Raw genomic sequence first — 288,358 nt, forward strand, 5'->3', positions numbered from 1 at the left:
CCCCCAGCAGTGCAGGGGCAGCCTCCACCAGGCCCCACTCATGTCTCCCATCACCCCCAACCCCCAGCAGTGCAGGGGCACCCTCCACCAGGCCCCCACTCAGGTCTCCCATCACCCCCACCGCCCAGCAGTGCAGGGGCAGCCTCCACCAGGCCCCCACTCATGTCTCCCATCACCCCCACCCCCCAGCAGTGCAGGGGCAGCCTCCACCAGGCCCCCACTAATGTCTCCTATCACCCCACCGCCCAGCAGTGCAGGGGCAGCCTCCACCAGGCCCCCACTCATGTCTCCCATCACCCCCACCCCACAGCAGTGCAGGGGCAGCCTCCACCAGGCCCCCACTCATGTCCCCTATCACCCCCACCCTCCAGCAGTGCAGGGGCAGCCTCCACCAGGCCCCCACTCATGTCTCCCATCACCCCCACCCCCCAACAGTGCAGGGGCAGCCTCCACCAGGCCCCCACTCATGTTTACCACCACCCCCACCCCCCAGCTACCAGGGGGACCCTCCACCAGGCCCCCACTCATGTCTACCACCACCCCCACCCTCCAGCTACCAGGGGGACCCTCCACCAGGCCCCCGCTCATGTCTACCACCACCCCCACCCCCCAGCAGTGCAGGGGCAGCCTCCACCAGGCCCCCACTCATGTCTCCCACCACCCCCACCCCCCAGCCACCAGGGGCACCCTCCACCAGGCCCCCACTCATGTCTACCACCACCTCCACCCCCCAGCAGTGCAGGGGCAGCCTCCACCAGGCCCCCACTCATGTCTCCCATCACCCCCACCCCCCAGCAGTGCAGGGGCAGCCTCCACCAGGCCCCCACTCATGTCTACCACCAACCCCACCCCCCAGCCACCAGGGGCACCCTCCACCAGGCCCCCACTCATGTCTACCACCACCCCACCGCCCAGCAGTGCAGGGGCAACCTCCACCAGGCCCCCACTCATGTCTACCATCACCCCCATCCCCAGCAGTGCAGGGGCAGCCTCCACCAGGCCTCCACTCATGTCTCCCACCACCCCCACCCCCCAGCCACCAGGGGCACCCTCCACCAGGCCCCCACTCATGTCTACCACCACCCCACCCCCCAGCACTGCAGGGGCAGCCTCCACCAGGCCCCCACTCATGTCTCCCATCACCCCCACCCCCCAGCAGTGCAGGGGCAGCCTCCACCATGCCCCCAATCATGTCTACCACCACCCCCACCCCCCAGCCACCAGGTCCCCACTCATGTCTACCACCACCCCCCAGCCACCAGGGGCACCCTCCACCAGGCCCCCACTCATGTCTCCCATCACCCCCACCCCCCAGCAGTGCAGGGGCGGCCTCCACCAGGCCCCCACTCATGTCTCACATCACCCCCACTCCCCAGCAGTGCAGGGGCAGCCTCCACCGGGCCCACACTCATGTCTCCCATCACCCCCACCCCCAGCAGTGCAGGGGCAGCCTCCACCGGGCCCCCACTCATGTCTCCCATCACCCCCACCCCCCAGCAGTGCAGGCGCAGCCTCCACCAGGCCCCACACATGTCTACCACCACCCCCACCCCCCAGCAGTGCAGGGGCAGCCTCCACCGGGCCCCCACTCATGTCTCCCATCACCCCCAGCCCCCAGCAGTGCAGGGGCAGCCTCCACCAGTCCCCCACTCAGGTCTCCCATCACCCCCACCGCCCAGCAGTGCAGGGGCAGCCTCCACCAGGCCCCCACTCATGTCTCCCATCACCCCCACCGCCCAGCAGTGCAGGGGCAGCCACCACCAGGCCCCCACTAATGTCTCTCATCACCCCACCGCCCAGCAGTGCAGGGGCAGCCTCCACCAGGCCCCCACTCATGTCTCCCATCACCCCCACCCCCAGCAGTGCAGGGGCAGCCTCCACCAGGCCCCCACTCATGTCTCCCATCACCCCCACCCCCCAGCAGTGCAGGGGCAGCCTCCACCAGGCCCCGACTCATGTTTACCATCACCCCACCCCCCAGCAACCAGAGGCACCCTCCACCAGGCCCCCACTCATGTCTACCACCACCCCCACCCCCCAGCCACCAGGGGCACCCTCCACCAGGCCCCTACTCATATCTCCCACCACCCCCACCCCCCAGCAGTGCAGGGGCAGCCTCCACCAGGCCCCCACTCATGTCTCCCATCACCCCCACCCCCCAGCAGTGCAGGGGCAGCTTCCACCAGGCCCCCACTCATGTCTACCACCACCCCCACCTCCAGCCACCAGGGGCACCCTCCACCAGGCCCCCACTCATGTCTAGCACCACCCCCACCCCCAGCAGTGCAGGGGCACCCTCCACCAGGCCCCCACTCATGTCTACCATCACCCCCACCCCCCAGCAGTGCAGGGGCAGCCTCCACCAGGCCCCCACTCATGTCTCCCATCACCCCCACCCCCCAGCAGTGCAGGGGCAGCCTCCACCAGGCCCCCACTCATGTCTCCCATCACCCCCACCCCCCAGCAGTGCAGGGGCAGCCTCCACCAGGCCCCCACTCATGTCTCCCATCACCCCCACCCCCCAGCAGTGTCGGGGCAGCCTCCACCAGGCCCCACCCATGTCTACCACCACCCCCCAGCAGTGCAGGGGCAGCCTCCACCAGGCCCCCACTCATGTCTCCCATCACCCCCAACCCCCAGCAGTGCAGGGGCACCCTCCACCAGGCCCCCACTCAGGTCTCCCATCACCCCCACCGCCCAGCAGTGCAGGGGCAGCCTCCACCAGGCCCCCACTCATGTCTCCCATCACCCCCACCCCCCAGCAGTGCAGGGGCAGCCTCCACCAGGCCCCCACTAATGTCTCCTATCACCCCACCGCCCAGCAGTGCAGGGGCAGCCTCCACCAGGCCCCCACTCATGTCTCCCATCACCCCCACCCCACAGCAGTGCAGGGGCAGCCTCCACCAGGCCCCCACTCATGTCCCCTATCACCCCCACCCTCCAGCAGTGCAGGGGCAGCCTTCACCAGGCCCCCACTCATGTCTCCCATCACCCCCACCCCCCAGCAGTGCAGGGGCAGCCTCCACCAGGCCCCCACTCATGTCTCCCATCACCCCCACCCCCCAACAGTGCAGGGGCAGCCTCCACCAGGCCCCCACTCATGTCTACCACCACCCCCACCCCCCAGCCACCAGGGGCACCCTCCACCAGGCCCCCACTCATGTCTAGCACCACCCCCACCCCCAGCAGTGCAGGGGCACCCTCCACCAGGCCCCCACTCATGTCTACCATCACCCCCACCCCCCAGCAGTGCAGGGGCAGCCTCCACCAGGCCCCCACTCATGTCTCCCATCACCCCCACCCCCCAGCAGTGCAGGGGCAGCCTCCACCAGGCCCCCACTCATGTCTACCACCACCCCCACCCCCCAGCCACCAGGGGCACCCTCCACCAGGCCCCCACTCATGTCTACCACCATCCCCACCCCCCAGCAGTGCAGGGGCAGCCTCCACCATTCCCCCACTCATGTCTACCATCACCCCCACCCCCAGCAGTGCAGGGGCAGCCTCCACCAGGCCCCCACTCATGTCTCCCACCACCCCCACCCCCCAGCCACCAGGGGCACCCTCCACCAGGCCCCCACTCTTGTCTACCACCACCCCCACGCCCCAGCAGTGCAGGGGCAGCCTCCACCAGGCCCCCACTCATGTCTCCCATCACCCCCACCCCCAGCAGTGCAGGGGCAGCCTCCACCATGCCCCCACTCATGTCTACCACCACCCCCACCCCCCAGCCACCAGGGGCACCCTCCACCAGGCCCCCACTCATGTCTCCCATCACCCCCACCCCCCAGCAGTGCAGGGGCAGCCTCCACCAGGCCCCCACTCATGTCTCCCATCACCCCCACCCCCCAGCAGTGCAGGGGCAGCCTCCACCAGGCCCCCACTCATGTCTCCCATCACCCCACCCCCCAGCAGTGCAGGGGCAGTCTCCACCAGGCCCCACCCATGTCTACCACCACCCCCACCCCCCAGCAGTGCAGGGGCAGCCTCCACCAGGCCCCCGCTCATGTCTCCCATCGCCCCCACCCCCCAGCAGTGCAGGGGCAGCCTCCACCAGGCCCCCACTCAGGTCTCCCATCACCCCCACCACCCAGCAGTGCAGGGGCAGCCTCCACCAGGTCCCCACTCATGTCTCCCATCACCCCCATCCCCCAGCAGTGCAGGGGCAGCCTCCACCAGGCCCCCACTAATGTCTCCCATCACCCCACCGCCCAGCAGTGCAGTGGCAGCCTCCACCAGGCCCCCACTCATGTCTCCCATCACCCCCACCCCCCAGCAGTGCAGGGGCAGCCTCCACCAAGCCCCCACTCATGTCCCCTATCACCCCCACCCTCCAGCATTGCAGGGGCAGCCTCCACCAGGCCCCCACTCATGTCTCCCATCACCCCCACCCCCCAGCAGTGCAGGGGCAGCCTCCATCAGGCCCCCACTCATGTTTACCACCACCCCACCCCCCAGCTACCAGGGGCACCCTCCACCAGGCCCCCACTCATGTCTACCACCACCCCCACCCCCCAGCCACCAGGGGCACCCTCCACCAGGCCCCCACTCATGTCTCCCACCACCCCCACCCCCCAGCAGTGCAGGGGCATCCTCCACAAGGCCCCCACTCATGTCTCCCATCACCCCCACCCCCCAGCAGTGCAGGGGCAGCCTCCACCAGGCCCCCACTCATGTCTACCACCACCCCCACCCCCCAGCCACCAGGGGCACCCTCCACCAGGCCCCCACTCATGTCTACCACCACCCCCACACCCCAGCCACCAGGGGCACCCTCCACCAGGCCCCCACTCATGTCTCCCACCACCCCCACCCCGCAGCAGTGCAGGGGCACCCTCCACCAGGCCCTCACTCATGTCTACCATCACCCCACCCCCCAGCAGTGCAGGGGCAGCCTCCACCAGGCCCCCACTCATGTCTCCCATCACCCCCACCCCCCAGCAGTGCAGGGGCAGCCTCCAGCAGGCCCCCACTCATGTCTACCACCACCCCCACCCCCCAGCAGTGCAGGGGCAGCCTCCACCAGGCCCTCACTCATGTCTACCACCACCCCCACCCCCCAGCCACCAGGGGGACCCCCCACCAGGCCCCCACTCATGTCTACCACCACCCCCACCCCCCAGCAGTGCAGGGGCAGCCTCCACCAGGCCCCCACTCATGTCTACCATCACCCCCACCCCCCAGCAGTGGAGGGGCAGCCTCCACCAGGCCCCCACTCATGGCTCCCACCACCCCCACCCCCCAGGGGCACCCTCCACCAGGCCCACACTCATGTCTACCACCACCCCCACCCCCCAGCAGTGCAGGGGCAGCCTCCACCAGGCCCCCACTCATGTCTCCCATCACCCCCACCCCCCAGCAGTGCAGGGGCAGCCTCCACCATGCCCCCACTCATGTCTACCACCACCCCCACCCCCCAGCCACCAGGGGCATCCTCCACCAGGCCCCCACTCATGTCTACCACCACCCCCACCCCCAGCGACCAGGGGCACCCTCCACCAGGCCCCCACTCATGTCTCCCATCACCCCCACCCCTCAGCAGTGCAGGGGCAGCCTCCACCAGGGCCCCACTCATGTCTCCCATCACCCCCACCCTGCAGCAGTGCAGGGGCAGCCTCCACTAGGCCCCCACGCATGTCTACCACCACCCCCATCCCCCAGCAGTGCAGGGGCAGCCTCCACCAGGCCCCCACTCATGTCTCCCACCACCCCCACCCCCCAGCCACCAGGGGCACCCTCCACCAGGCCCCCACTCATGTCTACCACCACACCCACCCCCCAGCCACCAGGGGCACCCTCCACCAGGCCCCCACTCATGTCTCCCACCACCCCCACCCCCCAGCAGTGCAGGGGCACCCTCCACCAGGCCCCCACTCATGTCTACCATCACCCCCACTCCCCAGCAGTGCAGGGGCAGCCTCCACCAGGCCCCCACTAATGTCTCCCATCACCCCCACCCCCCAGCAGTGCAGGGGCAGCCTCCACCAGGCCCCCACTCATGTCCAACTCATGTCTCCCTGCACCCCCACCCCCCCAGCCACCAGGAGCACCCTCCACCAGGCCCCCACTCATGTCTACCACCACCCCCACCCCCCAGCAGTGCAGGGGCAGCCACCACCAGGCCCCCACTCATGTCCCCTATGACCCCCACCCCCCAGCAGTGCAGAGGCAGCCTCCACCAGGCCCCCACTCATGTCTCCCACCACCCCCACCCCCCAGCAGTGCAAGGGCAGCCTCCACCAGGCCCCCACTCATGTCCAACCCATGTCTACCTGCACCCCCACCCCCCAGCCACCAGGGGCACCCTCCACCAGGCCCCCACTCATGTCCCCCAGCCAACATGTCACCACAATCTAGATCCCTGGCCCTTATGGTCAGCCTCCAAATGCCAAACACCCACCTGAGTATTGCATCCACCCACTTAGAAATGGCAAAAACATGATAGAACTCCAATTGCATGTTTGGAAATGAACACATGTCCCTCAATACACCCAATGGGTGTCAGTGAATGTCAAAACCCATATCATGATAAGCATGAAACCAATGAGATGATACTACACATTGAAGTTTGAAGAAAAAATATGTATTAAAAGCATCATAAATTGAATCAAAAATAAACAAACAATAATGGAAATTAAAAAAATAAATAAACCAGCAGGTACATGAAATAATGCAAAACCACAAATCATAATGCAAAGGAAAGGTGTCCAAAGTCACAGCCCACAAAAGTAAATCCAATGGAAAAATAAAATTGAAAACCATTGCTCCATGGCGAAATCATGATAAAAAATTAAAAACCAAAAGTCAACTATATACAGATAAACAATCCAGGGTCCATGATCCCAACCGAAGAAATGAAACCTATCTAATAACACTACCTAAAAAAAAAGAAAATATATACAAAAATGTGGCCCATTGTCCAAAAGGTCCAAAAAAAATGCAAAACCAAAGGAAACCTAACACTAACTACAGAACTATTTACAAGGGCAGCGGGCTAGTCCGACGGCTCACTTCGGGATGTTCCGGGCCAGGGCATCATCGAACTCCTGCTCAATGTCCCGGAGGCGGTCCTCCTCCATGGCCCCGCAGGGCCATCCACATGTTCACCCCAAACTCCCTGCGGATTGCCTCGAGGCACTCGGCCTGCCTCAGGGCCCTCCGCATGGAGTTCTCCGCCCTGACCATCGTGAGCCATGCCTCTTCCGCCCGCTGCCGCTCCGCATCTATGGCGTGGCCCAACCGCTGCCACACGGAAGACACTTCCCGTCGTGGGTCCTCCTGCCCTCCGGCCGATGCCTGCCCCCCCGATGTCGAAGGCCCCGAGCCATCATGGCTCCCACCACGTTGCTGCTGCTGCTGCGCCTCTGCCCGTGCACTGCCTCCTGCTGCCTGCACATCCTCCACTGGCTGGGGTGCAGTCGTTGATGTGGCCACCCCTGCTGGACGTCCGACTCCCGACTGTGGCAGGGATGCCTCCTCCACCAGCCTGGCCGCACCGTCAGAGGCAGCTCCACAGGGCACCCAGGTGACTGATGGGTGGGAAGATGGCACGGAGGACGACTGGCGCATAGGGGGTTCAGTTGAGGAGGGGGTCTGAGCAAGCCCCATCAAACGGAGGAATCCGGCCTGGGTGACCTGTCCCAGTAGGCCGACGCGGTCAACGAGCCATTCGAGATGACGTGCAGTCTCCTCATGAAAAGACTGCAGGCCACCTCGCATGGCCCGTTGACGCAACGCCACACCAGTCAGGACAGGCTCAACCCGGACCCGGATGGCCACGTCCGCAGGCAGAGGAAGGCCAGTTGTTGTGAGCTCATCCCCTGCCTGAAAACGGGTCTGGACGTAGGCATCCCTGCTGGTGCAAGATGATGCAGTGACAGGATCAGGGACAGGATTGCACACAGGCACCTCCGCGGCGACCTGTGCTGCCTCCTGTCCCTGGTCCTGCACTGCACCACTAGCACCAGTGGAATCCCCACCTCCAGACCCCATCTCTGTTGCTTGCATGGCCTCCTCCTCCACCAAACCCCCCACCAACCTGGATGACTCCGTGTCATCTTCCCCCGTTGGGCCCTGTGGGGTCCCAGCTGCCCCTTCTGCTGCCGAGGAGTCCAACTCTGACCTCCGCCTCTTGGACCTCCCCCCGGCAGCTGCGGCCTGGAACACGGCACCGGACTCCTCACTCCCCGACGAGATCACAACCTGGGAGGGGAGCCGGGCCTTGCGTCTCCGGCTGGCGGTGCGATCCCCGCCGCTGTGCTCCACAGCACCTTCTCCGCCCTCTTCATCAGTTGACGCTGCAGACAGGGAGAAATAAAACACAGGCATCAGGGCACTGTACAATGGACACATACACACATGACAGTTGCACATGAGTGTCATTGGCAAACCTCAGACATGGCATCACAATTGGCAACACACATGTCATTTCTACATGCACACATGAGCCATACCACAGCCACATCGCAACTGCCAGCACCATCCATACACATACAACAGCATGAGCAGGCAAAGGTGAGCCAGACATCACATGCAACACAGGGAGTGCACTACACATGCACGCACACCACCACACTTGCATGCATGTGTACACCTCAGCCAACTGTCGCAGTGTTCCGATGGGCATCCATGTCACATCTGCCAATCAGGCTTCCACATCCCGCTGTCACATGCATCCATGTTGCATCACTGTTGCACCCTTGTCAAATACACACACATGCACATGTACACAGTGCTGATACATGCAGCTGAAAACAACATACATGCGTGACATCACGAACATGCCTACTTACATACACATTCATCCAAACATGTGTGCCCACACAACTGCATTTGGCATGCAAGCCTACACACACAAGCACCATCCATGTGTACACATGACAGCGCTCGCATGTGTTAGCCTCATGGTCCTGTACACCCCCACCCATACTCGGCCCCATACAAACAGATGTGCAACCGGCACACTACTGGCACATCACCACACGCACAGCTTACAATCATGATGCATGCACACTTACCGCTCGACTCCAGACGGGTCTGCCTCTCAAGGACCTGGACGTGGAGCGCTGGGGATATGCGTTCCAGGACCCTCATCTGATCTTCCGACAAGTGGCCCCGGCGCCCCTTAGCATCCGCTGCCTTCAAGAGGCGCCGGGCCTTGTTCAGGGTCCTGGACCTGAAGTCCTCCCAGCGCTTCTTGACATGTTGGAAGTCGCAGACTGCCACCCCCTCCGCGTTGATGGCAGTCACGATGTCCTTCCAGATCCGAGTCCGTCCTTCCTTGTCGGCGCGCACGCTTCCGTAGAGGGCATCATACTGCCCCAGGACTTGCTCCACCAGGACACCAACTTCCCTGGCACTGAAGCTGGTGCCCCTCTGCCTCTCTGGCCGGGGGTTGTCAGTGGTGCCAGATGTTGCAGTGCCCGACATGACAACCCCAGAGGCAGGAGTGGGTGGGCAACTGGGTCCTGGGGCTGGGCTGTGGAGCGATGGAATCCCAGTCGGGAGTCTTCGGTTCCAGCAGGGGTGGTCACAGCAACAGCACCCCTGGCTGATGTGCAGGCAGCAAATGGCAGGGCACGTGGGCAGCAGGCAGTCAGGCAGCAGCAGATGGCAGGTGGGAGCGTGCTCAGGGCTCTGGGGGGCAGTAAATCGGCTTTCTGGGCAGGAGCGTGGTCTTCCGTGTGCTTACGCGTGGCCAGCTTGAAACGGAGTGATTTGGCACGTGAAAAGTCCTGCACGTCTGCGTGTATTTCGAGGAAAGGCCCTTAGCGCATAAGCGTGTCTGCACGCATACGCGATTTCATTGGCCCAAAGGCCCCCATGCGCAGCTATGACGTCACGCGCATGGCCGTAGAGAATAGTGCGTGTAAAAAAAAAGATACACGTCCGAGTGTCAAAGCGTGTAATTGGTGGAAATGGCCTCATCGCGTATGCGCGTCTGTGACGTGTGTATAAAAGGTACGTGTAGAACGCCATTTCTTTGTACCTGCTTTTCGTGGAGAGGGAGTGGGTGAAATCTGTACTTCTTGTCGGTTCACAAGCGATTTAATTCACGGCGTTTCAAGTTTGTACTCCCTGTTACCGCTGATAGCTTTTTCTCTTTTCCTCTTTTTCCTGGGCCTGTTTCCTCAAACAGCGTTCCCTTCTACTGTTGTCCTGTCTCCTCAGACAGCGTACAATTCTTCTTTTGGCGGGGGTGTTGCCAACGCGCACACGTGCATATTTTTCACGCTTTTGTTCCTGGCAGACGGTGAGTCGCGCACGTATTTAACATCTGTGCTTGCCCCGTGTGTCGCATACCCCTTCAGAGGTCATTCTAGGCTGCGTGTGACACGCATACGTTCATTTTTGTGTTTCTGGGTGCCACAGCGTAGTGCAGGTTTATTTTTCCACGCACGTGGTCTAGGAGGGGTTGCGTGCACTTTACTTCCCTTTTTTGGGGTGCCTGTGCGTTGCGTGACCCGTCATCTTTCCCCAGGGGTGACATACAGCCTTGCTAGAGCACTAGGGTACGATTACCATCTGGTACCCAACCCCTTTGACCCGCAATTGCCCAGGACAATAGTTCACATCGACTCCCATATGCACAATAACATCAGTGCCATGGCTGGGAGGCGAACAAGCCGTAAGGGTGGCAAAGGTGGCCGAGCCCCAAGTGGTGGCCGTGGTGGATCCGGTAGGGGACCTGGCCGTGACTTGCAGGGTGCCCCTAGCCCCCCATGTGTGGAGGAGCAGTCAGGGACACACATGCCCCCCCCCGGTTGAGGTTAACGTGGCTGACACCATCCATGCTCAGCCCTTGTTGGACCAGCCCACTGTGGAACCAGACCTGGCACAGGGTGACTCCATGGCTGACTTCCAGGTCAGCAGGTCTAGGCCACGTGCGCCGGTGAACGTTGGTGTCATCAAGCCACGTGGATCAGGGGCAGCTAGGTCATCTGCTGCCCCGCGTAGGCAGGCTGGGGAGGCTGCAGGGGCAGCTGCAGCTCCATCCACCCCACCTCTCACACACCCAGCCAGGACAGTGTCGGTCCAAGTCCGTCATGCTGGCATTCCCCCTGACACCATCACACTTGAGCTAATGCCTGCACCAACTCCCATGCTGAGTGTGCAATCCCACACTCCTAGTACAGAGTCCACCGGGGCTCCTGCCCCTAGTGTCCAGAGTGGCATAGAACACTCAGGATCCCCACCACCTTCCAAGCAGAAGAGGAAGAGTGCTCGTCCAGTAGAGGCTGATGCCCCAGACACGGCTACACAGTCCGGCCCGTCAAGGAAGCCCAGCTTCAATGAGGCCGAACTGAATGCACTTGTAGAGTATGTGTCCACACATGACCGCAAAATGGTGATTGTTGCAGGATCCAAGACCACACCTGCACAACGTCAGGCACACTGGCAGACCATTGCGGACATCATAAGTGCCCTTGGAATCGTGAGGCGCACAGCTACAGAATGCTACAAGCGCTGGAATGACCTGAAGCGCAGGGCAAAGAATAAGCTGGCCTCAAGTCATGCCGCAACTCTAGTGACTGGAGGTGGGTCTCCAGCAGAGGACATAGAACTTACTCCACATGAGCAGGTTGCTGGGACCTACGTCACGTCCAAGGCGTGGGAGAATTGGCAGATTACGAGGCATTGTCCGGTGAGTGCACATGCATGTGTGTGTCATCCATGTGCATGGTGTGTGTGGGAGGGCTTCTGTTTGGGTGCCAGGTGAGGGTGTGTGTGCCTGAGTGGTTTGGGTCACCCATGTGCCTCATCCTATACATTCTGCGCACCAGCATTTGGGTATAGCAGCATCCCTTCTGCCAACATTAGACATCCAGCCCAACACCACGTCAGTTGCCCTTGAAGTGTCATCTTGCCACAACATGGTTGCTTATTTACCTCTGTTTATTCAGGCAGATTGTTTGCATACCACCACTTTTACTCTGGATTTCTCAGTCCTATTGTCACATGTCTGACATGGCTATGGTACAGTGGACTGGCTTTGTTTCCTGGACATGATTTGTTTAGACATGTCCCTGTGCTATAGGACCATTTTGGACTGGCAGCTCCAGGTTAAACATTTGAACCATTTCAATGAAAAAATCAATTTCATGAGCAAACTGGACCGAATGAACAATTGGTGCCCTCCTCTCCCTTTTCACTTTATGGCTAGGGTACATGTCATCTGTGTGATGGCATGTGTATTTGACCTGCCAATCACTGGCCAATGTGTGATGCTACTGCTAGGCAGCATGCAGTAAATGTGTTCATCTTCCATCTTGGTGTCATCAATGTGTGCCATCTGCCTACCCTTCACACGCAGTGACGGTACATGCATGGGAGGGTTTTAGTCATGTGGGACATGTGTCAATCAAGTACTGTTTCTGTAGCCTCTCAGCCCTAATTGTGTGCCATAGTGCTAATGCCTGTTTCCATTTGTTTTCTTTTATGTCTTTGCAGGGGATGACGCACTTGATACTGCTGGGGTTGTGGAGATGGTGCAGACCCAGGAGGGGTCTCAGGCCCGACCGACCACCAGTGAGGGACGTGGTGTGGTGGTGGGTGAGAACCCACAACTGCTGCAGGTCGTGCTCTTAAGGAGTGTCTCTGGCTGCACCTCCCCCGAGCTGTATTCAGGTGTCGATTCAGATGATGAGACCTATGTGCCGTCGCAGTTGAGTGTTCCTGGGAGGGATTCTGTTCTGTCCGACCCACCTGCACCAGGGTTAGAACCCTCAATGGGGATGTCCGTGTTGGCAGGTACGCCTTTGGTGGTTACGGATGCAGGGTCACACTCCGCGACATCTGATCCTGTTCCTGGGCCAGCAGATCAGAGGGGGAATGCAGTCCTGCAGCCTCAGGCAGTGCCGGCACAGCAAGGCGCAGTTCGCCTTGCCCCAGACAGGTGTGATGCCCGCCGACGTGGTGGCCTTCCGCCATCTGACAATACCGCATGGGAGCAATCCATATACGGTATGGCAACCCAACAGGCAGCATCATCAGAGATGATGGGTCAGGCCATGGATAGGGTGGTCACTTCCATTGTCCCCCCGAAAGGCTGATGGAGCGACTACAGCAGGCAACAGACTCCATCTGCCAGTCACACAGGGAGGACATGTTGGCGTCCGACAGGGACAGGCGGGCGGCACTGGCGACTCTGCGGGAAGCCATTTCCATAGAGTCCCACGGCCACAGGGAAGCCCTGAGGGTGGAACTCCTTCACCTCAGGACAACTCTTGTTGAGCTTGAGGCTTCAACAAACAGAAGGACAGAACAGCAGCTGGAGTGTCTCACACGTACGCTCTCAGCTGAGATGCAGGCAACTAGGGCGGAGGTCCGGGCATCCCGTGAGTTGTTGCATGGGGATCTCTGCACAATTATCCTCCAGAACGAGACCTACCACACCCGCATGCTTGCTGCCATGGAGGAACAGACTAGGGTTTGCGTGGGCTGCCTCCCATAGTGCCACCACCTCCTGATGCAGCTGCAGAGGGTGAGGAGTGTGACAGCAGTGATTCTCCCACAATAGGGTAGCCGTGTAGGCCATGAGCCCATGGAGGTGTTTTTTTTCCGCAAGATCCGCACAGGTGGGTTTTGGTGTGCACCCTGTCCTCGGACCTCCTGGGTGGCCTCCCCCACCCCCCCCCCCAGGCCCATTAATGGCCATTTTTGATTTTTTTTTTTTTTTGGACAGTGTGTTGCCTTGTGTGGCTCCAGTGGGCATGCACTGCATTGTGGCTGGGCACATGCAGGCTTGTCATGAATTTGGTTCAGATGCTTGGGTTTTTGTGACACACACCCCTCCTGCTTCCCGTTTCCATGGGCTTGCAAAGGGTGTGCCCAAGTGACATTGACGTACATGGTGACATTGGACTCCCATTCGATGTGTGGGCAGTCTGTAGTCAATACTGTGTATACATTCATAGGGCATATTGCTGTTGTATTGTACACTGCATGGTGTATTGATATGTGCCTCTGCATCCATCTCATCCTCCTAATTTGCAGGTCCATTTCTCATGTCTTCACAAGGCGGTCCACCTTGGAACTGGAGTCCATGTTGTAAGCAGTGCACCTACACTCTTGTGTGGCACTAACACTGTATACTTGGAAGTGTTCGAAGTGCTGGCATCATCAGGTAGTGAGGCTAGCAAATTTTTAAGTCTGTAATGTCATGTTTAAGGTAGGTTGGAGGTTGTGTAGGTGATTGGTATTGTTGGTAAGTATTTGGTAATGTGGGTTGTAGGTCCTGCATTACTGTGAGCATTTCATGTGTGGCCATGTTTCCATTAGGGACACTGTAGCTGGTGACACTTGGCACGTTGTGGAGATTAATTTGTTTGCTCTCACATTGCATGACATGCCATGGTGTGTTGTGTGGCCGTGCAGGAGAGGGGTTGGGTGACATGGCACTGTTTTCATGTAGTATTTTGCAAGTGGGTATTCATTTCTGCAGCATGGAAGTGTGTCTTTTGATGACACTGCATTGGTGGTGTTTGTGTAGGTAGGGATGCACACATTGTGACACTTCCACATGAACAAGGCTGTTATGGTTCTGACAGTTGAGTGTCCCTTTGTTGGTCATAATTGTCAGGTCGAGTCATCATTGCTTATCAGATGGTATGTGCCAGGGCTGTGTGCACTCCACAGGGGTGTGATTTCTATGTGAAGTAATTAGCCACCAGCTGCGTACGGGCTGCCTCACCCCGTGCCCTCTCCCCTCCCATGCGCAGCGGGCGTGCATGTGGTTGGGGATGTGGGGGCACCACCATGTCCACAGCCAGGCCCCGACGTGTTGCAACATTGTGCAGGACAAATGCTGCCACTATGATCCTGCACACTACTGGGGGCGCATATAACAGCTGCCCGCCAGAACGGTCAAGGGAGCGAAAGCGTGACTTGAGCACTCCGAATGTGCGCTCCACTATGCCCCGGGTTGCAATATGGGCTGTGTTGTATCTTACCTCGGGAGGCGTGATGGGGTTCCGAATTGGCGTCATCATGTGGGTGCTCAGAGGGTAGGCACTGTCCCCTGGTGAGGAGGTGATGGGTATCATTAGTGGGGTAGTGACATAACTCTGCATCTGACATGCATGCATGTGCAGTGGCATTCATACTCACCAAGCAGCCATTTATCGCTATGCCGGCCAGCTTCTAGGTCCCGGCTTAGGGTAGACATTCAGTAAATGAAGCTGTCGTGGGTGGACCCTGGATAGTTGGCATATACTGAGGTGATGATTCCCTTGGAATTACATACTACCTGCACATTGATGGAATGCCAGTGCTTGCGGTTCCTATAGATGTGCTCAGATGCCCTGGGGGGACGTAGTGCCACATGGGTGCAGTCAATGGCACCTAGCACTTTGGGGAATTGTGCCACAGCGTAGAAATCGAGGGCGGCAGCCTGCCTTTCTGCAGGTGTCCTGGGCAGGTATATGTGCCTATGGACTGACGGGCGTGCAGTGATGATGTTCAAGACCTGGTGTTGGCAGCGTGACTGCGTGGCCTGTGACACCCCACCCACTATGGCACTTGTCCGCTGAAATGATCCAGTGGCCAAGAAGTGCAGTACATTGAGGACCTTCTCCAGGGGGCTGAGTGCTTGGGAGCACAGGGTGGGTGATGTGAGGTCATCCTCCCACTCACTGACCAGGTCCAGTATTATGTGTGGGGGAAACCTGTACCTCCCATACACCTGGTCATCAGGCATCCCAAAAAGGCTGGTTCTGGGAGTGAAAATTCGGGCCCTCACTATCCTCCTCCTCCTCCTTTGGTAACCCACAGCCACTGCTGCTAGGAATGGTATATTCATCCTGGCTATGAGCTTGTTTGTCGTTTGCGCGCACTTTTATGCTGCGTGGGTCGACGTACGCCTGCTTCATGCTGGCGTACGTGTCTCAGGATTGGGCCATTTATTTTTCGGCACGTCGTAGGCGAACGTGTGAATCTTCCCGCCCACCCCAGGAATACACGTAGCACGCTCTCCCAGGCCCAGTCGCGGGTAAATATTCCCGCCCACCCCTGGAATACATGTACCCCACTCTCTCACAGGCCCAGTTGCGTGTGGAAGTTCACGCGCACCCTGTAGTACACGTACCCAGGCCAATCGCGTGTGGGACTTCCCGCGCACCCCGTAGTACACGTACCCAGGCCAATCGCGTGTGGGACTTCCCGCGCACCCCGTAGTACACGTACCCAGGCCAATCGCGTGTGGAAGTTCACGCGCACCCCGAAGTACCCGTACCCAGGCCAATCGCGTGTGGGACTTCCCACGCACCCCGAAGTACATGTACCCAGGCTAATCGCGTGTGGAAATTCCCGCGCACCCCGAAGTACACGTACCCAGCCCAATCGCGTGTGGAACTTCCCGCGCACCCCGAAGTACACGTACCCAGGCCAATCGCGTGTGGAAATTCCCGCGAACCCCGTAAAACATGTAGCCTGCTGGTATCGCGTGTGGAAGTTCACGCGGACCCATAATACACGTTCCCTGATGGTATCGCATGGGAGACTACCCGCGTACCCCAGGAATACACGTACCCAGGCAAATCGCACGGCTGGGGGGGTGCAGGGGGACATGAGTGGGGCCCTGGTGGAGGCTGCTCCTGCACTGCTGGGGGGTGGGGGTGGTGGGAGACATGAGTGGGGGCCTGGTGGAGGCTGCCCCTGCACTGCTGGGGGGTGGGGGTGCAGGGAGACATGAGTTGGACATGAGTGGGGGCCTGGTGGAGGCTGCCCCTGCACTGCTGGGGGGTGGGGGTGGTGGTAGACATGAGTGGGGGCTGGTGGAGGCTGCCCCTGCACTGCTGGGGGGTGGGGGTGATGGGAAACATGAGTGGGGGCCTGGTGGAGGCTGCTCCTGCACTGCTGGGGGGTGGGGGTGGTGGGAGACATGAGTGGGGGCCTGGTGGAGGCTGCCCCTGCACTGCTGGGGTGTGGGGGTGCAAGGGGACATGAGTGGGGGCCTGGTGGAGGCTGCTCCTGCACTGCTGGGGGGTGGGGGTGATAGGGGACATGAGGGGGGGCCTGGTGGAGGCTGCCCCTGCACTGCTGGGGGGTGGCGGTGATGGGAGACATGAGTGGGGGCCTGGTGGAGGCTGCCCCTGCACTGCTGGGGGTTGGGGGTGATGGTAGACATGAGTGGGGGCCTGGTGGAAGGTGCCCCTGCACTGCTGGGGGGTGGGGGTGGTGGGAGACATGAGTGGGGGCCTGGTGGAGGGTGCCCCTGGATGCTGGGGTGTGGGGGTGGTGGGAGACATGAGTGGGGGCCTGGTGGAGGGTGCCCCTGGATGCTGGGGGGTGGGGGTGGTGGGAGACATGAGTGGGGGCCTGGTGGAGGGTGCCCCTGGGTGCTGGGGGGTGGGGGTGCAGGGGGACATGAGTGGGGGCCTGGTGGAGGGTGCCCCTGGATGCTGGGGGGTGGGGGTGGTGGTAGACATGGGTGGGGGTCTGGTGGAGGCTGCCCCTGCACTGCTGGGGGGTGGGGGACCAGTGGGACATGAGTGGGGGCCTGGTGGAGGCTGCCCCTGCACTGCTGGGGGGTGGGGGTGATAGGGGACATGAGTGGGGGCCTGGTGGAGGCTGCCCCTGCACTGCTGGGGGGTGGGGGTGGTGGGAGACATGAGTGGGGGCCTGGTGGAGGCTGCCCCTGCACTGCTGGGGGGTGGGGGTGATAGGGGACATGAGTGGGGGCCTGGTGGAGGCTGCCCCTGCACTGCTGGGGGGTGGGGGTGATAGGGGACATGAGTGGGGGCCTGGTGGAGGCTGCCCCTGCACTGCTGGGGGGTGGGGGTGATGGGAGATATGAGTGGGGGCCTGGTGAAGGCTGCCCCTGCACTGCTGGGGGGTGGGGGTGATGGTAGACATGAGTGGGGGCCTGTTGGAGGGTGCCCCTGGATGCTGGGGGTGGGGGTTGCAGGGGGACATGAGTGCGGGCCTGGTGGAGGGTGCCCCTGGATGCTGGGGGGTGGGGGTGGTGGGAGACATGAGTGGGGGCCTGGTGGAGACTGCCCCTGCACTGCTGGAGGATGGGGGTGATGGGAGACATGAGTGGGGGCCTGCTGGAGGGTGCCCCTGGATGCTGGGGGGTGGGGGTGCAGGGGGACATGAGTGGGGGCCTTGTGGAGGGTGCCCCTGGATGCTAGGGGGTGGGGGTGGTCAGAGACATGAGTGGGGGCCTGGTGGAGGCTGCCCCTGCACTGCTGGGGGGTGGGGGTGCAGGGAGACATGAGTTGGACATGAGTGGGGGCCTGGTGGAGGCTGCCCCTGCACTGCTGGGGGGTGGAGGTGGTGGTAGACATGAGTGGGGGCTGGTGGAGGCTGCCCCAGCACTGCTGGGGGATGGGGGTGATGGGAGACATGAGTGGGGGCCTGGTGGAGGCTGCTCCTGCACTGCTGGGGGGTGGGGGTAGTGGGAGACATGAGTGGGGGCCTGGTGGAGGCTGCCCCTGCACTGCTGGGGGGTGGGGGTGCAAGGGGACATGAGTGGGGGCCTGGTGGAGGCTGCCCCTGCACTGCTGGGGGGTGGGGGTGATAGGGGACATGAGTGGGGGCCTGGTGGAGGCTGCCCCTGCGCTGCTGGGGGGTGGCGGTGATGGGAGACATGAGTGGGGGCCTGGTGGAGGCTGCCCCTGCGCTGCTGGGGGGTGGGGGCGATGGTAGACATGAGTGGGGGCCTGGTGGAAGGTGCCCCTGCACTGCTGGGGGGGGTGGTGGGAGACATGAGTGGGGGCCTGGTGGAGGGTGCCCCTGGATGCTGGTGGGTGGGGGTGGTGGGAGACATGAGTGGGGGCCTGGTGGGGGGTGCTTCTGGATGCTGGGGGGTGGGGGTGCAGGGGGACATGAGTGGGGGCCTGGTGGAGGGTGCCCCTGGATGCTGGGGGGTGGGGGTGGTGAGAGACATGAGTGGGGCCCTGGGGAGGCTGCCCCTGCACTGCTGGGGGGTGGAGGTGCAGGGGGACATGAGTGGGGGCCTGGTGGAGGCTGCTCCTGCACTGCTGGGGGGTGGGGGTGGTGGGAGACATGAGTGGGGGCCTGGTGGAGGCTGCCCCTGCACTGCTGGGGGGTGGGGGTGCAGGGAGACATGAGTTGGACATGAGTGGGGGCCTGGTGGAGGCTGCCCCTGCACTGCTGGGGGGTGGGGGTGGTGGTAGACATGAGTGGGGGCTGGTGGAGGCTGCCCCTGCACTGCTGGGGGGTGGGGTGATGGGAAACATGAGTGGGGGCCTGGTGGAGGCTGCTCCTGCACTGCTGGGGGGTGGGGGTGGTGGGAGACATGAGTGGGGGCCTGGTGGAGGCTGCCCCTGCACTGCTGGGGTGTGGGGGTGCAAGGGGACATGAGTGGGGGCCTGGTGGAGGCTGCTCCTGCACTGCTGGGGGGTGGGGGTGATAGGGGACATGAGGGGGGGCCTGGTGGAGGCTGCCCCTGCACTGCTGGGGGGTGGCGGTGATGGGAGACATGAGTGGGGGCCTGGTGGAGGCTGCCCCTGCACTGCTGGGGGTTGGGGGTGATGGTAGACATGAGTGGGGGCCTGGTGGAAGGTGCCCCTGCACTGCTGGGGGGTGGGGGTGGTGGGAGACATGAGTGGGGGCCTGGTGGAGGGTGCCCCTGGATGCTGGGGTGTGGGGGTGGTGGGAGACATGAGTGGGGGCCTGGTGGAGGGTGCCCCTGGATGCTGGGGGGTGGGGGTGGTGGGAGACATGAGTGAGGGCCTGGTGGAGGGTGCCCCTGGGTGCTGGGGGGTGGGGGTGCAGGGGGACATGAGTGGGGGCCTGGTGGAGGGTGCCCCTGGATGCTCGGGGGTGGGGGTGGTGGTAGACATGAGTGGGGGCCTGGTGGAGGCTGCCCCTGCACTGCTGGGGGGTGGGGGACCAGTGGGACATGAGTGGGGGCCTGGTGGAGGCTGCCCCTGCACTGCTGGGGGGTGGGGGTGATAGGGGACATGAGTGGGGGCCTGGTGGAGGCTGCCCCTGCACTGCTGGGGGGTGGGGGTGGTGGGAGACATGAGTGGGGGCCTGGTGGAGGCTGCCCCTGCACTGCTGGGGGGTGGGGGTGATAGGGGACATGAGTGGGGGCCTGGTGGAGGCTGCCCATGCACTGCTGGGGGGTGGGGGTGATAGGGGACATGAGTGGGGGCCTGGTGGAGGCTGCCCCTGCACTGCTGGGGGGTGGGGGTGATGGGAGATATGAGTGGGGGCCTGGTGAAGGCTGCCCCTGCACTGCTGGGGGGTGGGGGTGATGGTAGACATGAGTGGGGGCCTGTTGGAGGGTGCCCCTGGATGCTGGGGGGTGGGGGTTGCAGGGGGACATGAGTGCGGGCCTGGTGGAGGGTGCCCCTGGATGCTGGGGGGTGGGGGTGGTGGGAGACATGAGTGGGGGCCTGGTGGAGACTGCCCCTGCACTGCTGGAGGATGGGGGTGATGGGAGACATGAGTGGGGGCCTGCTGGAGGGTGCCCCTGGATGCTGGGGGGTGGGGGTGCAGGGGGACATGAGTGGGGGCCTTGTGGAGGGTGCCCCTGCACTGCTGGGGGGTGGGGGTGCAGGGAGACATGAGTGGGGGCCTGGTGGAGGCTGCCGTGCACTGCTGGGGGGTGGGGGTGGTGGGAGACATGAGTGGGGGCCTGGTGGAGGCTGCCGTGCACTGCTGGGGGGTGGGGGTGATGGGAGACATGAGTGGGGGCCTGGTGGAGGCTGCTCCTGCACTGCTGGGGGGTGGGGGTAGTGGGAGACATGAGTGGGGGCCTGGTGGAGGCTGCCCCTGCACTGCTGGGGGGTGGGGGTGATAGGGGACATGAGTGGGGGCCTGGTGGAGGCTGCCCCTGCACTGCTGGGGGGTGGGGGTGATAGGGGACATGAGTGGGGGCCTGGTGGAGGCTGCCCCTGCACTGCTGGGGGATGGGGTTGATGGTAGACATGAGTGGGGGCCTGTTGGAGGGTGCCCCTGGATGCTGGGGGGTGGGGGTTGCAGGGGGACATGAGTGCGGGCCTGGTGGAGGGTGCCCCTGGATGCTGGGGGGTGGGGGTGGTGGGAGACATGAGTGGGGGCCTGGTGGAGACTGCCCCTGCACTGCTGGGGGATGGGGGTGATGGGAGACATGAGTGGGGGCCTGCTGGAGGGTGCCCCTGGATGCTGGGGGGTGGGGGTGCAGGGGGACATGAGTGGGGGCCTTGTGGAGGGTGCCCCTGGATGCTAGGGGGTGGGGGTGGTCAGAGACATGAGTGGGGGCCTGGTGGAGGCTGCCCCTGCACTGCTGGGGGGTGGGGGTGCAGGGAGACATGAGTTGGACATGAGTGGGGGCCTGGTGGAGGCTGCCCCTGCACTGCTGGGGGGTGGAGGTGGTGGTAGACATGAGTGGGGGCTGGTGGAGGCTGCCCCAGCACTGCTGGGGGATGGGGGTGATGGGAGACATGAGTGGGGGCCTGGTGGAGGCTGCTCCTGCACTGCTGGGGGGTGGGGGTAGTGGGAGACATGAGTGGGGGCCTGGTGGAGGCTGCCCCTGCACTGCTGGGGGGTGGGGGTGCAAGGGGACATGAGTGGGGGCCTGGTGGAGGCTGCCCCTGCACTGCTGGGGGGTGGGGGTGATAGGGGACATGAGTGGGGGCCTGGTGGAGGCTGCCCCTGCGCTGCTGGGGGGTGGCGGTGATGGGAGACATGAGTGGGGGCCTGGTGGAGGCTGCCCCTACGCTGCTGGGGGGTGGGGGCGATGGTAGACATGAGTGGGGGCCTGGTGGAAGGTGCCCCTGCACTGCTGGGGGGGGTGGTGGGAGACATGAGTGGGGGCCTGGTGGAGGGTGCCCCTGGATGCTGGTGGGTGGGGGTGGTGGGAGACATGAGTGGGGGCCTGGTGGGGGGTGCTTCTGGATGCTGGGGGGTGGGGGTGCAGGGGGACATGAGTGGGGGCCTGGTGGAGGGTGCCCCTGGATGCTGGGGGGTGGGGGTGGTGAGAGACATGAGTGGGGCCCTGGGGAGGCTGCCCCTGCACTGCTGGGGGGTGGAGGTGCAGGGGGACATGAGTGGGGGCCTGGTGGAGCCTGCACCTGCACTGCTGGGGGGTGGGGGTGATGGGAGACATGAGTGGGGGCCTGGTGGAGGCTGCCCCTGCACTGCTGGAGGGTGGGGGTGATGGTAGGCATGAGTGGGGGCCTGGTGGAGGATGTCCCTGCACTGCTGGGGGGTGGGGGTGATGGTAGACATCAGTGGTGGCCTGGTGGAGGCTGCCCCTGGATGCTGGGGTTGGGGGTGGTGGGAGACATGAGTGGGGGCCTGGTGGAGGGTGCCCCTGGATGCTGGGGGGTGGGGGTGGTGGGAGACATGAGGGGGTGCCTGGTGGAGGGTGCCCCTGGATGCTGGGGGGTGGGGGTGGTGGGAGACATGAGTGGGGGCCTGGTGGAGGCTGCCCCTGCACTGCTGGGGGGTGGGGGACCAGTGGGACATGAGTGGGGGCCTGGTGGAGGCTGCCCCTGCACTGCTGGGGGGTGGGGGTGATAGGGGACATGAGTGGGGGCCTGGTGGAGGCTGCCCCTGCACTGCTGGGGGGTGGGGGTGGTGGGAGACATGAGTGGGGGCCTGGTGGAGGCTGCCGTGCACTGCTGGGGGGTGGGGGTGATGGGAGACATGAGTGGGGGCCTGGTGGAGTCTGCCCCTGCACTGCTGGGGGGTGGGGGACCAGTGGGACATGAGTGGGGGCCTGGTGGAGGCTGCCCCTGCACTGCTGGGGGGTGGGGGTGATAGGGGACATGAGTGGGGGCCTGGTGGAGGCTGCCCCTGCACTGCTGGGGGGTGGGGGTGGTGGGCGACATGAGTGGGGGACTGGTGGAGGCTGCCGTGCACTGCTGGGGGGTGGGGGTGATGGGAGACATGAGTGGGGGCCTGGTGGAGGCTGGCCCTGCACTGCTGGAGGGTGGGGGTGATGGTAGACATGAGTGGGGGCATGGTGGAGGATGCCCCTGCACTGCTGGGGTGGGGGTGATGGTAGACATGAGTGGGGGCCTGGTGGAGGCTGCCCCTGGATGCTGGGGGTGGGGGTGGTGGGAGACATGAGTGGGGGCCTGGTGGAGGGTGCCCCTGGATGCTGGGGGGTGGGGGTGGTGGGAGACATGAGTGGGGGCCTGGTGGAGGGTGCCCCTGGATGCTGGGGGGTGGGGGTGCAGGGGGACATGAGTGGGGGCCTGGTGGAGGTTGCCCCTGGATTCTGGGGGGTGGGGGTGGTGGGAGACATGAGTGGGGGCCTGGTGGAGGCTGCCCCTGCACTGCTGGGGGGTGGGGGTACAGGGGGACATGAGTGGGGGCCTGGTGGAGGCTGCCCCTGCGCTGCTGGGGGGTGGGGGTGATAGGGGGCATGAGTGGGGGCCTGGTGGAGGCTGCCCCTGCACTGCTGGGGGGTGGGGGTGATGGGAGACATGAGTGGGGGCCTGGTGAAGGCTGCCCCTGCACTGCTGGGGGGGTGGGGGTGATGGTAGACATGAGTGGGGGCCTGTTGGAGGGTGCCCCTGGATGCTGGGGGGTGGGGTTTGCAGGGGGACATGAGTGGGGGCCTGGTGGAGGGTGCCCCTGGATGCTGGGGGGTGGAGGTGGTGGGAGACATGAATGGGGGCCTGGTGGAGACTGCCCCTGCACTGCTGGGGGGTGGGGGTGATGGGAGACATGAGTGGGGGCCTGCTGGAGGGTGCCCCTGGATGCTGGGGGGTGGGGGTGCAGGGGGACATGAGTGGGGGCCTTGTGGAGGGTGCCCCTGGATGCTGGGGGGTGGGGGTGGTCAGAGACATGAGTGGGGGCCTGGTGGAGGCTGCCCCTGCACTGCTGGGGGGTGGGGGTGCAGGGAGACATGAGTTGGACATGAGTGGGGGCCTGGTGGAGGCTGCCCCTGCACTGCTGGGGGGTGGGGGTGGTGGTAGACATGAGTGGGGGCCTGGTGGAGGGTGCCCCTGGATGCTGGGGGGTGGGGGTGGTGGGAGACATGAGTGGGGGCCTGGTGGAGGGTGCCCCTGGGTGCTGGGGGGTGGGGGTGCAGGGGGACATGAGTGAGGGCCTGGTGGAGGGTGCCCCTGGATGCTGGGGGGTGGGGGTGGTGGGAGACATGAGTGGGGGCCTGGTGGAGGCTGCCCCTGCACTGCTGGGGGGTGGGGGACCAGTGGGACATGAGTGGGGGCCTGGTGGAGGCTGCCCCTGCACTGCTGGGGGGTGGGGGTGATAGGGGACATGAGTGGGGGCCTGGTGGAGGCTGCCCCTGCACTGCTGGGGGGTGGGGGTGGTGGGAGACATGAGTGGGGGCCTGGTGGAGGCTGCCGTGCACTGCTGGGGGGTGGGGGTGATGGGAGACATGAGTGGGGGCCTGGTGGAGTCTGCCCCTGCACTGCTGGGGGGTGGGGGACCAGTGGGACATGAGTGGGGGCCTGGTGGAGGCTGCCCCTGCACTGCTGGGGGGTGGGGGTGATAGGGGACATGAGTGGGGGCCTGGTGGAGGCTGCCCCTGCACTGCTGGGGGGTGGGGGTGGTGGGCGACATGAGTGGGGGACTGGTGGAGGCTGCCGTGCACTGCTGGGGGGTGGGGGTGATGAGAGACATGAGTGGGGGCCTGGTGGAGGCTGGCCCTGCACTGCTGGAGGGTGGGGGTGATGGTAGACATGAGTGGGGGCATGGTGGAGGATGCCCCTGCACTGCTGGGGTGGGGGTGATGGTAGACATGAGTGGGGGCCTGGTGGAGGCTGCCCCTGGATGCTGGGGGTGGGGGTGGTGGGAGACATGAGTGGGGGCCTGGTGGAGGGTGCCCCTGGATGCTGGGGGGTGGGGGTGGTGGGAGACATGAGTGGGGGCCTGGTGGAGGGTGCCCCTGGATGCTGGGGGGTGGGGGTGCAGGGGGACATGAGTGGGGGCCTGGTGGAGGTTGCCCCTGGATTCTGGGGGGTGGGGGTGGTGGGAGACATGAGTGGGGGCCTGGTGGAGGCTGCCCCTGCACTGCTGGGGGGTGGGGGGACATGAGTGGGGGCCTGGTGGAGGCTGCCCCTGCGCTGCTGGGGGGTGGGGGTGATAGGGGGCATGAGTGGGGGCCTGGTGGAGGCTGCCCCTGCACTGCTGGGGGGTGGGGGTGATGGGAGACATGAGTGGGGGCCTGGTGAAGGCTGCCCCTGCACTGCTGGGGGGGTGGGGTGATGGTAGACATGAGTGGGGGCCTGTTGGAGGGTGCCCCTGGATGCTGGGGGGTGGGGTTTGCAGGGGGACATGAGTGGGGGCCTGGTGGAGGGTGCCCCTGGATGCTGGGGGGTGGGGGTGGTGGGAGACATGAATGGGGGCCTGGTGGAGACTGCCCCTGCACTGCTGGGGGGTGGGGGTGATGGGAGACATGAGTGGGGGCCTGCTGGAGGGTGCCCCTGGATGCTGGGGGGTGGGGGTGCAGGGGGACATGAGTGGGGGCCTTGTGGAGGGTGCCCCTGGATGCTGGGGGGTGGGGGTGGTCAGAGACATGAGTGGGGGCCTGGTGGAGGCTGCCCCTGCACTGCTGGGGGGTGGGGGTGCAGGGAGACATGAGTTGGACATGAGTGGGGGCCTGGTGGAGGCTGCCCCTGCACTGCTGGGGGGTGGGGGTGGTGGTAGACATGAGTGGGGGCTCGTTTATGGCATGGACAGTCACATTGCATCAGCCGAAGTCCCTCCCCACCCCAATAACCTATCAATGCAGGCCAGCCCTAAAGGGTTGATACCCAATCAAAACTCTTGGAATAACCTGCAAGGTTATGAGTAAGCACCCCTTCCCCAATTGAGAGAGCCTGGGCCTCCTTTAAAAAACCTGTACCTCCAATGAAGAAAAAGCAACCTTTCCGTTTAAGGGAAAACATTTTCACTCAGTAGATATTGATATAGAATATTGTAACATTGTAAAAACGTAGTCAAGAACATCAGGGTTGGTATTTTGAAACTGAAAAGGGATATTACATCAGTCAAGGAGTCCCTTGGATGCAATCTTGGAAACCTGCACCTTCACAGCCCGGGATTGTATCAGAGAAAAGTTATACAAGAATTGTTCCTCAGAAGAGAGAATAACGTTTTGCAGTTTCCACAAGCTTACTTATTGTTCACTAAACTGAAGAGTGTACAATGCTTACCCAGTGTTTTTCCAGTATTGAGTTCACGCGCTGGAAGAGCAGGAGCTCCCAGTACAGCACAAGCAGAAAAGGAGCGATTTAGAGACGGATTGCTGGAATCAAAGATGGCGAACAGGCCAGATATAGGCTAGTATAACGCCGGTGCCCTCATTACAAGGTTGCTGGTATCCCACTGGTAATTCCGGTGGGACACCAGCAAATTGACCTACCGTTTACGCCACCTGATATTCCGGTATTACTGGGATATTACAGGTGGCGAAAAGGACAGTAAATCCCCATTCCATTGAGTTCTATAGGACTCCATGGAGGGGTTGGCCGGTATTACCGGCACCGGTAATACTGGTGCCGGTAATACTGGCATTTCTTTGCCAGTGGGGGCCTGATTTACCTGCAGCTTTTGGCTGGTGGTAAATCACTGACCTCCACCCCCACCGGCAAACTTGTACTTTTGCGGTGCAGGGAAAGTGCTGGTAACGGAATTACTGGTACTTTTACCAACACTTTTCCTGCACCGCAAAAGTTGTAATGGTCCCCCAGGACCCCAAATCAGCCCCATATGCCCCCAGGAACATTTGCCAATCCCAGCCCGAACCAAATTTCCGCTCGAGGTGCAGGCCCAGTTGCTGACTGTGGATTGAAGGAGCAAGAGTGTTCTGTTTGGAGAAGGCTGGAGACAGGAGAGTACTGGAGAGGAGAGTGTCTGAGAGACGGAGGAGACTGGAGAGGTGGTAGCAGTGGAACGCATGGTCAAGCAGGAGGTGATAATACCAGGAGTGGGAATGGTCAGAAAAAGGTGGTGGTAGTGAAAAGCTCTAGGAGGAGGTGGTAAAGTCAGTGTGAAAGACTGCACAGAAGGAGGTGGGAGGAGTTAAGCAGGTGAAGGAGGAGGTGGTAACAGCAGGGAAAGAGGCCAGACAGGAGGAAGTGATAACATCAGATGGTGAGTATTGGCAGATAGGTAGAGGGAAGGAAGAAGCCAAAGGAGGAAGCGGTATCAGGAGGAAAGAAGATAGGACAGGGGTAAAGGAATATAGCTGACAGGGTGGGGGGAGAGATACCATGTGGAAGAGAACAACTTAAGGAGGAGGAGGGGATAACATCAGGACATGGACGTGGAGAGTAAGTGGTAAGCGACATTGTGCAGGACGAGTTGGTTAGGGCCAAGGTAAGCTGTGAACATCCAATGCGGAAGTCAAAATTAAGAAGTGTAGTCTGGGAAAAAGGTTAATAAGAAGGAGGCGGAAGGAGGAGTTCCAAAGCTTGGAGAGTATGATAGTGATGGTTGTAAGGGAGAGATGAACGAATATCCAGATTAGAGAACAGAAGTCTGAGAAGTCCTTGTTGAAAAGACAAAGGCCCTTTAGTCCCACCTTCCATAAGGCTGGCCCATTTGTAGGCCATGCGCCAAGGGATGAATGGACTAGGCAGGTGGGTCCAGAGTCAGGACAATTATCTGTATGACTACAGAGAATAGTAGAGGAGTTGGCAAGAAGAGTTGGAAGCAGCTCCGAGCTGAAAGATCATAGGAATGGGGTAGAAGGCATTAGCTAGCAAGAACAAGAGAATTCTATGAAGCCAGTTCAGACCTGGTTGGACCGGACTGTGTGAGAAGGAAAGATACACAGTGTTTAGGGACACTTTAGAGAGGCAAAGGGAGTGGAACTTGGAGAATGGTCTGTCAGACCCAGGCCCAACTCCCTTTTTGACAGCTGTAGCCACTGAGGACTTGGTGCCGGATGTAGTCGTAGGGTACAGGAACCCAGAAAGCCTGAAACTAGCTGGGACTATAGAGAAAAGTATGGGAATGCCAAAGCCTGCAATTCCAGAAAAGGATAATAGCTACAGTCGCTGTATGGCCTAAGTATCCACCTCTGATGGAAAAAACATGTGTGGGCGAAGGACCATTTTGAGTGTTTTTATTATTTCTTGAGGGGAGATCCCAGTTTTACTTTTCATCTGGCCCCTACCTATACAAAGTCAACAAGTAAACATATTGAATTAAGAATATACAGGGCCTCATTACGAGATGCCCGCTAAAAACGGAGTCATTACCAGCATGGAGGTATTAACGCATCTGTGCACCCTTGATGCCACTAATAGCAGCTGATTACGAGTGCGCGAGCACGCGCGAACCCCCATTCCGGTAATGGCTACACCGCCATGCCGCTAAAGGCCCTCCAAGCCCACGATAGCGCCATCACGGGACCCGCCGATACCGCCTCTGCCAAGAAGCAACCCCTTAATAACAACCCGGTAATAACAACATGCTAATACCGGGCTCGTAATACCGGACCCGCAGGTAATGTCATTGCGTCGGAACGGGAAATGCGCCGGCGGCCACCTTTAAAAGCACAATCCATTGCAATCCTCTCAATCCAGCAGTGCTACAGAGGAGAGAGCAGGGCCATAGCATCAAGCATGTCTAAGGCTACTCGCAAAACTACCCCCCGCCTGCGCAAGAAGCGCTTCTCCGATGAGGAGCTAAACATGCTGGCTGATACCCTTGCAGACCATGCAGAAGAGGTTTTTGCTAACAACCTCAAAAGGGAAGTTCAAATGCGAAAGAAAGAAATCTGGGAGGAGGTTGCGCGCAAGGTGTCAGCGGTTGGCACCACCCCCCGCACAGTGGTCGAAGTGAGCGGGAGCAGTCGGGAGAAGTGATCCTCTATTTTTTAAATGACCTTTTACAGCTCCTATACTTTTATTTTAAAAAGAAACCGTTCCGGAATGGTTTCGTTTTAAAATAAATGTGTAGGAACAAGTTGAAAGTTGCACTTTCGGTGTACTGCACTGAACGTTCCCTTAAATAGCACATGCATGTGTTTGGGGTGTTTATTGTGTGTGGGAGGGGACGTGGTGAAGGGGTTTTTGGGGAGTGGGTGCAGGCCAGCAGGGAAGATAGTTCCACTACTTCTTTTCGTACACTTCGACCACTGCCCCCGCACAGTCAAAGACTGTAAAAAAAGATGGGACGACCTCCGTCTCAGGGTCCGGAACATCCTGTCCAGCAATCGCAGGGAGGCCATGGCCACAGGCAGGGGTGCCCACTCACCAGTGAAACTGATGCGCTGGGAAGAAACCTGCAGCACGACCATCCACATGGAGTTCATAGAGGGCTTTGGCGAAATGGAGACGGGTGCCAGGAGGCCAAACCATGACGCAGTACAACTGATGTGAAAGTGAGCCAGGCCAATGCATGGCCCATCATACACGCATATACAGATCCATGTCCAGATGGAGGCCCAAACCCTGCCACACTGAAATGCATGCTGTGTGCCAATCCCATTACCAACAGACACCCAAGACACAGGGACCATTTGCATGTCATACATCACACAAACTTCAATACAATGGCATGCCACCTGGTACGCATGTGTGCCAAATGGAAATGCCACGGCTTATTCCAATATGCCCCCCCTTGAAACTACCCTGTGTGACACACCTATAAGATTGCAATGTATGAGAAATGAAATACTGTACAGCACCAACTCATGCATCTTGCATGTAACACCATTACTGATGCCCTGCATCTCTTCTTCCGCCACAGGCACTGATGCAGAAAGTGAAAGTCAGGACCGTGCCCCAAGGCCATCTATATCCAGGGCCACACCACAGGGCACTGGCCATACCAACTCCGGGGCCGCACCGCGGGCCACAGTGCAACCCAGGGCACGTGCACAGGCCAGGCAGGCTCATGAGGAAACCACAGCAGCGGACGAGACTGTGACTACTGAGCTGCCAACAACAGCTGAAGGGGAGGCTGATGGCACCCAGTCCGCTGCCACAAGTTCAGTGGGTGAGGCAGCAGCCACAGCCCCACTCAGCGATGTGGATGTGGAAGCGGAGGAGTATGAGGACCTTCATGGCACAATCCATGTGGAATGTCCCCACACCCCAAGCCCCCCGTCAACCCCCAACACACCACTCAGGGCACACTGTCCAGCCCCATGCTGGATTCTTCGGTTCTACTGCACAGTCCAGATCTCACAACCACCCCAGAGGCCAGCCCTGCAATGGCCCACCTAGCCGCATCACCCTCTACCTCCACAGCCCCCACTGACATGGATGCACGCCTGTCAAGGTTAGAGGCCCGGCAGGACTCGATGATCGAGCTATTGTGCCAATATGTGGCTGACGGCGAGGAAACACACCGAGAGATCTGTGAGGCCAATGCTGGGACCATTGCGGCCATAAATTCAAGTGCAATCATGATCCGTGACAGTTTGGGGGCCGTCACACAGGTCCTAACCAGCATGCTCCAACACATGCAGCACCAACAACCTGCACCAGCGGTGCAAATCCCATCCGCATCCACCCCATCGTCCACACCTGCAAGCTCCGCTCCCTCCAGCCCTGTGCGGATGACAAAGCGCAGTGCAAGGCAGACAGAAATGCTGCCCCCGGACACAATAAAAGCACGGAAATAGTGTGGGATGACAATGGGTGAGGGGGGAGGTGGTGTTGGTGGTGTAGAGGGGATTAAGGGGGTGTTTATTGGGGGGTATGGGGTGTTCATTGGAGGTATGGGATGTTTATTGGGGGTATGGGATGTTTATTAGGGGTATGGGGTGTTTGCGGGGGTATGTGGTGTTTGGGTGTTTTGGGGAGAGAGAGGAGGGCGTGTGAGTGGTGGAGGGAGGAAGCACTTTTTTGTAATTTTTCTTAATACGCCCGTTGTGTTCAATATCATTTAATACCTGGACATTGTTCATTTCGTGTGTGTCCATTCAATTCATGACAGCGCACAGTGCCCAACTCCCCACACACCCTGTGTCCATGTCCACACGGTCTCAATGCTCAGTGTAACACTAACACATAACCATCAACGTCCCTGTGGTTCAGAAGTAATCGTCAATCAGTGGTTGGCGTACAGCACGGCCATCTTGTGCATCACGTACTGGCAGGGATGCTGCTTCTCCTCCATCATCATCCTCACCCGGTGCATGTATGTCAATGTCAGGTGGCAGTGGTACATTTTTCCGGATGCACATGTTGTGCAGCATGACACAAACCATGGTGATCTTTGCCACCTTCTCAGGGCCAAAAGGGAGTGCTCCACCAGACCTGCTTAGGCAGTGAAACCGTGCCTTCAACAGGCCAAAGGTCTGCTCAATCACGACACTGGTACGGGTATGTACCCAATTGTACTCCTCTTCGTGCCTGTTACGTGGGTTCTGCACAGGGGTAAGTAGCCACGGCTTCAAGGGATAGTCTCCATCACCTGCATGGGAGCACAAAGAGGTATGTGTGATTCAATCTGAGCTGGCACCTTTAGGATTCACGGCCATGGCCGTAGCTATTTGGTGTTGACATGCACATGTCCCTGTATGTATGCACACAGATTAATTTGATGCATTGTGTACTGCAATATGGTCTGCTAGTGTGAATTGCATTGTACAGATGATACAGGGTGTTCACTTGCATGCTGATGCGGTTTTACTGTGGATGCAGAACGATGTCTTGCCACCAATAATTGCAGTGTATGCTACTCTGTACCTAATCACACTAGCGACATTGGCACAATTGTAATCATGTTTAGTCATGCATCGCTTGACATACCCATTGTGGCCTGCTTGTGCGTCTTGCATGTTGTCATTGATGTACGACATTGGTTTTATGTATGGCATTGATGTGTCATGTTAGGGTTGGGATGTTCAGGTCAACAGTGTTTAGCTCTGAGTGCATTGCCCACACACCGCCCATTCCCACCGCCCAGTATGCATCCCCCCCAATCCCACCTAGGTGGAGTATGCATCCCCCCATCCCACCCAGGTGGAGTATGCATCCCCCCCACCTCACAACCCCGATGCACTGCCATGGGCCAGTCAGGCAACTCACCAAGCAGCCAGGCACATCGTCCAGCATGTCGCTTCATGTAGCGGGGTAGCATGGAGTTACGCAGCACCAGGGCATCATGTGCAGATCTGGGATATCGGGCGCAACAATGTGTGATGATCTTGCTGGCTTCACATACTATCTGCACATTGATGGAGTGGTATTGCTTGCGATTGCGGTACACCACCTCATTGGCATGAGGGGCAACCAATTCTACATGGGTGCAGTCGAGGGCACCAACGCAATTGGGCATGCCTGCCAGTGCATGGAAGCCTACTTTGGTGTCAGCGAGCTCCTGGCCAGTACGTGGTAGGTAAATGTGCATGCTTCAGGAGGGCATCAAGCACTTGGGTCAGCATGCGGGACAGGAGTGGTTGTGATATACCATGCAGCTGGCCCATTGTGTGCTGGTAGGTGCCTGTGGCCAGGAAGTGGAGCACAGACACTACCTTTAGTAGAGGGGGGATGGCAGTGCAGATTTCTATCAGGCTGACGATGTCGTCGTGTATCATGTCCACTATGGTGGTGATGGTGTCCCGGTTCAACTGGTACAGGGTGTGGATCTGCTCAGGGGTTAGATTGAATGGACTAGGTCTGATGCGAGGGATTGGTGGCTGCCTACATGGTACCACTGGCTGCACTGGTGGAACTTGGTGGGTCTGTCTCACCCTCCCTCTCCTCCTGCGTCTCCTCTGTGCTGCCTGTTACTGTAGCTGTAGTTGTTGTTGCTGTTGTTGTAGCAGTAGAGGCATGTCCTCCAGCCCCATGATTGCAACAGCTAGTGGGATAATTTCGGTGTAGGAAGGGGTGTGGTGTGTGGGTGTACTCCTTTTGTGCTGGGACAGGCTCCATTGACTCCACTTCTGGTGATTGTGTGCACCTGTGGCGGTTGCCTGCACTGCAGGTTGCTATTTGCGGGTGGTCCGCGATGCCTGTATTGCCGCCGTTGTGCAGCCCCTAATTACTGCTATCGGGAAGCGGGTAAGTGCATCCCCACGTAACTTTTGATGTCCTCCTGTTAGCGGCATCCCGGTATTGGTGCCGTGAAGGGGCGCGTGTACGCACACATGCCGGTAAGAAGGGGCACGGTATGGGCGGTGGCTGTATTGGTGGGTTGTCGGCTCGTAATGGCCCGGACCCGTTAACGATGCCGGTAATGCCATTCCGCCTTCCTTTTTTCATTACCTCCATACTCATAATGAGGCCCACAGTCTTGGAGTTCTTCTTGATTCCAGTTGTACATGTCATAGTGCTCAAGAACTCTGGTCCACAGCTGCCAAGACCAGAGTCTCATGCATAAGGAAAACCAGTAGCTAAGCAAGTATAGCACCAGATAAGGGCAAGACATTGGTGTAGTTCTCTTTAATTTTCTGGCATCAACCACCTCAATTATTCATCCAATCTATGGGCAGCAAGGAGCATATGCTACTGAGCTAGTATGTTTTACAGTAGCAGCTGTTGCCCATAGCCATGTCTTGTAAGTGCGTTGGACTCTGACGGTGGACACAGAGGGGGTGGTGATGCCTATCTGCTGCCAGGAAATGGAGATTCAGGGAGAGGAGGGAAAGCCAGGGTAGGATACAGATGTACCATAGAACTACAATGAGACCTTTACTGGTGGTATTGGGTTTCTGGCCCAGGCTAACCAGCGGTCCAGTGATCAGTGCAAGGTCAGACAAGATCTAAGTACTTCTCTTCAGGTTTTGTGCATAGATGTCTGAGCTGAAGAGCAGGTCCAGCATGTAGCGTGCTCTGAGTTTTGGATGTCACACCAACCCAACAAGGACCATCCCATGCTTGTCTGTGTGTGGTTTGTTTGAGGGTCCGCCCATCTGTAATTTTTGATCCACAAACAATAATATGACTGCAGGTTGAGGAATTCATCCAAGAACTTTACGCTATAATCAGAGGGTTGGTGTTAAGTCAGGGTATTTTCCTTGACAAAGTAACCAGAATCCTGACTTCAAGATTTTGAACTCGTCGTGTAGTGGACGAGTTCTTTTTGTCAATGTACCCAACAGAGAGGTAGAAGAAACTCTCTGAATGGTCAATTGACCTAAAGATGAGGGGACGTCACAGGAACCGGTCAACCTGCAAAGGAACCGTACATTAGTGACAGAAGACAACCTGAATAGCAATGAACAGACAACCCAAACTCTTAGTACCTGAAAATTGACTGTAGTTGACTGAATGGCAAATTCAGAATAGTAAATTTGGCATCAGAATTCTAAGAGAACAAAAAAATAACCAGTAATTCACCGGAACCAAAACAAGGACTAAAACTTGAATTAGAAATATAGGAACAGTCTTACCAGTTGAGAGTTTCCAAAGAAGTTCAATATCCAGAAGATGAAATGAAGAGCAGGAGCGATCCGCAAAGCAGGAGCGTTGATCCACCTACCCGCCGCCGGCACGAGGACGCCTAAACCAAGAATCCGGTAAGCAAACAATGTCCACCTTAAACCGACGGCACATGGACGCCTAGTACACTAGAGAGTCTCCAGTTCCAAAAGGACAATGAGGAAGTCTGTATCCACAGGTCTGTAGAAAGTTCCAGTAGCAGCAGAGTGGAGGACGTAAATAGCAGCGCAAGCCGAATGTGGAACACAAGAGAAAATCAGTGAATAGTTCCAAGAATCGAAAACCAAGCGGGCAAAAATCAAGCAGACATCCGTGATCCTTAACAATTCCAATGAGCGGTTCCGAGGGTCGAGGCAAACCAACAAGAGGCACAAAACAAGGGAAAACCAGGAGGAGTCCAGTAGACGATCCGGGTCAAACACTAATCCAACAGAAGCAAAGCAAGGTACGTAGCGGCAAGAGAAATAACAATTTCAGAAGCAGCGAGTAGCGGGGAGGCAGGGCATAAGAACGAAAACCAAAAAGTCACGTGAGTGTCTAACAACGTGCAAAGACACGTGACCTCAAGTACGCAGAGTGACTGCGTTTCCATGGTAAAGCACAGCGCTGCTTAAATGACACAGAACGAACTGGCTGAGCAAACTTCTGTGTCCTGAACCAGCGTCTCTGTGACAAAAGCAGAGGAAAACCAGGCGAGGAAGGTAAGCGAGCAGGAAGGGAAAGACTGCCAGTATGCTTCCCTTAATTACGAATCCTGACAGCATCCTTCCCCAATGAAGCATTACCCCCACGATAGGCCAAGAATCGTGACATGAGATCAGGTGCATGGATATTGGAAGCCGGTTCCCAGGTCCTGTCTTCCGGACCATAACCTTTCCAGTCCACTAGAAACAACTGCTTGCCCCTGACCGTTTTAACATCCAGAATGGCCTGTACCTCATATTCTTCAGTACCCTGGACCATCACAGGTGGTGGACGAGGAGGGGAACCAATCAGTGAGAGGCAAGGTTTGAGTAATGAGACAGGATGACGGGAGATCCAATTTCACCGCAACCGGATTAACCAAAGAAAGCACTGGAAAGGGACCCACAAAACGAGGCAAAAGACATCTGCGACCTGGTATACAGAGATTCTTGGTGGACAACCACACTTTGTTCCCTGGCGTATACTCAGGGGCTGGTTCCCTATGACGGTCAGCATATTGTTTGGCATGATCCTGTGCTAATTTTAATTGGCGAAGTACAGCTTCACGAACGGCTGTAACATCTCGTAGACAACCCTGTACTGCCGGATTAGCAATGTCCGTGGCCAAATCCAGCGGAAGGGTTCGGGGGTGTTGGCCATACATAGCAAAAAATGGCGTGGTGCCGGTGGAAGTATGAATTGAGTTGTTATATGCGAACTCGGCATGGATCAGCACCGAAAACCATGATTCCTGGAATTGCAATGTCAGATAGCACAAATATTGCTCGAGGGTGGCATTGAGTCTTTCGGTCTGACCGTCAGTTTGTGGGTGGTAAGCACTAGAAAAGCGGTCGTCGATGCCCAATGAACTAGTAAGATGCCTCCAGAACCTGGAGGTGAATTGAGACCCCCTGTCGGATATAATAATATCCGGGAGACCAAAATCACGAAAAACATGACGCAAAAATAGATCCGCAAGAACAGGAGCAGTAGGCAAACCTTGACAGGGAACAAAACGAGCAAGTTTGGTGAAATAGTCCACAATAACCCAAACCGTATCAAAACCTTGCACAGTTGGGAGCTCAACAATAAAATCCATGGATATCATCGACCATGGACGGTCAGGGACGGGTAAGGGTTGCATAAGTCCCATAGGTTTAGTGGTAGATCCCTTGCACTGGGCACAGACAGAACAAGCGAAGACATAAACAGAAACGTCTCGCTGTAAAGACGGCCACCAACACCAGCGACGTAACAATTCTTGAGTCTTGTTTCTCCCTGGATGGGCCGCCAGCAAGGAATCATGGCACCATTGCATTGCCGTGCGCCACGTAGCCAGATCAGGTGAATATAAACAACCTTGAACATATGGCAAAGGGTTGACGATGTCCATATTAAATTCTTTTAACTCACTTGGTTCTGAGACCACCCAGTCCCGGATGGACGAGACTAGTGAGGGTTGTAAGGTACAGGCGCAAACTACCTGGTGACCCTGAAGAATAGTACCCCGCCAAGAAGCGGTGCGTTTCCAAGCAATCTTGACAAAGCATCAACCTTGGAGTTCAAGGGTCCAGGACGATATGTGAGAGTAAAGTTATACATGGAGAAGAACTCATGCCACCTAGAATGACGGGCCGTAGTACACTGTAAGGATTGTAAGGCCAGAAGATTCCTGTGATTAGTGTACACTTGCACAGGCAAGACTGCCCCCAGTAAGTGATGTCTCCAAACAATGAGGCATCCCTTACGGCCAAGAGCTCCAATTCCGAAACAGTGTAGTTCTGTTCATAAGGGGTGAGCTTTCGTGAATGATAAGCCACTGGGTGGAGCAAACCAGTGTCTTTACACATTTGTGACAGAACTGCGCCGACCGCGACTTCAGACGCGTCTGCTTCCACAAAAAATGGTTGGGTCGAATCTGGATGCTGAAGCACCGGTGCAGTAGTAAAGGCTTGTTTCAAAGCGTCAAATGCTTGTTGTGCCTCAGTATTCCAAGCAAACGGCCGTTTACTACTGGTCAATGCTGTGAGTGGAGCCACTGTTTCAGAGAATGAACGAATGAAGCGACAATAGAAATTAGAAAAGCCAAGGAAAGACTGTAATGCTTTGATAGTAGAAGGAGTCGGACAGTCCAAAACTGCTTGAACCGTGACATTGCTCATCTTTATGCCCGTGTTTGTTATATCATAAACAAGGAACTCTACCTCCGTAACATGAAACAAACACTTTTCCAATTTGGCATATAAGCGGCTTTCTCGAAGACGTTGCAGAACTGCAGATACGTGTTTTACATGTTCTTCATAGGATAAGGAGTATACCAATATGTCGTCAAGATAGACAACGACGTGACGATCTGACATGTCACTGAACACGTCATTGATAAACCTTTGGAAAGTTGCCGGAGCGTTGCAAAGACCAAAGGGCATAACCAAATATTCAAATAACCCATATTTGGTTTTGAACGCTGTCTTCCACTCATCTCCTTTCCTCATTCTGACCAAATTATAGGCTCCGCGTAAATCAAGTTTAGTGAACAACTCTGAAGAACCCAGCTGGTCTAAGAGAACAGAAATCAACGGAATAGGGTATTGGTTTCTGATGGTAACAGCATTCAATTCGCGATAGTCTATGCATGGTCTCAGATGTCCCTCTTTCTTCGGCACAAAAAAGAGAGGAGATGCGGCAGGGGAACGAGAAGGACGGATAAAACCATTGGCTCGGGCTTTATCCAAATACTCCTCCAAAACAACATTTTCCTTTTGAGTAAGGGAATATATGCGTCCTGAAGGTATTTTAGCGCCTTCCAGTAGGTCTATAGGGCAATCGTAAGGACGATGAGGCGGAAGGGTATCGGCCCCTATCTTATCGAAAACATCCTTGAACTCCTCATATACCTTTGGCAAGGCTGAAGAAACGCCACCAACCACAGCGGCCGTATCCAACAAGGAGATGCACGGGCCACAAGACTTCGTAGGTACCGACAGACAGTGTTCCTTACAATGGTCTGAAGAGAACGTAATACAACCAGACTGCCAATTGACCAATGGGTTGTGGCGCACTAACCATGGTAACCCCAAGATGACCTTATATTGAGGTGCGGAAATGACATCAAAAGTTATTGATTCCGTATGGCCAGATTCTAATGTCATGGTGAGCTCAATGGTACGCTCTGTGACAAGACCTGACAATAGTGAGGTGCCGTCAACAGCGATGACCACCTCTGGAAATTCCTTTGGTTCAACAGGGATCTTCCATTCCTGTAAATACTGTCCGTCTATGTAGTTTCCCGTAGCACCTGAATCCAAGACAGCATGGACAGTCCATGGATTAGCAGATTGAAAGACTAAAGTAGCTGGAACAAAAAAAAGGACGGAGTGTCTGGAGTCCTGACCAAGTTTGCTCGGCAATGGGACTCCATCTATTGCCGGGCCCTGGAGTTTCCCTGTTTCTTGGATTTTGTAGGGCATTGTCTCAAAAAATGTTCGGCTGAACCGCAATAAAAGCACAAATTACTTTTCTTGCGATGTTCTCTCTCCTGCGTGGTTAAGGGACCCCGTACTGCTCCTATCTGCATAGGTTCCTCGCTGCCTGACACAGGGGCATTTATGGAAGCGGGATCAGGAACGGGGCCTCGCTTTCCACCCTTCCATTCTGCCCGACGGGCATCTATCTGGAGGACTAGATCCAATAGTCCGGAAACGTGGAGGGTACTACCGGGACTGTGGCCAATATATCTTTCAGGGATTCAGAGAGACCCTTGTAAAAAAAGGGCTGCCTTTTTCTCATCAGGCCAACCGGCTTCTGCTACCAACTGGTTAAACCTAGCCAGATAATTCAATAACGTAGTGTCACCTTGTTGCAAAGAAAGAAGTTCCATATCGGTGGCCTGGGTTTTGTACCTGGTATCAAAAACCTGTGACAGGGCTTTAATTAATGCGTCACAATCATAGAGTAGATGGCTACCCTGCTCCAACAGGGGATTCGGCCAAACTGCCGCTGTGCCACCTAAATAAGACAGTACGAACGCTGCCTTGGTAGTGGAATCAGGAAATGAAGTAGGGCGGCACAAAAAATGCAACCGACACTGATTAATAAAGGTCTGAAATGTTTTTGGATCCCCATGAAACCACTCCGGCGGAGCCAGAGGGAATTGGGCAGCAAGAACCACGGGAGCGCTCTCTGGACTAATACGAGCAGATCCCGAACTGGCACCAGAACCAGAGGAGAAACCAGACGTGCCAGCCCCAGCAGATTGAATGCCTAATCGCAACTCATGGATGTTGCGTTGTGTGTCCTCATGGGCTGCTGTCATGTCAGCCCGTAAATCAGCCACTAGTTGTGCCAATGCGGTTAACGGGTCACCTGTGACGTCCATAATAAGGCTTCTGAATATGTTAAGTCAGGGTATTTTCCTTGACAAAGTAACCAGAATCCTGACTTCAAGATTTTGAACTCGTCGTGTAGTGGACAAGTTCTTTTTGTCAATGTACCCAACAGAGAGGTAGAAGAAACTCTCTGAACGGTCAATTGACCTAAAGATGAGGGGACGTCACAGGAACCGGTCAACCTGTAAAGGAACCGTACATTAGTGACAGAAGACAACCTGAATAGCAATGAACAGACAACCCAAACTCTTAGTACCTGAAAATTGACTGTAGTTGACTGAATGGCAAATTCAGAATAGCAAGATTGGTGTCAGAATTCTAAGAGAACAAAAAAATAACCAGTAATTCACCGGAACCAAAACAAGGACTAAAACTTGAATTAGAAATATAGGAACAGTCTTACCAGTTGAGAGTTTCCAAGGAAGTTCAATATCCAGAAGATGAAATGAAGAGCAGGAGCGATCCGCAAAGCAGGAGCGTTGATCCACCTACCCACCGCCGACACAAGGACGCCTAACCCAAGAATCCGGTAAGCAAACAATGTCCACCTGAAACCGACAGCACGCGGACGCCTAGTACACTAGAGAGTCTCCAGTTCCAAAAGGACAATGAGGAAGTCTGTATCCACAGGTCTGTAGAAAGTTCCAGTAGCAGCAGAGTGGAGGACGTAAATAGCAGTGCAAGCCGAATGTGGAAGACAAGAGAAAATCCGTGAATAGTTCCAAGAATCAAAAACCAAGTGGGCAAAAATCAAGCAGACATCCGTGATCCGTAACAATTCCAATGAGCGGTTCCGAGGGTCGAGGCAAACCAAAAAGAGGCACAAAACAAGGGAAAACCAGCAGGAGTCCAATAGACGATCCGGGTCAAACACTAATCCAACGGAAGCAAAGCAAGGTCCGTAGCGGCAAGAGAAATAACAATTTCAGAAGCAGCGAGTAGCGGGGAGGCGGGGCATAAGAACAAAAACCAAAAAGTCACGTGAGTGTCTAACAACGTGCAAAGACACGTGACCTCTAGTACGCAGAGTGACTGCGTTTCCATGGTAAAGCCCAGCGCTGCTTAAATGACACAGAATGAACTGGCTGAGCAAACTTCCGTGTCCTGAACCAGCGTCTCCGTGACAAAAGCGGAGGAAAACCAGGCGAGGAAGGTAAGCGAGCAGGAAGGGAAAGACTGCCACTATGCTTCCCTGAATTACGAATCCTGACAGTTGGTATATGAAACCCCAGATGAAGGTGTCATTGCATTTTAATCTGCATGTAATGTTAAGGTGTTCAAATGATGATTCCCTTTCAGTTTGTGAGAAGTGCAGGTTTCCTCGGTGAAGCAGTAACTTCTCACCTCTGTTCTTGTTGTTGCTTTTTCTTTAGAGGATCCTGTAGTTTGTGGGTAGATGCACATTGAAAATGGTGGGGCAGTTGCTTAAAAATCTGGTGTATGTTATTCGTATTAAATTGATTGATATTGTACTCAAACATCATTTTATGGTGGCTAAGTGGGCACTGATTCTGAATAATTTTTGATTTTTATGGTGTCCTGTTTTTATTATAATGTTTCCAATTCTTGTGCTGTGACTTTGCTGTTGTGTGGAGAAGTCCCCCACACTTTCCACCTGTTTATTATATTCTTTATCATTTATGTCGTTTCTTAATGTTTCTTGGTGGTGGAGAATTTTACTCCTATTCACATTTCTTAAAGGTGTATTTCCTTCTATAATTTGCAAGTATCACCCTTTGTCATTGCAGATTGCGCCTTGTGATTGTGTTTTGGCAGCAGCTGGGTGGGATGATACAACGTCCTTTTATCGCGGCATGTTTTTTCACGGGGTTTTTTACCACAAATTTTTTCATGAAAAAACCCATCAAATTTCTTTGGGGGGGTTAGAAAATTATATATTTGGGATGTGGGTGTTTGGGAATAGATAAAAACTGAAAGGGAATGGGGGTTTGGGGCCGACGCCCCCTAAAATACATTTTAAAAAAATGTGATGGGTTTTTTGTAAAAAAATTGCGGTAAAAAAAACAGCGAAAAAACATCCCGCAATTAAATGACATGGAACCGGTTGGATAGAGGTTACATGTTTTAGGGTGGATAAGTGGCTATTTAAGGTGTTAGAGGATTGGTAGTTTCCCTCAGTAGTTCTTATAAGTTACAACTGGGGAACGGTATCAGTCAGCGTGTCCTTTTTTGGGATGCTCCCTAACTGGGGTGGCTCCTATGTATTCAGGTCTTTTGATCTAGCATTAGTTAATTGTTTGCCAATTGGGTTTCATATTGGCTGTGATGAAGATTGAGTGTGTCTGGGTGGGTAGATGTAATCGGATAGCTCGGATGACTGTGTCTGTCAGGCAGGAATCTTTTGTTGGCATTAGGATGGGGTCTGCTCCAGTAACACTTTCCTGAGGATGACATTAATTCTTGATTGATGTTATGACCACATCTTCTTGCACGGTCAACCTTTACATTCTAGCATGGTTGACAGGTGATTCCACTTGAACTTTAAGGAATCCATAGTCTCCCTCAGATGACTGAATCTGGACTCAAACTCTGATACATTGACGTAATTGCATTGATCAAAGCTGTCCCATATGTACCTGTTCTGGTGTTCTTGTTTACTATTGAGCATGTGTAGACAATTTCAATAGTTCTTGGTATCCACAAAGTAAAGTGCTCACTTAGAAGAGTATTATATTCATTTCATAGTTGTCAGAGAACGAAGTTGGTGATGGAAAATAGCTAGGTTTGGGGTAGACCCTGCTTTAAAATTGGTCTCTGCTCACTGATTAACCTCAAGATGTGAAGCTTGTAGGTCTCTCCATGTTGGCTGCTTATGAAATGCAGATGGTTGAACGAATGGAGCTGCTCCACCCACTCGGTATTGATTGATGAGGGTACTGTTTTTGTGGATTGAAACAATGTGATAAATTGGCTAGGTAGATATTGAACTCTCTTCAATTAGAAGGAGATCAGACTAATGTGGACCAGATGTGGCAGTGTATGGGATTAGGATGGGAGCAGTGGTCGGAAGAATGTATGACTTGGCGAGGTATTTACATGTCAGAAGGTGTTTATGTATTCATGTTATGGTCTGGGGCTGGTTACTGATGCCAGGGTTCCTTCTCAATAATAGTTTTCGGCAGGTTTATTTATACATGTATTTAATTATTGCAAATTGGAGTGTGCTCCATTTTGTTCTGCCTGTCCTACTTGCTGTCATGAGTGAAAGATGCACTGTTGCCCTGAGAACTCAGAGAATGGGTGGGTGATTTGAATGAATGCTCCAAGTGTAGGTCAGTTAGGGGTTGAGATAGCCAGTGAGGCAGCCATTTGGTGATTCCTGCGCTTAATGTAACCTAAAGACTTCTTTATAATAGGCCTCCTGCTTAATATAAAAAGTCTCAGATCGACATTGTAACCCTGAAAAGTACTCTGGAGCATTCAGAGGTGGTGGACCCTCACATAAAGCGAAACAGAGACAAAACTGGCTAGGGGAGACATGCACCTGCTCACCAGTGTCCCCACAAGGTGAGCTGCATTGCAACTAGGGTTGCCTAGAAGAGAGAATTGCCTGTTTAGCTCCTTTCCTCAGGGAACAAGTGCTGCATGGTGGCTAAGAGAATGGTTGGTATGGAGTTCCCGTCTGTGTTGGGAAGTGGCCTAGGACTAAAGAAATCAAAGCAGCTCTTTTACTTGGAAATCTTCAATTGCTGCTTCATGACCTGCAGCAGAGTTCATTGAGTTTTATGTTGTGGTTGATTGGTCTGGCATGGAGAAGCTTTGCCTGAAATTACTGGTGGCACTATGCTGCACAATGTTACTGACCTTAACCTTTCCCTTTTGAAGACCTCAGCACTAGTGCCACTGGAGGCAGGGGGCTTTCCCAGTACATGGCTGTGAGTGTACCAACCACTATTTTGAACACCGGTAGGCAACATACAGCCTCATTATGAGTTTGGTGGTATCTCAAGGAGGCCTCGATGTCGGCTTCAGCGACAGCCCGAACAAATACCTCTGCACCTTTGTGGAAGAAGCATTCCTCATCCACATCTAAACAAGTCAAGTCTGTTTCCTGTCCATGACTCCCTCAATGGTCTATAACCCCGTCAATGACTTTGTCGATGACTCTGAGCAAATCATTGGCGACCCCGTCAAGGGTCCACAAGGCAAAACCATCAACTCCATCATCGACATCATTGGCTACTAAGCCTCTGTATCAGATGTCACAAGCCTTGGCGATGGTGGCTACCACCTCCTTGCCCGCAGCTTGTGCCGCACAACCAACAGCTCTGGATGCCTTGCCCAGACCCACACATCCTTCTCCACTGGCCCTGTGGGTGACTCTGGCTCCGTAAAACTTGTTGATGAACCCGCCAGAAGAAATTCTTCAGCTCAGTCGTGACAAGGACCTCGAGCACCCAGTGGGGGTTTCCTCCGGTGACGATATGGAGGTTGCACAGTCTAAGCCCTAACTCAGCCATATCTTCCTATAGGTCAATTCCTGCACCAGTGGGGCTGCTATCTGCCACCCCAGCCAGCCTGCCTCCAAAGCATATGCCTCCACCAATGGAGCCTCGTACGTACATCTCCATGGACATTCTGACCACTTTGCAGTTCTTGGTGTCTGAGCTGCAGCACAGGCTGGATGGCCTATCCACACCTCAACAAGTCCCTTGTGGTTCACTCAATACACCAAATCCACCTTCCAGGCACCATCAGCCACTGTCCTAGTGCATAACCTAATTGACACGGAATCCAAGGATGACATGTCCCAAAGGGTTGCCGCCACGCACACCACCAGCACAGACGAATTCGACGACCTAGGGATGGTGAGCCAGATGATGTTCCTCTCCATGATTCTCCTTCGACGAAATCAGAGCCTTCCATGCCCTGATGTCAAGGGCCATGAAAATGTTTGGTTTGGTTCCGGAGGAACAGAAAAAAGGCAGGTTTCCTCTACTAGCAGCATGAGCTACCCAAGAAATCGATTGTTGCAATTCTGATGCTGGAGGACATATGGGAGTATGGTCTGTTGACCATGACCAATCCACCCTCTGCACCCCCAAGAAGGAGAGGTACGATAAGAAATGCAAAATCTGGGATTCTGCTAAACGCTCCTAAATGTCTCAGATCCCAACCCAGTCCAGACTCTGTGGTGTCAGCAGCAGCCTCAAAACACTTTTCCAATACTCCTCGCCAGCCGCTACCACCATCAAGGCGGCTAATTCAATGGCCATTCTGTCCAGATACGACACAGAACGTTGGTTCAAACTAGGTCCAATTCTTGAATTCCTTCCCAATGACAAGAAGGCGGAGGTGTTCCCCCTTCTTCATGAAGGCAAATCGGCTTCAGACCATGCAATTTTCATGACAGTGGAAATCGCTGATACCGGCTTCAGGCAACTTGGCCCGGTGCTATCCTATTTAGACAAGGCTGGCTCAAGGCTACCAACTTCCTTCTGGAAGTTCAAGCAAACGTGGTGGACATTCTCTTTAATGGCATAGACTTGTTTGGCAAGAAAGTGGATGACACTTTGCAAAGCATCAAGGCAGTCACTAAGCATTCTCTCAGCATGCTGCAACAACACCGCCAGTCCTCATCATACTCAGTGACAGACAACTATAAGTCGAAGCCCCAATCTTATCGGGGAATCCAACGCCACCGCAGCTCCTTGCACACCAGGACCCAAATAACCAAGCAGACCTGTCTCGGGTTTAGCCCCCGCACTTTCCCACCTCAGTGGGAGGGAGGCTTTCCCAATTAAATTCATCGAACATTGGCAAGCCATCACTACAGATAGATGGGTGTTAGCCCTCATCCAGTAAGGCCACACACCGGAATATGTGAAGAAACCATCCACTGTTCCTCTCTTGCAAATGGTAGAGAAATGCATGTGCCCCTACTGCTACAGGAAGTGCCATCGCTCCTGTTGAAGAGAGCCATCAAACACATACCATCAAATCCTCAGGGCAAGGCAGTGTACTCCCGGTACTTCCTGATATAAAAAAAGTCAGGAGGTTGGAGGTCATCCTTGACCTCAGGGGGCCTCAACAAGTTCCTGAAGGCCCAAACCCTCAGGATCATGACTCTGCAGCACGTCTTGTCTCAGCTTCAGGAACAGGATTTCCTCGCATTCTTGGAGCTAGAGGATGTGTATTTCTACATTTCTATTAATTGTAAACACTGCTGATACCTGCGCTTCACAGTGGCAGGTCCTCATTTCCAGGTCACAGTGCCCTTTGGTCTTCGTTCAGCTCAGAGGTTATTCCCCAAATTCCAGGCCCTGGTGGTAGCGCATCTTTGTCGCACAGGTACACACATCTACCCGTACCTCGATAGCAGGCTGGTGCGTGCGCATTTCCTTTCCTATGGTTACCTGCCTTACTGAAAGGACTATCCCATGCTTACAGTTGCTCGTATTCTCTGTAAACTTTGCAAAATACTGTCTGACCCTATCTCAGCAAGCACACTACCTGGGGGCCCATCTGGACCCATGTTCATGCATGGCCACTCCTTCGGAGGAGGGGGTACAGTCCCTTCTTGCAAGGGCGTTTGCCTAAATAGTCATGTTTAAGTATAATCATGTATAGCTCCAGCAAGATAACGTTTTTATTTCTTTATTAATTGATTTCTGAAGAACTTCTGTTACTTATCTTGAATGATCTGTACGAATTTCTGATCAACAAGATGTATTGTTTTGCACCTTTCCACATAAGCTGTGAATTTTAACTATGTTCTTAATATGTTCGAATTAATTGTTATCAAACTTAACTATCTTAATCGTTGTATCCTTTTGATGTATTGTTTTGTATCGTTTCACACAAACTGTTATTTTAATTATGTTCTCAATATGCTTGAATGAATTGCGATTGAACTTAATTGTTTTAAATGTTGTATCATTTTCTGATGAACTATTTTGTAAAGGTTTAAACAAACCACAAACAAACAAATATTTATTAAATATACATTTCTGTTGTACAGTTGAACACTTCAGCCCTTCAGCCATCACGTGTTTTGACAGTATATCTTTGTCAAGGCAGATGAACGAACATTGGGCATGAATATACATTATTAGTAATCATAAAATTTGCAAAATAAACATAAATCAACAATACATACATACCATACCAGAGATGCCAACAGATGGACAAGGGGAACAACGTTAATAACAAAAAACATGTACTTATCTTACTATCTACCACTAATAGGTGGCATTTTTGATCATGGGACTTTTGGGTGCTCCTTCCGCCACAGTCCTGCTCACTGCACATGAAACAATTTGTGATCTCCTGGAAGACCGCTCTATTGCTCGTCATCAGATCAGCGAGTCGTGTGGGCGGAATCCAGGCTTATTCTTGCAAGCCTCCCTACTTGCTTTTGCACAAGTCCAAGGTTTTACTGCGCACTAACCCTTCGTTTGGGCCTACAGTTTCTTCAACGTTTCACCTTAATGAACCAGTGGTGCTGCCTGTTTTCTTTGGTTCGCCTTCTTCACATGCTGAACGCACTCTGCATTCTATAGATGTGAGCTTTGAAATATTACGTCTCCCGCACAATGTTGTTCTGGAAAAACACTCAGCTCTTTGTGACTTTTGTCCCTATGGGATGGGAAACACACTTTCCAAATCATCTATTGCCAGCTGGCGTTCCTCTTGCATATCTTTCTCTCTCGGGCAAGCCCAGAGCTCATTCTACAAGGGCTGTTACTGCCATGACAGCTTTCCTCTCCGGGTTTCCCTGCTGGGCATTTGCAGGACCATGACCTCGAGATCTGTGCACACCTTTACAAGGTTTTACTGTGTCAACAGGGATTCCATGGCAGAGTCCAAAGTCGGACAAGCGCTTCTGTTTTGCATGGTGAGTGTCTCCTGTGGTAATGTTTTTCTGCAAGGAGCTTACCTCCACCCGTTATGGTTATGTGGTACTGCTTTGTAATCTATTCATACATCATGTGAATCTATGAAAGATACCAATGCTGGAGAACAAGAGTTACAGGTAGTTACATTATTCCTTGTGCAACAGGTGTATTAGTTGTTCTCTTCCTTTTGACTTTTTCTTCAGGCTAGGAATATTGGCATACTGTTATTTAGGTCAGAGGTATGTTTATCTTTTTATGTGTTGCAAATTACTACATTTCCTCTAATATAGAGAGGCATGTAAAGTATGGCTTGTTGGCCACTTGCAGCACTTTCAACCATTTTCTGTGGTTCCCTGACCTTTGCACCTCTTTCATGAGTCAAAAAACATCTAAGTAGTTGAGTTGGAGCCCCCCCCCACCAAACCAAACACTGCTTTTTCTAGATGCACTTTGAAATGTAATCTGTGCTATTGGAGGCCCCAGACAAAACCATTATATAACTTGGACAGGTCTGCATAGCATTGGTGTGGTGCAGAGTTTAGAAAACCGAGAATGGCAGGGAGGAAAGAAGTGAAATACTGTAAGCAAGTGATGTAAAGAAAGTGAACGCACAGGGGAAAGTGGGACAAAGAACAAGCGAGAGGAACAAAAGGGTCAAGAAAGAAAGTGAAAGAGAGTGATAGAAACAAGTACAAATGTGAAAGGAGAGAAAGAAACATGCTGGAAAGAGTGAAATAAGAAGAAAAACAAAGAAAGACATGAGAAGGGCTCATGAATGAAAATGAGGAGAAAGAAACAAGGAGCAGACATTTCTCTGCTGTCTGGAGGAACGCGAGAGAGGGTGTGTGACAACCACACCCTCCATCCAACTACAAAAACCTGCACAACATGACCCTATCACCTTTGTTCTCTTGGAAGCCTGAATTGTAATATAGCACAACACCACAAGGCTGCCAAATGGGGGGACAAGCGTAATGGAAAGTTTGTGGATAGGTAGGGGTAGTAGGAAAACTGTAAGGAGGATTAAAAAGAGATTATGGATGGGTATGTGGCTTATTGATAAACACAATAAAATGACTTCAGTACTGTCCTTCACACAGAAACATTCAGACATCTCTTGCACTATTTATATTCACAGGAGCTAAGGAATCCTTTTCGAATAAGCAGGCGAGAAATACCAAGTGTTGCACAAGGCTCAGCAAAATCTAACAGTAAGCATGAGCACAAACAAGTGCAGGTGAATGACCCTAAAACCGAACAATGAAAACAATCACAAAAAAGGCCAAATAATCCATGCACTGTTTTATTACTTGCAAAAAGTATCAGATAGTCCTGCAGTACCGAACTAACATGGAGCTTGCCCCACCCAAAGAAGTTGCAGCTTTTATAGTGGAAATCGCAAATGAACAAAACTATGCTTAAAAAAGATTGAACCATGATCGTACACTCCACATTGGCTAAACCTATATACAATTCTAATTATCCCTTATAGTACATTACCCTATTGGTTACACATTATCTATAGAAGGAGCGTGCGCCAGCCGTGGCACAGAGACAATATGGCGCGGCACGCGTATTCATGGATTTCCAGAGGCATCCGTAGCCGTGGCGCAAGGAACATCAAGCTGTGCCAGTAACGCCCTCACACGCAGTAAAAAGCAAGTGAAATGCCTAACACGGCGCAAGCCCCCGCGCCATCCCTGGGCGAGCATACAGCCCCCCTAGCAAAAGCGCATGAAAACAGTGCACGATCCCTGGCCACACCCCAGCATAAATGCACAAGAACACCTTGCAATCCCCGGTTGCACCCCAGCCAAATCCTGTGAAAACTTTGCACGATCCCCGGCTGTACCCCAGCCAAATCACATAGAAACTCTGTGCGATCTGTGGCCGCACCCCAGTCAAATCGTGTGAAAACACCTTGCAATCCCCGGCCGCACCCCAGCCAAATCGCGTGAAAACTATGCGCAATCTCTGGCCACACCCCAGCATAACCTCGCAAAAACACCTTGCAATCCTGGCCGCACCCCAGCCAAATCGCGTGAAAACTCTGCATGATCCCCGGCCGCACCCCATCGTAAATGCAAAAAAACCCATCGCAATCCCCGGCCGCACACCAACCAAATTGCGTAAAAACCATGCACGATCCCCGGCCGCACCCCAGCCAAATTGTGCATCTGCACCTCACAATCCGCAGCAAGCCGACCCCTCCTGACGGGACACCCCCACCCCAACCCCATCACCCGTAACCTCACCATGCAGGCAGCCCTCTCCACATGGGACACCCCAGCCCCTATCACCCGTGACGCCACCCTGCAGACAGCCCTCCCCACATGTGACACCCCATCACCCGTGACCCCACCTGCAGGCAGCCCTCTCCACATGGGACACCCTGACCCCAGCCCCCCATCACCTGTGACCCCACCCTGCAGGCAGCCCACGCCACATGGGACACCCCCACCCCAGCCCCCATCACCACGACACCACCCTGCAAGCAACCCTCTCCACATGGCACTCCCCAGCCCCATCACCTGTGACCCCAACCTGCGGCAGCCCTCTCCACATGGGACACCCCACCCCAGCCCACATCACCCGTGACCCCACACTGCAGGCAGCCCTCTCCACATAGGACACCCCAGCCCTCATCACCCATGATGCCACCCTGCAGGCGGCCCCCTCCACATGGGATACCCCAGCCCCCATCACCCGTGATGCCACCCTGCAGGCTGCCCCCTCCACATGGGACACCCCAGCCCCCATCACCCGTGATCCCACCCTGCAGGCAGCCCTCTCCACATGGGACAACCCAGCCCCCATCACCCATGACCCCACCCTGCAGGCATCCCTCTCCACATGGGACACCCCAGCCCCCATCACCTGTGACCCCACCCTGCAGGCAACCCTCTCCACATGGGACACCCCCACCTCAGCCCCCATCACCCGTGGCCCCACCCTGCAGGCAGCCATCTCCACATGGGACACCGCAGCCCCCATAACCCGTGACGCCACCCTGTAGGCAGCCCTCTTCACATGGGACACCCCCACCCCAACCCCCATCACCTGTGACCCCAGCCTGCAGGCAGCCCTCTCCACATGGGCCACCCCACCCCCGATCACCAATGACCCCATCCTGCAGGCAGTCCTCTCTGCATGGGACACCCCACCCCCCATCACTCCATGATGCCACCCTGCTGGCAGCCCTCTCCACATGGGGCACTGCTGCCCCCATCACCCGTGCCCCCACCCTGCAGGCAGCCCTCTCCAGATGGGACACCTCAGCCCCCATCACCTGTGACCCCACCCTGAAGGCAGCCCTAACCACATGGGACACCCCCACCCCAGCCCCCATCAACCGTGACCGCACGCCCTCTCACATGGGACACCCTCACCCCAGCCCCCATCCCCCGTGACCCCACCCTGCAGCAGCCCTCTCCCCATGGGATGCCCCAGCCCCCATCACCTGTGACCCCACCCTGCAGGGAGCCCTCTCCACATGGCACACCCCCATCACCCGTGACCCCACCCTGCAAGCAGCACTCTACACATGGGTCGCCCCAGCCCCATCACACGTGACCACACCCTGCAGGCAGCCCTCTCCACATGGGACACCCCAGCTCCCATTACCCATGACACCACCCTACAGGGAGCCCTCTCCATATGGGACACCCCAGCCCCCATCACCCATGAACCCACCCTGCAGGCACCCCTCTCCACATTGGAAACCCCAGCCCCCATCACCCGTGACCCCACCCTGCAGGCAGCCCTCTCCACATGGGACACCCAGGCCCCCTCACCTGTGACCCCACCCTGCAGGTAGCCCTCTCCACCTGGGAAACACCCACCCCAGCCCTTATGAGCCATGACCCCACCCTGCAGGCAGCGCTCTCTGGACCGGACATCAACTGCATGCTGGATGCTGACATAATGACACATCATTAATCCATCGATGGTGTGTTGTGCACCTTGACTGCAAATGTATCCTGCAAACACAATAAATGCATACACCTGGCCCACATCCATGAGTGTGGCAGCTGCTCAAACACAATTGCTGTCCGCAACCATCTACCAACATACACATGTAACAAGTTCATGGTAAAGTGAGGCTCTGCTGTCCATGTGACAATGTCATGTCACAAATCCCCATGGAGAAATAGTGAGAATAAAAAGAAGCCTCAATATGTGCCACATGAACAGACACTGCCCAGGCGTGTCACAGCCTGAGTCTCAATGAGCTGCTATTACCAGAACTGATTTCCTAATAAACACATCACTGTTCCTTCCATGTGTGAAGGATATGATATGAAATCATATAAAATTATATGGCATTCTTATTGTGCCAATACACAAGTGTTTTAAGGCGCAACAAGTCAGGGGAGGGAAAACAGAGTGAAGACAGAGACTATGATCTTGCTAGGCCAGGTGACATAGAGATGGCACAGTGCATGGGAAGTGGGGAAGGTGAAAAGTGTTGGGGCAAAGGGGAGGGTACAGTGCAGTACATAGGAAGGACATCATAAGAAATACAATAACAATGAAAACATCAAAGTGTGGCCAGCTGGTGGAAAATGCACGACTAACTGCAGACATCACGTGTCAAGTGCAGGTAGGGTACTGTAGGAATATAGAAAAACAATCACAGTGCAGGGGATGCCAGGGAGGCAGGGAGGCAGTGCGGGTGTGCAAGTGGTGGGTGAGGAGACCTTGGCCCGAGGTCAGAGGGTAGCCAGGTGACCAGTGCTGATTCAGACAGGAGGTCAGCAGGGGAGAGGAGGACAGAAAGCACAAGCAAAGAGGAATGATTTGAGTTCTGATTGAGTACATGGCAATCAGATAGTGCGCCATGCACCGAGCCAGCTGCATTGGTCTACCGATTTGTAAATCCAAAGTAATGTAAATATTGCAGTATGGTAGACCAACACCAGGGACAATGATAACTGCACAAACACCTGCTGGTGAAGGTGAAAGCACGATATGTGTGTTACACAGCATCAAGCAAATCATGTGCCAATATCCTGAACATGTAACACTCCCACAGTCACCCCACCCACCTCCCTCACAAACACAGTGAGGGCCAATACGCAGCGATACTGCACATGTGAAAGCAAATGCCATAATACTCTGCACACCAAATCTTCCCCTTCACACTCCTCTACCGGGCAGCCACATGTGTATATTCACCACGCAAATGGATACCAAACATGACACATGCATGCAAGTAACCACACACATGACCAATGATGGTTAGAACCAGGGACACTAAACGGACTAACAAACCGGCACAATGCCAAGAAAAACTGTGTGAAACAATGACTGTGAGTTAAGAAAATAAATTATATTGAACAGTTGTATTGTGCTCATGCACACTGTAAATTAAACATCAAAATATGTAAATAAAAAAAAAGTAATTCTATGTCCATAAAAATGATTTACAATACCATCAAAAATTAAAAATAAACCATTACCGCATGGTGAGAAGAAAAATACCAAGAAAACTATTTACACAATAAACATGGAGTAATGTCCAAAGTCCACTGCAAATAATAAAATAATTAAAAGGAAGCCCACTCATGAAGAACTGTGTACAAAAAACAGAGTAATGTCCCAAAGCTCCAAATAATGAATAAAATCAAGGGAAACGTAGACCTAAAAAACTATGTACAAAGGCAGCGGACTAGTCCTCCTCCTCACCAATGTCGCCCAATGTCCGGGCCAGGGCATCATCGAGCACTGCGTCCACTTCCACAATGTGTGCCTCTGTTTGCTCCTCAAGGGCTTACAGGTCCTCCAGCATGGCCCTCTCTTTCGCTTCCCAGTCCCTGCAAGCCTCCTCGAGGATGAGGCGACACCGCCTTGCCCGACGCAGTACAGTCTCCGCCCTGGCCATGGTGAGTCTCGCCTCCCTAGCCTGCTGGCTTTCTGCCCTGATTCGCTGCCCATATTGCTCCCACACGGAAGACATCCTCGATTTGAGGTGCACATTTGCATCCTGCCTGAGGCCAGATACATGCTCTCTTTGGATGGTATGTCCTGAGTCACGAAGCCTCCTACTCAGAGCCTGCTGCTGCCTCAGTGCCCAGTGCCTGCATTGCATGTCCAGCCTCCGGTCTGATGAAATTACCCGGGGGCATCTGGCACGTGCCCTACTCCTGGGTGCCTGCTCTCCCTCCATTGCCACATCTCCTGACGTAGCCTGGATCAGCGTGGTGACTACCTCATCTGATCCAACGTTGACTCCCAACTCAGGCAGGGATGTTATCTCCACCAGACGGGCAGGCCTGGGTTGGACAGGTGCACAGGAGGCCCTGGTGGTATCTGGGCCGGAAGACATCGGGAAGGATGACTGGCATGTAGAGGGGCAAGACGAGGAGGGGGTTACATAAGTGGGCAGCCCATGCAGCCATTTCGAAACCAGGAACGTTGCTAGCCAGTTCAGGAGACGCCAGACCTCATTGGGATGATGTGCAAGCCCACGATTGTAAGCCTGCACATCATCACAAATGGCACCTGTACGCATCGCGATACCAGCTAGCAGGGGTTCCACTCCGTCTCGAATGGCCCGATCCACAGGCATTGGGGTGTCGGTTTGTGTGGAAACATCCAACACCTGTAGATCGGTCCAGCCTGGGGCATGCCAGCAGGTGCATACCAATGTTCCCTCTAATTATTTTTCTCCAAGTGCGGAAATGGTTAGCTTTTGTGTGCACATTATTTTCCATTTGCACAACTGAATAACGAGGTAAGCCACTTTGTGATCATACATGCTTGGTGAGCTACCCAAGAGTTGGAAGGGAATTTCCCCTTCCCGACCACTGCAGTTCAAATCTTTAACATCAGATTATAACAAGAGCTATCAACCAGTCCATACTTCAGGATGAGCCATAGTACATACCAAATGAGCTCCTGTGCAGAGAAAAAAACATGTATGCACAAAAAAAGCTTTGTATGCTCAGAATAAACAAACAATAGGTTTAGTTGTGGCTATTCATTTGTCAACACTCTTCAGAGACAATGCAGAAAGTGTTTAATGCAATTGAGAAAAAATACTTCTGTTTATTACAAAAACAAATATCGGTTATCACAGATGTGGGTGTAAAAAAATGTAGCAAATGGAATAATGGCAACTAGAAGAAATGTGTCAGAAAACATGACAATAGGACTTCATGTGCCACTTTAAAGAAGAAATTCAAGGCCCAGGAGAACCTGCTTCTCATTTGTGCAGGGATGATAGCTGTATCAGAATAACTGCCCCACAGAATATGATCAGAATTCCTGGGCATCTGCTTAGTATCCATGTTACGTTGTCCTGTGAATTGTGACAACATTTCTCAAAATGAGCTTTACAGCTAAGAGGCATATACCCCATTTATGTTTACACTTTAAAAACAGGAAAAGGTGCCCAACAAAAAAACAGGAATGCATGAACATATAGGACCATAACCCATGCTTCTACCCATAAAGCTCCACTAATATTTTGTTGAATCCGTGACCAGTACGGCAGCGGTATAGTTAGGCACTCTGATATTACTGCCGATTGCAAGAGGAATTTTAAGGGTAAAGAACATATTTTAATATGCATACAATATCCCTATTGGCAAAGCGAATTACTTTCTTACTCCTGAAAAAATATTTGATTCAAAGTAGGGAGTTAAATCGTATGAGAGCCTTGCTCGTAACCCTGACTAGCAGAACAAACAGGGCACATAATACAGAGTATAGTTTTGCCCAGCCTTTCTCCCCACAGCCTAGATAAAATTCAACAAGGGCCTTACTGGGGTTTCCTCTGGAGCCCTGTTGAAGAAAATCATATATGTTTACTGTTCAATAGCAACAATGCTCACAGGTACAACAGATTGAGTGCCTTCTTCTTTTATTAGGGACCCCTCTTCTTAAATTAATTGTCGAACAAGGTGCATGGGAATGCTAGAGGCAATAAATGCAAACACATGCTCATATTGAAAAGCCCTCAGCAGCTGAGTATAGAAAGAAACAGAAGGTGCACTTTCCTAAGCTGTTAATGGAATTACATAGCCTTTAGCAAACAAGCACATTTCCTTTACTGTACTGTACTGCCAAAATATCCGATTTGGTTTTAGAAAGTTGTTGATTTGTTCTTTACCCTGGAGAAGTGTTCTCCTGTGCCCTTCCACCGTCCCCCTACCCGGCTCCTGTGCTAGCCTCCAAAAATAGTTAACAGGGATATGTAAAAATGAGGGATTGTAGCATTAAAACACTAACTGGGCTATTTGCATGCCAACAATACTTTGAAAGCAAAACATATTTAAAGGCTCACCATGATATTATGGGCAGTGTAAGGAAATGTTAGGAATTTCCGTGTGAACTATTATGACGTTTTTTTATTTTTATTGTTGTATTCACGGTTTATGACGTGCATACAAGAATTTTTGTAACAAACCCCACCTTTAAATTGTTGGTTAGGGTTATACCAGTGTTCAGTGAAACTGTTTTTGTATAGCAGTGAGTTAACTTCATTTGTTAAGGTCTATGCCCCATGGAACTATGAAAACCTGGAAAGGATGCAGATTGTGAAAAAAAATCATTCCAGCTAACTGAATATCCGTTGCCCTAATACTGAATACGATCAATAGCAGACATAGGGCCTCATTACACGGTAGGTGGTAAGGGTTTACCGGAACCGGTATTTTACCGGTACCGGTAAACCCTTACCGCCTTACTACGAGGTCCCTTTGCGGGTTGAAGAATTTAACACCTGCTTTTTGCAGGCGTTAAAAACCAACCCGCAAAGGGACCAGGGAGCTAATTACGGTACCGCAATTTGCGGTACCGTAATTAGCGCCTTCCCCATTCCCATAGAGCCCTATGGGGCAAAAATGGGAATGGGGAAGGGCAATGGGGGAAGGGGGAATTACCGCCCCACCAACCTTGGAATAGGGCGGTAATTCCCCTTTCCACCAAGGCGGTGCCAGTATTTTACCGGCATGGACCAAGGTGCTAATAGCACCTTGATCCACCGCCATCCGTGTGATGAGGCCCATAGTCCATACCAGTTATCCCTTGCAGGCCAAGTAAATTATATTGCAATGTTGCTCTCCACTTATAGGGTAATGTTTGCAATGCGAAAGCAGGATGCTCTGAACATGACATGTTCCTACTAAACCCCTTATTGGGTAAATTAATATCTGAGTTTTATAAAGTGGTAACTTGCAAGGGTACCACAACAAAGGTCTTGTGTGACATATGTACAAAGAATAGGAAGCATGGGATGAGGTACACATCCAAGAGCCTACTTATGTACAGTCATTATCTGATATTTGAGCTGACAATTGGGTTACATAGTCTGGGTGACGCTTTTGCTAAGGCACAATTGAATAACAGAAATTCTTGTGCTTGAACACCATTCATAGTACAACACTAAAACAAGTGGGTGCAGGTTCAGGTCTGGTAACCTTTTACAAAGCCACGGTGGGTTGAGACAAGGTTGTCTGGTAATATCTGAATGTGGCCTGGGATGGAAGATCGAGTCATAAGATGTTAAGTGTGGTAAAATATAGGAGTCCTCGGTTGGACAGAGATAATTTGGTTGATATGTGCAGGCATATCTTAGTTTTATGTTCTGTTTATAGAGCCACTTTGTCATATTAGTTTTTAACGTCTTGTGGGTGTTTTCTATTTTTAGGGGTTTTAGATTTTTAAGGTGGGCAATGTATATAGGATAGACCAGAATATCAAGACTAGTTTGTATGACTCGTTTCATTTTGAGACACCACAAATATTAGGTACCTGTTTGGCTTGTTCCTTATTAAATCTTTTTGAATAGGTGGGAATTGACTGTGTGCGCTGCTAAAATTCTTCTGAGCGGCACCCAGAAGGAAGCTGGGCAACCGCACATGCGCACAGCTTAGAGGAAACATTGGTGCATACTGGTGCAGGCGCTCAGGGGCAGGATTTGGCACAGGCACCTCCACGGCGACCAGCACTGCCTCCTGCCCCTGAGTCAGGACTGCACCAGTCACACCCACCTCACCACCCCCGCCGGGCCTCATGGACTGGGCTGATACGGTCTCCGCCTCCTCCTCCTCCCCCACCAACCTGGATGCCTCCCCAGCGTCTTCTGCAGTGGATTGCTCCTGTGTGAGCTCACCTGTCCCCCCCGCTGCTGAGGAGTCCACGTCCACCTTCGCCCTCTTGGACCTCCCCCTCAGCAGCTGTGGCCGATGGATCAGATGCAGCACCAGCCTCCTCGCTCCCTGATGATGAAATGACCATGGGCGTGGCTGGGCCTTGCGTCTCTGCCCAGTGGAGGCATCCCTGCTGCCTTGCTTCACAGCACTTTCTCCGCACTCTTCTTCCAACGCCACTGTGGATAAGGGGACATAGAACACAAACATCAGGGTACTGTACCCATGTGTGTTTCGCACAAAACATATGCCCATGAAGTACACTGACAAAGGTCACAACCATCATCGCCCTCCACAACACAGAGGTACATGCAATGTACGTACATGTCTGTCCTTCACAACAGACAATCACATCCTTGGACATGGCACGGTCACCACCTACAAATTGTGCATGCTACAAACACATGGGTCATGGGACTTACACATGTCATGCACACACATCACCTGACAGTCCTGAAGCAGTGCACTGAGCAATGACATCAGAGTCCCCTCTACGTCAATCAGGCAACAAGACTAGAGCACACATTGCAATTCACCAGTTACATCCATCCAGGAGTGATGGCCAGTCACACAGTCATATCTCAGACACATACACATGTACACCATGCCTGTACATGATGTTGACGACACCACCAATGTGTCACACCTCTCCAACGGGCACATCTCAGAGACATTAAACGAACCATGTGCACGTTGTGTTATGCTGCAGTACAACACACGTTGCAAAAGAGAGACCGTTGAAATTACGCATGGTTCATAGAACACATGTGGAGTACTGTCTGGGACAGGCGCACAGACATCCATACAAGAGGCATACTTTCTGTAAGGCCAAGGTGCACACTCCCACCATACATTAAAATGCACATGCACAGTGGAGGATAGCAACACATGGACACTCACGACTCCAGACGGTGCTGCAAATCGATGACCTGGGTGTGCAGCGTCGGGTAAAACCTCTGCAGGACCCGCATGTCCGTGGGGTTCAACTGACCCCGGTGCCCCACTTGGTTGGCACCAGCCTGGAGGAAGCACCGGGCCTTGTTGTGGGTCTCCTGGATTTCAGGTCCTCCCAGCACATGTGCACATGCCGGTAGTCATGGTGTGCCACCTCCTCCGTGTTGATGGTACCCACAATCTGGTTCGAGATCAGCTTCCGTCCTTCCTTGCCAACTTGCATTGGGGCGTTGAAGGGGGCATCATAATGCCCCAGAACATGCTCCACCAGGATGTCAACTTCCCTGGCTGTGAAGCTGACAGCCCTCTGCCTCACTGCAGTGGGGTTGCCACTTGGCTCCAGAGATGTTTGCTCAGACATGGCAACCTCTGAGGCAGGTGCGGATGGGCAAGGTGGTCCTGGGGCTGGGCTGTGGAGCAGTGGTGATCATCTGGCATGTTGGGAGTCTCCTGAATCAGCTGAGGTGGTCACAGGGCCGAGGACAGGAGCTCTGGCATTGGCTTGACAGCAGACACTCAAATTGCAGGGCAGGTGGGCAGAGGGCAGGCAGCAGCAGATGGCTCGTAGGAGGCAGCTCAGGGCAGTAGGAGGCAGGTAAAATGGCTCGTAGGCAGGAGCACGTGGGTCTTCCGTGTTACTGGTGTGGGAAGCCGGAAATAGAGTGACGGTTACTTCGCTAGTGCAAAATTAGCACGTACACGTGAAATCAGAGGAAAGGGCCTAATTGCGTAAGTTACGTGACACGCACTGGCCGTTGGGCGTTGGCGTTCGGATTCGGGATAAACGAGTGCGTAGGAGAACATCACACCGCTTGTGCAAGTTGGAGCGGACGGGCGTGTGGACTACAGAGTTTTTTGGAGTCCCACGCATTTTGTTCACTACTTTGAGAGTGCATACTTCTTATTTTGGTGGGGGATTTGCCTCTCTGCACACACGCGTGTACTTTTCCCTATTTACAGAGGTTAACGGTGAGTCGCGTACGCATTATCCATTCTATGCATGCCCCTCTGCATCGCGTACCCGCATTCTCAACGTCAGAGTAGCTTACACGGGCCATGCGTAAGCATTTTTCATGTTGCTGGGTGCCACAGCGTACCGTGTAATGCTATTTCTTTTCACATGAGCTACCGAGGGGTCACACAAGCGCATTTTTGATTTTTTGGGTGCCTGTGCATTACGCATCCTGTTAATTTTTCACCAGGGTTCAAATAGAGCCTTGCTGGGCCATACTAGTATGTTTTACATCACGTACCCTGCCCCCTCACTCCAATTGCCCAGGACAATTGCTTGCTGCACCCCCCAATGTACAAATCAATCTGTGCCATGAGTGGGAAGGACACAACAGGGAAGGTTGGCCAAGGTGGGCGACGTGCCTGAGGTGTCTGAGGTGTCCAGGGTCGCGGACGTGCAGGGAGAGCTATGCCCCCACCCAACAGGGTCAGGGAGATGCAGAAGCAGCTGCAGTCCCCACCAGCCAGGGTCAGGAAGCTGCAGGGGCAGCTGTAGTCCCCACCACACAGGCTCAGGGACCACCAGCCATGGCTGTAGTGGACACTGCCCAGGTCCACAGAGACGCAGAGGTAGATGTTGTCCGTGCTTCCAAGGGGAAGGGACGTTCCTACATAACCCATGTCCCCAGCACCCAGGGTCCGGGAGCTGCAGGACCAGCTGCTGTCCCCACCAGCCAGGGTCTTGTAGCTGTAGTCCCAACCACCGAGGCTCAGGGACCACCAGCCATGGCTGTAGTGCTCACGGCCCAGGTCCACAGAGCTGCAGGAGCAGATGTTGTCCGTGCGTCCAAGGGGAAGGGACGTGCAGTGAAAGGACCTGGCAGCAGAACCCAGGTATGGCTACCTGCAGGGGAACCTACTGTCCCAGCATCAGTGGGTCATGCCATGGCCCAGGCCACTAGTGCTCCAGCCCCTACTGACCCGAGTGGTCCCAGCCACACAGGGTCTGCACGACCTTCCAAGAAGGTAAAGCGTGCAGTAGCAGAACAGACTCTATCCCAATGCACGGCACAGGAGACGGGCACGTTGAGGACGAGGAGCTTCAATGGTGAAGAAATCCAGATCCTTGTGGTCTATGTGGGCGTACACTACCGTGACATGCTCACGCAGGCGGGGAGCACACATATGCCTGCCCAGCGTATGGTCCACTGGCAGCAAGTCACGGATAGAATCAACGCCTTGGGAAATGAGAGGTGCACCGCTCGTGAGGTGGTGAAGCGGCGGAATGACCTCCACCGTCGAACCAAACACAAGCTGGGTACCAACTTTGCCTCTACTCTGGTGACTGGAGGTGGGTCACCACGAGAGGACGAAGCTCTCACACCACACAAAGAGGTCGTTAGTGAGTTCATTAATGTGGAGTAGGTCCAAGGGTTGGAAGGCCTGCCAAATCACAAGGAAATGCCTGGTGAGTGATAAAGCCTGTGCATCCAGAATATGTGTATGTCGATTGGATGAATTGTTCTGATTGTGTAGCACTTCTGCTTGCATTCCCATGACTGCCATGGCTGAACCATGTCATGGTGTACTGACCCATGCTTGGTGTCCTGCAGACTGCATACCACCGATGTGATGCACAACAAGATTCTCCTCATCACCACACCTGCTCCCTCCTTTCCTGTCACTCTCTTGGCCCTCTTCCTGCTCCCACCTGTGAATCTGGATACCTTGGATTAATCTTCGACTCCACATTCTCCTTCTCTCCTCACATCTCTGACGTCTCCAACAGGTCAAACTTCCAGCTGCACCTCCTCAGAGGTATTCTTCCTTTCCTCTCCTTCCCCCATCGGCTCACTGTCTGCAGAGCACTGGTTCACTCTAGGCTGGGCTATTGCAACACCCTCTTTCTTAATCTCACTGCTTCAACTCTTTGCCGTCTGCAAATCATCCAGAACAGGACTACGAAAATTGTCCTTGTTCTCCAGCCCAGGTATCATATCTCTCCAGGACTGTAATCATGGCACTGGCTCCCAGTATATACCATTATTAAGTTCAAAACCCTCTGCATTGTCCACAAGGCCTTCTGCGTCCTGGGGCCACAATCCCTTCAACTCGATCTTCCTAAATATCTTCCTTCTCAAGCTCTTCAATCATCCCTCTCCTACTGCCTCAGGGTCAGTTGCTTCTCCTACCAAAGAGTTGGTGGTTGATGTCTTTCTTCGGCTGGGGCCTCCCTCTGGAACAGCCTCCTTGCCTCCCTGAAACTTGAGGTGAACCTTCTTCTGTTATGAAAGCACATCTGATACTTCCTCTTGGGTTGTGCTTTCTCTCCTCCTCTCCCCTACTGAACTCCTGGCTGAATATGAAACTGCACTGGTTACCTGGCCACCCTCTGATCTCCGGCCCGGTCCTCTAGCCCGCCAGTTGCACCCATGCACTGCCTCCCTGGCATCCCCCACACTTGGGGACTGTTTACTGTTTACTGTATCCCTACAGCCCCCTACCAGCACTTGACACCTGATGTTTGCACTTACCCTTCCACTGCCACCAGCTCGACACATTTGTTATGTTTTTTTTATTGCCGTTCCCATGTACTGCCCTGCCCCCTGCCACTTCCACCCCCGCCCCCCAAGTCTCCCCTTCCCCAGCACTTGCGCAATCTCAATGTCACATGGCCTCATAAGATTGGTGCGTCTGGCTTCACTCTGTTCCCCCACACTTGACATGTCGCACCTTGTAACACTTGTGTATATGCACCTTATGAATACCATATGATATCATGTCACATACATTGTACATGACTTTGGGACAGTAGTCATCAAGAACCGTCTCATGCTAATGGACAGTTCTGGCATGCCTATACAACGTGGCATCTGGGTATTTACATCAGTGATGTTAGTGACTCAACTATGCCAGTCAAGTGCTTGTATCTGAAGCAGGTGCTATACACCATGCACTGTATGTGGTGTTAAGTCCATCCACACGTGTCCATGGGTGGTTTCATGCTATCCATACCTTCCATTGACACTGGCAATGGGTGGGACATTGTGCCATGAGTGACATAGCTTGTTAATGTGTTGCAGGACACCATTGTTATGCCTATGTGTGTGGGCTATGCTATTCGCATGGCTCTTAATGTATTTTTCTGTCCATGTGCAGGTGATGAGGCACTGGATGCAGAGGAGGAGGTTGAGGAGGGACAGGATACTCAGCTGCAACAGAGTGCCATTGGAGGACGTGTTGTGGCAGCCCATGAAAATCCACTGGTGCTACAGGCCATCCGGGGCATGAATGAGTATCAGTCCACCTCTGATGAAACCAGTGGCTCTGGTGGTGAACCAGATGTTGATTCCTCTATGCTGTCGCAGGTGAGTGCATCAAGTGTTGGTGCTGTTGTAGCCCAAGGGTCTGTTGGGGGTCACGTCCGCTTAAAGGGCCAGTCAGTGTTGTCACGTGCGTCTGTGGTGGTTATGGCTGCAGGGTCATGCTCCACAGCATTGGCTCCTGGATCTGGGACAGCTGAGCAACGGAGGGATGCAGTCCTGCAGCCACAGACAGCAGCATCACATCAAGGGTCATGCACCCTTGGGTCAGGCAGGCATGGGGCCTGCACATGCGATTGCCGTGTTGCGGCTGGCAATACAGTGTGGGAGCAGTCCATGTATACTGTTGCACAACAACAGGGTGCTTCCTATCAGATGTTGGCTCAGGCCATGGATAGGGTGGCCAATTCCATGATCCCACCAGCAACACAGGTCGAGCACCAGCTGCAGGCATTGCGGTCCACATGCTGCTCACACAGGCTGCCCATGGATGCCAGCAACAGGAGCCGACGGGCAAAACTGAGGTCTCCGCAGGCATCCCTGCTTGCAGAGGATCGGGCCCACAAGGAAGCCCTGAGGCAAGAGTTTCTGCCCCTCAGAGCTACACTGGTAGCACTAGAGGCAGCCTGCAGTACACTGTTTAAACAGCAGATGCAACTGTTTATTCTGTGCATCCCATGAGGTGTTGAATGCGGACCTCCGAGGCTTCATGTTGCAGATGCATTCATCTCGGTCCATCTCTAGCCATGGAGGACCAGGCTAGGGCTATATGAGGTGAACCTCCATTACCACTACCACCTTCAGATGCTACACAGGAAGGTGGCGACAGCAGCGAAAGACCTGTGGGTGTTGACGTGCACCCTGCCCCTCCCCCCGGTCCAACATGGACTTTTTTTCCCCTTCTGAACCTTGCTGACTTTACTGCCTATTTTCCCCTAGTTATTTTAGTTGCTGTTCTTGTCCTCACTTGTGCATCTGTTATTCCTTTGTTCATAGTTAGGCTGCTGGGGTGCCCAGCAGGCAATCTGTGCACCTTCCCTTCCCTTGTCTTACCTGTGGTCTATTGTGAATTGATGTTACAGTGTGTTGCGTTCTCTTCCCTCCAAGGGCATCCACTGTAGGTTCCGGACACAGAAGCCACTCCTGCTTCCCCTTTCCATGGGCTTGCAAGGAGTGGTGCCTGTAAAAGTAAATCACACAGAGGCATTGGGCTTCCCTTACATCTGTGGGCAGTCTCGAGTCCAACCTGTGTATATACCCCTAGTGGGATTCCTCATTGTTTGTCCAGTGCATGGATCCCATCCCTTTTTTGGTTGAACATTGAGATCCATCCTTTGTTCCTGTTCCGTTGTTATGAATTACCTTGCCTATCTCCATTCTTGTTTGACTTCCTGCTGTATGAGCTTACCTGCCCCCTTGAATTAGCAGAGCCACGCAAAACCTACCTGGGTGCCCTGTGTAAGTTATGACATATTGAGGCACTTGTGGGAATATGATGAGTCACTGTCAGACAGATTTACTGTTAGGTCCAGTGATTATGGTATGTTGTACTAGGCAATTACTGTTCCTGTGAACATTATTATGGAATTGTATGAGTGTGTATTATTTCTCAACTTGTTCCATGCATCGTTGAGCGCTTTGTGACAGTAGTGTTATGTGTTGGCCATTTATGTTTCTCGTTTGACATTGTATGCCATGGCAAAGTGTGGAAATATTTTTACACGGCCTGTGGGTGGGTTTATGTGACACACCAGCAATTAGATGTGTACTTTGACATGGTGTTAGTGGCATACTCCATTTCTATGTGTTCCTTTTGTACACACTCGATTGAATTAGTTTAAGTTCTAAGGGATGCACACAATATAGCACCTCCAAGTACATATTCTAAGGGTGGTTTGGTGGGCACAGATGATTGTCCCTTTGTCATCATGGAATGGCACCTGGAATGTGCCGGGCTGTGTGCACTCCGCAGCAGTTGAATTTTAGGTGAAAAATTGTGCCACAAGCTGGGTACGGGCAGCCTCGTCATGTGCCCTTTGCCCTACCATGCGCAAGTGACGTGCATGTGGTTGGGGATGTGGGGGCACCACCATGCTCACCGGTACACTGCGCTGTGTTGCAACATTGTGCAGGGCACATGCTGCCACAATGATCCTGCAGACTAGTGGTGGTGCATATAGCAACTCACCACCAGGGTGGTCAAGGGAGCAGAAACGTGACTTGAGCACTCCAAACTTCTGCTCCACGATGCCCCAAGTTGCAATATGGGCTGCGTTGTATCTTACCTGGGGTGGTGTGGCAGGGTTCCGTATTGGCGTCATCATGTAGGTGCTCGGAGGGTAGGCACTGAGGTAAAGATGTTTGTCATTGCTGTGTATTTGTCTGTGTGTGACATGCATGCATGTTCACAGGCATTTATACTCACCAATGAGCCATATGTTGCCATGCCTCCCACCTTCCAGGGCCCGGTGTAGGGGTGACATTCTGAATATGAAGCTATCATGGGTGGACCCTGGATAGTTTGCATATACAGAAGGGATGATACCCTTGGCATCACATACAACCTGTACGTTGATGGAATGCCAGTGCTTGCGATTGTGATAGATGTGCTCTGTGGCCCTATGTGGACGTAGAGCCACATGGGTGCAATCAATCGCACCAAGCACTTTAGGGATGTGTGCCACCCCATAAAAATCCTGGACGACGGCCTGCTTTTCTGCATGTGTTCTGGGCATGTAGATTTGCCTGCAGACAGAGGAGTGTGCAGTCATGATTTCCAACACCAGGTGTAGGCAGCGTGACTGTGTGGGCTTTGAAATGCCCCCAACTGTGGCAGTTGTCCTCTGAAATGACCAAGTGGCCAAAAAATGCAGAACATTGAGAACCTTTTCCAACGGGCTCAGTGCTTGGGAGCACAGGGTGGGTAGTGTAACGTCATCCTCGCACACCGTGACCAGGTCTAATATGATATGAGGTGGAAACCTATACCTGCCATAGACCTGGTCATCAGGCATCCCAAAAAGGCTGGTCCTAGGTAGAAAAATCCGGGCCCTGGTCATCCTCCTCCGTCTGCGGTGTCCCCCACGATCAGTGCTGCGAAAAATTGTACATTCATCGTAGCTGGATAGCCGGGTTTTTGTTCGCGCGCCCTTTTCATGCATTTGTTTTAGTGCGCTGTGACGCTTACGCCAGCTTTCCGGTGGCATACGTGTTTCTGGATTTGCATGTCTTTTTCCGCACGCTGGTGAGCCCTGTTCAATTCCATGAATACAGGTTTTTAGTGCACGTATGGGCGTTGAGAAGATTTTACTTTGGTACATCCCTTGTTACGCCCATGTTTTCACTTGTTGTTCCCCATTCCATGTTGTCCGCCCCCTTTTTAGGTGACTGCGCAGAACCCAACGCCCCTTCGCTATGAGTCTCGCGCACGGTGTTTGTGGTGTTGCAGTGACGTGTTGGACTGTTAAGTCCCTGTTAAGCCCAGCGCATTGTGTTCCATGAATACACAAACTAGCCCTTGCACGCGATTTCGCACGCATGCCCCTTATTTTCCGCGCAAATCATTCCATGAATTATGTCCTTAAACTCTTTGCTTGCATGGGGCATTGCACTTGCATCCCAACACAAGTGAAGCAAGAGTCTAGCTGAGAAGCACTAGGACACAAGCAGCATTATCAGGGTACTGGAGCACCATCAGATGTGTCTGCAGTGATAATATAGGAGAAAGCAAATTGGAAAAGATAAAGCTCCCGCACCTAGCTTGTGCGGTGCTTCGAAGTTCTCAGTTACCAGCACCAAGCAAAGGCAGGATTTTAAAAGAGGGGGCCACTGGCTGAGACCTATACTCCCTTCCTTAGTACCAAACCAGATCCCACTAGTCCTGGGTTTAGTCTATGGCCAGTGGCCGTGCCCACTCTCCATGTTGTCATAAATATTGAAAAACACAGAGGGACTTAGCTGCCGGCCTGAGTGTCTACTGGCCACCTGCTTTCAACCTTGGAGCACTTGCTGCCCGCGACACTGTCCCCTCCGCAACACCATCTATTGCAGCCTACTCCTGCTGTGATTTGAAGCTGCGGGAAGAACCTCCTCTTGTGACGGAAGCTGGCATTCTTTTCTGGTGGCCTGCTCAAGGCTAGCATCTGTCTGGGTCTGTCCGGGGCTTTCCGGTGGCACAGTGCATCCCTCTTCTCCTCACTTCCCTTATATGCTAATCCAATCGCTTGTTCATTAACTTGCCCATTTCATGGCACCTAGCGGGCTGGTCTCTCCTTTCTCCTCGCTCCTTGAAGGTAAGGAGGGCTCCCTCAAATGCAATTACGTTTTTCTGGACAGAGATATCTCACCACTGACTTTGGCACAGTGCTTTACTACCCTGCTCCACTGCCGGAGAGGTGATCTACTTCCTCATTGACATTATCGCTATTTTTAACATCTCATCGCTTACTTAGTCTAATTTTATTTTGCATCTTACCTTTTTGTACCCATTCTTGTACTTTTCATGTAGCCCCCCCGTACCATGAGGTGAGGCTTTCCCCATCTGTGCATCCTTATTATGTCGCATCTTACCTATTTGTACCTGTGCATTTGATGTAGCCTCCGTACCATGATGTGAGGCTTTCCCAATCTGTGCCTATTTTACTATGCGCATCTTACCTATTTGTACCTGTACATTTGATGTAGCTCCCATACCATGAGGTGAGGCTTGCCCAATCTGTGCCTCCTTATTATGTTGCATCTAACCTGTTTGTACCTGTACATTTGACATAGCTCCCAGGTCCATTAGGTGAGGGTTTCCGAAATCTGTGCATCCTTACTATGTCACATTTTACCTATTTGTTCTTGTACATTTGATGTAGCCCCCCATATCATGAGGTGAGGTTTTCCCAATCGGCGCATCCTTATTATGTTGCATCTTGACTATGTGTGCCTGTACATTTGATGTAGTGCCCCATACCATGAGGTGAGATTTTCCCAATCTGTACATCCTTACTATGTTGCATCTTACCTGTTTGTACCTGCATATTTGCCCCCTATGTAGGCCTAGGACAACATTCAATGGACTCATAAATATGTTCATTGCAGGATCTAGGTCAGGGGTGCACAACTGATTTTGACAGAGGGCCGAAAGTACCTTACATGAGTGCAATAGTGGGCCGAAAAGTAAATGTGGGCGGGGCGTTAGGCGGGGCGTGGCAGGAGGCTTTTTAAACCCCCAATTTGTACTAAACACATGGAAAAAGAATGTTTTTGAGGGGTAACGATTTTTATTTGCATTTCAAACTTACATTTTGTACTACACATTTTCCATTGTTATAATTTATTTCTATTTAGTTATTGTATCTCGCCTGTTTAATTAACTTATATATATTTTATTGACCCTAGATACACTATGCCCCATACACTATGCCCCATGGCCCCCTCACCCCAACCAAACACTATGCCCCATGGCCCCCTCACCCCCAACCAAACACTATGCCCCATGTCCCTCTCACCCCCAACCAAACACTATGCCCATGGCCCCCTCACCCCCAACCAAACACTATGCCCCATGGCCCCCTCACCCCCAACCAAACACTATGCCCCATGGCCCCCTCACCCCAACCAAACACTATGCCCCATGGCCCCCTCACCCCAACCAAACACTATGCCCCATGGCCCCCTCACCCCCAACCAAACTATGCCCCATGGCCCCCTCACCCCCAACCAAACACTATGCCCCATGTCCCTCACCCCCAACCAAACACTATGCCCCATGGCCCCCTCACCCCCAACCAAACACTATGCCCCATGGCCCCCTCACCCCAACCAAACACTATGCCCCATGGCCCCCTCACCCCAACCAAACACTATGCCCCATGGCCCCCTTACCCCCAACCAAACACTATGCCCCATGTCCCTCACCCCCAACCAAACACTATGCCCCATGGCCCCCTCACCCCAACCAAACACTATGCCCCATGGCCCCCTGACCCCCAACCAAACACTATGCCCCATGGCCCCCTCACCCCCAACCAAACACTACGCCCCATGGCCCCCTCACCCCCAACCAAACACTATGCCCCATGGCCTCCTCACCCCCAACCAAACACTATGCCCCTTGGCCCCCTCACCCCCAACCAAACCCCCCAACTCAGCACACACACAAACATGCACCAATACAGACCCGGACCCCCACCCCCCAACTCAGCACACACACAAACATGCACCCATACAGACCCGAACCCCCCACCCCAGCACACAAACATGCACCCATACAGACCCGAACACCCCACCCCCCAACTCAGCACACACACATGCACCCATACAGACCCGAACCCCCCACCCCCCAAATCAGCACACACACAAACATGCACCCATACAGACCCGAACACCCCACCCCCCAACTCCAAACCCCCACCTCCAACTCAGCACACACACACTCAAGCATGCACCCATGCAGACCCGAACCCCCCACCCCCCCAACTCAGCACACACACAAACATGCACCCATACAGACCCGAACCCCCCACCCCCCCAAATCAGCAAACTCTCAAACAAGCATCCATACAGACCCGAACCCCCACCCCCCAACTCAGCACACAAAAAACATTCAAATCAAAACATTCATACACATCCGACACCCCCCACCCCCGCATCTCAACATACACACAAAATACATTCAAATACAAACATTCACACCCCCCCACATCTCAACATACACACAAAATACATTCAAATACAAACATTCACACACCCCCCCCACATCTCAACATACACACAAAATACATTCAAATACATTCATACACATCCGACACACCCCCCCACCCCCGCATCTCAACATACACACAAAATACATTCAAACACAAACATTCATACACATCCGACACACCCCCCCCAGCCCCGCATCTCAACATACACACAAAATACATTCAAATACAAACATTCATACACATCCGACACTCCCCCCCACCTCCGCATCTCAACATACACACAAAATACATTCAAATACAAACATTCACACACACCCCCACATCTCAACATACACACAAAATACATTCAAATACAAACATTCACACCCCCCCACCTCTCAACATACACACAAAATACATTCAAATACATTCATACACATCCGACACCCCCCCACCCCGCATCTCAACATACACACAAAATACATTCAAACACAAACATTCATACACACCCGACACACCCCCCCACCCCCGCATCTCAACATACACACAAAACACATTCAAACACAAACATTCATACACATCCGACACACCCCCCCACCCCCGCATCTCAACATACACACAAAATACATTCAAATACAAACATTAATACACATCCGACACACCCCCCCACCTCCGCATCTCAACATACACACAAAATACATTCAAATACAAACATTCACACACACCCCCCACATCTCAACATACACACAAAATACATTCAAATACAAACATTCACACACCCCCCCACATCTCAACATACACACAAAATACATTCAAATATATCCATACACATCCGACACACCCCCCGACCCCCGCATCTCAACATACACACAAAATACATTCAAATACAAACATTCACACCCCCCCCACATCTCAACATACACACAAAATACATTCAAATACAAACATTCACACACCCCCACATCTCAACATACACACAAAATACATTCAAATACATTCATACACATCTGACACCCCCCCACCCCCGCATCTCAACATACACACAAAATGCATTCAAACACAAACATTCATACACATCCGACACACACCCCCACCCTCGCATCTCAACATACACACAAAATACATTCAAACATAAACATTCATACACATCCGACACACCCCCCCACCCCCGCATCTCAACATACACACACAATACATTCAAATACAAACATTCATACACATCCGACACACCCCCCAACCCCCGCATCTCAACATACACACAAAATACATTCAAACACAAACATTCATACACATCCGACACACCCCCCTCCCCCGCATCTCAACATACACACAAAATACATTCAAACACACACATCCGACACACCACCCCACCCCCGCATCTCAACATACACACAAAATACATTCAAATACAAACATTCATACACATCCGACACTCCCCCCACCCCCGCATCTCAACATACACACAAAATACATTCAAACACAAACATTCATACACATCCGACACCCCCCCACCCTCGCATCTCAACATACACACAAAATACATTCAAACACAAACATTCATACACATCCGACACACACGCCCCGCAACATACACACACAAACATAAAGCAAAACAAACCCGACACACAAACACAAACAGACCACTTACCGGAGACGTGCTGGAAGGCAGGCAGGTAAGCGGCAGGTAAGCTGGAATCCTACTACGGCTGGCGTGGTCCAAGCCTGAAATGCCTTCCGGCATCAAGCCTTATGGACCACGCCAGCCGTAGTGCTGGCCCTCCATTGGTGCAGCACACACGCATTACATGGCTCGTAGGAGGGACGTGATGCGTGTGTGTGCTGAGCCAATGAGGGCCAGTGTTTTCACCGGCCCGGAAGACAACAAAGACTTTCCTAATGGAGGGCGGCCGCAGGCCGCCCTCCATTAGGAAAGTGTTTGTGCCTCGCGGGCCGGTCAAAAGGGCATGGCGGGCCGCAACTGGCCGCGGGCCGTGTGTTGTGCACCCATGATCTAGGTCTTCAAAGCACATTCTACAGACACCAGCACTACAGTGTCCATTTCCACAATAGTCACAGTGTATAAGAGACCTTTCTGGTGCACACAGTGTACCCACCTTCAGCGTCTTCATCCACCCTGCCCCCTTACGAGCACACCATCACAAGTGCCCACTGCCATTCATACTGGATAGGGTGGTATGTAAGAGTAAAGCGAGTGCCATAGACCAATGCATGTGTTATTGCACACAAATATGTAACAATACGCTTATATATTTTCAAACGTATAGTGCACTTACAGAAGTCTCACAACTGTTTACCTGCAACTAATTGTAATATTTGTATTCAGTTTTTTTTTTATCCAGTACGTTTTTTTATCCTAATGACTCAATTTTATAATACCTCATATTACAAACACTTTATACTCCTACTACATTACGGACAATTACTTTACACATATTGCTACCATGACCATTCTGGCCTTACTCCTACTACATTACCTATAATTACAATATAGGTGTTTTTAAGAATTGAAATAAATAAAATAGCCTGCTCATTGACTTTTAGTTAGTTCACTCCCTTCTGATGCCCGGCTGCTCGTTTGTTTTTTGTGTGTTTTTTATGTTTCGTGTGGGCCTTGAGGCCTTTGGGCAATGTGGCGTGTTTTTAAGAAATGAAATAAATAAAATACACATACTACTACTGTAGTCATTCTGTCCAGTGGTCCAGTGCACATATTCTGGGGGGCATGGCCTTCACCCATGCCCCCCAGAATATTGCCACGAACCACAAGCCGCCCCGGGCTGTTCGCGGAAATCCGAGAATAAGCATGCACGTTTCTTGGCTTTTTAAGTCCATACCTCATCCCATCCTCATCACCCCTCATCTCCCCAGGGATTGTTTCATTAGTTTCACAAGTGCAGTGTTGTGTTTTTAATATGTTTCCAGCCAGATGTCCGCGGACACCAATGTATGTCCGCCAATCCAACATGGTGGGCGTTTCCAAAAATCTGACGCGCCTCACACTCTTCACCATCCAATCAGCGGGCACAGCCGATGTCCGTGGACTGCGCACCGCCCCCTGGACCAACCAAAGGCATGTCCGCGGCCCGAATAGGGAAGTTAGTTTGTGGTCCGGACCCAGATATCACTAATTTATTTTGCCCTACTTTTTGGTAATTTCAAAAAAACATTAACGTGCGACAAAACACTTGAAATTCGGCATGTTTTGAAAGCAATGGCACCTTATCTTTGACCACCCTGTGTGCAGCCCATGAGAAAACGTATAACTCCACAAGGGTTTTGTTGTATTAAACCCTGCCCTTAACGTCACTTTAACAAAAGTGTTTTTACTGAATTGTGATGCTTTTGTTATGCTATTTTCCACCCCACCTGTAGTATTACACTTATTTTTATTATATCCTCCCATATTTCATATTCAATATTATCAGTATGTCTCTAAGCTTTGCATAATGGAATTGTTCCCCATTATGGGTTAGTATCCCACTGGCTATGACAGTATGATAATGAAGAAATGGAACAAGGGAATGTGTAAAATTTGATTTTTTTGCATGCATCTTGAAAAGAGTTTATGTGAATCCCTTCCATATGCCTGACAGATTTGACCACAAATTTACTGCAGGTTGATGACACTTTTCTTTATTTCCCTCTCTTTCATTCCAGCAAGATTTCTGTTACAAATTTTCACAAGAATCCTGCTGGCATCCCATTCCCGCGAGACTGCCACCTGTTTTGGTTCTTGCGAAAAGACCAAAACACCATAAAATAAAAAACTCATCCTAACCCCCCAACTTCAAATATGCACCCCTCCTTTCTTGTATTGTCTCTCCACATCGAACCTGAAGTCAAAATGTCTGTTGCTCCTCTCCTTACATCTTTTTTCCAATGTTTAATTCTGTGATACACTTCAAATTGCAACAATAAACGTGGATATTGTTGCAGGAACTTAGCTTTTCTTGTAAACGGAAGAAAACAATTGAACAAAAATAGCTCTGCACCAACTATTAAGCTCACCAATTGCTCCTCCTTTATCTTCCTCACATGAACCCAGCAGCAAAACATCTCCTAACCCTCGTCGAAATATTGTTTTGAGCGTGTTTCACACAAACACACTTCGCATCAAGCAAACACGAAATGGGGGATTTTCATTTCTGCAACACTGAAGATATATATACGTTTTTTTGGGTGGGGGGCATCGTATTCACCATCAATTTTTTTTTAAACTACTGAGTGGATTTACACCGAATCAACAAAAGACGTATGTAATCTGCTTCCTTTTTTGGTATAAATCTTTACTGCGTTTTTCACTGTGAATCTGTTTAAGGGATGAACACATCCTGTTGCAAAACCAGTGCAATCGGTAAAAAAAACAATGCCTTCTCTCAACGCTTCAAAATGTTAAAATGTTTATGTGGATCAGAAAACAACTTTGGAAAATGTCAGACAAATTCGTAAAATTAGTCAAAGGTTACTAGCAATAGAATTTTCACCGAGTCAGTGGGCCTCATTACAAGTTTGACGGTAGCCTTGCCAGTAAAACAGGCAGGCTGCCGCCAAACTTGCAATATTTTCCAGCGCCTGCGAATGGCCAATTACCAGGGCATTCCGGCCCCGCCGGACCCGTTAAATGCCCATTTGCGGGCGCCGGAAAAAAGATGCTCCCCATTCGGTCCCATAGGGCTGAATGGGAATGGGGAGGTTGGATGCAATGCACCGTTTATAACAGTGCCGGTGCATCCGACATGCTGTGCTTGCGGGTGCCTTTCTGCCCCGCCAGGTCCGACCTGTTCTGGTAAGCTTGCTGGTCCGGGAACTACGGTACCAGCAAGCTTACCGGTACTGTAGTTTCCGGACCAGCAAACCCATAATGAGGCCCAGTGCCTCATAGGGCGACAACCATCACCCTACAATTTGTTGACAAAATATGTTTATTCAAAAGTTAATTGTGTTGTGTATTTCTCCTATTAAAGCTGAAACTTAAACTTACTGTAAGGGATCAAGAGTAAGAGTCAGGCACAGTGCTAGGTTAAGGTTTTGTTTATAGATTTTTATTGTCGAAATAATAAGAGGGGTCGATAAAATCCTATATGTCCATATATCTCTGAGGGTTTTCCCGGCCTCAGTAAAAGAAATACAAGTCTGTGTCAGGATGTCTACCAAATAAAGCGTCCTTCGTCCTGTGTCAAAAACTCTAAACTGACCCTTACATGCTAATGTGTCTATAGGGTTTTCTTTGGTCTCATGATGTATACAATTCCAGATATAAAGTTCTAAGATGCACAAAAGGAAAAAGAAAATGTTGCTCTACCAGTGAGATAGGGGTTCTTCCTTCTCCTATGTTTCCTCTAGTTTCTCTCAACTAGTTCAGGACATTCGGTCTACACAATAATGTTCTTATATTTGCCATGGAGATTCCTCTCTCCTTGAGGTATCTTCTCTGTCTGTTGATGCCACTCTTTTGCTATCTTTATTGCCTCTTTCAAGGGATATGGCTCCTCCTCTTGTATAGTTATTTCACAGTTATTTACTTCCTCTTTCCCCAGGGTTACTTTCCTATCAGGAGTTTAGTACTTTAGCTTCTTCGCTTGGTTTATCTTCGAACTTCTTAAAGTGACATGAGACCTCCCTTTCTTTCCTGATATCCTTTCCTGCCAGGATATGATTACTGTTTCCTTCAGTGGTATACTCCCCTGTCAGGATATGTTTCCTTGTTGCTTAAAAAGGGGGTATGGGTCCTCCCGGTTGTCCTTTGTCTTTCTTATTCCTGGTTTAGTCGCCTGCAAGGATGCCACTAACCTGCGGGGGTTTCTCCGCTTTATGTATAACAGTTTTTCAATATTGGGTCCACAACCCTTACTCATTTTATCAGGTAGTTTGCTTTCCTCCAATTTAAAACAATTCTCCAATATTGGGTCAATACTCCTTTTTCTCTTTCACTGTTAACGTTGTACATATTTTCAAGGAGTTTATTGTCTTTGCCTCAGCTTGTTGATTAACAATCTTACACTCAGAAATAATTACGCTGCCTCGAGTTGGGCTTCTTCCATTCACAATGCTTGTTGCAATAATAGTATCTCTGCCTCCCCTTAGGCTTGCTCCATTCACATATCTTTGCCATCTCTTAGGCTTGTTCCGTTCCCAATGTTGGGTTCAGTAATAATATCTTTGTCTATGTTTAGATTTGTTTTGCTCACACTTTGCTTCAATAATAATGTGTCCGCCTTTACTTAAGCACGTTCTGTTTACACTGTTCGTTTCAGTAATAATGTCTATGCTTTTACTTAGGCTTGTTCCGTTTACATTGGTCGCATTAGAAATACTGTCTCTGCCATTACTTTCTTTCACAATATACATTCCATTCACAATATTTGTTCCATTCATATTTTCTAGCATAGAACACAGCACATAGTATTTGTTCAAACGCGTCCCAGTAACCCGGTTATTCTTAGTGGGCTTACCAGTCGTGGATGGCATCTGCAACGTTCCTCGTGTCTCTTCGGCGTCTCCTCTCCTGTTCCTTTGATTGGAAATGCGTTTGGTAAGTGGCTCTCTTCCTGCTCCGTCTTCTGCCTTTGGCAGCTCCGGCTGCCAGCTGTTGTAAAGCAGTGAACTTCTCCCGTCCCGCCACTTCGGTGCACCGTGTCCGTTGGCCTCAACAATTCGCTCTGCAGATTCTGCACCTCTGGTCTCCTTCATGGTCACTGCACCAGTCAGCTGCCTCTCCAGTCTCTGACTCTCTCGAGCTCTCTGATTTGCCTCACCTGTGTGGTTTTAAAAGTCCTGGTCTTTCTCAATGATTTCCAATCACTAGAGGGTGGCATAGGTTTACCATGTCTAGTCATCCTCATTACTCCATCACTCTTCCTAGTACCAAAAAGGGGTCAGAGGATAACTGAGGTTTTGTGCTGTGAATATCTATGAAATCTGTATCGACTTTCCAGTAGGCCAAGTAGGAATGTTGCAAGGGTATATGATTGTCATCCAAAGGTATAACTGAGGAGTTTTCTTGGTTCAGTCTTTTCTTGTCTCCCTGGAGCGTGTCCTCTCCCACGTGGCCCTCTCGCAGATAGCCAGCCTTAGGGTTAGAGTCAGGTAGCTTCTGCCTTTCTCTGGTCATGTAAGAGAGGCTTCCTTCCAGGGAATCAGTGACGAAATTGTCAGATTCGTCCCATTACTTTACTTGGTGTATGTTAGGTTAATTGTGGAACGCCATGCAACAATTTAATGCTCATAAAAACCTTTCATGTTCTCCTCATTAAATTTTACTCATTTAAAATATTTGAAATACGGTTTTAGAGATTGTTGGACTAAAAATTATAATATTATAATTTTATATTTTAGACGTATTAGTGGTTATCATATTATAATTGTAATACAACATCGTTTTTTAGATTTGTGAAAAAACACCTTTTCCTTTCTATAGTATTTTTAAGAAACATCCCAAAAAGGGCATAAAATGTAATTTGCAATGGAAACGTAATTCCTGATGTAGCCTAAAAGCAACTGTATTATCATGCATACTTATTTTATATCTTTATAATTATAGAAACTGGTTAGGAACTTGCAAGCTGCCTCTGACTGAAAATATTTCTGAGCTCTGTGGGCTCTGCACGTATTTGGACAAACGAGACATCACATATGAGCCTATGAAAGATGCATTAACAGCTTTCCTGAGGAAAAAAAGAAATATGCAAATCCCTGAAAGTAGTAAGTAAGAATTTTAGTGTTCTGTTGCAAAAGAAAAAGTGAGTTGAGTGAAACAAGTGCAACGTTTTTGTCATACTGGCCGGATATTTGTGTTTAGTTTTTGTTGCCCACGTATTACAAGATTACAGGATGGTTTTCAAAAATATAATGTGAGACAATAAGGAGAGTTCAATCATTCTGTTGCCAAGTGGTCTGCAATTCTGAGTGTTGTCCCTTTTTTAGACACAGTTCTTTTCATCTCAACTTCTCTATCAGTTTCATGTGGGAACTTAACTCTTCAATTCTCAGGATGCAATACTACTTCCGTCTATCTCCTTAGCTGTTTTGTCTGGGAACATGCATTTCTACTCCCAGCATTTAATGCTTCTCTTGTTAGTCCATTTATTCATTCTGTTCTTGTATAACCACCCTTTACCCCCCTTTTCGAGTTACTCGAGACGATGATAAGACAAAGGTATATGAATTACATTCACCCTGTGCTTACATTGTACACTGGGTCCACAGGGGTTTGGCAGCAGATAAGTGCATTATGTCATTATTTTAGCAACACGCAGTATGTTCAAGTAGGTTGGTGGAGTAACCCAACTCAGGGAGTGTCCTATATGGGAGAGGCAGAAGGATCGGAGCCCAGAGAGAGGACAAGGGTGTATTAGCCACTGTTCCATTGACTGACTGAGAGTCATTGAAAGAAGGGTCTGGTAAGGGTTCACACGAAGCCTGTGACCAGGCACCTTATAGTTAAGGAGGGCCCAGTCCTCCTAGCTACTACTACTAGAGCAGAGAGGCATCCTGCTCCTCATTCTTTAAAAGACAGCAAATAATGGCACCATCCTGATGTCCTTCTCGAGAACAAACAGAGCGAGTAATTACTCTGGGTTTAGGCCTGGCAGAGACTTTGGAAGACCATGGACCCAGGGTAGTGTGGGGCTAAGACTGGACGATTATGCTGTACTGTAATAAAATGAAAAAATCCCTTGAGTGTTACTTCCCTGGGGCAGTGTGCTCCGGATGTCCCTCACAGAACAGAAAGAGGCTGTGGATGGCTATTCTTTTTCTAAGGTCTGTCCTCTCTAGCACTCCCAGAGAATCAAATGTGTCAGTGCCCAAACACTTTTCTCAAGGCTAGTCCATTTAGATCCATCATAATCGTTAAGCAGCCGTGCATGACCCACGTATGACTGATTAATGGGATTTCCCACAGATTTCCAGGAAAATGGTTGGGTTTTCAAGCAGAAGAATAAGGCATATCCCAATCCAGGATAGCAGGTACCTATACCCCGTGTCATGATTGTAATCATACCCTGCTTTCCAAAGTCTAACATGAACCTCAAAAGCTACCAAAATGCCGACCCGGGCTATGGCTAGTTTTGGGGCAGCGAGTCATGTTGTACTCAATGCAAGACTTTAAAAAGAGTTTGAAACCACTACCTCAGCAGCTGAAGGATTTACTATTGGACAGCAATATTGTTTTGGGTCTGCCCGTAGAACATCTAGGAACACATTCTTATCACCCTTTTGGGAATGATTAACAATCGATTTTTATTAATAACTGTTAGGCAGAATTATATGCAGTGCCCTTTGGGAACACCACACACAATTAAGACTACAAGTGACAGTACAAAATCACCTTTGGTACAAGGCTGTACTACACAGTAAAGTGGTAGCGATGACTGAGCAGCCAGACTTATCTCAAGAGCAAGTGAGCAGTATCAAATAGTTACACAAAGGACAGCAATTACTATGATTCAAGCAAACACTGACTCAAGGTTTATGAGTAAAAGAATATAAATTTATTTACACATCAGTTGTATAACATTTCACTAAAGTAAAGCAGTTTGAAAATCACACTCTTAATACACCACACCACTCCCAATATGTTACAGACAAGTTAAGCTCACAAACTGAAGTGGGAGCAAAATGGCACGCCAGAAATTTAAAAGGGAGAGAAAGACAAAGTTAGGCAGAAATTGAACCAAACCACCAGGTAAGTACTCGGGACAATTGAGCAAGAGGAACTACAGTGATAGAATCAGGGAAAAAAGGCTTAGGGCCAAAGTTAATAGGTCAAAAATCTTTTACTCAAGATCACACGGTTCAGGGTAGTTCGCAGTAAAGTTCGTGCCACGGGTTCCGGACGAGGTTGGTCGGCAGAAAAGTTAGTTCAAAGAGAAGGACAAACCCTCAGATTGGAGAAAGATTTCACACACTTTCACTGTGGCTGAACGAAACGAACAACAGGATTTGCACAGTACCTTAAAACGGAGAAGAAGCTGTAGCTGAGGAGGACGTTCCTGGTAGTTCCTTTAGGCTCAAGGTTCCTGAAGCGACTGTCAGACTGACACGAAGTAGGAAGACTGGAGGGTCCTGCACTAACCAGGGAAGAAACCAGCAGCAGAGCGAAAAAATGAATAAAAGGTGTGCTCCTTAAAACCCAAGCAAGGTCCGACCTTCCTGGCTATCCAGTCCACTGTAGCTCTGTACAGCAAATTCGACCAGAGGAGGGGTCCTGGCTTGAAGTGTGGGCGAACTGGTTGGTCCCACTAGCTCAAGGGAAGAAGATTCCTGGAGGATCCTCTCTGTCTTTGGAGTTTGGAGATTCGGACCTGCAGCAGGGCTTCACCGGGCGGTTCAGTCATTGTAGAGGTCGTCTTCTGTCAGCCCCTCATTGGTTCTTTCGTTCCTGTGGCGACTGCCTTTCCCGCCCCAGAGACCTGCTTTTTATGCAGTTTTCCCCCATTCACACAGCCTGGCTGTCAATCACACTGCAGGGTGGCTGTCCTGGCAAGGACAGTCACCCAGCCAATCAAACAGGAGTGTGACTTGGGTTACCAAGGGAACCCATGGCAGGGGTCCCTCACATCCTGCCTACCCAGACTTTCAGTCGCCTTAAGGAGGGCTTCTGTGCAGAAACCTGTGAAAAGACGGCGAACAAAGGAACCAAACCTGGTTTGGCACGCAGAGTAAAACAAGAGAAATACTTTTACAAAAAGAAATGGCGAATAAACCCAGCCGGAGCCGAAATAAAATATATTTGGTCAAGCGGGTTCATGTTCGAGGCTAATAAAATAGCCTAAAACAATACCATGGTTATTTAAGATAACCGTGGTATGAAAAATAGGGTAGTTACCACTGCCACCAGCCAAGTCTTGATGAAAATGGAGCGAAACAGTGCTCCAAGAGAAACAGAGAAAAAGGGATGGGAATGAACCCCTTTCAATACTCCATGTAAGATGGGGTGTACCGGGTCTGTGATTTAAAGAGACTACATAAAGTTAATGGCAACTTTACATGTTTCTGGGAGACAGTAGTCAGTCCCAGAAAAACGGAGTCAGTGGGAAGTCTAAAAGACAACCCTGTGTCACTGCACTGAAGGTGCTGTGTAACACACAAACGAAATGGTGCTCATGGAGTAGGTGAGGCTCAAGAGCCCAAGATCACACAAATGGTAAAAGCACACACAGCAAAACACATGTAAGAGTGGGAAAAAGGCTCACACTCTTACCAGGTGAAAATAAATAAACCCTAGAAATCCAGCAATTTGGAGAATTCTCCCTAACACTAACTTCCCTTTACAGTTTAATTGCTAAAACACAAGCGTTTACACTTGTAATATAGTGCGTTTTTATACTCATAAACAGTAACACTCCATGTAAATTTGTTCTTTTTAAAGTTCATATATGAACAATAAAAATAATGTAGTCAAACAATATGCAGTCCCAAATGTTAGCAATATTATATTTGAATATATTCCTAGCATCGTACTCTTCTACTCACATCTAGAAATCTAAAGTGACTAATCAACAATGTGTGTAGCGATCTAAAATGTGGAATAGTAAAACTTAAAATGATTCTCACAGTAATGAGTTCAGGATTGGCAGCTAGTAGACAGGAGAGGTTATAACAACATCAATAAACATTACATTAAAAGGGGCTAGAAAATCTATATCAAATGTAATTGTTTCTAAAAGCAATTACTTAGCAACAATCTAAAGCTAAAGATTAAAAAAACTGGTAAAACCTTTTAAATCTGTTTAAATTCCTCTACACCATCAACAAGTGCTTTTATGGGTCAATTTATCCTGGCCAGAGAATTCTGAAGGGGAGCAATGTGCTATGCCCCAACTCATACCACAATAAGCTCAGTGGGCCTCATTACACTTTATGCGGTAAGGGATTACCGGCACCAGTAAGGGCACCGGTGCCGGTAATCCCTTACCGCCCTACTACGAGGTCCCTCAGAGGGTCCCGTCCTTAACGTGCTGTCAGACCAGACGTTAAGGACAGGACCCGCTGAGGGACTTCAGAGCAAATACAGTACCGCTAATAGCGGTACCGTTATTTGCTCCTTCCCCATTCCCATTGAGCCCTATGGGGGCTGAAATGGGAATGGGGAATGGTTACCGGAAGGGGGACTTACCGGTCCCGCAAAGGTCGGAATAGACCGGTAAGTCGCTATTCCGGGAACCCGGACTCCGACAGCAGTAGGGGGTAGCCATGGCGCTAATAGCATCATGGCTACCGCCTACCGTGTAATGAGGCCCAGTGTCTCGTCAGCACAGATGATATTTGAAAGGCTACCTGACAAAAGTATATCATGGTTTCTCTTAATCACTTAAACATGGAAAAGAAAAGATGTGGCATACAATTGGAACAAATGGCTTATTTCAGCTCCAACATATAGCAGCAGGAAAATAAATTGTATTTCGAAGAATTGTCGAAATTACATTAAAGCCCATAGGCGGATGTATTCTGCCATGGTGAAGATATTAGAACATATGCTTGCTTCTTCTTACCCAGACAGTGCAGCCTTGTGGGTCAGCTCTGTCTTCCAGCTCTGCCCTACTTTGCATTTGCTCACAAAGAACTCTAGAACTCTTGTGTTAGCTTTGTTTATCAGCTTGTATTAAAGTCTGAAACCCACTTCATCTAATCCCCACCTTGCCAACCACTCCTGATTTGTTGGTGTCAGTGTCTTAAACTCTAAATCTTGGATACTGGCGGGAGCTTTGACTTCCGTAGACTTTGTATTGCTTTTGCTAACATTACTGTACACTTGTCAGTCATAATGATGTCAGGGGATAATCTAATATGTCATGCTGCTAGAATCATAGCCAATAAACTGTTCGCATTATAGGATTAACATTTGTGAATCTCCTATTTTTTTCTTCATACTGAGGAATTTACAAAAATGCAGAAATTCAAAAATGTGACGAACAGGTATAATGGGGAATTCCAGCTAACTTTAAAGGTGTTTTGTTTTTTGTTCAAGGACATAACTCCAAGAAATAAAAGTAATGATTTTACATCATATTAAATCCGAAGCTGCAGTATGCAGTTAATTATTTTCTATTTACAGTTACTTAATATACTCTTCGTTGTAAACAGGGCAAGGGCTCATTACGACCTTTGCGCTCCCGGAATGAAGGGGGCCAGTACGGGACCGGCCCTTTTCATTCCGGGAGCGCGAATTTACGAGGTTCCCTTTGCGGGACACGGACCAGACATCTGGTAAAACCAGACGTCTTTTCCGGGTCCCGCGAGGGGAAGAGGGAGGTAACAACAGGACACTTATAATGTGCCCGTTGTTACCTCCATCCCCATTCCCATTAAGCCCTATTGGGGCTCAAATGGGAATGGGGAATGGTTCCTGCAAGGAGGACTTACCGGGTCCTCCTATGTCGGAATGACCCGGTAAGTCCCCATTGCAGGAACCCGGTAAAGGAGCCCGGTTTGGAGGCAGCCATGGAGCTAATAGTTCCATGGCTGCCCCCAAACTCGTAATGAGACCCGGCAGTCTGTGAATGGCAAACTCATTTGTTAAATTAAATTAAATTAATGCAATCCAATGCTATGAAGAAGAACCTTGTCTTTAACATGTACAAGCCAGGGGCATAATTTCGTTTTTGATTATGGGAACACTGTTCTAACAACAAAAGTAAACGGTGGATAATGTAGCTGAGTGCTCAGTTTCTGCTAGCAGTTAGCAGTATCCTGCTTATGCTTAGAAACTAGCAGAGTATTGTGTAAATTAACTTAACAGAGATTTTCAATAAGAATGTACATATGTGTGTGTTTTTTTTAGCCCACCTGTGTTTCAACAGTGTTCAGTGCAATAGCAAATAGATTGCACAGGTTCAGGTTTAACTAGCTTGCCTTGGTTTGTAAGTGTTCAACACAGGCTTATGCATAATATGCTATACCTGGAACAGTGGGTGTGTAATATAATTAACACATAGATCAAGTTCAAAGAAATAACCACCCCAATGATACAATTATCTTCCTTAAAGATCTCATGCATTTCAAGATGGCTTTCATTTATTTATTGACAGAGACCATTTTAGAGAAATAAATTGACCATAGATGGGCGTTGTGTAGTCTTTATTTTAGTCGAGTCTGTGTTTCTTAAGGCGTTTTTATAACTATGTACATAGATATGCGTTGACAGCCCCACTGAGGGAAGTACATTAAAGTTCCTTGCCAGCTCAATGGGACAGGTGAAGCTATTGTCATTCTGTATATTATTCTAGGCACTAGGGTAGCAGGACCCCAAACAAGATGGGAAAAAGAGGGCTACTGGACTATTCAAAGAACTTGGCAGGGCAAATCCCATACCTTGCCACATTAATTTAGTTTAGTTTAGTTTAGTTTAGTTTAGTTTAGTTTAGTTTATTATTTGTATAGCGCCGCCTGGCCCTAGGGCATCCAGGCGCTTGCGATGAATACAACAAGAATAATACAACAGAAATGTACAAACCGATTACATATTTAAAATTTACAGTCTTGGTGCATGCTAGTAAGGTAGGGCTAGGCAGTTTACGTTTCTTTGGATAGAAGCCAAGTTTTGGTGTTGTGTCTAAATCTGTGAAAGGAAGGTTCTGATCTCAGCTCGAGTGGAAGTGAATTCCAAAGTTTGGAGGCAAGCACGGGGAAGCTGGAGCCACCTGCTTTTTGGAGCTTAAATCTTGGGATATTTAAGCAATGTGTTTGAGCTGATCTGGTAGGGCGCGCTGGGGTGTGGTGATTGAGATTGTCGGATAGGTATCTGGGTGCTTGGTTAGCTAGGCATTTGTGTGTGAGTGAGATGGTTTTATATTCAATTCTTTGTGGTATGGATAGCCAATGGCAGGTGCGTCTGGCGTCCGAAATGTGTTCATGTTTGGGTATGTTCAGGGCTGCTCGCAAGGCGTTGTTTTGTATGACTTTTAGTTTGTTGATGTTTTTCTGACTGGTTCCCAAGTATAACGCATTGCAGTAGTCAACTTTGGAAAGGACTAGCGCTCTGGCTAAGGTGATGCAGTTGGATGGTGAGAGGTAAGGTCTGCTGGCATTGATGAGTTTACAGGTGTAAGCAGTGGCTGATGAGATGGAATTGATCTGTCTTGTCAGTGTGAGGGAGGAGTCGAGGTAGATTCCTAGGGTTTTGACGCTGTTAGAGACGATGATGTTATTGCCGTCTATAGTGAATGCTTGATAGAGTTTGTCGAGTTTATTAAGTCTGGGTTGGGAACCTAGGAGAAGAAGTTCGGTCTTGTCGTCATTGAGGCATAGGCCATGCTTGGCCATCCATTCTTGGATAATGGAATAAATGTTGTTGAGAGCAGTGAGGTCGGTGGAGTAGTCGCCTGTTAAAGGGATCAGTATTTGGGTGTCATCTGCGTAGTTGGTGTAGATGACACCCAAGCGGTCCAATATGTCAAAGAGGGGTTTCGTGAACACATTATATAGAGTGGGGGAGACGCAGGAGCCCTGGGGGACACCGCAAGTGACTGGGGCTGGGATGGCAGAGGCTGTGGGTGCGTAGACTCTCATGGATCTGTTGTTAAGGAAGGAATGGATCCATGCGTTGGCGTTATCTGAAAATTTGGCTGCTGAGGATAGATGTTTGCAGAGGATGTCGTGGTTGACCAGGTCGAAGGCGGCCGATAAGTCAAGAAGGAGAAGGATGGCTAGTTTACCATTGTCTTTAATGTTGTCCATCTGTATCTTAAGGTCAATCAGGGCGGTCTCAGTGCCGTGTTTGGGGCGGAATCCTGATTGTCTGAGTCCTAGTAAGTTATTTTTCTCAAGGTGGTTCTGTATCTGAAGATAGGCAGCTCTTTCGAGGATTTTTAGTAGGAAGGGTACGGTCGTAATGGGTCTGTAGTTGGTGGGGACATTAGGGTCAAGGGTGGGCTTCTTAAGTAAAGGAAGAACCCAGGAGTCCTTGAGGTTGTTGGGCACTATGTTGGAGGTGAAAGATGAGTTGATGAGGGAAGTGATGAAGGGAGCAAGTTGTTTGGCTGCATCTTTAATGACTGGGGCTGGGCAGGTATCGCCTTGGCATTTGGACGGTTTAAGAGAGTAGATTATTTCTTCAACCTCTTAGATGGTTAGGGTGGAAAACTCAAAGAGGTTATTGTCATCGTTTTGGGGGGTGGTGTGGGTGTGTGTAGAGGGGGTGGTGTTATCAGTGAGGGTGAGGCTTTCTTTCTTTGTCAGGATTTTGGCTTGTAGTGTGGCAATTTTGCCTAGGAGTGCTTCCTGGATGCTTGTGCACCAGTGGATGTCTTTGTTACAAGTGTCTGGAGTGGGGGAGGGTGATTCGAGTTCTCTCAGGATATTGAAGAGCTCTTTGGTATTAGATTTGGCGTTGCTGATTCTTTCATTGTACATGTTTTTTTTAGACTGGATGATGGCTGATTTATAGATGTTCGATGCCAGTGCGTAAGATGTCTTATTAATAGTGGATGGTGACTGTTTCCATGCTAATTCAGCTTGTCTTTTGGATTTGCGGAGTGTTTTTAGTTTGGGGGTGAACCAAGAATTGAGGTGTGCTCGTGGTTTGGCTTTCCGAAGCTTGAGTGGTGCTATGGTGTTTATGGCCTTAAGGATAGTTGTGTTGTATAACTCTACTAGTTCAGTAGGGTTGGTCATGGTGGGTGAGAAGTCGATGATGGGTTGGAGTAACGGGAGGAGTTTCTCTAGTGTGATATTTTTGTTGTTTCTTGTGAGTGTGGGTGGGGCATTGGAGGAAGGCCCTGGTGTTTGAGTGCCTTTGTTGATGGTGAAGGTAATAAGGTGGTGATCAGTCCAAGCGCATGGAGTGTTGGAAAGGATGGTAGTGTTGCAGTTGAGGTCAGCTATCCAGTCAAGGATGCGGCCTTTGTTGTGTGTGGGTTGTATGATATGGTGGGTGAGTCCTAATTCTGAAATTGTGTTGGCGACAGTAACCGGGTTGTACTGTCTATTCTTAATATCTCTAAAATGTATGTATGGGAACATGGATTTCAATTCCAAGCAGTCAATGTGTATCTTAGTATTCTCTTTATCAATTCTGTCTGCAATTGTAGACTTCAGTTCCCAGCATTCAATATAACCTCGGTCAGTATCTTTATTCATTTGTCTGCGATATGGAACCTCAATTCTCAATAACAGTGGTTCTCTTTTGTAATCTTTTTCTCAGATAAGTCTGGGATATTGGACTTGGATTCCCAGTAACAATGGTTGTCCTCTCAATTACTTTTTCTGTCGCCATACAAACCTTTCCTCCAGGTTCCCATGGCTCTAGGGTTGAGAATGATCAAGTGAGTCTCTATGGCTTCTGTCGTACTGCCTCTGTCTCTTGCATTCAGTCAGTCTCAATGGAACCCCATTCTCTGACCTCCAATTGTGTTCCTCCTCGTGTCTTTTCTGTATCTCATGAGTACATTGTCCGATATCACCTAACAGCTATTCGTCTTACCCTCTGAGATGAGTCTTCAACCAGCTCCACGTTCACAATGGCATTGCAGCTCCAGTAGAACTCCCACCCTTACTGATCACTCCATTGTTTGTTTTCGGTATATCTTGCGCCATTTTGGGGTTATGCATAGGAAAAATATACTTACCATTTCTAATAATATTGTGTGTGGTACTCCACCACATTTACGACCATTTTGGAAAGTTGATGCAGACATTAGAACGGTCAGGACACCACCTGGCCTTAGAAGGGGGTGGTCTAAATCAAAGCAGTTTCTTAAAGAATCAAATGTCAAGTTAACTTAACAAAATAAAAAGTTAAAATCTTGAAATGAGTTGTCAAACTACAGCACAACAACATGTATGAAATGGAAACATGAATATATTTGTAGTGCATATGTCATTTGTGATTACAGAAAGCAGTCTGTCCCATTGACAAATGTACCTTCTACAAGCGCGAGGGCTGGTGCCCGACACCTCGGCTCTGCTGCAGAAGCAGCATTATTTACAATAGAACCTATGGCGACCAGGGGTGGAGCGCACTCCCCCTGCAGACTCCGTAGCATCCTGCCAGCATTTCTTCACTTGATCCGATGACAGCGTTCCCTGAGTCCACAGCCACATCTCCCTCAAGTGCAACACAAAGCGGCTTGCATGAGCAGCCCGAAAATCACTTTATTTGCCCTACCAAAATGGCTAGGCTGTTGGTGCAACCAGCCACAGCGAGTGAGTTCCCTCCAGTAACGAAGTTCTGCTCTTTAACCAATCTGGTCGCTGGAAGGCGTAAACCGGCCCCTGCAGGCAAGGCCCCTGTCTGTGCCCGAAGTGCGGCAGGGCAGTCCATACAGGACAGAAACCATCAATGCTGAACATTCCCGACTACCTTCTTGACTGACTAGCCCACCAGGGCAGACGCCATTCCGACCCTGGACTGCGATAAGTAACCTGGAACTGCCTGACTCTCCCCACATGCAATACTTGGTATCACTGCACGCACCCCACTTGCGGTAAGGCATCACATGTCAATTCTGAGTCTATGAATGTTAATTCGGCAAATGTAAACACTGTATGGAACTCTGCACATCCTAAGCGACTGCATGATGCCCTTCATCCTAGCTCTGACTTTTTCCTTTTGTTCCAACAAGACCTGCATTGTTTACATTTCTGTGCCTCCTCATAAGCATATGTGTTTAGCCATTAGCAAATTACCCTGCACCGGAGTTCATATAAAAAGCTTCTGTGAATCAGGCCGACTATATCATAACTGCCCCTTGTGCATGGCACCTTATTCAACAAGATTTCTAATGCTACCTGCATTCTAGAGGAAACTTAATTGCCTGTCCACTTACCAGCCTCCTGGTACTAGTCGCATCTACATAAAGCCAGCATTGATAGCTGTTGAATCATATTGACAAGGAATTCCCATTAGTCACGGATTCGACTCCATTCTATCTTCCTGGTAACCTATGCTCTCTTGACTCTTATTGAATTACCTAGCTACGTACCAGAAGTCACCTAGTGATACATAACACCGTCAGAAACGTGAATTACTAGCTCTAACTCCCAAGGGACAACCAGCATATCCCAGGACTGGCCTATCGCCATATAGATAACCCAACCATGTCTAGATTGCCTCCCCCAGCACACGTCATTGGGCCCACTAAATTCCTCCCCGCACTTCAACACTTCAGCAATGCTGTTAAAACTACACTAGAATCAGCACAGAACACTAACACTACACTGTCTCCCACCAAATGGATCTTAAAATGTGCCACTCACCCCACACCCAATATACCCTGTCCGCTCAGTATCAGTAACTCTAGACTCCGATCACGACTCACAAATACTGTACACCCTGGTACTCATCTTAATAAAATGTTCAACGGCAAGAACCGCCTGAGGACCTTCAACAATGTCATTAAATCTATGACCCAGAGAGGAGATAGCTCAAACTATACAACCAATCCCACTTATAGCTTAACTAGTTCCCCTCCCGACACTAACAGCCATGTGACCTCTGACCAAGTCCTGATACCTAAAACAAGAGCCTCTCGCAATAAGATTAAACACTGTAACACTTCACCTCCTGCACCTGTCTCGATGCAAAGAAATATTGACCCCCTCTCCCTTGAATCCTCACCTATCAAGGGCACACTCATAAATGCTAGATCTGTCATAGCACATGCGCTTGACATATCCAACCTCATACTGACCAACCAACTTGATTTCTTAGCTTTCTCTGAAACCTGGTTGCACGCGGCAGCGGGCCCAACCCTCTCACTGGCTATTCCAGATGACTATAAAATCTTCAGAACAGATAGAGAAAATGTGAGAGGTGGCGGAGTAGCACTTATCGCAAAAAAACAACTAGACATGAGAGACATTCCCAACCAACTATTCTCTTCAGGAGAACTCCTCTCTGTGACATTACCATTTACTGCCACTTCAACCTTGACCATACAATTCAAATATAGACTGCCAGGACCTACATCATCCTTTGTTGAAGATATTACACATCTTTTCACTAGGAATGCCAAGCCAGGGTGAACAATTATCTTAATGGGAGAGCTTAACCTTGGACTTAACGACCCTAATGATGACAACGCTCCATCACTAGCGAACACTATATCCGAACTCGGTTTTCTTAACTGTATCACCAACCCAACACTCAACAAGAGTAGAACACTTGACTGGATAGCAGATTTAAACTGTAATATCAAGATCCTCTCCAATACCCCTTGCGCATGGTCCGACCACCACGTGATTACCTTGACACTTCAGGACAACCATTTCCCAAACCTAGGGCTCAGTATGGCACTAGCGGCGCTTACTAGAAATAAGCAAAATATTACTGCAGAAAGATTATTACCGTTACTCCACTCTATCACCAGCCAACTTGGACAACTTAGACCCTGCAGAGCTGGTAGAGTTGTACAACCGGACCTTCTCGCAGGCAATAGACAAAGTGGCGCCGTTAAAAATGCAGAAAGCCAAAAGACAGGCTCACGTAAATACTTGGTGCACTTCCAACTTAAAAAACCTACGCAGCATCATGAACATTGCACACACGTGGTGGTCCGGGCAGGCCCTGGGGGTCTTGGGTATATTGAAAGAACCTTTCCCAGGTATTATATGCCAGCAAAGATAACATTATCAGGTGCACTCCATAGACTCCACTCCCAAAAACATAGTTAGTCCTAAGATCAAGGGAGCTTTGATTAACGCCAGATCGTTGGTAGCCCATGCCATAGAAACCGCAGACTTAATACTGATAGAAGACCTTGGGCCTCATTACACGGTAGGCGGTAGGGATTTACTGGTACCGGTTAAATACCGGTACCGGTAAATCCCTGCCGCCTTACTACGAGGTCCCTTAGCGGGTTGGGGTTTTAACGCCTGCTTTTAGCAGGCGTTAAATACCAACCCGCTAAGGGACCTCGGAGCTAATTACGGCACCGCTAAATTGCGGTGCCGTAATTAGCGCCTTCCCCATTCCCATTGAGCCCTATGGGGCAGAAATGGGAATGGGGAAGGGCAATGGCGGAAGGGGGATTTACCGCCCCTCCAACCTTGGGATGGGGCGGTAAATCCCCTTACCGCCAAGGCGGTGCCGGTATTTTACTGGCATGAGCCATGGCGCTAATAGCGCCATGGCTCACCGCCTACCGTGTAATGAGGCCCCTTGACTTCCTTGCCATCACCGAAACCTGGTTACACCCAGCAGCAGGCCCTATGCTCATGCTGGCAATCCCAAACAACTACACTATCCTGAGACAAGACCGACCCAACTCGAGAGGAGGTGGTGTCGCCATTATCCATAAGTGTTGTCTTACCATGAGACTAGCCACCTCTATAGATGCGCCCTCCTGTGAAATATTAGCAGTCAAAATACCTCTCACTAACACCCAAACTCTCAACATCTATTTGATCTACCGCCCACCAGGCCCCATTAGTACCTTTGATGAAGACCTCAACTCTATTCTATCCAGCAACCTTAAAAGTTCCACTCAAGCACTCACCCTGAGAGACCTCAACCTGGATTACAATGACCCGGAAGACCATCCCGCCAGCATGATAGCCAACACTCTCACTGAATTAGGCTTTGCGCAAAGATGCACGCTACCAACACACTCGAAAGGCAGAACACTCGACTGGGTGGCCGACCACAACTGCCTAGCGAATATTACTAATATCGCACCTTTAGCCTGGACTGACCACCACTCGATATCATTCATGCTCTTCACCGATAGACCACCACCTCCGCCTACTATTAAGGCCCCACCCACCCTTACCAGAAACAAGAAAAACATGACAGCAGAAAGACTTATCCTTAATCTAATCCCTACTCTCAACACACTGCCAGACGACCTGGACCCCGAGTCCCTGGTCGAAGAATATAACAAGATTATGGCAACCTCGCTGGACCGCATCGCACCCCTTAACTCAGATCCAGTAAACCAAAAACGCACCTCAACAAATGGTATACACCATTCCTCAAAAACCTAGGGCAGCAAAAAAGAAGCTGCAGGGCCATTTGGAAAAAATCCCCACCAGACTCTAACAAACTCAAACTCTCCAAACTAGCTGCACTGTACAAAAAAGAAATCTACCTAGCAAAACGTACTTCATTTGACTCTCGTATATCTCAAGCCAAATCCAACATGAAAGAACTTTTTTCAATCCTCAAAGAAATAGAAACCTCCATAGCACCCCCTGATACCTGCATCAAAGATAAAAGCTTGTGTTCAGACATTCAAAATGCCCTAGCAAATAAGATTGTGACTCTTCAAATTAAAAGCTCCAGCAAAAGAGCCTCCCTGAATAACACTCTCAAATCAAATATTCATGGCAAACCCATGCCCACCGACCTAGCCCGTTTCCAGTTTGCCAAAGTCAATATTTTGGAAGTGGAAAAAATCATCTTATCTCTGAAACCGTCCAATTGCCAGGGAGACTTGTGCCCTGCTCAGCTCATCAAACATGCTGCCCGGGACCTCTCCCCTTTCATCACAAAATTGATCAATGCCTCCTTCGCCACTGGATCCATCCCTACTAACTTAAAACAATCCTGGGTACTCCCATTATTGAAAAAACCCACTCTCGACCCTGCCATACCCACAAACTACCGACCCATAACGACCGTTCCCTTTCTCCTAAAAATTCTGGACAAGGTTGCTTATGTACAAATACAGAAGCACCTGGAAGAACATAATCTCCTAGGATCTAGACAGTCTGGGTTCCGGCCCCAACACGGGACCGAAACCGCTCTCATTGACTTGAAAACCCAGATCGATTCGCTCAGAGACAATGGCCAAGCTGCCTTACTCCTTCTCCTTGACCTATCTGCAGCTTTCGATCTGGTCGATCACTCTGTCCTATGTTCACACCTCCACACTGCAGCTCACTTCTCAACGGAGGCCATCACGTGGATCACATCCTTCCTTAACGGTAGGACCATGAAGGTCTTCTCTCCCACGGCTGCAGCAGACCCCATACCTATAACCTGCGGTGTTACTCAGGGCTCCTGTGTCTCCCCTACACTATACAACATATTTACCCAGCCCCTTTTCGATGATTTGGATCATCTCGGTATCACCTACACTAATTATGCAGATGATACTCAGATCCTCCTTCCGCTTTCTGGAGATTATGGAAAGGATTTGGCCTTGTTAAATAGGGTGTACATCATCATCCAGGCATGGATGGACACTCATGGACTATGCCTGAACGATGATAAAACAGAACTCATCATCCTAGGTACCACACTCACCATAAAGAAACTTGGCCCGGTCTACAATTCCTTCATGATTGACAGAAACAGCATCAAAGTTGGACAGGAGGTCAAAACACTGGGATTCTATCTAGACTCCAATTTTTCCCTTCAAAAGACAAATGAGCGCCCTTGCATCCCCAACGGCTTATACATGCAAATTAATCCGCACAGCTAAACCCTTCCTGTCAGATTCCAGTTGCCTGACACTCGCCAGAGCTCTTATTTTGTCTCGCCTTGACTACTGCAATGCCCTATACCTGGGATCTAATAAGGCTACCACCAGTAAACTGCAAACCCTTCAGAACAATGCTCTAAGAGCAGCTCTGGGCATTTCCAGAAGGGAACACATTACAAACTTTAGCCAACAGAACAATTGGCTAGCCACTAAAGATAAAATTCTATTAAAAACGGCATCACGCATAAGTCTCTGAACAATGCCGCCTCAACTTACCTGATCAACAGATTCCACCGACAGTCCTCATTAAGACCCACTAGAACTGCATACAAAAACTGTCTATCTGTTCCCCACTACAAGCGGGCCACCATAGGGGGCAACAGCTTCCCAGTAAAAGCTGCTTTGTTGTTGAATTCCTTGCCTCCAAACCTTAGAATTGACATGCCCTACCAGAATTTCCGCTTACTGGTAGTCTCATGGTTGAAACTCTAGACCCACTAAGTCTATGAAGTGCCCAGCACCACCCGCACAAATTGTAACCACGTGTGCCTTCCTGCTTACCTGCATATAATGGCCTGCATGCCTACTACTGATTTGTATATAACATTGGTGTATTCTATTCTTGTATTATGCATATTCTTTGTACTGTAACCAAGTTTCGAAAATTCTTGTAAAGGCTGCGCCCTGATACCCCCGGGTACGCTCGCGCATTATAAATAATAAAAACAAACAAACAAACAAACACTCCCCTGTGTGCACGCAGACCAGCCTAATAGGTTTCTTCTATCGTAGTGGTAGCTGACCCATAGATACATTTATAACCAGGGAATTTTGTTGATACTAAGTCCTGGTCAATGATTTAATTTTCAAGCCTTGCTCGTGCAGCATTTTGCTCCTGGGTAAACAGCAGCGCACAGCCTTCCAAGGTCAGTGCTTTTTTGGCTTGTTTAACACAGCAACGCCACTTCTGTGTCCATTGATCTATAGATGCTTCATACAATAGCAGCAGCCTGCATTAGAGATTTTGGTTACCCTGTTACTGCATTATGTATGTTTTACATATAGACCCCACATCGAATCTGGAAAATGAAATTTACAAATGTGTGATTGCGGACAAATCACGCCTCCTTCTGTGCCTCGGTTCTTATAATTGGCTTAAAGGAGAGCACCTGGAAACATGGGTGCTAGATGCATCTGAAAAATCGGAAGGCCGTTTGCCATCACTTCCTATGATGTCACGCGGGGGTGGGGTCAAATGACATCACTTCCCGCGATGTCATCAGGGGGGTCGAGGGTTGTGTGATGTCACTTCCACTACCCCTGGCATTTTGGTGAAAGGACGTCCCTGGTCTTGAATACTATATTGCTGACCTCTTGGCGCATGGTTCTGCAAGAAAGGAAAAAGGTAGTAGGAACAGAGATTGAGGAAAAGTGTGAATCCTGACATGTTCATGCATGCACATTTGGAAATACCATCTATCTATGTTCTCGTAGTAAGGCTCTAGGTGAGCTAGGACACGTGGGGTTTGTGTTGGTTGATGGGCATATTTACAAGGTCTACCCTAACGGCATGGACAGGTTTGGCCATGCAACATGGTGGCATGATTGAGTAGATGGAAGTGGGCAGTGTGCCCTGGGGCACTATACAAGCTGTCAGCTTGTTGCTGAGCAAATTGTTCATGTAGTTTCCTTGAGACCAGGTAAAGTTCAGCAGGGCATAGGTTACCTCCTGTGTACTTTCAGTTACCATGATTTGTTGTATCCATGTTGTACAAGTGCTGATCGTTGCTGATCAAGGTTGAATGGGCAGTAGTATGATATTTGTGAATGGTTTCCTCTCTTTTGGGAATCTGGAGTTCCTATTTTTGATAACAGTTGGTTGGGGTGACTGGTACATGGCGTGCGACCTGTTGGGAGATGTCCGCGTCAGGGTGTCATCCAAGGTGCATGGGTGTTTACAGGTATCTGAGGTTACTCATTTTACCGACAGACAGGAGAGACACCTGATTCATTTCGGCAATGTCAAAGGCTGTAATTCGAGGCATGTTGTGCTGAATATTATTGTCTTACCAGTTGTATAAGCTCTGAAAGATATTTTGGGAGGGGGGTTGGAAATAGGTGGAATGTCTGGGCTTACGTTTGTTATTCCGTGTACATGGGGATGTCTGCTAAATGTCACTGGGTCATTTGATGGAGGTAAAGCGTCTTTGTGTATTGTTAGTCTCAGCTTCACATGAGGTGCCATTGTAGTTTATTCCTTCTTATGGTTTGGAAGAAGGCCGATTTCTAGCAGTTTCTGAAAGGTCAAGTGGGCTTTCTGAATGCAAAGTTTTCTGGGCTTTGCATTCCAGCGGTTAGTGACAGTGAAGACAAAAGTGATCCTGCCTTGTCTTTTGCTGTTGTACAAAGTGTGAGTTGCATGATTGTAGCATCTAGCCTGAGGCATAAGGGGTGAATTTCGCATGGGTTTTTGTGGGCTTCTTCCATGGGTGGCTCCGTGGGCGATGCAGAGTCTTTTTAATTGAATTCTGAATTAGACTGGAAGAGAGTGCTACATCACTAACAGAGGGCAGGATGGTGTGTTGCCATCTATACAGTTTAAGTAGAAGCGTTGCTGTGCCATTTTATTCTCTCAGCAGGCGGTTCAGAAATTAATCAGGTTAGCCTATGTAGGTGCTACTGGCATTGTCCAATTTGGATAGTACTAGCATAATCACCACAAGGGTTCCTTGCTTTAATGGATGAAAAGGCATGAATCATTGGAAATAGCTTTGCTGAAAAAGGAGACTTGAGATTTTATTTATTCCAGAGAAAGCGAGCTGGCCATAATAATGATTCTTAGGTTTTAACACATTGTTGGCTTGAGGTCAGGTTATCATCTCTTCTGGCAAAGGGATAGTTGAGTGGTGTAAAGTCTTGCTTGGGCAGATCATTATTTGTGTCTAGTCCGGAACCTTCCTAAATTGAGCTACTCTCAGATGCGCAGCATTTAGCAAGTGTGTAATTAATGCCGCTCATGCCCATCCCATCGGTATGCGCCCTCCTTGTCTACTTCACCAAGGACAGTCATGAATGGGTTTAGGGGAAGTTGTATTCACAAGAATTCTTTAATTCTTGCAACTATCCTTCCAATATATTTGAATTGTTGGACAATGCCATCACTTTTGTCTTATGGCACAAGTCACCAATTTTACTGCAACCGCTCCTGCATAACTCGGATGAATCAGGAAATATTGTGTGTAGTCTATGTGGTGTTATATACCACCGGTAACATACTTTGTAGGCACATACTTTAACAGTTGTGCACCCAGAGGTTTTATGTGCATGTTTCCAAATAGGATACCATGAGCCTATTGTAATTGAACTATCCAGTTCCCTTTCCCATCTAGCCATGTGAGGCAAAGTTGGAGTGATTGTTTCTGGGTTAAGCAATTTATAGCATTGGGTGATTATCGTATCTCAGGCCTTGGCCATCAAGAGTTCCAAGGCTTTAATGTAATGTAATGTAAGTAGTCTCGTATAGCGCCCATCTGCCACTGTTGGTGGCATCACTGCGCTTGGCTTTGTAAGAAAAAAGGGTGTGGGGTTCTTTAGTGGGACAGTGGGACAGTGGGACAGTGGGAAAGGCAGATGCGAAACCATTGGTGTTGATGAGTGCAGGTCGGAAGTAGTCGATTCCTGAGTGCCAATCTGCTTTCTACAGGTATGGTGACAATACTTGGGAATATGTTTTCCATAAGGAAGAACCCAAGATCTGATAGCCTATAACTCTTTAGGTCTGAATAGTCACTGATGTGGGAACGTGTGACAGGGCTAAAGAGGAGAGCTTAGTCGTTGCTCGGTTAGTGTTGATGTGCTTATGGCTAGGCATGTGGTTGCCGTCTGTGGGGGGTTTGTGTGTGCAGTGTAAGGTGGCAGGAGATCTTAGAGGGAGGACGGTTAGTCAGGCGAATGGGGGAGTAGGCCTTACAATGGAAAACAACCTAAACACTGCACTCCCACCTCTGCTCTCTTTTATACAGGCCCCATTTCACTAGCTGCCCCTATCCCATGTACAACAACACAAGCATCTGCGAGTTGACAGATGAGGGGGAAGGGGCAGTCTGTAAACTCTCCAGTCAATTACCATAAGCTACAGCTGAGGGTTATGGGAGGCAAGAACATTTGCTTCAGAGTAAGGGCTGCTTGAAATGTGGGGCCATTTTGCAAAAAGTCACCCATTTTGCCTTCCTTAGCTTGCTGGTTGACAGGCTGAGAGATGCCTCAAAGCTCACTCTACCACGCTCAGGTGCTGTGCTCAGTGGCCTGCTTTGAATTATGCCTGTATGAGCAGGGCCTGTCTTGGAGGGCAAGAAGGCATTTTGCAGGCATTTGTCCAGCATTGATGCTTTATTCATCCAGATTTTAAGGGCTGTCATTCCAAGGGTAGGGTGGGTCTCCTGGGGCCAGGTATGGTACTGCCTCACCCGTTAACAACTATTTACAGAAAAGATGAAAGGAGGAGAGAGGTAGTCGCTCTGAAGTAGATGGGGTGTTGACTGAAATTGTGCTCTTACAATTACAACTTTTACACACAAGTTAATAAGATGTCTTAGGGAATTTTCAAAGAAGGCAGCAGAAAGTATCCCACACTCTCTCCTAAAACTGAGTAGCTGCTGTGTGTGCCCTCTGTGACCAGAAAAACAATGGCACATTGCCCTCACTCTGTCTCATGCCAAACAAGCTTTAAGTGGTCTTGTACCTGTGGCCCTCTCTTTCAGGTTAGAAATCAAATGCCTCAATTTCATTTAATGAAAGCATTCTATTGCTGGCATTATGAATTGCTCTTTTGCCTCCCATTTGGCATAGGGCCCTTTGAAGAGTCACAGGCTAAAATCAAGATTTTGTGTGAGGGCTAAGTGGGCCCAGTTCAGCTGAAATTTAATTTGTATCAGCTTACAGCCCTTGTGCCAGTATGCTAATGAACAGCGGGTAGAGGAGAGTCATCCACCCCCCCCCCCACACAATATCATAGAGCCCCGATATAAAAATGACAACTGGGAAAACGGTTTGTTGACTCCTCCATGCTCTATTATTTTCCATATTCTATCCCACTGTGAAGCTGTCCAATTAAGAATATGATTGATCTGATCATTAGATAGCGATGTATGGATGGGATCCCCAGTCTACCTTGAACTGAACTTTAGCACAAAGAAAGATTTTCATAATGACCCTTGGTAACTTCTTCGCTCAGGTGAACTGAAGGATTTCTCCTTTCATATGTTTAACATTTTATTGGTTATCGAAATGGGTAAGGGTAAGGCCTGGAATGTATATAAAAATGTCAGCAGAAGTTCCATCTTTATTGTAGTTACATGCCCAAGGCATAATATATCTTGAAGAACGCATCTAGATAAATGTTCTAAAGATTTCTCCCACAGCCCAAGAATGCTTGCCTTCTATATGTGAAAGGAGGATATCTCAATGGCAACTCGCAGATCTTGGAAGCAAGACCACGCTGAGCAACACTAATTCGAATCCCGGATCCGTGCTTAAAATCAACCTCGGGTATTAAGTGCGTTAAAAATACCTGTACTTGCATGATCCAAATGTACAAGGCCTAGTAGGATATTCACATGCACAGATTTAATAGTATTGATTTTGAAGCTGGAAAATTCTCAGAAGAAGGATAGCGTAATCATCGGTGATAGGAGAGACGAAAGAGTATCCCTCACAAATAAGATATTATTGGTGTATAAGCCTAATTTATGAGATGTTAAATGGCATATAACTGCTTTAATCTCCTGATTACTCCGGACACACTGGGCAAGCGGCTTTAAAGCCAAGGCAAATATTAGCGGAGATAATGGACAACCTTGGTGGGTGCACCATTTTTATCTGCACTGGAGTAGACAATGTCATGTTAATCTTCAATTTAATGATGGGTGTTTGAAAATTAGCCATGATTTGGAACCGTAAATGCACTCAAAATATGTCCAATTTAGAGTATCAAATGCTTTATTAGTATCTAGTGCCAAAATTGCAAAATGGGGATCCTGCTGGCACCCACCCCTCTGTCCACTTTAAAACTAGTCTGGTCAGAATCTAATACTAATGGCAAGACTTTCATCAGTCATGTAGTGAGGATCTTTCCACAGATCTCAGCCTCCCCATTTAGAAGGGAGATAGGGTGATCAGAAGCACAGTTCTGTGTATTTTTGCCCTGTTTCAAGATTAGGACTGTACCAAATCATGCCACTAAATTAGAAATAGAGTCAGAGGTGTAACATGAAATGTATAATATGTTTAGGCAGGGTACTAAAATAAATGTGATGGTCTTATAAAATAAATTCTAAAAGATATCTGGTCCTGGAAATTACCTCCTCCTGACCCCCACCAGGAAGGGTGTGATCATTTGTTCTACTTCACCTGTTGTAGTGGGTAGCTCTAGTGCATGGTAAACCTGAGGAAACTCTATGGAAGAAAAAAATATATATGCTGAATTTGGTTCACGGGAACTTCATCCGTGAACTCCTGATAGAATATTTTCATAATTGCTACGTTCCCTTTCTCAGCAAATGTTCTACGGCCTTGGTTGACTTTAAGACGTTGGGCCTCATTACAAGGTTGCCGGTAACCTCGCCTTACTGTTTCTGCCGCCTGACATACCAGTGTTACCGGGATATCAAAGGCAGAAGCAGTACAGTAAATTCCCATTCCTGTGGTGTCCCCTAGGACTCCACGGGAATGGGGACACTGAAGCACCGGCCCCTTTGCTTCATTGAATTTTCTGTCGGTAGGGGCCTGAACTACCGGCAAGTCAGGCCTGCTGGTTGTTTAGTGCCCCTACCAGCAGTGTGGTTACCAGCACCTTTATTTCTGGACCAGGTCACTTGTAATGAGTGCCTTTCTTCCACCCCAGGGGAGTGTTTTACACCCCCCTAGTAGGGGCTATGGTAAGACTAGAGATAGAGAAAAGCATATACCTGTCACTGTGCATCAGTAAACAGAGTAGGCAACAGCCCACTGCATTGGGCAGCTATTCTCAGTCATCCACCCAGGTGTGGTTTGCTAGTGTCAGATATATTTCAAACCTTCCACCAACCCTTTTTGTATTAAAACATGCACCATATATTACATATCAATATACAGTACTTCAGATAGATGCCCCACACATAATGCTCATGCTCAAATGCTTCGGACAAGATTCTCAGTAAAGAAAAACTCAATGCATGCTCGTACACTTTCATGTATAGTGTACTTTTTTAATTATGAGAAATAAGTAATAAAGAAGCGTTGCTACCATTATAATCACCATGCATAACAGACTTAATATGCACAAGGTTATTAATGAATATGCAGCTATCATTGTCATTACCTCTATGTCTACTCAAGACCAATCAATAATTTCAGAAACATAATAGTCACTTCAAAAATGACTGTCTACATCAATGGATCTCACTAGACCTCTCCTCTTTCTCAAAAATGGGTAAGACAGGTTCTCATCTTCACTACTATCCTTAGAAGTTAGGGAGATGAGGCTGGATGCCTGGAACTTGGAGGCTTGTGGCCTGCACAATCCCAAAAATCCCCCAAAAATCTAATCCAATTGGAATAATTAGCATGGTCTCTTTTAGCAAAATGCAGCCAAAATGCTTCAAAAAGATTTTGGGCCTCATTACAAGTATGGTGGTCCGGAAATAGCACCATACCGGCACCCTTTTCCAGACTAGCATACTACGAGCCGGGATGCTGCAAACACTGTCCCCGCAATTGACACCCACGGTGCTACCATTGCTGGTAGCAACGTGAATGGAAACAGCGGTTGCACCCAGAGGCTGTGCCTGAAACACTTGCACGGTGGTAGTACAGACACATTCCAAGTACCGAAAACACAGAAACACTGGCATAAAAATGCCAGTGGCACCGTGATGACTGTGCCGGAAATACTGGCATCGCAGACCAGCCGTTAAACAGTCTCAGGTGTGCAGCAATAGGCAACAGGTGGCTATAATCAGCCCAGCTACACACTATGAGCACTGTGAATGCACAAATGAACCACACCAAACACAGCTTCCAACACAACCATACTGGCAGCTGCAGTAGCAGTCATGGAGCTGGGGGCCATGCATGCAGGGATCCAATATGAGTTTGAACTGGAAGAGGCAGAGAGGCAGAGGTGGCGGCGGAGGGGCAGGAGCAGAAGGATGATGATGATTGGCATATACATGAACAATGGACAGCAGGTAGCTCCCTGCAGGCAGTCCCCCATACCCTGCTTAAGGGCCACACCCTGGAACATGAGTGCTACACAGATCCACACCCTGTATCGGCTGGACATGGAGACCATTACCTACACAGACAACATAATCTAGGACGACATTGGGAGCCTAATAAACATCAGGACCACCATAACCCCCTTGCTGAAGGTAATATTGATGCTGCATTTATTTTGGCCACCGGCACCTTACAACACACTGTGGGAGAGCTGCATGGTTTATCCCAACCCTGTTTCTGCAAGGTGCTATTCCAGGTCCTGGATGCCCTCCTGCGGCACATGTCTGACCACATTGCCCTCCCAGAACACATGCCCAGGTGAATGCACTAAAGTGGGTTTCCATGCCCTGGCAGGCATGCCCAACATGATTGGTGCGTTGGACTACACCCATGTTGAGCTGGTGGCCAGACATGCCAATGAGGCAGTCTACTGAAACAGAAAACGGTATCACTCTCTCAATGGCCAGGTTGTGTGTGATGCAGACCAACTCATAACCCACTGCAGTGCACGTTTCCCTGGATCCACACATGATTCCATGGTGCTGCGGAACTCCATGCTCCCAGGGTACATGGCACGTCACAGCAGAGAGAGCACCTGGCTGTTGGGTGAGTTGAAGTACCATTGCATATGCACTGTGGAAGGGGGAGGGTTGTTCACTGTCACCAGTGCATGTGCGTATTGCAATGTCATGTACACATATTGCATGCATGAGCAGAAGGGCATGCCTGGCATGTGGTGGTACATAGGCAGATGGAGCACCCTCCATCACAAATAGGGCACAGCTGGACAGACACATCAAATGCCCTACAGGTACCAGAATGCATCTCACCAATGCCACAAACCCAGCAATAATACACTCTGCACAACCCCCACCGCCTACGTCACAGCCATGTCAGACTAATTCAACCCACCTCCCCACCAACAGTGTACCCCACAGCATGTTTGCCATACCACCTGCCTGTCATAAGTGCATATACCCATATGCATGTGACATGAATTCAAACAATGTCGGTACACAGGTGAACAAATGGGTGAGATGACCAAAGTACAACATGCAAACTGAACCGGAAGTGGCACACCATTGGACAAAGTAGAATTTGGTTTAGCCATAGGGGTAATGGGCAAGATGGGTGTGATATGGTGAGGGAAATGTGTACACAAACCACCCCCCGGCATTACAATGCACCGGATACTAGGGACATCTGTGCCATTTGCTACATCTTGTGCCAATCCAATGTGACACAGATCAACATACAGACATGGCTTGCATGTCAATGACTTTGCCCCCCTTCTGTCCCTCTCATGCTGGTGATGCCGCATACCCCTTGCTGCCATGGCTCATGACCCCCATCAGGCAACCACAAAACCAGCACAAGCATGCATACAACTGTGCACACATCTCAACATGGTGCACCATTGAACAAACGTTTGGGCTGCTCAAGGCAAAGTTCCGCTGCCTGAGCAGATCTGGGGGTGCCCTCATGTACAGCCCTGTGAAGGTGGGGAAGATGGTCCTGGCCTGTGCCATGTTACATAACATGCGCATCAGGTGCAACATTCCCCTTCCCCAGCCATGGACATGCCCCCAGCAGAGGTGCAGGATGGCACTGACAGTGAGGGTGAAATACCATTGCCCCATCGCAGGAATGCCATGGATGGACGTGATGCACGTTATGAACTGATCACCCACTATTTTTTAGCACAGCACACATGCACATGGCGTAGGCCATCAACCATTATCTACACTGTACACCGAATAAATCACACTCTCACATGAAAAATGCATGTCCAGTCATGATTTCAATGCAACACGCAGTGTATTGATATGTATGATGAAATATAACAGGTGGGCCAACACCCTCTCCCCAACTATCCCTCCCCACAGCCCCTTCCCAACTATACCCCCCACATCCCCTCCCAACTATCCCTCCCCACACCCCCTCCCCAACTATCCCTCTCCACAACCCCTCCCCAACTATCCCTCCACACCCCCCCTCACCAACTATCCCTCCCCACACCCCATCCCCAACTTGTATCACGTTGTCCTTGATGTCTCAGCCCAAGACACACCCATGGCACATGTTAGTCCTTGGCCTATTAACGGGCCCACTTGCCACCTGGGCTGTCCGTGTGTCATGGGACTGACAGGCGCATCAACCCCTGCCTTGGTCTACCACGGAGAGGACTAGCGGGTGTGGAGCTTGTGGCTGGCGTGTGGGTATGCTCACTGCCCGTCGATCCAGGGCCCCCTGCAGGGACATTGCCAGTGACTCGGCCACGGCCGACAATATGCCATTGCCCTCACGGACCCTCCTGGCCAGGAGCACTATTGCAGACGTTACACGTCCAAGGGTCGTGCACTGCTGCACCCAATGGCCTGCACACTCTCTCGCATTATCTGGGCCTCAGTGCGGAGCAGGGCTGCCTCCCCCCGCATCAGGTGGGACTCCTCCAGGTGCTGCTTCACAAGGGCTGACATTCCTCGATGCGGTGCAAGTGGCCATCCTTGTCCCTGACAATGGGGAAGGGCGGGCGTGGGCGGCTTGAGAGGTTCATGGGGCTGAATTCAGGCCGCTCATAGGTGGCCTGGTCTGTGATGTCCTCTGTGGTGTCTCCTGCATCATCAGCAGCCTCCTCTTCACTGGAGTCATGGACATATGTATGTGGCTGCTGTGGTGGTGGTAGTGTCTGTCCTCCTGCTGTTGGCCTTGCAGGCAATTGCACCACCACAGGTTCTACCAGGGTGGAGGGGGCAGCAGTTTTAGGCACTGCAGGTGCTGCCTGGGATGGAGGGGCAGTTGTGACAGTCACAGTGGTTGCTGTCATTTCCTGGGCAGTGGTGGTGGTCCATGGATTTGACCGCCTTCGGCGTCTGGTGACCCTTGAGGTGCCTGGTTGGCCTCCATCGCTGTCAGATGATGTGCTTGAGGGTGGAAGAAAGGCATGATGTTAGGGACTAGTGTGGGCTCAAGATGCACTGATACATGCAATATGTTTGTTGTGAGGCGTGCTGTAGATGGGACATGCCGTGGTACATGGCGTGGTGCACACATGCTTCTGTTGTGCAGACTCAGCTTCAGGTTGTGAAATGTTTGTACATGATACACAGCTCTATTGGGACTACTAGCGTGGTGTCCTGGCATTTGCTGGGGATGGTGGTATGGGGGTCTGTCAGTGTGTGGGGTGTTGGGATGTAGAGGGGGAGTGTCAGTGGGGGTTTGTATGGGGCAAGGCTGGGCTTGATGGCTGACCCAGTTGCAGGGCCAGTATGTGTATTGGGGGTCTTTGGTAGGTCCGGCAGGGAAGTGGGACACACATGTCATTGTCATTGTATCGGAGGGTGGATCTGTGTGGGTGAAGCTGAGGGATGACATTGTTGTGGTGTGGTGGCAGTGGTGGCATGGCAGGCATGCATGTAGTACGTTGTGGCAGGGTGCTGTGTGTCTGCGTGGGGGAAGATGCTTCTACACTTGGCAGTACAGGGTGCCTGTGCATGTTCAGCATGTATTACAGGCATGTGTCATTGTGAGGGGGCCAAGGTGTATGGCCACAACAGCACCCTGTGTGTTGGTTCAGGTGTGGGGGTGTGTGCCTGCAGGGTGTGTTCTGGGGGATGGGGACAGTGCAATTCCCATCTCAGGGATATGGTGGTATGGTGGTGAGAACAGGGTGGCCATGGGGGATATTCAGTATATTGGGGCTATGTGTACTCGCCTGCCTCATCGGGTATCCCGGCTATGCCCTCCACAGTGCCAACCCCTTCAATCACCTCATGTGCAGCACACTCCTAGGGCATGAGTCGGATTGGCGAGGAGGGTCCACCACCTGTGGCCATGCTTTGTCTGCCATGGTTAGACAGGAGGTCCTGGACCCTCAGGCGGGTGTCATCCCACCACTTGTGGTAGTCTCTGACTGTGCGTGGGGTTGTCCCCACTGCTGACACCTTCCATGCCACTTCATCCCATATGCCCTTTTTCCTCTGCTGTGCTTGGCGGCGCTGGTATGTAGGAACACAACTCCTGTGCATGCAGGATAATGGTCTCTGCAAGCATGCGTAGCTCAGCCTCAGAGAAGCACAGCTTGCACTGCCAGGTCTCACGAATGCGAGATGTCATGGTCCTCTATGGATTTCTGCAGTCAGTGTCATGAACCGCCGTCTGCGTCCCTTCTGGACTTCGTGGTCCCTGACACATAGGGGATTGAACTCAGTAATTCTTCCAACATGGCCGCTTGATGCAGAACGCTGCTTACCAGTCTTTGCGTTACACGCTCTACGTTCTACAAAACAGACACGTCCCTGCGGCTCTGCACGTCTCAATGCTACTGCTCGCCGTAACTGGACGTGTGCTGCTAGAGTTCACACGGGGCTGTTTTCCTGATCTCTTTCTCGGTTCCTTGTTTTCCTCCTCCTTTTCCTTTCATCCACAACTTACCCAAAACTTCCTGGATTTTCGCCCACGCTCGAGCCGCGGGTTACGTGCCTCCGCACGCCTACATTGTTCCTTCCTGATTCCTTCCTGGAGAATCTGAACGAAGCACGCTGGAATCCGAAGACCCGCCCGCAACCTTATACAAATCCCGGACCGTGCGGAAGAAGTCACAAAAGAAGGTCGCAAGCAACAGGAAAGACAGGTGAGAAGGGGAGAGATTGTGACAGATTGAGACGCCTAAAATTCGATACGGATACAGGGATGGAAGCCGCAGTTCAAGACCTCATGCGAGGCATGCAGGAACTCACCACAGAAGTTCAAAACCTTAAGGCTGAGAACGCTGCCATAAAGCAGCTGGTATTATCTCGTGATTCTGCTACCAAGGCAAGTGTTTTATTGGGAGGAGTGGTGGACAAATATGATGGCTCCCCAAAGACCCTTCGTGCCTTCCTTGACTCTTGCTTGGTGCATTTCACCTCAAACCCTACTACTTTTCCACCCCTAGAGCAAAAGTGGGGTTTATGATATCACACCTCACTGGCAACGCATTAACCTGGGCAACTCCCCTAGTCAATTCGGGCGACGCCCTCCTGGATGATCACAATGGATTCGTGGAAGCCCTGAAGGCCATGTTTGATCGTCCTGAGCAGGTTTACAGTGCTCAGGAACGTCTACTTGATTTTCGACAAGGATCCCAGGATATGCTTACCTATGTCACCCGTTTCAAACAACTTATGAAGGAAGCTGATGTGGTCCCAAGAAGCTAGCTTCACTCTCTTTTGCAGAGGCTTGAATGAAGAAATAAAGGACGAGCTAGCCAGGGTAGCTCGCCCTAATTCCTCCTAGGCCCTCTTGGACCTTTCCTTGTAAATAGATTTTCGAATCCAGGAAAGAAGAGCAGAGGAAAAGAAGTCGAAATCATCATTCCAAAAAGCTGTCACAGACCATCCTTCTAGCCCAGAACCCGCAGTTTCTCCAACCTCAGATCCAGAACCCATGCAACTGGGGCATTCCGTGGACCCATTACCCCACAAGAAAGGATGCGCCATATTCACACTGGACTCTGCATGTATTGCGCATCCGATAAACATCTTGTCAGAGAGTGCCGTATTGCTCCTCCTCGAAATTCGGGAAACGCCAGCTCCCGATCCTAGATGGGGCACAGTTTCGGGAGAATGATGTCTGCTCCTCATCAATTCCTTCCTTGAACTCTCCTGGACCAAACAAGCTCGTGATTCTTCAGGCCTTTCTATCGCCTTCCAAGAAAGAATCTTACCCCATTTTGGCATTAGTGCATTGTGGAGCCATTGGTATATTCATAGATCATGATTGGGTCACTACTCACAATATTCCACATGAAACTCGAGAGACGATGCAACCAGTAGAGGCAATTGATGGAAGATCCATATCTTCAGGACCCATAACCCTTCAAACCAAGGAGATCCTACTCTCTATCAATCACCATCGAGAGGGGATCAAATTTGACATCATAAGATCTGCCCACTATCTGATGGTTCTAGGCATGCCCTGGTTACAGAAGCATAACCGTTAGATCAATTGGGCAGCAGGCTCCTTGTTTCTTGGTTCTGAACGCTGTATGTCCCACTGCTTATTCCTAGATCCCGTACATAAGTCCTCTGAAAACTTGCAAGAAATCCAACAGAGTCCAGTCACTGTCTCTAACATCATCCAAATTCCCAGGGCCTATCAGGCTTACACAGATGTATTTTCGAATGCCATAGTTCAAGCTCTTCCTCCTCACAGACCCGAGGATTGTGCCATCGATACTGATCCTTCAGCAGTGATCCCTTTCGGAAGAATTTTATTTTATCAGAACCTGAAAAAAGGGCCCTCCGGGAATACCTGGATACTAACTTGGAAAATGGCACCATACGACCATCCTAGTCCCTGGCGGGCGCTTCATTATTTTTCGTTCCCAAGAAAGATACCAAGGAGCTTAGACCATGTCTAGATTACCGTGGCCTTAACCAGTGTACTCTCAAGGACCGCTACCCATTGCCTCTCATTTCGGATATCCTGGAAGCAGTAAAAGGTGCAGTAGTATTCACAAAATTAGATCTCAGGGGTACCTACCATCTAATTCGTATAAAGAAAGGTGACGAACGGAAAACGGACTTTAGAACACCTTTTGGCCATTTTGAATACCTGGATATGCCCTTCGGACTTGCTAATGCCCCAGCGGTATTCCAACCTTTTATGGACCAAGTGTTTTCTGACATGCTGTTCCTCTTCGTTATTGTATATCTGGACGACATACTGATTTACTCCAAGGACCATCTGAAACATGAAGAACATGTAAAGGCAGTTTTACAATGTTTTACAGCTCCTGGCCAAACCCGAGAAGTGTCTTTTCCATGTATCAACTGTTCACTATCTCGGATTCGTTCTTACCCCTAAGGGGATTGGAATGGAACCCTCAAAGGTAGATTCCATTCTATCCTGGCCCGTTCCAACTACTGTAAAACAAATTCAATCCTTCCTGGGGCTTGCAACTTCTATCGGAAATTTATACCAACCTTTTCGGAGATTGTACATCCTATTGTTACATTTCTAAAGAAGGACACCCCCTTTCAGTGGACCTCAGCCCAAGATACGGCTTTCCAACGCTTGAAGTCGGAGTTTACACAAGCTCCCATCTTAGCTCAACCCGACATTGATCGCCCTTTTCTTGTGGAAACTGATGCCTCCATCTACGCCATCGGGGCAGTCCTAAAACAGGAACTTGATGATAAATTAGAACACCCCATCGCATATCTTTCGCGTACCTTGACTCCCAGTGAAACTCATTACTCCGTCCTGGAAAAGGAACTGCTAGCCATCCGCCAGGCTTTCACTGATTGGTGTCATCTTCTCCTGGGAGCCAAACACCCTGTACAGGTCCGCACAGACCATCGGAATCTTCAAGTCCTGCAATCCCTAGAATGCAGAAACAGTCGTCAAGCCCGTTGGGCCTTCTTTTTTGCTCAATATCAGTTTCAAATCCTGCATGTCCCTGGAACACACAGCATAATAGCCGATGCCTTATCCAGACATGCTGATTACGAAACCCTTGAAGATCAGACTTTTCCTAAGATGCTTCCCCACACAATATTTGTTGCCCAAGCAATCACACTTCTGGAGGATATTCAAATCCAAACTCAGTCCTCTGAAGTCTGGAAGGAGTTTAAGAGAAACAATCGATGGAGACTCAAGACAAGGGACGGATATCTGTTCAATGACAATCGCTTGGTCATCCCCACTCCTGGACTGCGGCAAAAGATCACAAGCCTATGTCATGATACTTTTCATTCAGGACACCGTGGCATCACCAACACCCTTCGTTCAATACAAAGACAATTTTGGTGGCCGAGGATGAAAGAGGATATCCGGATTCATATCGATGAAAGATGATGTCGGGATTCATATCCAGGCATGTGCAGTCTGCAATCAGAACAAACATGATAATAAGAAACCGGCAGGTCTACTGCTTCAACCAGCAATACCAACAAGACCATGGGAATTCATCGCCACAGATTTTATCGTGGAACTACCATCTTCTAGGGGATACACAACTATCGTGGTTACCATTGATTTGTTCACTCACATGGCGCATTTTACACCTTTATACAAACTACCATCCTCATCTGAACTCGCCGGAATCTTCCTGGAACACATATTCCGGCTTCATGGACTACCCTCCAAGATCATTTCTGACCGAGGACCCCAATACATATCCCAGTTCTGGAAACAATTATGTTGTATACTGGGAATCCAACGTGCCTTGTCCTCAGGTTATCACCCACAGACCAATGGAGCCACTGAACATGTAAACCAAACTCTGGAACAATATCTTCGTTGCTTATCCACAAAGGTCCAGGATGGTTGGTCACTCTTAATACCTGTGGCCGAATTCGCCTACAACAATTCGGATCATTCAGCTATCAGCACCAGTCCCCTCTTCTGTAGTCAAGGATTTCATCTGTCAGTTCTACCTTCCATTCTCCCACACCCTACCCCAGTTCCTACGGTTGATTCCTGGATTGAAACCCTTATTAATGTACACAAAGAAGCAAAGGAACACTTAGAAAAGGCCCGAAAAGACGTTAAACATCATGCCGACTCCAAAAGGAGACCTGGGCCTTCTTACTCAGTAGGCGATAAAGTCTGGTTATCCTCGAAACTCCTTCCTCAACATCTGCGACAAAATAAACTGGCTCCCAGGTATTACGGCCCCTTTTCTATAAAAGAAATCATCAACCCAGTGGCCTTTCGACTTCGGCTACCAGAATCATGGAAAAGGATCCATCCTGTCTTCCATACCTCTCTATTGAAACCATATATTCAACCCTCTTGAACTGCTCCAAGATCAACCCCAATGATTATCAATGACCAACTTGAATATGAAGTTTCCAGAATCTGTGACTCTAGATACCGACATGGTCAACTACAATATTTGGTCGAATGGAAAGGGTATCCTCCTAGTGAGCGCACCTGGGTACCCGTGTCAAACATGAATGCTCCCAGGCTGATTCTAAGATACCATCTTATACATCCGGGCAAACCCGGAGGAGCTGGACTTCAGAGGAGGCATACTGTCATGAACCGCTGTCTGCGTCCCTTCTGGACTTCGTGGTCCCTGACACATAGGGAATTGAACTCAGTAATTCTTCCAACATGGCCGCTTGATGCGGAACGCTGCTTACCAATCTTTGCATTACACGCTCTATGTTCTACAAAACAGACACGCGCCCGCGGCTCTGCGCGTCTCAATGCTACTGCTCGCCGTAGCTGGACATGTGTTGCCGGAGTTTGCTCGGGGTTGTTTTCCCGATCTCTTTCCCGGTTCGTTGTTTTCCTCCTCCTTTTCCTTTCTTCCACAGCTTACCCAAAACTTCCTGGATTTTTGCCAGCGCTCGAGCCACGGGTTCCGTGCCTCCGTGCGCGTACATTGTTCCTTCCTGGTTCCTTCCTGGACAATCTGAATGAAGCACGCTGGAATCCGAAGACCCAGGCGCAGCCTTAGACAAATCCCGGACCGTGCGGAAGAAGTCACAAATGAAGGTTGCAAGCAGCAGGAAAGACAGGTGAGAAGGGGAGAGACAGTCAGGAGGGGTTGCTGTAGACTGGATGCTGCAGAATGCAATGGATTGTGTTTTTATGATGGCCGCTGGCCTGTTTCCTGTTCCGGCGATCACTTTATTTCCGGTCACTGTAATTCCAATGCCGTTGTTTCCGGTGCCGTTGGGTCCAGCTTTGTGATGCCAGATCCAGGGGCACCGGCACCAAGGGCGACGGTGCAGACAGTTTTGGCCACTTTACATGGTGTTTCCGTGATGCCAGTGCCACCGTTTCTGGTATGCAGTAATGCGCACGCCCGATAACCTGTGATCGTCCATTGTTTCCGGCACCACAGGTTGACCGCCATCATAAAAACTACGATTTCTTACCACCAACCTTGCAATGAGGGCCTTAGTGTCAATTTGGATTGATCTAGAAACACTTGTGAGCCTTATAAATGCAATATCATATCATATCATATCATGGTGCCAGCACCAGTCAATTAAGAATAATATCTGTCCATATGTGGTGAGCTACTTTCCATAAGTAAGGTTATTCCCCATCCAGCTCAATTAAAAGTAGTAGTTCTTCTCAAAAGCAAAAACAGATCCCCTTTGAGACTCAAAAGCCCAAAATCAAATATCAGTTGGTTTTAAAACCAGGCAGGAAAAAGAGTGAACGTCCCTCCTCCCCTCTGCATAGGTTTGCAAGTGGTTCCAGTTTGCTTCTGGGTGGTCCTTCAGCTTCCGTCTGACGTGTCTGTGGCAGCTTTTTATAGCTTTTGGAGCCTTGTTTAGTTAAGCTGTAAGCTGTCTCCTCCCCTCCTAGAAGGTTGTAGACTAATCTCTTACCCAAGGTCCTAGCAGGGTGCTGGTCGTAGCAAGCTGCTGTATTATCAGCATAGCGATTCGCTATATTATCAATTTAGCGAGTGGCCAATCGGAACAAGTTGCTTAAGTTTCAATAACTCATGGTTAACGGCAAGTTGCCTAAATCATTCGACTACAGTCACCCTTTCCTTCTCCTATCCGGCCTTGCCCGGAAACATTGTAGTTCCTCAAGCAGATGTCTTTCCTTACTGATGAGTCTGGTGCCAAAGGCGCCAGGACTGGCCCCAAGGGGGCCTGAAAAGTGGATGCCAGGCCTTATTAGTGATCCGAGCCGGTGTCTAGTCAAAGGATCGAATCTAAAGGGTTGACAGGTCAAAGGATCGACACCAAAGGGTCGACAGGTCAAAGGATCACATTTTTTTTTAATTATATATATTTTTTTAGGTTTTCATTTAGGGAAAAAAGTGGTTTTTAGCAAAAAAAGGGGGTTGGGGCGGACCCCCCCAAAAAACAAAAAAGAAATATGTGAAAAAAAACAAAAAACAATTCGATCCTTTGATCTGTCGACCCTTTGGTGTCGATCCTTTGACCTGTCAACCCTTTAGATTCGATCCTTTGGCTGGCAACCATCCGAGCCCTGATTCCACCTGGCCAATGGGCTTGCCAGTGGGGATCAGGGCTGAGGGTCGTGACAGTCCCCTGTGTCCAAAAAAGTATATGACTTTGAGATCCGACCCCATTACAACCCCTCTTTCAATGATAACTCAAGAGCAGACAATGGCCTGGTAGCCCCCTTCTTCGTGAGTGGATGAGAAGCCCAATGCTGCAATTGTGCATAGTGGAACAGTTCAGTTTCTTACATTATCAAACGCAATTGGACTATTATCTTTGTAGAGCTGCTTTAGGTTCAACAACCCATCCACTATCCACTATACACTTCCCAAAGCCTCCCTAAAACTCCCCCCGGTCATGGCCAAGCCGAAAACACGGGTTGTCCCCTTTAGGTGTAAGGGCCCCATCCCCAGTGACACTCCCCACTTGCGAAGAGCCCTGCCCATGTAATAAAGTGTACATTTGGTCGTTTCTAGCAGAGAGAATCCCCAATCCTGCCCCAGATGTCTCCTGTCCATATAAGGTAGCTGAGTCAAGTCAACTGCTGATTGGGCTTGTTCGATTAATTTCCACTTTGGTAGAAGATTGGACTGACTCCAGGTAAAGACATGAGAAAGCTGCATGGTTAGGTTATAGCAGAACACATCTGGAACCCCCAGGCCTCAACCTCTCACTGGCCTCAACAGCACTTTCCTGGATATTCTAGTGCTATTGTTCCCCCAGATACATTTTAAGATCTTCCTCTGGAGTGCACGGACATCTGAGTCGGGGATCCTCACTGACAATTCTGAGCACAGGTAAGTAAAGCGCAGAATCAGATTCATTTTGACCGCCGCGATGCGGCCAAACCAAAATATCTCCTGGCGTCCCCACCTGCCATAGTCTTCAGCCAGTTCCGGAACCAGCAGTGGAAAATTAGCCTGAAAGACCTCCGAGATCCTACTAGGGATACGCACCCCCAAGTAGAGGATAGACTGCCGGGTCCACTGTATTGGGGCAAGAGCCCCAATAACACTCCTCTCCTGTGGCCTCAGGGACACGTCCAAACCATGCGATTTATCAAAATGTACCTGGAATCCAGAGACCCGGCCAAAGCCATTCAGCCCCTGTAGCACCGAAGCTAGAGAGGAGCGGGACATTGTCTGCGTAAAGGGACACCTTATAGTCTGTCCCCCAGCTCGGATGCCCTCTATCACCCCATTACCTCTAATTCGGCTTGCAAACAGCTCCATACACAAGACGAAAATCAGCAGAGATAATGGACAGCCCTGTCTCGTGCCTCTGGTGATTGACAGTCTGGACAACAGTGCTCCGTTAACCCTAAGGTGTGTAGATATTGCCATGACCCAACTAATAACCCTGGCCCAAACCGAAACCACTCAAAGACCCCCTCCGAAATATCCCTAGTCCACCCTGTCAAAGGAATTATGAGCATCCAATGCAATAATGCCCAAATCTATGCCCGAGCATCTCCCTACTTCCAGTAAGGCCAGCACTCCACGCATGTTATTCTGTGCACTATGACCCAAAATGAAACACATCTGATCACTGTCTATAAGCCCACGAGGGACCTCCATCATTCAATGTGCCAGAATTTTTTAGAAGAGCTTTGAGTCTATATTAGTAAGGGTAATGGGGTGGTACGAGTCGCAAAGTATCAGACCCTTTCCCGGCTTGGGGATCAGGACGGTTGTAGAAACCCCCATTGATGGAGCGACCCGCCCAGAAGTCATAAAGGAGTTATAGAGATCTACCAAGGGGGGAACTAAGAGGTCATAAAACTTCTTGTAAAAGGGAGCCGTGAATCCATCGGGACCCAGAGCCTTGTTCTTCAGGGTCTTGATCACTTATTCTACTTCCCCAGTGAGATCAGCGCATCAAGAGACTCCTGATCCTCGCAAGAAAGACTGGGCAGGTGCGCATCTCCCAAATATTTGGCCTGGGCTTCTGCCAGGGGGAACTCACCCCTGAATACTGATTTAAAATGAGCCCTGAAAATACCCACTTTTTCTGCCTCAGCCCGCTGCACCGCCCCTTGCTCATCATGCAAGACTAACAAGGAGTTCTGGTTTTGGGGCTTGTGCAACTTGACCATGAGGAGGGGATTGGCTCGGTTCCCATTGGCATAATAGAGCTCCTTAGTTTTTAGCATTGCCTGAGCTGTCCTGTCAGACAGGTGCTCCTCCAATTGCTTCCATCCCACCCGAAGTTCACGTAATGCTTTCCGAGACCCCAACCTCTTGTGCTCCTGTCCAACTGGGGCAACCTCCCTTTCTAACCCCACCCATACCAGCTGCCTCACTCTAATGTTGCCCGCTGATTTGCTAATGAGCTCCCCCTAACTACAGCCTTCATAGCGTTCCACACAATGGCCCTCATTAGGACCCTGGCGGAGGACCATGGTGCATGGCGCTCAGCTGCCAACTCCGCCAAGGTGGTTGGCGGACTTACCGCCCCATGCCGACCTTGGCGGGGCGGTAAGTCCCCAATCCCCATTTTACCCTTCCCCATTCCCATTCTTGCCCCATAGGGTATAATGGGAGTGGGGAAGGCGTTAATTACGCCACCGTAAATTACGGTGGCGTAATTAACAACAAGTCCCGTAGCGCCATGGATTTCTCCGCCTGCAAAAAGCAGGCGTAAAAATCATCCATGGCGCTACGGGAACTCGTAGTCTGGCGGAGAGGTACGCCATGCACTACGCCGGCGTAAAACACTCTTCGCCAGGGTCCTAATGAGGGCCAATGTCCTGTGAGGGACCAGATTTCTTATTTTCCCTAAAGTAATTAGAGATGACCCCCCCTGCCTCGCCAGTCAAGACAGGGACTCTAAGCACTGGCTCATATAACCTCCATGGACGTGTAGGCCTCTCGGGCCTATCCAGTACTGCCAGGGACACTGACACAGGTGCATGAGCAGACCCGGTGTGTGTACCCATCTCCACCCCTCGGAAACACGGTTATAGTGCACTATGAATAAGATCCAACCTAGAGAATCCCCCATGAACCTGTGAGTAAAAAGAGAAGCCCCTTTCCTCCCCATGCACCAGCCTCCATGTGTCAACTAACCCCAATTCACGGAGGAAAAGGCCAAATACCATGGAAGGTTTGAAGTCTAACTTGGTAGGGGGGAGAGACTTGTCAACCAGGGGATTGGGTACTAGATTAAAGTCTGCACCTAGCAAAACTTGCCCCTCAGTGAAAGGGAGCATCTTAAGTAAGAAGCTTTCCAAAAATACATCTTGGCCAGCATTCGGGACATATAGAGTCACCATCATGAACATCCAATCCAAAAATAGGCACTTGACACATACGTAGTGTCCCTGCAGATCCCGAAAGAGCTTGACTTTCGAGATCGAGATTTGCTCACAGTAAGAAACCAGAGCATGTCTCATCCACTAGTGCCTGTGGATCTGTCATCCAGGTGGCCAGGACACGGCCATCGCTTTTGGATCCAGTTCCTAGGGGTGGACCAGTGCGGAGGATCACATGGGTGAGGGGTCTTCGGGGAGTGGAAGAGGGACACCAGATGGTGAGATGCAGTATCCCCTTCCCTGTAACACCTTTACCCCATCCTACCGCACAGGCTATTTAGAAACTCTACCCCACCCCTTTTACAACACAAACACTTTCACACGGACAGCCCGCTATGAGACAAAAACAGAGTAACACCCGAGCAGTATACCTGACGTGTCCCAATACAATGGTCAGCAAGGTCAGGCAATTTCTGACCATCACACACACCTGACTTCCATTAAGCTTCCCCACACGGATAAAAGGTGGACATCAAGAGCACACTCTGAGCGAGGCAAAGCACACAAGGAAACAGCAGTTTCGAGAGGGCAGCTGAACGAGAGAAGAAAGAAGGCAAAACCGAAGGGGATCGCAAGGAGGGACGTTCCCTTGACCTTTTGACAAGGAGACGTTATTTTCCAGAAACCACGAGAATAGAAATCGGGCTGAAGAATCCTGCATTGTGTGTCGGAGATAACCGGGGCCCTCCCGCATTAATATTCAAGGCGGGGAGAAGCGCCAGCCACAGTGGTACCATCCTTGGCTCCAAGAACAAAGCAGCATCAGTGAAATCAACACAGCCAGTGAGTTGGCAGAGTGGTCCGCCACCGCGTGGTCTCTGAAGGTCTCTGTAAGGAATCCAGCGGAGAAGTGGCAAAAGCAAAAGTGAGGAAAAGGTTATATCAAGAAGAGAATGAGTAATTGTTAATCAAAGTGGTCCTGGGACAGGTCGAGCAAAACCCTTCACACAGTCGAAAGTCTTTGATTTTGATGAAATAGAGAAAGTTTGGAAAAGTAGATACATTTAGTCCAAGCCTGGCATAGGGAGACCAATTGAAGGTTTTGTGTTAAAGTGGGTCTGAGCCCGGCTGAGGGGAACCCGGGGTGAACAGTAAATCACTGCAGAAGTTGTACATGTGAAATCATAAGAAGAAAGGAACTTTAATGTTTGTCGTGTTGTATCAGGTCCTCGGAAATAAGAGACTTTGAATGGCAAAGAGACTTTGGCACAGAAGGCTCTGATGTTAAGGTTTTGAACTGCATCCTCATGCTAGAGAAGACAGAGAGTGTGCTAAAATCGAGTGTGCCGCCTTGTCCCGTACTGAAAAATGTGGGAAGGGAAGCCAATGGACTAGGACTTCGTTGTTATTATTTGATGGTTGTAGTATGCTCCCACCTTTAGATTTAGGATTAGATAGGTGTTTTTTTTTTTTTATTGTAAAACTTCAGCTTGATAAATTCTATTAAGCTTTTGTTACATTACAGAAATAGATTCTCGTCTCCTTCCTAGTAGAACCAAAATCGATTTTAACAGACAAAGTTTGACTATGATGATAGGAGGCCAGGGAAAGGAAACATATGTTTTGACATGTCCTTAGTTGCTCACAAAGTTCAGTTAGAAACTGACTTTAAGACTTCATCAAGGAAAATAATTTGACTACAAGAAAGCTTGATGTTGTGACCTGCTACAACATGTTCCCACCAATCGTCAGGCACATAGATTTGTGGTTTAAACTCATTTAGATGCACTTCACGGAGAGCAGTCAACATTGGGCATGTAGTCGCTAGATGCTTTAAAGTCTCGACTTCGGCTGATTTGCAGAATCGGCAAGGGTTGGTGACTGTTTCTTTATTCTTACGCAACCAAAGCATTTCATTTGTATTTAAAGCGTTCAATTGGAATCTCAAAAACTGTGCCCTGTGATGACGAGATGGACAATTCGTAAGATATTTTGGTTGGCAATGTAACTTAACCAACCCTATGGAAGTAGGCAAGGTAGATTTGAGAGCTAGACGACTGTTGTAGGTTATAATCCAGTCCCATCTTGCTAGCTTTTTTTTAGCGTGTTGTGGGCGATGGATTAGTTCTTCTTCCGATATATTTGCTTCATCCATGATTGCATTTAATTTGAGCTTCCATGACTGGATAAGGGAATAGTCGACGGATTCTTTTGCCATTCCGAAGATGTTATGTGCCGGAATGGAAGAGCCAAGTTGCATTTTGCATAAGGTGGATAAAGATTTCCAAACAATTGTCATATAAATTGAGTTCAAGGCTAGCTCGTATCTCAAGGCTGACATGGAAATATAATTTGGAAGGCCCAAAACATGCCTCCAGAATTTTCCTTCCAATTTATGCCATAGATTGTGATTGACATTCAAGGCTGCTTCACCGCCGAAGGTAAGTGTTGGAATTACTTTTTGAAGGTAGAACATTACTACGGGGGTAATGGAACATTTCCAGTAGTCCTTGTTAATTTTAGCAGCTTGAAGGCTCAGAATTTTTGTTTTATCCACCAAATCGCTAATCCAGGCAGCTTCGCAGACCAAATCGTTAACCATTACGCCTAAATAACGGATCGACTTAACGACATTTAGAGCCTTTTTTTCAATAAACCATCTGAAGGACCTGTCCTTCTTTGACATGATTCGTCCGATACACATGATTTTTGTTCTCTCTGCGTTTAGGCACAATTCGTTTGCAGTTAGAAACTCATGTAGGCGAGAAATAAGATGTTGTAGGCCAATCTGAGTCTGATCGACCCACACTATGTCGTCTGCGTAGACCAGATGGTTAACAAAGGATCCGTTTAGCTTAGGAGGAAAGCAATGGACAGACTTTAGCCACTCCGGGAGATCAGCTAGAAAGAGTTTGAAAAGATCTGCTGCAAGGGGACAGCCTTGTTTGACGCCTTTGAATGTTCTTATTGATTCAGTGAGGTCGCCTTGTGAGTTCACTCTTATTTGAATGGAAGTGTTAGAGTGCAGGGCGATAATGGGTTCTAACAAGTGATCTGGGCATTGCCAAGAACGTAATTTAGCCCATAATTTGCTGAGATTGATGGCATCAAATGCTTGTCGAAGGTCGCCAAATGTGAAGAAGATTTTTTTTTTTACCTCCATTGCTGACAACTTTAAAATTGACAAGATTGTGAGATTCACATCGGGACCTACATGTTTCGTAAAGCCTGTCTGACGGCAGTCGAATTTACCAGCTGAGAGAGCCCAGTTCACCAGCCGTTGGCGCAAAAAGGAGCCAAAGATTTTTCCGATGGTATCAAGAAGGGCAATCGGGCGATAGTTCGCAGGATCAGCCCGACTGCCCTTCTTGTATATCGGGACCACAATTGCATTTGACCAAGAGGAAGGAAGCGTCTTACTATTTGTGATCTGGAAAAACAGCTCGTTAATGAATTTGTCCCAGTGTACTCTATGCTTTTTAAGCATAAGATTTGAAATTTGATCTGGTCCAGCAGCTCTCGAATTCTTCAGCTTAGATATTGCACATTCAAGCTCTTTGCAGGAAGGTGTGATGTCCCAAATAGAAGTTGACACATCGATCGGCGTGGATTCTTCGCACGCAGGTTTTTCATAGATTGAGGTAAAGTATTCTTGCCATTTGTGACTTGTGATTTCATTAGAAATTGATGGAGTAGATTTGGAGCGGCCCTTATTCAAACTGGCCCAGATTTCACATGTGTGTTTAAGTGCTAATAGCTTTAGCATTGTTTCCGCTCGACCTTGATCAATAATGGTCGAGTGTGATCTTAGCCAATTTCGATATATTTGCCGCCGTTCCTTGACTTTCCTTGCCTTGCAGCATGGGTCACTCAGCTCTCTTTTGATTAGTCGAAGATCTTTCCTTAGTAGTTTTTTTGCCGATGCTATTTCAGCACTATAAAGATGTTTCGACGATGACCCAAAAATTCTTAGATTAGAGATTTTCAAGGTATGGTCCATCAGCAAAGGCATATATTCTACTATCTGGAGTGCATTTATACTTTGGCTTAGAGAAGCGATTGCAGATCCATTGGTTACCAGTCGGTTTCCTGCAGCATTTATTTGTAGTTGGAAGGAATAATTTGTTGACGTGTTGCAATGCTCTTCATGCCAAGCAAACCGCAGCCGGTCGTGATCGCTAAATTGCATTGGCTGCACGTTGAAGGAAATGGCTTTGTCAAAAAGATCCATCGAGGCCCAGATATAATCAAGAATACTTGCTCGCGACATGCTGTGCCACGTCGGGTTCGGTGGAAGGTCACCTTTTATTGATCCATTCAACATCTGGCAATTGCGATTTAAGAGATCGCTGGACCATGTTTGTCCTCTAGAAATGACTTTGTTATCAGGAAGCCGGACATTTAACTTGTTAGTTGGATCAAATTTAAACCAACTGCAATTAAGGTCACCACAAATAATCACTGAAACGTTGTCATAGGCTAAAAAGGTATGGTCGATTTCATTTAATACCGAGTTGATGAAAGATGATGATGAAATCATCGCGGGATTCCAGTATCCGTTAATTATTAACAGGTTTGAAAAGGTGGTTCTTAGAGATAGTTTGATCAAAGTACTTTGCACAAAAGGATTTGGGTTCGAAGAAGCTACTAACGACCACCAATTCTGGATTTTCAAAAGTGTTATCAATCCTGCAAAGGGTCGCCCCTTGGGGTTTTTACCAGCCGGGTTTATCAAAATGGTGAATCCGTCGTGAGTAGGGGGGTCGCGTAGCCACGTTTCTTGTAGACATATGACAAACACATTCTCCAAAGGTTCTTGGAATGTATTGAACAGATGCATAAATCCTCGCGTGTTCCATGACAATAAGATTAGTTCTTGTTGTATGGCGTTGGCTCATTGTTATTTACGTGGTCCATTTGGGAATCTTCTCACGTTGTTGGCCCTTCTTTCAAATGACTGATGTGTGGCGGCATCTAAAATGTCAGGTGATGAGGCTAGAGATTGGCGCAAGGCTGATCGTTGAGCAGCCCTGTGTCCTTCTTCCTGGTCGAAATTTGCCATTGAAAATGAAGCGGATCTCGTGGCAAGCGGTTCAATTGTGAGATCGAAACCATAAAGCAAGAGATCCTCATTTGCTTGGAGTAACATGTTTTTCACCGCAACAGATGAAATATGAAGAAGAACTTGGTCGGATGACATTTCGGTTAAGCATTCCACAATTTTGATATCGTCTAATGAGATAGCCCGCAATGGTGGAATACATGCAAATAATTTTAAAATATTTGCTCGATTTAGATTAACTTCATTGCTATCCGAATGAATATTCTGAAGGCGAAGTTTCCACTTACAAGATGGATTCTCCTGATTAACAGGTCTGGAGGCTCGCTGGACTTGAGGCAATCTCGATTTTAACTGATTCAGCGTGTGTTTAGGATTTAGCTTTGAGCTTAGAAGTTGCTGAGGAGCCTTCTTAACCAGAGCAGAAAGTTGTCGCACATTGGGTCCTGCTAGCGGTATCCTCAGGGTTTTGCTAGCCTCTAAGCTCTTCGTCATCGGTGACCCACTTGATTTGGCAGCTTGTGCATCAATAGAAGCATTAATAGAGCTGTCAATATCAACCGAATAGGTCGATAGATTGCATAAATCAATGGAAAAATCTGAGGTGACATTACCAATAGATGTCTCGTTAGATGCTATTCGCTGACGTTTTGCTGGAATCCTTGAAGGTTGCAGTGGAGCTCCTGTTTTCCTCGAAGGTTCGTTGATGGCAGTGGTTTTCGCGGAGGTTGTATGAGCTGGTCGAATGAACAGACTTGTCTTCTTCGGCGTCGTAATGTTTCTTATACATTTTTTTACCTTTTGTTGAATTTGTTTCGGTGGTATACTTTTTTTCTTAGGTTGCTGAGCTTGTTTTCCAAATGTTTTTTTCAATTTAATTTCAGGATTTATGGTAATGGTTTTTGCAGGGCCTTTAAATATATTGAAAGAGTTCGCTGACGTAGAAATTTGAACAGGTGCGCTTCCTTGAGTCGGGGTCTCGGTTGATGCGAGACTACTCTCTTGAGACACGTGGCCTTGAGCATTCAAGTTAGGATCCAGATCCTCATGAGTGGCGGCCGTAGAGCTCACTATTGGGTCGAGCTTGACCGGCTCTTTATCAGCTGTAGCAGGGGCAACCAAAACTTGTGGATGTAAGGTTCTAAGTGAATTGTCTCGTGTGTTGGAAGATCCCCGCGTGGAAATAGTAGCATTTTTCCGCATCCATTTCACTGATTCCAGCAAGCACTCCATTAGGGAGCCATTCTGGCAATGATGACGTGCAGCTAAATCGCTCAGCCTGTCTTGCCATCTCGCCGCATTTTCAGCATTGGACACCATTTGGGCTTGCAAGAAACTTGAGAAATGATTGAGTTTGTCAATTTTTGCCGTTAGATTAGAAATTGCAGTGCCTTGATCGCTTATTGTCCCTATCAGAGATTCAAAGATTTTTGTGAATGGAGCTAGGGCAACAGCAGAGGCAGCTAAAACATTGTTATGTATCTGTGAAAGCGCTTCAATTGAAATGCCAGGCGGTTGTGGTACAAAGTCATGGGGTGTCGAAGAACAGACTGAGTTTTCCAAGTTATAGTGCGGATTGAAGGTGGAGAAGTTTTTGGCATGATTTGACACTTGAGTTTCTTCTCCAAACTGAGGGAGCGTGAGAAGCGGGGTGCTAGCATTCAGCATGGAGTTCGCACACAAAAGAGTAATGGTGGAAGTGTGTTTTGCCTTGAGCTCTGCGACTCTTTGCAGGCGACTAGCCCGAGCAATCGCACTCCGGTCAGGCTGAATAGGAGGTGGATTGAATTCAAGAGCCAAGGACCGAGGAGTGCGAGGTGGATGAGCGTCTATGGACTGTTCATTAGCGCTCGACGTGGAGAATCGACCAGCGTCAGGTGCTTGGCATGCCAAAGCACTATCATTATCAAGTTCAGTACATTCAAATGCAGCTCCTAGAGCAGCTCGACCTGCTGTGTTTAGTCCGCTGAGATCGGTTAGGGAACAGATTGAGTTGGTTGGAGGCAAGAGACTTGAAACAGTAACTGAGGGCCTCATTTCGTTTTTGCCACCAGCTGAAACAGTCTGGGGGCAGCACAAATGAGGCGAAAGACAGCAAGAGGTTTTCTCCTGTAAAAGAAAATCTTTGGCAGTGAAAGGGCGAGTAGAAACAGAAGCAGGCATGAGCAGCCGTTGAGCCTTCAAAGGTTGTTTGGGAATCAATGGAGGCGCCGAATGATTATCCACAACAAGGTTGGAGATCTTTAAAAGTTCTTCATCAGTACTAAATGGGACAAAAGTCTTTTATCTGTAGATGAGACAACAGGGTTCGTAGAATTATTGATCTTTGAAGACAGCTTAGAGAGACAGCTTGCATCGGTTGTTGTGGGGCAGGCGCCTGGTCGTCAAGCCGTTGAACAGGAATAAAGACAGGAATACTCGATGCACCCAATAAGTCAGCCTTGGCCGCTCTACAGACTAGCAGTTCTGTTTCCCCGACGTGCGTGCTAGAAGGCTATTCACAGTCGAAGACTCGATTGCAATCAGGATTAATAGCAGAAGCACTCGAGGAACAGGGATTTTCAGGATGGACTGCTAGAGCGGCAGAATGGGCAATTGGCAAAGCAGATGGAATTGAGACTTCCAATACCGAGCATCGCTCGTCGAAATGCCACGAAGCTGGGTGCGGTGAAGAGATTGTAGCCACAATCATTGTTAAATCATTCGCAGCCAAAAACGCGCGTGTCCAGTCGCTTTGCTTACCTTGGGTCCAACTGCGGCTTTCATCATGGACCAAGGATTTGGCGTGCAGCGTTGCTGCGAAGATTTTTTCTGGGTAAATGGGCCATCTGCAGACAAAGTCAGTGCTCATGCCGCCGCCGTCCAAAAGGGAGAGCAGACGGACAGAGAGAGAAGTAAAGCGGGGGAGCGGGCTAGGAGCGAACTGGGGCAGACTGGGACTCAGCTACTTGACTCTGCGCCGCGCTCCGTGCCGCGCTCCGCGCTCTGAAGGTGTTTTTAAACACAAGAGCCAATGAAGGTAGAAACAGGACTGGACGTGCAGCTCCTCTCAGGACAGCAGAACATGGAGACTGGGGCAGACTGGGACTCAGCTCCTTGACTCCGCCATAGGTGTTTTTCAAACTCAATTGAAGTTCAATAAACACCCTTGAACTGTGATCACTTGTGTCTGTCATACTGTTTGATACCATGCCTTCCTTACATCACCCATCAAGATGGCCACCCCCCGTTTTTTCACAGGGGAATTCAAGCCCTGTACGTTCCATGTGCCCATCATCCTTGGCATGAACCAGTACATCAGCCAACATTTCCCTTGCAAATCAAGACGCCACCGCCTGACCTGCCCACACATTAGTTGCATTAAGTAACTGTCCGACCCACAACAAACATTTAGAAACCAACCCTCAACCCCTCTGGCACCGACCCCCTACCATGCTCGAACATGCTCATCTAGAAACTGTGTTGGGAACTTGGCTTGGAGGGCAGAAAAGGGTCATAATCCCAGGGGACACTACCCCCCCGCCTCCCACCACCGCCCCTGCACTCCAATATAAGCCCCCACAACTGATCAACTCAACTCGATCCCCAAAAAGCACCCCAATAGATTCATCTCCATGGAACCCCCCACGGCAAACAAATAACCACTCAAAACCACACGTATTCAAGCCTTTCTGATTGGCCCCTTCACTCACCTCCCCCTGCCCAGCTTGTGCCATTTCTGCAAGGGCGCCTGATCAGCTCCCCAAATAGAATCCTGTTGACCCTCCAGCCCCCCCATCCCCATCCGGATTTAGCAAGCTTTCCGCTTCCTTCAGTGTTCGTACTACCCAGTGCCCCCCCACCCCCGATGAGTGAAATGGAGAGCAGTAGGAAAGCCCCACCTGTAAGGCACTTCCTTTGTATGTAACCACTCAGTCAGCGGGCGCAATGCCTATGGCTTCACCAAGGTCATTGACGCCAAATTCTGGTTTAGGGAGAGTGACATGTTGTGAAAAGTGATAGACGACAAGGGTCTAGCTGTGGCCATTATGCGTTCCTTAAGTCTATGCAAAAAGGACAAGCATACTCGTCCTTTCTACTTAAGGGGTTAAAGAAATGAACCCGGGACAGCACATCCACAGGCCTGTCCTGGGGTAGATGGTACGAGATCTGGCCTGATGAGTCCTGTCAAGTTCAATCTCCTGGTCCTCAGGCAGTTCAAGAATGGAGCGAAAGATGTCCACCATAAAGTTGGGTAGGTCTTCATCCTGCACTGCTGAAGAGATGCCCCGGATTCAGATATTATTTCTGTGGGAGAGATTTCCCCCATCCTCCTGTTTAACTTCCAGGGCCTCACAGCGGGCCTACAAAGCCTCCAGCTGAGTAGAGCACTCACCCAGCTCGTAGTACTGTTCACAGAGAGTATCCTCCACCTCCGATACCCTGTGCTCCAACCGAGAAACTCTTTTATCAAGCGCCAGGATCTTGTGATAGAGTTCCTCCATGCTTTTGTGAATTTCTTTATGAATTTCGCCCAACAGGTCCTACAGGTCAGACTTTGTAGACATCTATGTGAACATAGCTGGGAGGGGGTCGGCCCCAAGTACCTGGGCCGTTACAACCTCATTGTGCTTGCTTTTGTCTGTGGACTGCAGCATTGTAGAGATATCCCCCTGCATCCCTGTTTTCAGAGTTTTAGCCATGATAAAGCTAGGAGGCAGCAGCCGATCCAGCCCGCCTGTCCTGTAAGCTCGTCCACCAGAGGACCAAGGGTATGCAACCAAGGCGGTGTCAAGCCAGGCAAAACCCTTACTCGACATGCGCAGAGCTGGCCAACATTACTCCCAAAGCAAAGGAGTCAGCATCAGTGGCAACACCTCAATAGGGGGAATGTATGTCAGAGCTTTCGAGGAGGTGGAAGATAGGGCCCGGGATCCTCAGTAGCCAGGGAGAACAGCAAGCTTTGGGTCAACTCCTTCACCCCTTCCCAAAACACCCTGCCCACAGCAGGGGCGTAGAGTGAGATGTGCCAAGGTGACCAAGCAAGCAATGGGGATGGCAGGCCGCCAGGCGATGTCCACCACCCACCGCAGGGTGGGCATGAGGGACTCAATACAGCAAGCTGACTGCCAAAATGTCACATTAAATCTACTGTGTCCCCTGCAGTGTGATCACAAAATGCTGCCAATACCTTGGAGTATGCTGCAGAAGGAACAGTGAGACCCAGGCACTGCACTGCAGCAGTGGGTTGCTACCTATATCACTAGGTGCCCCTGTCTCCCGCGCCTCTATTCTCCACCCTCACTCAGGCTGTCCCTCATTGCTGCCTGCACTTTTCCCCCATCGCCTGTCAACAAAGATACTCTCTCCAGGCACCCGATCACCGCCGCTATGGCCCGGGGGTTCTTCCGACCCTGACACCAGTCCCAGGCCCTGCCTCACAGCCCCACCGCTCAGGCAGGAATTCGCTGGGCGCAGCAGCGCTAATGGATTGGCAGCTCTCACACCGACACAGGTCTCATAGGAGGCAGCTCTGTCACAACGCACCAGTCGGAGCCACTAAGCAGATGCATCTTCCCCTTCATAGCTGGGCTCAGCCCGGGGCCGCCATCTTTTCGCCAGGCCTGCCGCACATCACCAGGGTCGATCCTTGGGGGAGAGGCGACCACGCAGCACCAAATTACATCTGAATATTGCCGTAGGGCTCTGCATCAACCTCCTGCCTTTCTTGTTTTATTTAGGATGCCAGAAGAGAGCTACAGCATCCTTCTCCACCCTCTCAACGCCGGAGACACTCACGCAGCCAGCTTCATGATGGCATGCCTAGCCACGGCCACCATTTTTAGATTTCTTAAAATTGAAAATGTAGCCTTTAACTGCTAGTGTCCTTGGCTCCTGCATGCCTCCTCAGCTCTCGTCTTCTTCACAGTTACTGAGGGGTTCTGGGACATGCAGTCCACCTCAACAAAATGCAATTTCTCTACTTCTTTAAAAGGTTTAAGAATGTTTTTTTGTCCCTTGATATTATTGAAAGGGGACCTTTTTAGAGACCGATGGGCAAGTAAAAGACACATGTTTGCATTTCCTTTTGGTATACTTTTAGCATTGTGTAGGTATGGGGATTCAGTGGTGTTAGGGAGAATTCTCCAGAATGGCTAATTTCCCTTACCTACTGAGTCCCTCAGCAGCTTTGCTGGATTTCTAGGATTTATTCTTTTCACCTGGTAAGAATGTGAGCCTTTTTTCCCACTCTTACATTTGTTTTGCTGTGTGTGTTTAACATTTTCTTGTGTTCATAGACTGTGGAGCCTCACCTACTCCATAGGCATCATATTTTTACTGTGTGTTACACAGCACCTTCATTGCAGTGACACAGGGTTGTCTTTTTGGCTTCCCAACTCTGACTCCATTTTCTGGGACTGACTACTGTCTCCCAGGACATGTAAAGCTGCCATTGACTTTATTAGTCTCTTTTTAAAACTCACAGACCCAGTACAAACTATCTTAAATAGAGTTCTGGAAAGGGTTAAGACTTATCCCTTTTTGTCGGTTTTTCTTGGAGCATTGTTTTGCTCCCTTTTCATTAAGACTTGGTTGGTGACAGTGGCAACTACCCTATGTTTCCTACCGCGGTTATCTTAAATAGCCCACGGTATTGTTTTAGGCTATTTTGATAGCGTCGAACTTAAACCCGCTCGACCATATACGTTTGTATATGGTTCCGGCTGGGTTCAGTCGCCATTTCTTTTTGTAAAAGTCTTTCTCGTGTTTTACTCTGCGTGCCAAACCAGGTTTGGTTCCTTTGTTCGCTGTCCTTTTGCGGGCTTCTGCACAGAAGCCCTCCTTAGGCGCCTGTATTTCTGGGGGGGACAGGATGTGAGGGAGGGGTTTAGGACTCCCTGCACAGGGTATCCTTGGAGACCCATGTCGCACTCTGAACTGATTGGCTGTGGTGACTGTCCCGGCGGGACAGGCCCCCTTCTGTGTGATTGACAGCCAGGCTGTGTGAATGGGGGAAAACTGCATAAAAAGCAGGTCTCTGGGGCTGGAAAGGCAGTGTCGCCACTGGAACGAAAGAACCGAAGAGGAGCTGACAGAAGAGGACCCCTTCAACGACTGAACCGCCCGGTGAAGCCCTGCTGCAGGTCAGAATCTTCACAACTACAGGGAAGATCTTCAAGGAATCTTCTCCCCTGGAGCTGGTGGGAACAACCAGTTTACCAAATTGCTTGCCAGGTCTCCCTTGTCTGGTCGAATTTGCTGTACAGATCTACAGCGAACCGGATAGCCAGGAAGAACGGACCCTGATTGTGTTTTAAGGAGCACACCTTTTATTTGTTGCTTTGCTCTGCTGCTGGTTTCTTCCCTGGGCAGTGCAGGACCCTCCAGTCTTCCTACTTAGTGTCAGTCCAACAGTCGTTTCAGGAACCGTGAGCCTGCAGGACCTGCCAGGAACGTCCGCCTCAGCTACAGCCTTCTGCTCCATTTAAATTACTGTTCAAATCCGGTTGATCATTTCGTTCAGCCGCGGTGAAAGTGTGTGAAACCTCTCGCCAATCCGAGGGCTTGTCCTTCTCCATTCTTTAAGCTAACTTTTCTACCGACCAACTTCGTCCTGAACTCTTGGCAAAGACTTAACCGCAAACTGCCCTGAACTGTGTGATCTTGAGCAACAGACTGTGACCCATTAACATTGGCCCAGGCCTATTGAATTGATTTCCTCACTGTAGTTCCTTTTTCTAGATTGCTCTGCCTATTACTTGTTGGTGCTGCTACTGTTTTTGATAACTTTCCCTCACTTTTTGAATTACTGGAGTACCATTTTGGTCACACTTCATTTTGAGCCTAACTTGTCCAGAATCTATTGGGTGTGGTATAGTGTATTAAGAGTGTGATTTTTCAGCTGCTTTACTTTAGTGAAATGTTTTACAACTGATGTGTAAATAAATGTATATTCTTTTACGCAGAAACCCTGAGTCAGTGGACTCCCTACCACCTTCTCTAAGGACACCCCAAACCTACACACACTTTAGACGCAACTACATACACTGGATAAAGAACAATGACTGCTAATTCCTTCCATCCCACCTCACCGCGACCTACCTTGTAAATATGTTTATCTTTAATCCGCAAACCTTTGCCTTTTTTCATGACTGCGTCAACCATATATTATCCACTGTACTTACTGCATTGTATCTATAAACCACTGTTATTACTGTAATGTATTGTAACATGTAACCAAGCTGCGAATAATCTTGTTGCTCTTGCGCCCTCATACCCTCGGGTCTGGTGCACAATACAAATGAATAAACTAAACTAAACTCAGTGTTAGTTTGAATCATAGTAATTGCTGTCCTTTGTGTAACTATTGATACTGCTCACCTACTCTTGAGTAGAGTCTGGCTGCTCAGCCATCGCTACCACTTTACTGTGTCGTACAGGCTTGTACCAAAGGTGAAATTGTACTGTCACTTGTAGTCTTAATTGTGTGTGGTGTTCTCAAAGGGTAATGCATATAATTCTGCCTAACAAGGGGGTATAAGAGATTGGGTCCTTGGGTTCAACTCTGGTTGAATCACTTCTTGAGAATTTACCTTTCCATCCTTAGTAGGAGTCCGACATCTATAACAATTAGATTTAAATGGACTATTGGTGACACACAATTGATTGTGCACAGACCCTACGTTATCTGGGGTATAACCTATGCGATACTGCTTCTCTACCGATGTGGAAAACTGCACTGAATCTAAAAATCAGACCGTTGTTGAGTCACATGAAGTTTATTTATCGGAAGTACTGTACATTTTCAGTTCTCCCTTTAATTGACTTCTATACCCTGAAGGTTGAAGCAGTAGTGTTATACGGTCTAGATATGTGTCTATTAGACATTGACAATATCCTAGACAAATCTCAGGGCATGTTATGGAAAAATACCTTGGGTTTAGCTAAATCTCTACCAAATTCCATTATGCGCCATTAGGTTGGATTGAGCTCCCTCTTATCATAGCATCATTGGAGAATGATGAGTAATTACTCAAAAATGCTCAACCACCCCCTAGGAACTCCATGTACAAAGATCTTGCACAGATGCTTGTCGGTCATCACCCCATTTCGATAGCAAAGTATGATGTAAAAATGAAGAAAATTCTGTCAGAGATAAATGTAAAATTGCAAGAGCTGTGTACATTCTTGCCCAAAGTAAAAAACATTACGATCACCATTGGTGTGTGACAATTGAGACAAATAATTGGTATAAGCTATATAAAGAATATGCTAAGTTTGCTAAAAAAAGAAAACCTAGATCCTCCTATCCCCTTATGTTTCCGTGCGAGAGGCCACAAGCACTGTATATGAGATTCAAAATTAATCAAATTTTAACCAATGAACAGATTCAACATTGGCAACATGGTGCAGTCTACACTAATACGGGCATGTGTCGATTCTGCATTTGAGCCAAAGGATGAGAAACTTTAAAACATTTGACCTTGTTTTGCTTGCATTCTGAAAATTATCGTGTGGTTGGAATTTGATAAATTCATGGTAAGTAAATCTATGTTTTATAGGGAGTTTTTATGGATGAGATGTATGTGGGGAGAGAATACCTCATTAGTATTATCACTTATGCGATTAATGTCAATAATAAATGGAAAACCTCTTGAAATTGTGAATGTGTAGGGACTCCAAGGTACTTTAGTTAGCAAGAATAATTTTTGTCGCTCTAATATTCTGGTCAAGTTTGTGCTTAATGTTGATTAATGTTGTTGACTACACGTTATACTTGCGATTTTGTACATAGCTCATTAATGTATGTACATGACTGGTTTTAATCTCATAACATTGGATGGAATTGAAAAAGTTTACAGACGCATTTCTCCAATTTTATCCTCAGCAGTAGAGGACCTGCACCAAATATCGGTGTTGGGATTTTGTTTGTGCTCATAAACTGTTTCTTGCATTGTTATGTCTGCCACACGATTTGCAGAGTTGTACTTTGCACTTACAAGAGGGAGTGTAACATCGTTTTTTTATCATTTGTTTATAGGAAGAACATTGTTGACTGTAGTTGTTTGTTAATTCCGTTCCAGGAATTTTTATATATATGGTTTATATATTTATTGTTTTTATGTATATTTTATGTATATTTGTTTTCCTACTACTGATGATGAGATGTTGGTCAATTAAATGTTTGTAAAGGTTTACTGCATAAACCATACACAAATAAAAAAATAAAAAAAGTATACAAGCAACTTGCTAAGAGTGGCCACTCACTACGTTTATAATGTAACAACTTGCTACGCTGTTAATACGGCAGCTTGCTATGACTGGCACTCTGCTAAACCTTTGAGTAAGAGATTGGTCTGCAACCTGCTAGGAGGGGAGGAGACGGGTTATGGCTTAAGTAAACAAGGCTCCAAAGTCTATAATGAGCTGCCTTCTAGGAGGAGCACACATCCTGGGAGAGCTCTGTTCGAGGGAGCTGGATGAGGCAGGTGGAAGCTGGAGGACCACCCAAGAGGCAACTGGGACCACCCCTCCTTGTAAACCTATCCAAAGGGGTAAGGGGATGTTTACTCTTTTTTCCTGTCTGGTTTTTGAAGCCACTGACATTGGATTTTTGGCTTTTGAGTCTCATAGGAACTCTGTTTTTGCTTTGGAGAAGAACTACTACCTTTACTTGAGCTGCATGGGAAGTAACCCACTTATGGCAATCAGCTCACCACATATGGACAGATCATATTCTTCATTGACTGTTCCTGGCACCATGGCAAATCTACATTGATACTGAATCTTTTTGAAGCATTCTTGCCTAGTTCGGCTGCTTTTTAATAAAAAGAGACCATGAAGATTTTGATAGGTGATTTTCCCAATTGGATTTGATATTTTTGAGAGTTTTGGGATTGTGCAGACCCCAAGCCTTCAGGCTCCAGGCATCCACGCCTGTGTAGATGACTGAGAATAGCTGCCCACTGCAGGGGGTTGATGTCTACTCACTTTACTGATGCACAGTGACAGGTATATGCTTTTCCCTATCTATATTCCTAACACAGCCCCTACTGGGGTGTCTAGGACACTCCCTTGTGGGTGGAGGAAAGGCTCTGTGAGGTTGAGGTGATAGGAATCATGTCATAGTGGCACCCCAGATGGGACCCGACTGCTTAAACAATCCTGCACCCTAAAATATTTTCCTACTTAGCTACTGAAGAGGGGCTATAGGGGTTGCTACAGGCCTTGCGATACAAAGAATAAACAGAAAAGTCTTACAAATATGCTCTAGTGAAGAACAGGGTGTCTTCTAAGCAAGTACTCTTAACAACTATCTATCTAAGAGATACTAGGATGGCTAACCCACATGTTATTGTCCCTATACTTGTAAATTAAACATTGTTTTGTAAATAGTAGAGACCTTGCCCCTTGATCAGTGAAATAAGATGAGTCCTAGCCCTCTTAAACTCTTGTAAGCTCTTAAAAGAGCCTCTCTGCTTATGTGCTACATCTCACAGCTTTACCTCCTCTTTGAGTTTCTGTCATTGATCCACAATGGTCGGATGTTAACGCTTACAGGTGTCAGTAACGGAATTAGCAGTGCCAATACTGTTCTGCCGGATCATGAGCCGGCACAAATGCCGTTGACTGTAAAATAATCCGGCAATATTACAGCCGGTGCAAATACCACTGGCGCTATTACAGCCAGCACTATTACAGCCGGCCATACGCAGCGCAAACACAGCCACATCACAAGTCCATGTTCGGCACTAATACCGCCAAAAACACGGTGTAGTTACCTCCAGCTCCCAGCTGGAAGTAAATGAACACAGGTGCCTGAAATTAAGTCACTGGTTATCCCAATACACCCCACAGTGCTACATAAGACACACCCCTACCTCAAACACTGTTTCCAACACCATGCTGTCACTAGCCACTGTGAGCTGGGACAAGAAGCTGCTCATGCTGTGGCTGGAAGTAAAGAGGCAGGACAATCAGGCCAGGTAACAGGGAGCATAGGGGTCGGGGTTTGGGTGGAATGAGGAGGAGGAGGAGGAGAGCACAGACAAGGCATGCACTGATCCCCAGGGTTAGGCCCACACCCTGGACCCTCACTGACAGCCAGTTGATCACCATGTACCACATCAACAGGGAGACCATAACAGAGCTGCTCACCACAATACAGGACGACATAGGGAGCAGGATCAACATCCAGACAGCTGTGACCACTGCTGAAGCTAGTGTCTGCCCTCATGGATGTCATTTAGGTGTCGCCTGAGGTCGCAACTGCGACCTCTGAGGTCTCCCTTGCAACCTCTGTGGTCTCCCTTGCCACCTCTAAAAAAAAGAAACGTTTTTTTTTTTTAATGCAAGCTCCTGGTCTGTGGCCAGCACCATGTGGCTCTTTACTTCTGGAGTGGCTGGCTTTCTTGTTCAGGCCCCTAAAAACAAGAAGAAAAATAAGAACAGGAGTGCCACAAGTCTAACACTTTCAGCACTGACCCTAAATAATAAAGAATAGGAATACCAAATAATGTGTTTTTCTGGAATTCTATACAATAATTGCTAGACTCATTAAAGATTTATTTCAAGCACACTTCAGGGGGTGAGTCACTGATTTAGTCTGTTCTTAAACACCTCAACTCAGCCTTTCATCCTTCTGAGGTCGATAAATGATTACCAGCACAGGTTGGGTGATATTGGGTGTATATTTTGTCTATATGAAGCGCTTAAGCGTAAGTGCTATACAATAACACATCATTATCATTTGGTCATGGGCGCCTGCTTGCATTCACAGTATTTTGGTAATATGGGCCTATACACACTGATCTTAACGAAACATATGGCGATCCATTCTTGTATGAAATGTACATCACTTTACAGTGATTTCGTAACCATATTATTCGTAGTGTACAATGCTATGTGATGCCACTTCCTGTTTTGTCAACGGGTGAAAGGTCATGTTCCATCGCTTCCCGCAATATCACTTCGGGGTGGTGTCAAATGACATCACTTCCTGGGATGTCATGAGGGGGTCAAGGGTTGTGTGATGTCACTTCCGCTACCCCTGGCATTTTGGTGAAATGACGTCCCTGTCTGCCCTGCAATTCCTTGGAACTGGCACCTTCCAGCAATCCGTGGCCATGATGCACGGCATGGCACAGCCCACATTTTTTGCAGTGTTGGGCCAGATGCTTGAAGTCCTCCTGCAGCAAGTGCAACGCCACATCTCACTGCCTAACACCCCAGCCCAGGTCAGTGCCATGAAGGCACAGTCTTATGCGTTGCCCAAATACCAAATGTGATTGCTGCCCTGGCAGTCTACCCAAACCACAAGCACTACCACTCCCTGAATGTGCAGGTGACCTGTGACACCTACCTGTACATCACCCACTGCTGTGCCTGCTTCCCTGATTCCATCCACAATGCCATGGTCCTAAGGAACTGCATACTACCAGGATACATGAAGGGACGCAGAGGACAACAGACCTAGATAGTGGGTGTAAAGCCAGCACACATTTGCCGTGAAGCACATGCCCAAATAGGGGTAGGGGGATGCGAAAGACTACACAAAGGATGACATGACAAGTGAATGGGAAATCTGTACTTCACCTCCTCCCGCACCATTGTCACAGTACAGGCCAGGGAGCATGCACGTGTCAGGTTTACCTGCATGGAGAAGCAGCAGTACACATAAAGTAGCAACCATATACACCAAAATGACTACAGGTACCACAATGCAACATGCACTTACAAAAGCAATGCAGACAAATGGCCAAATTGCCTCACACAACAACAACCCTGCCAGTACCACAGCCATGCACCCATGTGCGGCTATCCCACCGTTGCCACCAGATGCCATGAAGCGCCCATGGGGGACCCAGCATGCCACATACATGGAGGAAATACATTGCCACATGTCAGCCACCATGTTCAGTGCACATGTCAACGACAGACGCCTCACGCAACATATACTGAAAGGGAACAGGGTGCATGTGAAGCACCAACAATGCATGGCACGAGTGACACTGCATGCACAGACATACAATAGTCCCGTGCTGTGAAAAGAAGGTTCATGTGCATGCACACGTAGTACATTGAGCTGATATTGTGGAAGTCCACCCCACACCCTACGCTATGTCTAATGCCTGTGCCTCCCCCATGCAGGTGCTCCGGATACCCACAACTCCCCTGGATAATGACCCCTGTGCATGATCCACGAACACTGCAGGATATTGCCTACAACCAAGCTCATGACAGGACCTGTGTGTGCATCGAGTGTACCTTAGGCCTCCTGAAGGCATGTTTCCGCTGCCTTGACCGTACTGATGGAGCCCTGATGTACAAACCAGAGAAAGTGGGTAAAAGTGTGCTTGTGTGTGCCATGCTGCACAGTATCTGCCTGAAGAGAAATGCCCACTACCCCGTGACGCCCCAGAAAATGAGGAAGCAGGGCCTGTGGCTAAGGCAAATGAACGCATTGCCAGAGATGACGTGAAGGATGGGAGATTGGCATGCCAGGGATTGATAGGCAATTTCTTTTGATACTTTAACATGGTACAAACCATGCAGGACTGTGTGACACCAGCCAAACAATAAACACTACAATGACACAATCAGGAACGTTCTCGCATTGGTGAAGTTTAACAGTTTTTATGTGATGAAGTGCCCCAAATATCCCCCCTGCCCTCCCACCACCAAATGCCCCTCACACAATCCCCCGTTCCTCCTCCCACTAGCAACTCCCCCTCACACAATCTCCCTCTGCCCCCCTACCAGCAACTCTCCCTCACACTATTTCCCCTATGCCTTCCCACCACCAACTCCCCCTCACACAAACCCCCCTGCCACTCCCAACTCCCCCTCACACAATCCCCCTCCCACCCCCAACTACCCCCTCACAAAATCCCACCTCCTCCTCCCACCACCAACTCCCCAGCATGGCCACTCATGGCAATCAGTGTCCCAGAGTCCTTCACAACCATGGCCCCTTTCCCCACTTGCTGGCTGCTGGTGATTTTGGGTGCAGAAGATGCAGTGACTGTTGCCAAAGCGTGCCCTGATGTGACCCCTCTTTGGGTGTGGTAGAGGTGGATGGGACGGTGCCTGTCCCCAGGTTCTGCTGCCATTGCACCTCTGTGCTCTGTCGGATGTCTTCTGCTAGTTCCGAGATACATTCAGTCGTTTCCCTGACCAGTTGTGTGTACAGTGTCAAGGTGGATGTGTCGGCTGTCGTCTTAGCCCTGTTCTGCGCCATGGCACGCACAACCCTGAATACAGGGAAGCCATTTGACATAGTGTCAACATCCGGCTCTGGGCGTCCGTGTGCGCTGGCGGCGTGGAGGGCTCTATGGGGAGTCTGGCCCTTTGGCAGGTGGTGACACTGGGCTGGTGTCCGCCTGTGGCTCCTCAGTCACCCTGGCAGCAGTTGTGGCCTCAGTGTCCGTGCGTACGGCTGTGGGTGTGGGTGCAGTGTGCCCAGCACTGCTCCTGGTGGCCTGTGGCGTGGGCGTTGCCTTAACCCTGCTCTGCTGCGGGTTGCACGCCGGGACTTCTGCCTTGGTGTGTCCTGTGTCTGCTTTTGCGGGTTGTTGGTGGTGGTAGACTTTGAGGGCCTGTGGGGGACACAGGAAATGTTAGGTATGTTTCCCCCACGTGTGTTGGCATGCAAGGAACATTTGCTATGGTACAGACTGTGACCCCACACGTATGGGAAAATGGCATGGTTGAATGCATGTGGGCCCAGCATCATGGGGTTGTGTGTAGCGATGGGTGTGTGGCCCATGGCCTGTTTGTCATTGGCCTATTTTTGGGTTGGGCAGGGTGTCCATGTGGGGGCAGTTTATGTCTGACATACATGCTTGAGGGCCTTCATGGCCTCACATCTGCTCGCTGGGTGTCACTCACATGGTGGGGGATAGGGGTGGCTTGTTCCATGGCATTGTCATGGCTCTATGGGGTACTGCTGTGCAGCCAGCAGGGCTGTAATGTGGTGCACGGTGGTTGGCAGGCTGGGCACATACCATTGTGTGGGTCGTGTAATTCCCTGTGGCTTGTCTGCCATCCCATCATGGGGCATGCCTACTGGGCCCACAACATGCTGGTGTGACTGCTGCATGGTGTTGTGATCGCAAACGCACCTCAATCCTACTGGCATAGGGAGCGCCAGTAGGGATGTGATGCTCATGGCATTAGCTTGGTTCACTTGACTGCCCTTGCCGCTGCTGTGACGCTCAGGGGTGAGCTTGGTGCCCTGCCCCATGGCTGCTGTGGAGGGTGGCTGATGTCCCGCCCCATCACTCTGCCCTGTTGGCAGGCCCAGCTTCTGGGGTCTGCTGACTTGTGTCCCTGTCCCCTGGGTATCTTATTCTGGGCTACCATTAGTGCATGCATTTGTTCGGGGGCAGGGGGGTTCACTCACCTCCTGCCTCTGCACTGCTGACTACCTCTATCCCCTTGCGGACCAGCACTATGCTACATTTCTCCTCCCAGGCGATGAGGAGCAGTGGCTCAACAGTGCCTTCTTCTGTTGCCAGGGACTCCCAGCGGTGTTGGGACAGCAGTCCCGCACCCTGACCCTCAGGTCGTTCCACTACTTGCGGCAGTCCTCTCCATCACGAGGTACACTTGAGACTGCTGTCACCTTCTGGGAGATGGAGTTCCAGATGGCGATGCAGCGCTGCTAACTGGTCTTCCATGACTTCCATAGAGTTCCTCACAGTGGGCAATTACCTCATATGTGAGGACCACCAGCTTCCCCTCACTAAATTTGGGTTTTCGCAGGCAATGTTCGGCCCCCTTGCCTCGTGTCCACTCCTGGGATATTTTTGCTGCTTTCCAGGACCGGATGGCTGCAGGAAGTGGAGATATTGAATGGATTGTGTTTTTCAAAATGGCCACCACAAAGCTTCCCATTCTGGCAGTGACACAATTTCCGCCGGCGCTAATAGCGCCGTTTTCTCTGCAGTAGACCTTATTCCAGCACACTTACCGCCAGGAGCTAATAGCGTTTGTTCTGGTGTCAGGGGCATGTTCAGGTTGTGATGCAGCACTAATTCAACTGCATGACCTTGCAGCAATGCTATTAGAGCCTGGTGGTAATTGCGCCAGTTTACCACCAGACTTGTCATGAGGCCTATTTTCTTTCCCTGGCTTTGATAAAAGTAATTGATCAAGATGTCCACTATGGGACCTGTGATCATAGGATCACATATTATGAAATTGTTCATCTGCTACCATTTGCAAGTAGGATTAGGGGGGATACCAATTACTAAATCCGAGGTGCATGGTCTGATATCACTCTCTGACCAGCAAGGGTTTTGTGCAATGTAGAGGACACTACAAACATATAATCCTTGAGTTACCCCTATGAGTAGCCTAATAATGGGCATAATCCCTTTTCCCGTGGTAGAAAGTTCCAATGAAAGAAAAGCCACAAAGAATTTTTGAAATCACCTGGAATATTCCTCCATCAGTCTGAGAAGGGGGCAGTGTTTTATCTAACGTAGACTCAAAGATGCAGCTACAATCACAATCCAAAGTTAGTTCGCCCTGTGTAAAGTTGCCCATCTTTGGGTCTAAATCGTAGAAAAAATATTCATTTGGAGCATATAACGAGATAAATGTGCACATCTGCCATTTTAGCATAACTTTGACAACTTTGACCATTAGCAACCCACCTTCGGGATCTCAAAAATGTCAGCGTCTATGAAGGGAAAACCCTTCTGAATACGGATGCACCCCTCTTTTTCATACCAATGAAGGCAAAGTACTGTGTAGTAAATATTTTACTTGACAGTCGCTTTTCATCCCCAGCAAGTAAATTTGTCTCTTGAAAAAAGCCACAGTTGCACCCAGAGTGAGCAGTTTCTGCAGGATCAATATTCTCTAAATGCCTGAGTTGAGGCCCTGAACAATCATGGTCACCAATTTGAAATTTGTATAATTAGCCATCGTTAAAACTACGTAGGAACCGTTGCCTGATGAAGTACCACAATCCCCTGTCCGAAGATATATGAATCAAACATAGAAATATGAAGAAAAACAAACAAAAGGAAAAAATAACCAAACCAGATCCAATATTATTTGGTGAGGTGCAGTAGGCACACTACTAAGACAAGGGAAGCGTAATCCCACTGGCCTTTGAACCTGACCCACTGCCCAATTAGGTTCTTTCTACCTCCACACCAGTCTCCAATCAAAACTGATATTTAGTAAGACATCAATAGGATATCAGCAAGTCACAGGATCAAGTCAAACTGAATTAATATATTTAACCTTCAACCTTTGGATAGACAACCCTTTTGAAACCAGCATGATATAAGAATACAACTATGAAACAGACAGCCTAATCAAACCAAATATGTGAGAGTAATCGTGCCATGTTCATTTTAGAGGGGTTTCTAATTCAAACCCCTTATCAATTGGTTTCCAATGTTGCTAGGAGGGCTAGGTCCCCAAACTTTCTTCTTCTTCTTCTTTTGACTTCCATCTGCTGAGCATTCTTTCTTCTCAGGATTTGATTCTTCATCAGAATGCAATCTTCCCATTAGGTACACAGCTTCTTTTCCTGAGAGAGTTCCATTTTCTACTTTTGGCAATGGTTATTTGTGACGAGTCCTGAAACATTATATTGACATAATTTTCTACTTCATCTGAAACAAAATTAACTCTAGTTACTACATCTGAAAGGAGACCGTTATTTTGTTAAAATGCACAATATACTCTACATGTTCTATCCAGGATTATCTCACTACCCTCTTGAAATTCAGAAACTGTCGAAATAAGCCCTGTGTGAATTTCTCTAAGCCCTGACCTTATACATGTTAAAAAAGTTGTGGCATCACTCTAAGTCCTATATTGTTTTACCGACAAGATTGTTTTTGTCGTCTTCGTGACCAGTATTTCCACCTGTTCCTCCAAGTTGTCCATCCTTCAGTGTCATAAATATGTTATTCTCCAGTTAATCCATGTTTGTCAAGCTCAGAAATGAATTTGCAGAATTCTTATGGTCTGCCCTTGACCTCTTTGAAGAACATTTTGTTTTGTGGCTAGTAAGCCAGAATTTCCTCTTTCAGCCAGCTTCAAATGAATCTGTGCCTTTACCACTTGCGTTGTTTCATGGCCATTTTGTGTGATTGCAAAAATATTGTGATGCCTGTGTCCCTTGCTTTTGGTCAAGCCCTAGACATGTCACCTTTGGAGCCTTATCCCAGCAAACTGGTTACACTTGTGTGAGGGTGCTGTATTCCAGGTTAAGAAAGTGACAAACAGGCCTGCTAACGACCAGCTCGGCTTAATTCACAGAGATACACTTTAAACTTGCTCATACTTACATAGTTCTTAGGAAACCAACTGAAGGAACTTTTCTGTCACACAACAGCATAGTCCAGAGGAGATCCCGGGTTTATGGGCCACAAGCCATATAGAGCTCACAGCAAGCACATACACATGCTCCCCCGGTCAGCCATACTCTAAAGTATAACAATTGCCCTGCCCTAGTATTTTCTTTTCTCCAGGAGTCCATCAGATTAAAGACTTTGCCCAAACCTGAATGTTGGTTTGTTGAGCCTTTGTTACGCTTGTAGATCATTTGTGTTTCATCTGTATAATTATTGCAGGTTATTCCTTGTTTATTGATTATTACAAAAAAGAGCCATGTAGATGTTGAAGATGTTGAAGAGCAGGAGAAGAGAGAATGGATCCCTATAATCTGCCGCTTGTGATGTTCCACTGAGTTTATTTGAAAGAAGGCAGATGGGTTGTTTTAGTTCTGTTTGGGAGAAATGGGATAATCCACCTGAACGTTGTTTGCTCCAGCCCTGCTTCATCTGGTCTGTTGAACAGGATTTTGAGACTGATTGTGTCAAAGGAGACTAATATCCTAAATGAGGAACATGATAGTGGTGTTTGAATCTGTGTTGTTCATAAGAGTTTCCCAAGATAGTTGAAAGGGCAGGTTCTGTTTCATTCATTGGCCTAGACATGTAGCTGTTGTTGGATGTGTTTTTTTTTTTAGCTTAGCCAAGTATAGAAGGTTCAAATTGGCCTGTAGCTGGTTAGCTCACCGGATAGCCAGTTCCTTGTTTTTAAAGCAGTTTGACGTACACTCTCTTTAGAGATAATAGGATGATTTGTTTTTCAATGGTGCTGTTGAGTTGAGTCTGGAAGGGGTAGGTGATTTCTGGCTGTTACAGGAAATCGTTGTCCATGTCTGTTGTGCATAGGTCTGCTGTTGATCCCTGTGATAAACCTGGTGATTTATACATAGTTACTGTATATACTGGCGCTGGCTCTGACAATAACAGGCAAAACAGTCCTGTAAAGGGTTAATTATCTCTCCCAGCCAGAAGCTAATGATTGATAGATGTGTTGTCCAATCAGAAACTGTCTTAGCTGGTAACAACTGTTTTTCTTTGTTTACATCTGGTGAATAGGAGGCAGAGGAACTGGAGAACCAGTTTGACGGTTACGAGTGGGCGTATTAACCCAGCTGATAAAAATATGAAGGAGCTCACTGGCGTTTGAAGTGGTGAGCCAAGTTGCGCCATTGCGCTTCCTTGAAGTTGAGAGAAGAACCGGATCGAGTTTCGTAATAAATAGTTTCCTGGGGAGAAGTTTGTTGGGACTGCCGATTCCTGTGTAGCGGTCAAGTCGGCAGTCGCTGTGAAGGTGGAGGAGCGCAAAACGGTATCGTAATGAGAGGGACTTCAGAGAGTGTTGTTTTCATGTCAGCTGTGTTTACGCTGGTGAACACCTCCCGTCCACAGTCGATCCGCCGTAACGCTACGGCCTAATAAATAAGAAGGGGGAGGAGACGAGGTGGCGCTGCTGAGCCAGAACGAAGGCTGGGACAGAACAGCTGAGAGCCGCGAAAGCCAATCCTACTTTCGCAAACAGGGAAGTCTGTTTACCCAGCCCGAAAAGACGAGAGAGTATGCACTCTGAAGGTACGTGAACCTGCAAAGCCTGTGACTGTATTTATACGTCTTTATAAGTGGGAAAACCGACGTTGTGAGTCAGAAAGTCCACATAAGGAACCTGACTGGGTCCAAAAAACCTGACAGTGCAAACCACAGTTGCCACATTAAGAAAAGAAGTGCATCAGACACTGATGGAGGTTTTGTTGGAAAACAATTGAGTAAAGTGTAGAAAGGAATCTAAATAAGAAAGAGGAGGAGTTGAGATTCAACAAAAGTTTGAGAGGCATTGGGCAAGAGCACAGATACAAGAACGTGAGAAGCAGAAAAACCAAAGACTGATAAGGAACTGAGATATTCAGAGTGAATTCAGACAAGGAATAAAAGAAGAAAAACAACAGAATAAAGACATTGGCGATCATTTATAGAGACTTACCTTTCTGCCTGTGTGGAACAAACATATGCCAAGAAAACCATTTCCAGCTCAAGACGCCTGCAGAGAAGAAATCTGTATCCTTTTTCCTAAGAAAGAGAGAAAACACAAAGTTTTCAATTTAATAAAAGTTGTTTCTATAACAAGTTACCACCTACTTTAAGTCTCAGTGTCCTCATTCAAAATAATATCAAGGTCATCCTTACAATTTTGGTGTCAGCAGTGGGATAGTAAATAGAACACCATGGAAGAACTCATTAAAACACTCTCTGAAGGTCAACAACTTCTACAACAGGCATTACAAATACAGAACCAGCAAGCCCAAGCTGATAGACAAGCTTTCCAACAGGCCATTCAACTCCAGCAGGCTCAGTTACTAGAGGCTACCTCCCTATGCAGACACTCTCAGTTTCCCGCTTCTGTGCTGCAAAAATACTCTGCTGGAGAAGACCGCGCCCATTTCTTTGTGAACTTTGAAAGGGTAGCGAGCAATGCACAATGGCCTAACGATAGCTGGTGTCATTATATTGCACCTCTCATGACTGGTGAGATGCAGAGTGCATACCAGGCAGCGAATCCAACGGGAGAAACGAGTTATCTAGATATGAAAAGAGTAGTGTTGGAACGTTTAGGTCATTACGAAGAGGCCTACAGATTGAAATTTCGGGAGATTAAGTTACAAGCCGAAGAAACACCACAACAACTATTCTACAGAGTCAAAGAACTAGGAGATATGTGGTTACAGTCATCAACCACCACTATTCAAGAAATGTCCAAGAAAATTCTTATGGAACAGTTTGTTGATGTACTACCCATTCCTATGCAACGGTGGGCCCGCCAACATCACTGACCCACCCATGTTGAGGCAGTAAACATTGCCTCTGCTTATCAAAAAGCTGATCAGGGCCGGACAATGACCTACTTAACAAGTACCAAGCCACCCACAAACATAAATAATTCTTCCTCCAGGCCGGCCACTGGTTCAAGATGGCCTAACTCAATGCTACGGAAAACAGATTGGGAACCTACTAGAATTCGACCAACAAGTGAAAGTCCTGCGGGAATTCGTGCTCCAAGTGTGATTCCTAAAGGAATTCAGTGATTCGAGTGTGGTGAATGGGGCCACTTGGCAAGAATGTGTCCTAAAAGAGTCAAAACAGAACCCATGGATGTGGGAAACATAGAAGTTCCTAAAGAAGGAGAAGTTCAAGAACAGGCGTCGATTCCAAGATCCTCTTATACATATACCTGCGAGGCTGAGGTAGACAGGAAACCCCTGACAAGAGCCTTGGTCGATACTGGTAGCCTTCAGACAGTAGTAAGTACAGGTCTTGTAGGAGATACAGGAGACATGAACAAGAAAATTCCTATTCGCTGTGTCCACGGGATGTAAAGTCTTATCCTACCAAGGACATAAAACTAAAAGTGGTTGGGGAACAGTTAGAAGTCAGGGCCGCTGTCATGCCAGTATTGCCAGAGCCACTACTGATTGGATCTGATGTCCCTAACTTTTCAAGAATAGTTAAAAAGATAGAAGAAAATTGGTTACAAAGTGCCCCTTTTTACCACCATGAGATTCCTGTAACATCAGTCAAGGAGAAGAAAACGAAAGCTGAATTAAGGAATTTGAAGAAAGTCTGGGGGGAAAGAAACGTTTGTCCCATTGCAGTCGATTGGAAAATTGATGAGGGAGGTGATACTTTTCGAATGGCTCAAGAACTAGACCCACTGTTGGGAAATGCTAGGGCAAATGTTTAAGATGAGATATCAGGAAAAGGGCCCTACTTTACTCGTGAGAGGGGTCTCTACTATCGAGTCAGCCAAGATGCAACCGGGCTTACTGTAAAACAATTACTGGTGCCCAGTAATTATTACCAAACAGTTATGGAAGTGGAACACATACAAATAGGTCAAGGTCACTTGGGAACAGAAAAAAACACACAGAACATTTTAGCCAGGTTTTACTGGCCAGGGCTGTATGCTCAAGTAGCTCGGTTTTGTCAGGCTTGCGTCGAATGTCAAAAGAAAAATAGAGCAAATATTAAGAAAGCTCCTTTACAGCCCATGCCAGTCATCTTGGAACCTTTTAATAGAATCGGTTTGGATATTCTTGGACCGTTAGACCCATCCTCCAGAGGTCATAATACATCTTAGTTATTGTCGATTATTCGACCAGATACCCAGAGGCTTTCCCTCTCAAGTCTACTAATGCTCAACAAATCTGTGACGTATTGCTACCTTTTATTAGCCGAGTAGGGATTTCAAAAGAAATTGTCACAGATCGTGGGAGTAACTTTATGTCAGCAGTCATGGAGCAAGTTTGCCAGATTTTAAAGATAAAACACTTGAAAACTGCAGTATATCACCCACAAACCGATGGCCTTGTGGAGATTAGCATTGGGGTGTCCCAATCAGTCAGAAGGTAAAAAGCTGTCAATCTGTGGGGGAGTTGATTGTTTTGAAAGGAGCTACAATGGTCCCATGTACTCTACTTGTGGTCGTGGTGTTCATGTATTTGAGAAACTTTGTTGGTGAACTAGGATAAGATGGCGTCAAAGAGGGGTTTAAAGTATTGGTTTTATCATGCAGGTCAATGGGTTCCTGCCTCTTTGATTGGTTTGGACATTTCCTTTTATGGCTAGTTTACTTGCGGAATTCTGTTGATTTAGTGGATATTTTGCTTCAAAGGTTTCACCCCTGCACATTAAAAGATACTGGTAAAAGGTGAGTTTGCCAAAGTTGGAGTAGCTTTTTCTCATAATTGCACCTTCTCCAGCAATGGATCTTTTATGGATTCATATGCTGTGAATATTTCCCATCGTCAGGCTGGGAAACTGCAGTAATTTTAACTTAGTAGTTTTCCTATGGAAAAGCGTTGACACCTTGAGTGTCCCATCGACGTTGTTATGGGTGCTCCTGGCCGCAACAATGGGATGCCGAATGTGTAGCTCAGCCCCATTAGCTTCCCCTCAGATTTAAACTGTCTTCCAAACTGTTGGGATTCTTTGAGCTTCTCTCATGAGAGAATATTTACATTTATTCAAAACATCTTTTTTCTTCAGCATTCGTTTTTTTCCAGTCTTTTTACGTAAAAAATATGTTCAGTTTAGCTCCATTATGGAATCTTCAGGACTGAAAAAGTCCTTGTTCAGGCCAAGTGAGAGCTGCAGCCTGAAGAACGTGTATGAGGGAGACAGGCACTCTGAGTGCCTTTATTGTCTGTACCCGAACCACTCGGCCAACGGATGTCACATCTGCCAGGGGTTCTCTCAAAAGACCCTTAGGGACAGAAATAGACACCTTATTTGTTGGCTCAATGAAGGGGCCTACCCGGCGTTGGAGGTTGGCTCATCACGGAGCGGGAGGGCAACCACTCCCTCTGACAAGAGGTCGCCATCACGTCAGAGATCCAAATCTGATGAAACAGCGACGAAAAAGCAAAGTACAGGTCAGGCTAAATCGTCTTCCGGCCATGACAAGGCCAAGCACTCATTGCATCCGAAAATACCTCTTTCTAGTGGTGAAAAATCCCACGTAATCTCTAAGCACTCTTCTCAGGGTACTACGTCAAAGTCGCCGTCAGAGAGACCAAAAGAAAAGGGCTCACACCTGTCTTCAAAATGCACGAACTCGTCCCAGAAATCTCCATAATCAACAGATACGCATAGGTCGAGGCCAGCAACATACTCCTCGACTTTGTTGGCGAAAAAGTCTTCTTCGACAAGCACTCAGAAGCACCACTCGTCATCAGGATCGCGCAGGTCTTCTTCCGGACACAAGTCCTCCTCAAAATATCACTCAACGACCAAATCGTTGTCCAAACCAATGTCTACCTCACCAACGACAACGTCGACCATGACAACGATGACGTTGATGACAATCTTGACACCATCTATGTCTTGACTTCCGCCGATGATTTCCTTGATGACGAATACCACATCGACTACCACCTCAATTATGACCGTTCCATCGACGACCACCTCAACGGTGATGAAGAAAAATCCCTGGCGGAAAAGCAGATATGTACATAGTCTACTGTGCGAGAGTGTGCAGGTATGGAGACAGAGATATTGTCACAGAGAGGGATATTAAGAACCCCATCTGGGCCCACGGTACAAGACCAGCCTCTTTTGGAAATGTCTGCAATGGTCTTACCTGAAGAGATTCTGCAGCACAAAATCACTATCAATATGAAGAAAAACAAACAAAAGGAAAAAATAACCAAACCAGATCCAATATTATTTGGTGAGGTGCAGTAGGCACACTACTAAGACAAGGGAAGCGTAATCCCACTGGCCTTTGAACCTGACCCACTACCCAATTAGGTTCTTTCTCACTCCACACCAGTCTCCAATCAAAACTGATATTAAGTAAGACATCAATAGGATATCAGCAAGTCACAGGATCAAGTCAAACTGAATTAATATATTTAACCTTCAACCTTTGGACAGACAACCTTTTTGAAACCAGCATGATATAAGAATACAACTATGAAACAGACAGCCTAATCAAACCAAATATGTGAGAGTAATCGTGCCATGTTCATTTTAGAGGGGTTTCTAATTCAAACCCCTTATCAATTGGTTTCCAATGTTGCTAGGAGGGCTAGGTCCCCAAACTTTCTTCTTCTTCTTTTGACTTCCATCTGCTGAGCATTCTTTCTTCTCAGGATTTGATTCTTCATTAGAATGCAATCTTCCCATTAGGTCCACGGCTTCTTTTCCTGAGAGAGTTCCATTTTCTACTTTTGGCAATGGTTATTTGTGACAAGTCCTGAAACATTATATTGACATAATTTTCTTCTTCATCTGAAACAAAATTAACTCTCGTTACTACATCTGAAAGGAGACTGTTATTTTGTTAAAATGCACAATATACTCTACGTGTTCTATCCAGGATTATCTCACTACCCTCTTGAAATTCAGAAGCTGTCGAAATAAGCCCTGTGTGAATTTCTCTAAGCCCTGACCTTATACATGTTAAAAAAGTTGTGGCATCACTTTAAGTCCTATATTGTTTTACCGACAAGATTGTTTTTGTCGTCTTCGTGACCAGTATTTCCACCTGTTCCTCCAAGTTGTCCATCCTTCAGTGTCATAAATATGTTATTCTCCAGTTAATCCATGTTTGTCAAGCTCAGAAATGAATTTGCAGAATTCTTATGGTCTGCCCTTGACCTCTTTGAAGAACATTTTGTTGTGTGGCTAGTAAGCCAGAATTTCCTCTTTCAGCCAGCTCCAAATGAATCTGAGCCTTTACCACTTGCATTGTTTCATGGCAATTTTGTGTGATTGCACAAATATTGTGATGCCTGTGTCCCTTGCTTTTGGTCAAGCCCTAGACATGTCACCTTTGGAGCCTTATCCCAGCAAACTGGTTACACTTGTGTGAGGGTGCTGTATTTCAGGTTAAGAAAGTGACAAACAGGCCTGCTAACGACCAGCTCAGCTTAATTCACAGACATACACTTTAAACTTGCTCATACTTCCATAGTTCTTAGGAAACCAACTGAAGGAACTTTTCTGTTACACAACAGCATAGTCCAGGGGAGATCCCGGGTTTATGGGCCACAAGCTATATAGAGCTCACAGCAAGCACATACACATGCTCCCCCGGTCAGCCATACTCTAAAGTATAACAATTGCCCTGCCCTAGTATTTTCTTTTCTCCAGGAGTCCATCAGATTTAAGACTTTGCCCAAACCTGAATGTTGGCTTGTTGAGCCTTTGTTACGCTTGTAGATCATTTGTGTTTCATCTGTATAATTATTGCAGGTGATTCCTTGTTTATTGATTATTACAAAAAAGAGCCATGTAGATGTTGAAGATGTTGAAGAGCAGGAGAAGAGAGAATGGATCCCTATAATCTGCCTCTTGTGATGTTCCACTGAGTTTATTTGAAAGAAGGCAGATGGGTTGTTTTAGTTCTGTTTGAGAGAAATGGGATAATCCACCTGAACGGTTGTTTGCTCCAGCCCTGCTTCATCTGGTCTGTTGAACCGGATTTTGAGACTGATTGTGTCAAACGAGACTAATATCCTAAATGAGGAACATGATAGTGGTGTTTGAATCTGTGTTGTTCATAAGAGTTTCCCAAGATAGTTGAAAGGGCAGGTTCTGTTTCATTCATTGGCCTAGACATGTAGCTGTTGTTGGATGTGTTTTTTTATAAGCTTAGCCAAGTATAGAAGGTTCAAATTGGCCTGTAGCTGGTTAGCTCACCGGATAGCCAGTTCCTTGTTTTTAAAGCAGTTTGACGTACACTCTCTTTAGAGATAATAGGATGATTTGTTTTTCAATGGTGCTGTTGAGTTGAGTCTGGAAGGGGTAGGGGATTTCTGGCTGTTACAGGAAATCGTTGTCCATGTCTGTTGTGCATAGGTCTGCTGTTGATCCCTGTGATAAACCTGGTGATTTATACATAGTTACTGTATATACTGGCGCTGGCTCTGACAATAACAGGCAAAACAGTCCTGTAAAGGGTTAATTATCTCTCCCAGCCGGAAGCTAATGATTGATAGATGTGTTGTCCAATCAGAAACTGTCTTAGCTGGTAACAGCTGTTTTTCTTTGTTTACATCTGGTGAATAGGAGGCAGAGGAACTGGAGAACCAGTTTGACGGTTACGAGTGGGCGTATTAACCCAGCTGATAAAAATATGAAGGAGCTCACTGGCGTTTGAAGTGGTGAGCCAAGTTGCGCCATTGCGCTTCCTTGAAGTTGAGAGAAGAACCGGATCGAGTTTCGTAATAAATAGTTTCCTGGGGAGAAGTTTGTTGGGACTGCCGATTCCTGTGTAGCGGTCAAGTCGGCAGTTGCTGTGAAGGCGGAGGAGCGCAAAACGGTATCGTAATGAGAGGGACTTCAGAGAGTGTTGTTTTCATGTCAGCTGTGTTTACGCTGGTGAACACCTCCCGTCCACAGTCGATCCGCCGTAACGCTACGGCCTAATAAATAAGAAGGGGGAGGAGACGAGGTGGCGCTGCTGAGCCAGAATGAAGGCTGGGACAGAACAGCTGAGAGCCGCGAATGCCAATCCTACGTTCGCAAACAGGGAAGTCTATTTACCCAGCCCGAAAAGACAAGAGAGTATGAACTCTGAAGGTACGTGAACCTGCAAAGCCTGTGACTGTATTTATACGTCTTTATAAGCGGGAAAACCGACGTTGTGAGTCAGAAAGTCCACATAAGGAACCTGACTGGGTCCAAAAGGACTGACAGTGCAAACCACAGTTGCCACATTAAGAAAAGAAGTGCATCAGACACTGATGGAGGTTTTGTTGGTAAACAATTGAGTAAAGTGTAGAAAGGAATCTAAATAAGAAAGGGGAGGTGTTGAGAGTCAACAAAAGTTTGAGAGACATTGGGCAAGAGCACAGATACAAGAACGTGAGAAGCAGAAAAACCAAAGACTGATAAGGAACTGAGATATTCAGAGTGAATTCAGACAAGGAATAAAAGAAGAAAAACAACAGAATAAAGACATTGGCGATCATTTATAGAGACTTACCTTTCTGCCTATGTGGAACAAACATATGCCAAGAAAACCATTTCCAGCCCAAGACGCCTGCAGAGAAGAAATCCGTATCCTTTTTCCTAAGAAAGAAAGAAAACACAAAGTTTTCAATTTAATAAAAGTTGTTTCTATAACAAGTTACCACCTACTTTAAGTCTCAGTGTCCTCATTCAAAATAATATCAAGGTCATCCTTACAATGTTGGTGTCAGCAGTGGGATACTAAATAGAACACCATGGAAGAACTCATTAAAACACTCTCTGAAGGTCAACAACTTCTACAACAGGCATTACAAATACAGAACCAGCAAGCCCAAGCTGATAGACAAGCTTTCCAACAGGCCATTCAACTCCAGCAGTTACTAGAGGCTACCTCCCTACGCAGACACTCTCAGTTTCCCGCTTCTGTGCTGCAAAAATACTCTGCTGGAGAAGACCGCGCCCATTTCTTTGTGAACTTTGAAAGGGTAGCGAGGAATGCACAATGGCCTAACGATAGCTGGTGTCATTATATTGCACCTCTCATGACTGGTGAGATGCAGAGTGCATACCAGGCAGCGAATCCAACGGGAGAAACGAGTTATCTAGATATGAAAAGAGTAGTGTTGGAACGTTTAGGTCATGACGAAGAGGCCTACAGATTGAAATTTCGGGAGATTAAGTTACAAGCCGAAGAAACACCACAACAACTATTCTACAGAGTCAAAGAACTAGGAGATATGTGGTTACAGTCATCAACCACCACTATTCAAGAAATGTCCAAGAAAATTGTTATGGAACAGTTTGTTGATGCACTACCCATTCCTATGCAACGGTGGGCCCGCCAACATCACTGACCCACCCTTGTTGAGGCAGTAAACATTGCCTCTTCTTATCATAAAGCTGGTCAGGGCCGGACAATGACATACTTAACAAGTACCAAGCCACCCACAAACCTAAATAATTCTTTCTCCAGGCCGGCCACTGGTTCAAGATGGCCTAACTGAATGCTACGGAAAACAGATTGGGAACCTACTAGAATTCGACCAACAAGTGAAAGTCCTGCGGGAATTCGTGCTCCAAGCGTGATTCCTAAAGGAATTCAATGATTCGAGTGTGGTGAATGGGGCAACTTGGCAAGAATGTGTCCTAAAAGAGTCAAAACAGAACCCATGGATGTGGGAAACATAGAAGTTCCTAAAGAAGGAGAAGTTCAAGAACAGGCGTAGATTCCAAGATCCTCTTATACATATACCTGCGAGGCTGAGGTAGACAGGAAACCCCTGACAAGAGCCTTGGTCGATACTGGTAGCCTTCAGACAGTAGTAAGTACAGGTCTTGTAGGAGATACAGGAGACATGAACAAGAAAATTCCTATTCGCTGTGTCCACGGGGTTGTAAAGTCTTATCCTACCAAGGACATAAAACTAAAAGTGGTTGGGGAACAGTTAGAAGTCAGGGCCGCTGTCATGCCAGTATTGCCAGAGCCACTACTGATTGGATCTGATGTCCCTAACTTTTCAAGAATAGTTAAAAAGATAGAAGAAAATTGATTGCAAAGTGCCCCTTTTTACCACCATGAGATTCCTGTAACATCAGTCAAGGAGAAGAAAACGAAAGCTGAATTAAGGAATTTGAAGAAAGTCTGGGGGGAAAGAAACGTTTGTCCCGTTGCAGTCGATTGGAAAATTGATGAGGGAGGTGATACTTTTCGAATGGCTCAAGAACTAGACCCACTGTTGGGAAATGCTAGGGCAAATGTTCAAGATGAGATATCAGGAAAAGGGCCCTACTTTACTCGTGAGAGGGGTCTCTACTATCGAGTCAGCCAAGTTGCAACCGGGCTTACTGTAAAACCATTACTGGTGCCCAGTAATTATTACCAAACAGTTATGGAAGTGGAACACATACAAATAGGTCAAGGTCACTTGGGAACAGAAAAAAACACACAGAACATTTTAGCCAGGTTTTACTGGCCAGGGCTGTATGCTCAAGTAGCTCGGTTTTGTCAGGCTTGCGTCGAATGTCAAAAGAAAAATAGAGCAAATATTAAGAAAGCTCCTTTACAGCCCATGCCAGTCATCTTGGAACCTTTTAATAGAATCGGTTTGGATATTCTTGGACCGTTAGACCCATCCTCCAGAGGTCATAATACATCTTAGTTATTGTCGATTATTCGACCAGATACCCAGAGGCTTTCCCTCTCAAGTCTACTAATGCTCAACAAATCTGTGATGTATTGCTACCTTTTATTAGCCGAGTAGGGATTTCAAAGGAAATTGTCACAGATCGTGGGAGTAACTTTATGTCAGCAGTCATGGAGCAAGTTTGCAAGATTTTAAAGATAAAACACTTGAAAACTGCAGTATATCACCCACAAACCGATGGCCTTGTGGAGATTAGCATTGGGGTGTCCCAGTCAGTCAGAAAGTAAAAAGCTGTCAATCTGTGGGGGAGTTGATTGTTTTGAAAGGAGCTACAATGGTCCCATGTACTCTACTTGTGGTCGTGGTGTTCATGTATTTGAGAAACTTTGTTGGTGAACTAGGATAAGATGGCGTCAAAGAGGGGTTTAAAGTATTGGTTTTATCATGCAGGTCAATGGGTTCCTGCCTCTTTGATTGGTTTGGACATTTCCTTTTATGGCTAGTTTACTTGCGAAATTCTGTTGATTTAGTGGATATTTTGCTTCAAAGGTTTCACCCCTGCACATTAAAAGATACTGTTAATAGGTGAGTTTGCCAAAGTTGGAGTAGCTTTTTCTCATAATTGCACCTTCTCCAGCATTGGATCTTTTATGGATTCATATGCTGTGAATATTTCCCATCGTCAGGCTGGGAAACTGCAGTAATTTTAACTTAGTAGTTTTCCTATGGAAAAGCGTTGACACCTTGAGTGTCCCATCGACGTTGTTATGGGTGCTTCTGGCCGCACCAATGGGATGCCGAATGTGTAGCTCTGCCCCATTAGCTTCCCCTCAGATTTAAACTGTCTTCCAAACTGTTGGGATTCTTTGAGCTTCTCTCCTGAGAGAATATTTACATTTATTCAAAACATCTTTTTTCTTCAGCATTCGTTTTTTCCCAGTCTTTTTACGTAAAAAATATGTTCAGTTTAGCTCCATTATGGAATCTTCAGGACTGAAAAAGTCCTTGTTCAGGCCAAGTGAGAGCTGCAGCCTGAAGAACGTGTATGAGGGAGACAGGCACTCTGAGTGCCTTTATTGTCTGTACCCGAACCACTTGGCCAACGGATGTCACATCTGCCAGGGGTTCTCTCAAAAGACCCTTAGGGACAGAAATAGACACCTTATTTGTTGGCTCAATGAAGGGGCCTACCCGGCGTTGGAGGTTGGCTCATCACGGAGCGGGAGGGCAACCACTCCCTCTGACAAGAGGTCGCCATCATGTCAGAAATCCAAATCTGATGAAACAGCTACGAAAAAGCAAAGTACAGGTCAGGCTAAATCGTCTTCCGGCCATGACAAGGCCAAGCACTCATTGCATCCGAAAATACCTCTTTCTAGTGGTGAAAAATCCCACGTAGTCTCTAAGCACTCTTCTCAGGGTACTACGTCAAAGTCGCCGTCAGAGAGACCAAAAGAAAAGGGCTCACGCCTGTCTTCAAAATGCACGAACTCGTCCCAGAAATCTCCATCATCAACAGATACGCATAGGTCGAGGCCAGCAACATCCTCCTCGACTTTGTCGGCGAAAAAGTCTTCTTCGACAAGCATTCAGAAGCACCACTCGTCATCAGAATCGCGCAGGTCTTCTTCCGGACACAAGTCCTCCTCAAAATATCACTCAACGACCAAATCGTCCAAACCAATGTCTACCTCACCAACGACAACATCGACCATGACAACGATGACGTTGATGACAATCTTGACACCATCTATGTCTTGACTTCCGCCGATGACTTGATGACGAATACCACATCGACTACCACCTCAATGATGACCGTTCCATCGACGACCACCTCGTCGACGATGAAAAAAAATCCCTGGCGGAAAAGCAGATATGTACATCGTCTACTGTGCGAGAGTGTGCAGGTATGGAGACAGAGATATTGTCACAGAGAGGGATATTAAAAACCCCATCTGAGCCCACGGTACAAGACCAGCCTCTTTTGGAAATGTCTGCAATGGTCTTACCTGAAGAGATTCTGCAGCACAAAATCACATTGGATTTCGAGGCTTACAAATGTCAAGCGGTATTTGAATCAGATCCTGAGGAAGGAGGTTCGCAAGCTCCCATATTGGATCCATCTGTGGAATTGGGCCTATAACAAACATCTCATACACCTTCTTTACTGTCTACATCACCAGACATAGGAGGTGCTACATCCCAGTACCCTCTCTTAAACCCTCATTCCTTGCTATCCATGCAGCTCTTATCCACACTGCAAGCTTCGCTCAGTCAGATGGATCTACTCAGGCTCCAATAATTCAAACATATAGAGACCCACAGGTTATGTCGCTACAAAAACAGGCACGCCCTAGAAGGCATCCTCCTCCCAGACCTCCTCCCCCACTTCCTCAGACGTTTAGTCCTGACTAAGAATACACGATGAATGTGAGCTGGTGGACACTGATCAGGACACTGATCCGCAGGTTACACTTTCTACTATCTCCTCTTCACCAAGGAGAACTGACATATGGGCTACAGACCAGGACCAGGATGCCCCAGGTAGTCTTCCTCAGCTCTCCTCATCGGACTACATCAGAGCATTTCCATTCTATGATGACAAAAGCCTGCCAAGAATTTGGCCTGATTCTGGAAGAGGAGAAAAAAGATTGCTTCCTCTTTATCATATGGGAAAAAGGAGGGAAGCAGTTTTTTCCATTCCAATCCTGGACCATGTGTGGCAGGAAGGGCTCCGGACCATGAAGCATCCCTTTATGGAGCCGGCAGTGAAAGGGTGATTGGAGAAAAAATGTAAGGCTCCGGATTCCTCTCCAAAATGCCTTACATCACAACCAGTGCCAGAGTCAGTTGTCTCAGCTGAAGCTAGCTGGAAAGCCTGCACACAACATAAGTGTGCCACTCCCCCGAGAATGACAATCGCAAGTTGGATGCCTTTGGTAAGAAGGTTCTTACCATTGGAGCTACAACAGTGAAGGCGGCAAACTACCTAGCCACTGTCGCAAGATACGATTGCAAAATGTGGCATCGTTTAGCCCCTCTATAAGATCACCTACCAGAAAAACAAAGGAAGGAGGCTATGCTGCTGGTGAAAGAGGGAGAAGAGGCATTGAATCACAGCATCAATATAGCTGTTGACCTAGCCGAAACTGGCTTTAAGCAGATCGGCAATGGGGTGGTTCTCAGATGCCAAGTTTGTCTTCACTGTACAGACTTTTGCCAAGAGGTGCAGCACAAGCTAGTGGATATGCCGTGTGAAGGCGAAAATCTTTTTGGCGATAAGATAGATGAAGCCCTGGAGGCCATGAAAGCCGATTCAGACACGGATAAATCACTTACATCTGTGCAAAGCAGAAGATCCTTTCTCCCCTTTTGTTCCTTTCGTGTAGTCTCAGGAAACTCAAGATTCTCAGGCTCTAGGGATAACAAGGGCTACATAAGGTCAACATATTCCTCACAAGGGTACAAGCGCAACTACCATTCTACCCAGCACAATAGAGAGTACCAAGGACAAAGGAAGCAGAGATCTTCCTCCTCCCAGAGAGGCCGGCAAAATAAAACACAGCAATGACTGCCACAAGGACAGTCAAATAGGAGGAAATGTGGCACTTCACCTCAGTGAGTGGAACTGACAGATGTGTACAAGATGCCACTTGTTGGAGTTCAAAGTCCACTATTCCCAATCCAACCCATAGAGGCTTCTCACTCACACCTTCCCATAGAGGCTTCTCACTCACACCTCTTGCGGCGCGAAGTACATCTCATGATAAAGAAAAGAGCCATTGAGAAAGTATCTCTCTCTGCAAGAGGAAAGGGCATGTATTCTAGGTTCTTTGTGTTAAAAAAACCTGATGGAAAATGGCACCCGATTGTAGACTTTCGGGTACTAAACAAAAACATAAGAAAACAAAAATTCAAGATGATAACGCTGAGGTGATAAGAGAAGTTCAGCCGCAAGAATTTCGTAGCATCCCTAGACCTCAAGGACGCATATTTCCATATACAAATCCACCCAAAGCACGAAAATACCACAGGTTTGTAGTGGGCGAAAGCCATTTCTAATTTCGGGTTCTGTCTTTCGGCTTAAAATCAGCACCCAGGACATTTAGCAAGTGCCTGGCACCAGTAGCGGCCTTCCTCCAGAGACAAGGCCATCACCTTTACCTGTACTTGGACAATTGGTTGTTTCTGGGATCAACTTACCAACAGGCTCTATCGTCTCTCAACAAAACAGAGATTCTGCTCCAACAATTGGTCTTTACAATCAAATACAAGAAATCCTACTCAATTCCCTGAAAGAGCTTGGTCTTTCTGGGAGCACAATTCCTGACAAACCACAATCTGGTAAAACCCTCTGCAGAAAGAGTGAAAGGCTTCTACACCTAGTGGGCTCTTTGACACTGAACAAATCCATCCCAGTCCGCTCTTACATGGCTCTTCTGGGAACCATGTCATCTTGCATTCCTCTGATATCCCACTGTTGCCTATGCATGCGCCTAGCACAGAAATTCTTTGCAACCAAATGGTCCCAAATCCAGGGTTCCTGGTCGGACAGGGTTATCATCTCCCACCCACTGGTAGACACTCTCAAATGGTGGACTCTTCCTTTTAACATCACAAAAGGAATGCCACTGGTGGAGCCAAACTTTCAATGCACCATTGTGTCCGATGCCTCCCAAGTGGGATGGGGTGCTCATTTAGACCAGCACCAGGTCAAAGGTCTCTGGTCACCCGCAGAAGCCTTACTGCATATCAATGTCCTAGAGTTGCGGGCAGTGCACTGGGCTCTCAAATCCTTTCTCCGCCTCATCGAAAATTCAGTGGTACAGGTCCTCACCGACAACCCGACCACAATGATCTACCTGCGGAAGCAACGGGGAACGCGTTCAGATGTCTTATGCCAGGAAGCACAAACCATATGGGACTGGGTCCTTCGGCACAGCATTCAGATCCAAGCCTTCCACCTACCAGGAATGCGGAACAAGCAGGTAAATACCCTCAGCAGGGACTCCTCCCAGACACACGAGTGGCAACTGCACAGCACCAGGCATCAAGAATCTTCTCGAAATCGGGTCTTCCCCCTCTGGACCTTTTCGCCAGCCCCGAAAACAAGCAATGCCAGCAGTTCGCCAGCAAAATTCCACATCTGAACTACAGAGGGGACGCATTCTCCTTCCCTTGGAAAGGGAAGTTTGCTTACGCGTTTCTCCCCTTTCCTCTCATAAGGAAAACCATACAAATGATTTGCAAGGCTCCTTGCAGGATAATCATGGTGGCCCCGTTCTGGCCCAGGCAGACCTGGTTCTCCGACCTGTGTCAGCTGGCAGTGGATGATCCAATTCATCTGGGATGCCAGCCGAATCTCCTGTCCCAGAACAACGGGATGATCTTACATCACAATCCAGACTCCCTCAAAATGGCGGCATGGCTCCTGACCACTCAGAATTCTGAATTCTGAATAATCCTCAGGACTGTTGTTGCATTATGGCAGCAGCAAGAGCTCCATCCACATCTCATGTGGCCAAAAGTGGAAACAATTTTGTGCATGATGTGCACAACAACCTAATCTACAACCGTTAGATATAACACCTCAACAACTCCTTCTGTATCTTTTGTTATCGGCTACAGAAGGTCTAGCTGTCTCTTCCATCAAAGTTCACTTGTCAGCGATCTCCAGATTTGCACTTAAAAGAACATCTTCCCTGCTATACAGTGACAGACTAATCAAGCATTTCCTGAAGGGCCTCTTTCGAACCTTTCCTCCAAGGAAAAGGATTCCACCTGTATGGAGCCTTAACCTGGTTCTAGCAGCCCTTATGAAGCCCCATTTCGAACCCATGTCATCAGCCCACATCAAGTTTCTCACTTGGAAGGTGGCCTTTCTGGTGGCCATCACGTCCTCTAGATGGGTGTCAGAACTCCAGGCCTTGGTCATCGATCCTCCATATCTTCGATTCATGAGAGACAAGGTGGTTCTGTCATGATGCCTACCCCCAGGGACCCAGACCAAGTCCAGCAACCCCGGAAGCAGGCATCAAGCTATTCCAAGCAAGCCCAACAACCCCTGCTAGGGGCTATTTGGGTGCAGTCCTGGCGTCTATCGCGCCAGGCTCATATGGAGAGTCAGTCCTGGCACCATAGGCGCCAGGCTCATAGATTAAAACTTACCTGATGCAGACCATGCTGCAAACTTACCTGATGCAGACCATGCTGCAAGAGCTCCAAGCCAAAAGAGGCTTGGAAGGGACTACTTTACCTAGGGACTATTGTTTTACTCGGGTGGGGCTGGGAGGAATACTTACCTGGGACTACTTTGGAGGCTACTTAAACCACGCCCGAAGAGCAGCACACGCTATGCGTTATTCTGCATCCAGCAGCGTAACGCTCACTGTGCTTGCAAGTCTGCATCCAGTCTTCTGCCACGCCCGCCTCGAGTCTGGAGCTCCTAGAAAAAGGGAGAAAGATGGAGAAAAGGTTAGAACAAGAGCAATACCTTTGATCCTGATTTTACCACCGGGGGTACTATTCCTCTTCATTAGTCGGCGCAGCTTCCACTGCATCCTTGCCGAACCCCGGCCCCTAAGGGGAAACAAAAGGACAGCAAGGTGAAACAAAGGGACAAACAAGGGGAATCCTCCTCACCACAATAGACTTACTTGATTTTACCGCCGGAGACATTATTCCCCAAGACTTCATACTTTCTCTCTGCGCCTGAATAAGGGAGAAAGCAACAGGTTATATATTGACATTATTTTATCGAACTGTGTTGGATAATACAAATCCTTACCTGAATATTACCGGTTGCCACGAGGAACTCTTCGCTAGGGTCAAGCTGCCACCTGCAAGGAATCGGACAGAGTGAAAGTCAGACATTTGAACTCTTACGAACTATATACTTATGGCGTCTTGCCGGGAATCTCAGAGTCAATATTGTTCTGGAATTTACCAATTCCTTCGAGCCAGTGAAGCAACTGGTTATCTACGCGCCCCTGCGCTCAATGCAGGATGGAGAGCTCATCTTTCCAAACCATCAGGTGAGACTATAAGAGGGGACATCAAAGGTGATCAGTGGGGAGAACAGCGAGAGTGGGGGGTGTTAACGCTCAACTCCACGGGTGGTTAATTCCATTTCTCCATGTGCAGAAGAATATTCCTACGGGCCAAGAAAACAAAGCTAGGTGAGCCAGTCCAGACCGTCATCTCGGCACTAAGCGTCACATTGGTGGAGACCGCAGCTGTCCAGTTCAGATTGACGCCCCTGTGGGAGCCAGGTGAGCGTAACAGAATGCGAAGCCTACCCACAAATTCCCCCCCGGGCGTTATGGATACCTCAGAAACTGACCAATTGGCCCAATTACTAGGGGAACTGAGGGCTGAAGTGCATTCCGCCCGTCAAGAAACCAATGCTCTTAGGAGAGAACTGATTTTGTCAAAGGAGCGAACTGATGACCTTGCTAGGCAACTACTGCAAATCCAGGCTGGACAAGCACCCCTACCAGGTCCCATGGGAAATCCAGCTCCTGTGTCATCGAGTAACCCTGTGCAAATAAACCTACCAGGAAATATTCCATTAGCTCCGCCCAAACGCTTTGCCGGAGATCCCAAAAGGTTCGCCGTGTTTATGAACCAATGCCGCTTGCACTTTTTATGCCGACCTGGAACCTTCCCAAACGATCAAGCCAAGGTAGCCTTTGTATTGTCATATCTCAGCAGCAGTGCAGCTGATTGGTCAATTCCACTAGTTACTCAGGATGACCCAATTCTTCTGGATTTTCAGAGCTTTCAAATGAGCATGGAAAGACTATTTGCCCGGCACTCCCAAGGACAGGCCCTGGATAACGAACTTTCGTCCCTACGACAGGGTAACCAGGACCTTCTTTCCTACATCGCAACCTTTAATAGGTTGATAGTGGAAACTGGATGGCCTGAGGTAAAACGAATCACGTTATTTCATGGAGGGCTTCGAGGAGAACTCAAGGATGTCTTGGCTCAAGTCGTGAACCCACCTCAAGACTGCGCTGAATATATAGACTTAGTGGTCCAGTTAGATCACAGACTTCAGAACAGAAAGGCTGATGGAGCCAAGTTTGAGAATCGGGTGTTGGTCAAAACCCACGCTAACCCCAAAGGAGCAGATGCTTCAGAGCCCATGCAAATCGGAGGGGTTAAAGGACCCTCTACGGGATTGCCCTGTAAAACCACCCAAGAAGGTGGTAGGAGCTGCTGATAAAAGTCATATGGAGTCAGACTCGGGAAATGACCACGCCCGACAAGCGTAGAGGTCCGCTTGCCAAGCTTGAGGAAGGATACTCTGACCTTGCATTTCATCATACCAATGGTCCTCGTAGATCCAAGGCAGTCATCGCGTATGCACGCAGCAAGGGCATACATTGATAGTGGGGCCATAGGAAACTATGTGGACTACGAATTGGCTTCCAGGATGAATCTACCTCTCTGCCGAAAAACCACCTCAGATGTCATCACCACAGTCGATGGAACTGAAATTGCCTCTGGGCCTGTAACTCATTCCACCGCAGAGATGACACTATTGGGTCAGGATGGGCATCGGGAGACTATTGTGTTTGATCTAATCAAAGCCCCACAGTTCCAAATAATACTGGGGATACCTTGGTTGGAAACACATAATCCTTGTATTGATTGGCGAGAGAAGAGAATAACCTTCCCGGATTGTGCACAAACCTGTTACCCAAAGAAAAATCTGAACGCAGGCCTGGCCACAGTAACCACAGCAGTCGTGCAACTACCTCCAGAATACCAAGAATTCCAGGATGTCTTCCAAAAAGAACAGGCAAACACCTTACCACCTCACAGATCGTATGATTGTCAAATCGATCTCATACCCGTTGCACAACCCCCTTGTAGCAGGATCTACGCCCTTACGGAACCTGAGAACCTTCACCTACGACAATACTTAGACCAGTACCTTTTTTAATGGCTTCATTCGCCCATCCAAGTCCCCTGCATCTTCAGCTTTGTTCTTCGTGCCCAAAAAGAAAGGTGACCTCAGAACGTGCATAGACTACCGCGCATTGAACCAGATAACTGTTCAGAACCGATACCCATTGCCTCTGATCCCTGAACTACTAGACCAAGTGAAGGACGCTTGCATATACACTAAGTTAGATCTCCGGGGGGCATACCATCTGGTATGTGTAAAAGAGGGCGACGAATGGAAGACTGCTTTTCGCACTAAGTATGCCCGAAAGGCATCACCTGGTATTCGAATAACCATTTGAACACCAGGTGATGCCTTTTGGGTTGTGCAATGCACCAGCAGCCTTCCAATACTTCATGAACGATGTCCTTCGTGAACTCATTGATGTTTGTGTTGTCGTATATATCAATGATATTCTAGTATACTCCTCTTCAGAATCTGACCATGTGAAGCACGTCAGAGCAGTCCTTGAGAAATTATGCAAAACTGGAAAAATGTGTTTTTCATGCCACAGAAGTTGAATTCCTTGGGTTTATCCTGACCCCAAAAGGAGTCCGAATGGACTCACGAAAGGTGGACGCAATCCTTAAGTGGCCTTCACCAAGTTCAGTTAAAGGAGTACAAAGCATGCTCGGCTTTGCCAATTTCTACCGCAGATTCATCCCGGATTTTTCACATGTTGTACATCCCATCACAGCACTCTTGCGAAAAAATAAACGCTTTATGTGGACTGAAGAAGCTGAAAATGCCTTCCAAGAGCTGAAAGCGAAATTCACGCCTGCACCTGTATTAAAGCACCTGCGCCCTGAACTTCCATACATAGTGGAAACTGATGCATCCAGTCTAGCCATGGGAGCTGTCCTGTCTCAAAAGGACCCTGAAACTGGCCAGCTTCACCCAGTAGCATTTTGGTCCAGAAAGTTCTCGGCACCCGAGTTAAAATATGCGGTTACCGACAAGGAGTTATTAGCCATTAAATCCGCCTTCAAGGCTTGGCGGCACTATCTTCTCGGTGCCAGGCATACCATTACTGTGATCACCGATCACCGGAATTTACAGTATTTAAAGACAGCCAATGGTCACGCCAACTCCGATGGGCATTGTTCTTTGCCGAGTTCGATTTCGTGATAACCTATCGACCAGGTTGTAAGAATGGTAAAGCAGACACCTTATCCCGAATAGGGATGGGAGAGGCAGAAGTGAACCCAGAACCAGTACCTATAATTTCCGAACAAAGGATTCTTGGCATGACTACTCTACAGACACTAGAGGACATTCAGGTAAAGATCCAGCAACTCTTTGATCCTACAGCCCTGCAGGACTGGGTAAAGAATGGCCAGCCTTATTACCAAGGGCGGCTATTTCTGCCACACAAGGAACTACAAGAGCTAGTCATTTCCCGTTATCATGATACCCTAATGGAGGGGCACCCAGGTATTGCAAAAACTGAAGCTAAAATTAAGAGACAATTCTGGTGGCCCACCTGGCAAAAGGATATTAAATCATTTGTGATGTCTTGTGGCATTTGCGCCCAAAACAAAAGTCAAAAGAAAAAACCAGCTGGACTCTTACAACCTTTAGACATTCCGCCTACACCATGGCACACCTTATCGTTAGACTTTATTACTGATCTACCCCCATGCAATGGATTTAACACCATTCTAGTTATTGTGGATCTTTTTTCCAACATGGCCCACTTTATTCCTTTAAAGGGATTACCTTCAGCTTAAATCCTGGCCAAGGAGTTTCTCGAAAACATTGTTCGCATACACGGATTTCCGTCCGTATTGGTCTCTGACCGGGGCAGTCAATTCATTTCACATTTTTGGAGAAAATGTTGTCAATTGGCGCAAATCGATGTGAGGTTATCGACCAGTCACCACCCCCAAACCGATGGTCAAACGGAGAGGACCAACCAGACTCTCAAACAATACCTGCGTTGTATGTTACATCAGACTGAGAGTAATTGGAAAGACATTCTTTCGATCGCCGAATATGCATACAACAATTCAGTACATTCTGGAACTGGACAAAGCCCCTTTTATACCTTATATGGGCACCATCCTCGAACCTCAGACCTTGACTCACCCCAACACTTAGAAATGCCCGCAGTGGACCATCTGCACGCTACGATTACACAAGCCTTTAAGGAAGCAACTGCACATTTAAAACAGGTGAAAGAAAAATACAAGAAAGATGCTGATCGGCATAGAAGTGATACTCCACAATACCAGATAGGGGACCAAGTATGGTTAGCCACAAAACATATACCTCGAAAGGGAACACGGACCTTTAACCCCAGATATTTGGGACCTTACTCTATTAAGGCCATTATCAACCCGGTGGCTGTCAAGTTGGACTTACCTGCTAATACTTTCTCTCAGCGCCTGAATAAGGGAGAAAACAACAGGTTACATATTGACATTATTTTATCGAACTGTGTTGGATAATACAAATCCTTACCTGAATATTACCGGTTGCCACGAGGAACTCTTCGCTAGGGTCAAGCTGCAACCTGCAAGGAATCGGACAGAGTGAAAGTCAGACATTTGAACTCTTACGAATTATATACTTACGGCGTCTTGCCGGGAATCTCAGAGTCAATATTGTTCTGGAACTCACCAATTCCTTCGAGCCAGTGAAGCAACTGGTTATCTACGCGCCCCTGCGCTCAATGCAGGATGGAGAGCTCATCTTTCCAAACCATCAGGTGAGACTATAAGAGGGGACATCAAAGGTGATCAGTGGGGAGAACAGCGGGAGTGGGGGGGGGGTTAACGCTCAACTCCACGGGTGGTTAATTCCCTTTCTCCATTTGCAGAAGAATATTCCTACGGGCCACGCAAACGAAGCTAGGTGGGCCAATCCAGTCCGTCATCTCGGCACTACGCGTCACATTGGTGGAGACCGCAGCTGTCCAGTTCAGATTGACGCCCCTGTGGGAGCCAGGTGAGCGTAACAGGTTCTTTCTATGAGCCTGCATTTCATTCCAAAGATACCATCGTAATTCATAAAAACGCAACAATCGCTCTTCCAATCTTTTTTCCAAATGCTTCTTCACCAGCTTAAAAGACACTCCATTCTCTACACGTCAAGAGAGCATTGAAGTACTACTTGGATCGCACACAATTGTTTAGATCCTCTAATCAACTCTTTTTGGCCTTTGGTCCTTCCAATAAAGGGAGGTCGATTTTGAAGCAAGGCATCTCAAGATGGGTGGCATCTATGATTTCCTTCTGCCACGCAAAGGCCAACAGGCCATTACAATCAACTCCCAGAGCTCATTCCACGAGTGCCACGACCGCCTCTGCGGCTCTGTGGTCGGGGGTACCCATAAGAGACATTTCCCATGCGGCAACATGAACATGCCGAAGATGTGCAATTGGGACGGGCAGTCCTCCAACGACTGTTCCAGTAAGGTAAGCCCTGCAGCTTCTGGGGTTTGTTCCTGTTTTCTACCTTAAAGATGTATGCTTTGGCTTTAATGTGCACTTCTGCTTAAGGTTTATCTCCTGTTTGACTGGTATGCACCTCCAAGCATGACTACTCCTATAAAATCTTTCTTACCTGTAACTCCGTTTCTCCAGCGTTGGTATGTTTCATGGATTCACATGCATCCTCCAGCTGCCGTCTCAGGCAAACATCCGTTATAGGTCATCCTACATCTGGAGAGCTTAAAATCTGAGTGGAGCTATACACTCGACGTCCCATTGGTGCTGCCAAAAGCACCCTTAACGACGTTGATGGGACACTCAAGGTGTCTACGTTTTTCCATAGGAAAACTACTAAATTAAAGTTACCATGGTTTCCCAGCCTGACGACAGGGAATATTCACAGCATGTGAATCCATGAAAGATTCCAACGCTGGAGAAATGGAGTTACAGGTAAGAAACTAGTCCCTTCCTTCTGTTTTATTTTTTTAGACCATTTTGGTTATTGGAGTAACACATGCTGCATGTTTTTTAGCCAAGTAGTGTACGTTTTTCTTCAGGCCTTGCTTGTCCAAGGTGTTTGTTATTCTTACATTTTGCATTTATATTCCTTCTTGTGGGTTAAGGATGCCATATCAGTCTCTCTGGCTTTGAGTTGTCCAGGCCTGTGAGTAGGTTTTCTTATTTGATACCTTTTCATGCTCCCTTGACCTTGAAGGGTGCCTGGATCTGTTTAGGAAATTCAATGGCTGGAATAAGGTTCTTGAATGGCATAGCAAGGTGGTCTAGCTGTGGGAGTCAGAGGGGTGAAGCTACAGTGATGAGTTATTTGTTGCAAAACATTCCATTAAGAGTATGTCTAGCTGTGCTGGAGGGTCCTCCCTCTCATTTCTTAATATGTCACACCTCTTAGTTTGCCAAAAGGTGCCTGCCCAAAGTGCCGGTTTTCCTTCCCCACAGTATGTTCTCTATTCACAGAGAGGTTAGTGACTGCATCAGAGTATATGTCTGATATCATAGGTTTTAAAGATGGGGGTCAGTAGATCAGCAGGAAGCTTATTGCTTTCATGAGCAAGATGTTGCATTGCACCAAAAATAATCCACAGTCAGATACAGAGTCAGACAGAAGTATCTTTGTATGTATGTATTCCTTGTGTAAGATGGAAATATCTTGCAGGACCTGGGATTTGAGACTGTACCTCACATGCAATGTTTATCCCGGTCTTTTGAAGCATTATCTGGCATATTTTGTCAGTTTGTGGGTATTTGAGGCTAGACTTGGCACATGATGGCAGAACCTTGGCAACTGAAACTGGGCCTTGTAGAGGCTTGCTGATGATGACTATATCTGTCATGTGATGCTCTATGTGATGGGATCTTCATTAAATCTACGCAAATCTAATATTATTTGACTTTTTAAAAATTAAGACATAGTTAATTTCTCAAACCCTGGCTATTGGCATGGTCTGTAGATGAGAGCTCATCTGTGCTAAGAATACCAGGTTTGGAGGTAGGCACCCGGTACAAGATCTTGGACCTTTTTCTCTCAAGGACCATTCTTGGCAGTCATAACGATGAACAGGTCACTCAAATGAGGACAGATGTTAAACCCCTGAGGTCTGTGACCTCAACCCAAAAACATGTTAAACCTTAATTTCAATCCACTGAAAAATAATACCACCAGTGGGTTCAAAGCTCTTTTGAACAGAAGCAAAGGCAGCATCCTTTGTAGCAGGGAGAAAAGTCTTATTGCCAGTAAAGTTGGCATGTAACAATGAGTGGAATGCAACCATTGGTAGTAGCAGAGAAACCTGCTGCACCCGAAAAGCAATAAGTCTTTTGGACATTACCAACAATGGAGTTCTCAGGTGAGGGGCTGCATCAAGAGAGATTTTCCAGCGTGGCAAATTAACTCAAGAGACAGTTGGGTGCTCAGTATTTTACAGAATGGTTATACTCTAAGGTTTGCAAGTTCTCCCCAGAAATTCCTTCCAAAACAACACATGCTCAGCACCACCTAGATCCTCTGTTTCAGAAGTCAAGTTTCTTTCACATAAAGGTAACATAGAAAAGGTGCCCAAAAACCCAGCCAGGAGCCTAAAACCCAGTGAGGAAAATGGGTTTTGCTCCTGTTATATCTTAGTTAAAAAGAAAGGTATATTTCAGCTGAGACCAATACTGGTCATAAGGCTGGCAAACCCATAGTTCAAGAATGAGAAACTCAGAATCTTGGTTCTCTATCAATGTTTTCTGCTTTTGACATGCTTGAACTGAGGGAAGTCCATTTACCTATAACAATGCCCCCGTCTACAACTTTGAAATCAACTCTCCTTTAGGTGGACAACACAACCAGATTGTACTATCTGAAAAAGCAGGGTGGCACGATAGGTAAAGCTTAGACAATGTTGCACTGGCTGTTACCAAGGATCAGAAAGATTAAAGCAATACATCTACCCGGTGTGCAAAATGTTCAGGCTGATTTTTCCTAGGAAATCTGAAGTTAGTCCGAAACAAGGACCTTCTCATGTTGGACTTGCATAAGACTTTTGTACCTTCCAATAACATCATGCCAGATTATCATTGATTTGTATGGTGGAGAGGAAGGGTGGAATGCAACTTATGTTTCTGCCACCTCCCTTCCTATCCACCATACAAATCATCCAGCATTTGCGCCGGCGTGCATTTTCATACCGGCGCAGATGCTGGGGATCCCTATGGGGTCCACCGGCTTGATGCGCTATAGGAATCCATTCGTTTTTTACCAGCATTTAGCACCATAAGAATCCATTGTGAACATCGTCTGCATACCATAATTTGCAGGCTGCATTTAAATATTTCACAAAACTGAAAGTTAAATGAAAGAATGAAGGTGATTTCATCTGTCTTTACCATTCGGCATGGACAAAGCATTTGCAAACACACTAATGGAGAAACAAATCCACCAATACTGACGCTCATTAGACTAATGAATTCTCAAGCCAGCATATAACAAATTGCCAGAAAATCTATAGACTTTGAGGGAGTTAGGATGCTGTTCCCAAGTGTTGTTATGATTTTAGGGAGAGGAGCAAGAAAAGGGAGAAGAGAAGAACCATAGGTGGCCAGACCAAATGGGACATTCTTGAGAAGAGCTGAGAAACATGATGGGCCATAATATTTGCAGCTCACGTTTACAGTAGTGGAAAGAGCAAATGGTCTGGTCAGGGCCTTAACCTAAAGGCTGTCAGGAGCAAGAAAACACTAAAGGACAAGAGTGAGAGAATTGTCTACTGATTGAGTTGAGGATAAGCTTTGAACCCACAGAACCCGAACAGAGCCTGTAACAGGCTCATGCCGAGGAGAGCTGTGCTTGGCAGGGGAGCTATAATTACTGTAGATTGAAAATACATGTTAGGGGATGAACATCTTATTCAGAAGAACCCCTGGAGCAAGGGGAGGGTGTTGAAATGATAGGACGTGCATCAGCAATGAATCTCCAGAGTCCCATAGAGCAAGAAAGAGGACATTACAGGTTTGCTTTGATAAAGAATCTAAAGTCTTTCTAGGCTAAGTGAAGGGGACAGGTTCTTGTCCCAGTAAGAGAAAATTGCAAAGCTACAGAGAATCAGAGAATGGTGCATCTTTGGGATCATCGACCAAAGCCATATAAAGTATTGTTCTGTGGCACCTAAATCCATTTTCAGACTGTGAGTGAATCAAATCTTTCCCTGGTGCAGGCACTCTTGAAGCGTGTAGACTAGAGTATAAATTGGACTTTGTGACTACAGCTACTATGACCTTTTAGATGAGTGCCCCCTTTGACTGACTTTAAGTAAATCTACTAACGTGACACTGTTTTTATGAAGATTAATTAGTATACCTTAGAACCTGTAGCTGTTTTCTAAATCAAAGCCCAGACTTGCTGACTGAGGCGAAAAGGAGCTACTTGACTGTAGGAATGTGATGCTCAAGAGAGTGTGGTAGAAGGGAATCCAAGGAAAGGTTATGCCTAAAATACCCTGTGACATCCTTCTGTTCACCTTGATCCCATCCTAAAGGTAGGCTGCCCTTCTGTAGCCTAGCAGACACCCGCTTTGTTGTTACATCACAAGACGTTTAGTTTGCGTGAGAATAAAGCAAAGTTGTGTTTCCCCAATTGCTTATCCTTTATGCCTTCTCGCCCTATGACAACTGTATATGCATCTGTACTCAGAAGGAAACCTCAAAGACAATTCATCTTAACCTTAACTATGCTGTGGCAATGTAGTGTCAGGAAATAATTTTCTTAACAAATCTAAAAAACGTTCATAGTTTGGGGTTAGCCACCTCTGCATGAACAATTTGCTTCGTATTTTAATAAAATGTTACTTTGATTGTGCTTTGAACAGCTTTTAACATGGGCGTTTCCCATCAGAAAAACAAATGAGGCCCAGATATCTTTAAAGAATTGACCAGCTTCTGCAGGCATATCGAATGGTGCCCGTGTCCAAGCACACTTGCTCTGGTAACAGCTTCTGCAGGCATATCGAATGGTGTCCGTGTCCAAGCACACTTGCTCTGGTAACAGCTTCTGCAGGCATATCGAATGGTGCCCGTGTCCAAGCACACTTGCTCTGGTAACAGCTTCTGCAGGCATATCGAATGGTGTCCGTGTCCAAGCACACTTGCTCTGGTAACAGCTTCTGCAGGCATATCGAATGGTGCCCGTGTCCAAGCACACTTGCTCTGGTAACAGCTTCTGCAGACATATCGAATGGTGCCCGTGTCCAAGCACACTTGCTCTGGTAACAGCTTCTGCAGGCATATCGAATGGTGTCCGTGTCCAAGCACACTTGCTCTGGTAACAGCTTCTGCAGGCATATCGAATGGTGCCCGTGTCCAAGCACACTTGCTCTGGGAACAGCTTCTATACAAAATGTACATGAACATTTAGAATATGTACATTACACACACTGATAATGAATGCACAGCTTGACACACACTCTTGTGACACACACACTGTTCGGACACACACTCCTACAACACAAACTCCTATGTGTGTCATATCAGACAGGTTACACCAATACCATAGTTGAAATGAATGTCAAGGTTTGATTTGTAGTGGTGTGGAGTGTGTGTTCATACTTTGAGTTTTATGGTTGAATTTGCAGAAATATACAGTGAGTGTTTGTACCTTAATGTTTTCATTTCCTCTCTTTGTACACTTTACTTTTTGGTAGATTAACCTTAAATCTTGTTTAAAAAAAGTTTTGTATCTATTAATTATTTCTGAGTGTGGCTGTGTGTGTGTGTATAGGGGCCTCATTACGAGGTTGGCAGTGGGGAAAAAGGTGGCGGTAATTCTATTACTGCCACTTTTCCTGCACCACTAAATTACAAGTTTGGCAGAATGACCACCGGCGTAATGACCAAGTGGTAATTCCAAAGATTCTTTGGAGGAAAAGTGGAGGATTTACCTCCAGCTTGATGCTGTTGGTAAGTCTGCCGAAATATTGGCAAACGGAAATACTGTTACCGCCACTTGGTCCCATGGGTGTACCACTGGATGACAAGTGGTGGTAGGCGGTGCAGTCAGTATCAGAACCCTGCACTCCCCTCCCACTGCACTGCCATTGCGGGCCCCTGCTTGGCGCTTCTGCATCCCACCCTTGGGAGTCGCCTGCACTAGCACTTAGCCTGAGGTTCTCCTCCTTGGCTCCCCTTAGCACTTCCCTCCCGGGCCATCCACCAGCATTTGTCTACTCCTCTGCTCCCCCACTCCTCCCTCCCCATCTCCTGCACTTCTCCTCACTGCACTTGCACGTCCGAATGCCACAAGACCTAGTAGGACCATGACTGTATTTTACTGTTTTTTGTGAATATTTTTATTTCCCATTTAGCCTTGTGGTGCTTTGAAACACAATTCTGTTGTATAGGCGCCTAACAAAACCTCAATAAAGTGAAACAAAATAAAAGTACCAATTTTTGGAGTCCATAAGACTCCATTGGGAACTTTTGGTGGAATGACACCATCGGGCAAGTATCAAGTGGTAATTCCGCAGATTTTTGGAGTTAAAGTGGAGGGTTTACCTCAGCTTGATGCTGGAGGTAGATCCTCCACTTTTCATGGAAAAATTGCCAGAATTACCACTGGGTAATTCTGCCAGTAGTAATTCCACAAAAAGTCCTCAACGGAGTCCAATGGACGACAACAAATGTGGATTTGGTAAAATCGCGGAACCAAGTGGTGGTAATGGTATTTCCATTTGGTGGTATTTTGCCGGATTTACAACCAAGGTACAACCAAACTCGTAATGAGGCCCAGAGCTGGTGTAACATTTCGTTTTCTGTGGTAATGAAATCAATAATGAGGTAGACGTTGCCTAAGTGCAACTAAGTTTAAGTTTGGAAGTGAATAAATATATGGGAATCTATTCATTATTTTTTGTAATCATGCTTTACATAATCCAACTTTACATGACATTGTAATGCACATTGATTTTTCTTTGCACTGCTAATTATTTTCTACAAGTGTTAATATAATTTGGAACAATTTCTCGAGACTGATATTTACTTTTTGCAATATATTTGTTTAGATGAGGAATGGGCAGCTGAGATAAAAGTCTACTCTATGCATCACATTGTGAAAGTATATGTGGGAAGCTATTGGTATGCAACATATTTAAAGACTTTGCTAAAGGTACGTTATGTATAGTTCTTAAAACATAATACAAGTTTTATGAGTTTTGATTTCATTTGTATTATTTGTATGTTCGCTAATAAAGATGAAGCCTAGTATCTAAACATTAGACTAACATACCACCAGATACAAGATAACAAAGGGCACCTAGATTATTGCAGGAGAAGGTCTTTAATTTTTTGTGAAAGGCCAGTAGAACAATGGCAGTTCAGATCCCTAAAGTTCCAAAGAGAAGAAGCCATAACTTGAAATGATCGGGCCAAGGCAATTTTAGGTTTGCATTGAGGAACTAAAAATGTGTTTGAGCACCTTAAAGTCCTAGTTGGTATGTACCAGGACATTTGCTCCTTGAGATAGATAGAGGTACGACCTAACAAAGATTTATGTTTGAGAGTAAGAGCCTTAAATTTTACTCTAGTTGTCACTGGAAGCCAGTGGAATCTTTGACTGCTGTTGAGATATGTGCTCATCTCGAAGTATTGGTAGCAATACCCGCAGTAGTGTTAACAATGACCTGGAGTTGATGGTGGTCCTTCTTATTTGCCTCCATAAACAATAAATTACAGTTATCTCATTTTGCACAAATGATTACATGGGCTATAATAATGCAGTTTTCCTTTGAAGAAAATGGGCAGATTTGTCTAAGAAGAATCAAATAATATGTTTATAAGCAGTTATGATAATATTGTCTCGTAGAAGCATATAAAGGTAGCATCAAGTTATACACCAAGAGATTTAGATTTGACTTTATCTGAAGTTTTGATAGTTTCCTGAGAAACAGACAGCATCTTGCTTTTTAAATGATCTGTATGAATACGAAAGAACTCAATTTTAGATTGATTGCGACTTAGGCAATTTTAAGGCAATTTTCTCTCATCCAGGTCTCTGGCAGACGTGAGAAGACCTGCATCCACTCTAGATTTTCTGCTGTATTTTCTACTGATCTTAATAAAATCTGTCTATCATCAGCATAGTTGTGGAAGGCCACTCCAGCTAGAAAGTCATCATTTGAAGGTTTTACATATTTAAATGGGAGAAAGACAGGAGCCTTGAAGGATACCACAATTTAGCATGGTGGAAAAGGACACAAAGGAATTCATTTTGACTTAACCTGCCACATATGTAAGAGAGAAACACATTAATAATGGTAGAATCAAGTCCTAAACCTGGACAAAGTTTTTCTAACAGGATATCATGGTCAACTGAATTGAAGGCTACTGACAAATCAAGAATGCCTGAGCTCGCGATATGAATTAAGTGGAGAAGATTATTTTCATGTTTAATAGATTGCCTGCAATACTATACAATACTGTCAATGAGGGAGTGCTGACAGGCGAAACTGCCCCCCCTCTGAAGGCCCACGAATAAGGCTCCTTCCTGTCTGGCCCTGTCGGCCACTACACCATGAGACGCTGCTCACGGCAGCAGATGTCCCACTGCAATGCTGCACTCTTTGTCCTGGATCACATCAGGAGGTAAGTTCTAAGGAGCTTCTGCATCTGTCTGCCCTGATGACCGCAGATTCACCCTCGTGGGAAAGCACTGCATGTGATTGCTGTTATGCTCACCTGGCTCCCACAGAGGCGTCGATCGGAACTGGACAGCTGCAGTCTCCACCAATGTGACGCGTAGGGCCGAGATGACAGACTGGACTGGCCCACCTAGCTTTGTTTGCTTGGCCCGTAGGAATATTCTTCTGCAAATGGAGATAGGGAATTAACCACCCGTGGAGTTGAGCGTAAATCCCCCCACCCCTGCTGTTCTCCCCACAGATCACCTTTGATGTCCCCTCTTATAGTCTCACCTGATGGTTTGAAAAGATGAGCTCTCCATCCTGCATTGAGCGCAGGGGCGCGTTGATAACCAGTTGCTTCACTGGCTCGAAGGAATTGGTGAGTTCCAGAACAATATTGACTCCAAGATTCCCGGCAAGACGCCGTAAGTATAAAGTTCATAAGAGCTCAAATGCCTGACTTTCACTCTTGTCCGATTCCTTGCAGGTTGGAGCTTGACCCTAATGAAGAGTTCCTTGTGGCAACCGGTAGTATTCTGGTAAGGATTTGTATTTTCCAACACAGTTCGATAAAATAATGTCAATATGTAACCTGTTGCTTTCTCCCTTATTCAGGCGCTGAGAGAAAGTATGAAGTCTCTGGGAATAATACCTCCGGCGGTAAAATCAGGTAAGTCTATTGTGGTGAGGAGGGTTCCCCTTGTTAGTCCCTTTGTTTCACCTTGCTGTCCTTTTGTTTCCCCTTAGGGGCCGGAGTTCGGCGAAGATGCAGTGGAAGCTGTGCCGACCCGTGAAGAGGAATAGTACCCCCGGTGGTAAAATCAGGTAAGTCTATGGGGGGGTAACTAATATTCCTCTGTGTATTCCCTTGGCTCACCTTGCTGTTCTTGTCTTCTCCTTAGGTGCCGGAGTGCGGCGGGAACATGCAGGAGGATGCGGTGGAATGTGAAGATGCTGCGAAGGCCAGTGAGTTCAGCGCGGCGCTGCAGCAGGCGAGGCGACGCGCATAAATAGCTTCTTTCTTCCAGCTCGAAGGCGCGATGGATCGGGAATTCAGGTAAGGATCAAAGGTATTGCTCTTGTTCTAACCTTTTCTCCTTCTTTCTCCCTTTTTCTAGGAGCTCCAAACTCGAAGCGGGAGTGGCAGAAGGCTGGATGCAGACTTGCAGGCACGGTGAGCATTACGCTGCTGGATGCAGAATAACGCGAAGCGTGTGCTGCTCTTCGGGCGTGGTTTAAATAGCCTCCAAAGTAGTCCCAGGTAAGTATTCCTCCCCAGCCCCGCCCAAGTAAAAAAATAGTCCCTAAGTAAAGTAGTCCCTTCCAAGCCTCTTTTGGCTTGGAGCTCTTGCAGCATGGTCTGCATCAGGTAAGTTTGCAGCATGGTCTGCATCAGGTAAGTTTTAATCTATGAGCCTGGCGCCATAGGCACCAGGACTGGACCCAAATAGCCCCTAGCAGGGGTTGTTGGGCTTGCTTGGGTTAACTTGATGCCTGCTTCCAGGGTTGCTGGACTTGGTCTGGGTCCCCGGGGGTAGGCATCATGACAATTGCAGCCTGGCCTGGGAGTGCGTTCTACATTTAAAGATGGCCACCACCGTAATGGCACACTTGCCTGGGCACACCAATCCCTCCTTCATCCTCGCCAATTGGCCGCAACACCATACAATACTGCCCAAAAGGGAGTGCCGGCAGGCGAAGCTGGGCCCCTCTGAAGGCCCACGAATAAGGCTCCTTCCTGTCTGGCCCTGTCAGGCCACAGAGGGCGGCAGAGCTGAGTCCATGCACAACCATCATCAAGAGTTGCCGGGTAAGCGGTTACTAATCTGGAACCTGCACATGTCCAACTCTCTACCTGACCAAACCCCTCCACTGTCTTCTATCTTTTTCCCAGCTGCGCTGCCCGATTATCTGCTTCCAAGTAAAGCCCAATGAAATATGGTCGCGGCAGCAGAGGTAGCACCTAAGATACGGTCACTAAAGGAACGTAACGCACGCCTAACTACATGGACTGCATCTATAGAAGCCCCCAAGTCCTACCCCACCTCTACAGAAAGTCCACAGTAAGGCCATCAGGCCGCCACACGCCTACGCGTGCACGCCTTGCTGAGTTACAAAGAACCACCTCACTCCAGCAAAATGGACCCCCACCTGACTCACCCTTTGCATACTGCTCACCTTCACCACCCCTCCTTACTAGAAACCATCTAACAGCTTCAATGAGGAACGACATACTCGTTCCAAATGCCCAAATGCAAAGCTCCACGCATGAGCACTTCCCCACTGCCAACCCTAACTACAGTCATTCCACTTACCTGCAAGAGCCCTCTGATATCACAATGTATGAACCTTGTCCTAAAAATGTTACAACCATGTTTAAAAATGCCACAGCGTGACACCCATGCATCAAGAATCCCAATGTACATACCATATATGACTTATGGCTAGTGAACACTGATGCTGCTACAATATGTGACCTTTGCCAAGTGAACTCCAATGCTGTGACATCACATGACGCCTGTCTTCCACCTCAACAAACATCCATGGTGGCCTAATCAATGCAAGATCGGTCCTAGCTCACACACTCAACATCTCAGATCTCATCACCTCCAACCAACTTGACCTACTAGCCGTCACAGAAACGTGGCTGCATGCCGCTGCTGGCCCAGCCCTCTTACTAGCTATCCCTGAGGGCTACACCATCTTCAGAAAAGACGTCTGGCCAAAGGAGGAGGTTTAGCACTCATGCCAAAAAGGACTTGACACTAAGAGAACTGCCAACTCATCCCTCCAATCAGGAGAATCACTAGCCATACAACTCTCCTTTGTTAATACCGCCCCACTCACCATCCACATCCTATATAGGCCACCTGGCCAATGCTATCCCTAGATGAGGACATCACCCTCCTGCTGAGCAACAATGGCAAACCTTCCTCCAGAATTATTATTATGGGACACTTTAACCAAGGCCTCAACGACCCAACAGATGCTAATGCTAAAACTATAACCAACACAAATGAATCTCTAGGTTTCACACAACGCATCACCTTACCCACACACAACCAAGGCCGAAACCCTAGACTGGCTGGCAGACATGAACGGCAACACAGTATCATCTCTGACCACCCCTGCCCATGGTCTGACCACAACGTCATCACTTTCAGTATTCCAAAATACACCAAAGCCAAAGCCTCACCGCAACTGGCATGCCTCGCACTCCTGAAACAAATGTAACATCACTCCAGAGAATAAGCTCCCCGTGCTCTACCCTATCACTAACTATAAACATTCACACCACGACCCCAACCAAATGGTGGAGTTATATAATCAAACTCTCCTCCTAGCAATAGATAAAGTTGCCCAACTAAGTGCCCGCAAAGCAAAACCCCAAGCCCACCTAGACTCCTGGTATACACCAGACCTGAAAATCCTACGAGCCACCAAACGAAATGCAGAGGCCACATGGAAGACCGCACCATCAAAAGATAATACAAATAAGTTCCTTGATGCAGCCAAAACTTACAAACAGGCCATCATCCAGGCCAAGAGCCTCACCTACAACGAGCGCATAGACAAAGCCGAAACAGGTTCAAAATAACTTTTCTCCATCCTGTGCAAACTCGAATCCCCTCTGAACCCACCAGAAAGCTGCCATAAGGATTCCTCTTGGTGCACCAACATCCAAAAGGCACTACTCGATAAGACCTCCCTAGTACAAAGTAAAATTGCAGACAAAAATGCTAAATTATCCCTACGAAATACATCAACCAACATCCACGCCCCTCCTATCCCTAACAAACTATTTTAATTCAGACCTGTTACGATACAAGAAGTCACAAAAATGATCAATGGCCTCAAACTGTCAAGATGCCAAGGTCACATCTGCCCAGCCCCCTTCATGAAAGAATGTTCTGCAGAACTAGCACCATTCATCACCTCACTCATCAACAACTCCTTCCCACAAAGGATAGTTCTGAACAACCTGAAAGATGCATGGGTTCTCCCACTCTTAAATAAAATCCCTAGACCCTAACATCCCCACCAACTACCGCCCCATCACTACTGTCCCCTTCCTCCTTAAAATTCTAGACAGAGCAGCCCACTTACAAATATAGGAACATCTGGAGTCCAACAATATTATTGGACTATCCCAATCTGGCTTCTGCCCAGGACATGGTACTGAGACAGCACTCCTAGATCTCAAATTCCAAATGGATGAGATTATAGACAATGGGAACCTAGTCATCCTGCTCCTACTTGAATTATCCATGGCATTTGACCTAGTAAATCACCAAATCCTCTGTCAACACCTCTCCTCCACAGCACCAGTTCTCTGCCCAAGCCACAGCCTGGATTGATTCCTTTCTCTCCAACCACACAATGAGGGTCTTCTCCAACATAGCGGCAGCTACACCAGCCCCAGTCCTCTGCGGCGTACCCCAAGGCTCATGTGTCTTGCCAACACTTCATAACATCTTCACTAAGCCCCTATTCGACCTCCTGGATGAACAAGGCGTCTATACCAACTACGCTGATGACACCCAGATCCTTGTGCCTATCACCGGCAACCACACTGAGGATACCAACGCCCTCAATAAAATCTATCATATCATCCATGCCTGGATGGCACAACATGAACTCTGTCTTAATGACAATAAAACAGAGCTCCTAGGGTAGGGACCTAATCCTGACTAAACAAACTGCGCTGTGATTACAAATCCTTTACCATAGACGGGAACCCTATAACCGCCCTGAAGGAAGTGAAAACTCTAGGGGTCTATCTCGACTCTTCGCTCTCCCTAACTAGTCAAGTCAGTGCAACGGCCTTGGCAGCTGCCTACACAGCTAAGCTCATTGACGCGTGTCGACCCTTCCTAACACCCGACAACTGTATTACATTAGCCAGAGCCCTAATTCTGTCCAAACTGGATTACTGCAATGTTCTATTTGCAGCATCCTCTACAAACAACACCAAAAAAACTCAAAATCATACAGAATAACGCCCTAAGAGCAGCACTGAATATCCCAAAAAAAGAACATATCTCTGTAGCTAGACACACTGCCCACTGGCTACCTGTCATAAACCACATCAAATTTAAGTCCCTCTCCATCACACACAAGTGTATCACTAACACAGCCCCTAAATACCTCACCAGCAAAATTACCAAATCTGACTCCGAGAGACCCACTCGAGCCATCGCCTCCCACCTCCTCACTACGCCCAAATTCAAACGAGCTAAAGCAGGTGACAGCAGCTTCCCAGCAGTGGCGGCCAAACAATGAAATGCCTTACCTCTCTCACTCTGATCTGATCCCTCGCTATACTCCTTCCGCAGAAAACGGAACACCTGGCTCTTCACACAAGACCCCTAGCTTCATTCCATCAAGCTGTGTCATCTCTCTTGTTGTTATGTCAGACTATTCTATGCACTGTGACTTTTTCATCTATGTACTGTAACCAGCGCCCAGATACCTCTGGGTTCAGCGCACTCTACAAATGGAAATAAATAAATAAAAATGAATAAATAGTGTTCTTTGCTTGCTCCGGATGGTCCTAAAGCAAAATTGGTACTACCCTAAGAAATTTGCTACCTCAGCAAAATCTCTTAGCTGGATAGACCCTACATTAGCATTTTGAACAAAAAAGTGCATTTGGAAATAGGCCTGCAATTGTTGTGGATGGCAGGCTCTAAAAAAGATTTTTTAGAAGTGGAGTAACCCAGGTTCTTTTTAGAGAATCACGACTAAGACCCTCCTTATATGACACATTAACAACATCCTAGTATCTATCTAGCAGCTAGTATCTCAATTTGGGTCTTTATACAGAGGAGGGCAGTGGGCTTCAGGGGCTAAATATGGTGATAGTGAGTTCACTATTGACCATATGTACTTTTTGGTAACTGAACATAAAACTAAGTTTTGGCCTTGATGTGTCAGAGGTGATTTTGAATACATCAGAAAACGGCAAGGCCACAGTAACCAACTTCCTTACAATTGAATTTTGGATTGTGTAGCTCGCCATACCAGGATTTAGACGGTTGAGGACCTAATTGTAGTGTGATTATGGGTACTATGTTTAATTAGAGTTTTAAAAGGCATCTTTGTGGAATTTGCTGCACTGGCAATCTGAATTATAATATATTTTCTTAGCTTCTAAAATTTGCTATATTTTTATGAAGAGTTTTTAGCTCCACAACATGCCAGTAAAAGGGCATTTTGTTCCATTTCCTCTCAGTGAAACAAACATAAGCCTTAAGAGTGTGCCAATTTTTGGTATACCATGCCATCTTATGACTGGAATCTTTAAGAGTTTTATTTTTTACTGGAGCAACATGTCCATGATCGAAATAATACAAAAATTGTAGTGGCTGATTAGGTCAGAGAGTTTGATGTCAGAATCAAAAATGAGAGGTCTAGTCCAAAGCTCCTCTGCTGCCTGATTTGCATATATTGCTCTGCTTGCAGTAATTGATATTAAATCTATTTGGTATAACTTTGCTTCTTTTGGGTGGTAGCAATATTAAAAGAAATGCACATCTGTTCGGACCAGTCCAATTCTATGTCAAGACCGGAGGCTCCCATTATGCTTCTCTTTATTTTATTCGACCATAAAGAAAAAAGCTCAGCAGCAAGATATTTGTGCACCAAATGTGCCATGGGTAATGTGCAGAAAACAGGTGCACCAAATATATATATAATAAGCATAGCAATATAACGGTAATATAACAGTAACATCATAACATAAAAGGTAAGAGTCTCTGAAGGAACTACATTTCCCAGGGAGCTTAGCTCCAGTTCATTTTGAGGCCATCAACAGGTGACCTAGTCCACCAATAGTAGTTGAGATCCCCTGCATAAACAGTCCTAAACATGATGACACTTCCTCTTTGTTTGCTGCTCACAGCAAAAGATAAGTACCTCATGTTTAGCACTGCTTATGTCATGATTTTATAATTTAAAGATAACGTTGCAAAATTTCATATTATATGTTTACTGCATGGTTATAAGCTTATTCGACTAAAAAAAAAATAATAATAATAATAACTCGTTCTTGTATGTTGAGCTGCCTCGGCCTCTGGCCTCGGAGGCTGCTTAATGTGAAGCTCCGCTTCACGCGGTCACAGCTGATCAGCTGTTATTCATCCGCTCGTCGAGCGGATCCCTCGGCGGACTTGCGCCGGCTTCCCCGCAGCTTCATTGCTCTCCTGAGGCACTGGGAGTCTGGCGCGGCCTAGCCGGAACACGCTGCACCGCCTGCAGGCCGCCAGGGGAGCTCCTGCTCTCTGGGTCCTTTCCTCTGCATTCCGGCGCTCGAGCGCGCATGCCCGTTAGCGTATAACGGCTTCTTGCAGCTCGAGCGCCGGAATCCTTCCTCAAACTAGAACAAGTGTTTTCTTCTCGCGAGTTTTTTCACCGCGGATACTTCAAAGAAATCTCCTATTCAGCATATTAAGAACAATTACAAAACTGAACTGAAATAAGATTACTGGGCAGTGAGAGAAGGCGTTCAGAAGCCTAGAAAAAAAGAAAAAGTGAGTAAGGTGCATTTATTTTATAATGGCAGAACAGTACTCGCCTCAATCAGATCAGGCTTGGTCTGAGGCTGAGGGAGATCACTGTTACATAGATGAAGTAGCAATGGCTAATAGTTTACAGAAGGTTCTGGGATCCTCAGTGGAGACCAGTGTTAAGAAAGCTGTAACGGATATGCTCATTCCCATACAAAATCACCTAGACACTATGGAGGAGCATTTCAGAGGGACCTCCCCTCCTGGGAGGAAGAGAACATAGAAAAGGAAGCACCTTACCGAAGGGGGATGTACACCGGCTCGCAAGAGTAAAAACTGTACGCCCCCCCCCCTCCCGAGCCAGCCATCTAATGCCACAGCTGCCGTAACGGACGCCTTCTCAAGGCTGAAACAAGCCTTCATGAATAGGAAAGTAACCCCTTCCCATGAACCCTCTTACCCCGAGGAGGAAATCAGGGGAAATAGACCCTCAAGCCCAGAGGGATATGGACAGGGCTCGGAAGAAGAAGATCATAATAAGAACGTCTACGACGCTGATCTTTCCCATTCCTCTTCAGATGAGGAATTTCATTTAGAGGATTCAAAACCATCTGCGTCAGGGATTGCGGCAGACCCCATCCCTAAAGACACAACCGGGACCAAACCTTCTACTGAAGGTATGTTTACCCTGGAAGACTTAATACACCCCAGGTCTACCGACTGGGAACCATCTTCCAAGACATCGAGTTACGTCCACCTTAGGCTTTGCAAGACACTCGATAAAGAGGTTCGGGCCAAACTACATGCTGAATGTCCACGACCAGACATTGCGGATAAAGTAGCTCTGACTACAGAGCTTGATTCTAAAATGATTACCTTTCTAGGTAAACACGTTAAAGACCCCAGGAAGGGTATTGATCGCGCCTGGAAGGCCTGCCAGGATAAAGTACTGGACATAGCAGGTCCACTAGCAAAAATCTCCGATCTTGCAAATGCAGCCATCACCTCCTTGGACCCCATCAACCCAGTGATACTGTTCGGTTGGGTCCAGAGGGCTATTTGCCTCTTGGGCAACGCCAGTTGTGCCATCTCAACAGAGCGACGGAAAGGCATCCTATACAAAATAGATGCCAAATTAACCGAACTAGCAGACACAGAATCCGGCCCACCTGCGCAAGGCCAGCTTTTCGGAGATTCTTTTATGAAGGAGATGACAAAATTCGTCGGGACATTCACGGCGTTGGACAAAGCACAGGCTTCAATAAAAAGAGTATTTGCAACCAAGGTTTTCTCCAGGGCCGGACGAGGAAGAGGTCGCTCTTCCGGCCGTTACTTCTTCGACAAGAGACCTCAACAATCCAGAGGCCAGCATAATTCCTGGCAAGAACGCCCCAACACTTTCTTCCCCTCGAGAGGTCATGGGAGAGGGCGTCCCTGGAGGACAGCGGCTAGATACCCAGCCCAACAACAACCTACAGGTCAGTGTACTGATAACAGCGCCAGCGCCACTAACGCCTATAGGAGGGAGGTTAAGGATGTTTGCAAATGCTTGGGATACCTTATCGGTAGATGCCTGGGTAAGGGACACAGCTCGGGGTCTACGCCTTGAGTTTTTCACGCAGCCCATTCAGACATGTCGCCCCACCCCATAGTAATGTCTCTATCAGATCAAACCGCCTTAGAGAGCGAAATACTCAGTCTCCATCAGAAGCAAGCGATTCGCCCCTGCACAAGTCAGGTAGGCTTCTTCAGTCCCATATTTCTGGTACGCAGGAAGCAAAAAGTGCGCCCAGTCATAAACCTCAGAGCACTCAACGAATTCATTGTTTACCGCCATATCAAAATGGAAGGTATACACATGCTCAGAGATCTTCTGAGACCGAACGACTGGCTTATGCGCCTAGACTTAAAAGACGCTTACCTCGCAGCCGATTCATCAAGCACACATCAGTTACCTCAGATTCTCCTGGAGAACTCGAGATTGGGAATTCACAAGTCTCCCCTTCGGACTCTCCTCGGCGCCTTGGGTCTTCACCAAACTCTTAAGACCTGTAGTAGCTCAATTAAGAGAGCAAGGTGTCCGTCTCATAATTTATCTAAACGACATTATTTTCATGGCCCACTCTCAGGAGTTAGTTCAGAAAAAAACCGAATTGGCAATAAACTTGCTACACAGCCTCGGGTTTCTTATAAACTGAGAGAAGTCAGTTCTACTTCCATACAAAAATATGGAATTTCTGGGGTTCGTAGTGGATACACAGAATTCTCAACTTCGACTCCCATCAGCCAAAATTCACTCTACCAAAAGAGAGATACGCAGGCTCTTACAGAAGAACATGTTCTCTCTTCGAGAACTAGCAAGAGTGATAGGGCTACTTTCATCTTCCATTCAAGCAATATTTCCCAGCCCTCTTCACTATCGAGAACTGCAAAGACTAAAATGACAACACTTAAGGCGAAGCCTTTCTTATTCTCAACTCCTGACACTGTCTCCTCAAGCGAGGACAGAGCTCAACTGGTGGCTCACTCACATGGAATCCTGGAACGGCAGAGCCATCTTCGGCTCCGCTCCAGATATTATTATCGAGTCGGATGCCAGTCGCTCCGGTTGGGGAGCGAGATGCGGTTCCATAGCCACGAGAGGGACTTGGTCCCCTCAAGAGCTGGACCTTCATATCAATTGTCTAGAGCTTCTTGCAGGTTCCTTTGCAGTGCGCTCTTTTGCCAAAGACAAAGCGAGCTGCTGTATTTTACTAAAAATGGACAACATCTCGGCGGTAAGATACATAAACCATCGGGGCAGCACCAAGTCGAGACCCGTAGCAGAATTAGCCAAGGAATTCTGGCATTTCTGTCTGGATCATCTTATTTCAGTTACAGCGGAGTACCTTCCCGGCCTCTCAAATGTAGTAGCGGACTGGTCTATGCCACTCGATAGATTACAGCGATTGGAGAATCAACAGAAAGGTTTTCCTCTGCCTTCAGGAGATCTGGGGTCCAATATCCATAGACCTCTTTGCTTCCAGACTCAACTCTCAACTACCAATGTTCTACAGCTGGAGGCCGGACCCGGCAGCAGCTGCAACAGACGCATTCCTGCAGTCATGGTCCCAGGGAATACTGTATGCCTTTCCTCCTTTCACTATGATAGCGAGGACCCTGATGAAGGCCCACCAGGAGCATACGAATTTGATCCTTATAGCACCGGCCTGGACATCTCAGACCTGGTATCCAGTTCTTCTGGAACTTTCTTCGGATTCTCCAATCCTACTACCCCAGTTTCTGGATCTCCTATTAGATCCATCAGGTCAGCGTCATCCTCTTCTCCTCAGCGGATCTCTGACATTAGCGGCCTGGAGGATTTCAGGTCAAGATAGAGAATCCCAGGCATGTCTCACAAAGCGATCAACCTTATTGAAGAGAGCTGGGCTCCCGGAAGAGATATTCCAACTCTTGGAGCATCTGGAGCTCCTGGTGTCGTGAGAAAGGATTACATCCAATTTCAGCACCTGTAGAAGAGATTTTGAATTTTCTAGCATCCCTAGCGGAAAGAGGGCTCGCCTATAGGTCTGTGAACGCCTACAGTTCAGCAATTTCCGCAGGTCATGACCTTATCCAAGGAGTACCAGCAGGAGAACACCACCTCGTTTGCAGGTTACTCAAAGGTGTAAGGCTTACCGTCCCACCTTCAGCTCGCCATGACAAGCTTTGGGACGTTAATAAAGTGCTGAACCTTTTTCTGTCTTGGCCTCATAACGAAGAACTATCACGTACAGCCCTATCTGGCAAACTCACTACTCTACTCTGCTTGGTATCCTGCAGGAGAGTCTCGGACATCAGAGCTCTAGATTTAGCAGGCAGAGCCTTTTCTCCTGATGGCATTGTATTCCATATTCATAGAAGAACAAAGTGCAATTCCAGGGTGATTTCTTATCCCACCTTTAGAGATCAACCTAAGCTCTGCTTGGTTAAATGCTTAAAAGTCTACCAAGAAAAGACTGTTTCACTCAGAACCTCCCCTAACGGGCAGCTACTGATCGCTCTGCGTAAACCACACAAAGCGGTATCAGCGCCGACCTTAGCACGTTGGGTCCGGTGAACGCTAGCTCAGGCAGGGATAGACACCGAGCACTTCGGAGCCCACTCCGTTAGAGGAGCCATGGCCTCCAAAGCCTTTCAGGCAGGAGTTCGCCTAGAAGATATCATGAGGATGGCAGACTGGGCAAGTGAATCAGTATTCAAACAATTCTACCTAAAACCAGTAGATCAGCCGGCATCCATTGTGGTAAGTAAGCTTTAAACAAGCATAATGGGAGCCTCCGGTCTTGACATAGAATAAAGATTTTCCATAATAACTTACTAGAAAGTCTTAATTCTATTAAAGACTCGGAGGCGAGCATTATCCCACCCAGCAAGAAAATATCAGCATGTTACTTAATGTTGATTAAATATGTAATGAAAAGATAAATGTTCTGAAATGTACATGTATTCTATCGGAATAACTCCACGATTTTCTCCCACCCTTAAAGGGATCTAGGGTTGTCATATACAAGGGACTAATTTTTCCTTTTCTTTGACAGCGCCTACAGACAAGTCCACCTGATCACGGCCCGACACAAGTTCTTCTTCAAGTTGGCTACAGTTATCTTCTACTATGGACAGCCAAGTTCGCAGCCTAGAAAGAGGAAGTGTCATCATGTTTAGGACTGTTTATGCAGGGGATCTCAACTACTATTGGTGGACTAGGTCACGTGTTGATGGCCTCAAAATGAACTGGAGCTAAGCTCCCTGGGAAATGTAGTTCCTTCAGAGACTCTTACCTTTTATGTTATGATGTTACTGTTATATTACCGTTATATTGCTATGCCTATTATATATATGTTTGGTGCACCTGTTTTCTGCACATTACCCATGGCACATTTGGTGCACAAATATCTTGCTGCTGAGCTTTTTTCTTTATGGTCGAATAAAAGAAAGAGAAGCATAATGCTTGCTTCCGAGTCTTTAATAGAATTAAGACTTTCTAGTAAGTTATTATGGGAAATCTTTATTGTGTGCACTGAATATTTGTAATGTCAAGATTCAGTGTGGGCATTGCCATTTGATTGAATTGGATAATCTGTTGAGCTTTTTCTTGGTAACAGATCGAAACAAACGTTATGAATTTCTTATACATTGGCGAGGTAGTCATTGGTAAAACAGACAGAATTGGCAATTCTGCTTGTATCACAGGACATATGATGGTGTCAAGTGAGTGAGTGCTAACAAAGTGATATTTTTATCAGGTGCACATTCTGCAATGTGGAGGAGGAGAAATATTAACAGGAGCACATTGTGAGCAATATCTTTTCATTGTCACACGTAGGGCAGCCTGATCCAGCTTTTTGTGGTGTCTGGTATAAGTCCTTTTCAAACAGTTTGCTGCAGAGTGATGACTAGCTCACCTTCTGATGATGCTGGTATAAAGACGAAGTTAAAATATAGTGAAAAGGCTCGAATTCATTCTTCATTATGAGGTAAAGCATCCTGTCTCTGCAACCCAGTGTTTTTTCATTTGATTAATTCTTGGCTTGTATTGATCTATTTCAGCACTTTGCGTGCTTTGTGTGTGCCGGTGTGGGCTTCTTTGCTGCAGCTTCCCGTCTCTCGGCCTGCCTCGACCCCCTATTGGCTGATTCAATTCCATCTGGAACGAGGACCTAGTCCTCCGTTCACCACCTCGCCGACACCACGTTTAGCTTCCTGGTGCTGAGGCACTTGCATGATCTCAATGTCACCTGGCCTAGTAAGATCGTTGTCTCTGTCTTCGCTCTGTTCCCCTCTCTTGCCTCGTTGGGCCTTGAAACACTTGTATATAGGCGCGTTATAAATACCATATCATATCATAAGGCATGCTGTTTCTGAAACCCATCGTTTTTTCATTTGTCAAATTCTGTCCATGTGGGCTTCCTTGTTGCTGCTTCCCGCCTTTGGGCCCGCCTCTTCCCCCGATTGGGCCTTTGGCCTACTCTGACCATTCCCTCAGGGCAGCCCACTGCCTGTGCAGCACCTGCAGCAAAGGGCAGCTCTGAAAGAAGCAGCTCCAGATCGTGTTTGCCAGTGTTCAATGGTGGAGCCTGCAGCACAGCTGTTAACCAGCAGCGACTGTCAAGGTAAACAAGGTGCGGGCTGGGGCAACAGCCATTACTGCTCCCCATATAATTTAAACTGTTCTACGTTTCTTATTACCTAAAAGCTTGTAGTCTGGTTCATGTATGTTCTGACTTGAGTGTCGTGTAGACCGATGAGACCTCCGTCCCCAAGTGACGCACAGGGGGACTAAAGAAACCCGCTGTGCGACCTTTGAGGCCACAGGTGGGAGATGACTTCCCAGATCCACGGAACCTCTGGAACACCGATGCTGCTGTCAAAAAGGAACGGGGTTAAGCACCAGGCAATAACAATACTATTCAGTTAAACAAAGGATCAAAAAGGTCTTACCTATCGGGTGTTCGGAAAACCCAGGGAACCTAGTAGAGGTTCGAGACTCAGATGATGCGGTAGTCCCCGAAATAGTAGGACCGTTAGAGATCGTGGATGTAGGCTCAGCCACCTGTAGGAGTGAGGGCGTGACTTGGATTCCTAGACGGGAAATAGCGTAGGAGTTCAGCGAAGTACCAAGGGATGATCCAAAAGGCAATTCAGTAAGTAGTCCAAAGTCCGGCAACAGGTAAACAGTTCCAAGCAAAGGTACAAAGGGTGTCCGAAGGAGTCCAAGGTAGAGTTCCGTGATCAAGGCAACAGTGGAGCAGTAGGTAACGCCAAACAGGGTCTGAAGACAGCTGAGAAGCAATGAGTGTTCTGTCTCTCAGACCTTTATACTGTGCGTTTCTGGGTCACGTGACGTCTCTGGGTCATGTGACGTCCACCAAGGTCACGTGAGAAACGCTGCTCTGGATCACGTGATCGACGTGGAGACGTAACACCGCCCCTTCTGCTATACGCTCTCCAAGGCAGTTGCCAATGCAGAAAGGGTTGCAATCGGGACCGTACCCCATAGCTGGTACGGAGTTTCCGGTCCTTTGGGTTCACCGAATCACTTGAGCCTCGAACCATGGGAGGAGGTGTTGGGGAAATGTGAGCGGTGTTTTGGTGTGTAGCGGACTGGTGCGCAGAGGATCGCCTAACATAGCCCCTCCCCAAAGGCCCACAACCCCGTGGGCAGGACGGATGATCCCTATGGAAGCGGGCCACCAACCGAGGGGCGTCTACATCCAAGGAGGAAACCCAAGAACGCTCCTCCGGACCGTAGCCCTTCCAATCCACTAGATACTGGAGCCTACCCCTAAACCATCGGGACCCCAAAATGGCCGACACCTCAAAGACATCAGGAGAAGCCAGGGATACCGGCGCAACAGGGGTTTTAAGCCGGACAGAGTCGGGACAGGGTTTGAGGAGGGAGACATGGAACACAGGATGGATACGCCAGGAACTAGGAAGCACCAGACGAAACGCCACCGGGTTCACAACCTGAGAGATTACATACGGGCCGACAAAACGAGGCATCAATTTCCGGCAACCCACTAGGCGAAGGTGACGTGAAGATAACCAGACCTTAGAACCCACCACCAAAGGAGGAGCAGCTAGCCGTTTGCCATCCACACGAGCCTTCATAGACGCCTTTGTTTCAGTGAGATGGACCACAGTACTAGCATGTATCGCAGACAGATCCCTAAGACATGTTGTGGCTGCAGGATTTGATGAAATCGAAGCATCAGGGACCGGCAAGACCTTGGGATGTTGGCCATAGAGGGCGTAGAAAGGCGAACAACCTGTAGCTGAATGAGCCGCGTTATTGTATGCGAACTCAGCAAGCCGTATAACAGCCAACTAGGAGGACTGGTGTTGCAACATAAGGCAGCGAAGATACTGCTCCATGGATTGATTAGTCCTTTCAGTCTGCCCATCAGTTTCAGGATGATAGGCCGAAGAATACCTGGTATCGATGCCCAACAATTTAGTCAATGATCTCCAAAAACGAGAGGTGAACTGTGATCCTCGATCGGATACAATGACCGAAGGGAGCCCAAACAACATGAACACGTGTTCAAAGAACAAGTCCGCTAAGACCGGAGCCGAAGGAATACCCTTACAAGGAACAAAACGGGCCATTTTAGTGAACGTGTCCACCACTACCCAGATCGAGTCAAAACCTTGTGACTTGGGGAGATCGGTCACGAAATCCATAGTCAGTGTATGCCAAGGTCTGGGAGGTACCGGAAGTGGAAGTAGTAACCCAACCAGTCGGCCTTTCCGATGTTTAGCCTGAGCACACACCGCACACGAATTAACGTAACACTCCACATCGCGTTTCATAGAGGGCCACCAACACCAGCGCTTGAGGAGATCTAAAGTGCGCTCCTGACCGGGATGGGCATTAAAAGGAGCATCATGAGACCACTCAAGGGCCAGATTACGAGTGTCAGGTGTAGGAAGAAACAGGCGGTCATGCACGAAAGGCAAGCCATTAGAGTAAACGGGGTCCCATTCTCGCAACTGGTCGGAATGAGCATTAGTCCAGGTTCGGACCAGGTCTAATAGTGGCAATGAGGGAGTACAGAGACAAATTACATGACTCTTTCCAAGAACAGTGTCAGGGAAGGTTGGCAACTCGACCCCACCCGGGGAACGTGACAAGGCGTCTGCTTTACCATGTGAAGTTCCAGGACGATGCATAATACGGAAATCAAAAGAGGAAAAGAAAAGATGCCAGCGAACCTGTCTGCTATTAATGCACTTCAACGAAGCCAGGTCCTGTAGATTCCGATGATCTGAGTAGACCGTGATCGGATGTTTCGCCCCCAAAAGATGATGGCGCCAGACACGAAAGGCGTCCATGACAGCCAGGAGTTCCTTTTCTGTAACGGTGTAGTGCGTCTCAGTACTGGAGAACTTACGGGAATGGTATGCCACTGGGTGCAATTTGCCTGTTGTAGGACATGATTGGGACAATACCGCACCAAGGGCAAAGGAAGAGGCATCCGCCTCAACTATGAATGGGAGGTCAGGATTGGGGTGCTGGAGAACTGGTGCGGTAGTGAAAGCGGTTTTCAAAGCCTCAAAAGCCTCCTGATGTTCCTTTTGCCAACGATAGGGTACCTGAGGACTAGTCATGGCTGTGAGCGGGGCAACGATTGTGGAAAAGGAGGAAATGAAACGCCTATAAAAATTGGCGAAGCCCAGAAAGGATTGCAAGGACTTGAGTGTTTGAGGTACTGGCCATTCTAAGACTGCTCTGACCTTGGAATCGTTCATGGATAACGCTCCCGGGGTAATGTGAAATCCCAGGAACTCAACAGATGTTTCATGAAACTGACATTTCTCAGGTTTGGCGAATAAGGAATGTTTTCTGAGACGGGATAGGACTTCACGGACATGTTTTACATGGTCATCAAGATTACATGAAAAGATCAAGATGTCGTCCAAGTATACAACCATGTAAACATCCAGTATATCCCTGAAGATGTCATTCATAAAGCGTTGGAATGTGGCCGGGGCATTACAAAGACCGAAGGGCATGACTAGGTATTCATACAACCCGTAACGGGTACAGAAAGCCGTCTTCCACTCATCGCCCTCGCGAACGCGCACTAGATTGTATGCGCCGCGTAAATCAAGCTTTGTAAAAATAGAAGCATGTGATAAATGATCCAGAAGGGGCGTGATCAACGGAATGGGATACCTATCCTTCTTTGTGATGGCATTAAGACGTCGATAATCCACACAAGGACGTAAATCCCCCTCTTTCTTTGGCACAAAGAATATAGGGCTTGCAGCAGGTGAAGTAGAGGGGCGGATGTGTCCTAAACTAAGGGCGTTCTGTACATACTCTTTCAATGCTAGTTCCTCCGAGGGAGACAAAGAGTAAATCCTGCCCGAAGGTATAGCGGAATCAGGGATTAATTCGATGGGGCAATCATATGGTCTATGTGGAGGTAATACTTCAGAAGAGCCGCGATCAAAAACTGATTTGAAGGCTTTGTACTCCGCTGGAATCCCAGAAATCAACCCCCCAACGGTATGAGGAGACACCACCCCGGACCCCTCAACATCCAGAGTGAGTTGGGCTAGAGCTCCCAAAGCCCGAGAAGGGGTGTCAAATGTTTGATGGGTCGGGAGACAATAGTTTTGACAGATCTCGGATTCGAAGAGTACAGTGCCTGATTGCCACTTGATCAGCGGATTGTGTTCACGTAACCATGGTATCCCTAATATGATACCAAATTGAGGTGTGGTAATTAAGTCAAAGCTTAAGGTCTCTGTGTGAATGTCCTGTATGGTCAACAAGAGAGGTGCAGTTTGGTGCCTGACAGGACCAGAAATCAACGCAGAGCCATCTACGGCTTGAACAGGTTCAGGTCGGGTTTTTACCACTAGAGGTAGATTGAGGGAATGGGCTAAAGCAATGTCTATGTAGTTTCCAGTAGCACCTGAATCAATGATGATTGTGACAGTATGCAGAAGGCCTGTAGATGGGCATAGGGTAGCGTCTACAGAGACGGGTTGAACACGAGCAAAGGCAAGAGGGGTACCCGGAGATGGAGACTGAATACTCGACCTATTCTCCGGGTCTAAGGTCGAGCTGTCCGAAAAACCTGACTCTTTTTGGGACGTCGAGGACACTCTTTCACGAAATGTCCCGTGATGCCACAATAGAAGCATGCATTATCCACTCTTCTACGTTCCCTCTCAGATGTTGTAATGGGGCTACGTAAACCACCCACTTGCATAGGTTCTTCCGCACTGGAAGCAGGAGTACTGGTATGTGTAGGATGGGAAGAAACCCCCAACTCAGATCTACGTTCCGATCGCCGTGCATCTACTTGTAGTGCAAGATCAACTAGTTCCGGATACTGAGTGGGCATAGAAGGGATTACTGCCAATGCATCTTTCATTGTGTTACTCAACCCTCTATAAAAGACAACTGCCCGCTTGATTTCTGGCCATGATGTTTCTGCAACTAATTGATTGAACCGGGTGATGTATTCTATCAAAGTCCTTCTACCCTGAGTTAGTTCTAACAACTCCAAATCCCTAGACTGTGCCTTATGTCGGGTATCAAAAACTCGAGACATTTCTAGAACCAACAGATCGAAATCATAAATGACTGGGTTATTATTCTCCAACAGGGGATTAGCCCAAGCAGCAGCTGTCCCGGCTAAATAGGAAAGGGCAAAGGCGGCTTTAGCAGTGGAAGTAGGAAAGGCCAAAGGTCTGCACAAGAAATGTAACTTGCACTGATTAATGAAGGTCCTGAATTTCTTGGGGTCACCCTGAAAACGTTCAGGAGCAGCCAGGGGGGTAGGGGTTGGGAGTATAACCGGGGTTGGGACCGTGGTGTTAGCCAAGGGAGGAGGTGTGGTTGAGCCACTAGCATCTCCGAACTCAGGGTCTGCAGGAAGGGAATGCTGAACACTCTGTATGGAGTCTAATCTTTGGTGGATCACCGTATTTGCGGCGGCCATATCTGCCCTTAATACTGTAATTGCCTGGACTAAAGCAGCTATGGGTTCTTCCGTGGATCCCTGCATGGTCTAACACGACTATACGGCTTCTCAGTCTGTTCTGACTTGAGTGTCGTGTAGACCGATGAGACCTCCGTCCCCAAGTGACGCACAGGGGGACTAAAGAAACCCGCTGTGCGACCTTTGAGGCCACAGGTGGGAGATGACTTCCCAGATCCACGGAACCTCTGGAACACCGATGCTGCTGTCAAAAAGGAACGGGGTTAAGCACCAGGCAATAACAATACTATTCAGTTAAACAAAGGATCAAAAAGGTCTTACCTATCGGGTGTTCGGAAAACCCAGGGAACCTAGTAGAGGTTCGAGACTCAGATGATGCGGTAGTCCCCGAAATAGTAGGACCGTTAGAGATCGTGGATGTAGGCTCAGCCACCTGTAGGAGTGAGGGCGTGACTTGGATTCCTAGACGGGAAATAGCGTAGGAGTTCAGCGAAGTACCAAGGGATGATCCAAAAGGCAATTCAGTAAGTAGTCCAAAGTCCGGCAACAGGTAAACAGTTCCAATCAAAGGTACAAAGGGTGTCCGAAGGAGTCCAAGGTAGAGTTCCGTGATCAAGGCAACAGTGGAGCAGTAGGTAACGCCAAACAGGGTCTGAAGACAGCTGAGAAGCAATGAGTGTTCTGTCTCTCAGACCTTTATACTGTGCGTTTCTGGGTCACGTGACGTCTCTGGGTCATGTGACGTCCACCAAGGTCACGTGAGAAACGCTGCTCTGGATCACGTGATCGACGTGGAGACGTAACACTGCCCCTTCTGCTATACGCTCTCCAAGGCAGTTGCCAATGCAGAAAGGGTTGCAATCGGGACCGTACCCCATAGCTGGTACGGAGTTTCCGGTCCTTTGGGTTCACCGAATCACTTGAGCCTCGAACCATGGGAGGAGGTGTTGGGGAAATGTGAGCGGTGTTTTGGTGTGTAGCGGACTGGTGCGCAGAGGATCGCCTAACAATGTAGCCCACAGTTGCATGTTAGCCATATCTGGAATTTAGGCCAATTATGTTAGTTAGCCATATCTGGGGTTTAGGCCAACTGTGTTAGTTAGCCGTATCTGGCATTTAGGCCAATTGTGTTAGTTAGCCATATCTGACATTTAGGCCAATTGTGTTAGTTAGCCATAGCTGGCATATAGGCCAATTGTGAAAATAAAATGCACAGAAGTGTGCACAGGTTTCATACCAGTCCGAAGGACCGTGTGATGAGAGGATACATTGCCCTCTCAATTAGGGAGGTGCACTTGATGAGCGAACGGTAGCAGCCCAGTATCAAAGACCAGTCACAAGACACAAGATCTGGCTTCCAATACATCGCCATAGATCAGTATAGAAAAACTGCAAGGAAGTTGAACCATTGCACCGACATTTGACACACATGCCTTGGTCCATGTTTTAAGTCCATGACAAGCCTTTGAACACACATCCATCTGCCCTGACGAGATGTAACCGGGCTACTGAAATACTTTGAAAATTCCACGTGATCAGTGAACAAGTTCGAACTAATCATTAGCTGCGGCCCCAAAACGTCAAAACACGTGTCAGCAATCCAAGATATATATTTTCTGTTTAAGACTCTTTGTGTGTTGGTCTAATTATAGATGCAGTCTAAAACATACACTTTCTGTTCAAGACGTTGCTCTTGTGTTGGTTTCATCACAAGATAGTTGATTTTGTTTTGTCCAAGATGTCAGTTGTTGCTTACATTTTTTGCAGTCAAGATTTGTAATGAATGAATGCACGACTGACTAAATTACAGATAAGGCACTTCAAATGTGTATTTGCTGTGAATCTAGTTGTTTTTTTCTTTTCTGTAACTAATGCTGTTGTCATAAATATAAGACAGTTTGATATATATGAAAAGGAAATGTACAACACAATATCCAAGGTGTTGGGCATTATTGGTCATTGAACCCTTTCTGTGAGTGTTTAAATAGAGTAATAAGCGCCTTAAAGAATAGCGACTAATGTTTGTTTCGGTTGGTCAATGTAGTTATTTTTGTTTAAGCTCATCTGTGTTAGTTAGCCATATCTGGCATTTAGGCCAATTGTGTTAGTAGCCATATCTGGGATTTAGGCCATCTGTTTTAGTTAGCCATATCTGGCATTTAGGCCAATTGTGTTAGTTAGCCATGAACTGGATGATCCCAGCCCTTTAAGATGAGCAGCAATACCCTGGAGATGGATGGGAATGCAGATGCTATTCATACATCAATAATCAAAACGTCTCAGATAGTTGGCAAAAAAGATAACTGTTTTAATATCAATTATCTAAAACAGGGATTACAATGGACATCAACAGACGTCGCAGCGCAATTACGTGGCCTCCTACAATTGGTTGGCATTCAAACCTCTGTCAGTACTTTTCCACCTACGCTAGCAGCACGCAGGTCGGCCTTCCAGGTGCTGGTGAGCTTTTCTTAACCATAGCTTCCCACCAATTAGCATATTCATCTATCATCACCTCATTGGTCCACTGTCAATTAGGACTTTGAACTTGCCCTTGGGAGTGTTCTTTGCTCTGGAGAATTCAGGGGCGTGAAGGCATGCTCTGCCTTCATGCGTAGGTGTGGTCATCGTGTTCATCCAATTTCATCCTTCCACGTGACTGAAGACCATGTAATCGAGCTTTTGGTGCATTTAAAATGCTATTTTCTAATAGACCTCTGACATCTTCCTTGTTTTGTTCATGCCTTTTTAACATGAGTTTTGTTCTTTCACACGATTTGTATGCAGTGTCAGCTTACTTCATTCTGATAAGACCATGGCTTCCTGAGCTCATCTAGTCTCGTCTTTCTGAGATTCACTTTGTAATTCAATTGTTTTTAACCGTGACACACTAGAAAAGAGGCCTTATTTCTAAAGTCCGGCACTGCTATAATATGTAGTGGAAACATCCATCCTTTACTCGTTCATAAACATATATATTTGTTGGCCGCAATCTATTCACTATTAAGCTAGCCTCAAGAATGCTTCGTCTGCTTGTTTTTTTTTTGCATCTGTACAAGTGTAAAAAGACTTGATATCTGCATCTGTTCTATGGCATAAGCTTCTTCACCTTGGTCCCAAGATGTCACTTATCCTCTATTCTTTATTGATGCCTTATAGAATTTCTCCATTCTCTTGTCTCTGCATCCTTTATGTATGCCAGCTCGACTCTTTATGACATTAACATTCGTCTATGTCATTCATTTTCTCTGCTTCTTCCGGAATCTCATTCAAATGGCCATCATACTTTCTCGTATGCAGATATGGTTTCCTCAATGGAATCCTTGATTATCAGTCTGCAGATTCTCAAAACCACCTTAGTTATTTTAAAAGCCTCCTTGATTATTCTGAAAGCCTACCCTTCCTCTGAAACCTGTTCCCCTCCCTCTCAGCACAAACCTGTTTCCTCCTTGATGAGGCTATCGCTGATTATTCATCTGTGGCATACCTGTTGCCTGCTGCGACCCTAGCTGTCATGACCAGTGTGAGGGGGCACAATAGTGCCACAAGCAGGCTCCCACCAGAACCCTGAGGGCCTTAAAACAACTTCAAAAGGGCTCCTGGAGCCAGTCCTGGCGCCTTTGGCACCAGGCTCATATGTAGGAAGAAAGGGCTGTTCAACTTGGCTGCAATCTGTGGAAACCGAGAGAAGAAACATCACTCACCTGTGAGTACTAGCTTAAGGACTTCCGGCGAACCGCTACCACAGCTGCTGTTCGAACATTGCGACCTGCAATAACGAGAAAGGGAAAAACAATATTAGAACGCACGTTTCCAAAACATCGAATTCCATCAGTCTTAACTGAATTCCATCGCGTTAAGCCACGCTTCCAACCGGAGCACCACAGCAACATCTGCAAAGGAAAAGAGACATATTCAGGTTTGCTTTCAATATTAAACAACCGCACAGTGCTGTACTACCCTAACGGATTCCGGGGGACCTGTTTTTCATCGCGCTCTCATCCACTCGCAACACCACAGCGGCCTGTGAGGAGAAGAAGAAGAAAACACAGCTTAGCTTCAAAAGACAATAAAGGCGCTGCGCTTTGCACTTTCTCTTATCTAGAAATGTGCCTCTCCATCCGGCACGCCAGCATCAAGACCTTCGCACCTGAAAAGAAGGAGATAAAGACTTTAACGAATTCCCACCATAAACAGAACAAAGACTTACAATTAACAAACCTACCTGCCTACCAGCAGATTCGGGGTCACAGCAGGCCTGGGCTCAAGGAAGGCATACTGCAGCAGTGAAGCAACTCGGGCAGCTCGCCAACAAACGTCAAGCGCCCCTGCACAAGAAACGCAGGACAGATAGCTCACCCTACAAATAACTAAGGTGAGAAAAGATCCCAGTGGGAAGGGAATCGGTCAGAGGTAGGTGGGAGAATCACCCATTAGAGACAGTTATCACAAATCCTTCATTATTCAGCACTGGGCAACTGCGCATCCAGGGGGATGTCAGGTGAGCGTAACAGAACATGAAGCCTGTAAACCTTATCCACCTGGGCGTCATGGAGACATCTGTAACTGATCAGTTAGCCCAGCTTTTGGGACAATTACACGCTGAGGTACACGCAGCCTGGCAGGAAACCAATGCATTAAGACGAGAGTTAATAGTCACAAAAGACCATACTGATGAACTAAGCAAACAGCTACTACAAACACAGGCGGGGCAGGTTCCATTGCCCAGATTCGCCCCATCAGTCGCTACACCATCATCAGTCAATCCAGTACAGATAACGTTGCCGGGAGCAGTACCCCTGGATCCCCCAGTACGGTTTAATGGAGACCCCAGAAGGCACGCAACATTCATGAACCAGTGCCACCTTCGTTTTCTTTGTAGCCCTGGGGCTTTCCCAAACAACCAGGCGAGGGTGGCCTTCGTGTTATCATATTTGAGTGGAAGTGCCGCAGACTGGTCGGTACCTTTAGTGAGCCGGGATGACCCTTTAGTGCAGAACTTCAGGGATTTTCAACACGAGATGAAAAAGTTATTTGCTCGACACTTGCATGGACAAGCTCTTGATAACGAACTCCTGTCCCTCCGCCAAGGGAATCAAGATTTGCTGACTTATATTGCCATCTTTAATAGACTGGTTGTAGAAGCGGGGTGGCCAGAAGATGAAAGAACCACGTTGTTCCTTCGGGCCTACGAGGAGACCTTAAGGATGTCCTTGCTCAAGTGGTAGACCCACCTAAAGACTGTGCAGAGTTTATCAACCTGGTAGTTCAGTTGGACCACAGATTACAGGATCGAAGAACAGACTGAAGTAGACTCGGAAATCATGCCATGTACCTATGTTCAAAAGATAATGTTCAACGTCCATCAGAAAATACAACAGAACCCATGCAGATTGGAGGAGTACGACCCCCTTTAACCAAGGTTGAAAGAGACGAGAGGAGACAGCTACACTTATGCCTATACTGCGGTAAATCGGGTCACTACCTCAAAGAATGCCCAGTGAAACCTCCAAGGAAGGTGGTAGGCGCTACAGAGAAAGAAGATAATGGAAAGGAATCGGAAAACTATCAGGCCTGGCAAGCGTAGAGGTCCGCTTGTCAAGCGAGAAGGATGAGTCACAGACCTCACATTTCGCCCTATCAGTAACCTTGATCAATCACCAATGACTGTCATGGATGCATGCCATAGTGGCATATATAGACAGTGGAGCAGTTGGTAATTACATAGATCGAGATCTGGCAACAGAAATGGGACTTCCCTTATGCACAAAACCAACAACTGAAAAGGTAACTGCTGTTGACAGTACAGAAATTGCTTCGGGACCAGTAACCCAATGCACAACAGAATTAACCCTTCTGTGTCAGGATGGACATCAAGAAGCAATCACGTTTGACCTCATCAAAGCTCCTCAGTTCCGGTTGATCTTAGGGATGCCATGGTTAGTAACTCACAATCCCCACATAGACTGGCGTGCAAAGAGACTGACCTTTTCTGACTAATGCGCCCATGCTTGCTACCCGGAATCTATACCACAGCCAATCCTGAAATCTGTTCAAGGAATAGCATTAGGGATCGCGGAACTAATGGGCACCTTACCAAAAGAATATTTTTCAGAAGGAACAAGCTAACACATTACCACCACATAGGCCCTATGATTGTCAGATCGACCTGATACCTGGCGCACAGGTTCCTTGTGGTCGAATTTATGCACTTACGGAAACCCAAGATCTCCACTTGAAGTCCTATCTGGATCAATACCTGGCTAATGGGTTTATCTGCCCGTCAAAGTCACCGGCAGTCTCTCCCTCATTCTTCGTACCCAAGAAGGAAGGAGATTTGAGGACTTGCATCGATTACCGCGCACTTAATCAAATCCCAATTAATAAAAACACTACCCTTTGCCCCTTATCCCGGAACTGTTGGACCAAGTCAAGGATGCCCGAATCTATACCAAACTAGACCTCAGAGGATCAAACCACCTTGTACGTGTTAAGAAAGGGGATGAATGGAAAATCGCGTTTCGCACAAAGTATGGCCTGTACGAATATCAGGTAATGCCTTTCGGGCTGTGCAACGCTACTGCAGCGTTCGAATACTTCATGAATTATGTATTACAGAAATTAATCGATGTCTGTGCCCTGGTCTATATTGACGACATTCTGGTGTATTCCACCTCTGAAAGAAAGCATGTGGAACATGTTCGCTCAGTCCTTGCAAAACTTCGCCAGCACAAACTGTACGCTAAACTCGAGAAATGCTCCTTCCATGTCACCGAAGTTGAGTTCCTCGGTTTTGTTCTCTCGCCAAAGGGAGTCAAGATGGATTTACACAAAGTAGATACCATCCTTAATTGGCCATCACCTTCTTCACTTAAAGGAACCCAAAGCATGCTCGGCTTTAGGAATTTGTATCGCCGATTTATTCCAGATTTCTCATGGATAGTCCACCCAATCAAATCGTTACTGAGAAAAAACAACAAAAAATTCCAATGAACTAAAGAGGCGGAACAGGCTTTTCAAGAACTCAAGAAAAGATTCACTCTGTGCCAATTTTACCACATCCTCGCCCTGATTTCCCCAATGTAGTGGAAACTGATGCTTCCAGCGTAGCTATGGGAGCAGTTCTCTCTCAAAGAGATCCCAAGACAGGCCAATTACACCCCGTGGCCTTTTGGTCACGCAAATTCTCACCACCAGAACTTAACTATGCAATTACAGACAAAGAATTGTTGGCAATAAAATCAGCCTTCAAAGCCTGGCGGCAGTATCTATTAGGTGCCAGACATACCATCACAGTAATCACAGATCACCAAAACCTTCAATACCTAAAGTCAGCAAAAGCCCAATCGTCACAACAGTTGCGATGGGCTCTATTCTTCGCAGAATACGATTACGTAATAACATTCCGACCGGGAGTTCAGAATGGGAAGGCTGATGCCTTGTCTCGTATGGGTGTTGAAGAGAAAACGAACAGTACCCTTGACCCTGTTGCCATCATCCCAAGTGATAAACTACTGGACTCACCACCACATTGACTGTGAGTGAACCTCAAGATAAGATTCGAACCTTAATGAACCCCGAGATCTTGCAGAAATGGAATTCCCAAAATGAACATCACACGGTTCTGCATGGATTACCCTACTTCAGGGAACGACTATATCTACCAAGTAAAGATCTGCAAGAATTGACCATGGGCCTCATTACACGGAAGGCGGTAATGGCTAACGGCCACCGTTAATGGTAACGGTGACCGTTAACCATTACCGCCTTACTACGAGGTCCCTTAGCGGGTTGGTGCTTTAACGCCTGCCTTTTGCAGGCGTTAAAAACCAACCCGCTAAGGGACCTCGGAGCTAATTACGGCACCGCAAAATTGCGGTGCCGTAATCAGCGCCTTCCCCATTCCCATAGAGCCCTATGGGGCAGAAATGGGAATGGGGAAGGGCAATGGCGAAAGGGGGATTTACCGCCCCACCAACCTTGGAATGGGGCGGTAAATCCCCTTTCCGCCAAGGCGGTGCTGGTAATTTACCGGCATGGTCCAGGGTGCTAATAGCACCCTGGATCACCGCCGTCCGTGTAATGAGGCCCCATGTCTGGTTATCACGATTCCCTGATCGAAGGTCACCCCAGAATTGCTAAGACTCTAGCAAAGGTTAAACTGAATTATTGGTGACCAACCTGGCGTAAGGACATTGCTCAATTCGTTCTATCCTGTGGGATATGTGCACAGAATAAATCACAAAAACAGAAACCAGATGGCTTCCTACAACCACTGGATATTCTACTGGCTCCCTGGCATACTCTTTCTCTTGATTTTATTACGGACTTACCTCCCTCTCAAGGTTTTAATACCATTCTAGTGGTTGTAGACCTGTTCTCTAAAATGGCACATTTCATTCCATTCAAAGGACTTCCTAATGCTACCAGTCTGGAAAAAGCATTTCTTGAACAGATTATAAAACTGCATGGTTTCCCCTCAGTCCTAATCTCAGATCGTGGAAGCCAATTTGTATCTAACTTCTGGAGGAAATGTTGTACCATGGCACAAATCGATGTTCGATTATCCACTAGCCATCACCCCCAAACGGATGGACAAACAGAAAGAACAAAACAGACATTAGACAGTATCTACGTTGCATGCTCGATCAAGTGGAAGAGAATTGGAAAGACTTGTTATGGATAGCGGAATACACATACAATAACTCCATACACACCAGCACGGGACAAAGCCTGTTCTACACAATATACGGAAGACATCCACGTACCTCTAAACTAGACTCCCCCACGACCTTGGAAATGCCAGCGGTAAAGACTCTACACACAAGCATAACCCAAGCTTTCAAAAGGGCAAATTAACATTTATTGCAAGCCAAAGACAGGCAAAAGAAAATCTCAGATCGGCATCGAAAGAAAGCTCCTGATTACCAAGTTGGAGACGAAGTCTGGTTGACATCAAAACATGTGCCCATAAAAGGTACCTGGACCTTTCGTCCAAGATATCTAGGACCCTATACTATCGAATCAGTGATAAATCTGGTGGCCGTCAAGTTAGCCTTACCACCAAGCATGCAAATTCATCCGGTGTTCCATATGTCACTTGTAAAACCTGTACCACTAGGAACCCGAGTCTTAACACCACCAAAACCTGTGCTAGTTGATGGAGAGCTTGAATTTGAAGTTAACAGCATCCTGGATTCGAAAAGTACCAGATCTAAGCTATACTATTTAGTGGACTGGAAAGGGTACGGGCCTCAAGACAGAACTTGGGAACCAAGTGAACATATTCACGCACCACGTCTGATTAAGAGGTTTCACCTGGATAACCCCACCAAACCCGGACTGCACACAGGAAGGATACCATGAGAGGGGTCTTGGGGGGGAGTGCTGTCATGACCACTGTGAGGGGGCACAAGTTGTGCCACAATCAGGCTCCCACCAGAACCCTGAGGGCCTTAAAACTACTCCAAAAGGGCTCCTGGAGCCAGTCCTGGCGCCTTTGGCACCAGGCTCATATGTAGGAAGGAAGAGCTGTTCAAACTAGGTCCCATTTATGTACATGGGACTTTAAATCCAACATGGAAGCACCCACACAGTCTAGTTCTAAGAACCAAGCCATGCGGTCTAGTGTTTTGGGTGTGGCAGGCCTGGAACTACTTTCCCTGGTACTACTTTACCTGGGCTATATAAACCACAGCCTGACTGCAGAACATGCTTCGTGTTATTCTGCAACCAGCAGCGTGACACTCACCGTGTCCAGCTCCTGATCTTCAGCATCTTCCTTTAATCCTGCAAGAAAAAGCACAAGATTATTCTGTCTTACCTGAGAAAACACCATCCAGAACTCAGCATCTCAACTGGTCTGCAATCTGTGGAAACCGAGAGAAGAAGAAACATCACTCACCTGGGAGTACTAGCTTAAGGACTTCCGGCGAACCGCTACCACAGCTGCTGTTCGAACATTGCAACCTGCAATAACGAGAAAAGGAAAAACAATATTAGAATGCGTGCTTCCAAAACATCGAATTCCATCAGTCTTACCTGAATTGCATTGCGCTACGCCACGCTTCCATCCGGAGCACCACAGCAACATGTGCAAAGGAAAAGAGACATATTCAGGTTCGCTTTCAATATTAAACAACTGCACAGCGCTGTAATACCTTAACGGATTCCGGGGGACCTGTTTTTCATCGCGCTCTCATCCACTCGCAGCATCACAGCGGCTTGTGAGGAGAAGAAGAAGAAAACACAGGTTAGCTTCAAAAGACAATAAAGGCGCTGCGCTTCGCGCTTTGTCTTACCTAGAAACGTGTCTCTCCATCCGGCACGCCAGCATCAAGACCTTCACACCCGAAAAGAAGGAGATAAAGACATTAACGAATTCCCACCATAAACAGAACAAAGACTTACAATTAACAAACCTACCTGCCTACCAGCAGATTCGGGGTCACAGCAGGCCTGGGCCCAAGGAAGGCGTACTGCACCAGTGAAGCAACTCGGGCAGCTCGCCAACAAACGTCAAGCGCCCCTGCACAAGAAACGCAGGGCGGATAGCTCACCCTACAAATAACTAAGGTGAGAAAAGATCCCAGTGGGAAGGGAATCGGTCAGAGGGAGGTGGGAGATTCACCCATTAGAGACAGTTATCACAAATCCTCCCTTCTGTAACTGCAGATTCATTATTTAGCACTGGGCAACTACGCATCCAGGGTTCCAGATCTCAGAGCCTTCCAGACGCCGCCGGGGATATCAGGTGAGCGTAACACTAGCCCTTCTCCGCTAGTCAACATTGCCCCTTCTATAGCATATTTCGACAGCTTCTTCTCAACTAATTTAGCCTCCTCGAGCTTCCTAGCATCTTGACTTTTCCCATTTTTTTCTTGCAACAATCGGCAATGGTGCGCAATGGTCAGATGTCTCTCTGGCCATGGTTTTGCTTCCATACCCACCAGCTTCTTGAGCTGTCTTTGTACCTGTTCTGGCAATCCCTGACATAAAATATGGTAAAATACAGGTATCGATTTCCTCCAGGCTCTCGAGTTTCCAAAGACCACTGTTCCTGAAAATTCTGAATGTAAGCAAGCAGATCCTTGCCTTCCTGCACCTTGTATGCAATAATTGCACCCATATCTGATGTATCAGAATATTGTACTCTAAGCGCTTTCCAGACTGCCGCTCTACAATTATTAAATGACGCACCATCATGCACTGTGTTCTGTGCTGTGACACTTGAGTATCCTGCTCTCGTCCAAATGATGTCAGCCCTTTCCCCAAGGATACTGCTAGAAGACCCTTAATGTCCCCTATAGCCAACGTGTTTCCTCCTGTCATTTTATCCAATTCATAGATCAATTTCGCCACCCCCGATGTTAAACTGGGCAATTTATATCTTAAATTGTCTTTATCCATCTCAGGCCATGGGATATACTGCAGTCTGGCCCCTCCTTTTTCTAACAAGGGAAATTGTGTAATGCCAAAATCGCAATCGGCTCCCATCGTTTGCCTGTTCAAGGTAGGGACAATGGTTCCTGATCGCCTTCTTCCTGGCACTGACCTCAGCCTGCTCACATATGGCAGGGATTCCCCCCTCTCACTATGAGATCAGCCTTTAGGTCGCTCTAGGTACACCATAGGCTCTGGTGTGCTTTCTTTAGGTTGGTCCAAATCCAACCATCTCACTTCCTTGCCACGGAAGGTTTCCCTGTCTTCATCTGACATATCCTGTCCCCAACTAATATGGCTGTCATCTTTCTCGTCCCTGTTCAGAGTCAGCCGGCCCAAAGACAAAGCTCTGTGCTCGAGACTAAACAGACTTCCCTCCTTGCCCCATGACTGGGCAATTTCAAATCTACCATCTTTCTCTTTATTTCTCAATTCACTTTTTGTCCACATCTCTTGATAAGCTTTTTCGATTCTGTCTCCCATATTTCCTATCTCAAAATTCTCCTCTATATTTATCCTAGAGGGTCTTGGCCACGGTTCTTGCGATCAGAGGTACTCCTCTCTGTCCTCCCATGCTACTACTGGATTTGGTTCCATTAGCTCTTTCTCATTGCGATCAATGTCATGTGCCCCCTGTCTTCTCTTTCATTCCATTTTCTCATCAAAGTCGCTTTGTTTCTTTGCTTCCTCCCTAACCCTTTTTTCTTCCTGTCATTTCGCTTGTTTTCTCTCATTTGCCCTACGCACCTCTTTGTCTCTTCGTCTTTGTATTCTTTTATCTCTTCTTCTCTTTTCTTCCTCTTCGCTCTTTATTCCTTTCTTTACTGTTCTTCCTAATGCATTTGTTCCCGCCTTTGTCTATTCTTTCTTTCAGACTCGTCTTCTTTCAATCGTTTCTCTCGTTCCCTGTCTTTTTTATCTTGTTCATCTTGATTTTCCCTTACTGTACTTCCTCGATGCACTTCCCATCAAGTTTGAGGAAAATCTGACCCCCCATCCATTTGTTCTGTATCAGCGCTATCTTGTCAGCTTTGTCTATTTCTCCTTTCCATCTCTTAATTTCCCGTTCTATATCTAGTGTCACACTTGGTCACTCTTTGTCCCGTTAGACTTTAGAGATCACTTCCTTTTCTGGCGTCCTTTCTGGGCTTTCGTCACTGCTATAAGCAGGTGGTTCATGCGTTGTATTACTATATCCTGTTGCTGCCTTTAATTCCCTTAACATACAATCCTTTATCTTTTTTACTATCGCCATTTACTTCAGGCGCGGTAAGGGGAGCAGAAGACTCAATACCCCCCTCTTTACACTGGTTAGGTATCCAAACTTCAGGAGGCAGGTCTTCCTGTTCCTCCTGGTACATCTTCCAAAGCTCTAAGCTAGCTAACCTTTTTTCCAATTTCTTTCCCGTGTACGCAGCATGCAAGTATGTGGTCATGTGTTGCAAAACTGCTTTTGACAGTGATCCCCCTTGTGGCCACGGCATGACCATTTTATCTGCTGTGCCCTTAACCATTCTGCACTATATTGCTTAAGCTTGGGTGCGTGTTTTGGCAGCTGTTTCCACAGGTGCATGAGCATAGTAACATCCTCCATTATGACAAGTCACAATCGACTGTCAATACTTACCATTATTTTACACAGAAACTAATTGTCAGAAAAACAATAAAATATGAGCCTGCACCAATTGCTGCCGCTCCAAAACCTCTATGTCTCACTTTACTTCAATCTACCTATTCAGTCAATACTCTCAATGACTAAATAAATACATAATGTACTCTCAATCTTCTTGACACAATCTATTACTTGTCGCTCTTAGACATCTCTTTGTTTTCTCTATACATAAAATACATACAATACACACAGACAAACTGCACCCCCCCAACATATATCTCTTTTCTAGCACTCCTTGCTGCTATCCTTACCTCTAAAATTACTCTGATTGGAGTGTAAGTTATCTGCTTTAGCAGAACCTTGTTTGTTTGTAGCCTAAATATCCACTTGGATTTTGGAATAACTTCTTCTAGACATTCCTGAACGTAGGGTCATGGGTTTAATCTGTGACGCTCCTCGTCCTTAACTAAGTGCATCTACTAAGTACCTCTATATTACGCTCCTCGTCATTCCTTAAATTCCCCACCAACCCTCTGTTACTTTCTTCCCATTATCACTTTCCCCATGCAATACTCTGAATTTTTTGCCAACTTACCACTTCAGCAGTTAGCTAGATGCACAGCCCATCCTTTTTCTACAACATCAACCAAAGGACCTTCAAGATAAACACCACAAAAAAACACATCGTACCCAGAAAGGAAATACCAGTAAACGACCGAGCCGCAAGGGTTTACTACCCCTGGTTCAACAACCACAACCAAAGGACCCCCAAGAAATACACCAAAAACCACATCGGCATCACAAAGGAGATAGCAGGAAAATGACCGAACTGCAAGGGTTTACAACCCCTGGTTCAACAACCACAACAAACCCATAGACCTGGGTCCTTTAAGACGAGGCAGCAATACTTAGAGATGGATGGGGATGCAGAATTTACTCATACATCAATAATCAAAATGACTCAGGAAGTTGGCAAAATTCAATACTGTTTTATTTGCAATTATCTAAAACAGGGAGTACAACGGACATCATCCAACGTAGCACAGCACAATCTCGATAAATTTCATTTAATAAAAAACATAACTTTTATAGTCAAAGTTCATCTACGTGGCAAACTAAGAAAACCTATCAGGGAAAGTGATTGGCTTTCAGGGAACATCTAGGTATATGTTCTATATAGCTAGGGGTAGTGATTGGGTCTCTAAGATCAGGTGGACAACTAAGCCCATCCCAAGTGCAAGTCATCTTCATCGTCACAAAATACACAACGATTCATTGGTTACACAAAATATAGGGCTCTCTGATACGTGGCCCTCTATAATTAGTTGGCACGCTTGGACCCTTCTGGAATATTCCATACACTAGCAGCACGCAGGCTGTTACCCCAGGTGCTGGGAGGGTTGGCCTGGTCATGCGTCCCCACCCAATTAGTTCAACATCTATCATCTATCAGAATTCTCTGTGCCTGAGAATTAAAGGGAGGGTGGTATGGTCTTATCTTCTGGTTTCTGTGTAGCTTGACCCAAAGTCTATTTCAATCTGACTATGTGACTGGATATAATACTATTAAATGATGAACTTTTGACGCCTTCAGTGTTTTTTCATTCCACTTCAAACAGAAGTTTGTTTCTTTCTCACGTTCATTGTAGCTTCTTAACAGACAACCAGGCTCTCTGTGGCCTCGACTCTTGGTGCTGGGCCAGCCAAGCCTTTCTTGAATTCTCCTTCGCCATCAGCTTTTTTCCAACTGCACCACACTGAAACCAATAACGGGGTTTCAAGCCCGCTAAAGTGCATTGTGGAACATCCAGGTTCTATACATTCATATGTATGTACATTGGCGCATTGCCGCAATCTATTCACTACATAGCCAGCCTCAAGATCACTTTGTCTACTTGCGTTACAGCATCTGTACAAGTGTAAAATTACTTTGCATTTTCTCCAGCGTTTCTTAGCATGAGCATTTTCATTTCGATCCCGAATTGTTGCTTATCTTTGCTTATCTTTGACACCTCCTCTTCAGATCTTATAGAATGTCTATGGGCCTCATTACACGGATTGCGGTAAGGGATTAACGATACCTGTAAGGGAATACCGGTATCGTTAAATACCCATGCAAATTACGACCCGGATAACCGCTAAGAACGGTGCCACTAATAGCGGCTAGTCCGCAGGCGTTCAACCCTTCAACCCGTAAATAGCGGCATGGCGGTAATAGCACACCATCACAAGCCATGCGGACATGCCAAATGCGGCATGGAATAGCCTCAAAAAGCCCATGCCGTCATGGCGCAAATACTGGCATCGCGAACCACCCGTTAAGAGAAATTAGCAGTGTTCCCACCTGCCACAGGTGGACACAATCAGCACAGGTGGAGGCAATGGAGACTGGGGCAGCACAAAAGGAGCACACCACACCCCTTCCCACACCAAGATGGTTCCAATACTAACAGCATTACATGGCCTGGAGGACATGATTACATTGCAGCACCAACAACAACAGGCAGCACAGAGGAGACGCAGGAGGAGGAGGAGGGCAAGACAGGCACAGCAAGCCCCACCAGGGCACCTAGTAATACCACAGAGGCAGCCACCAATCCCCAGGATTCGAGCCACTCCATTCAACCTAACCCCTGAGAAGATACACACCCTGTACCGTCTGGACCGGGATACCATCACCAGCATCGTGGATATGATACATGACGACATTGTGAGTCTCATAGACATCCGTACTGCCATCCCCTCTCTACTGACGGTGGTAACTGTGCTCCACTTCCTGGCCTCAGGCACCTACCAGCATACAGTAGGGCAGATGCATGGCATCTCACAACCAGTATTCTCACGCACGCTGACCTCCTTATGCACACAAGTGAACACATATCCCTGCCACGGACTGCCCAGGAGATCTCCAACACCAAAGTTGGCTTCTATTCACTGGCAGGCATCCCAATTTGCATCGGGGCCATCGACTGTACCCATGTGGAATTGGTGGTCCCACATCACAATGAAGCAGTCTACCGAAACAGAAAGCAATTCCACTCCATCAATGTCCAAATGGTATGTGACTCAAGCAAGATAATCACACATTGTTGGGCCCGATACCCCGGATCAACACATGATTCAATGGTCCTGCGGAACTCAACAATACCACGCTACATGGAGCGACATGCCAGACAACGTTCGTGGCTACTTGGTGAGTAGCAGGGCAAGCACATGGCAGTGTGATGTGGGGTGTGATTGGGGGGTGAGAGATGCATACTCCAACTGGGTGTGTTTGGGTGGGGGGAAGAGATGCATACTCCAACTGGGTGTGTTTGGGTGGGGGTAAGAGATGCATACTCCAACTAGGTGTGGACTGTTGTCCGTAGAACAAATGGACATACAGATGTACGCCAATGTCCACCAAGGCAGGCCACAATGGACCGGAAACAAAATCACATGCAATTTTGAAGCTGCACAACATTGAAACAATCCGGGATGGCAAACATGGCCAATCTATCCACATGCACATTGCACATCATACCATACCCCATATGACACAAATCAGCAATATGGCGCCAATATGCCAAATGAAAATGTGCGCTGACCAACAGCACTACAGCTATGCGCCCTTGAGTGCATGCAAAGGGATCACCTGAAGCCATTGTACTGAACCACACCCAAAGACCAATACTGAAGTGAGGCTTCACAGCATGGTGACATCAATTTCAGAATGGCAGTACAATAGCAGTGTGGTACCAAATTTGCCTTGGCCCATGAACACCTAAGACCTGTCCTCACCCAGGACATGGCAATAACTGCCGGAGGCATGCCTGGTGCATGTCCAGTTGCAGGGATTAGCTCACCCTCACACATTGCAGTTACACAGATCGTCTCCATGCATGCTGGGATCCGTGGATGCCAATCACAATGCAAAGTTGATTTGTGTGATATGTACAGATTGCACTTGATGTGAACAGTAACAAGTCCTCATTGTTCCACCCATGCAGGTGATGCCGGCTATCCCCTGAAGAGGTGGCTCCTTACCCCTGTACGGAACCCAAAGAACAGGCACGAAGAGGAATACAATCGTGCACATACCCGTACCCGCATCGTAATTGAGCAGACAATTGGCCTTTTGAAGACACGGTCGGGTGGAGCTCTCCTGTACGGCCATGAGAAGGTGGACAAGATCACCATGGCATGTGTCATGCTGCACAATATGTGTATCAGACGGAATGTGCCAATGCCCTCTGACGTTGAAATGCTACCACCTGATGAGGATGATGATGGGGATGAGGAGGGAGGAGACGGGGCTGCAGGTCATGTAAGAGGCGATGCCCAGGAGGGACGCGATGTGCGTCAGCATCTGATCAACCAAATATTCCGAATCACATGGTTCAACTCTGTAGGATAGGTATGGGTATTTGTGCACTGGGTTTTGTGGTGAAGCGCACAATGGGCCCTGTCCCCCAATAAAGCTCACATACACAATGATGGAGTCCAAGCCTGTGTTTTAACTTATCACTAGTGTGTTTAATATGTTTTGAGAAGAAGAAGTGCACGGCCCCAACTATGCTACCACCCTTTCCCCCCTCCCTCCACAACACTCCCAAAACACCCTTTCCCCCCACCCCCCACAACACTCCCAAAACACCCTTTTCCCCCACCCCCCACAACACTCCCAAAACACCCTTTCCCCCCTCCCCCCAAAATACTCCCAAAACACCCTTTCCCCCTCCCCCAAAACACTCCCAAAACACCCTTTCCCCTCTCCCCCAAAACACTCCCAAAACACCCTTTCCCCCCTCCCCCCACTACACCCCCATGTGTGGCTGGTACTACGTTGTTGTCTTGCTGTACATGTGCCATCTACATCGGGCTGGCCCTACTTCCCATCCCCACCACCACCATTAGGGGGTTGGGAAGGTGTGCACCTCATGGTGCGCAAGGAGCAGCGCAGCGGACTCGTATGCCTTGAGCTGGCAGAGGAGGATGTGCCTGGTTGTTCTTGTGGTGGGGGGGTACTGTCTGTCCATAGCGTCCACTATGCAGGTGAGGACCTGCCTCAGTTGTGCCATCTCCTCACAGAGCCTGTTGGTGCAGGCTTCCATGCCCTGTCTCGTCTCCCTTGCATTCTCCCTGTACTCCTCCCTCAGACGGGCTGCCTCATCGACATGCTGGCCAACCAGTGCTGTGATCTCCTCCTGCCACTGTCTGATGGTGGTCAGGTCATGGCCACTGTGTCCTGCTCGTGGGGTGGGTACCGCACCTTGATCTATGGGTAGGCCATCGGTGAGGGCACCTGTGGGCTCCAGCACCCTGCCATGGTTTCATCGCCAGACTGGGCATGGCTGCTGGATAGTGATGGTGGCCGTGGGCTTGCTTCTCTGGATTGGGGGGGCTGGGGATGTGCTCTTGCATGCCCAAGTCACATCGGACAGTGGTGCGGTGGCTGCTGCCTCGCCAATTGAACTGTTGGCAGCAGACAGTGTTCCCTCCGTGGGTGGTTCCTGTGTTGGGGGGGATCACTGCAGTGGGTGCAGCGATTGTTGCTGCTGTAGCTTTAAGTCTTGGTGACGTGGGTGGCTTGCTGTGTTTGCCCCTCTGCAGGAGCGCACTCCTCCCTGTGCCCCTTGATGTGCTGGCGGTGTTCCCTGGCTCCTTTGCTCTGGCTTGTTTCTTGGCAGGGGGAGCCTGTGTTGCAGTGTCCTGCTCATCGCTGTCGGTCTGTGAGCCTGTGGGGGACAAAGAGGGGGATGGCATTGGTGATGGGTCAACATGCTTCATGCAGATGTTGTTCATCATGCTGTTCTATGCATTGTGACTTCATCAGTGGGCATTCAGGTCATGGGACTGTCGGGTGGGTCATTCATGCATGGGTCTGGGTGGCACGTGTCTGTGGTGATGCGTGCATGTGTGTGTGTTGGGGTGTGTCACTTACATGTGCAGGGTTGTGTGCATGTATGTTTGTGGCCGTATCCATGAGCTGATTCAGGGCTCAGATTTGGAGGGTACCTCACCTTTCACAATGCATTGTTTTATGTGGACACTCACCTCCATCTGATGTTGTGGGCGCACCACGCTCCATGTCGCCGACTCCCTCTATGGATTCCACACCAATAGTGCTCGCGCAGGTCTCCTTCCATTCCCTAAGTTTGATAGGTGAATCCCCACCACCTCCTGTGGCCATGGCCAGGTTACGATTGGCAGCCAATATGCTGCGGACAAGGAGGCGGAGATCGTCCCACCGCTTCCTGCAGTCTTTCACGGTGCGGGTGGTGGTGCCCACCGCACTGACTTTCTGGGCCACCTCTGCCCAGATGAACTTTTTTTTATCAGGGTCTCACGCCGCATGTCAATCGCGAAGACAACATTCGCGTTTGCAGCAACGGTCTCCGTGAGCATGATGAGCTCCTCATTAGTGAATTTCTCCTTCCGCTGCCGATTTGCTCCTTTTTTAATTGCCTTGGGCATTGTCAGGGGATCCTGGATGGTTTGGTATGGCACTGGTGTGAATGCAGGTCCTGGGGGCAGGGGATGGCAATGGATTGATTTTTTAAAGATGGCAGCCGTGCTCCTTCCCGTTCCTGTGCGATGACGCTATTTCCGTCACCGCTATTTGCGTGATTCTGGAGGTCGGAAGTGCTATCAGCGCTTTCATCGGTGCCGCTAAGGGTCTTTACGGGGACTTTAGTGGCATGGCGGTAGGGTCATTACCGGTATGGCACTATGCTCGTGTCTGCGTACTCGTAATGGCACGCAACTAGCTTCCTCTTGCCAAGTCGGACACGTTAATAGCGCCATGCCGGTAAGGGCAGTATCTTACCGCAATCCGTGTAATGAGGCCCTATGTCTTTTTGTCTTGTGCATCTTTCCAAGGTGCGTCAGTTCTGCTTTGCATGACGTTGCCAATCTTCTTTCTCGTTCATTTTCACACTTCTTCTGGGACTTTGTCCAGAAGACCATTATTTCTTCATGAATGCATATAGGGTTTTCTTAATGGATACCTTGTCTCAAGGATTCTTTGCAGTACAGGCATCCTCACTGCTACTGCACATATAGGCAATATGGGGGTGGAGCTTCTGGTAGTGGTATTGTGGTCAGCTCCTCCTCTTCAACAACCTCACCAACTACAAGTAACAATCTAACCACAAACTGCAAAGACAACCCCAAGGACCATGAAACACACCAATCCAAAGAGGACGTGCCCACTCAAAGGAATACAACCCAAAACCCAAACACCATGCCTCGCCACAAGAAAGACAAAGAAGCCAGACTGGACAACAGAAATAATAAGGAAATCCCAACCGTGTGGGATGGTGGCGACCAGCAAGATCCCATAACCCCAGAAAACTGAGGTGAAGCTGAGGCCAGATGGCCCAAGGACATATACAAAGAACAGAGCAAAGACAGACTACATCTCTCACTACCTCTTCACATATGACTGCTTGGTAAGGAAATATGGACTAGCAACAACAAACCGACATGCAACAAGCGTTACTAATTCAGACTCCACAGGCACGCAAAACGCAACACGACAATTGATAAACCACCCCAGCTGTGGACAATACCCCACCCAGCATCAGGGCCAAACGTCAAGCCATTACCCTCTAAACTCCCTACATCACCAAAGACTGGAACAAAGGACAGGCACCAACACAATTCAATAGCCGGAACAAACCAAAACAAACCAACCCTGCCATCAACCTAATCAGTCTACTCGACGAAGAGACTGACCACCAGAGAACCGCACCTCCCAACAGGCACAATCAGGAGAGAACCACCAGCAACAGAAACGCAACTGACAACACACCAAACTGAACCAACAATCCAAACAACAACCCAAAAGGAAAATCAAGCAAACTACACTGCAGCTTTCTCAATGTTATATCCATGGCAAAACACTCAATAGAGATCCATGACCTTCTAAGCGAAGGACGCACAGACATGCACTTTCTTACAGAAACCTGGTTATCGGACAACTACAAAGCCATTGTGAAAGAAGCCATACCGGACAACTTTAAATTAATACGTACCAACAGAGAAAACCAAAGTGGAGGCAGAATCGCAATCATACACTAAGAACACATCTGATCATCTCAACTCATAACAACCGGCATAGAAGACTGCAAATCCTTCCTCATCAAGACCAAACTCAACGACCAAACCAACATAGTAATCCTGCCGATCTACAGACCACCATCTTACAACCCCAACCTTGCAACAAAATTAGCAGCCGCTGCACCATTTTATCAACCTACCATGACAACCTAATCTTACTTGGAGAATTGAACATCTGGTTCGAAAAAGAAAATGAATCCACAGCAAACTCACTCTGCACACTCCTGGAAACTTTGCATTTCAAGCAAATAGTAAATGGATCTACCCACAATGCCGGACACACCCTGGACGCAATTTTCTGCAGAGAAGGACTATGCGCATCTGTGGAACCTACACCGATAGTATGGAGCGACCACTACTTGATACCATTCTACATCACATCCCAAATCCGCCTACCGGCCGGATAGAGTTTGTTCCATGCCAGCAAGAAAAGAAACTGGAAGAAACTAGACCTAGAGATCCTAACAAACCTTCTAGACTTGACCTTCCCAAGCAGAACAGAACCCACTGAAACAACCGTAGACAGCAGAAAACACACTCAAAAATTGGATCACCAAGGCCTTAGACCAGCTGCCACCAGCAAAAACATTAAAAGCGACACTAAAAAACCTGTCAGCAAAATGGTTCACAGATGTACTGAAAGAACTAAAAAAAAACAATGGAAAATAAATGGAGAGAACTACAACCGACAAGACAAAATAAAATAACAAAGACAGCTCAAACTATACCAATCAACAGTCCTCAAAGCAAAAACTATTATGCCACAAGAATAGAATCGCGGAACAATCCACCGAAAGAACTCTTCAGAATCATCAGAGTTTAAAAAAACACCATCCTGCAACAATTTCAGCATCCCAACACAAGCACTCTGTGACAACATCACCAACTACCTGAGATAAAAAATAGAAACAATCCAGGAAACCATCAACACAGCCCAAGCAAATGCAACCACAGCTGCCAGACCACAGACACTGGGTGCAATGCCGATAACAGCAAAACTCACCTGCCTAGAACCAATCACTGAAGAAACCTTTGCCACACTGATCAAGGACACCAACCTTGCTGGATCCTCAAGGCACCCCTGGTACCCTGACATCTTCAAAGGAATCCTCAATCACAGAACCACAGTGACACACTTCAAGTACCTAATGAATCTATCACTCAAAAGAGGAATAGTACCGTCTGCCTTCAAATCAGCATACATCAAACCACTGATAAAAAAGGAATCAGAAAGCGCAGAGGATCCGAGCAGTTGCAGATCGATATTCAACCCTCCCGAACCTATCAAAGATCCTGAGAACCATGTGTACAAGATTCTACTTAAATATGTCAAAATAAATGGATTACTCGACCGGTCACAAGTTGGCTTCCGAACAATGAGAGGAACAGAATCAGCACTCCTATCAATATGGGACGACCTGAAATTAAACGCAGGCGACGATGCCCAATCGGCCCTCATACCATTGGACATATCAGCAGCATTTTACACAATCAGCCACGCAACATTAATAAAAAGACTGAGGGAATGTGACATACAGGAATTTGCACAAAAGTGGCTTACATCATTCCTAACAAAAAGAACCGAAAGAACCTACTTACCACCATCACCTCAAACACTAAAAATATAACCTGCAGAGTCCCATAGGGATCCAGCCTCTCTCCTCTGCTCTTCAACATCTACATCTAAGTACTGTCGGGGGAGCCTGGGCTCCATCATATTAGGTCCAACAATCCTATCCACGGGGACAGGTGACTCAACAGTACCAGTTATCTCAACCGAATCGAGAGGCGCTTTGTTTATCACAAACGTATACTCGCTGACAGCACCGTGGGACTTACCATCTTTGCCTGTCTGAGTGCCAATGGAGTTAGTGGGTGGATGTATTGACTGCAGGGGTAGCTCACTAACCAGGGGCAGATTTAAATGGCACTGTGTGGTAGCCTCACGCTTAGCCTGATGACCAGCTCGGACAAAGCCATCTTCTGAACCACATCCATCTCCCGGCCGAATAAAGCAATAACAACAAGGAGGCGGGGCTTATAACACACTCCCCAAAAAACGAGGGTTCAACAGCCAAAGAGCACATCCAACGGGGACTTGTGCAGACTTGCTAGTCCCTGACGTGCCAGAGCTGACACGCCTGGCAAATAATAAATGAGGGACAAGAACTACCACAATGGCAGAACCTGTAGTTTGCCCAAACAATGCACTAACTTAATCAGTTAAGGCAAACACAGTTGTATCAACCCTTGGCCCAATCCAACGCATGCAATGAATGCTCATTTGACAAGTAAAACCAAATTCCCCAAATTTAGAAAAATAATGTCTAATATAATTTTTAAGAACATTACTAAAATGAGGATTCTAGTAAATTCTAATTTAGCTGCACCAAATAATGTAATGCCCAACTAGCTAACAAATCAACAACACAGTGTGCTAACGCTCGGTATACAAAGTTTCCCGATTTGAAGCCTGACTGGGTTTAATTAGATCAGCAAATTTGCTGGACTCTGAAGCGCCACGGCTGATGCACTTGGCTAATAATGAATGAAGGAAAAGAACTACAACAATGCCGGAAATTGTAGTTTCCCCCACACAATGCACTAACTTAAGCAGTTACGGCAAACACAGTTGTATCAACCCTTGGCCCAAGCCCATGCTTGCAATGAATATTCCAACTAACCCTTCATCTAAACATCTTGTTTAAATGGATGATGATTGACATATATTTCAGTCCTTTCTATCCTCAACTCTCTAATGGCTCAATTTTTGTAGAATTTTGATTTCAAGCAGGTACATCCATGCAAGATTTTAAGTGTGATTTTAACATTAGAAATCTTCAACAATATGCCAGATTACAGAAACTCTGCACTGATGCAAATGCAAAGTTGCACCGTTTTGGCACAAGTTTGCGCTAGTGCAAAAAACATTGTGGCCATATTAGAAAACATTTTCACAGCAAAGAGTGCAATTATTTCTGGTATAAGCACTAGGGAAAAAATTGCCCTAGCGCAAAAAAACATGTATTTTTGATTTGGGGCAAAGTTTGCCCTTGTATTAATTGTGATGAATCCTAAGGACTCCTCACCAATTCCCTGCCTAAAGTCTCCTCCCAGGTGGCCAGGGAAAGGCAGACGCTTTCTGATCCTGACCTTGGGAGTAGTGTTCGTTGGGAGGATCACCTGGGAGGAGAAAAGAACCCGGGAGGTGGGAGGAATCTGTGAGATGAGACACAGTATTTGTCGTCCTCTAGGGAAGATGCCACTGCAATGCCAAAGTATGTTGTGGGTTGCCAATAACCATCATATTGTTCCACAAGATGCACATACAAATAGGGGGGAACCCAATCATACACTCCAAGGCCTGTTGAGAAATCAAAACCCTTCTAAAGTTCGGGAGACCTGTGAAGCTGAAAACCTCCCTAACATCCAAAGTGGCAGTGAAAGGAAAGTTGTAAATAACTTCAGCGTAAAAGAATGGCCTTCCCCTGTACAATCAAGCTGAATGACTAATTTTTAAGGAACAAACTGGGGTTTCATTGTAAAACAACAGAAATAAGAAAAGCTAACTTTTCCATTCAGGAGTTCGAGTACCATAATTCCCTAGGTACTGGGGAGAAGAAGAGGGCTGAGAAGGCGCAGTGTTGCAGGAGTGGTCAGTTCATTAATGCAGATTACCCACACCTGAGGGAGACAGAGAGGCTTAAAAGGTCCCCTCAGGTGGAGGCCAAAAAGGAGTTGGCCTTGTTGGTGAAGAGTAGAAGTCAGAAGCAGCTGGTTCATTCTGGCAGTCCAGGCAGAAGCTGGAAGAGTGAGAAGATGCCAGGACCTCTGCTTGGCATATTGCAGCTGCCTGTCCTGAGAGGGTTTCTGCCCCCAGAAATCTGAAGAGAAAAGGTTGCGCAGCTGGAAGCGTGCATGAGGAAAGCTTCTGCCCTTGTGACCTGTTCTCAAGAGGCTGCACAGCAGAAGGTATGCAAGAGGCTGTCTCAGGTGGCTGGCGTGCACCTGAGGGTCCAGAGGCTGTCTCCGGTCACTGGCATATGCCAGAGGGCCTCAGGAGCAAGAGGAGCTTCAATTGGAAGTGGCGTAGGCAGGGGCGTAGGAGACCCATACAATCAGGGGGGTCAGGGGACACCTTGGGACTTTGCTTTTTTTATTTATTTATTGTGTTTTAGTCAAAGAACTCGACTTTTCACAAAAATAAAATAGCACTACGTATTAAATCGCATATAACATCACTGTTTAAAACAAGAGAAAAGAAGAAAAGAAAACAGAAGAAAATTAAGAAAAAGAAAAGCAGTTCACTTCAGAAGGCTCAGTTCACGTAAAAATGTTACCACTTCCCAGGTCAAAAGGCTTTCGTGGCCTGAGCATAGCTCCTCCCTAAAAGATTGAGTGTCCACCCACCATTCCTGGCTTGTCTGCAAATCTCACAAACTTTACAACCCTCTTAACGGGGGCTTTGCTGCAGACACAAACCACAGAGTTAAATGATCTGTCAATTATTTTGTAGTGAGTGATGATCATGAGCATTTGTCCAAAAAACCAAATATTTATTTCCGGCGTTCGGTACGCATGATACATTGTTTTGCTATTGTTTGTATGTCCACAAGATCCATTATATCTTTGTGTATATTGCCCGGCAAACCCTGCCCCTTGCAAGGTTGCTCCATCTTTTTCCTCCTCCCCCTGGTCATTCTGTAGGGTACGCCCAATCGCCCCCTCGCTTCCCTGAGGTGTGGCCAGGCACCCACTCTTCTGTCATTCTGGCAGCATCCCCCTGCTCCCTCTGATTACGAGTCCTGTCGGTGCTCCATATACAATTGTGATGCCCAGCCTGCGGGGCATCATGGGGCATGATGTACTGTGTGTCAGCCTACCTGCAGCACTCTTTTGACACATAGTGCATAAAAATAATCATTCTGCTACTTATTTAAGTGCGAGTTATCCTGGTTGGATCTCCTTTGTACCTCTGTAGGCAACCCTACAAAAGAGTACCTTTCTGACTTGGGCAAGTATCTTTAGTTTTAACTGGAGGGTTGAGTGTTCCAGCAGAAAGTACATTGAGTGTGTGCTTTGGTAAAAAATCAGAGTTTGAAAGGTATACCACCCAGCGCCGGTCAGATAGCGCCGTAAGCTTATCGCTTGCCCGTGATATCTGTGCGCAAGCTGCTGTTGCAGGTTCAAATCCTGGCAGGGTCAACTCAGCCTTTCATCCTTCTGAGGTCGATAAATTGAATACCACTCTGTGGGATAATAATGTATTCTGTTATTTCACCACTCTGAGAGCCTATGGGTGTGTAGCGCTAGATAAGAAATATATTATTATTATTATTATTATTAGTGTAGCATTTAAGCAGAATGCACTTTCCCAGATAAAATCAGAATATGTACTACTTTCTGCTGCCTGAATGCGTCTATGCCAGCCCTGGTGGTTACACCAGCATGTTTTAGATGACTGAAGACATCCTGTGTCCACTCTTTGATGGTGTTTGCTCACTTTGCAGCCCTTTCAAATGTTTTGGACTCAAACTCCAATTAGCCACCATGGTCCGCATAGTCCAAAACATCTGGAGGAACAGTACACTGAATAATGACCTTCTAGTGAGAACGTGAAGGCTTCGATATCCAGTAAATGTCCCCACATGGCAGTGGCTCATTACACTTCATTGGTTGGTTTGGGATCACAGAAAAAGCGGCCTTATGGAGCTGGCTCGGACTGCCATATAGAGCGATGACCAAAGAGCTTGTCTGACAGGTGAGTGTGAACTGCTTTATTAATCATTGCGGACCAGCGTCACGACCAACCATAGAGTTCCAATAGGATTTAAAAAGCACCATTTGTCACACATTGTTCCAAAATGCACCCCCAAGTTCTACCCTTAGCTTGTGAACAGTCCCTATTTTCAAATATATCACTTTTCTTCAGTTTATATATCACTTTTTCCCAGTCAGACCCTGATGTTGAGTCGCTGTTTATGATCACAAGCAAACAAACTTTGTTACTCTCAGAAGTGCATTTTGTTTTTTACAAATGTTTCCTTCAGATACAAAACTGAGAAATGCAAAGAAGAGAAAAGTGGTATCCACAATGCGAGAGTAGGCCGGACCTGAGCTTGGCCGCACTTTTATTTGAAAGCCACGCATTGTTGGTAATTGGTCATTTATATCACGTTTAATACCCAGAGGTTTATAAGCACGTACCCAGGGATCGAACTTGTGTTGCTCCGCTTGTTCAGCCAGATTAAGCCTCAGCACTGTTCTCCTTGTTCATTTTTCTTGGGGATTTCTCAATGCGGTACAAATGATAAGCAAAACTCCCTGGCTGCTGTCACAACCAATTTCACAACAAATGAAGGCCATCACAGTTCATTTCACAGACGGGTGAACGCACAGGGCTGGGTGGCATGGTTTGGATAGAGAGTGCATGTTCCTAGCACATGAAATGACACATGTGCAGTGGTTGAGAGTAGGACCATCACGCCTTGCCCTGCACTGCGCTTCGAGAGAGCATGCCACTTACACAACATGAGAAATTATTATCATAATCACCACTTGTGATAGAAAAAAACAGACCTGGTATAGCGCGTAACTCCTCTTTTCATCCTTCATTTATGGATAAAATGAGTTCAACTAAATTGGTTAGTAGTTCTCACACCTTCCCATTCTATTTCAAGACTAAGAAATACCTCCCACCACCCCCCTCACGCTCAAGATACGACTTGGGACCCCAGCCTATCGAACTCCTCCCATGAAAGTGTGCGACTGCGCTAATATTGCCCTTTGCTTTACTGAAGCGCTAGGAAGCACCACATATGAGGCCGCATCTTAGCGATATATAAAATATCACAATAACATGAGGTGGGCTCTGCCCCGGCCCTGCTGGCCCAGCCAACGCCCATGGCTCCACAGGTGATAGTCATGTATGTTGAAAAAACACGTAATGAAACGAATGGCACTGCAATGTAGCCAACGCAAACTCAGAGAATCATACTGTAGTGTCCGCCTGCATTGCCACCAGCACATTCATCTACCCCATCACCTGGCAGCTTCCTTATCCTTACACCAGCAGAATAATATTAAAGAGCATCAATGTGAATCTTGTTTTCCCTGAAAAGTTGTTGGAGGTTTTGAAGCTGCAATTTGTTGAATGCTATAAAGCTGTTTTAAATCTCTTATCAGTTGACATTGACCACAAAAGCACTTGTTGTTGTGAAAAGCTGTTTGAGTAGGGGACTATACCCGAATGGCAAACCTTTGCAGATTGTTGGCCTGGCATGGAAGCAGGCCAGGTGGAACTTTAAGAAGTGCTACAAGGTGGTCTTGCCAGAAGCACTTTATGTTGTTAGTGGTGCTGGAGGAAGAGCCGTACAAGACTGTTACAGAGAACTTGTATTTCTTTGAGTTGTCAGAGTGGCAAAACATCCTGACTAAGACAATCCTTGTTGCCGTTGAGAACTTGTTTAAAGAAGGAGAAAGGAATTATATCTTCTGTGTTAGAACTTTCTGTTGACAAGTTGAAGTTGAAGCGAACTGTATGGGAACTTTGTTACGAATCAGGATTTCCCTGTGCTCTTTTTTTTAACTGTGAAGCAGAAACACATTCAAACCTGGGGAAGGGGAGTTCGCCCAGGTTATTGCGAGAGACTGTAATCACACAGTAAATTAAATCATTATTGTTTTGAACTGCCATGCATTTCCTTGTTTATTTGTTATATGTATAAGTGTGAGGGACAGATATCCTATGTTATAGTGTTTCCTTTAGTTTATTTAAGGCAGGGAAATCCTGATCAGGTTAGGGATAGTAAGGAGTTTATCCAACCTTATATAATAATAAAATGGCATTTGTTGAGAATACTTCACAATGTGGTCCGCCTCATATGTCTGACCCCTCACATAATACTGAATGGTATTAGCACTAGGGCACATTTTGCACTGGTGAAAAATGCATTGAAAGTGCACGTTTTGTGCACTAGGGCAACTGTTGCCCTAGTGCTTATTCCATGAAATATTGCACTTGCTTTTAATTTGTGTATTTAGTTAATACAAAAACTTTTTTCACAACATTCAATATCATACACTAATCTTACAAAGATAAGAAAATATATAAATGTATCACTAAACATAAATAAGAGTTACCAAGATTCATTTTGCAAATGTTTCATTTGTCACACTGCAAAAGGTATTTTACTATTACCACAACATTTTCTGGGCAAACTTTGCCCTACTGCTTATGCAGTGCAATTTTGCACTGACACCAGTGATGGTAAAGTCCGTGCAGACTGTAAAGCCTGAATAGGATAGCAATTGACACAGTATGTCTGTCACACAGCTTTGGCAGAAATGCTTTCGGTTTACTTAAAAAAGACAGCATTCTGCAAATGTTTAATGAGAACCTTGCTTTAAACAATTGTAAGCATAAAGTATAGTAAGACAAACACACAGCCAAATGCGATTAGACATAAAAAGGGACATTTTCTGGGATGATACAAAGGTCAAAATGAACAGAAGAAGGGACAGGTATTGTGTTTATTTTATTTGGTAAAGTATGGGTAAAAGGAAGGCTGACAAAGGGGGCCTACCAAACACACAAGCAGACAAATGGGTTAGGGGTATAAGGACAAAAAAAGCACTGAAATCCAAAATCCACCAAAACTCCACTAAAACACAAGCTTGAGCTTTCATGGTACACACCTTCTCATGAAGCCTAGCAAAACCCACAAAGACAAAGACAAATTAATTTGTTTCAGGATCTGGTTTAAGTGGAGACAATCTCTGCCACAGAGCACACCAAAGCTTGCAGAGAGATTTTGTTACTCCAATTGTCCTGCTAAATGAGCCCTGTCTGCCCAAACTGGTGTGATGGGTTTGGGCAACTTTATTGGCTGCCAGAAAGTCCCCCAGGATCCTCTGTGAACAATTCATTTCAAGGGGCATATTAGAAACAGTAGAAAGGCTCAGCAAAGGTTTCCCCAGCTTTAGTCATGTGGTTGAAGGGGAGAAATGGAAGGTGTCCACTCATTTTAACATTATAAGATGCATTTCTTTTAAAGGTTAGGCCACATATGTAGCCCGTGGCCCGAATGGAAGCAGCGAAGGAGGGTGAAGGGAGACAGAAGGAGGAGGAAGAGACAACAGCTAATGAAAAAAAGGATGGTAACTAGAACATCAAAAAGGTGGTGGCCAGAAACATAAAGAGGAGGAGAGTAGGGGACTAGCAGTGGTGACAATGAGAGTTTGGGAGTGGTTCAAAAGCGTAAAGCCAATGGGAAAGGAGGAGATCATTATAGCATGACAAGGCATCAAGGAGGGAGGGTGGAACGAAAGAGAAGAGCAGGGAAAAAAGGAGACTAGATACAAGGAAGCAAAGTTATAGAGGAGGAGTTGCTCAAGTCAAGGGGCATTGAGCTAATAGGATGGTTAGGTTCCACATGCTAGGAAATGTTGTGGCAGGGTCTGCCATGAACACCAGCAGGGTGAAGACTAATAATCCTAGAGCCCACTGTAATCTTGACTATGATCCACGGGAATCTGATGACCAGCCCACGTCCAGATGACATTAAGCACTAGAGGTGGTGGTACTAGGCCCACATGTAGAGAAGAGCAACATTTTGAGAACTTCTACTAAGGCCAAGCATCCAACCACAAGTCCCAATAAAGAAGTGTTGGGGCCCGCATACTCCAAAAGACAGAGTGACCAGTGGACTATGGTCCCCTAGAAAACCAGATTTGATTTTTACATTGCGTGTCCTACTTATTTATTTATTTTCTAAATAAAGGCACTTGAACTATGAGACCTTAGCTTTGATTTGTCTATTCCCGCAGCTGTGACAGTACCTAGGGATTTGATGACACATGTATCCATATCAGGGGAAATAGGTTGCTGCCAGTGAGGGCTGGCACAGCTTAGACATTGCTTCATTTGTATAACAACGTCTTTCTACATTAAAGTATTTGGTGTGCAAAGTAGCCATGGTAGCTCAGATGAAAGTGAACTATGGGCTTTGCTTAAATCTGTGTTGGGAAGGGGTCAGCTCTGACCCCCCTTAGGCGGTATAAAAAGTAAGGCGAGACGCATTTGAGGCACTGTGATGAGCCAGGGGGACAGTGAGAGGGACGCCTTCCCTTCTAGCAGGACCCCATGTTAATATAACCAATTATAGTGTAACTACGTGGTGTGGCCCAAAGCGTGAGCGGCATCTCTATTCTGCGTAGATATCAATAATTCCAGGTAGAAGGGAAGGCTTGCACGGCAAATGCAGCATTACATGCACTAGGCCCCAATCCACGAGACCTCAGAAATCTCCAGTCATGCCCGAGCTCCCATGAGGACAGGTCGCACCCCCCACCCGCCGCACCATCTATACATTGTTCTTGAAAGTGTTGCAAAGATGTGTCTTTCACCCAAGAGAAAAGTGCCCTACAAGGCCGCGATCAGAGACCAGTGCCTGGTGTGAATGTTATCTCACACTGACCAAAGCATGACCCGGTCCCCCGGGTGACCACGAGTTATAGCCCATATAACTGACAGGGGCGTGGCCAGCAGGCATGCCGTGAAGGCAGGTTTCTTCGGAGCTCCGTCCCGCGATCCTTGATAACCAAATAACTATCGCCAAAAACCACTCTGCGGAATAAAACAAATACATATTCCGGAAGGGGATCCGATTTCCTGAGCCCGACTGCGTTGCTGAGGCGAATCGGAAAACAGAAGACCCGAAACGGGGAGTCTGAACTCGCGCCCCCCGGACCCACAAGATGGCGGCGCCCGCGAAGGAGAGAAGCTAACTGACGCGGCGGACCCAGGACGCCCCGCAGACCGCCACGACGAAGAGCTTTCTCTGGCGCTGATGTTAAGGGGCCGCCCGCCGGCTCCCCTGACCGTATCCCAGCTCCAGCAGGGCAGACAAGGAGACGGAGAGATCGGGGCAGGACCCTTGCGACACCAACGGCGTCGGAACGCAGTGGAGGACCCGCTGGGCTGAGGGGGAGTGGATTGGGTCTGCACATCGGAGAGGCTGGTGCCGCGTTCAAGCGGTCTTGCCTGTCCAAGAGGGCAAAGGACATTAACATAAAACAACACCGAAGGCCCGAATCGGGAAGCCGGAATTAGCGCTCCCAGAACTCGGAAGATGGCGACGACCGCCGAGGGCCGAAGCTAATGTGAGGCTGCGTTCCTGAGGAGCCTTGCGGACTGCTGCGGCGGCGGGCTGCCCCTGGCTCCTGCGACCAGAAGACATAATCGGGGGATCGAGGCTGGTGCCCTGCGGCTCCAGCGACAACAACACGCACTGGAGGACCAGGCATGCTGAAGCGGGGCGGACAGGCCTGACCGCCGAGACGTGAGGATACGGTGACGAGGTTCCGGGCTTGAGGAGCTGACGCTGCCCACACACAGGTGAGCCTGATCGGAACCACACTTGAGTGGGCTTTCCGGAGCTGAGGTGGTGGTGGGCTGCTGCATAACACAGTGTAGGGCGCGGGGTGCCCCTTCCATTACCCCCCCACCGAGGGCCCCTGACCCCAATCTGCACGGCTGCCTGGCAAGCGGGGTGCCTACAACTTGACCCCTAGAACACTGGCAGAGCCCCAACGTTACGAGAGCCCCACGAACATTACGGCTCCTCCGAGGGGGTGAGCGCAGACCATTGGATCGGCCACGGCGGCGCCGTTGAGGCTGCGGAGAGGAAACCGTGGCGACCTGTGGGTCTCCAAACAACTAAGGAGAAGGTGGCTAGGTTCGCTGGCTCGCCTGGAGCCCGGGGCTCTCCTAACCATACTTTGATACCCACTGGCAGGCAGGGGTTCCCCTGGAGCTAAGCAGGCGGCATAACAAGCACAGAGGAAAGACTACCAATTAGACGGTTGACCCAGGGGCCCCCTGCTGCTGGAGCTGGCACCCGGAACAACAAAAAAGTACTTGCGGCTGAAACACCACAGAAAGCTGAACCCCCCTGAAATAGCCAGAAGCTGGCCTGTACGGTACCCCCTCTGCGTGCATCTGTGGGCCGGGAAATTGAACTTGCAAGGTCCGCATCATAACTGAAGCTAGTGGATATTGGCCAGATAGGGGGCCCTGCCTGTGAAACCTCAGTGGGTAACTCCAGTTCTGAAATACTGATAAGCGAGACCCTCTTGCCTTGTAAAGCAGGACCTGGTCCAGAAGCAGAAGGACCTAAGGAGGGTGATGTCTCCCACCAAAACCAAGCCGAAGTTGGTCACAATGGATTCCTTTACGACGGTCAGGCCCCAAAGGCTACCACAACAGACCCAGGAAACCTTAGAAGAGCCCCCTCAGCAGGGTGAAGACCTTAAGCATGTGCAAGTCCTGCAGGCGATAGCGGCCCTCCGCACGTCAGTGGAGGGGAAGATAGAGGAGATGAGATCGGATATGCAGCTCATGCGTCAGGATGCCCGCAACCTCACAGAGAGGGTGACGGAAGCAGAAAACACCCTACAAGAGAATGTGGAAGGCACCCAGGACCTGAAGTCAAGAGTCCAGGATCTGGAACAAAAGGTGGCAAGGCTGGAGGCGCGCTCAGAGGACGCCGAGGGCCGAGCCCGCTGAAATAACATCTGCTTGCTGGGGGTCCCCGAGGACCTGGAAGGCTCAGACCCGACTGAATTTGTTGAAACACTCCTGCTGCAGGAAATTGGCCCAGGGAACCTCTCACAGGGGTTCTCTGTGGAAAGAGCCCACCCATCCCTCCAGAAACGTCCACCTCCAGGCTCGCACCCACGCCCAATTATAGCCAAAATTCTGAATTTTCGCGACCGGGAAATAATACTGCGATACTCCAGAGAAGGAGGCGAGATCAAACGGAAGGACTCGACAATAGTCATATACCCAGATTACACCCCCACTGTGCAGCGAGCAAGGAACTCCTTCATTCCAATAAAAGCGCAACTAAGAAAGCTCAACCTAAAATACATGCTGCTTTATCCATCACGCCTCAAGATTCTCTATAAAGGAAGAGCTATATTCCTGGAGACCCCAGCCGCAGCAAATTTGTGGCTAGAACATAACAATCTGGCCGACGACAAGGAAGACCCTCCGAGGTCGGAAATGGGATAACCATCTCCACACTGAATTCAGAGGTATACCGAGATCCCTACCCGCAAGCTTAGTCAAGCAAACTTTCACACTATGCCAGAGTCCTACTGAGACAAATGCTTGATCGGGCAAGAACTCCAAGCACCGCACGAGCACCTGCAGAATGACCCACCCCTCCGGAAACTGTGCTGGTAGTCTACCTACACGCCGCCCGATCCGGATGACCAGGACTGGTCTGGAAGGCTCGGGACCCCTGAGCGTTGCAAGTTTGAAGCAACTGCTGGGGGCAGTTCAAGGTTTTACCGTTTTGTTTAGTTTGCTTTGTTCATCTTCCCCATTCAAGGTAATGGGAGTTACCCAAGTTACACAATCTCCCACGTGCGAAACGGATGCTGCTGGAGAGGGTGGACGGGAGGGGGGATGGTTGGGACCGGGAGAATTGTTCAGAAGGCATCGATGGGTGCCGGACTGTTTCGGTGACAATCTGAGTGACCCGGCATGGCATCCAACGCAAAAATAAAGATAATGACATGGAATGTGAAGGGATTGGGAACCTACTTACGCCGAAATAGAATCAAGTCATACTTGAACAGGAAAAAAGTGCAAATAGCACTATTGCAGGAGACCCACTGCACGGCGGACTCCCTGGCCAGGCTGGGGGAACACTGGGGAGGACAGGGAGTGGGCACCGCCTACTCCAAATTTGCAAGGGGTGTGTACACCTGGATCCACCCCCAACTCCCATTCCATCTAATCAGGTCGGATATTGACCCTGAGGGGAGGTTTGTCATACTCTGGGGTCGACTGGAACACGAAGAAGTATGCATAATAAACTCTTACCTCCCCAATACCAACATCCCAGCTCATTTGAACGCCATGTATGCTAAAATCGCACCCTACAGGCATGGAGTTTTTCTCTGGGGGGGGACTTTAATTGTGTCCATGATGTGAACCTAGACAGATCCATGCCCCACCCGAAAGGCCCCTCACCGGCAACCACAGCTCTGTCCCTATTAACAAATAGATTGAATCTAGCCGACACTTGGAGGGAACGTCATCCGAATTCCCGGGGGTACTCATATTTCTCCTCCCCGCATGATCTCCACACGAGGATAGATCACATTTTCATAGGCAAAGAACACCTGTCACAAATAGAGGAGGCACAGCATTTAGGCAGGACTATCTCTGACCACTCCCCGCTTTTAATAGAATGGAATCAAACTGGCCCCAGACCCCCCATCCCTATGTGGAGGATGCCGATAGACGCTCTCAGTGACCCTGCGTTCAGGGAAGAACTACAGGAATTCATAGATAACTTCGTTGAAAGAAATAGGGGGAGCGTTGACCACCTGAGTACGATGTGGGACGCTCTTAAGGTAGTGACGAGGGGAGAAATTATTGCAAAAGCAGGGGGCATTAGGAAACAATTGAGGGGAGAGTTGGATCAGTGGGAACGCCAGGTTGAGCAGCTTGAAGCCACCCCGGTGAGCACTCACCAGAGGGAAGACAACCTTAAGGAACTCAGAACTAAATGTACCCTTGCATGGGAAAGACTAGCTAAATTTGATTATGCCACCAAAACAAATAGAATACACAGAGAAGCTGATAGACCTAGTAGAATGCTGGCCTGGCTATGCAGGAAAGAGCACCCTCAACACACTATTACCAACTTACAGACTGAAGAAGGCACGGTAGTACAGACCCAGCAAGATATAAATGACACTTTTAAGGGATTCTACAAACTTCTCTATTCTCATAGTGTCCAGGTTCCCCGAGAACAAATTATAGACACCCTGGAGGAAATAGGACTCCCCAAAATCTCCTTGGAACAAGCTGCAGCTCTTGACACAGTTATCACAGAAGAGGATATAACGGAGGCAATCAAGTCTCTAGCCACTGGTAAGACCCCTGGGAGCGACGGCCTGCCCACCGAGTTCTACAAGGCATATGAGGCCTCCCTAACGCCCTTGCTGCTTGAGGTCTTCCAAGAAGCACATGAGAGAGGGATACTTCCTGATGGTATGAGGGAGACCCTGTTGATTCCAATCATCAAGCCCAATAAGCCCGCTGACAAATGTGACTCCTACCGCCCGATAGCCATGCTTAATTATGATGTGAAGATATTGACCACAGTATTAGCAAATAGACTGGCCAAAATTATAGGGGAGGTAGTGCATGGGGACCAATGTGGTTTCATACCGGGTCGGAACACAACCATGAACCTCCGTAGAGTACAACAGATTATTGCTCAGACAGAGGCTAGCATGGAGCCGTATGCACTGCTGTCCCTTGATGCCATTAGGCGTTCGACTCAATATTTTGGGAGTGACTGGTGGAGGTTCTGGCTGGCTTCGGCTTCGGCTCGGGGTTCATTAGTTGGATCCAGTTACTGTATAACAAACCTAAAGCCAGAGTAAAAACAGGAAAATACGTGTCGGCGGCCTGGGATATATGTAGGGGCACCAGGCAGGGATGCCCGCTCTCCCCCATGCTTTACGTGCTAGGGCTGGAACCCATTGCTATCTACTTCCGTAAACAATTTTTTGACGCTGGGATACGGCTGGGGGGAGTTGATCATATTATCTCCCTTTATGCTGACGACGTACTGCTATACGTCAGGGACCCACTACACAACGTGCCCACGATGTTAGACGTCTTATACAACTTTGCAAAGTTTTCTGGTATCCAGTTCAGTAGGGCGAAATCCTGCCTATTCCCCCTGGCAGGCCTCAAGGGGAAAGACATAACAGATCTCCCGGTGGTGGGAATACAATGGGAACTTGCCACATTCAAGTACTTAGGGATACACATAATGCACACCCCTATTCTAATGCATGAGCACAACACGAAGATTGCGATTCCTGCCCTGAGAAAATCCATGCAATTCTGGGCGAAACTTCCCCTATCCATGATGGGCAGGGCGGCAATAATTAAAATGATTGTCCTTCCCAGATTTTTATACGGGTTTCAGAATATTCATTTTTACATCAATGTGCCTTTCTTCTGCCTGTTGGAGAGGATAATCAGGGACTTTTTGTGGGGGTCAGGAAGACGCGAAATTGCACTCTCCACCCTGTTGCTTCCATACACCCAGGGGGGAATCCAACTCCCAAACTTCGAAAAGTATTATCTGGCGGCACAGCTTAGTTTTGTCACCAAATGGCTAGCAGACGAAATCACATCTGAGACCCCCCTGCTACAGACCCTGGTATCCCCGTTGCACATGAGAGAACTTATCTGGGCCCCTTCCCACCTAATGCGGAATGCCCCTTTCATGGCCGCCCTGGGACAAAAAAATTCGGCGCAGGACAGAAACCCTTACACGCTCCAAGCACCAGTACGCCCCGGACATACCACTACTCGCGGATCTATGCGGGTCCGTCACAGATCTACATCACCTCAGACACTGGGAGAGAAAGGGGATATACTCATGGGGGGATCTGTTTACAGACGGGTTTTTAAAGATTTTATAACACTCCAGGAAGAAGAGGGAGTCCACACAGGCCAGTTCCTGTGGTACCAGAAGTTGAGGGCCGAAGCACGTACCAAGTGGACGTCATGGCCAGAGGAACCGGAAACAAACCCCCTAATCATGCTTCTTTTACGCTTTGGGAGAGGGATGGAAACCGGTGTCCCAGATATACGCCCAACTAAGCGACATCCCCAACCCACGGAGCGCCAATTTGAGAGGTAAATGGGAAGCTGACATAGGCCGGGAAATATCTGATGAACAATGGGAGAGGGCCTTGTCATTCCCTAAATCTGTCTCTAGAAACCACAGATTCAGACAAATACAAGTTAACCTGCTACATAGAACATACTTGACGCAATCCAGGCTGTCAAAACTCAATAGCAAGGTGTCCTCCAATTGCACATGGTGTGGACAGAGTAATGCGGACCTGATTCATGTGTTTTGGAGGTGCACTAAGTCGCAATCCTTGTGGACCGCCGTACAGCAGACAAGTAATAACATGGGGGCGACCGGATACAAATGGACCCCAGAGGAGTGCCTACTGGGCACGTATACTAGGCCAGCTAAACTAAAGCATTTCACCAGACTAATGGACATTATGTGCATACTGGCAAAAAGAACTATGGCAATGTCCTGGAAGAAAGCAGCAGGGCCCCAACAGAAAAGCTGGTACTCTGAGCTGAAACGCTGGATACGAGCAGAAACCTCGGCTTGGGAGGACAGTGTAACCAGATCCACAGATGACTCCAGTATGGCCCTGGAAGCTTGGAAGGAACTCACAGACTCCCTGCTATACCCCTCAGATGACAAGCCCCCATGAACTGGTATGTGTCCACCGTAAAACAGACCTGGGACTAGAGCTCGCAAGTCCTCATGCTGCTTCCCCCCCTTTCTTTCTTTCTCTTTCTTCCCCCCCCTCCCTAAACCACCAGGAACCCCTCCCCCTAGCCCACTGCGTGGCATCTGCTCAACACGCAAATCAATGGGAGAAAGTTAATGTTGTATCGTTCGTTTGTTGTTATTTTTCCCAGTAATGCTCATTATCCTTGAACCTTAGACATATATGCTGTCCTGCAAATGTGTTAAATAAGAAATGCCAATAAACAAATTTTAAAATAAATAGCCCATATAACTGACTAAACCCTAAGATCCCCGAATTCCATGGCGCCAGGTGCCCTTTGACCACCAACCCCAAAGTAACAAGTCCTGAAATGTTCAAAGAGGATAGACAGGATATATCGTTGAAGCGACAATCGTGTGATTTGTATTTCGAGGTGCTGGGAGGGATACATTAATGTTTAAAACGAGGGCAGAGACCCTGGAGCGCGGAGAGAGTGAATGAAATGCGTATGTGAAGGTAAGAGTGCCCCAGAAACTCCTGTGTGTCCATCTTAAGTGCAGAGTATGAGTGATAAAACAAGCTGTATAGTAGGAGTATAATTCGTTTTCTGACCTTCAACGTGAGGAGAAGGTGAGCCCCACAGCACCCATGTGATCAAAGACAGACGGACAAGGCTGTGACCAATAAACTGCCATCCCATATGGGTAAAGGCACTAACTGTATAGGGTCCATCCAATCAGCCACACAGGTTTTTACTGTATGTATTGCGTCATTTATGACGATGCTTGACTAGATAAGATTCTGCTTGTGCCACTTTTCGTCAGAATGTTCGTAGCAGCAGAGTTGTTTGCTGTTGCTCTCATCTGCGTCTGAAATTAAAACTTGTTATCCTTACAAGATCGACTTGGGCCTTTCTTCCCTAGCGGGTTGTATTCTCTCTGGTGTGAGCGTTCAGGGGCGTGCCTTCAATTGGTGACCCCAATGTGATCCCAGCTCCCCGTACCTGCAGAGGCTTCCAGGCTGCTTCTCCTGAACGAGCTGCGCCCACCTACAGCGACTGGCCCCGAAATAACACGTGTTTCGAGTGGTTTAGCAGGAGCCATTTTAAGAAAAGTCCTATCTGCTCTTTGAATCAGGCGTGGCTGCGAGTAGAGGGCAGGCTAGGTGTAGGAACCCTGTGACCGAGGAGTTCAGGTGAGCATGCACATGTGAGTAGATTCTTGTAATAAATAACAAGTAGGGGATAGATGAATCGGGAAGTGTGAAAGGTGTGAGTACGTGGAGAGCGAGGTCATTGAAGTGACCGGATTGAGGTTAGGGTTATTTGTTGATACAATTTGTATTGTTGGCTGAGTGGTTTGGTAAAAGTATTATTACTTAACGCATTATAAGGTAAGGCAAAGATAAGGCAGGGATCCCCTCCTTGGAAGAGGAGGGAAGGTGGTACCACAAGGAAGAATAGTATTTATAGGTGTTTTTATAGGAATAAAAGGTAGTGGTCTTTTATAAGTAGTAGGCCTGGAACAAGTAGTGGTTGTTAGTTTTAGTGTGTTCTTTTAATTCATGCTAGGTGTGTTTCTTGGGTGAAGAGCAGGCCCTAGAAGGGGCGGTAGTTGTGTGCATCGCGGTGTGGTGTGTTGCTGCCCGATTCTCTGGAGCGGTGTGTGTGTGAATTGAAGGGTGAGAAATAAGGGTGTGGGTTGATTTTCTTTGTTTTTGTTTTTGTTGTTTCTAGCAAGAGGCAGCATGCATGGCATGTTAGAGGGACCTTGCGGGGTCAGTAAGAGATAGACGTCAATAGCATGGGGGGAGGCACACCACTAGAGCACATGTACAAGGCCCTGCCACTGTATCATGACAGGGTGGAGAAATATGATAAGCAGTGGATCGCAGAGACGGGAGGAGGGGGGTATGCAAAATATAAGGGGACGCAGCTACAGAAGAGAAAAGAGATTTTCGATATTTGGCATATGTTCGAAGATGCAGAGGATCACAACAACGGAGTAGAGGGGCAAAGACAGAAAGATGTATACTAATCCAAGTTATGTACCCACATTGATAGGGACCCCTTCCGCTGCAGTCGGATCTCCTGCAGTGTCAGTAACACCACAGGCTATCGCTCCCCCACCTCCTTATACCCATCCGCCCGAAGTACTGGCATTGGCGGGTTACAGGTCTAGGGAGTCCGAGGATAGGTTGACGGGATTACTAACAGAACTGAAAAGGATGCAGACATCCCCAGGAACAATGAGGGATATAAACGAATTGAGAACAGAAGTCAGGGGAAGTGCTGCTTAAGATGGATACTGAAGAAAGAAAGGATCCCGGGTGGGAGGATTTTCCTGGGAGAGGAGAATACGGTGTGGGAGAGGAGGTGGAGGAAGGGGGTGCTGACACTTTTATGGAGGACCAGCGTGAAAGAGAAGGCAGGGGTGAAGAGGTGGGTGAGAATACCCTCCAAGGTGGAGGTTTATCTGCGGGGGCGGGGGCAGGTTAAGGAGTAGGGACGGCTGGATAGCATTGGTAAGGAGAAGAGGAATCACGAGGAAGGGTGTGGGAAGTAGGGTAAAAATTCCAATGCCTCTCATCCATAAGGGGGCAGGGAGGACACAGTATGTGCCCTGGCCCCAAATGGATAAGAATAATTTAATTAAGGCACTCCAGCAGGTCACAGCAGGGGCAAGGAAGTGTATATACAAATTTGAAAAAGAAAGACAGGGGTACCCCTGGCAATTGGGGATCTCAAGAGCGTGTTGGTTGCCGTAATTGGGGGATCAGGCTGGGGACGTGTGGATTAAGGCCGGATTCCCGGGAGTAACCTTAGGGGACTGTGCACTTGATGAAGCATCATTTAATGAAGTTAGGGCAATGATATAGGACGCACTACGGAGAGCCTTCACGGATACTACCGACTTACAGTCTTTGATGCAGTATACCATGGGGGATGATGAGGACCGAGCTAGATTTATTCTTAAGATGCAAGAGAAATGGAGAGCTGAGATGGGAGGGCAGTGGGATCAATCAATAACATTGTTTTATTTTATCGTAAAGAGGGGCTTGCCGATGGAAGGGCAGAAGGCACTGGATAAGATTGTGGTTATTGAGGCGAAGGGGTGGCCGAAATAAAGAGTATAATAGTGCACCATTGTAAAAGGATCAAGAGGAGAAACAATGCAAAGGCATCAGGGGGATGAAGCAAAGTTGGTGGAGAAAAAGTTGGCAAAGGTAGTAGTCCAGGTACCTGTGCCAAACTCAGTACAGGTAGAAGGAGCACAGAGTACCCTACAAGTTGTGAGTGCCACTATTGCAGCAATCTGGGCCGAAGAAGGACAAGGACAGTGGGGCAGAGGGCAACAGTACCCCGGCCCACAGTGGCAGCAGGGGTGGCTGAAGCGAGGAAGAGGGGGATTTTGAGGAACAAGAGGAGGAGGGTTTGGACGCAGGGAAGGGGTGGGTTTGGAAGTGTCAATGTTGGAATTGTTTAAGGTGGGGGCATTTTGCAAGGGTATGCAGGAGTAGGTCTGCAGTGGGGTATCATTATGGGCCACAGCAACAGGGCCAATGGTCCCAGGGACACCAAGGACTAGGGTATCAGCAACAGGGTCAAGGCTACCAGAATCAGGGGTATCCATGGGGGCAATACCAAACTTATAATCAGCAGCCCCAAGCACCAGAAGCACAAGCGCGGCACCTGCCACAGCAACAGCAGGGCAGTGCTGTCCCGGTAATTAGGGTGCCAGGTGGGACTGCCCCTCACTTTGGGGGAGCAGAAGTAGTAGGAGGTAGCCCCTTCTCGTTCCCTACAATGAGCACGTATCCAGATTAGGACAGCCCACAGAGAGCATTGCGTGTCCGGTCATGTCGACGACTATCCACCCTAAAGAGGATCTGTTGGTGGGGGTGGAGATAGGAAATAAGCAATTTATATTCATGGTGGACTCTGGTGCAACTAAATCATGTATCATGGAATGAAACGTTCCACTTTCAGGAAAATATCTTGACACGCAGGATTCTCTGGGGCTATTTCCAAGGTCCCATAGTGAGGAGTAAAGGTAGGAGGGAAGGTAGTATGGGCACCCTTACTATATTCCAAGAGTTTGCCTGTCAATTTACTGGGTAAGAACCTGCTCAGTAAGTTAAACATGACTATATGCTTTGCAGATCAAGGAGTAGTATGTTCCATTCCTGGGATGTGTGCTGTAAGGGCTGTAAGGGCGATGTTGATAATACACACAATGGCAAGGGAGGTGGTAGTCTGCATGATTTAAGTAGACCCGGACACGTTTATCTATGGTATTACGGTGCTTGTGAAGGCCGGTACCCCAGATTGCCAAGCAGTGCTGGCGAGTGACCACTGATTTTATTTTTCACCCAGCTGTTTTGCCCGAGCTGTATTGCCTTCACAGTTGTGGACTACAAATCCACACAATGTATGGGTATTGAAAGATGTAACACCTGTGCGTATAACCCTGAAGCCAGGTGCAGTGCTGCCAATGGGAAGACAATATCCACTGTCAAGAGAGACAGAGGAGGGCATTAGGAAAACAATACAGGCCCTATTGGACCAGGGGTTTATCGCACCATCTACGTCCCTGTACAACACAGCAATATAGCCTGTTAAAAAATCAACAGAGGGTAATTGGAGAATGATCCAGGACTTGCGCTCCCTAAATGATGTGGTGCAGAAATGGTTTTCAGTGGTGCCGAATCCTGCGACAATTCTATGTAGCATCCCCAAATAAGCCACATATTTTACTGTAGTGATCTGAAAAATTCATTCTTCTCGATTCCACTCCATCTGGAGTCGAGGTACCTCACAGCATTTACGCAGGGTCAGATGCGGTTCAAACACACTAGATAACCTCAGGGTTACTGTGCGAGCCTGAGTATATTTAACAGAATACTGTATGCCAATCTAGGGAATATTCAGGTGCATGGCATGATTATCCAGTACATGGATGATCTGCTAGTGTGTAATGACAGTGAACAGCACTGTCGAAAGGGACTCCATTACACTCACACCGTTGCTGGCCTGCCAGGGGTACAAGGTTGACAAGGTTAAATTGCAATATTGCCAACAGGAAGTAATATATTTGAGGCAGTTCATGTCTACGAATGGGATGAGGATATTACCCGAAAGGGCAGCGTCTGTACGTGCCACCCCTAGACCTGTCTCAGTTAAGGAGATGCAGAAGGTTTTGGACCTATGTAATTACTGTATGGCCTGGATACTAGATTATGCAGCATACATGAGACCACTCCTACAGGCGCTTAGGGAATCACAAAAGATGAAGGACCACATGTTACAGTGGACGGCTGAAATTATTAGGCAGTTCAACGATTTAAAGGAAGTGTTTAGTGCAGCACCCGTACTGGCTACCCCGGATTACACACAGGAATTCTCTTTGTTCTCACATTCTGATGGTCAATTTATGACAGCAGTGTTGATGCAGAAAAGTACTTTGGGCCACAAGCCATTGGCCTATTATAGTGGCACTCTGGATGCAGTGATGCAAGGACAGTTCGCGTGTGAACAAGCATTGGCAGCTGCCGCCTTTGATATAGAGATAAGCTCTATGATCGTATTGGGTGTTCAGTAATGTTGTATGTAGAACATTCTTTGTTTGCTATTTGCGAAAGGTCAAAATCTACCCTGACTACTCAAAGGTCATCAGCTTATGAGATCATTATCTCTAAATGCCATATTCATGTGGTTCAGTGTAAAACAGTGAATCCTGCCACCTTCTTAACAGACATGCCTACTACAGAGGACCTGATGGTGCACGATTGCACCACATATGAGGAAGAGGAAGATGATACCCCCAAAGCAGCCATCTGTTGTGGCGGTCATCAAGTGCGCCTCCCATACTGACGGGACAGAAAAAATATCAAGGGGGAATGCAGCTGCCGATGCAGTAGCCAAAATGGCAGCATATCTGCCAGATAAAATGCCCACTGAGTACGTTGTGACTGCCCCACCCACAAGGAAGGGTGCCTGAGAGGGAGAAGGAGTTGTGGTTACGAGAGGGTGCAAGTAATCTCCAACAGATTTGTTATGAATGCAGGAGAGCACTGGGAAGACACTAATGCCACAGGAGCTTCTAGCAGTAGCAATTGAACAATTACACTACCCGTCTCACAGCTTGAAACAGCACATAGCAGCAGATGTACATGAGGACTGGTTCACCCCAAACATCCAGGAAAGCATTACAGAAATTGTCATAAATTGTACCACAGGTCAAAGTTTTAGTACAGGGATGACATTACGAACGTTACGGGACACCTTGCCCCACTGTACTGGGCCGTTATGTGAATTACACATAGACTATGCTGACATTGGTGAGCGTTGTAATGGATCTAGGTACCTCATTGTGGTGGTCTGTCATTTCTCAAGGTAGGTGAAAACAGGGCCATGTGCGCACCCAAATGCCAAGGGTGCTGTGAGGTTTCTAGTGTGGGAAGTTTTCCCGTGCAGGGGTGTGTGTGAGATTTTGAGGTCAGATAATGGCACACATTTCTTCAATGTGTTATTCCAACACGTTACAGCACTACTTGGCATCAAGCATCGGGTGTGTTTGATTTATCACCCACAGGCCAATGGTGTTGTGGAGAGAATAAATGGCCTCCTTAAGAGCAAGTTATCCAAATTGTGTACCACATTGAAGAAAAGCTGGGTGCACACTTTGCCTTTGGCCCTTTTCAATTTTCGTACGCAGCCAAGTAAGGATCATCATCTGTCACCTCACGAGGTGGTCACTGGCCGGCGCATGTATAGCCCCATATCCCCTGTAAGAGGGGCATTTGATACACACAGGGCTGCAGCTGTGCTAGTAGAGGAATTTAAAGACTATTTGATGATACTAGCTCGGGCTATTAAATGTGTCTCCTGACAGATCGCACCTCCCAGTTTTTTGAGAACTACAGTGACCTGAGCATATCACAACTCGACCACTGATGCCTGGGGAGTATATTTATCTTCGCATATTTTGTGCACAAGTCCATACAAGGTGGTGTTTTGCACTCCCCTGGCTGTGAAAGTAAAAGAATTACGCTACTGGATCCACCTCTCTGATGTTTGTAGGGCACCTACATAGAGCACCGTGGTGCATCAGTTATCTTGAAAACAAGGAGTAACAGTACATGTATCCGATTACCTCACCAGCCTGTCCAGCAGTGACACTGGTGCCATACCCCCCACCTTTCCCTTTTTTAGGCAGAGGAGGACAGGGAGGGGGATGGGGTCCTCCTTTCTGGAACACACCGAGCCAAGGACAACAGAGACGCTCCAGGAGACGGAGACGTTAGACAATCTTTCCGACAACAATCAGTTACCGATTTTCAATTTGGGTAACTTTAATCTCACCCCCGAACAAATTTTGCTTTTAACCAAAGGTCTGTCTTTTGTACCAACTAGTGATACAGATTGGTTTAAGGCCGAAACTGAAATGCGCCGCTTTTTTCGGAATCTAAGACTTCGTGTCTTTTTCCAAGATCATAATATACCAGATGCAGAGCCAGATACAGGCCTTCATCCTCAGTCTTCCTTTACTCCAGCAGACAACCAGACACCGGACGACTTACTCACCTTTGAGAGATTCGTCCTGAGAGACATTAGACTGTTGAAGAAGAAAAACAAGCACAGAGTACATCATAATCTCACTAAGGGTGAGAGAAAAGCTTTGAAAGATCTCGCTAGCAACCATGATCTTGTCATAAAACCAGCTGACAAAGGGGGCGGCATTGTCTTGATGACCAATGACCAGTATACCAACATGATCAATAATTTATTGAACGATGGGGTTAGCTACCGCATACTTAGAAAGGACCCTTCGAAAGAAATGAAAATAGAGATCTCAGAAATGGTCGCGTTTGCACTCGAAAGAGATTGGATCACAGACAAAGAATCAAGTTTCTTAACTACATCTTCCAATCGCACCCCCTGTCTATACCCCCTCCCTAAGATCCATAAGAACGCACAGGATCCTCTGGGAAGACCCATTGTCTCGGGTTGTGGCTCCATTTTGGAACCCTTGGGTCAGTTCATTGACTATTTCCTTAAACCCTTGAGCAGCAAAACCCAATCACATCTCAGGGATACGGCACATACCATTCAGGTGTTTGAGAACCTGCCGTTTGATGGTTCCAAACAACTTTTGGTTACCATGGACATACAAGCCTTATATACATCCATCCCACAAGATGCAGCGATTGATTGTATCTATGAACAATTGACCTGGGACCACACTGAGACCGGCCCATCCCGGGTACCACCAGAATTCATCATTGAATTAGCCACGTTTGCTCTATGCAAGAATTTTTTTACTTTTGACAATCGGTTTTACTTGCAGGTCAAAGGTACAGCTATGGGTGCAACATTTGCACCTAGTCTTGCCATTCTTTTCATGGCCTCTTTTGAGGAAAAATACATCTTCAGTCAAACCAATCAGTGGTGCACCAATATCTCTCACTGGCATCGATATATCGATGATATTATCTTCATCTGAACAGGTGACGACACATCCCTCCAACAATTTTTTGAATGGTTGAATACTTGTGATAATAATATCAAGTTCACCATGGAACATAGCACTACACAGATATACTTCCTGGATTTAGAGATTACAGGTTTTAGCAACATACTAGTCTGTAACCTATTCAGGAAACCTACAGACCGCAACACTCTCCTTCATTATCAGAGTGACCATCCATTACATATCAAACAGAACTTGCCATATGGGCAATTACTAAGAATCAGAAGAAATTGCACTTCTCTGAAAGATTTTTATGAGAATGCCGAAGCACTCGGTCAGCGCCTACACACACGTGGATACCCCAAAAGGTTGGTGAATACTGCTACCAAGAGAGCTAGGTTCACAGACCGAGATTCACTTTTGATATCACGGCCGGAACCAAACACCCCTGATGCAGCAAGGTTAACATGCGTCTTGACTCACGGACCCAATGTCTTTGATTTCAAAAAAATGATCAGAAAATATTGGCCCATTATTAGATTACAACTGGTGGATGAGCCTACACCTCGCTTTGCTTACAAAAGAGCAAAAAACATCAGAGATCATCTAGTTCATTCCTCATACAGCAAAATTCCACTCCGCACAGGCCTGTGGAACCGTGTGGATCCTGTTCGGTCTGTAAATTTACTAAGAGGATCCAAACTTTCAATATTGGTGATAGAAAATGGGTCTTAAACAATCAATCTAATTGCAAGACCAGCCAAGTGATATACTGTATTGAATGCCCCTGTGGGCTCAGATATGTGGGACAAACTATGCGGAATGTAGGGACTCGTATCTCAGAACACCGCTCGAGGATCCGGTGTAAGAAAATTACATCTCCGTTGGTCACACATTACTTGACCAACTCCCATAGCCCTGATGACATCTTGTGGTGGGTCCTTGATAGGATCCATACAGGTCAAAATGTACAGCACAGACTTCTCGAATTGGAAAAGAGATGGGTGCACAGATTGGACTCCCTGGACAATGGTCTCAATGAGCTACCTCCTTCCTGAATCCTTCACCGCTAACAGAGATTCTTGTTAAACAATAATTTTTTGAGCGGAGTTCTCTTATGGGTTTATTGTCTTCAATATTATCCATAGATAGGAACTTCCAGTTTACTTAACATGCTGCGCACATTCTTACCCTGCACTGCCTCCACAAAACTATTCAGTCCCGGCATGCATACACTGTTTACATGCACACCCATCATTTTCTTCCTTAACTGGCATAATTTTATGTCCAGTCAGTCTTCCCATTGCACAAGAGTCTAGTTACCTTGGGAGCCGGTCAGGAGTTTTAGGTCCCTGGCACATGGGTCCTAACTACATGGGTGTAACACAGACCCTAACATCACGGGTGCATTTTGGGTCCCAGTATCACCACACGCGGTTTATTCCTGGCGTACTCAAACGCACAAGAATCTGTTCTTCTCAATTGCACAGTTTTCTTCGACCAACATTTTGGCACTAGGGGGTGTCCCCTCTGGTACTGGTCCATGGAGACCATCATGCCTTTGGGCTTCTAATTAGTCAGAGGCGGCACGAAGAAACGCGATCCCCTTTATGTCTCGAGGCGGATGCCGGCCCCAACATCCATCACTTGTTTGGTCGACGCCGCGTTGCATTTAGCACAACCCGACTAGGACGCTCTATCCCTTCTGATAGGCTAGGCGGGACACACACCCCCTGCCACTCGGCGGTCACACAGGGTCCTGATTGGATGCCCCGCCACCTACCAGACACCGGCCCCACACGCCCGCCTCCACACGTCACGGCGTCCACGCAAATAGAAAGGCTGCCTTTCCACATTCCAGGAGCCAGTCGCAGCAGATTTTGCAGCGCGATACAGGCGCCAGCTGGAGGCTGTCTTTCCCTCCACTCCCTTTCTGCCTAAGCTTTTTCGCTATGGAACTCAGCTACACCTTATCACAGGTACTGAATTACCTGTACTAAAAATATAAAAAAATAATTTCTTTTTTACACACAAGTTCTTTCGCTTTGGCTTCATAACTTTGAAGGCTAACTGCCCTTCAATTGGGTTTTGTTTCCTTTCTTTTTGTCCAGGTTGGCTTCTTCAACAGACCTCATATATATCTGGTGATATAATCTCCTTTGGGAGGCAACCGCCTACTCGATTGTCACCATACAGGATTTAGCCACTTTCCAACAAGCAATAATGGGCTCACCTTTCTCGTTGAGCGTAGCATAGGATCACGCTCAAGGTAATAATACTTTCGTGTTTAGACTATCCACTTATGCACCAAATGGGGATTTAATTTCAATTTTAATTGTACTCCCTTTTTGCCCCTTCACCTTTATGCCACCCTCCCTCCCCCGGGGGGGGGGGCGGGTTCCGAGTGGTGTGTTCCAAGTCCCCAGCGTTTTTGTTCACAGAAGGGGATCTCTGGCCAGGTCCTTTTATTTTCCTTGGGGGGGTCACACTAGCATGCTATCAGGTGATCCCAACACGTTAGGAAATTTAGACTTTGGCATGATGTGAGTTGCAAACATGACTATGATCATGCACTTTGCAATTTTTTGACTTTAGCGATTCATCTACATAATTTTGTTCCACATAAATCATATTCTTCATTATCTTTTGAACATGTTTCTCTCATTCATTCAGTTCTTTTCTTTTTACTAAAACATTCCTTTCTCTCCTTTTTTCTCTGTTGTTTCCCACAGGGTCTTTCTATTACTGCCCTGATGAAGGCGGAGCTGGTACCGCCGAAACGCAATATTGTCTAGAGGGGATTGAAGGTCCCTCAGAATAACATCTGATCTATATTGGACCTCTTGTCTACAACAATACATGTTTTGTTGTTCCTTCAGTTAGCCAGGATCTACAGAAACATTTCTTCAGTATCCCAGTTGGTTTTCGGAGATCACTGTCTATTGAATTAGCCTTATTCATTTTTTGTCATATCAGCATTGTTCTTATTTCCTTTTTTTCCCCCTCATGCGTTGGCAGACCCCACCCCATTGGTGTATGAACAAATATTCCCACTGGGGTGTTACTGATACTTATCATGACCATATAATATTGAAAAAAGTATTTGTTACCTTTTTCCAGTGTTGATGTCTCTACATTGGGAGAAATATTTCCTTTACTTTTGTTTATGTCTCATTGATTCTTCCATTTTTTCTTCTTTCCTTTTTAACTAATATTCATGATTTCTGTTTAGCAATTTTGCATTCTGATTTATGTTAAGAAGGAATGTTTTTTTTATATGTATGTAACCTCGTAAATGTTTTATTGATTGTATTTGCACGGATGTTTGCACATAAAGTCTTGTCTTTAACTTACAATAATTTGCATGACTATCCTTGATGTGTTGTATTTTGATGGATACTAATTATATGTAGATGCTATTACCCCAAATGGGGTACTTAGGTTTGGACCAGGGGCAGGACCTTAACTTATTCACACCTTCCTATAGGCCAACCTACATACGTACTAGTACCTTGTGTTAATATTAGTTCCCTTTGCCCTCTTACTGGTACGTTAGCCCACGGGCACAACCACAGCCACAACAGTGTGGCCTTTTTCGTTGTTGAATGTGGCATGTCTGAGTGGCAGGCCAAAGCTCAGCTGCTAGCTCCAAGTTTTCTTTTTCTGGGAGCGCTTCTCTCTCTCTCTCTCTCTCTCTCTCTCTCTCTCTTCCCTCTCTTTCTCTCTCTCTCTCTCTCTGTCCCGCTCTCTTTTTCTTGTGTCCTCTTGTTTCTTTTTCCTTTTTGTACAGTGTACGTCTTGCATGTTTTTCCCTTTTTCGTTGTCTTGTGTGTCTGTGCTTCTATTTCAGGAAAGAAGAAGATGGACGCGACTAATGTACATAGTTTGTTGAATAGAGACCCAAGGCATAGAGAAACAAATGAGAGATTGTGGACATATATCTATTATTGTGGGTCAGTACTTGCTGGAGGATTGTGTGTGATATTGCTAGTACTACTGGGAGTGTATTGGGGAAGGTATTATAGTGGGAGGTCTTATAAAGGGGGGGTTGGGGGAGGGCTTACATATATAAGTATTAATGAGAATACTAATAATAATAATGGAAATTGGTTTAATGACTCCAATATGCAGGTTACGTCTGTGAAGGAAGCAGAGAACAGGTTGTTTACAATAAGTAGGGGATTGTCTACCACAATAGAAAGGTATAAAGGTATTTCTGACAGTTTCACTAAAGCGGCCATCCATCCTTGAGAATGTGTATAGAAGAATGAAAAGAAAAGTACGACAAAAGTATGACATGAATCAAGAGTTGGGTTTTGATGTGATCGAGGATATTCATCACCCGAGTTCTCTAATTCATAGTACTCTGATATGAGTGGTGTGGGGAGAAATGCTATGAATGGGAGCTGTTATGTGTGTTCACTCATTCTGCATGTGTCAGGGGCTCCCAAAGTGTTAGTGCCACAAGAAGTCCCAATTATAGAGGCACAGTGCCTGGTTCATCTTGCGCTGTTCACAATAAAAGGAACATTCCAGGCACACAGTATGCAACTGCAAATGGTGGGCCCAGCTTTTGTAAAATACACAGAAGACCCTAGAAACATCAAGTGTGTGGAGTTACCCTATCTGATGGTGAAGGAGCAGAAATATGTCAATAACAACTGGCAGGACAGCACGCTATCTTGTTTGGCAGAGGGACTGGTAACATATAGCAAGGAAAAGATATCAAGAGTGGTCAATTTTTGTGCGCAAGCCTGGACAGAGCATATCACAAAGCTGACATGGACTGCAACAATGGAAAAGCCGGTGCAAGTGCTCAAAGAAGAAGAATATAGACTCTGTTTCAGCAGCAAAGGTACAGTCTTTGTTGGCACAAACAAACATTGTAATAAAACTCGATTGATCACAGACTTAAAGAAAGGAATGGTGATGCTGATGGATTACTACTGGATCGGTAGCCGACAAGCTTACTTGCACCTCCCAGCTTCATGGAGAGGCTGTTGTTCGCTGGCAACATTGCATTCGGTGCTGTTAGTAATCCCAGAAGAGCACCTGAAGGGGAGAGTATTGCCTGCAAGGGGGTGGGGGGGGCAACGAGTTTCCCCACAGTGGAGAATGAAGACAAGAGTTTGGTTCCCACGCAAGAGCCCCACATCCGGCCAGGAGAAGGTCAGTTCCAACAACCACAGAGGATGAAAAGATAGAATTACATTTCTAAAAAGTCTTCCACATTGCTTGCTGAAATGCCAGACGAATACAGGCTTTTCAGTTCAGCAGAATCATGTTTTGCCTCTTTACTGTTGCCGGGAGTACAGACTGCAGCTAAATGGATGCAAATAATGAGGTGGGAACTGGTCCATCTTGTGAACGACACAGAGAATGGGTTCAACGTGATCAAGGTCGAGTTGCAGGTGTTGAGACTTATGACAATGCAAAATCGCTATGTGATTGTCAAGTTAACAGCAATGGAGGGTGGTATTTGCAAAACATTTGGTGATTCCGGTTGTACATTCTTGCCTCCAGAAGATGCAGAAAATGCATCATTGCAGCCGTCCATGGCCTGGGTGTTTGCATGAGGAAGGAGGGAGGAATTCAGGACAGTGATTGGCTGAATATGACATTTGACTGGGCCCCGTCATGGCTAGGAACAATTGTGAAAATGTTAATGCCCATCATTGTGTTCATCCTTATCTGCACTTGTCAGCTGGTTCTTCGATATTGTGCCACTGTGGCACCTGATAGCGCAAGAATGATGGTATCAATTGTGGGTTCAGAAGCACCTTACGAAGCAAAAACATTGAAGTACAAACTGATATTTCACAGGGTGGCCAAATTATGAAATGTTCCCCTTCCCGTATGGAGATGAAGATGATCCTCTATACCACACTATAATTTCTCCACCCCCTGATCCCGAAAATTACACAGAGATTTGGGTGGACCTGGCGGGGGAGGGGAGATGTATTTACATGACTTGTTCACCTGAAGAGTACGGGCGTAGGGGGCGGAGTTTGCAATCGGTGTGCAAGGCGTAGGTGCCAGTAAAAAGGAATAAGCCATATGTGGATGTAGAAACTGGGGAGTTGGAGCGTAGAGCCTTTCCAGATTTTGTTACTGTACACGTAACGAAAGGGGGGAATGTTGGAAAAGGGGATCCATGTCCCCCCTTAGGCACTTTAAAGTAAGGCGAGACACATTTGAGGCACTTTGATGAGTCATGGGGGAGGGCGGACAGTGAGAGGGATGCCTTCCCTTCTAGCAGGACCCCATGTTAATATAACCAATTATAGTGTAACTACATGGTGTGGCCCAAGGCATGAGTGGCATCACTTATCTGCATAGATAGCAATAATTCCCTGTAGAAGGGAAAGCCTGCATGGCAAATGCAGCATTACATGCACTAGACCCAAATCCACGAGGCCACAGAAATCTCCAATCATGCCCGAGCTCCCATGAGGACAGTTCACACCCCCATCCGCTATAGTTCATAAAAGTGTTGCAAAGATGTGTTTTTCACCCAAGAGGAATGTGCCCTATAAGGCCGCGATCAGATACCGGTGCCTGGTGTGCATGTTATCTCGCACTGACCAAAGCATGACCTGGCCCATTCCCAGGTGACCACGAGCTATAGCACATATAACTGACTAAACCCTAAGATATCTGAATTCCATTGCACCAGGTGCCCTTTGACCACCAACCCCAAAGTAACAATTCCTGAAATGTTCAAAGAGGGTGGACAGGATATATCGTTGAAGCAACAATCGTGTGATTTGTATTGCAAGGTGCTGGGAGGGATACATTATAGTTCAAAATGAGGGCAGAGACCTTGGAGCCGGATGGCATGGAGGGAGTGAGTGAAATGTGTGTGTGAAGGTTAGAGTGCCCCAGAAACTCCTGTGTGTCCGTCTTAAGTGCACAGTATAAGTGATAAAACAATATAGTAGGAGTATAATTAATTTGTTTTCTGACCTTCAACTTGAGAAGAAGTTGAGCCCAGCAGTACTCTGTGATGGAAGACGGACGAACTGGGCTGGGACCAATAAACTGCCATCCCAAATGGATAGCGGCATTACCTGTAAAGGGTCCATCCAATCAGCTGTGCAGGTTTTTACTGTATGTATTGCACCATTTATGACGATGCTTGGCTTTATAAGATTCTGTTTGTACCACTTAGCAGCAGAGTTATTTGCTGTTGCTCTCATCTGCGTGTGAGATTAAACTTGTTATCCTTACAAGATCGACTTGGGCCTTTCTTCCCCAGCAGGTTGTATTCTCTCTGGTGTGAGCTCTCAGGGGCATGCTTTCAGCTGTACAGTGCCTGCATTGTGGTGGAGCTGGAAGGGGCCATAGGATGCAAACAGTAAGCACAAAATGTTAATGATTTTTCAAGATGCCGATACACCTTGATGTCTGTGGAGGTGTTCCGGGCAGCGGAATTGATGCATTAGCAATCAAATACTGTAATGATCACCACTTGCAAACTCAGTGCAGCAAAGGTAAGAAGAAGACAAACTACTGCACTCATGTTTCAGCTACAGTTGAAAAAATTGAAAGATCATGTGCTTTCACCTGAAGAGCAATGCCTGGACAAGTTACTGGTGGATGACTCTCCAGGCGAGGAAGAGTATTTCCCAGAAACAATAAAAGAAGTACATTTCCAGACAACATCCAAATACATAATATAGTTCGCTGCTCAAAAAAGCCAAAGAGTATTGGTCTTCTACTGGACCAAACTGAGCGAGGCATTTTAACAGATGTATGGAGCTCTTATGCTTCTGTCTTTACCCATTCCTCTAGGCCACCAAAGTGGCTGAGTGGCACAAGTAGGAGTTAATTTACTGAAGACATCTATTATGCTGTACAGTAGCTCACAGCACTGTTGAAATTCCTTGCCCATCTTAGTGCCTGTGCTTAGAGTTTAGATGTTACGTGTAGAATTGGGAACAAGTGCAGCATTTGACACACTTCTAGTGGGTGACTATCAGAGGCAGAAAGGAGGCAGTGAATACAATTGTTTTTTTTAAACAAAGTTGAAGAGTTCTACAAAATCAAAGGGAAAGTAGTTTGAGGGGTTGAACTTTACAGGTGATGGGATATATTGGTGACCACTATCAGATTAATAATGTGCCTTTCCCCAGTCACTTTGACCTAAGGAAAGATAACTTGATAGGGACTCTGCCAGTTGCCCTAGGCAATATTAAAAGAAAATGCTAGTAGAATAATATTCTAAGTATTGGGAGATCAGTGGTGTGCTTCTGGGGCTTCTCACATCCCAGGCGAATTTTGTAACCTCTAATCTTCTATTGTTCTGGTTATAATGCATGCACTGCACTGTTAAGGTTTGGGTCACTACTGCACCTACGCCCTCCTGAGATGCAAAGAGGCCATTATCGATTACCAAAAGGGTGCAATTGAATGGCATCCACCCCTCTCTAGGTGCAATTGATTACTCTGCTCAATGCTCTTGTGGGGAGGAGAACAGAGGACCTCAATTTGTGAAGCAACTGTTACTGAGGTTGCTTTTGACCACTTGCCACGCTGAAAATGCATAGCCAGGCAATACTAACAAAATAACATAACATTGAGCATCCGATAGGTATGTGCAATTATCCAAGGCAGTCACATTATTGACCTGATGGTGGTAGTTGACGCCCTTCAGGGATGGGGGTCATTGGTGGCCAAAAGCATTTTAGTTTATGTTAACTGTATTGTTGAACATTTGTGGCGCAATTAATTTACTGTATGTTATGATATGTTTAGTTTTATGTTCAACAACTATAATTTTATTAGAAACAAAGAACATTGATGGGTCTAATATTTAAATGGTGCAAAGATTACCTACTGAGTTGTACAAAATAAAAATAAAATGAACAATGGTTGCCTACAGTGCCGTGAACGAAATAATAATATTGAACGCTGTCCGCCCATCCTTTTAAAAAAATGAAATGGTTATATACTTACCAAATTTTCCACATTGGTTCATATGTGCAATATTGTTTTTTTTTTTAAATATGGGGGTATGTTTAAAATACAAACTACACATTTTAAAATAGTAGGAGATTGTTGGTGGGGAGGGTTGAACTCACACTCCTGTAATTTCAGACCAGGATGCCAACGCGTATTATGAAGAGATGTTGTGTGTGCAGACAAAAGGGGCTCTTTGGAATGACACCTTGTGGCGAAATCATAGACTGAGCCTCGCAAAGCTGTCTCATCTGCGTACTGTGGAGATTTTGGGGCTAAAATATTGACAATATCTGTTGATGAGCTAGTCATTTTAGTTTAAAAAAAGAATTGCTACTCTTGAAACATAATTATTTTCCATTCCTGTGCTTTAAATTTTTATTCCAACATTACAATATACAAACGTCATAAGTAAACACAGAAATACAAGCTGAAATGATCTAGGCAAATAAAACAGCATATATAAAAACTAGTTCTGCTAATGAAAGAAATCGATAAGAAAGTAAAACAGAAAGGTAAGAGAAAGAAAGTCAGAAAGGACAGAGAACCAGAAAGCATTTGGTTAGCCAATGGAATAATCAATGCAAAATCAAAGAAATGACGAACATAAATTATAAGAAATAATTAACACAGCAAGAGCATTTATCAGCTTCAGAGACATCACATTGTGTACAGAAAATTGAATTCAACCGTAGACCTCCAGGAAACTGTTCCAAATGTCCCAGAATTTTTCCATATCATCCGCATTCTTGTAAATTGCCTTCTCATAAGTTGAAATAGTCAAAAGTTCATCCACCCATTCATCGATGTTAAAGGAGCTATTCAACTTCCATGATCTCAATATCATCCTCTTAGCGACCATACTGGCACGGAGTATCCAAGTTGCCTGCCCAAAAGAGATGTCATCAATCATTGATATGTCCCCTAGAATCAACAAGGTAGCTGAGAGGGGAATCATACAAATCAAAACCAGTCCCAACCTCTCACATACGTACTCCCAGAATTTCTTCGTTTTAGGACAAAACCATATCAGATGACCGAGGGAACATCTAGCACCTTGCACTTCCAACAGAGTTCATTGTCCATGAGTTGTCTCTTAAACAACCTAACTGGTGTCCGGTAGGACGTAAAGAGCAGTTTCGTTTGTGATGCTCTAAGACCCCAATCCAGACTCACCAATTGGGTATTCTCACAGCAGCGCTGCCAACACACATCATCAATTTCTTCTCCTAACTCATCTGCCCAGATTACTGGCAGCCTCGAATCTTCCTTCCTGAATGATTTTAGAAATCCGTACATCGTAGCAGCTGGATGAGCAGCACTTCCACACAACTGCAACATAGACCAGGCAATATTCGGATCCAACAAATCATGCCCACCAAGGCAAGCATTGACAATGGCTTTCAATTTTCTGTACTCAGTAAATGAACAACCTGCCATATTGTGAGTTCGACTCAGCTGTGCGTACGGGATCCAATTTCCTCCATCTTTTAGATCACTGAGGTACTTTATTCCCGCCAAGAACCACTCAGGCCAAAAAAAAACCTTACCTTGACTTTTCAGGGCTGGATTCAGCCAAATGGTGGAATCCATGTGCAGGTAAGGGTCTGCATTCATGCGCTTTGAGATGTCACACCAGCGATCTTGTAGAAAACTGGTCAAAGGATTCGCTTACTTCGAGTTATTTTTCTTTGAAGTCAACAGAGCTTTGGGTTCCAACTGGGATATAGCGCCACATTCCCACGCCACACAATGTGAACATTCATCATTCGGATCAAGCAATTTACAGAGATGCCGGGTTGAAAATGAAAGATGGTATTCAATGAAGTTGGGTAAATTCATCCCACCTTTTTTCAATGGGAGTTGTAATTTCCATATAGCTAGTCTTGATGGTTTTCCGTTCCAAATAAATTTGTGCATAAGTTTGTCTATTTCTCTGAAAATATGACCAGGTACTTTAATAGGCAACATAGATAGAAGATAGTTCACTCAAGGAGCCAGGTTCATGTTTATGCAATTAATTTTCCCCCATGTGGACAGATGTAAGAGCCCCCACCTCTCTATGTCAGACCATCATTTTCGGAGGAGTATTCCAAAGTTCAATGCTGTCAATTTCACCACGTCCGCACCAATCCAGATGCCCAAATATTTGATTCGATTACTACACCATCTGAATTGGAAATGAGCACAGGCACTATGTAGACACAGATTATTGAGTGGTAAAATTTCAGACTTGCCCCAGTTGATTTTATAGCCCGATACAACTGAGAATTTTTGAATGTCATGCATCAAGTGGGGTATGCCATTAACTGGATCCTGGAGGAAGACCAATAGATAGTCAGCGTACAACCAAAGCAAATGTTCACGGTCGCTACCAATTATTGGCTTAAGGTTCACGTCCGCTCTCAGACAGAACGCCAACGGTTCCATAGACAAGATAAACAACAGCAGAGAGAGAGGACTACCCTGTCTCGTGCCCCTGCGGAGTGTAAATGCTACAGAAATGAGACCATTGGTGAGCACACTAGCTGATGGGCATCTGTACAGAAGCTGTACCCATTGTTGATATTTTTCACCAAAGTGCATCCTATCAGGCAAGAGAACAAGAAGGCCTACTCCACCCGATCAAATGCCTTCTCAGCGTCTAAAGAAATGCTAGCAGTGGCTACTCTTTGTCTATGACCATTTTCAATAGACAGCAGTAGACGGCGCATATTATCAGCCACAGCTCTACCTGTAACAAATCCGACTTGGTTTTTGTGAATTGGAGTTGTAATCACTGGTTCCAGTCGCATTGCCAGCATTTTCGCAAGGATTTTACAATCGCAATTAATCAGGTTAATCGGCCTGTAGTTCTCACACCTTGTAGGACACTTGTCTTTTTTCTGTAGAATGGTAATTAATGCATGAAGCATCGTTCCAGGCAACAATCCAGAATCAAAGGCATCCTTGTAGACATCACATAAGAGTTGTGTAGCCGATTCTGGTAGGATTCTGTAAAATTCGCTTGGAAGGCCATCCATACCCGGCGATTTACCCCCATCAAGTTTTGAAATAGCCAATTTTATATCTTCCACCGTAAATTCATCTTCAGGACTCGCCGATTGATCATCTGAGAGCTGGGGTATGTCATAAGATTTAAGAAAATGTACAATACCCATCTCATCACAGCTCAGGTCTGATTTATAAAGTTGTGTATAGAAGTCACGAAACAGTTTGTTTATTTCTCTCTGCTTAGTCTCCATTCCACCGTTTGGATTTTCAATTGCTGAAAAGAAACAATCACCCACCGCCATTTTCAGTGTGCATGCCAGCAACTTTCCAGCCTTTTCACCGTTTTCGAAATAATGTATTTTTGTCTGAATAGGGCATAGTCCACTTGACTTGATATTATTTTATTTAGTTCAAACTTGGCTCTCCGCAGATCATTCTTAGTACCTTCATCTCTGCTGATTGCAAATAATTTGTCCCGCCTTTTTGCCTCCTTGGAGAGTCCCTGGATTTCCTTTGCCCTCAATTTCCTCTGCCTACCGGTCCTATCAGTCAGAAGACCACGAGCAAAGCACTTTAATGGCTCCCATACCGAAGAGATTTTGACATCGTCAGTCTTGTTGATCTGGATAAAGTTCTCAATTTCATCCTTGATTTCTTCCATGATATGTTGATTGTTAAGAATGTTAGAGTTCATCCTCCATCTTGGTGACTTTACTAAAGTATGTTGCAAAGAGAGATTCAGAGACACATGAGCATGATCTGACAGAGCAATAAGCCCAATTTTAGAATCCCAAAAACTGGAAGTCACCTGTCCTGAGGTTAAGATAAATCAATGCGGGATTATGTGTCATGACACTGAGAATGAAATGTATAGTCTCTTTCACACGGGTGTTCCAGTCTCCATATATCAGCCAGGTTGAATTCCTTCATCAGATCATCCAATGATCTCTTGCTTTTTTTTGTATTTCTTGAGCAATCCCCATTTGAGCGATCCAGAGCAGGATCTAGCACCAAGTTGAAATCACCAGCCAGTACAATTGAATCCACATCAAAGCTTTGAAGCAGTGCCGCAAGTTCATGAAAGAACACTGGCTCATCTATCTGAAACATAATTATGAGGATCCAAAGAAGCCTATAAATACAAATCTTGCAACATGAGTTCTCTTATGCTCCCTACTTGTTAAAGTATCCAGAAAATAAGTACATTTAAACAAAAGAAAAATATAAAGATACTCAAAATACTCACATCTTAGACCAGAGCCATAAATCAATTGCATACAAACACACGTTTGATATAATATAATTGTAAATAGAGTTAACATTAAGATATTAATTATTAAACAGTGTGCACACATTAACAAATATTTTATGCGAGAGAGGCTTTATAACTTTAAAAATCAAAATAAAAGTAATTATCAGAGATGTTAATTACTATTAACATCTGGCGGTGGTGGGGGCTTTGGTGGCCGTCCAGTCAATCAGGAGGCTCCGAATGGGATCTTTACATCATGTCCTCACTCCAAGCCTCCTCGCAAGCAGGAGGCTGCCATCTTCCCCACTGCGAGGGCAGGTAGGTCCACGCAGCATTCGTCTTCCCCTCCCTCCCCCTGGCCACAATCCCACTCCCTTACTCACCCTTGCCCCACCTTCCGCTTCCGTGTCACTCGCCGGCAAATCTCGTGACGATGGCTGCCATGGAAAGGGAGAAGTTACTACATTTAGTTCCCATTTCCCTAATCCATGGCAGGCATCTTGGTTTGTAGTTTTTTTAAGTTGAGAAACGGCAACTGTGCCATTTCTCAACTTTAAAAAAAAATCAACTATTAGCATCCACGGAAGCATGCCCGGATGCTAATAGCAATAAACCCCTCTGTGCTGGGGTCTTTCTTGGGACAGGTAATACCGGTCTCTCGTTAAAGCTGGCTGGACATTACCTGACCTGGTAAAGCCCTGCCCGTCGGGATTTATTGCTTAAATAGGATGGGATGTCAACCAACAAAAATGAATACTCAACTTCAAGATATAAGGTAACAAACAATGATAGTATGGACCGTATGACGATATAATACAATTTCTGCAAGTTCAATATTACAATTCATTTAGCTCATAAATTTGGCCTTTATCTCTCTATTTTTCTTTCTTTATGTTTGAGTTTACGATTATTTATACTCTTAATTCACAAATATTTGAAGAAGCTTACATATTGTGTACCATATTTGGGGCACAATATTGTGAAACGTGTTGCCTGGTACATTTTCTTAATACTTAAAATGACATATTTCGGCAGTTAGGATTGTAACCAAATGACAGTATCCCTTGGAAGGTAAAATAAAACTAAAATTGCATCCTAGCAGCAGTAACAACACTATTTTTTTTAAAGTGAGTTTCTCTCAGTCATTAAATTACGAATGTAGACATACAATTTAACAAGTGTTTTAGGGTGTGTCGCAATATAGAATATGTACATTATGAACATTATTAATTCGAATTGGAGTCCTAAATGTTGAATGTTATCTGTACTGAATTGGACCGTTCTTACCTTTGTGTAAACCACGAGTATTTTGTATTTATTGATTGATTGTTATTGGAATGTAACACTTATTGGATGTAAAATTATTGATTTGTGTAAAGTTCTTGTTTGCACTAATCACAATAAAAGTTTAATAATAACAAGTGTTTTGGTGTGCTCTGTTTTGGTGTGCTCTATCCCTTTCTGCTGGGGACTTTACTTGTCGGATGGTTGTACAAAGATTTTGAATAGCCAACTGACATAATTTATATAATTGGATAATAATCATTATAAACAATATAAAAGCACAGAATTATCCCATAGTGACCTGACATATTTAGAATTTAAAAAAAGATAATGGGTTCAAATGCCACACTCAAGTACAGTACTGCTGGTCAGCTTCCAATGCTTCAACATGTGCAGTTACCATGGCAAAGTGTTGACTAAGGGCATTGGCTGTCACACATGTATAGATCATATTTGAACTAACAATGACATCCTCTAAGATCAGTCTTTTGTAGTGAGAGACTCCCAGTAGCGTGTGCAAACCTTGTTCTGCCCCTTCAAGTCTGCCATCGTGTCTAAGGGTCAACTAGCTTCTGGAGTGCACATCCACTCACAGCCTGACCCTGATGAATGGTGGGGATGTGTTTTTTTCCAGCAGGGTGTCAGTTTCTAGCGGCATAACTTGGTTTGCCCATTCTCCAAGCTCTGGTACTTGCAGACATCCATTTGTAAAAAAAGGTGGGAGATAGCAGCAAGGATTTTCGAGAGTCGGCCACAGGCAGATTGGACGGCCCACAAGTGCAGGGAGCTAGCATTAGAGGGAAGTCCATAGGGGCAACAGGAGCAGCGGTTCTCTCAGCAGTGCACAGGTTTAACAGTTGGAATCCATCCCCTGGGTAAGCAAAAGCTCCAGACAGGACACATTGCAGGAATCTACAGATGGTTTTTAGTGACAGGAGCAGCTGAAGGGGGTGGGCACACAGGATGGAGAGGAATGGGAAACATGGACATGGAATCGTCAATTGGTCTCCAGCACAGGTTTGCAGGTGGCAGACTGCCTCTGCACGCATGCACCATATCCATGGGCGTACAAATGTACGGCTTTTAAAGGATGCATACATGTTCTTGTTCTCACTTTTCCTTTAAAGGCACATAGGAGAGTGGGTCAGAATAGCCCATACATAGTCCCACCTGTCATCAGGCTAATGGTGGAGCTATTCATCGGATGAAAAGAATGTGGGTCTTAAGTAGCCGTAGGCAATGTATTTTCTGCTTGAGGAAAGGGTGTTCGGTAAGCCATTTTAGAGTCTTGTAAAGCTACCGTTTAAATCAATGATTTCTTTCCCTCAATAATTGTTTCCTGTCTGAGTTATTTTGCTGGAATCTATTTTTTCAGCATTCAGAGCTTCTACTCAATTGGAAAAAGGTTCACTGGATTACGTTTGGGCTAACGCTGATAATTCATGGAGATGGTCAGATGTTCAGACATGTTCTAAACTTTCTCCGACTTGGAACGTTAATGCTGCCAGTGGAATTTAAGTAAGTACAATGTTAGAAGAGAGATAACATGTTTTGCATATTTATAATATACTGATATGTTTGTTCAGTCCAAATAATTGTTTATATAGCAAACCAATTCATAATTATCACAGTATCTTTCTTTGTACCAGTCCTAATAATGTTCAGGTTTAACCATACCTGGAGACAGGCACCTCCAATATCTCAAAATACCTCTCTATTCCTCTGCCAATTGAGCAATACAAATGAGCCACTCGTTCCTTGACTTCCCTCTTTTTATCAGTCGCTTGCAGCAGATGTTGTGTCCCTAATCTTACATGCCGGAGCTGGTTACATTGTTCAGTTATTGAATTTGTAGTTTGATATTGGTTTGAATAACATTATAGTGTCCCCCCTCTTTTCTTACTGCCAGGATCCAAAGCATGGGAGAAAGGCAGAGGGAGAGCACAAGGGTAAAGGGATTAAGAAAAACTGGAAAATATGGCCCAGATGGAAGCTGAACAAAAGGACAGGAGCGCTCCATTAAGTACTGTAGAGCATATTCTGTGGTGGCAGTCACCATTTCAAAATGACCCACAGAGTAAATTTAGAGGAAAAGACGTAGGCAAATGACTAACAGGTTTAAGGATTGGATGATACTATAAATAACCATGGTCTGAGCAAGTTGCTTGGCAACATTCTTTGATGGGTCTGTTCTTGTTCCTATTCTAGCCCTTTGCTGTTTCTATGCTTCATACTTCGGATATCTGGTTGGTAGCTCCAGCTGCCCCTCTGTCCCTCTCTCAGGTCAGAGTTTTATTTTGCTTCTGTTTCCTTCTCCCTGTCTCCTCTTTGCTTGTCTTTCCAGCGTTCCCGCTCTCCCGCTAGTCCCTCTAACTCTCCCGCTCTTTGCTTACTGCCCACCTCTGCGACTTCTGGTATCCTCCGTGGGTGTGTGCCTACTCCCCTCATTTTGGGTGCACAGCTTTAGCCTAGGCCTGCCCTGATGTTGGATAACTGAAATTGCGGCTGTAATCCAATTGAAGTTCCCCTTCCTCTGCACCATATTAGCAATCTCGAACTGAGTACTTGCCCACCTTGCTGTACCAACAACTGAATTGCCCACTCTCTGCATAATATTAACTATGCTCCCTTGGCTCATTCTCACCATGTTCCCTTTTTGCATTATGAACAACAGCACTCCATGTAGCAGCAACAGCTACATACCATTCAACAATGGACTAGCTAAACTCGGCTGCCCTAGACACCATCCTATCCCCTGTCCCACACCCTTCCTCCCCTCCCTCCCACCATTCCCACACATTGCTCACCAACACATCACTGCGAAAGTTAATACCTCACCAGTTAATACCCTACCCAACACCACCAACCTTATCAAAGCTGACTACACGGCCACCAACCCCTACCGTCCCAATCCATTAGGACACCGCCCCACAACCAACCCTACCCTCCATGACCGCAATAACAGACTCAGCGCTAGACTCCCCACCACTTCCAGCAAGCTGCCTGCCACACCCATGACCAACACTACAACTAAGGACAGCGCTAATGCCACTAACACAAAACCTCTAAAAGGTGCACTACTTAATGTTAGATCCCTAGTAGCCAACCCCACCGAAATTGCCGACATTATCCTATCAGAATACCTCGACTTCCTTGCTACTACAGAAACATGGTTACATGAAGCAGCAGGACCTTACCTCACTCTTGCTATTCCTGACAACTATTCCATTCTCAGAGCAGACAGACCTAATGCTTGCGGAGGAGGTGTAGCAATTATATTCAAATCCTCTCTCGACCTCAGACCGATCACTTCCCCATTGCTAAATTCTTGTGAGAACCTCACCATCAAAGTACAAACTACCCCTAAGAGTACAATTACTCTGCAACTAATATACAGGCTCTCATAGCAGAGAATTCCAAGCCCCACTCCCAAAATATTATTCTAGGAGAATTTAATCTAGGGTATAATGACCCTAACGACACTCCAGCCGCCTCTTTGGCTAACACCCTATATATTCAACATCAACCTAAACAATCCTAACCCCAAGCAGCGCCCCCTCGCACCAGCCTGCCTGACTAGAAACAAATGCAACATCACTGCGGAGACCCTCACTCCTCTGATCCTCCCCCTCCTCAACACACTCCCAGCCACAGCTGACCTTAACCTTCTAGTCAACACTTACAATGATGCCCTAACTAGCGCCATTGATGCCGTTGCCCCACTAAAGCTACGCAGAGGTAAACCTAGAGCCCATTTGAACCCTTGGTACACACCGGAACTCAAAACTCTTAGAAAAAAGAAAGCCAAGATGGTAACACTATGGAAAACTAACCCCTCAGCAGAAAACAAATCCAACCTCATGACCATTTCCTCCCACTACAAGAAAGAGATAATCCGCACCAAAAAGGAAGCCTACAATGTTAGAATAAATAATGCCCAATCCTCTGCTAAAGAGCTATTCACCATCCTGAAGGAATTAGAAAATCCCAACCCTCCGACCGATACTTGTGTGAAGGACAAGCCATGGTGCACCAGCATCCAAAATGCCCTGGCTAACATAATCACTGGTCTTCAAAACAAAATTGAGTCCAAAAGACTACAACTCTCAAACAGTAACACCTTCATACCTAGCACACCCACCCCGACCAGCAACACTTCTGGCTTCACTTTCAAAATGGTCACTATACCCAAAATCCAAAAAATCATAGCATCCCTCAAACCATCTAATTGCAAAGGGGACAGTTGCCCCGCCCAGATCATCAAAGATGCTGCGCGAGACCTAGCCCCCTTCATCTCCGAACTAGTAAACCTATCCTTCTCGACCAACTCTGTACCTAACAACTTGAAACAATCATGGGTTCTCCCCCTTCTAAAAAAACAATCTCTCGACCCTGCCATTCCCACCAACTACAGGCCCATCACCCCGGTCCCCTTCCTGCTAAAAATCCTCGACAGAGTTGCCTACCTGCAAATTCAAGATTATTTAGAGTCCAATCAACTGCTAGGCCTGCGTCAATCTGGCTTTCGTCCTTAACACGGAACAGAAACTGCCCTTGTTGACCTCAAAAGTCAGATTGATGACATCAAGGACAAAAACAAAGCAGCTATCCTACTCCTCCTAGACCTCTCAGCAGCCTTTGACTTGGTTGACCACAAAATACTCTGCAACCACCTCTCATCCGCTGCCCACTTCTCCCCCTCTGCTGTCATGTGGATACAACCCTTCCTAGCCAACAGAACCATGAGAGTCTTCTCATCTGTGGCTGCAGCAGACCCCATCCCCATCACCTGCGGTGTCCCACAAGGGTCCTGCGTCTCCCCCACCCTCTATAACATCTTTCCAAAACCTCTCTTTGATAAGCTGGACCATCTGGGTGTCACCTACACCAACTACGCAGATGACACCCAGATACTCCTCACCATCACAGGCAACTACAATACAGACAAACGAAAACAAGGCAACTTTGCCTTATTATAACTGGTGCTTCTCAGTTGGCCCCTAGAGAGGGCTGCAAGTTTCCAGAGTATTTATGTCCAATGTTATAATAAAATCAAAGCATCAGTTAAATCTGTGCAGTTTTGGCCAGGAATGTTTTATTCACATTCCTGTTTTTGTAATAAGATTTATTCTAAATGTGATCTGTTGGGCGATCATATTTGCCATCAATATACATTTAGCCAATGCATTTCGGTGAGAACCTTCATCAGGGCTGTATATAGGCTCTTGATTACATCATCAAGCTAAGCATAGTAATACATTTGTCAATACAAGTACGTTAAATGGTTTGTATACAATACATAAACAAATTCACACATACCATTTTGTTTGTCCTACGAGTATTCAATTGGTACGCCAGAAAAAATGAATGAAAAACAGAAATTGCCATTTAGTATCAGTGTTACAAAACTCTATGTACACAGTTTAAGGACAGAAAAGTGTCCTACCTGATCGCTTTCAATGCGCTATCTCTGTCAAATATAATAAGCCCCAAAGGCTTTTATTTTGCAACACCCACGCTACAGCCACGTGTGTTGCAGATGCGTGGTGAAACGCATATGTCAATCGTGTCTCTGTAAAAGAAACAGGCTATTAGACAGCCGTTCTAACATGTCTTTTGCGATTGTATAGATCAAAGCGGCTAATGTTCTCCGACGCTTACCTTCAGTTCCTGCGTTGTTCTGCCTTCTGCAGAGAGACATGCTCGCGCATGCCCCTTAGTTCTATTTAAACGTTGCCTTGGGGACGGTGGCGAGGCGCCGTGGTCCAACAGGAATGCCGGAGCACGTACGCCTCGCGCCCCACCCCCGGGTGTTTACCTTGGGGCAGGGATGTCTCCATGACAACTCCTGAAACGCTATGTGTAGCCAAGCTGTCAGCGCCGTTCTCGTGTGATTGACATTAGTTTCGGTCTGTTACTGTGAATGCGAGTGTATTGTAGCGTGATTGTAGGGATCTGTAAAATTAGTGTTATAAGTGTTGTATAATTTGTGCTGTTCTAAATTTGTCATTATCGCAGATAACAAGGTATAGCTACCTCTTTGACGTCTACTAGCTAATGCATACAGGTTATGTACAAAGCTAACTATCATTGGCTTACTATGTGTTCTATTTATGTTCTTCATTTACGGGTGTACATTTACGTGAGCCCGGTGCTTGTAGTCGTGGGCCGGCCGAGTGGGGGAGGGGCGACTGGTCCACACCCGGGCGCGGCTGAGGGACTGCAATGCACTACATTGCTGCCCCCTGCCTGGGAAAAGACACAATTGCGTCGGACCAGGAAGGCAAGACCCGGTCGAAGGCTTTGCAGCGACGCACTCCCCCATCGAAGCGGAGGCCCGGCTCGTGTGGCGCTGGCGCAGTGAGTGATCCGGGGAGAGGGTCACGAGAGCTCAATAATAACGACCCGAGGACGCGAGTATACACCTTGGTCATGCCAAGCCTCAATCCCTCATTTGGGTTGCGACAAGATCCTTGCTGGCAGACAGGGCTAAGGCTGCTACGCCACCCGCTCACACAACTGCTGACATTAAACTCTGGTCTCCGGGGGACCCATCACATACACGTTGGAGAACGCAATCCACCCCACACCAGTGGTGCTAACTAATGGGCCTCACTGAGAAGAAGGCTGCAGGGGGGAAAAAAACGGCCCAATGGATATCTTTGCCAGCTCCCAACCGCAGGTGATAGCGGGGGGGAGGTGGCGGCACAAGCATCCGAAAGCCGAGACACGGACCCATTGGATCGCCTGGCAACAATCGTGCAGAATGGGTTCCTGGCTGTTAACGTCAAGTTGGACGACATAGTGGCTACAATTGGTTACCTAAAGGCGAGAGTGGAAAAGGAAATCTCGCGCATCACGGAGGCCGAGAACAGAATAAGCTCCAACGAAGATGTACTCACAAAACATGGCCGCGACATAGCTCTACTTAGCTGCACAAAACCCTGAATAAGTGCGAGGATCTCGAATCGAGGTCCCGCAGAAACAACATTCGGATAGTTGGGGTTTTGGAGACGTTCGGCAGGGGCTCCATGGAAAGGCAAGTGGAGGAACTGCTAAAGTCTGTGTTGGGGACAGGATCCCTTTCGGACCACTTCCTTGTTGAAAGGGCTCACCGTACCCTTGCACCGCCTCTGAAGCCGGGCGCTCCACCCCGTACCATCACAGCACGGCTCCTCGACTATCGGGACAGGGATACAATACTCCGGCTGTTCAGAGAAAAAGGTACGCTACAATATGAGGAAAATAGAATCCACATTTATCCGGATTTCTCTGCGAACATACAATCACAGTGCAGGTCCTATTAGATGGTTAAAAGACAGCTACGGCTCCGTGGTGTCCCTTACGCACTAATGTTCCCCACAAAAATGAGAATCCAACACGGAGGGAGGGCCCATTTCTTTGAGAACCCTGCTGAAGCTATGGAATACGTGGAGGCCTCCATCCCGTTGCCCCCTAGAGACCGAAATGTGGATCAAAATGCAAGACCCAATCCTGAGGAAGACTTAAGAGATCTGACAAATGGATGAAACCACATCATCCCCGCCATGGTATCTTGCTCACCGTCCTTCATATAAGTCGACACAACAGGACTGGACTGATCTCTGTAATTACTGAGCCTGGGGCCTCCGGCGTGGGCGGCCAAGTGTCGACAGTGGCTCCCCCTTTGGAAATGTCCACTTACTCAATAGGAAAGCCCACCGGGTGACTTATGAGTGTTCATGGGTTGCATCGTCGAGTTGGGGGAGATGATGCGGGTGGGGGGTCAGGTTACGAGGCAACAGTTGGCTGCGTTGAGCTGTGGATGAAAGGGGGGAGGGGCTTAAATTGCTTTGTTGTTAAGTTTGGTTTGAAGGTTAAGTGGTCTCGCAGTTGCGTTTGCTGCCCCCGCCGTGTGAATACTGGAATTGGATGATGGTATGGCAAGTGTCATTACACATGGGAATGTTACCACAGAGGGACTGCGAATGCCGCTGCTGTCCTGGAATGTAAGAGGTTTAAATAACCCGATGAAGGCCAGGAAGGTCAATAACTATGCTTCTAGACATTGCCCTCAGATCGTGATGTTACAGGAGACCCACGCTGTGGGCGCAGTAAATATGAATCTAATGCCCAAATGGGGTAAGACACAATATTATACGAGCTATTCGTCCCAGTCCCGGGGGGTCATCACTCTCATTCATCCCTCACTGGGGTTCCGGGCGGAGGGGCACAAGGTGGATGTGATGGGGAGGTTCGTTCTTGTGTGGGGGAAGTTAGCGGGTAAGCAAATCACTTTGGTTAATACGTATGGTCCCAACATCGATGATCCAGATTTTTATTTAAACATATATGAGACCATCAATAAACTAGATGCTTCCTTCATAATATGGGGGGGGGGTGACTTCAATATGGCCCTGAACCCGGTATTGGATAGATCCAGTACGAAAACGAGGACACCGACCAAAATGGTACTAACACTGGGACAACTCCTTCCACAAATGGCGTTAATAGATGCATGGCGCACATTACACCCAGACGTTAGACATTACATCCACTACTCATCCGTGCACGACAGTGAATCGCGACTAGACTATGGGCCTCATTATAACTCAGGCGGTCCGGACATACCGGTGGCGGTAAACCCGCCGCCACCGTTGTTTCCGGACCGCCTGATCCCGACTCCAGCAGGCGGGAGGTGATGTTCCTGCCAGGTCTGACCTGGCGGGTTTAACACCGCCCGTCTGCAGGCGGACGAGGAAACACCGACAGCATTACGAGATGCTGACGGTGTTTCCATGATCCCCATTCCCATCGAGTCCCATAGGACTCGATGGGAATGGGGATTGACACCATTCCGCCTCTGTGATTCCCGGAAAACCAGGGTTGTAATGCTCCGGTAATTCCGGGAATCACGGAGGCGGAATGGTAATACGAGTCCGGCGGTAACCAGGCGGTTTTACCGCTGCGGTTACCGCCAGACTCGTAATGAGGCCCAATTTCTTTTTATCCCAGAACCTCTCCGAGACACTGCACAGATGCAAAATCCTGTCCCGCACACTGTCCGACCATTCCCCTGTTACACTGGAGCTCAGGCTGAGAGATGCTCCTAGACCTGACAGAAGATGGCGCATGCCGGGTGGGATGCCTGGTGACCCGGGTGTAGCGGAGACCCTACGAGAAGAAATAACCGAGTTTTTCAAGAATAACGTTGGGTCCGTGGCACGAGTCTCCACGGTATGGGAAACCTTTAAGGTCTGGGCTAGGGGGGCAATTATCTCGAAATCCACTGGACTCCTGAAGGGAGTGAGGAGGGAGCTAGAGGGGGTAGAAAATACCTTGAACAGCCTTGAGGGGACGTATAGCCGTACACACAATAAGGCCGTTCTGGCCGAGATTAATAAACATATCCAAACCTTTAATGAGCTGGCTGCTAGAGAAATACAATATATAGCGGCCCCTGCCAGAGCACGCAGATATGGTGAAAGCAATAAGGTGGGCAGAACATTGGCTAACTTGATTAAAAATGAGAGGCAGCCATACCCAATCACTAGCATACAAAACGCTGCTGGCGAGGTACTGACGAGCGAAGTGGGGATAAATGGAGAATTTGCCAAATTTTACCAGATGCTGTATTCAAACAAAGATAAGAAGACGACTACTGAGATTAGAACATATCTGGCGTCGCTAGGGCTCCCACAACTTTCACTCGAGAATAAAATGGCACTAGATCAGCCGGTCACTGCGGAAGAAATGAGTGAGGCAATCATGGGGCTAGCGTCGGGCAAAGCAAAGGGCTCTGACGGGTTGGGGGCTGAATTCTATAAGGAGTTCCGCACGGAACTGATCCCCATAATGTTGGAAACCTGGGAGAAAGCTCTAGAGGGAGGCATACTACCCCCGACGATGAGGGAAGCCATTATCACTGTGCTCCCCAAACCCTGGCGCCCACCTAGCGACATGTCATCATACAGGCCCCTGTCGCTCATCAATGTTGATGCCAAGAGTTTTGCTAAAGTACTGGCAAATCGAATGTTGCCCCTGGTCTCCACTCTAGTCCATCCCGATCAGAATGGTTTCATTCCCCAGAGGTCCACCGCTCTGAACCTCTGCAGACTATTTAGTATAATAGCACAGATTGACCCGGGTAGAAGCGCAGCAGCTGTAGCTCTAGACGCCGAAAAGGCATTCGATTCTGTATCATGGGTCTACCTTTTCACGGTTTTGGAAGCGTTTGGGGTGGGGCCGGCGTTTATCAGATTCATAAGGCTGCTCTATACTGCTCCGGGCGCCAAAGTCTGCACTAATAGAACCATTTCTGAGATGTTCCAACTGGGTAGAGGAACTCGGCAGGGTTGTCTCTTCTCGCCCATCTTGTTTGCCATAACTATTGAGCCTATGGCAGCTGCGGTTCGGCTGAGACACAGGGACAAGGGAATTAACATGAAAGGCTCTATACAGCTAATCTCACTTTACGCGGACGATACGTTACTCTACGTCCGCGAGCCAGAAATAAACATAGCACCCATTATGATTGACATACATGATTTTGCGGATTACTCAGGATATGTCATCAATATAACCAAATCGGAAATATTCCTGCTCACACCCCACACTAAGTGCCCTGCGAACACCTGCAGCCTTAAATGGTCGGACCAATATATTAGATATCTCGGGGTGTTAGTGTCTAGGACCAGGCAAACCTTCTATGCGGACAACCATGAGAAGGCGCTGCAAACATTGGGCACCAAGCTACAGATCTGGGGACACCTCCCTATATCCCTGTACGGCAGGATAGCCCTACTTAAAATTATAGCTCTCCCCAAACTACTATATTTTTTTGTAAATATACCCATATGGCCGGGTAGAGACTTTTTCTCGAGACTACGGTCGCTGGTAGTAACCTTTATATGGAACGGGAAGGCGGCCAGAATCGGGTGGGAGAAAATGACAGAGCCCTACGACACCAGAGGCATAGCGGCTCCAGATTTTGAGCTCTATTACCTGGTCGCACAGGCACAGTTTGCAAAATATTGGTACGAGGAACCTGGGGTTGCACCACACACCTGGGTGGAAGCACAAACTATATTCCCGGCGGACATTAAGTCGGTCCTATTTAATTCACGTCATAAAGACACCTGTGATTACGATCCAGTTAGCTGCACGGTCAGGGCCTGGGGGGCATTATTTAAACGACTGAAGCTGGAAACACCATACAACCCAGAAGTCCCCTTGTGGAATTTTCCGGGCATCCCCCCTATGTCGGATCCGAGTATTCAGGAGGGCTGGGATCCACACATGGAAATGAAGGTGGGCGATATGTTCATAGATGGTAAATTTGCAACCAGAGAGGACTTTACTAGAGCGATGGGGGGTGGGCCACTCAAAATACCACAATACTACAATACAGATGAACCTCCTCAACACCCCTGTACACGACTCATCACAATGAAGGCTGGGCTAGGCATTTCTAAACTATATGGGGCAGTACAGGCCCACACCCCCTCGGTGAACAGGGTCAAGGACAAATGGGAGACAGACTTGCAAAGGCCTATCCCAGAGGACAAATGGAGCAGATATTGTTCACTCACAAAAAAGGTTTCATTGAATGCAGGATTACGTTTGATACAATTTAAACTCCTAAATAGGTTACACTACACGCCAGCTAAGATGGCAAAATTTGCTGTGGAACATGGGGGGAATGCCGCAAGTGTGGGGCCTTACATGCGGACTCCTTTCACATGTACTGGAAGTGTCCAGCTCTCCTGAGATTCTGGGGAGAGGTGGCCGAAATATTGACTGAAATTACACAGATACCCCCACAGCTGACCCCCCAGAAATATTTATTTGGAGACATTGGCAAGTGCTCGGACAAAACCAGGAGGCTGTTTAATATCGCATGTGCTGTGGCTAAGAAATGTATCCTCCAAGCCTGGAAGATGCCTGTGCCACCAAATGTGACCACTTTCCTCCGCGAACTTACATACATTAACGAATGTGAGGAACAATTTGTTTTGACTTTGCCGGGGGCAAGCCGACCAAAAGACATATGGGGCCCCTTCCGAACCTATCTGTGTGAGTTGCTCTCTGATGTGTTTCTTGATGGGGTATGTTGCTGTAACTGTTGAGACCACCGTTGAACAATAAAAAGAGTTTTAAAAAAAGAAAAAAAAAAGTTGCAGTCGGGATGTGTTATTCCCAGCCTGCGTTCTTTTCTTTAGACAAGCAGTTCATGTGGGACTGTGTGTCATGAGGATAATGTATTTGCCCTCCGTGATGTGTGTCTGGCTAAGTCAAAAGTAATCTCAGATTACTGCAAGTTTCTTCTTACCTATCCCTTTTAGATAGGTGAAAGACAGCGCTATCTAGGGTTGTCTGACATCACGAAAGGGAAAGGGTATTCGTCTCATCAGGGTGAGTTCTAGGGCTACACAATAACAGTATATAAAGCAATTACCTCCAAGGAAGCCTTCACTGTCCTATGTTTTGTGTGATATCTTGTATAAATTTAACAGACAGGACAATGTACCCCAGTGTCGAGGTGTCATTTTCATAAGTTATAAGTATCCCTGTATTGTTTGTTGTATAAGAATGCAACATGTTTTGCTGTTTTGAGCCAAAAACAGTCATGACAGACCATATGAAATCTGAAATGGACAACACAAGACCCCCATTTCTCAATTTCTTCATTATTTTGAAACATTGCTGTGAATGGAGGAGAGAGTCTAGATTACAAAAGTGGGCAGTAGTTTTTCGACATTAATAGCAGCTGCATTGGACTGCAAAACGTTCTTACTTGTAAGTTACGTTGCACAAAGTCTACTATCTTACTAAAAAGTCCAGGGTATACAGCTGTTCCACATTGCTACTCTGCGACTCTCAGTACAACTATACCCCCACTGTTTCTTAAAATAATTCCCCGGCCAGCCCATTAGTCGATGTGTGGCCTTTCTTTGTTTTCCTGTGAGCATAAGGGAGTTTGTGGAAAGTGAAACTTTTGCTGGGGTATAGTGCCAAAATTGGTTCACATTTAAACCAGCACCAAAACCTTTCGTCTCTGTATGTCAGTGGTAGCCAAACATTTTCACACAAAGCCCCCCTTGAGTACAAATATTGTTTCTGCCTTCCCCCCACCTGAGGCTGACCCATAGGCGACCCAAAGTATGTCCTGGTGGGCCCCAGGCCCTTTAAAGTATGATCACATTTTCTCCTGCTTATATTTTCTATTAAAAGCAGTCACTGTTATCCTGATTTATATGCCCCCCCCAAATCCGCTGAGACATCCTTCGACCCGCTTAGGGGGCCAGCCGCCCAGTTTGAAGACCACTGCTGTATGTCATTAATAGCTGTTATAATTACCTAACACAATCGAATAGTTTTATTGGGCTTGGAAGGATGAAACATCATGTTGGCCTTACCGAGATTCGCAGCTGTGACTTAGAGGTCATAATCGTCTCTGCAGCAGGTGCTCAACCCACGAAGGAATGGTACGGGCATGGTCCTCCAGGTTAATGTAAGTGATGCCTCCTATATCTGAACACCTAACACTAATCAATAACTAAATGACATACAGAAGAATATTTTACTACCAGGTATGCCACTTTTCAGATTGTTACTTTTTGAGATATGCACCCTTGTTTCCCTTGCTAGAAGTCATCTTAGTGAGTTCAGCACTTGTCTCAGGGATCTCTATTCAGCATGCAGGAAACAAGTGCGCATGCCCGACAGTGCTGGCTTCATCCCTCATTCTTCCTGATCGATTAATTGGGTGCCATGGGCAATTAGGTAATAATGACTGCTTTTTTACCAGAGCTTCGAAGCAGGTGGAATCCAGACCGAAGCATTTTATAAAAATATAGCATTATTATTTCATTGCCTTTGACATTGTATTGTGCAGAATTGCACAATGGATTTGTTATCCATGTACTTTGCTGCATTACCCAGAAATCATTTTGACTGTTGCACGCATTTACCCTTTCAAAGTTAATAATAATTATTTTGCCTAATTTGTTTCTCTAAATAGTTTTTATATATGTATATATGTTGTCAGGTTGATGTAGCATGTGATCCGATGCTTTGCACGTCCGTTTTATTGAATAAAGTGTACTAGTTTACCTTACTTAAGACAGTTATGCAGAAAGCATTGCACGTTGGTGTAACAGCAACTCAACGGAAGATGTCATGGTACAGCATATTTAGTAAAAATAGCCATTGTTCAATTTAAAAGTATACAATAGTGTGCCAGTTCCTGGCTTATTGCAGTACATTTTTTAGTTGGGTAACTGAATGACATCCCGGATGTCGAGTCCATTTCACGATGGCAGGAAACAGGTCCCTTGGGTCTGTAGATATAGCTGAGCATTTAAGCAGAATGGCTTTGCTGGGTATTAAATAGCAGTTGGTGATGAAGGAGGCTGAAAGAAGGCAAACAGCTATAGAGTGGCATATTGAGTAGTTATTCTCCTCTCCAGCACATAAACAAACCCACAGAACCGGAATGCCAGCTTTTTTTATTAAATGTAGCACAGTGCCTGTTGCCCCTCTTTTGATCCTATAGCGTACTTACTGCTATGCAGTTTTATATTGGGCAGTTGCAACAGATGCTTGAGGAGATGATGCAATACAAACACTGCCACTATATCCCACTGTCTTGCAACAGTTAGCCACATGTGCAAATCGGTACCAAAACACATTTGATCAATTCCCTACAACACACAAAGGCAAACACTGAATATTAGATAGATTGTAGTGAAGGAGCCAAGTACCACCACCTCAACCACCTCGCCCATATTGACTCTAGGTTGGACACCAGAGTATGTGACATACAAGGAACAGTTGAACCAACAAAGGGCAGAGTATGGACTCTGTGCAGTACCAGTGAAAGTACCAATACCTAAGAGAATCTGGGAGGCAAGGTACCCTTTGAGAAAACCATACCTGCATACGAGAAAATATGAATGCCATTTGAATGAAATCCCTGAGAAACAGAGCAAATAAATGGACAGGACAAATGGTGACGTCACACAGAGTTGAATTGACGTACATAGAAGAGATGCAGAGCCCAGAGAATCCAGATATTCTATAAGGCATCAAAAACGTACCAGGGATAAGTGACATTGTAGGATCAAGGTGAAGAAGCTTATGCCATAGAAACAGATGAAGATATCAAGCTAGTTTATAGGTATACAGATGAAAAAGAAACACAAGCAGACAAAGTAATCTTGAGGCTATCTTTATAGTGTATAGATTGCGGAAAGCACCAATATATATATATGTGCATTGGACAAGTAAAGGGTGGATGTTTCCACTACGCATTATAGCAGTGCTGGACATCAGCAAGAAGGCCTCATTTCTAGTGTGTCGCAGTTAAAAAGCTAATTGAATTACAAAGTGAATCTCAGCAGACAGAGTTGGATGAGCCAAGAAGCAAAGGCCTTATCAAACTGGAGTGAACAGACATTGGATACAAATCGTGTGAAAGAACAGAACTCCTGTTCAGAAGGTATGAACAAAACAAGGAAAACGTCAGAGGTTCATTAGAAAATAGTATTAAATGCACCAAAAGGCTCGATTCCATGGTCTCTAGTCACGTGGAAGAATTAAGTTGGACAAACGAGATGGTCACACCTACGCACAAGTGCAGAGCGTGCCCTCACTCCCTGAATTTCTCAGAGCTAAGAACAAATTCAAGGCCGAGCTTCAAAGCCTAATTGACAGTAGACCACTGAGGTGATGATGGATTGATATGCTAATTGGTGGGAAGCAATGGTTAAGGCGAGCTCACCAGCACCTGGATGCCAGCCTGCATGCTGCTAGACGTAGATGGAAAAGTACAGACGGAGGTTAGAGTGCCAACCAATTGTAGAGGACTGTGTATTTAGGGGTCCTATAGTTGTGTAACCAATGGGATGTCATGTATTTGGTGACCTTCATATTTGTCATTTTTGGGGGAGGGCTTAGTTGCCCCACCTGATGTTAACTAACCAATCACATATTCACACTTTTTTAGACTAGTATGGATCGTATACTTAGATGTTCACTCAGAGCCAATCACCCATACTCATAGGTTTTTGTAGTTTGCCACGTAGGATGACGTTAGTACATACATAGGTTAACATCATTGATGACGAGTTTTGTGTATAAGATCTCCGTTTTTCCAAAACATGTTTGAGTAAGAGGATCGAGCGATTTCGTTCATGTCCGTTATGCTCCCTGTTTTAGATAATTGATATTAAAACAGTCTTCCTTTTGCCAATTACCTGAGTCATCTCTATTATTGATGTATGAATCATATCTGCATCCCCATCCATCTCCAGGGTAATTGCTACTCATCTTAAAGGGCTGGGCTATCCAGTTCACTTGGTAGCGGAAAGGATGGTTCAGAGCCATCGACATGAGCAAACTTTAGAGTCTTGGAAATATCGGACGACCTTTGCCATTCGGCTGAAAGGACATGAAGCTCCGCGTAGATAGTGGTTAGTGTAATTTGACGGGTCTCCTGGTTTCTACGGAATCCCCTGCCACATCTGCGAGAAGCTGATCGAACCGCAGGTTCAAGAGGCTGTAAAAGAGGTGCACGATCCCGAGAGTCGGAAGACCAAAATGAGAGCGATGAGTAAAAACTGAGAGAGTTGGCAAAAGTATGGGTGATGAGTGAAGAAAAAAGTGAGTAACGGAGGGCATTGGGCTAAATCATAACATAAGAATAAGAGTGTTATATACATAGTGATGAGATATTGACTTGAGTGTGGCCAAGCAGTACAATATTGTTCGAGAGGCCACGATAAGAGAATACGGCCTGGCCTGCATTTTAAACAAATGTATCAGAAGAAATTTTAACCTAGAGTCCTGTAGCAGATGACAGAGAAAACGGATTCGATTAAAGGTGAATCTAAAGAGGTTAATTTACACTGTGTATGGTGTATTTTAGAGGGAAAGATGCGTCTTAAAGAGAAGATCGTAGAACATATATGTGGCCGGTCGAGTTTGTCTGTTTTATGTGATTTTGAGAATGATGACCTCATAAACGGAAAAAACGAATTGATTGTTTTAATTTGAACTTGGTGGTTGTTTTTTTAGCAAGATTAAAGTAAAAATTGTGATGCAAGGGATTGGAGCCTGTGACGATTGGTGCTTGCTCATATTGTATTATTTTTCTGAAATGCATTTTTAAATCTGTGATTAAAACAAGCGAGTGTCAAACAGATTAAGAGTAAACGAGTTGAGAATGGAGGATATTACTCCACTAATGCATCTGTGCAAGCAGTTGCTGAAACATGCACCTAAGTTTAGACAGTATAGTGCAGAATGGGATAAAGGAAACGCAGATAAAATGTTTATGTCGTGGCCACAAGGAGGGTCACTATCGAAGGCAGTCCTGCAGCATATGACGACATATTTGCATGCAGCGTACACAGGAAAATATCTAGACAAGCGATTAGCTAGCTTAGAGCTTTGGAAGATGTACCAGGAGGAGCGAGATGAGTCGCCTCCTGTAGATTGGATACTTAATGTATGCAAGGAGGGGGGTGAGGAGCCCTTTGCTCACCCCACCGCAGCTGAAATAGAAGACGAGAACAAGAAAGACGATGGGTTATACACATTGAGGGAGATTAAGGCAGCAATAGGGTATATCGACCCAGCATATGAGTCGCCTATGCAAAGTAGTGACGATGGTCCAGACAAAAATACTGAGAGAGATGTAATCCCTAAAGTCCAGAGGGACAGGGAGAAATGTGATAAAGAGAGAAGTGATCGAGCAAGCATATCTCTAGATGTAGGAAGAGCAATAAAGAGATGGAAGGGAGAAAGAGACAAAGCTGATGAGATAGCACTCTTACAGAACAAATGGATGGGTTGTCAGATTTTGCTCAAACTCGATGCTAAAGGCATCGAGGATGTAAGACAAAGGGAAGATCAAGACGAGCAAGGCAAAAAGGATAAAGAAAGAGAGGAACGATTGAAAGACGAAGGAGCAAAAAGGAAGGATAGGCAAAGACAAGAGCAGATATATCAAGAGGAGCAGTCAAGAAAACGAGAGAGCAGAGGAGCAAAGAAAACGAGATAACAGACAGAGAGCAATCGATGAGCAGGAACGAAAAAGATTAGACGAGGAGGAACAGAAGTCAAGGGATAAAAGAATACAGAGACAAAAGGATGAGGAGATATGGAGGGCAAACGAGAGAAGAGATATGAAGAAAAAAGAGGAAGCAAGGAAACTAAGAGAATTTGACGATGAGATAAAACGTAAAAGAAGGCAGAGAGCACGTGATCTCGATCGCCTGGAAAAGGAGATACGGGATCCCAAACCAGAAGTAGCATGGGAGGACATAGAGGAGTACTTCCCAGAATATGAGCCATTACCAGGCCCGTCTAGAGCAAATCTAAAAGACAAGTTTGACTCTAGGAGCATTGGGGAAGAAATCGATAAAGTATATCATGAAATGAAAGCCCTGAAAAAATCAAAGGGGAAGGGAAAATATGATCGAGTCGAGAGCACTCAGTTGTACGACATAGAGGGAGCCTCATGCAGTACGAGGCAGAAAGTGTTGTCCTTAGACAGACTGACTCTGAACAGAGATTAGGAGGAGAGAAGTTGCACAAGTTGGGCACAAGAAATGTCAGACGAAGACAGAGACACCTTCCGTAAGGAAAAGAGAGGGGATGCATGTGGTCCTAAGGGATGTTTTTCAACATTTAAGGAAGTAAGATGGTCAGATTTAAACGCACCTATACCTAGGGTGTCAGAACTATTGACACAGTCAGACCGCCCTAAAGGACAACTCCATGGTGAGAGGGGGGAGTCGCCACTGTATGTGAACAGATTAAGATGCTACCAGGAAGAAGGCGATGTGGGAATATCGTTCCTGTGGTGGACAGACAAATGATGAGAGATGAGAATGAGTTTGGGGCTTCACAGTTTCCCTTGTTAGATAAAGGGGGGGCCAGACCACAGTATATACCATGGCCCCATATGGACAAGGACAATTTAAGGTGCAAACTCCCGAGTTTGACTTCTGGCTCTGGAAAGTGGATACATGAATTAGAGACAATGACGGGAGGAAACACGTTGCTATAGGGGACGTTGAGGGTCTCCTGATCGCCATACTTGGTGAGAGAGCTAATGATGTTTGGTAGAGAATCAAATAAAGACTTGGGGGAAGAAACTATTGTTCGAATGGATTGTGTCCTCCAACGTATTCCTCATCTTAGATGTATTCGTACAGCTTTAGCTGCTTCGGAAATTATTTCTCAGCAGAGGGTGCCATGCGTCAATGTCGTTGAGTCGAAGCCCCTCGAAGGCCTGCTTCAAGGGTGACGTCATTGGGTATACAAGTAGCATGCGCAGTTCCGTTTTTCCGCAGTACTTGTTGCTTCGGAGACTCGGCGCGCCTCGATAGTTCTGTGACGCAGTTATTGTGAAGAAGATATTCGAGATGTCCTCATCGTCGACCCTGACTACCCCGCGTTCGGGGTTCAAGAAATGTAAAACCTGCGGTTCCAAAATGTCGATCATGGATCCGCACCGAGAATGTCTGTGGTGCCTCGGCGAAAACCACACATTGGAGGCCTGTACGAAGTGTCAGGCAATGACGGGCAAAGCCTTGCAAGAGAGGAAGGGAAAGCTACAGGTAGGTCGAAAACCCAACCGAAAAGCCTCAAGCATCGAGTCGAGATCCCATGAGGAGAAATCTCCTCGACGAAAAGGCGAAAACATAGGTCTAGGTCCCGAAGTGGTTCCCACAACTCTTCGTCTTCGACAGAAAAGTCTAAAAAGAGACGCCACCGGTCCCCTTCCACTTCGTCTTCTAACAATTCCCCAAGAAAATGAAATGCCCCACAAAACATTCTTCCTCCGAAGAATGGGAAGCATTTAGAGTTAAAATTATGGAGGTTTTTGAAAAGGCTAAGCCTTGGTCCGTGCCTTCCTCGGAAGCCGGCCGAGAGGGTTACCGTTCTGACACTCGCGCGCCCTCGAGCCCGGGTGATCGAAGGAGGAAAGATCGGGAACCTTCCAGGACCCCGAGTGATAAAGATCGCTCGAGTTGAGTTGACCGCTCGAGGTCATCGATGCTCGACCCCCTCGAAGCCAGCTCTGTCGACGACTGCTATGTTGTCTACGCCATCGACACCTTTGTCGACGTTAACCCCGAAGCCTTCGGTGCCAAAAGTTTCAAAGGCTCCAGTTCAGCCAGAAACTGACAAAATAGTAGCAAAAGAAAAACCTGCAAAGACTACAAAACCTTCATCCTCCACTGTAACAGCTCCTCCATAAAAAATGTATAAACCTCTACCAAGGAAGGAATATTTTAAATCCTTGACTTCGATTTTTGAAGAACAAGAAAGGTCTGAGGAAGAGGATGTTCCTTTTGGCCTAGAGTATGGCACCCCTAACGTCTCAGAATGTCTAATTTCTGAGGAAAGCAGAATGAGGGATTTAGTGGAAACCTTGCATAACGAAAATGAAGTTGAGACATCACCTGAGACAGAATTTGGCAGACCCGAACCAGGGGAACAAGCCAGTCCCTCATACAGACAACTGATGACAAAGGTGGTGGATTATTTAGGATGGGCTAGACCACCAACTCAGTTCATCCAGGATGACCTGACTGACATATTGGATCATGGCCCCACCGAAGATCCGATTTTACCCTTCCATGTAGCCTAACAAAATAGGGTGGCCAAATATTGGGAGACCCCGGACTCAATTCCTCCTGTGAATAAGGCCCTCACTTCAAAATACCGCCCTTCCAGTAGCGACCCCGGCTATCTGTCCAAACACCCTACTCCTGAGAGTCTGGTGGTCCAGGCAGCCACAGCTTCTAATAAGGTGGCGTACCCTTCCATCCCTCCGGATGGGGACGACAAGCGTGTGGATGGTTGGGCACGCAAGGTATTTTCAGCTGGGAGTATGGCATTAAAATCGGCCAACTCCACATGTGCTTTGGCAACATTTTCGTACACTCTGTGGGAGTGCATTGCAATGGCGACGGACCACATACCAGAAGGCGAAGAAAGGGAAGGATTCCTAGCCATCGTTAGAGATGGAAAGGAAGCCATGCAGGAATCCCTTCAGTCTGGATTGGACACTGCAGATAGCGTGAGCAGGTCCATGGCCACTAGCACAGTGATACGCAGATTTGCGTGGTTGCGAAAGTCGGGTTTCCCACAAGACGTGCAAAACCGTCTTTTGAACATGCCTTTTGACAGGTCTCACCTTTTCGACAACAAGGGTGACGAGAGCCTTGAGAGGTTGCAGACCTCGAAAGCAGCAGCCAAATCTTTAGGAGCTGCTTTAGGCAAACTCTGCCTTTTCGTGCATCAGGACAATCTTGGAGGGGACGATCCTATCGTTATTATTCCTCATATGGAAAGGCGAGAGGAATGGCCAGTCAAAGAGACCAGAGAAAAACCACTTGTGGTGGACGAGGTAAACGTGCTAAGCCAACCCCAGCTGTAGCCTCTTTACCATCAGCAGCTGCAGCAACCGCCACAAAACCACTTTGAGCATTTGCATCACAAGACACCTGTAGGAGGCAGGCTGTCACAGCATCTGCAAGAATGTCGAGCCGTTACTTCAGATATTTGGGCTCTAGAAATAATAGCCCAAGGTTACTGCCTTCCTTTTTATTTATTTTTTAAATATGTTTTTATTTGCATTTTCAACTACAAGACAATTGCAATAATGGTTGCATCAACAATGTATTATTCCCTTGTATTATTTTCGTGTAACATTTATATAAGAAACATAGAGAAGGGAGAAGTGCAAAGCAATGATGAACTCTAGTCTTGTGTATCTAATTCCCCTCCCTCCCCCTCCCTATCCTCTCCCCACCCCCCCTCCACTAGACACGTTCGCTTGGTACACAACTCAGAATAAAAATTCAAAACAACTATAGGCATTTCAGTATTGCGTGTGCTCTGCAAGTTGCCACTGAAAGAAAGGAAAAAGCTCATACAGAGCTTGGGGTAAGCAATCGTCCGGTGGCATGGGGCACTGCCCTAATTCCTTTGGTTGGCTAAGATGGTGAACAAGTGTCCTTAGTCTGTGGGCTCCCAGTATGCCGTATAATATTCTAGAAAGGGCAACCAAATCATTTCGATATTTCTGCGTGATTCATTTACCGCTGCCGTTAGGCTTTCCATCTCGTATATTGCGTGGGCCTTTATTAACCATTCTCTCTTTGAGGGTAAGACCATCGATTTCCATTTTATGGTTAGGCACACTCGGGCTGCTAATAGAAGATTGCGTGGTAGGTACATTAGTGATTCATATGTTTCGTCATCCTCCGACTCTACTCCAAACAAAACTAGTGTGGGCGTTGGGTTTCTGAGGACCCCATCTATTCCTCGAATCCAGCCCAGCACTTCCCGCCAGTACACCTGGACTCTGTCACATCCCCACCATTGGTGCCAGTAGTCACATAGCTCACCGCAACCCCTCCAGCAGTAGGGAGATGTCCCGGGGAACATTTTAGATAGGCGAAGGGGTGTGTAGTGCCATCTCATCAGTAACCGCACGTTGTGCATTTTGTATTGCATGGAGACCGATGATGACCATACCGCTCTATGTATTCCTTTCCATACCTCCCCTTGGGTTCCTATGGATAGGTCGGTTTCCCATTTCACCTCTGAAGGTGGACGTGGACAATGACCCCTCGTGATTAGTGATCTATACAACTTTGATATGAGACCTCTTGATGCTTGGGGGGAGCTTAAGATTTGCTCGAATGGTGTCAAAGGGCGCTTTAACGAGTCACCCCACCTAGGGTCGTGCATGGCACTTCGCAACTGGAGGAAGGACAAAGGGGAGACATTCGTGCCCTGCAAGCCAGCCTGCAATTCTTCCCTGGTTGTAAACACTTCATTTTTCCACAGCTGTCCCGCCCGACTTAGACCCGCCTCGTACCATGACTGGGATTGCTGGATTGCTCTCAGTGAGTTTTGAATAGGTGGGGACCAGATGCAACTCAAAGGTGAGGGCCACGTTGTGATACCCTGCATGACCCGGGATGGACGCCAGAGAGACCATAATACCTTCAGAATGGGGTGTTGCTTAATCCTTTGTGTCATGGCTGATCTCGGGACCCATAACCACTCTCCCAGGGTGACCGGAGTGAAGATGTCATTCTCTATTGCCACCCACTGTTTCTCTGGGTTTTCCCACAGATGGTCCGGGAGTATGCAGAGTTGTGACGCTCTATAATATTCTCCCAGGTCTGGAAAGCTCATGCCACCTACCTCCTTAGGTTGGATCAGTGTGGAGTATGGGATCCTTGCTCGTTTATCAGCCCATAGAAATCTAAAATTTGTGCCCTTTACTTCTTCTAAGAAGGATTCGGGAACAATGACCGGGAGGGACTGGAATAAAAATAGAAATCGTGGGAGAACATTCATTTTGATAGCAGTAAAGCGCGCTGCCCATGACATGGAGAGTTTGCGCCATCTGGAGATGTCATTTTGAATGGCTACCCACAGTGGTGTGTAGTTGGCTTCGAAAAGGTCGGACAGGGAGACTGTTATATTAACCCCTAGGTAGCGGACTAAGTCGGTTTGCACCTTGAAATTCCAATCTGCCTCTAAACGCAGCGCTAGGTCGGTGTTGTCTTTTAAGGGGACAGCTATAGTTTTTTGTAGGTTGACCCGGAAGCCTGAAAGGGGTCCGTATCGCGACAACTCTTGGAAGAGAGCGGGGATAGAAGTAGAGGGTTCGGTCAGGTATAAAAGGATGTCGTCGGCAAACATTGCCAGCTTGTACTCCCTGCCACCTCGCGGGATTCCTCTGATGCTCGGGTTGGACCTGATGGCTTGGGCGAAGGGTTCAATGACCAGTGCATAAATAAGAGGGGAGAGTGGACAGCCTTGTCTCGTACCTCGAGTAAGGTTGAAGGTTCGCGATGAAATTCCATTGATTGATACTTTGGCCCGGGCAGAGCGGTATAGTGCTTTCGCTCCTTGTGTCCACGCAGCTCCCAACCCCACCCACTCTAGAACAGCTCTCAAGAAGGACCACTCTACTCGATCAAAAGCCTTTTCGGCGTCTACTGATAATAAGAGGGGATCCTCACCGGCCTCTCGGAGTGTTGCCATGAGGTCTAGGGTTTTTCTAACATTATCTGCCCCCTGCCGGCCTCTTACGTACCCTACCTGGTCAGTGTGGATTTGTTGCGGGAGAATCTGGGCGAGGCGGGCGGCCAATATGCTGGAGTAAATTTTTGCATCTACATTTATGAGGGAGATTGGCCGGTATGATGCACACTCTGTGGGGTCTTTACCTTCTTTGGGGATTACGATGATGATAGATTCAGTGAAGGAGTCGGGAGCTCGTTCCGATTCTAAGATGGAAGTAAATAGTTTGTCGAGGAATGGCGCGAGTGTGCCAGAGTTTCTTTTGTAAAAGGCTGGCGTGAAACCATCCTGTCCCGGGCCTGAGCCTGCCTTAAGGGCTGAAATTGCTCCCTGCACCTCTGTTGCCGAGATTGGGGCGTTTAGCATTTCTAGGTGTTCTTCAGTGATGGGCGGGCGTGACGTACTGGTTAGGTATTCTTTGATGTCAGGGGAGGTACCATCCGTCTCAGCAGCGTATAGGTCTGCATAAAAATTGGAGAAGCGAGACACTATGTCTTGGGGATTTGTGAGTGGGATACCTTGTTCATTTTTTACTTTGTGGACTGCTCTATCTGCCCTCTGTTTACGGAGTCTGTTCGCTAGCATGGTGTGCGCTTTATCTCCCTTTTCAAAGAACTTCTGTTTGAGGTACTTAATCTGGGTGAGGGCTTTGCCTTTCCATATATCTTTTAGTTCTTCTCTCATTTTCCTAATTCTCATTTCAGTATCATTATCGCTAGTGGGGAGCTCCCTAAGGGAGCGTTCCAGTCGAGTGATTTCTTCCTTAAGTTCTTTCTCCTTGAGTAGCCGAAGTCTTTTTTTGGCGGCTCCCTCAGATATAAGGATGCCCCTTAATGTAGCTTTACCTGCTTCCCACACTGTGTTCAGTGACATACCGTCAGTGTCGTTGATGTCAAAGTATTCTGTGATGGCTTCAGAAAGGAACTCCTTGAAAATTGGGTCTCTGCATAACAGGTCGTTACATCGCCACCGGCGGTCCAGGGCGGGGAGTGGGCCCAGGTCTAATTCTAGGGCGCACAGGTCATGGTCTGACCAGGCTACTATTTGGATGGATGTACTTAGGATGTCACCCTCGTTTTCCGCCCCCAGTAGTAGGTAATCAATCCTGGAGAAAGAGTGGTGTGGTGGAGAATAAAAAGTTAAGGCTTTTTCCCCTGGATGAGTTGCACGCCAGGTATCTATTAAATGATGTTCCCTGAGCTGACTTGAGAATCTGTCGCCCTGAAGTGTGCTTGGGGGTAAGGAATTTGGTCGAGCTGAGTGCCAATCGCATTCACGATCTATAACTACGTTGAAGTCTCCCCCACAGATTAGTGAACCCTCCCTCCATTCTTCAATAAAGTCGAACAGGGGGTCAGTGAAGCTCGATTGCCCCTGGTTGGGGGCATAGACTGCGCACAGTGTGACAGTACGTGTTCTCAGTGTCCCCTTAAGCGCGACGTATCTCCCGTGCGTGTCCCTGTGTATATGTAGAACCTGCATTCCCAGGGACCTTCGCAGCAGAATACCCACACCCCCCTTCTTCTCCGGGCCAGATGCCCAGATTGCTTCCCCTATGTCTCTCCCAAGGATCTTTCTTTCTCCGCCCTTAATGTATTTCGTTTCCTGTATGAAGAGGACATCTAGTTTGGATTGTGCGAACTATCTCGCTAGCATTGATCTCTTTTGCGGGGAATTTAAGCCCTTGACATTGAGGGAGCCGAAGACTATGCCCTGTGAGTTAGCCATATTCTAGGGTTAGGATAGCGTTTTTTGTATTGTGGCTTGCTTGACCCCTTTGTTCCATATTAGAGCTAGTAAAAAACTGCCTTGTATTGTGGTACGTTTGAGTTGGTTTTTTGTGCGCTACGAGCTTGCTGTGTTGAGTGGTTAAATGAATCCCCCCCGTCCCCTCCGCCCCTTCCCTCGTGTGGAATGCTATAAGGGGCATCCTCACCACAAAGAAAGGGAAAAGAGTAAAGGAAAAAAAAAAGAGACGCCCTCGTCCAAAGAGGGCCACTTTAGGAGAGCCCCTCTTCAAGCCCTAGTTATGACTTTGATCTTTGTGCAGGGACAGAGTACACAGGAGTCCGTAATAGTGGACAAGGACCTAGTGTGTCTCCAAGCCCCTAACCCAACCTAGGCAAACAAACATTAAAGAGAAAAAACTTCAAGGGAGCTCCATGGCGACCGTTTCGGCCAGAGTTAGAGCGCCAACACAGTGTACAGACACGAGATGCAGGGTAGGCAGTTCAAGGAGTGTTCAAACGTTTAAATTTCCATTTCTGTTGCGCACAGCCTCTTCTCGAGGGCTTTTCAGCTGGATCTCGGCGCGGGCCCTTTGGTTCTCTTCGGCCCTCTACGTCTGAGTCCCTTGCTGGGCCTTGTAGGTGGCGGCGAGCTCGTTCCGCCTCTTCCACCGAGGTGAGCCTATATTCTTCGCTGTTGTACTCGAATGTGAGGGAGAATGGGTGGCCCCATCGGTACTTCACGCCTTTCTCTTGGAGCCAGATCGTGAGGGGACGACACCCTCTCCTTTTTGCAAGGGTCATCGCTGAGAGATCCTGGTATATCTTGACTGTAGAGCCGCGGAATTCGATCGTGTCCTTTATTCTTGCTTTTTGTAGAATGTCCTGCCTTTGCGTGTAGTAATGGCATTTGATTAGGACCGATCGAGGGCCCCCTGCCCTGTGCACTCTGTCGAACTCGAGGTTCGGGGGGTGGGTTTCTTCGTAGAGAGCCAAAATTAGGGATTTCACCATGCTCTCCAGGCCTGACTGTGTCTCTCCTCGCTCTTCTTCCAGACCGATTATGCGGATGTTGGAGCGTCGCTCCCGATTTTCAAGATCGTCTACTTTTGATTCCATGTCCCTTTCCTTCTGCTCGAGGTCTAGGAGCCTAGCCTCGTATTGCATGGTAGCGATGTCTCCTGATTGTTGGTTGTTTTCAACCGCTTCCAGGCGGTCCTCAACTTTGGCCACTTTCGTTTGTAGGTCTGATACTATTTCAGTTAGATTGTTTCTCATTGATCTGATCTCCCCAAGCAGCAGGCGATATCTGACTTTGTTGCGCTGTCGCCGTCGTTGCCAGGAATATCTGAAGTGCTTTGGGCTTCTTCCGCTTCCATGGTTGCGTTAATACGTCTAAACTTTCTCAGGGTTGCTAAGGTTTGTGGATCCAGCTTTGTTATCTACGGAGGCCCCAGGCTATTGTTGCAGTGAGCAAGGACTGCTGTGCAAAGGTGTGCTCGTTCCCTCAATCGTGTTTCTGTGGTTGGTTTTTCGGCTGGAGTCTCCCTCAGCTCCGTGGTGGGCTGCCCCGGACTTCGTGGCACGTTGCCAGCGTATTTGCCCTAAGTAACTTTGGTGCGGTCTCAGTACCGCCCCCACCCCCTAAAGCACTACTCGGGTAAATCAGGTGCCCCGCTGCACGGCTGTCTCTGCGCCCTGTGAGGTGTGTGGAGGACCCTTGATGGTCCTTAGGTTGGCTGCGAGGCTCCGCTAGTGGTGGCGAGCTTCCACAGGGTTAGGTGCTCGTAGGGATCCGTGGTGTGGGAGCGGTGGGTCGAAGCTGTTGGGGTGGACACCGTGGTCACTGTGCGTTTAGGTTCGCGGGAATGGCCGCGCTGCGCCCTCATTGCTTGGTGAGGAGGGGGGAGCCGCGGTTGGGCGAAAGAAGCATGGGCCTCATTCCGTGGGTGGCCGAGTGTTCGTGGCTGACTGCCGCGCACGGCCCGCCAGGAGAAGGGTGGAGATGATGTCTGGCGGCCGTGTGCCGGGGCCCGCGAGGGTTTGCTGGGCGGAGGTACGGCGTGGCCAGAATGAGCTCGTAAGCGTTAAGGTGAGGCGTGGGTAGAGGGAGAAGGCCCTCGCTTGCGGTTCGCACCGCGCAGCACGACTGCAGGATCCGAGGAGCGGGCTCCGATGGTGGGGGGGGCGGGCACCAAAGCGGAAAAGCCCGCACGGGGCACTGCTTACCCTCACCGAGCCGCCCATTTCGGTCGCCGCCTGCCTGGCCGGCCGCCCAACGTCCTCCGGCAAACCGGGCGCCGCGGTCCGCTGTGACTGTCCTCGTCGCCGCCGTACCTCGTTGAAGGGCAGGAATTCCCCCTGTCCGCTGGGCGCAGGACGTTACTGGCGGGCTGGTACCATTCCTTGTTAAGTTTCCTCTTACGCGCGCGGCGCGTATTTCAGATGGCGGCGGCCATTTTTTCCCCTCTCCTCGCTTTTCTGGGTACGGGCCTTCTGTGCTGCCCGGGGGTTCCCGATCGGGAGCTGATTTCTGCCTCTCCACGCAGTTTCATCTCCTGGGTTATGGCTGGGTGGGTGCTGAGTCGCTTTATCTACTCCGTCGGCTGGTTTTTCCTAACTTTGGTTGCCCCTGCACTGCTCGAAAAGATGACTTTAGCGGGCTTGAAGAGGGAGACGGTGGCTCAAGTGACCATCGCGTCTGCGCCCCCTGGTGGTCTCCCCTGCCTTCCTTTTCTAATGCAATCTCAAAGCAAACCACCAGGGAGACACTCTTTGAAGCTTCCAGACCCGCTCCTGGAATTTTTAACCCTGCTAGAGAAAGGTGCTATGGAACCAGTACCTGTAGCAGAGAAGAACAAGGGATGGTACTCCCCATATTTTTTGATCCCCAAAAAGGACGGAGGACTGAGATCCATCTTGGACTTAAGAGGCTTGAACAAGCTCCTCAGGAAGGACAAGTTCAAGATGGTTGCTCTTTCTCAGTACCTTCAGGCCCTTCACCCTCAGGATTGGTTGGTGTCATTGGACCTTATTTTCATGTGCCAATCCATCTCAAGCAAAGAAAATACCTGAGGTTCGGGGTTGGTGCCTCGCATTATCAGTTTTGAGTCCTACCATTCGGGTTGACCTATGCCCCGAGGGTCTTCACCAAGTTGATGGCAGTGGCGGCCGCACACTCCAGGAGAGGGGGGATTCACGTCTACCCCTACCTGGACGATTGGTTGATCAGGGCGCGTTCTGCCGAGCAAGCCCTGAATCATCTGAAAATCACCTGCCACTTCCTCCACAGGCTGGGCTTCTCCCTCAATTTCAAGAAGTCACAAATGACACCTTCCCAACAGCTCCAGTACATAGGGCCTGTATTAGACACATCCTTGGGAAAGAGCTTGCCTCCCAAGTCGAGGGCTCAAGACATTCTTCAGATGGTTTCCAAATTCCAAAATGCCCAAAATCTCCAGGCCTATGACTTCTTGAGGTTGCTTGGCCTCATGGCATCCTGCATTTTCCTAGTGCCAGAAGCACGCCTGAGGATGAGATCCCTTCAATGGACTCTAAAGACTCAATGGTCCCAATTCTCAGGACAAATGACGGCTCTCCTTTAGATTCCGAACAAGGTTCGGCGGGATCTTCTGTGGTGGACTTGCACAGAAAACATCCTAAAAGGAGAACATTTTTGCCAACCATGGCCGGAGATTACAGTAGTGACGGATGCCTCACTCATGGGTTGGGGAGCTCATGCCAACGATCTGACAATCAGCGGTCGTTGGTCTCCATCGGAGTCCAAACTACACATCAACCTTTTAGAGCTGAGATCAATCAGACTAGCGCTGAAGGCTTTTCTGCCATCTGTCAGAGGTAAAAATGTCCTGATAATGACGGACAACACATTGGCCATGCATTACCTAAACAAATGAGGAGGTGTAGGGTCACTACCTCTGTGCAGAGAGGCAATGGGGCTCTGGTATTGGGCAATTCAGGAAGGAATCTCCTTATCGGCAGTTCATCTAGCCGGGGAGAAGAATATGACGGCGGACGCTCTGAGCAGGCAGAGTACTGTTCCCACGAGTGGGAACTGGCTCAGGAAGTCCTTCAGGAGATCTTCACCCTTTGGGGGAACCCCTCAAGTAGACTTGTTTGCAACCGGAATCAACCAGAAGTGCGAAAGGTATTGCTCAAGGGAATTTCCCCCGAGAGGAGACCTAGGGGACGCGTTCGTGGTGGAGTGGAACTTCCCACTTCTATACGTGTTCCCTCTGATCCCCGTCATTCCTCAAGTCATCAGGAGGTTAAGACGTTTCATAAACCATATGATCCTAATTCCCCCGGATTGGGCCAGGAGAACAAGGTACCCAGACCTTCTAGATATGTCCATCTGCCCTCTGTTATGTCTTCCTCAATGAGAGGACCTTCTCTCACAAAAGGAGGACCAGGTTCTCCATCCAGAGGTCAGGACTCTCAACCTTCATGTTTGGTATCTGAAAGGCTGAGATACAAGGATTGGGACCTAACCGGATGACGTCATGGAGGTGTTGCTTTCGGCGAGAAGGCCAGCAACAAAATCTTTGTACCGTTGCCGCTGGAAGAAGTTTTGTAACTGGTGCAGGGAAAAGAATGTTGATCCTTTTCTGTGTCCTATTCCAGAAGTATTATCCTTCCTCTTATCATTGGCATATAAAGGTCTCAATGTTGGGACCATTAAAGGTTATCTAGTAGCGCTTTCCATCTTCAAGCGCTCTTCGGAAGAATGTTCCTATTTTAAAATTCCTTTGATAGTACAATTCTTGAAGGGACTCACCAATGTGTTTCCTCCCTCTTCTTTCCAAGTCCCAGTGTGGGACCTTAATCTGGTTCTAATTTTTAATGTGTGCTTCTTTTGAACCTTTGCACACATTTATTTATTTATTTATGCATTTGTAAAGCGCCACGCAGCCCAGAGGCATCGGGGCGCTGTTTCAAGGAAATGACTTAATGACTTAGTTACAGAGCAATATGCAATAGACAGTGAATGTTACAGAGAGAGCGTGTCTAACAATAGCCTGGACATGGAAGGTGCCTTACATAAGTTACACAGTTGGCAAGGTGAGCACTGACAGGTGAGAAGTGCATATATCAAGTGCCAGGTCAGAGTGTGGTTTAAACGAACAACATGGTTTTTATTGCTTTTCGGAAGCCCAGGTGGTCGACCGGTTTCGATGATATATCTTGCTCAAAACATCTTCATCAGGACCAATTTCTTGTATTTTGCGATTTGATCTTCTGTCCGCCCGATGTGGCGGTACCCCACATCCCACCTTAAGAGTTGTTCATTGTCAATGCTTTTTTTATATTAGCTTTCTCTTTATTTTCCTTTTCTTTCCTTTAGTGGCCACATCGGGTGGATAGAAGATCAAATCGCAAAAATACAAGAAATTGGTCCTGATGAAGATGATTTGAGCAAGATATATCATCGAAACTGGTCGACCTGATAGTCCATGGATGTCTCTAACATACAGGAGACACCTGCTGAGAATAACTAACTCTCAAAACGCCTAGTATCTACATGATACAATGATGGGCTTTTAAACAGAATATATCGAAACCTATGAACAAAATAGAAAGTTTTTGATATTTTTAATTTGGCTTTTGCAACTTAAACTTGCTTAATGCACGTTTACAGATGGGTAGGGATAGCACACACTACGGCGGGTGAATAAAGCATTGGAAATCTCCTGCCATGTGTTCTCTCCAACATACCCTTTTTATGTATTAGTATTTGTATTTATCAATCTTATATAGTGTTTTACTCCAAAGCGCTTTACAGTTAACAACATGAATATATAGAAAATGATAACAGTAGAAGCAATTTACAAAATATGAATCAAACCAATAAAACAGTATGTAGAACAATTAGCCTATGAGGTAAAAAGGAGGGGGAGGGGAAGGAAATGAGGAAGGAGAGAGAAGGGGAATAGAGTGAGGCAGCAAGAGGATGGGAGGACATAGGAGAGAAAGGGGCAGGTAAAGGTAAGTATGAAGGTGGTACAAGAGGGAGGAGAGAGAAAGGGGAAGAGGGGAGAAGAGTGTCAGGGTGGGTTGTGGAGAAGGTGTGATTTCAAGGAGGCACGGAAGGAGGAATAGGTGGTGATGGAGCTGATAGAAAGAGGTAGGGAGTTCCAGTGTAGAGGGGCAAGGAGCTGAAAGGAGCGGAAACGAGCCGAGGCACGTGGTGGTGGGGGAACAGAAAGTAGGAAGAGTTCGGCAGATCGGAGTGAGCGGGAGGGGGTGTAGAAGGAAAAATGAGAGGAGAGGTATGGGGGCAAGGTCATGATGAGATTTAAAGACAAGACAGAGGAAGTGAAATTTAAGTTGGGAATGGAAGGGAAGCCAGCCAAGGTAAGAGAGTGAGTTGGAGATGGAGTCTTGAGGAGAGAGGGTACGAGAGGGATTTAAGGGGGGCGAGATGGGAGTTTGGGAGTCCGAAGAGGAGAGAAGAACAATAGAAGAGACGAGAGAAGATAAGAATTTATGCTAATTTTTATGCTCTCACCTGGGATAGCCTATGTAAGATCTTGGCAGTACTGACCCTTTGCTCATTGTAGAGTAAGGGCTAGTTTCCCTCTCTGTCTATCCTCTTAGATAGGCGATACACCACTCGCACACTAGGTACAGGATACTCTGCAGGGTCAGGGTGTTCTTCTGGCCAGGGTCATAACAGGTAAGACAATATAAGTATTGCTCCTTCTAAGAAAGGCTAGTAATAACCACAGTCTTGTTTCTGTCTTGTGTGACGTTGGTCGAGAGCAGGATATGTTGGTGTTACAACAGTTAACACTGCTCATGATGGAGCACCATTTTATAACTGTAGGGCGGCAGTCTGGAAAGTGCTTAGAGTACTGTATCTGGACACGCCCGATATAGGAGCTATAATGATGAAAAAGATGCAAGACGGGGATGACCTGCTTGTTTACATTCAGAATTTTCAAGAGCAGTGAAGTTTGGAGACGCGCGAATCTTGGGCAAAATCTATACCTGTGTTCTTTCATATATTGTGCCAAGAGCTGCCAGACCTTGTACAGAAGCAGCTCAAGATGTTAGTGGGTATAGAAGCCAAACCGTAGTCGGAGATTCATCTGACCATTGCACATTATTGTAGACTCTTGCAAGAAAAGAATCTCAAGAAAGATGATACTAGGAAAAGCGAAGAGGCGAAGTTAGTGCAGAAAAAATGTTCAAATATGCCATTGAAGGGGCAATGTTGACTAGTGTAGACAGATCAAATTCACAGCAAATGATACCGCAGGCGAATAACCAAAGACAGCTTGATCAGGGCACTAATGGGTTTGCTCCACAAGGAAGAGGAGGATTTCAAGGAAGAGGTTTTCAGAATAATCAAGGAAATTGGCAGAATAATCAGGGAAGCTTACAGAATAATCAAGGTGGGTTTCAAAGTATGCAGAATGAGGGTTAAAATATGCAGGATGGGCCGATTAGGAGGCCACCTATATGTTGGACATGTGGAATGACAGGGCACTTTGCTCGTATGTGTAGAAGTCAAGCGTTCATGCAAAATGGCCAATTTTGAAGAGGAGGGACGTCAAACCCGCCTGCGTATTCAGAGCAGAGTAGAGATGGGTTTGCTCAGAATCAAACGATGCAGCAGCAGCAAGTGCCGAGAGTGCAGCAAGGCTTGCAGACACAGCAGGTAGCAGTCAATCCGCCACACGGGCAGTCGCAGCAGTCACCTATGCAGATTCAGCAGAGCACAGGTACAGGACAGCTTAGAACTCCTAGAATAGGGGGTGTCACTGTCGATTACTTTTACAGGTAATGGAATAAGGCTGTACCTGCAATATGACAGCTCAATCGGAGACCTGATGTGTTCAGTACTATCTATCATGCTGAATCCTCACGAGCAACCAAGGGTAGACGTCAATATAGGAGGCAAACATTTTTCATTTTAAAAGTAATAGCGGGATGTTTTTGTTGTGGTACAACCTGTTATGCCCTGCACCCTATGTCAATTGTTGTTTAAAACGTGTCGCGTTAATGTGAGTCCTTGTCGGAGGAACCAAGTTATCCCTACCTCTGTGGATAAGAAAGATTGGTTTACTCACACATAAAATAACTGCATCACAAAAAAGTCATTTTCGAGTATTTTTGTATTGTTAGATTTTTACCAAATCACTTCAGTGCCTAACAATACAAAAATACTTGAAAATGACTTTTTTGTGGCCCAGTTATTTTATGTGAGAGTTACCATTTTTTGATTTTCAGTAGACACCAGTGCAACGCACTCATGTATACAAGAGGGAACATTTTCGATATCTGGCAATGCCCTGAATACTCAAGGTTTTTAAGGAGCTACAAGTAGAGTTCCTTTTACTGAAGAATTACCAGTCTATATACGAGAATGTGACATGAAGGTGCCTTTGCTATATTCGAGGCAGACATCTGTCAATATATTGGGTGGAGATCTAATGACAAAGTTAAATATGACAAATTTGTTTACTGATGAAGGCATAGTGTGTTCAACAAATGACAGGTGATTACAACTTCTTGATTGCTTCATGTCTTTGTAGCATCAATCTACCTAACCCTCAAATCTGTTCACCCAGCCTCCTTTGTCTTTTAGGTTTTCTTTCTAAATTTGTACCCTCCGCTTAGTGGTGGCATATATTTTTTGCTTCACAAATGGAACTTATTTCCTTTTATTATTGGCTTTGTTTTGCAAAAGAGTAAAAGTACTATTTCTAGGGCCTACTTGGCTCCTGTGGTAGTATGTTAAAACTGAACACCAAATGGTGTCACAACAGACACAATTGTACTCAGTTTGTTTTTTTATGGTACAAGGTCTTCTTCACAACACATGTTCTACTCCCCTGGGGAGAAAATGAAAGGATTACTAAAAAGAGATAAGGTTCTTTATCTTCAATGGAGCTCTGCCCATTATTTCTATACATGACCCCTGCTGCAGAGAAGAAATAATGGGCAGTTTCATTATGGACTGCAGGCCCCTATGACATAGGCCTGTTAAAGGGGGTTGGAGAGGTGAAGATAAAATTGAAACCAGGAGCAATCTTACCTCGAGCACGACAGTATCCCATGTCTCGAGAGGCAGATGAAGGTATTTTTAAGACGATTTCCGCCATGATGGATCAGGGTATCTTATTGACGCCAGAGTCACCCAGTAACACAACAATTTATCCTGTGAAAAAGGGGAAAGGGCGGTCTTGGAGACTAATTCAAGAATTAAGGCTGATAAACCTGATTGTAGAGGCTGATTTCCCTCTAGTTCCTAATCCTGCTACAATCTTATGCTACAATCTTATGTAATATACCTGTTGAAGCCCGATATTTCACTGTGATTGACTTGAAAAATGCGTTTTTTTTCAATCCCATTGCACAAAGACTCGCAGGATCTGACGTCATTTACGTTCAGACAAAAGCACCTGAAAAGCACCCGTTTACCACAAGGGCATTGTGAGTCTCCATCGATTTTTAAAAAGAAAGTGTTGTATTGCAATACGTAGATGACATTTTAGTTTGCAGCACTTCAGAAGAAAAGTGCAGACGCGATTCTGGTCAGCTGATGATTATACTTGCTGACAAAGGATATAAGGTTGACAAAGAGAAGTTACAGTATTGTCAGTAGGAAGTGTTATACATAGGCCAATTGATTTCACATGAAGGAAAGAAGGTTACTCCTGAGAGAGCTGAGGCTATTTTGAAGACCACAAAGCCACACAAGATAAAGCACATGCAGAGATTTCTGGGATTATGTAACTATGTCAGAGCATGGGTTTTTGACAACAGCTCATAAAGAAGGCCTTTATTGCAGGCTCTAATAAAAGCACAGGAGACACAGGAAAACATTGTGTGGACTGAGGAAATGGAAGAAGGGTTTGGAGATTTGAAACAGCACCAGTTTTAGAGATTCCTAATTATGCTGAGGAATTCTTTTTATTCTCACACACGGACAGCACTGTTATGACAGCAGTTCTTAGGCAGAGAACCACATTGGGGTACAAGCCCCTTTCATGTTACAGTGGGATTTCAGACCCAGTGATGAGGTTTTCCGTGCGAACAATCGCTGGCAGCTGCTGTATTCGGTATAGAGAAAGCTGCAAGCATAGTGATGGGATGCTCTAAGACGTTGTTTGTTGAACATGCACTATTTGCCATTTTAGAGAAACCAAAGGGTACGTTGACTTCTCAAAGGGCTTCTGCCTATGAGGTAGTTATATCGAATCCATCGATCAAAATAGTTTGATGCAGAATAGTGAATCATGCCATGATTGTAGCTGAACCACTGGCAGACGATGAGCATGTGCATGAAGAGTTCTATGATGAACTCCCTAGGATAAAAAAAATGCTTTA

The sequence above is a fragment of the Ambystoma mexicanum genome, chromosome 1p, assembly GCF_040938575.1.
Source record: "Ambystoma mexicanum isolate Mex_15411 chromosome 1p, UKY_AmexF1_1, whole genome shotgun sequence".
In the NCBI taxonomy this organism is placed as follows: Eukaryota; Metazoa; Chordata; class Amphibia; order Caudata; family Ambystomatidae; genus Ambystoma; species Ambystoma mexicanum.